This window comes from Pseudorasbora parva, chromosome 25 (genome assembly GCF_024679245.1).
Source record: "Pseudorasbora parva isolate DD20220531a chromosome 25, ASM2467924v1, whole genome shotgun sequence".
Classification (NCBI taxonomy): Eukaryota; Metazoa; Chordata; class Actinopteri; order Cypriniformes; family Gobionidae; genus Pseudorasbora; species Pseudorasbora parva.
The window spans coordinates 16,171,874-16,445,523 of record NC_090196.1 but is presented as its reverse complement, the minus strand read 5'-3'; the positions used below and the strand labels follow the sequence as shown (position 1 = coordinate 16,445,523).

The window sequence follows — 273,650 nt, the reverse complement described above, 5'->3', positions numbered from 1 at the left end:
TATAGGAACTTTTTTCCCCAATAACGTTTTTCCCCCAGACCTGCTGCAGTCTGCGTTTCCATCTAAAGTACCGTAAAGATTAGTCCGGTGACGTGTGCTCAACTTTCCAGTTTCTGCTGGATTCCGTCCTCCGCATATAAGCCTGGACCTAGTTGTTGGTCCATCGGTCTTATTTTTAAACTCCATTGCTGAGTCGAATAGCAAACAACTCTAATTGCACGCACCGCAACAGACTTTTAAAAATGGTTGACATAGTTGCAGTGTAAACTCAACCAATCAGCATGTTCAGCACCCAAATCCCACCCCCAGGAATTTCTGAGCATTGAAAAAGTACTACCTCACGAGCAGAAACTTTTTGATGGGGAATTTTTTACCCGGAACTTCCTTTAGACCCTGGTACCTGCGGTTGAAACCTACTAAGTACCACCCCATTGTCCAGTGGTGGAAACGTGGCTTTAGTCTTAATATTTTGTTTAAAGCAGAGTTCCTCAAATGAAGCCCTGTAGGGGGTACCTGGACTGCAGAGTTTAGCTCCAACCATAATCAAAGATTAGGGCAAGCTAATTAAGGTTTTCAGAATTACTAGAAAAGTACAGGTAACTGAGTTTGAGCTAAACTTTGCAGGGCAGATCTGAGGAACCCTGTTTTTACTCTAATAATTAGGAACTTGCCTTTCCAAAGCACCTCTAATAAAAGACAAAAACTAACGTCCTATGTAGTCTTGGAAACACAAAATCTTGTGAAATGGCCAAATGTTTGATTCTGTTCAGCATCTCATCCATTATGAGTTCTGTTCCAAACCTGCTGAACAGAAAAAGATATTTTGAAGAATGTTTGTAACCAGAAAGTTGACGGTAGCCATTGACTTTCATAGTCTTTTATTCCTACTATGGAAGTCATTGGCTACCTTCAACTGTTTGATTATCAACATTCTTCAAAATGTTTTCTTTTGTGTTCAACACTCAAAAAATATGGGTTTGGAACAACTTAAGGGCGAGTAAATAATCTTCATTACTGGGTGAACTGTCCCTTTAAGGCATGAAAGCTTAAATCAGTTTGAAAACTTACATCCAATTATAAGGGATACCTTCATAGACATAGTCTTTCATCTTATTCAACAGGCTAAGATCACTATTTTTGGAGCACTGAGTAGTGCTTTCTTAGGAGTACCTAAAATGGCTGGGTAAAATATGTACAAATTATTATACAGTGTTAATTACAAGCTATGGTTCACTGTAACTTGTTAAAGACAGCATTTAAAATTAAACATTTTCAGAAGAAAATGTAAATGATGCTTCTCAGTACAAAACTTACCGCCATTGCAGGTGTCCAATCCTGCTCCGGTAGAGTCACTATCCTGCAGAGTTTAGCTCCAATCATAAATACACACCTGAACCAGCTAATCAAGGACTTTGGGATTACTAGAAACTTCCAAGCAAGTGTTTTGGGGTTGGCTGGAGCTAAACTCTGCAAGACATTGGCCCTCCAGCACCAGGGGTGGACACTCCTGAGCTAGGGTGTTCTTGGTAATTATTTGGGATTTGCTAGATGGTTACTTACAGGTGCAAGACTCAAACCCCAATTCTCTATAGCTACGTTTCCAGGCAACTTTACTAGGGACTTAGGGGTGGTAAATGACCAGGTGTCTAAGGGTGCTTTCACACTTGGTTTGATTGCCTGGACCGAACCACAGTTCGACAAAGAGTACCGGAGTTCACATGAACCGAACCCCAGACCACCTTTTTAAGCGTGTATGGTTCACAACGAGCTCGGAAGACCACGTTCACATCATCCAAACTAACCGAATTCTGACGTCAATCGAACCCGGGTGCGCACCAAAAATGCTAGTTTGAAAGCACCCTCAAAGAAGGTCTGAGTAAAAATGTCCCTCTCAAAAATTCCCTGCTCACGAGGTAGTACTTTTTCAAAGTTCAGGAACTTTTGGGGGTTGGGACTTGGGCACATGCTGATTGGTTAACTTCATGCAGCATTTTCATTGGTTGACATTACTACAACCACCATTTTTAAAGGTTTGTTTGCTATTCGACTCAACAATGGAGTTTAAAAAAAAATGACAGATGGACCAACAACGAGGTTCAGGATTTATTAAGCTTATATACAGAGGACTAAATCCAGTGGGAACTGGAAAGTCGAGCACAGTCCTACGTCACCGGACTAATCTTCACCATACTTTAGACAGCGGGGGTTATGACATTCTACTCCCTATATATGGCTCATGTTCCTTTTGCAATCCAAGTCTATGGGAATTTTTTTCCACCCTTTTTATTGTCTGGAGAATTTTCAAGTCTAATTGCTTAAACACCTTACAACACTACTTAATACCATTATTGTCCATAGAGTGGGATGTGTTACAGTCTGAAGTCTAATGCTTAGGCTTAGGGCTTTAAGGCAGACATCTTAAAGTGCTTGTTGAATGCCATAAAGCAGCAACCTACCAAATGAGGGCCTTTGATCGAGTGCTTCTTCCTTGTAATTTGTCCCCACTTGCGATGGCAGTCCTGTGTCTCCGCCTGTGTGTCTCAAGGTAGACCTTTTTGGCAAATGCCCGGCCACACATATCGCATGCGTGGAGGGAAAAGTTTTTTGTTACCCTAACCTCAGTGCAGGTCTCCTGGCTTCTGGTGATGGGCGGCCCCTTGATAACATTATGACTGCGAGTGACATGCGGGTTCTTGGCTGTTTGAAGGTTCTTGTCTTGTCTATTAGGTGTGAGCGGAGACTCGAGTTTGCTTGTGTTGAGCGACGTGAGTGCAGAATGCTTTCGAGTGTTGGGGGATGTTGGGGATTCTTGTTTCTTTGTTTTGGGAGATATGAGAGGATCTTGTTGACGACTGTTAGGGGAAGCTGGTGGGTCTTCTGTTTTATGCTTCCCGCTAACCTCTTCTTTTGAATTTGTTTTCTTGCTTGTGTTGTTCAAGATTGCATCAGCTGGTTTCTTCACAGCTTGGTTCTCCAAGGCAGGCATAACCTTGGCCAGATAGCGGGATGACTTCTTGTGCACCACTGTGATATGGCGGATGACGTCGCGCTTCCGGCGTGACTCGTATCTGCAGATGGGGCAGCGGTAAAACTTTATGTAGATGCTGTCATTTCCATCGGTGTGCAGCTCGGCAATGTGCTTGCCTAGGTTCTGACTAGTACTGAACTGACGTTTACACAACCAGCAGTAGATCCTCTTAAAGTCAAAACTCACGCCGTTGTTTCCCTCTTCCTCCGAAGCTTTAGAAAGAGCCGCTTTCTTTGCATAAACCTTATCTTTTCTCTCGTGCTTTGATTTGGCCTTCTGAGAGCTGTTGTCTAGAATGGGAATCTTATGAACGATTCGCATGTGCCGCCTAAGCATTAGTTGGGAGCTGTACTTGCGTTTGCACAACTTGCAGCGACAATTTGTCAGGTTGTACTGTGCCTTCTCTGGCTTGAGAGGAGAGCTTGGAGCTTTTGCTGGAGAAGGAGGTTGAGTGTCAAGTAAAAGAGGCTGGCCTGGTCTTGTGGCAATCTCCGGTGTGATCAAATCCCGCTTTAAGCCACGGTGGACCTCATCAAAGTGGCGACGAACATTGGCCTTGGTGGCAAAGGACTTTTTGCACACTGGGCAGCTCTTCCCTGGAGAAGGGGGTGGTTCAATAGGATGCTTGTCCTTCACCATAGACAGCAGGCTGGTGGGAACCGTGCGCGTCTCTGTAAATTTGCGCAGCTCCTCCATCCTCTGCCAATGCATTTTTCGGCAGTGGCGTCGCACGCTGCGTCTGGAGCTGAAGTCTTTTCCACAGAGACAGCAAGAGATCCTCATTTCTTTTATCTCAGAGGCCGCACTCTCCTCTTCTTCTTCCTCCCCTTCTGCTGGCTCAACCTTTATTAGCTCGTCGCAGCTCTGACCTTCTTTAGCAGGTGATTCTTCAGGTTCAGTTTCCATCTCATCCTCAAAATCTGACTGTTGGACCTTTTTGGGTGCCAAAATAGATTTGCGGCGATTTTTCTTCTCGGGTACTGGGATCACCGTCTCGGGGGTAGGGGCTGGGGTTTCTGGCGTTTCCTGAATTTCCACTAGTGCCACTTGTTGATACATTGCATTGGAGTTGGTCTCAATGGCCTCCATCTGAATGACATGTTTTTCTTGTTCTTTCTGTGGATAGATGGCTTGAAGAAGTTCTTTGATGGCTTGACTCTGCCCACCTTGTGAAGGCTCTACAGAAAGTAATAATGTAAAACATAAATCATGACATCATGAAACATACAACTTAACAACAATTTATTAGAATTTAAACAAAAAAAGAAATCTTTTTTCTTTTCTTTTTTTATACCAAAATTCTGTGTTTTCTGCTTGCTGGATTCCATTTAAGTAGTTCAATTAAATTTTAATAATCAAAAGACATGTCTAAATATTTGAATTCATAAAAACAACAAATCATTTTCTATTAATTCATGTCCTCATATAGTGAGGCGGCAGAGGCTGAAAACATTAAGACATCACGCATGCTTCAGTGTGTATTTTAAGTCTTTTTGTGGTTTAATATTCACACACTAGTCTATATCGTGATTTGATTAAAGTGTAAGGACCTGCTTTTTATTTATTCATCAAATTTTACAAATAATGTGAAAATCGACGCTATTCAGTAAAAATACATTTTTATGACTGGATTCGCAATTCCGTCCGCGTTTTCTACATGCCGGAAATCATAGGGCCCTAAAACATGAATGGATCTTGCCCATTCAGAACTCAATTCAAACTCAGAATTGTGCTAAGGAGTTACTAGGGCATGGCTAGGTAGTTGCTTGAGTGTTCTACTACATGCCTTTCTTTTGTGAAATTCAAAAAGAAGATTTTTTTTTAAATTCTCAGTGTTTTTGACCAAAGGAAGTCAAATGGGTTCAATGTGTGGTTCAATGTGTTTGGTTCCATTTGACTTTAAACAGTTGAAACATCCTATAAAATATATTCCTTTTGTGTTCTGCAGAATAACGCAGGCTTTTAAACACTTAGATGAATGTACAAACCATCTGACTGAGGTTGCCGGGAAAAGCAGTAGAGCTCCTTGTGAGTGACCAGATTTGGTAGACCACGGAACAGACTTCGACAGATTTTGCACTCAAATATGGTGTCAACCTCCTTCAACAGCATGTGTTTGAGTTGAGTTGTACCTGCAAAAACAGCACATGTTGAAAATTACATGTTTCATAAGCAATTATCATAAGGCTATGAGAAAACATACATTCATGCAGTGTTTCCCGCAGGATTTTATGAAACTGTGATGGGTGGACCTCAGTCCCTCTAGGGAGGTCCGGGGGCATGTAAGGACAGAAAATGTCTTGGTGCTGGCTAAATAAGAGGTTTTCATGACACGCATTTCCTCAATGATCAAAGTTCTGTGATTGAAGTACCTGAGCGAAAACACTCAATGATTTGAAGAATTCCTGACTTGGATGTCTGGAGCTGCTTTTGAAGCAGGGGTGGATCACCAGGCTCAATCGAATGCACTAAAACAGAAAACAGTGAAAGGGACATATTAGATTATAATTAATGTCAAAAAAATCCACTAAAGTCTTCACTTGAAGTTTCACCATTCAGGTATGGGGACAGCAAAGGGTTTATATCTGTTGCAGGGGCAAAGGGGTAAGGGTGGAGCAAGACACCACATGGTAGCAGGCAGAGCCGGCCCAGCCACTAAGCGACCCTTGCAATTGCAAAGGGCCCCGTGGCCTGCAGAGGGCCCCCTAGAGAGCGCACGCACCTCGCCTCATCTGTTTGGGGAGGTGTTTATTATATTCGAAGCGCAGACTGGGTGCAGGCGTGATGAGACGTCATGCTCGGCCAGATTCGCCTCGAGATTCTTCGGTTGCGGAGCCGCACGCAAAGTTACAAAATTTGACGTGCACACCGCCAAGCGAAATTGGGTCTCGCGCACTCCTCCTTGACGCAATTTTTGCCGCGCTCGTGCGGACGCGTCAAGTATAAACAAGGCTTAAAGCTACACTGAAGTTGGCCGTTTGATAAATGCAAGTTAATTCTTCAGTTCAATATTTGTGTCTAAAAAAGGCACATAAGTTCCTGTAGAGATAGCAATACACATTGTCCTTTTTTTTTTGCCAAATAAATGAAAGCATGTCATCAATTTCTTTCTCTTGTTGTATCAAAATCTCACCTAGCTTTCCTCAGAGATAGTCAAGTTCAGTTTGTGCATGATTACATGATATAACAATTGTGTTAATACTGTATCCTGAATTGTGGATAAGTAAGCTATATATCATATTATGCTGAAGTAAATTTCTGGAGTGTTAACAAGTAAAAGCAAAAACAACAACAACAACCGTACAGAACGTAAAAACCGTGTCTATAAAGCCTTGATATGAACCGTGGCTTTTTTGTGAACCGTGCCACCGCTAATGTATGTACCTAAAGCAGTTTTCATCAATTTTATTTATTGCTTTTGGTATTTATTCAAGTGTATTTTTTGTTAACAGACTGAGAGTCCATTGCTTTTCTTGTTTTTTGGTTGTTTTGTTAATTTATTGTGGATATTTAAAATGTTTTCCGTATCAGAGTCTTTAGAGATAAAAGTTTATTGATCTTTAAAAAAGGTGTACCTGCATTATTATGCCATTATCATTATTTTAGATGAAAATGGGTTTAGAACGAAAAATCTTATCATTTATCGCAATAATTTCTTGACCAATTTATTGTCCAGCAAAATTTGTTATCGTGTGCTGTTTTTGCCTTTTAAAACTCTGGTGTCAATTAAAATGTTTCTTTGATGGTCAGTGAAAATCACTTTATCAGTCTTTTTATTCAGCAAGTTCATCCGTGTGTGTTCATTGTACTGCACTGCCATTCAGCTCAGTGGTATCATAATTTTCCTGTTAGACATCAAACATGAAACTCAACTCAAGAACTCAAGGTCTTTTATTGACGTTCTGTACATGTTGCCACATAAGAACGAAATACGTACTCAGGACCAGCAGCGTAAAAAAAAGATAATTATCATACAGTAGGCTACATAGAATAATTAAAACATAATTTAATAGACTACAAAATTTTAAAGTAACATAGTAGATATATGTACAGTATAGTTATAAGGTAGTCATTGCTTTTCTTTAGGCCTTACTTAAAACGGTCAAGGGCCTCCAACCAAATTTTGCTTAGGGCCCCCAAAGGTCTAGGGCCGGCTCTGGTAGCAGGTTAAGTGCGCTACAGCTAATTCAAACAAAAAGCCGGGGAGTGCCTGCTCATGTGCCCGTGGAACTACTGTGCCCTCCTGCATTTCTGCCTTTCATTTGCATTTTATTTTGAATAAAAGCCACGTGTCTTTACTCACCTACACATGACGCCAGCTTTAGTGCATGACAGAAGGATGGACTACATACATACAGACCATGGATAATAATTATACAAATGAACTCACTGCTTATATAATTGTATTCTGACTATAATTATTGCAAATGTACGAAAAAAGTAGAATTATTATCACGAACTGACATAAAATTGTTTGCTCACCAGCCACTGTGGTTAGTGGTTTTCCAAAGTTACTAGCCACACAACATTTTCACTGGCCACAGTTTTGACCATGATGCCATGGGGACCAACTGCCATATAGATATTAGTGATCTCATAATTTGGCAGCAGGTATATTAGGCTGCGGTCACTTTAAGACCTGATGCACCGATCCATTATACTGTAACACATGCATTTTCTTTACATTTTACATTCACTTAAAGGGATAGTCTACCCAAAAATGAAAATGATTTCATAATTTACTCACCCTCAAGCCATTCAAGGTGTATTTGAAATTCTTCTTTCAGATGAATACAATCGAAGTTCTATATAATAATAAAAAACTTGTTCTGGCTAATCAAAGCTTTATAATGGCAGTCAATGGCAGCCCAACATTTGAAGCTCACAAAAGGGATTTTATCCATTATAAATAATCCATTACAAAAGTAATTCACACAGCTCCCGGAGGCTTAATAAAGGTCTTCTGAAGTGAATCGATTAGTTTGTGTTAGAATAATATCCAGCAAAGCCTCTTAAAGTTCAAAGCGCTTACGCTTCGTCCGACGTCATCCTGGTGGCTGTTGTGCTTTTTCCATAAACTGAATACGGAAGACGGTCCGCCGGCAGCTAGATATTTTACATTATAAAAATAAATAAATATGGATAATTTTCTTACAAAAACTTTAGAAGGCCTTTATTAACCTCCTGGAACCGTAGGGATTACTTTTATGATGGATTGATGCACTTTATAAAGCTTGGAAGAGCCAGGACATTTTTTAATAAAACTCTGATTGTATTCGTCTGAAAGAAAAATGTCATATACACCTAGGATGACTTAAGGGAGAGTAAATCATGGGGTTATTTACATTTTTGGGTGAACTATCCCTTTAAGACATAACTGACTGTGTTTATGTGAATACTCGCCAAGACTGGCATTTTGACATTATTATTGTGTATTTGACTGTTTAAGCGCAATGAGAAGTGAAAAATAAAAATAACCCTTTATGTGCGCACTTTGGGTGCGAGCACATAATCTGCGTGAAGAAGTAAAATTCTGCACAATACGTGCAATCCCATGCTGAAATTTCACCAACGATATTAATCCGGAGCAAATGAAATGAGAGAATGAGGGGAGGTGGTTTGTGTGTCAACGCACTGTCGGAGAGATGTGAGAGCAAGAAAGCGCAGCTGGTATCGTGTATCTACTCTGCAGAAAATGAGTATAGGAAGCATTTCAGAGATTTCAGTATCGACATAACGTAAAAACGTGTTTATATTTTGGCCAACACTACATTGCACTGTTTGTTATTTCAGATGGCTTTTTAAAAGACTACAATTGAAAAATATTACATATAAAATTCAACCCGCCCTGATTATTATGTAAATGCAGTAGAAGGAAAACGAGCTTTAAAACAAAAATCTTCTATTCTATTAGATTAGTATTTTTTCTAAACTATTTATATATAATTTCATAGTGCATAATGGCAATTAATCTATGTATGGAATCTTTGCTTTATAGCTTTCAAATAAAACAGTCTGTTTTGTGTTTTTTTTTGTGTGTGTGTGTTTTTTAACTTCTAGATGAAACTATTTAGAGTTTAGTTATCAAAGACATGTCCAACAAAGACTAAAGGCCAGACCCGAGGCCAGGACAAATAAAATAGTAGATCTATTTTCCAACAGACACAAGCATCTTTTGGTTTGCAACACTCCATTATTCTTTTGTACACCTGCAAGACTATCATTTCTCCTTAGGCAACTCTTAAGTACATCGATAGTAGTTATTTCAACTTCCTGTTATTTTCTTCCCATGGATGTCTACCAACTAAAGAGTCACCAGTATAATCTGCAGGGACTTTTGAGGATGTGTAAATTACACCTTCTCATCTGACACCAGGTGTCTGTAAGTTATGGAGCACATTTTATTAACTATGAGAACTCATGAGAATATTACATTAATTAAACAAACTATTTAAAACCATCTCTCTACAGTTTGCCAACATACTTTTTTTTAATTTAAATACATTCCACATTTCACAGAGCATTAGCAGGGAAATGTTACTATAATACATTTGTTGTGTCAAAGTGTAAACTAAAAAAGTTATTAAAGGGAAGAACAATTCATGACTTTTTTTTAAAGTCGACATTTATGAGATAAAAGTTAATTTGACGTCGACTAGTCACTGATGACGTCATTAACGAACAAATAAGCCTGAACCTCGAGCTGAGACTCGAACCTGGGTTTTCTTGTTCACAGATGTGGCATATGACAGCTTATACATAACAGCTTTTTGTCTTCAGCCATTTTGTCTGTGTCATTATATTTGTCACAGATTTCTGCTCGTTCTACATCTGACAGTCGCCTGCAGTCCTTTTGGTGTGTTCAGGTGCTGTTATTTTCCCCGACGCGAGGCAACAACACAGTCCGCTTTTATCAGCGCTAGTTCTTTGGCGAGGGTTTGGTGTGTCCCTACCTTAAGAAATAAATGCTAGAACTTTTCAGTTTCTAAGCTATTTTATTGAAAAATCACAGAACAGTGTTGACAATACTTTCTGCACTACTGAATGAATCTGTGCGCGCAATCTGCGAGCTACTGTCCGTGTGTGTGCGTTACAATGCAGCAGCGCATTAGTTTAGAATGGCAATTAACTTGCGTTTACATCCAGATGGTATAATAAAACATGTCTTGTGGAGCACTGAGTATGCATTTATTTGTCGTTTAAAACGGTTTGGTTTGTTGCGCCCTCTATAGGCCATGATAGCAATTAGTCGACGTCACGCTTAAAGTGTTAATTAAGATCATTTAAGTCGACTAGTTGTTGCACAGAGTCTGTTCAACCCCTAGATGCAGGTTTAAACTTTTGTTGAGAATTTTAAAAGATTAAATAGACAATTACATCAATCCTTCTTCCAAAACGTGTTTTTATTTTAGATCGGGCGAGTTTTCTAGGGAAATTACACACATATATCACCCACCCATGTGAGTCTCCTCATATCTGTAAATAGAGAAAAGTTTGAAGTGTGTATAGTGTGGGAGTGGCAAAGGTTAGTTGTTAGCAGCAAAATCTCGAACCTCTGGGGAATCACCCATTTTAAATAAACGCTGAACAGAGGAGTCTGCTCGCAAAAATAGAACGCGACGGAGCTCGTAGTAAAACAAGAATCAACATTAGTTTGGATTTCTGTAGATGGCGAGGACTGAGGGATTTGAAATGGTGTTTTATTACACAACAGGAGAGTAAGGTATTTTTTTGAACATAAACTTTCATAACATCATTATCTATTGTAAAGGCTCATTTCATTATGATTTCTGTAGCGCTGGAATTTATTTTCAAGGAAATACAGCATCTGTTAATGGGCAGCGACAATAACGTCTTAAAGGCAGTGTATATTAGCCTGGATGCCAGCCGAACTTAACCCGCCCACAACATTTTTAGGTCGGGCAATTCGGTCTGGCATTGCTCCATAGAGGAGTAATTATCTCCGAACAGAAACTGTTCGGACCAATAAAATCATCAGGGCGGGCTTTAGATGATGACGGACAGATGATCAACAGTACCGTAATCATGCACGTCATCAAAGGAGCTTGGATTATATTTACTCGAATCCTAAACGGAGAGCTTGTTTATATATGCATTCACCTTCATAATTTCTCTCAAAGATGATGATCATGTTGGGTAAGTACTCTGTGTATCAATAAATTCTTTTATTTTTTTTACAACACCGGCAAAGATCGTTTATTCCAGCGCGTGTGCAGACTGGGTTGCCAACAAAAGTTTTTACAACAAAATCCGCCAACTACTAGCCCTAAACTTCTCGCTCCGGGGGAAAAATGGTGTTTGGGGGGGTAAAATGTGTGTTATTTTGGCAAGGTGGCCAGCTAAAATTCGCACTCATGGGTCTATATAATCACATAATAGTCGCTTCAACCCGCGGACATAGAAAACAACCGCGGAAAAAAATGTGGACTTGGCAAACAGTGCAGTTGAACTCTGTCTGTTGACATTTGACAATGCGTCACTTCGTTGCTCTGATTGATTTGCTCCATTGGGCGGTGATTATGAGGCGTGTTTCAACCTACAAAGGTCTATCCAATTGATGTCTTTCCTGGTTCGGTTGAAACACGCCTCATAATCACAGCCCAATGGAGCAGTTTCAGACTCATATTTTGACTAGAATTGAGTATGACCACGTCAGGCTAAGTGTATATAAGATTGTGGCCAAAACTGGTACTGCAATCACTTTCAAATGACTGTGGAGTGGTGTATCCCCTCTCCCTCTCCCCCTTCCCCCTAACTCAAGGTGGCCAGATTGGCTGCAGGATCGAGCAGGAGCATTTGTAGCTGCAGCTGTGGTAACTAGAACAGATCTGGCAACCCGGATTCTGAAACACTACTGACTTTGTGATTAGTCGATAGGTGGAGGGTGGAGCTTCAGGCCAAAACACAACATGTCAACATCAGTTGAGGGCTGCAACAACAACTTTTAAATGACAATATCCTGGCCGGACTACTGTTGTCTTTGTATTTGAAATGAACATGATTTCTTAATGTCTAGTGACATATCAGGGCCACTTTATGATGAATTGAAATACATTTCTTACATACAGTTCTTTTAAGCCTAGTAGTGAATGTTTTATGAACAGTAGGGTAGCTATATTCATCCGGAGAGCCGAAGCACAACCAAAACAATGTTTTTCTAAAAAAAAATGCATGTAGTTCGGTTTCGTTTTTTTAATGCTAGAGGGCCAAAAGTTGCTTGGTGTACCTTTAAATAAAGGAAAACGTATAAACAACATTTGCTTCTAGAATATTTGAGACTTTTAAACATTGCATTTATTCCATTTAGTGGCACGGGTGGCTAATTCATGGTCATTTATTCATTCATATTCACTTGTGTTTACACCTCAAATTCAGCAGCTCTGAATAATTAGAGGGGTAACTACTAAATATTTATAGCCACCTCTTTTTGCATCGAAAGCCCATCCTGATTCTTTTCAACAGGAAAGATTTGACTGTGTATCTGACCATCAACTAGTATACGTGACTCTCTCAGTCTTTATTTATGGGCATAAATTACTTTAAAGACAACAACTTCAGGTCACTGAAATTAGCAGGACTGTAGAACACAAATTACAACCCGCTGAGCTAGAAATCTTATTCCAGTATCGATAATTATGGAAATATGTGGTAAACACATTGGAATGTGATTGTTCTACATTAACAACCAAGTCGCCACAAGACATTGCATTTAAATCGAACTACATTGATAGATCTTTGCAATAAATGTGTAGAGAAGGCATAAATCTGGATTTCACAATGCATGTGGGTTGAAAACTAACTTCGATTATGCACAGATATCACCAAGAAGGAATAACACAACCAACCTCAAATTATCAATACAATTATTGTTAAATACATTCAAACCCTGAAAGTCTAGATGAAACCAGCTTTCTCAGTTCATTTTACTCCTGTAATGTGATGTACTTTATGTAGGCGGGAGTTGATTTTAACCATTTAGAATTGATTGGATATTAAAAAGTGGGCGTTGCATACAAGAATGCAGCCAAAAATAAGAGCATTTTGGAACGTCAGCCCAAAAGGAAACTTTTGTTTCCACCTTTGGATTAACTTGCTCTGACAAATGGTGCACAATAAAAGCAGGAATGTGTATTTAAAAAGGAAACAGGGTCAGTTTTGATTTCATGTTGACTTTAAGGTGCTGAGTTCCCACCTGGATTTTTGCCACAGGGCTCTTGAGGGGTTTCTGTTGTTTGGCAACTGCAGGCCTGAAGAGTCTCAGTCTGGCAGCATTTGTCACTGGTCAGGCTTCCCTGATCTTCACTGTTAGTAGACTCCATCCTTTATGAACTTAAAAGACAAATCAAAAAGTTAATCAGTGGAGCGATTTCTTTTGAATGCTTTAAATGGTGGAATTACTTTATTCCTACATGCCTCCCAAAACACCAACAAGTTCTCCAGCAGAAGATTACAATTCAAAACTCGGCTATAAATTATATACACCCAATTAGAAAACTTTGCTTGGTTGAAGTTACGCAGGTACAAAGACAAACAGACATTACTGTCGCTGTGATGATCGTGTGATGATGAAGACCTTTCACTGCACATTTACCAAGGAAATAAATGTCAAGATGAGGCATTACGGTAATGTGCTAAAAAGGACAAAACAATATGAATTATGGAAATGTCTGCCATGCATCAAACAAACATCATAATTGCCCAGATGTAATGGAAAGAATGATATGGGACAAACTAAAATGAGATTGCATTCTTAATCCCAAAGCTTTTAAATATTAATATATTAAAGCCCCCTTTACAAAATCATGTCCACACAAACTTGTATGTAAGTCAAATTAGTCTAAATTTGAAATGTAGATTACTGAAACTTTCACAAAACCGACAACTACACACACATCAGAGAGGAAATACCAAATAATCTGAATGTTAGCATCCAATGCACTTACAGAAATGTATAATGTTTAATATAGCTTGTGGCAAAATACCATAGTACATAACTACATTCTGTTACTACAGGGTAAACTGGTTTAAAATGTCATAAAAATGGCCATGGAGAATGTAGCTATTATGATTTTAAGTAATGACAAACATGAACAGATTTTAGCTTAACATATATAGCAGGCTATACATTTCATAGTTATATTTAATTTCAAAAGTTGCAGTTCACTCAACAGTCTTGTGGCATGACAAGTGCTTGACTTTTCAAGTAAACTTTCTCTTTATTGTCGTAACTGTAGTATTTGGGCACTATACCATGGTAAACCATGGTACCATGTCGAAACGTGTATTGATGTGCTTAGGCGTGTACCGTTGTGTTTTTCGTTTTTAAAGTGCTCATACTAGCACAAATGAAATCTATAATCTGTTGTGTTATGATTCTGAAGGACATACACCTGACCGCACTGCCAGTGTCCTGCCCAAACATTCGCGAGGCAGGAAGTCGCGAGCGGTGCACGAAAGAACACGTGTCCGTGGGCAACTACACAAATGAACATAATTATGCTTCATAATACCACCACAACGCTTTAATATAACACAATTCGGTTGATGGAAGGCACGTGTTTTCGGTACAAGTCGTATAGTAGAGACAATATCAATAAGACGCGTGCACATCTTAGTATCAGGGTGTGCTCGTGCCTGAATAAGAACTTTGCAAACTTCATAACAATTGAAAAATTACCGATAAACACTAAAACGTGATATCCGCGTGCGAGACCGAGCACAACAACCGAGAACGTGTTGAAATGACCATCAGCACCCAAAAGCATCAGAGACACTTGGCCACGTGACCGGAAAAAATAATAATTTAAAATAATAGGCACACGATCTTTGCAAGTCCCTCCTGAAGCATTGAGATAAAACCCATTAAAGTCATTAAATGCTTTGCATAATAAAACTGGAAATAATAAAATAATCGGAACATCGTATGCTTGTTAAAAAACGTTGTGTCACATAGGCTCGCGAGTAGACTCACCGGACAAAACAAAAACAAAAATCAGTTTTACCGATCGACCCATTAACATATAGTTAAAGAATAACCCCCCAGTTTTAAACTGCGAAAAATGCACATCTTTAAAAACGAACTCACGTTCACCCATCAAAACACATGGGTCCACAAGGGGCCAAATGTGAACAACGTGAAAAGTTGATACCCACATTTAGCAGAGACACTCTCCAAACCGAAGCACAAACATCCCACAGGAACGTTTGGATGACGAGGACTGGCATATTTACATCAGTTTGCGCGTTTGACTGACTTATGATGAGAGATTGTGGATGCATGTGTGCGGGAACGCGCGAAGCCATTGGCTGCACGAGCATCACCAAGTCCACAGAGGCTAAAAAGAGGCATCTGACCAGCAAAAAGAGAGTGTACCCTAGACTATCCCTCAGATAACATCTAAAACTGTGTGTTTGCGTTATTCGTTGCTTTCAGTGCCGTTCCAAAACCTGTTGGAATAGCCTGGGTTTGCGTTCTCCCCTATGCGCAATTTAGACTCGTCGTGGCGCATACACACTTCATTTAGCCAAACTGTTTAAAAATGTAAGCGCAGGTTATATCGCCGTGTTTTTTCGGATATTCGGGCTATTTAGCGTTTTCGTGAAGCAATTTGCATCGCTCCATTATTCTGTAAATCTCTTTTACACGGTTACATTGTCAGGCCAAATCTCCTCTATTGCGGACCACAATGGGCCAGATTAACTTGATGGAGAAGGAGAGCCCATGTGCAGAATGGAGCTTTAAAGCGAAATGAGAAGGACCGATGCTTACCAGGGAGTGAGTGCGGCGTAAAGGCGGGCTGACGCGAGAGGCTGATACAAAAGACGACGTTGCCACTAACTTGCTGTGCTTTCCGAGCACAAACCCCACACAATATGTAATCGCGTCCTCAAACAGTGACAAACCGAACACATTCGAGAGGATTTGCCCGATTACAAGACACGTCCGAATGATAAAGTGCTGCGCTTTGCGGCGCTGTGCCATCTTCCCGAAGCCGCTTTGGCGCACAGGTCTGGTGACCCTTCCGCCTTTACGCGTCCTCTCCTCTTCGGTGTTTTGTTATGAAGTGCCATATTCACTCCCAAGTAGGCCCGTGGACTTGCTCTATCTCTGCGGGCAGTCGTGGCGAGTCCGAATCAACTCTCGCTCGAATTTAAGCGCCCAGAACAAGTGCGTTTTCCCCGGTCGCACAGCCAGCTCGAACGGTGACGCCATTTTCTGTTAAGAACAACCACGCTCGCGCAGGATAGGAAACGACACTGGCCCGCTGCACGATTCCGGGCCCGAGTGGGCAACTCCCGCGGTTGAAATAAGCCGAGATGTGTTCGCAGAGTTCTTACCTTTTGGAAAAACGACGCTGGCTTTCGAGTTCGGATGGTCGGACGCGGTCCGGAGGTTGTTTCTCTCGCCTCTCGCGCTGACGCTGCCCTCTCGGAAGCTGCCTTTGTGCACCGCGAGGACCTCTCGGCGGAGAAGCGGCTGTTGCGCAAAGGTGCAATGGATGTTCGAGACCACCAAAATGTGGCACCCGATGTTGTCGCCGGGTTGGTGCTTTACATCTGACCCCCCACAACCCCTACCACTAACTGAGGAAATTAACGACCCGTTTTAAATTCACACACCAAGATAAAACCGTTGCAAATGCAGCGACCCAAACCCAAATTTAAGCCAAATCAGTCCTGTTTTTGGCGATTAAGACAGCGAATTTATGCGAATAAAAAAAAAAAAAAAAGTTTTAATAAAAACTATCCTTCCCAAATGACACATTATGAAATTTAATCTATATTTTAAATCATTTTTAAGTGATTCTACAATTAGGTAACTTTTAACTAGCCAAGCTGAAATCTAGAAAGAAAAAAAGAAAAAAAAACTTAAGTTTGTTTGTTAAACATTTATTTGTTGTGGAATAAAACCAGGCCTTGATCAACCTTCAAGTAGCTTTTCATTTTCTGCTGTTGTGGATTGTTGATGTTGTGTGGTGGTAATGACATCATGGGGATGATTGGATTTGCAAAAACAATAAATGCGTTATAAAACTATATAATGTATATACAAAACAAAATAATGTGTGAATTAGATTTCAGAATTTGTTTATGAATTAAAATAATAAAAAAGTTTTGGTACACTGTAAAAAGCGATCAGTTTGACGTAACAAAAAAAAAGTAAGGAAACCCATTGCTTTAAAATGATAAAGTAATAAACTTAAGTTATGTGAATTTGACAACTTATTTTTTTTCAATTTGCATGAAGTTTATTTACTTAATAATTTCAAGGTAAATGGGTTGCCTCACTTTTTTAAGTTAACTCAGCAGATCACATTTACATTGTAATGACAACTAAACCATAAGATCATTACAAAATTAATGACATTTCTGTTTTCCAAACTCTCAAGAGATGTGCTTTCCTGTCAGTTATTGTTTAACCCCCAAAATCATAACCACCCAAAAACTTTTTGTGTTAGTAATGACAAAAGACTGTAAATATATGCGGTTGCTTTTATTAATTAAACTCTACATACATTGTAAAAAAGTGTTGTTTCAAATTTTAAAAAGTAAGTGATTGTGCTGCAATTGAGTTTTGTCAACTCAAATTCACTTAGTACAACTTCCTATTTTAAGTTGATTAAACGTAACATTTTAAGGTAGCACGAACACTTACTTTTTTAAGTTGAAACAACTATTTTATTTTATAGTGTATTTAAATGTGAATCATTTAAAATATTTTAAAAGGATTTAAGAAAAAATGTACATTTAAAAGGGAAATTATGAGGTCTGGGTAAGAGACGTGCCCAAAATATAGAGAAACTGCAGATGTAATATTTTACATTTTACAATGCTCTTAAACATAAAAGTAAAGGATCGAAAAAAAAATTTAATTCTAAAATGGTTGTTTTTAAAAAAAGTTTTTATCATTATTTTTATTTAATTTGGGCCATGACAGTTTGCGATTTTAGTGTCGGTTTTAAAGGGATAGTTCACCCAAATGTTTTTTAAATATTCATCCTCAAGCCATAGGCAAATACAATCTGAGTTATATATATATAAAAAAATCCTGGCTAATCCAAGCATTATAATGGCAGTGAATGGCAGTCCAAGGGGTTAATAAAGGCCTTCTGAAACACACCGATGGGTTTTTGTGTGGATTACTTCTATTATGGGTGGATGCACTTTTTTGGGCTTCAAATTTTGGTCTACCATTCACTGCCATTGTAAAGCTTGGAAAAGCCAGGACATTTTTTATATAACTCTGATTGTATTTGTCTGAAAGAAGAATGTCATGTACACCTAGGATGACTTGAGGGTGAGTAAATCATTGGCTAATTTTCATTTTTGGGTGAACTATCCCTTTAAGTCTGGTTAAAAACAAAGTCATAGCCTGTAATCACTGTAAAAGGTATCACTGAAAGGACTTTACAACTACTCAGAACACACCTCAGATGCATTCACAATTTTGAACTGTTGCCACCAAAATTAGCATAACATTGTTCTTCCCATTGAACTGGTAATGTAAGCAGTTCTCGGTCACTCTCTCCCCTGGGCTTTTGCATCTTTTCAGTGTAATTACACTGACAACTTTTGATTAAATGTACTCAAAAGTAAATTGGTGATGATAAATGTGATACTTGTGTAGTTTATGTTTTTCCACATCAGTAAGAAATTATCATGCATAGTATAAAATATCAAACCAAGTGGCACTGCAAATAAATGCTGCTAAACAAACTCACTTTTACTAGCCAATTTGCGGTTTAACCCTGCTGTTTGGTGATTTTTAGTGGGTGTATGAAGTCAGTTGCCCTCAAATCCACACAGGTTAAGAGTAACCTCAGGTTTAGAGAATCACATTTACTATCAACATGATCCACGGATGCCTCACAATACTTTTTCACAATCGGTTGCCTTAAATATTTTAAGCTAAGAAATTCAAGTAAGCAGAACTTGCAGATTTTTTTTTTTTTGTAATCATACATTTGAATCACTTAGAACTTGAAATATTTGAGTAAACAAATTCATACATTTAATCTAAAAATAAGTAATCTTCCATTTTTAGTAGTGGAAGCTTTAATTCAATAAATTTCACTTAGCTAATTGATAGCAATGCTTTGGTAGCATTAGCATAGCACTTGTTGAATGAGGACAGCAATATAATACATTTTACTTATATCAGTTCTCAAATAAAGTTAATGCTCCCCTCATCACCATGATGGTAACACTAAAAAACATCTAAACTAGCATAACAAATCCCACTTAACATTAATCTTGTGGAAAAAAAACACCTTAATTTGGCATTGGCTTTTGAGTGTCATGGCAAAGCATGCTGGGAAATAGAAATCCCAGCCCAGTTTTTAGATTGTCCAAATTAAAAGAAGCAATCTCATAAAACTCAAATCAATGACACAATTCAAATGGCTTAAAATGTGTCAGTTTTGAGAACTAAATATACTCATAAAAGCTCATTTGATTTAACTAACTTGTTGATTTTGAGTTGGCTCTACTCAAACCAAATCATTAATTTGAGTGTTAGGGTTTAGTGCAGTAAATAAAAATAATAAATAAAATAATTCATAAATATTAATAAATAAATGAATACTAAATATAAAATATATAATATTAAATATTTATAAATAAGAATAATAGGTAGGAATGTAATGAAACATGCGCACATTTATATTATGTAGTTGTATAGAGACACAAATTAGGGGGAAAGTTGACAAAACTTTTTTTTCTAGTTCAGTTCTGGTAATGAGTTATTCTTCATGGGATTTTTTTCTTGTCTATGACACAACTAATGGTAATTTCCCTATGTTTCTGTGTTAAAAGGATAGTTAAAGCCACAATGTGTAATTTTCTGCCGCTAGGGGTCGCTTAATCAAAACAAAAGCGTAGCTTGATTTATGCCGCAGACGAGTGCTTCCTCTTTGTCGGCACATCATGCGTATTTGTGGTAACACTGTTTAATCATATTAGATACATTTGAGTGTGTTGAAAGTTATGTTATAATGCTACTCTGTGCGTTCTCTCTGTGGCTACTATGAGACACTTGTTGCACACTGCAGTGAACTAGATCGATATTAGGCATGGTAAAACATGGTACTCGAGGTAAATTAAGAAAACAAGATTTAAACAAGACTAACAGTGTTGAGCTATATAACAGTGATTCGTTTTCTGTCAGTGAATGTATCCAAACAGTTGGCCACACTAATAAAACACTTAATATATTAGAACATCTTTGTTGTTTCCAGTGTTTCTACAAAATAAAATGCAAAACAAAAAATAGATGGAAGTCAAGGGTAACACGGGTATGTTGTCATTGATAGGCGAACGCACGGACACGGTCTGTGTCCTGGTTAAAATTGCTTATTTCTCTGGATTTAAACATTCTTGGAAACATTTTGGTTAATGTAAGTACACAAGTCAACAAAATATAGAACATTGTTCTAGTGGATTTTGGGTATTTTAATCCAAAAATCTTACATCTTATGTCTTTAACCAACAATGAAAATTATGTCACCATGTAAGTCAATGTAAAAAGTGACTAGATGAGCCAATGGTTGTGGGTTACACTATAATTTTAAAACATCTTTTATGGCATTGAAAAAAAATATAGAGATACTGAATAATTACATTTTAAAAAATAATAAAAGGTGAATGACATTTGTAGAACATTACAGTATTTAAAGGGTTAGTTCACCCAAAAATTAAAATTGGGTGTATTACTTACCCTAATGTCGTTCGACACCCGTAAGACCCCCGTTCATCTTCGGAACACAAATGAAGATATTTCTGTTGAAATCCGATGGCTCAGACCAATGACATTTCCTCTCTCAAGACCCATAAAGGCACTAAAGACGTCGTTACAAAGTCCATCTCACTACAGTGGCTCTACAATCATTTTATGAAGCCACGAGAATAGTTTTTGTGTGCAAATAAAATGACTTATAGTGATGGGCCGATTTCAAAACAAAGCTTCAAACCGTTTAGAATCAGTATATCGATTCATGATTCGGATCGCCAATGTCATGTGATTTCAGTTTGGCAGTTCAGAATCATGAATCAATACGCTGATTCATGACTGTTCGAAACTTTGTTTTGAAATCGGCCTATTACTATATAAGTCACTATTTGTTTTTTTGCGCACAAAAACTATTTTTGTCGCTTCATAAAATGATTGTAGAGCCACTGTAGTGAGATGGGCTTTGTAACGACGCCTTTAGTGCCTTTATGGGTCTTGAGAGAGGAAATGACATTGGTGTCAGTGAAGGCCTTTCTGAGCCATCGGATTTCAACAAAAATATCTTCATTTGTGTTTTGCGAGTGTCGAACGACATTAGGGTAAGTGAATTTTCATTTTTGGGTGAACTAACCCTTTAACATCTGAAAACATCAATAGAACCCAAAGGGAACAATTCCCGACCCCATTGACTTTCATGGGGTGCATCTCAGTCAGCTCCCTAGTTCAGTAGTCAGTGCACTGATCGCCATTATAAGTGCTGTATAAATCACAGAATTCTTCCAGTCCCACAATGCACCTTGAAAACCAGGGTGCATCGATGGTCACTATGTTCCCTTAATGAAAGTTCTGAAACGCAAAAACTTAAATCACGTGAGCCAACTCACTTCACATAACAACACCAATGTATGTTTTTATTTTAAAAAAACATTATTTCATTATATTTCAGTGGAATGCATCACTAGACAGGCAATGAACATAAGCTAACAATAATTTATGTACTGCTGAAATGTATAACAAACAAAGTATTTATCATAATGTACTTTAAATAACATTGAAACATTAGATTAAGTCAGGTTATTTCAATTAGGACATTTAAGTGGCTTGTGTGCCTTAGAGAAAAATACTACTGGTGTGCATCTTGAGACAAAACAATGGCGCTGACATATTTTAAGATAAGCCCGTTCAAGCTTTCATTTAAAAGACTAGACTTAAGCCATGTCTGTGGAACCGGGGGCATGCCAGAAAGATATCAGCTCTGCTGTTGTTCATAAATACCAGTAATGATTTTGTACAATGAGGATGTTGTCACGTCGCTGGATATAGAGTCATCAGTGTCCCAATGTGTAGTGAGCTAGCGTCTTTTATATCCTTACCAGTGCGCAAATTCATGTACATGATTTATAAATTCACAGCCTTGGAAGCTAGGGAGGATTGAGACAAACCCAGTATGAACAAAGGAATAAATTCAATTTTAAAATATATTTAAACAGAGAACAATTTAAAAAAAAAAAAAAAATTCATAATAATATTTTTTTGTGTTTTTTTGTTTGTTTTTTAAATAAGAGCATAAGAGACACATATATATATATATATATATATATATATATATATATATATATATATATATATATATATATATATATATATACTGTTTGAAATGTAGAATGTATCGCAATACATCAAGAGCTTTAGCTGCTACTAAATAATAAAAAAACAACTTACAACTTACTCAAATTGTAATATTGAGGCTGCCATAAATTATTCAGTATTACTGAATAAATATGGAGGGATAAAATATGATTTTGCTCTTTTGTACATTTGTTCAAGTTTGAATTTTATTTGTGCTGTTTATTTTGTTTCGATGTTGTAAGACACATAATTTCACTCAATAATCATTCGAATTTATTCTTTAAAAAAAAGTAAAATAAATAAAAATAGATTTTATATTATTTTATATTTTATATAATACATTTCATTTAATTTTTTCACATTTTAAAATATGTATTTAATGTTTTACCATCCTTTTTGGTCCTCCAGCTGGAAAAGTTTGACAGCGTTTTATAGTTTGCAGTTGGTAGGCTACTTGTTTTATTTCAAATTTATGTATATGCTTACATGGTGGTTTCTATATAAATCATTACAGAATTTATATTTTACAGATAATTGTTTTCTTTAGTAGAGTTCTTGAGTTCACCTATTGCTGGAATGTTGCTGCACTTCTGGCAAGTCCTTCTGTCCTAAACAGAGAAATAGAGAAATCTGGATACATTTTGAACAAAATAGACACGAATCTATCAAAATAGAATAGTATAGTGTCAAAATAGACACTATGGGCATATAGTGTATGCATAGGTATTAGGTCTGAATTCAGAGCTTTTGAATCTTCACAAGATCACATATGACTACTTACGCCTCTCTTATGAATGTCTCTTGTGATATCCTGTCATCGCTGGCTCCATCCGGGAACTCATTGAAATTCTTAATGCCAAGTGTCTTCAGCGCTGCGGGGAAGCAATTGTGTGTGTCATACAGAGTCAGACCACAAGTGTAATTCTTATACTCATGAATTATGAACAAAACAACTTAATGGAAGTATTCAGAGATTTAAAGGGATAGTTTACCCCCCCCCCCAAAAAAAATATTAGCCCATTATTTACTCAACCTCAAGCCATCCTAGGTGTATATGACTTTCTTCTTTCAGATAAATACAATCAGAGTTATATTAAAAAATGCCCTAGCTAAGCCAAGCATTATAATGGCAGTGAATGGCAGCCTAAAAAAGTGCATCCATCCATTATAAAAGTACTCCATATGGCTACGCTTACATGGCTACGGTACTAAATGTTAGTACTACGGTACTAACACAAATTAAGATATGTTTGACGAAATCCGAGAGCTCTGAGGTCCCTCTATAGACAGCAATTGAATTAACACTTTCAAGGTGCAGAAAGAAAGTAAAGACATCATCCAAATAGTCCACGTGACTCCAGTGGTTCAACCAAGCGACGAGAACACTTTTTGCGTGCAAAAACAAACAAAAATAACAACTTTTTTATCATTTCCTTCGAGGCTTCCCTAGATACAACATAGCTCCCGCATCATCATCACACTAGTGTGTCGTGGTGCTCACATTAACGGCATCGACTGCCGTAGATCTCGAAAGTGCTGCACTATTCACAACGGAAACTCCGTAGGAGACTTGTAAGTGTTAATTAAAGAGCTGTCTATGGAGGGGTCAGAGAGCTCTTGAATCTTCATTTGTGTTCTGAAGTCTTACAGGTGTGGAACGACATGAGGGTGAGTAATTAAAGGTCCCGTTTTTCGCGATTCCATCTTTCAAACTTTAGTTAGTGTGTAATGTTGCTGTTAGAGCATAAATAATACCTGTAAAATTATAAAGCTCAAACTTTAATGCCAAGCGAGATATTTTATTTATCAGAAGTTCCCTTTCAAAGCCTACAGCGAACGGTCGGTTTGGACTACAGCAGGAAGTGCAGGGATGTGATGACGTCACTAGAACCGTTTGCTGACTAACCCTCCGCCCACAAGAACACGCAAAAAAGGGGGCGTGGTCTTGTTGCTCTCCCAACAAGAAGAAGAAGAAGGAGAAGAGCGCGCATTCAGCACTTGCATCTCCCCGTTATGGTAAGAGCCGGGACCTTTCCGGGCAAAGTGCGCTAAGCTGCTGTCCAATCACAACACGGGAAGCGCTGGCCCAATCAGAACTCGTTACGTATTTCTGAAGGAGGGACTTCATAGAACAAGGAAATCATCAGGCCGTTTTTAGGACAGAGAAATCAGCGCTGTACAGATAAGTAACGTTTGTGAAAAATACTGGGTTTTTTTAAACGCGAAACATGAACTCATGTTATATTGCACGCTGTAAACATAATCAAAGCTTCGAAAACACGTGAAAAACGGGACCTTTAATGACAGAATTTTCATTTTTTGGTGAACTAATAACCCTTTAAGGTTCTTCACAGAACTGTGCCAAAAAAAGAACTTCTATTTTGAGTGTTTTCTCAGATTATTTACAAAAATGTTTTCTGTCACTTTGCTAAAACCTGTAAATATTTAAAGCTGCACTTTGTAATAGTAGAGGGCGCCTATGCAAAACAAAGGTGTAGTTTGATGACGCCAAGTTAAGAGTTCAGAATCTTGGGACATGTGGTCTTCAAAATAGGAAAATAAGACTCGTGCAGAAATCATGTTCATGGATGCGGTTATTAACAGTACTGTAGTATGAAGCAGAGCATGATCGAATGTTGAAGGAGCTGAGCAAGATCACTGGAGCAATTTGTTACGCAAAAACACGACTCGTGAGCAGCAGGAATGTTATTATGCCGTCCGGACACAGTCGCGGACACCATTTTCGCTTTTCCGGTCATGAGTATGAGGTAACTCTGGTAGCTCTGTTTATCATATCTGATACAAGCGGCAACATCCCGCGATCTCTCTTGAAGCCAATACGGAAGTAATGTAAACTGCAATTCCTCAACTGGCCACTAGGGACAGACTCCAGAAGGGAGCAGAATCTCATTGAGCCCCATGTTAAAATTCTCATCTTTACAGCAGAAAAAAACATGTTTACAGCCTGGTACAAATTGTGGTTTTATAACTCATTTGTTTACGTTACATAAAGCCTTAAAGTTCTGCATAATTAAGGGCGTGGTTACAGGTGGACAGCCATTTATCTGCCATCAATAGTCATTGCATCACCTAAGCCCCGCCCACATCCCGCCTTTTTGTCCATTTTCTGTCATCAGGGAGTGACACGCGATGACTCGTTCGCAAGATGGCAACGCCCAGCTCATCTCTACTTTAAGCTTCAGAACGGCTTATAGGAATCCTATGGGTGACGTCACGAACATATTTTTTTACAGTCTATGATCTGATACATTTAAGTGTGTTTAAAATGATGGTATGACGTTACTCTATACATTCACTCAGCGGCTGCTGTGACACTTGTTTCACACTGCTAAGACTAAAGAGTTTCTGCAGAATAAAACCAGAAACCGAGGGTAACACAGATATGACGCAATTGACAGGCGACTCCCTCAGACGTTCCAGCTCCTTGGTTAAAATAGTAATTTTTCTCACAATTTACAAATAGTTGGAAACATTTGGGGTATTGTAAGAACTCAACTGAACAAAGTATATAACGCTAGTGGGTTTTGGATATTTTACTGCAAAAATACTACATAGTGCACATTTAATTAAAAGAATAAAAAGAATGTAACAAATAAAAAACGCCAACAAAATGCATTTTAAAAAATCCTTAATTTTTCTTGGACAAATTACATTATTTACAGGTATTTAAACAATGGTGTTTTTTGACACCTTTATCCAAAGTTACTTATAGTGCATTCATTCACATTTTACAATTATTATTTTTATTTGGTGTAAGTTAGTTACAGCACATGTTTCCTAAAAGAAAAAAGGCTTTCAACCTCTGCAACTTTTTAATAGATTTAACGTTAACGTTACCTTCTTTGTATTGACCCTGAGTGATAAAGCCTTGACTGGAAGGATCCAGGACTCCAAACAACGCGTCTAAGTTGGACTCGTTAAAGAGACGCGGGGTGTTTCCAAGACGAGCTTTGGAAAGGCTGAGCTTTTCAAGTTGGTCGATCAGAAATTCCCTTGGACGATCTGTAATGGCAGGATTCATATGATTGGGCAAATCACGTTTGTCTTTTCTTTACTGTTTTATCAATTTTATTATTAGCCTAGATTTCTAGAACACTCTAGTCTCCACCAATCATAAAACTCTCAATATCAAATTGAAGCTGTGCAAGGTAACTGTTAAATGCAACAGTTTGTATACGGTGATGGTATCAAATCTACTACGAGCTTTGTCAATCGTTTCACCTGGTCTGTAGAAGAAGAGCATACTAGTTAAATTATCCATCAACTCAATAATCTTGTGTTTGTCGAGGTATTCTGCCGCCTCGTGCTCCCGAGGCGATGACATCTTGGGCTCACTGTCTGTGTTTATCAATGTTGCTATGATACTGCACATGCCGCATGCGCACAAACGTATATATTATAAAATATTATTTATGATTTATGCTTTATGCTTTGCTAAAACTGAAGTGAGGGAAGTGAAATCGCTGTAGTAGACAAGAAAAATGTATTGTTGCATTTCACCTCCAATTTTTATCAATTTATTAAGTTGCTTAAAAGGAATAGCGACCCTCTTCTCGCGACCTATGAAGTTATTTTGTGTAGTTAAAAATGAGATGTTTGATAGAATGGCAGCTTTAGCCCGTTCTCTCGAATATGAAAGAAAAAACTGACTGAGGCTCTAAATCCCTCACATTCTCCCTTTTGGTCAATTTGAGTGAACCATTAATCATAATTCCGGTTAATCCTCTTCAATCTCATTATGTCTCTCGAAACTGAGGGAAATAAAGTCGACCGTGTTTTTAGATTGTGTACTACTTCCCTATAATATACATTTAATATATATATTAAAAAAAGTGTGAGTATGCTAATATATTAATATGTTCATTTTGTAACTTTGTTGTTTATGTTAATGTATTAATTTAATCAAATAAAACATTTAATTTAATTCATAACATTCGATATCGATAAAAAATGTAAACATGACTAATCTAAAATATCATTGAATGAATCTTTGAGAGAAATCTAAGATGTCAATAGAGAAAATGAACACGTCATACTGTTCTTTTGTATTTATTCTTTGTTTTTGGTCCGTTACTTTTAACTCCGACGCACACGAAAATTAGCATAAAATGTTGCAAAATTACACTTTAGTAATATTATTATGAAAAAGTTTGCCAGCATTAGTTGCCTTATCTGACCACCAGATGGAACTGTTTCTTCCGTACTTGTGAGGTTCTGATGGCAGGGATCCCATATTATATTATATTATATTATATTATATTATATTATATTATATTATATTATATTATATTATATTATATTATATTATATTATATTATATTATATTATATTATTATATTATATTTTTCGTCCATATTGTGTAAAGGGGAAGAGGGAAAAACCCCTCCGTACATTTTAGGAATGTATTTTATTGACATTTATATTAATGAATATTATATATATTATTAATATTATTTAATCAGTTGTATACAAAGCTGTGTATAAAACGAAAAAACAACACTTCATAGCCCATTATAGAATACAAAAGCTTGAATTTTCACTTTAAAAAAAATATTATAAAAATACTCCCCACAATGAGCAATTTAAAAACAAAAGTGGCTAAATAAGATTTGAGGATTGAGTCTGGTTCAATTATAATTGACAATGATTTGAAGTTTCTACATTTTTTTGTCATCAATGTATCACTAATATAAAATATTTAAATATTTAAAAATACATCTCGACAAAATAAACTGCATACTTTTAAAATAAAATTAAAAAGGCAGAACAGGTCTGCCATCTTAAGAATGTTAAGAGTTCTTTGAAGATTAAATAATTGGGATATATTGCTTAAGACAATGAAAATGTAGGCCTACTACGATGAATGTGAAGACGTTTCTCCAGCTTGAGGAACAAACTGGTTGTGTGCACCCAAAGTAAACGAAATGCAATGAAAAATTAGTAACAACTAAATCTGCAGAGACACTGAGGGGTAGATTTGGTTTTGAAGTTGACCCTTGCGACTTTTGTCATGAAAACCCAGAAAGAGCATTTATTCTCCCTTTGCTCAGTTAGTAGGACGTTTTGGAAAGATTTAGGCTACACAGCTGGTTAAATAATAAAATTAGCGAACTTGAAAAATTTACAATAGAAGATATTTTTATTTATAATTCTAAACTGACGAGGGATCTTTCACTTCTGATTAAGCTTATCATCATTATGGGTAAATACCACATTCACAAAAGTAAATGGAAAAAACAATTGCCAAATGTAAACTGTTTTAATGTATGTTATTATCCTCCATGAACCTTGTCAAAAATTCTAAACAAACTGTAGAATATATTTGTTATGCTGCTGAAATGTTTTGATCCTGTAACTCATATTATTTATTTGGAGAACAATGCCTTTTTTTCTTCTTTTTTTCCCCATCCTCATTGTCAATCTGCATAATGTTGTTGCCGTGTCTGTTTTTGTTTTTTTGTTTTGCTTGTTTCTTATGCTGTTGTCTCCACGAGAGTTTGTAATAAACATTAATAAAATAATAAAATAAAAATAAAAAGCTGGTTGTGTGACATCATCAGACAGCGACTCTGACAGCTTTCCGTACTGCGCATGCGTAAATTGGCGAGTCCTTGGACACACCGATCGCTGTAGGTGAAGCGGTCTCGGAAGGGACGTTCTGTCAAAATGCAGACCTGGAACCATCTATACCGCACACTCGCCACGGTAGTGACTATTTATTTGCCTCAGTATACTGTACCTTGCATATATCCGTAGTCCATTAGAATGAAAAGAAAGCGTTTTAGACAGACATGTAGTGTTAATACAGTGTAGGCCCAACAACATAATTGCTTGTCAGCGTGCACAGTTGTCAGCCCTTTAACACAAACGAAGCAAAATTAGTGTATTTATAGCTACGTGAATTTACTTGTATCTGTATATAATTTATCGAAAGTGCTAATGCGTATTTATTACACAACTAAGAATTAGGTCTGTCATCATTGGTTGAACTTGTAGGGGCGTGTGGACGGTGTGGTTCCATAACTCTGGAGCTTTTTGATCATTTGTCAATTGTCATATAGCTCACATAATTTTTATCCAGGTACAACTCAAATATTCTACCTTTTTATACCATCATAATTGTTTACATACAACACTCGGTGAGCTGCCTATCTACAATGTGCCAGTGATGCCCAAAAGTGATCTCTAGGACTATGTAGACTGAAAACTAGGTTTTGAGACAGCCATATTTAGGGAAGAGGTTAAACAACATATTTTATAACATTACATGTGAATCCGTGTGCTGTCCTACTGTACTAAAAGTTTAACTAATTATGTTTATTTTTGGGGTTGTCATCAGTACTAGATGAGACTGCAACAACAACAAAAATCAACCACAAATAAAAGAAAATAAAAATTCCTTGGACCTTAATTTGGTCGTATTACATGCTCGTTGGCAGTGATCTAGTCTAAAGAATTAAAACTAAAGAACAAAACCCCTAAGATTTATATTAATTTTTAGTTAGATTGATATAAATTTTATAATGTACTTTTGTCATTATTATTTGTAAAAATATAAATTTTTAGATATTTAGCTAAAAATGTACACTTTATATTTATAAATATATGTATTTCTAAATGTATACATTTATGTGTGAGTGTATTTATTTATATATATATATATATATATATATATATATATATATATATATATATATATATATATATATATATATATATATATACACACACAACACAAACATTATTATGTAAATACAAACGTATTTACGCCAAATGATATATCGTGATTAGGCGCATATATATATATATATATATATATATATATATATATATATATATATATATTACGGGTGGTAATCACCACGATATGATATTGCGATTTATTTATTTATTTTATTTACTTATTTTTTTAAATTGCGATTTGCTGAGTATTGCAATAACATTAATAGGGCCATTATGAAAAGCTGTGTTTATATTAAGTCTAATACTTGTATGGTCCTGGTACAGTATTTTGGAATTTGCCTTTATTGCAACATAATTATGCAGCTGTTTAATTCTCATGATTGACTTTCTTTTTGCTTTAAATTTTCCTTTTTGTGTCCGTTTCTCCCTTAGGATTGTGTATTTTTTAATAAAATATGTTCAGATATATCACTATGCCATTTGTAAGCTTCAAAATAAGCTATAACATATTTGTATTATAAAATAAAATGATTTAGTTTTTATTTCTATTGCACAATACAGCGAGGTCAGCACCTTCCCTGCAAACTGCACGGAGCCACAGTCCTGTCTGCGAGAACATATGCTGACAAAGCAGCAAGTAAGATGACTTCAAGTCATATTTGATTGTAGTAATCGATACTACTGTATCGATTACTATGAAATGCACTAATGCATAATGATATTCAAATAATCATTTGTTCTTTTAAAGTTGATGCTGATGTCACAGTTGTGGGCTCTGGGCCTGGAGGGTACGTCGCCGCCATCAAAGCCGCTCAGCTTGGTTTTAAGGTACCGTTTGACGCCCAGTTCATGGATGCTGTCGGCTTTTGTTTTGACTTCACTGGTAACATGCCACTTTCTTTCACAGACAGTATGCGTGGAAAAGAACGCCACCCTCGGAGGGACGTGCTTGAATGTGGGCTGCATTCCATCAAAGGTTTGATTATTATTATTTTTTATTAATTTTTATTTTAATACTTCCCCCAAAATGCTTTTAACAATGGTTATGGTTAACTTGATTACTTGTTTGCCTATTTAAGGCTCTGCTGAACAACTCGTACCTGTATCACTTGGCACATGGGAAAGATTTCGAAAGCAGAGGCATTGAAAGTAAGTTCAAGTGTAAACATGCAATATGGGTCCGCATAAACAGCTTTTATTGTAACTTTCAGCAGCCAATAGATTTGAATGCTTTCCTTTTGGGAGAGGCCATTTGAACTGTAATAAATTATAGAGGACTGTGGGTATTTCAATTCAGTTTTTTTAACCCTTAAAGACAGAGACAGCAGCCCGCGGCTAAAAAATAACTATTGTTCTAAAATGTTTAATATCTTTTTAAACCGCTATTGCAATCTGTATGCTGTAAAATGCACCGTAAAGAAGATAGTCTCAGCTTGCTTTTCAGAAAGTGAGCATGCTTGCGTCATCAAAATATGCAGCATTGATTCATTAAGGAAGTGCATGTGTGTTGTTCCGCTGGACCAAAAAGAAGCGATTGCTGATCATTAGTATGTACTTGAGAAGAGTTTGCTCCTTTTAACTTTTTACATTGTTTGCATTTGTTGTTCATGTTCAAATGATAATACATTTATCTGAAGAAAAATGTTTGCTTTAGCGTTCTATTATATAGCAATCGTTCTATTTACTTTACTCCTTTAACTTTTTTGGACACATCTACATTGTCAGTAAATAAAATACACCTGTCTTCACTCAAAAACGCCTGGAATAATATTATAATACATGGCTATAACTTGCTGAGGGAGTGTTACATGTAGACAATTTCATCTGGAAGTCTAAAACAAGTCCAGCTTTCTAAAGGAGAAAATCCAAACTTCATGAAGTTCTGTTTGAGTTCACAGTAAAAACACCACATTTCTGCTGCCGTTTTTCTTAAAGTTCTCATTCTATGAATTAATCCATTCTCATATTAAATAAATGTAAAATTGGCTAAATAGAAACTTCTTGTTCTCCCATTAAAATATATATATGGCACTTGATGCTAACTGCTAAAATGGGTGAGGAAAAACAAAGAAAAGCAGAGCCAAGTCATGCGCTCCAAAAATGTTCCAGGTCTTTAAGGGTTGCAGTGCCCCTGTTATTCCTTATTTTGTTTTGAGGTCTAAACCCCTCCTTTCCGAGAGTAGACTCTACTCTGATTGGTCAGATGACCTAGTCTCTTGTGATTGGTCTACTCTGCTCTGATTGGTCAGATGGCTCAGTCTGTGATTGTTCTACTCTACTCTGATTGGTCAGATGACCCAGTCTGTTGTGATTGTTCTACTCTGCTCTGATTGGTCAGATGACCCAGTCTGTTGTGATTGTTCTACTCTACTCTGATTGGTCAGATGACCCAGTATGTTGTGATTGTTCTACTCTACTCTGATTGGTCAGATGACCTAGTCTCTTGTGATTGGTCTACTCTGCTCTGATTGGTCAGATGGCTCAGTCTATGATTGTTCTACTCTACTCTGATTGGTCAGATGACCCAGTCTGTTGTGATTGTTCTACTCTACTCTGATTGGTCAGATGACCTAGTCTCTTGTGATTGGTCTACTCTGCTCTGATTGGTCAGATGGCTCAGTCTGTGATTGTTCTACTCTACTCTGATTGGTCAGATGACCCAGTCTGTTGTGATTGTTCTACTCTGCTCTGATTGGTCAGATGACCCAGTCTGTTGTGATTGTTCTACTCTACTCTGATTGGTCAGATGACCCAGTCTGTTGTGATTGTTCTACTCTACTCTGATTGGTCAGATGACCCAGTATGTTGTGATGGTCTTAGGGCTGTCATTTTTGAGAAAAATCTAATTGGAACAGATATTAAATATCAAGCAATGTATTCGAATATATTCAAATATCTGCACGCCTACATTTGGTCATGGGCCTACGCTACAATACATTTAGAGCACCCTCTATTGGATGAGATGGCAAACAATAAAATAAAAAACAAACGGTATATTCATAAGCACACTTTTTTGTCATTCCGATTGAAAGATTCAGTGGACTGTTTACACGAGACGTTATATAAACCAATTTGGGGTTTACATGTGCTGACTTTCAGTCTGAATCATTTTGTGAAATGCCGCATCACCAGAAATGTCGACGCGGTCCTCTCCAGCAGCTGGAAAGAGTTCCCGGTTGCCATAGCAACTCTCAACGACCCCAAGGACTTATACGGTTTTATAAAAGCTATTTATTTGTTGTAAAGTGTAATAATCATCTCAGAAAAAACGAATTCTTCTGTTAGGTGCAGCTGAAGTATAAAGTGCCTGGGACAAACACTGTCAAGATGAGAGGGTTTAGCCAGGCTATGTCTGTGTCATTATTCCAACATTATCTTCATAACTTCGTACGAATCCGAAAGTTTACCCCTCAGAAAAATGAACTTTCCTCTCTTGTCAACATTATAGCCTGCGTGGTGAACGCGGTGCACACTCTTCAGTTGTGGAGGTTGTGATTGGTCTACTCTGCTCTGATTGGTCAGTTGGCCTAGCCTGTTGTGATTGGTCTACTCTTCTCTGATTGGTCAGTTAGCCTAGTCTGTTGTGATTGGTCTACTCTGCTCTGATTGGTCAGTTGGCCTAGTCTGTTGAGATTGGTCTACTCTGCTTTGATTAGTCAAATGGCTCAGTCGGTTGTGATTGGTGTACTCAGCTCTGATTGGTCTGATGTCCCAGTCTGTTGTGATTGGTCAAATGGCCCAGTTTCTTGTGATTGGTCTACTCAGCTCTGATCGGTCAGTTGGCCCAGTTTGTTGTGATTGGTCTACTCTGCTCTGATTGGTCAGATGGCCCAGTTTGTTGTGATTGGTCTACTCTGCTCTGATTGGTCAGATGGCCCAGTCTGTTGTGATTGGTCTATTCTTTTTTTGATAGAAACTCAACTCCCATTACCATATCTGAATTTTAAGCTCCGGATCTTCCTCAGCACTTGACACACAGTGATACAAACAGTAACGATGGCATTAGTTTTACTGTATAAATTCAAGCCCAAGTCCTCATCCTTTTGTGGTGCTTCAAACTGGATTTGCTTTTGCAGAAAACAGCGTCTTCTCGACATGTTGACAACACTAATCAAACTCGTCTCTCAGCTACAACTACAGTGTTTTAGGGACAAAGTAGACATTGTTCATGAGCAGCCAATTAAGACTATAGGCTGGCATTATGCATATTTATTACAAACCTATAAAGGTTTGAGCAGGAAGACTGGAATGACTGACAGCGTTTTCAGGAAGTTCAGAATCGGTTCTTTCTTTTTGAAGATAAAACCTCCATTTATCGTGCAATTTGATCTATGAAACTTTGCAGACCTTTTACATTCATAAAACACTTAAGCATTAAAAAAGCATAATATGGGCACTTTAGTAATTTTTCAGTCATTTCATAATGATTTATTCTGCATTAGTTCAGGGGATCTCATTGAACCTGGAGAAGATGATGGCGCAGAAGAGCGGGGCTGTCAAAGCTCTGACAGGAGGAATCGCACACTTATTCAAACAGAACAAAGTGAGTTATCATCTTGATTAGTTTTTGAATATTTTCTTTGTTCACATGTGTCAGTAAAGCAACAAACATTTTAAAGTCATCCAGAATGATTGTTTGCAATCCATAGGTAACTCATGTCAATGGTTTCGGAATGATTACTGGTAAGAATCAAGTGACCGCAAAGACCGCTGATGGAGAACAAGTCATAAACACCAAGAACATCCTCATCGCTACTGGATCAGAGGTCACCCCCTTCCCAGGCATTCAGGTACATCAGCGGTAGACAGAGCCTAACATAGGCAAATTATAATAATGATTATTTTAGTTTACAGTACAGCTGTCATAATAAAATCATAATACTAATATTTATAGCTGTCCTTATAAATGTCTATTTTGTCAGAAATCCGCAGGGCCTTGAAGCTTCTCTGTTGTTAACAAAAGCCGGATTATAATCACTTCTCATTACGTTCACTCTGAAACACACAATGCATGTATTTCATTAAATCGCAGCCCTTGAAATTTAAAAATTCACACTAAGCTCTATTGCGATTTTGTTTTTTTATGTTGATTATGTGTGTTAAATTGTGTAAATATATTGTGATCAACATTTTTCTTGCTTTGTACGCCATCTTGTATAATTATGCTCTCTAGCTGCCTTCGGGTCGGTATGTTGAGTTCAGATCAGAATTTTAAATCTCAAATATTTTTCCCTTTTGATAGATTGATGAAGAAAGTGTTGTCTCGTCCACCGGCGCTTTGTCCCTCAAGAAAGTTCCAGAGGAGCTCATTGTGATCGGAGCAGGAGTCATTGGCGTGGAGTTGGTGAGTGGGCGATTGGAAGGTTATAGAGTGAATCTTACAGAATTTAATCATAAGACTGAAGTGCATGTTTGAAACATCGAGGACTGATGATGCTTCTGAACTGGGATTGATTATGGAGGTCCATTTTGTAATTTCCCAGGGCTCCGTTTGGCAGAGGCTTGGTACCAAAGTTACAGCGGTGGAGTTCCTCGGCCACGTAGGCGGCATGGGCATCGACATGGAGATCTCCAAGAACTTCCAGAGAATTCTCCAGAAGCAGGGGTTGAAGTTCAAACTGGGCACAAAGGTCATGGGTGCCACCAAGAGACCTGACGGCAAGATCGATGTGGCGTGAGTGTGGCGTTTCTCCTGTTTAAGGATTGAATTTTTCTAGTGCTTTTGCCCATGGTGTTAATTCCTTTGGCTAGTGTGGAAGCTGCTGCTGGTGGCAAGAACGAGACGCTCACCTGTGACGTTCTGCTGGTGTGCATTGGTCGTCGTCCCTTCACCAGTAACCTCGGCCTCGAGTCTGTCGGAATTGAACTGGATAACCGCGGGAGAATCCCGGTCAACGGCCGTTTCCAGACCAAAGTGCCCAGGTGAGACGACTTCAAATGTTGTCTTGCATTTGTTTTGACGAACAAGTCTTAATTTGTGCTTCTAACCTTTTTTTAGTATCTATGCCATTGGAGATGTTGTAGCTGGACCCATGTTGGCCCATAAAGCCGAGGATGAGGGGATTATTTGTGTCGAGGGCATGGCAGGAGGTGCCGTCCATATCGACTACAACTGTGTGCCCTCTGTTGTATACACACACCCCGAGGTCGCCTGGATCGGCAAGACCGAGGAACAGCTCAAGGAGGAAGTGAGTAGACTCGTTATTTTAGCACACTTCTCCATCTTAAATTGTCACAAAATGATCACAGATAGCTAACGTTTGCCTGTTTTCTAGGGTGTGCCATATAAAGTGGGCAAATTCCCCTTCGCGGCCAACAGCAGAGCAAAGACGAATGCTGACACAGATGGACTTGTAAAGATCCTCAGCCACAAGGACACAGACAGGATGCTGGGAGCACACATTCTGGGAACGGTAATGCTATATCTGCTTTTGCTTTTCCTGTGTAGGAAGTTTAATGATGTGATAATTCATATATTACATTTTTACTTTGCAGGGGGCAGGGGAGATTATTAATGAGGCTGCATTAGCTATGGAATATGGAGCATCATGTGAGGACATTGCAAGAGTGTGTCACGCCCACCCTGTAAGTCTCTCTGAATTTGGTCTACTGGGTTGTTATTGTCTTCACTCTGAAGTGGCAGTTATTAAATGATCCGTGTGCAGATTTTGTCACCAGAATAGTACGTGTGTTCTGTATGCGCACCGCCCGATTATTTTGTACACGCGCAGGTCACACATGCCAACACTGGCCCGGGCCATTGTTTCACAGTAGAAAACGAAAACTAAAGAGACGGAATAACAACAAAATACCAGAGACTGCAAAAACAACAGACGCCCACAAAGAATGCAAAAACATGTTAATTGGTTCTAATTTCTGGAGAGAAGTGGCGTAGACACTGGACTAAGATGAAACGCATGTGTCGACCGCCTGCGTCCGTGGCTATGCTAGTATACACACACAAAAAAACAAGTGCACTTTCAAGCTTAATAGACATTCTGAGGAATGAGCACTCTAATCTTCTTTAATTTAATTTAATTTAATCTAATCTAAATCTTTTTATTTAAATTTGAATTCTTAAATAATGAATATACAATTAATAATAATAAATTGCAACATGTTTATATTTTTCACGTGTTAACCAGCTTTTTTTTCCTCTTTTGCCCACCTCACAAGTGTCTTTAAATATAATCTACAGATTTTCTTTTAAACAATTATTAACACTTATCTTGGCCATTTTTAAAAAGTTTTTTGAGTAAAATAATTCATATAAAATATCTTAATTTAAAATATTTTTTTTAATTATAAATTGTTTATGTATTTTTTTCATATTTCTTATATAATATTGTGATATATTCTGATATAATATTTGAAAATATGTGATATTACTGTTATAAATAATAATTGTAAAAAAATCAAATGTTAAGCAACTTTTTTTCTCTTTTGCACCTCACAAGTGTTTCTGAATAGTTTTTTTCTTACTTAATTTTCTCTATTACGTATTATTATAAATAATCATTCTGATGTGATTAGTTTTATTATTATCATCAATCTTTTTAAAATATATTTGTATTGTAATTTATTGTCATTTTTTAATCATAAATTTTCAACGTGTTACATTTTCTTCTTTTGCACCTTACAAGTGTTTCTGAATAGTCTTTTTTCTGTTTAATTTTCTCTATTAAGTTATTGTTATTAATTATCATTCTATAAATAAAAATGACCGATCTTGGCCTTTTTGTTGCCTTTTTTATTGTAAAATAATTAATATCAAAACTACATTTTAAAAATGTGATTAGTATTATCGTTATCAATAATTTTTTCAATTCTTCAATTCTTTTTTTTCTTTTTTTGTAATTTATTTGTATTATTGTCATTTATTAATCGTAACATTTGGTTTTCAAATGTGTTGACTAACATTTTCCTCTTTTCCTAGACTGTATCAGAGGCCTTCAGAGAAGCCAACCTTGCTGCTTCGTTTGGAAAAGCTATCAACTTCTAGATTTTCTTATCATACACTTGTATATAAATACACTATCAGCTGCATTTTTTTTCCCACAAAAAAAAAAAAAAATCACACAATTTGTAGTTCTTCAATCTCTAAAAAAAAAAATGAAGATGAACCTTCATGCAAACATCCCGAATAATCCTGTAAAACACTTAGTCTGTTATTTAAATGTCATAATAAAGAGTTTGGAACTTTGTCTGACTGAGAAGAATATTGTTTGGATTGTATAAATCAGTGTTGTTCAGTTTCATGCCGGTGGTCATAAACGGTTTCCTAAACAACAAAGCAATAATTTTGAAGGTTGGGAAAATGGATTTTGGCTGTATTGATACACATGGGAGATGAATAAAATGAAACATCATTATGCAGTGTTAGAGCTTGCTTTCACTGAGGGAGACATGGTGTGCATTACAGTTTAGAAGTTATGAGATTTTGAAAAGATTATTTAATACAGTTTGAGGGGAGTGGTTAAAAGTTACATGTTCTGGCTGGGTTATATAGAGTGTATGTATGTATACGCATACACATATACACTGATAAGGCACAATATTATGACCACTGACAGGTGAAGTCAATAACACTAATTATCTCTTCACCACAGCAAATGTTAGTGGGTGGGATATATTAGGCCGCAAGTGAACATTTTTACTGAAAGTTGATGTGTTTCAAACAGGAAAAACGAGCAAACGTAAGTATTTGAGCTAGTTTGGCAATAGCCAAATTGTGATGGCTAGATGACTGGGTCAGAGCACCTCCAAAACTGCAGCTCTTGTGGGGTGATACATGGAGGCCCCACCTTGCAACTTACAGGATTTAAAGGATCTGCTAATAACATCTTGGCTAAAATTTGTGGCATGCTGTCAGTTACCTCAGAAAATGAGTCATCCATCAATTTTAAAGGCAAATCAAAAACAGAATTTGACAGATATTCACTTATAGTGAGTCGCTGGAGATATGATCTGTATTTTTACTGTTATTAACCAAGCACTGCTTTTGCAGACTTGACAAAAAATCCTAAATGTGGAACTGAATTAATTGTAAATTAGCAATGTGCCACCCAACTCATGACCTTGCACTGCCTAATATGCATTTGTCACTGAAGGGTAATTAAACTGAAGGGTAATTGTTACATCAGGATAATAAAAAAAAAAAAAAACATTAAAACTACAGTTAGGCTACATTAAAGATTATAATAAAATATGTTATACAATTCTAAACTTTCTTTCATAATAGTGAACAATGCAGTAAAATGGAATTGTTACTATCCTGTATCCTCATGGATAAGACTAAGTTTATTACTATTTAAACTTAAAAGTTCAGAATATGTGAAGAACTGAAGTCATTTCTTCTTTTTAATTAGGAAAGTAAACATGCATGAACTGATTTTATTCTAAAGGTTTAAGGTAATCCTGCGTTTATTTTTTGTGTTCTCATTTGCATGCCAGCAAATATAAATTAGGCTACTTAAGTTATAATCATAATTAATGAATAACCGTATAGGATAAGACATGATTTGAAGAACGATTTGATATTGTGATCGTATGGCGTTGCATGTATTTCTAAGTTTAGATGCAGTTCCTCCTTCAGACCATCAGATGTCATTATTGTCTCCTTCATAGCGCAACTATATGCGGTTTATCACGTTCCTCTCAGAAATAGCTTTTTATAGCAGATTATTATTGTCTTAATTTGAACAGTTAATTCCTGTAAACCGGACTTCTTTATCTGAAATGTTTTGCTTAAATTGTGCTTATGCAATAATTCCTAAAAATAAACTAGTTTGAAATTGTGCCTAAGGCAAATGTAAATGTTTTCAAATACATTCTGGGGCCAGTGTGGATGTGTCTACTTTAGATATCTCATAATAAATTAATGAAGAAAGGCCCCGAAAGTGAACACTAATGGCTTCGATCAAGTTGGATACATTTACTGAACCATGCCAGCTGAGACCTTGCTGTCTCGCACAGTGGGAGCTGGTATGACCAGCAAAAACACAGGAAGGGTCGGATGTAGCTTTACTGTACCTGAAGACAGCTTCTTCCTTTTGGTATGAAAAATAAACCGGTTGTGGTAAAACTGAAGGTATGTTTAATATTAGGGCAAGAGTTGAAAAAATAGTGAGAGTCTCCATGAAATCCAAATCGACAAATCTTATGTTTTATGGAATATTGAATTGTGTATTTATCCGTGCACAACATTATTTTATTTACTTATTTATTTCGATGTGCCCTTGTAATCTTTAAAGGCACAATATGTAAGATTTTCAATTAAAATATAAAAAAAACACTAGAACAATTTGTTGACATGTAGCCTTACATTATCAGCCTAATACATTATCCCAAATGTTTCCAACAATGTTTATATCAAGAGAAATAAACTATTTTATTTAGGACACGGACCATGTCTGCGAGATGCCTATGACATCATACCCGTTACCCTCGATTTACGGAAACCATGGAAACACGCTTTAATGTGATGTGTTTTTATTAGACAGGTAAGCAACTCTTTGGATACACTGATCGATAGAAACCGTATTAGTTCCATACATAGACAGTAAAAGAAATGGACAGAGCTATCCCATTGACTTCAACGGCGGAAAGTGATGTCAGTAAAGGAGCACTCACTTCCTGATGGCTGAGCGAACTGCGCAGGCTCAGACTGAGCTTGACGACGTAGATGTGACGTGAGCAACCTGTCTGACAGTTCTAGGTCTTCTAGTAGTTGTGGAAAGTGAATTCTGAATCACGTTGTTTAAATATTTTCTCCCGTTGCTTTTGGCTCACTATGGGCTTCTCCCCATTCTTCCCTCTTGACTTTATCAGACTTTTGTCTCCACGTACCCCCGACTGTCTCATAGACAGTAAAAGATTGCCTGCGAGCGTCTCCTCATACGGTAACTGTGCGACAGAGTCGCATTGGTTATGAAGCAATCGTTAGCCTATTTTTACAAAAACAGCTTCTGCGGGGCGATAGTGTAAGATACAATAACGGAGCCTTGTATGCATTGTCGTGTTTCTTTAGAAATAAAAAATGGACAAATGGCGTCTTTAAACGCCTCAGATGTAAAGTTATTCACTGTCAAAGTGACTCAAAAATGAATGGGAGTCAATGGGATGCTAACAGCAGGTGATGGCTTGGTTAGCAATGGCAGCCCCATGGGGTGGAACGCTTTCCGAGCGCTAGATAACCCCCTTGGTTCCGTACCCTGATTCCCTAAAGGGAACAGAGCCGTACATCAAACTACATGACAGACTGAAAGCTTTAATTCATTGTTACATAACTTAATACAGTCTTATTGTTTAAATCTTGTTTTCTTGATTCACAGCAGGTACCATCTTTTACTATGCCTAATATCGTTCTAGTTTACTACAGAGTGCAAGTGTCTCATAGCCTTGTATACAGACTTTTATTAGCATACCATAACTTTCAACACTCAAATGTATCTAATATGATAAAACAGTGCTCCATTACGATTGGTTGACCTCATGTGAGTGACACATTCTCTTGGCCCTACACCAACCTCATCGGAGAGGAGTCACTTCAGGGCAGGGGAAGTTTTACTTAAAGTGACAGTATGTAATTTCGCAAAACTTACCAAAATAACGTAGCCTGACGTGGTCATACTCAATTCTAGTCAGAATATGAGTCTGAAACTGCTCCATTGGGCTGTGATTATGGGGCGTGTTTCAACCGAACCAGGAAAGACATCAATTGGATAGAGCTACAACTAATCAGAGCAACGAAGCGACGCATTGTCAAATGTCAACAGAGCTCAACTGCACTGTGTTGCCAAGTCCGTTTTTTTTTCTTTCTTTTTTCGCGGGTTGTTTTCTATATCAGCGGGTTGAAGCGACTATTATGTGATATATAGACCCATGAGTGTGAATTTTAGCAGGCAACCTTGCCAAAATAACACACATTTTACCCCCCAAACGCCATTTTTCCCCCAGAGAACCCCCCGAGAAGCTATTGTTTTTAGAGATAGTAGTTGGCGGGTTTTGTTGTAAAAACTTGGCAACCCTGTCTGCACGCGCGCTGAAATCAGGCTGGAATACACAATCTTTGCCGGTGTTGTAAAAAATAATTTAATGATACACAGAGTACTTACCCAACATGATCATCATTTCTGAGAGAAATTGTGAAGGTGAAATATAATCAAACAAATATAATCCAAGCCCCTTTGATGACGTGCATGATTACGTTACTGTTGATCATCTGTCCATCATCGTCTAAAGCCCGCCCTGATGATTTCATTGGTCCGAACAGTTTCTGTTCGGAGATAATTACTCCTCTATTGAGCAATGCCAGACCGAACTGCCCAACCTAAAAAAAATTGTGGGCGGGGAAGTTCAGCCGGCATCCAGGCTAAAAATAACGCCTTTTTTTCGTGGAGGTGCTTTTATTATGCTGTAAGCAACCGCTTTTGCTTCGTCCGCTCATGGGGTAGGCCTAGCCTATGTGGTGTAACGGAGCACTGTTTTATCATATTAGATACATTTGAGTGTTGAAAGTTATGGTAGGCTAATACAAGTCTGTAAAAAAAAAAAAAAAAAGATTAATATAAACCTCATGTTTAATTCTTGCATCAAATATCATCAGTGGTTGTATATCAAGAGCAGGGACAGTTTTTATGCATTTTATTTCATGATTTCACCGGAACAAATAGAAATAGCCTCCCCGTCCACAATAAGTTTTCCAAAAGTTTCTCATCTAAGACACATCAGTAAACGCCAAATTCAACTTACTGCGCATGCGTAAAAGCTCTGAGATGACACAGACATCGTAGTTATCACACAATTTTTCTGAGAGAATTTTATTTAGCAAAATATCTCACCATTCACTGATATGTCCAGGTTGCTCTCAGTCAACCATTATTAAGTTTGGTCTAAAACACAACTCAAATGCAAACTAATTGCATGTCATCCTTGCAGGACTGTGATAAAGTGAGCAAAATAATGTATTTTAGCAACTGCGTGAAAATGAATACATAACTGGCACAATAGCAGTATAAAGATATGTATTTATTTGTGCAAATGCCTCACATGACTAAACATGCGTCATTTTCAAATATTTCCGTCACCACACAACGACGCGAAAACATTTATTTCAAATTTATCGGCTTTGGAGAGCGTTTAAAAAAAAAACTACGCTTTCGTTGACGTAAAACGCCCTCTCCCAGTGGACGGAAGGCCAAAACGGAGAAAAAAAAGATGCGTTTTCAAATGCATTTTAAGCTGTGTTTTTGACATGCAGGCCTCATATAAATCAGATGCAAGAAAGAAAAGACTATTCGCAACTTCTGTTTCATGTCGACTTGACAGCTGATACTGACATTCAGGCTATTTAAGTATTTGACACTTTACTCTTATCACTTGTTTAGCTTACAGGCAGTCAAGCAATTCTTATTTTAATCTTCAATCCTCCGCTGTCAGTAGCGAGATGCTTGTCACTGCTGCAAGGAACTTTTCAACAGATGGTGATAAACCTGTTAGCACTTTATTTCACACATTTCCAACGCCCACCCTTCCTTTTTATCCCCTGAGCTCATAACTATTTTAAGCTCCCTATAGATTCCCAAAACAACAGGAACATGATGAAGAAAATTTGAGCTGGTGAAATAGCAATAGGTCTAATCCTAATTCATTTAAAAAATAAATAAATATGACTGCACGATGATTATCAAATCAAAGGCTGTGATTTAATTAACCCTTGCTCATGAATTATGATACCTCAGTCAGGATTTCCCCCCTGTGTTTTTATTGCTCTTAGGGCATGAAAAACAAGATTTGAAATGTATTTTAACAAAGGCCTTCTAAAGCGAAGTGGCACGTTAGTGTACAAAAAAATATCCATATTTAAAACTTTATAGACTAAAATAACTAGCTTCCGGCGGTCAGCTGCGGTACGCACGCGAAAGAGTAAAAAGTTATGGTGAAAGAGTAACCCTTGATCTTGACGCATGCATATTGATGAACTAAACCTTTAACATAGCCTGACGTGGTCATACTCAATTCTAGTCAGAATATGAGTCTGAAACTGCTCCATTGGGCTGTGATTATGGGGTGTTTCAACCGAACCAGGAAAGACATCAATTGGATAGACCTACAACCAATCAGAGCAACGAAGCGACGCATTGTCAAATGTCAACATACTTCAACTGCACTGAGTTGCCAAGTCTGCGTTTTTTTCCCAGCGGGTTGTTTTCTATGTCCGCGGGTTGAAGCGTCTATTGTGTGATATACCCATGAGTGCGAATAGCAACCTTTTAGCAGGCAACCTTGCCAAAATAACACACATTTTAACCCCCCAAACGGCATTTTTCCCCCAGAGAACCCCCCGAGAAGCTGTTGTTTAGGGCTAGTAGTTGGCGGGTTTTGTTGTAAAAACTTGGCAACCCTGTCTGCACGCGTGCTGGTATCAGGCTGGAATACACAATCTTTGCCGGTGTTGTAAAAAAAAAATATATATTTAATGATACACAGAGTACTTACCCAACATGATCATCATTTCTGAGAGATATTGTGAAGGTGAATGCATATACAAACAAGCTCTCCGTTTAGGTTTCGAAAAAATATAATCCAAACCCCTTTGATGACGTGCATGATTACGTTACTGTTGATCATCTGTCCGTCATCGTCTAAAGCCCGCCCTGATGATTTCATTGGTCCGAACAGTTTCTGTTCGGGGATAATTACTCCTCTATGGAGCAATGCCAGACCGAACTGCCCGACCTAAAAAATGTGTGGGCGGGGCTAAGTTCAGCCGGCATCCAGGCTACCTTTAACATAATCCAGTAATAAAACAGCAATATTGTGTATATTTAACAAACAATGAGTAAAATTACATAAAATCATGTAAAGCCTATAAAATATACAAAATATATAAATGTGACATATTGCAAACGCAACTGAACTTCATACAAATTGAACTACATATCTTTGATATCAAAACATGAGGACGCGATTCCATCAAAGATCTCTACAACCTGTTAAGGTACAACTGTCGAAACCCAAACCCAAGATGCTCCCTCCAGTGTACCAGAGTATGTCGATTTACCCTTACTAGCTGATCATTCTGATTTTGTTCAAGATAGACACGTTTCTATAGCTCTCCAATGAGAAAACCTAGCGATCAGGTGTTTTCAATCTCATCTGAAATTTGCAGTGTTGGGGGTAATGCATTAAAAGTAACATGCGGAACACAATCAGATTATGTTTTAATGTAAGGAGTAAAATAATGGATTACAAAAAAAAACAAAAAACAGGCATTATGTAATCATATTACTTTTGGGGGGTGAAATGCTGTTTCATGCATACTGAGCTTTTTACACTGTTAAAGACTTGGATTCCCATCCTAAACATAGACAAAGTTTCAAAAACTAATGTTGGACTTTGATGGAGTATTTCTGTGTCAAAATTACTCCTTCCGGTTTCTCACAAGTTTCGGAGAGTTTTTTTCGGGTATAGGTTAGCTCGACGTGAACAGAGCGGAAGGTCCGCTGCATTTGAACCGTTTTGAACGCAGAAATGACGGTAAGCTTCACAACATCGCTTCATTTGCGTCGCAAAGTGGATCTCCACGGTCACTGCTGTCACAGGACTTCACCAAATCATACCAAAGAAGTGTGTTTTTGACGGAGCGGTCCCAGCGATAAAGGTTCCGTCCTGCTTTGGAAGCAGTCGGTGAGTAAAACTGCTTCAAATGTCTGTGCTGTTGGCTATCGTCACGTGAGTAAACATCAGTAAACGACACGATCGCGTGCTTCGTCATTCAAATGCGCTAACGGTTACTCCATTGTTGTTCTCTGTATAACGTTACACTAGTCCGACGTGCAAAAACGTTTTGCTTGCTACCGCTAAGGTTTAGTCGCATACAATAGTCCATAAACCGAATCATGTCCTCATAAACTGCGAGTAAATACACACAAATGTTGACAGGTCAGTAAATACAGTACATACCACAGAGACGGACGTCCTGCTGCTGCTGTTTCTCCTGTTCAATTTATTTCAGCCTCCGAATCTGATTCTGGATCATATATCTATTAGCTGAGATCGTCAAGGGTTTCTCCACGCTTGAAGACGTCACCGCTTTGTGCGCATTCGTCATTCTTTAGCTAAAACATAAACAAAACAAAACATAATGCAAAATCCTGGCCTGGTCCTCTCTCGTCCTTCACTGTCGTGGCTCCTCCTTTTATGCGTCCGAGCTCCTCCGTGAGACACGAGACCGGTGCGGCGCACAGCTGGCGCTCATCATCACTCAGCCCACCAGCGAAATCACTTTGAAAATAGCGGAAGAAAAGCAAAAACGTAGGTATCATTACATAACTTAATGTCTAATGTTAAAGCTTGTATTTACGTCTGTGCTCATTAGAAGCAAGACTAGCCGACATCTTGGAAGTGACATCAAATGATTCATCTCGCTGAGGTCAGGGTTGATCGTAACCCAAGTTTAGAAGTCGAATATCCTACTTTGATTGGTGTTTCAGACGTTATTTCCAAGAAGGGGGTTGGAAAAATTCTAAGTGTCATCCGTCTGGAATGCAGCATTAATACCACTTCAAAGTGGGCGGGATTATAGACTGATCGCTATAGTTGCGTCACCTCTAGTGCCATGACATCACCATTAAGGCGACACAAACAAACGTGTCGCAATGGAGCATATCGATGGAACGGTGTTCTTGATTCTCGGCATGTGGATGTTTTTCACTGCAGGTTTGTTTGGTGACTCGTGTCGCAAATCCAATGACGCTGGTAGTGAAGATTCTCTCTGACCAATCAGTGATCAGCAGTGTTTACACACCACATTTTAGTATCAGGGCAGCTCGCTTGGAACCACAACCGAGGTGTTACTATTTAAGCGAGCTGTACCAAACTGTACCACGGAGTGGAAAGCACCATTAAAGAACTACATGGCAGGGTGAATGCAAATGTTTATCAGAACCTCCTTTGGCTCTGATTTTCATGCAAGACCTAAATGACCTTTCAATGAACCCTGTCACACTGCTAAAAGGGTATAGTCACACAAAGCATAGGATTTAGGGTATAGGACTTAAGGTGGTTGTTAAAGGAAGGGCTGTTTGATAAAGTGGAAGGTTGCAGACCTGGATCAGGTTTGCACACACTGCAGGAGGGATTTTGGCCCACTCCTCCAAACAGATCTTCTCTAAATCAGTCAGGTTTCTGGCCTGTCGCTGAGAAACAGAGTTTGAGCTCCCTCCAAAGATTCTCTATTGGGTTTAGGTCTGGCGACTGGCTAGGCCACGCCAGAACCTTGATATGCTTCTTACAGAGCTTTGGGTCATTGTCATGACTCATGTTGGACAATGCCTTGACCCAGCCTTGACCCATCTTCAATGCTCTAACTGAGGGAAGGAGGTTGTTCCCCAAAATCTTGCAATACATGGCCCCGGTCATCCTCTCCTTAATACAGTGCAGTCACCCTGTCCCATGTGCAGAAAAACACCCTCAAAGTATGATGCTACCACCCCCATTCTTCACAGTAGAGATGGTGTTCATGGGATGGTACTCATCATTCTTCTTCCTCCAAACACGTTTAATGGAATTATGGAATTATAGTCCAAAGGAGATTGACACTCATGTTTAGCTTCTTCCATTTTCTAATGATTGCTCCAACAGTGGACCTTTTTTCACCAAGCTGCTTGGCAATTTCCCCGTAGCCCTTTCTAGCCTTGTGGAGGTGTACAATTTTGTCTCTTTAGACAGCTCTTTGGTCTTGGCCATGTTGAATTCTTACTGATTCTATGGAGTGGACAGGTGTCTTTATGCTGCTAACGACCTCAAACAGGTGCATATAATTAAGGATAATAAATGGAGTGGAGGTGGACATTTTAAAGGCAGACTAACAGGTCTTTGAGGGTCAGAATTCTAGCTGATAGACAAATGTTCAAATACTTATTTGCCATATGTGTTCAAGCTATGGCACAAAGTGAGAAAGGCTGACTTGTGGTAAACCTTTGGATTATATATCGAAAAACACAGGACACCTGAAATCAAGCGCAGCTGACATCTGAGGTTTCACACCTCAGGTGGTTGCATCTCATTAGTGGAATGAATTCTGACTGATCCGGCACCATTTTGTCAACTGCTCTCATGAGTTTTCGGTCACGCATATCTTTAGGTAAGTGAAGTTTTAGCATTTCAAAGTCTTTTTAAGGTTATTTTGTGCAGCATTATGTATTTGTTTGAGGAGAGTGTCGAATTATCCTCAGTTGAGTGTATTTACCATTTCAATCCCATGTGTAATGCAGCACACAGTCACCGAACGAGTCATTGATTGATGATTTAAAACTCTGGACTAGTTTTCCTGCGTGCGTCCGTTTTTAACGCGCCTCAACTATCGTACAGTCTGACATTTATGACAGTTTTGGTCTTACAGTGTGACATGGCTTACAGCACTGATTCCTCTTGTACAGCCTGACAAGTAACAATCGTGAAGGATATACTAAATCTGATAGTGTGCACCCGGGTTTAGATTTGTTGCGGCCGCGACATATTGTTACTTTTGTAAACGCGGGTGTGTTGTGGCCATGAGATCTTCTGAGGGGAACGCCATCTTTTTGTTCGCGTCTATGAGCTTAAAGCGATGGTTACTCGCCCTCATGTTGTTCCTAAGGATTTATTGAATGTGTGTTATAGATATTAGTTTTTTTTTTTTTTTTTTTGGTGCAAAAAAATATTTAAAAAATCAATAAATTCAAATCTTAACCTGGCTAGTGATGGATTACATTGTTTTAAAACAAAAAAAAGTGACAATAAATGATGACCGAATTATATTTTTGGTTGAACTATCCCTTTAGTTTAACATTTATTTTAATCATAATTATGCAGACCTAGCTTCCAGGTTGCATTGCTATTTACATTATTTAAATTCAACTTGTTAATGCAGGTGCAGTCAGTTGACACAACGCGAATCCCAGCAACACACTTCCAACACTGATTAGTGTCACAATTCACCAGTGTGAGTGCCCGTGCTCGCCACCAGAAGGCACTTCAATCTGGACTGTCATTCTATCATAAACTACATTACCCATTATCCTTTGCCCGGACTCATTAGCACCTATGATTAGCACTCACTGTTTACACCTGTGTTTTCTTCACCATATATAAGCCTGGTTATCTCTGTCATTCACTGCAATGTCTTGTTTTGTGTACACTGCATTTCTGAGCATTTTCTCTGGTTTCATGTCACTTGGTTTGTTGGATTTCTTGCCTGTTTCCCGGATTACCCGTTTCTCCTGTCATGTTTGCCTTTTTGGACTGTTTGCTTGTGTATGACCCTCTTAATAAATACTGAATTTAGATCTCCTACCTTCTGTGTCAGAGCGGTTGTTTACAATTAGAGACTTTATTTACCTTGTGAAGTTGTTGTTTGTTATCTTTAGCAAGTTACTGTGATCCCCTCCCTTCTACTTTAACTCTCATTGCTTGTTGAGCATAATACACACTTGAAATTTGGTGTAAAATTAAGTCTAGACTCTTTGAATGTTATTTATTTTAATATAAATGGTTTCTGAGTGACTGTAAACATTTGTCAAAAGTAAATTATTGAATACATTTTTGTTGTTGATTTACCATGGAGTTAATAAGACTTTTACATAATGCTCAAAGTTGCATGTGGGCCACATAAGGGCCATTAGATTTTAACAAAACACAGCCATACTAAAATTCCATATAAGGGCCACATACAATTGTATGGTTTGGCTCACGTTTGGTGGAGTTATGGCACTGCTTTGGCTGAGCTGTGGTAAAGAAGAAGTGGGCCAGATCTGGGCCGGCAAACACAAACTAATCTGGGCCACATCTAAGCTGTTTATCTGGGTCAGATCTGGGCCAAAGGAAATTTGCTGACTGGGACAGAACTGGTGAAGCAAACTCAGAAAACACCGGGGCTGAACCGGTCTTGAAGAGCTGAGAGGACCGGACACCCGTAGAGGGAGAGGCAGTGCTATAGAGACGATCACAGCCAGGTACAGGGCCACGAAGGTCTACTTTAAGCAAATGCAGGACTCAAGCAAAACCTAGGCGCAAAGCTGTAACAGACAATCAAGACAACACACACTCACCTAAAGGATTATTAGTAACACCATACTAATAATGTGTATTTCCCGCTTTCGCTTTCAGAACTGCCTTAATTCTACGTGCCATTGATTCACCAAGGTGCTGAAAGCATTCTTTAGAAATGTTGGCCCATATTGATAGGATAGCATCTTGCAGTTGATGGAGATTTGTGGGATGCACATCCAGGGCACGAAGCTCCCGTTCCACCACATCCCAAAGATGCTCTATTGGGTTGAGATCTGGTGACTGTTGGGGCCATTTTAGTACAGTGAACTCATTGTCACATTCAAGAAACCAATTTGAAATGATTCGAGCTTTGTGACATGGAGCATTATCCTGCTGGAAGTAGCCATCAGAGGATGGGTACATGGTGATCATAAAGGGATGGACATGGTCAGAAACAATGCTCAGGTAGGCCGTGGCATTTAAACAATGCCCAATTGGCACTAAGGGGCCTAAAGTGTACCAAGAAAACATCCCCCACACCATTACACAACCACCACCAGCCTGCACAGTGGAAACAAGGCATGATGGATCCATGTTCTCATTCTGTTTATGCCAAATTCTGACATCTGAATGTCTCAACAGAAATCAAGCCTCATCAGACCAGGCAACTGTCCAGTTTTGGTGAGCCTGTGCAAATTGTAGCCTCTTTTTTTTTTCCTATTTGTAGTGGAGATGAGTGGTACCTGGTGGGGTCTTCTGTTGTTGTAGTCCATCCACCTCAAGGTTGTGCGTGTTGTGGCTTCACAAATGCTTTGCTGCATGCCTCGGTTGTAATGAGTGGTTATTTCAGTCAAAGTTGCTCTTCTATCAGCTTGAATCAGTCGGCCCATTCTCCTCTGACCTCTAGCATCAACAAAGCATGTTCGCCTACAGGACTGCTGCATACTGGATGTTTTTCCCTTTTCACATCAATCTTTATAAACCCTAGAAATGGTTGTGTGTGAAAATCCCAGTAACTGAGCAGATTGTGAAATACTCAGACTGGCCCGTCTGGCACCAACAACCATGCCACGCTCAAAATTGCTTAAATCACCTTTCTTTCCCATTCTGACATTCATTTTGGAATTCAGAAGATTGTCTTGACAAGGACCACAACCCTAAATGCATTGAAGCAACTGCCATGTGATTGTTTGATTAGATAATTGCATTAATGAGAAATTTAACAGGTGTTCCTAATAATCCTTTAGGTGAGTGTGTATACATACATACATACATACATACATACATACATACATACATACATACATACATACATACATACATACATACATACACACACACACACACACACACACACACACACACACACTTACTGTATATTATGTAAACAAAAACTAATCGATTTGACAGCCCTAATATTTTTGTACATAAATTCCATGTTTCTAAATGATGAGTAATATAATTACCACAGACACTGAAATGCACGGAAACCCATGATAATGCATCCGTTATTCCATTAAGCTAATGCAACATGATATTTCAAGTTGCCTTGATTGAATTTAAATATACAAAGCTTTCAGGAAGTGACTGGCCTATTGATGGTCTATATTTTTTTTCAAAAGTGTGTTTAACTGTTTGGAAGCAGATCTCCTAGAAGTGGTGAACTCCTCACTTCTCTACGGGACTTTTCCAACCGCCCTTAAAATTGCAATAGTTAAGCCTCTTCTGAAAAAGAGAAATCTAGATAACTCCATACTGAGCAACTACAGACCAATCTCAAATCTCCCCTTCATAGGCAAAATCATCGAAAAAGTTGTTTTCGATCAACTAAACAAATTCTTAAACTCAAACGGATTCTTTGACAATTTTCAATCTGGTTTCCAACCGCATCACAGCACAGAGACAGCGCTCATAAAGATTATAAATGATATTCGCTTAAATACTGATACAGGCAAAACATCAATTCTGGTTCTACTCGATCTCAGTGCTGCATTCGACACTGTTGACCACAACATACTTCTAGACAGGCTGGAAAACTGGGTCGGGCTTTCTGGGATGGTCCTCAGATGGTTCCGATCATACTTAGAAGGGAGAGGTTATTATGTGAGTATAGGAGACCATAAGTCTGAGTGGACGTCCATGACATGCGGAGTCCCACAAGGGTCAATTCTAGCACCTCTCCTGTTTAACCTGTATATGCTGCCACTGAGCCAAATAATGAAAAAGAACAATATTGCTTACCACAGCTATGCTGACGACACCCAGCTCTACTTAGCACTGTCACCTAATGACTACAGCCCCATTGACTCGCTGTGCAAATGCATTGATGAAGTTAACGACTGGATGTGCCAAAACTATCTTCAGTTAAACAAAGACAAAACTGAAATCATTACATTTGGAAACAAAGATGAAATTCTCAAGGTGAAAGCGTATCTTGAGGCTAAAGGTCTGATAACAAAAAATCAAGTCAGGAATCTTGGTGTAATTTTGGAGTCAGACCTGAGTTTCAGTAGTCATGTCAAAGCAATAACTAAATCAGCATACTATCATCTGAAAAATATTGCAAGGATTAGATGTTTTGTCTCCAGGCAAGACTTAGAGAAACTGGTTCACGCTTTCATCACCAGTAGGGTGGACTATTGTAATGGCCTTCTCACTGGCCTTCCCAAAAAGACCATTAGACAGCTGCAGCTCATACAGAACGCTGCTGCCAGGATTCTGAGCAGAACCAGAAAATATGACCACATCACACCAGTCCTCAGGTCTTTACACTGGCTTCCAGTTACATTTAGAATCGATTTTAAAGTACTATTACTTGTTTATAAATCACTCAATGACCTAGGACCTCAATACATCGCAGATATGCTGATTAAATACAAACCCAACAGATCACTCAGATCAGCAGGATCAAGTCAGTTAGAAATACCAAGAGTTCACTCAAAGCAAGGAGAGTCTGCTTTTAGCTATTATGCCAGCTGTAGTTGGAACCGGCTTCCTGAACAGATCAGATGTGCTCCAACAGTAGCCACATTCAAATCCAGACTCAAAACACATCTGTTTAGCTGTGCATTTACTGAATGAGCACTGTGCCACTGTACGTCCGACTGATTGCACCTTATCTATGCATCATTTTTTAAATATTTTTTTTTATAACTGTTTTAGTTTACCTGTTCTTTTCTTTGGTTATCATCATTTTATTACTTTTAATTCTCTTTACATTGTATTCTATTTCTTATGCATTTTTAGCCCTATTTTAATTCCTTTCTATGTAAAGCACTTTGAATTGCCATTGTGTATGAAATGTGCTATATAAATAAACTTGCCTTGCCTTGCCTATATGTTGCTCTGTGATTTGATTCCTTTACTGATGAATGAAAATCACCAAGGTAAAGTGAAGCATTATGTGATATCAAATATCTCTATGATGACTACATGATCAAATCAGAGTGCTATAAAGTTCACACACTATGCTCACAGACGATGGGATGGTTTTAATCCCTAGATACAGACTGTCCTAAAGAAACTCAGGCCAGTGAGCTAATTTGAAGGTGGATTGTGGCAAACATAGACTCAGAGAAATGTGTCACCTCTGGTTTAAGGATAAAGTTAGAGCTGGTTTTAGCTACTTTTATTTTTATTTTGGTTTTACTTCCTTATTAGACTGGTTCAGATGTGAAGCATCTGTCCTGAACAATAATTTTACAGTCACACAAGACTTAATTTTAATGTTTTCCATTTGACCATTTATAACCGTCTCTATGAATATCTAAAATGTTCAGGTTTTAAATTATATAAATACTAATTGTGTAGAGAAAAAATCCTGAAGTAGGATGTAATACCAAAAGACTGTGGTAATAAATAATACAATCTGAAACAGAATTCTTATACTTAACAGTAATAACAATAGAGATGGCCCCCAAAACCACTGTCTAGACATAGCCTACTACATAAAAATCATATGAAACCCACTTTGTCATTTTCCAGTCACATAAAATGAGTCATGGCAACAAACCGACAGAAAAACAGCCTTCATGTGCTAAGGTTGGAGTTCTGGCAATAAAAGTTACTACATGTTTCTTGTGGTTTCAAGTAATCTCATGCGTATTTTGTGGGATTTAGTTTTCTGAGGGAAAGGCATCATGTAAACATGAGGCACCATTTCAATACAAAGACTGGGTCGTCTTTTCAGGAACTTGTGTCTAAACTTAATTAAACTATCACCAACAAATAATATAAAAGTAACATAACTTGTATGTCATTATTCTGCAGCACTAGTGCCACCGAACGGAGCTTCACTTTGTTTTTGTTGTTTTTTCGAATACATTCATTGCACAAGTGTGTTGCTTTATTCATTCAAGTTATCTCATTCTGTCTGCAAATCCATTCTCTTGTTTACAAACGAATCTGTGATCAAAAATGAAGGAAGAAACGTGCAATGTCTTCCCCACGCGAGCTGGATATTCATTAAAAATAAAGTCCATGCATTCATAATATTGGAATCCAGATGAATCTTACGCGGTATATCATGTCAGTGGAACGAGTCGGTGGGTTTCACAGAATCAGGTGATGTTCATCTTATGTTGAGGCAGTGTTTCGCCACAGGATGACATCACAGCCTGGCATATTCTGAGATCGATCGTTTTCTGGGCCTGGTGTCAATAAAGATTTTCATTCACTAACAAGGAAGTTTTCAGCTCTGAAACTTGTGTCACTTTATAGGCCAACCCAGTTAGCATCACGCTGGTTCCCTTGACCAAAACCCAATAGGATTTCCCTATAGGCTTTTGGATTATCACTGAAAAAAAGCTCTGTGATCAACAAAAGTTTATGATACTTAAACGTTTTTATCAGAGATGAACACAACTTCTAGCAATTTTGAAGCCTAAATGCAGTCGCCAGAAGTAAAAGGCTAAAGGTAGGCAACAATCTACACCACGGTCGCTCGACTTCAACATCACCATCACTAAGCTTCCGACAACTCATTCAGTTTTTATCTCAAAACAATTTCCCAGAACATTTGAGTAAGAATAGTTTATAAGAGCACAACTATGAGCATAATGACGCTGTAAAATCCGACTGTGTTTACCTTTGTCGGTGTGAAGATGTTTAATCTCCCCAACAGCCTCTGTAGTCCTATTTAGCATGAATAAAACGTGAAACCAAAATCCCATTTTTAAATTAAAAAAACCCACACATATCTCCTTCTGATAAGACTAAATAATAATTTAACCAGAGGTGGGCTAAGTATACAACTCTATTACTTGAGTATAATTAAAATTACTACTGGTCAAATATTACTCCTTTGCAAGTGAAAGTTCTAAAAACAGATTTTTTTACTAAAGTAAAAGTACAGAAGTATTTGTTTTTAAAACTACTTAAGTATTAAAAGTACATTTTCTTTTTTTATGTCAATACATTTATTTTTATTGTTGCATTGTATAAATGCACACTATTCCATCATGATGGTTACAAAATACGACTAGTATACGACTAACTTAAACTCATTTAAATACTTGTATAAAATTCACAAAGCTCTTTACAAATCTGCTGTTACTTTAAGGCCAAATGCACGGATCCAATACACTGATACACATCTGATATTCTCCCAATGGTTTACTCTTCTCTTTCTCATTTACATTTTTGAACATTTTATGAACATTTGATCAAGTGTACAAGCCAAATGAACTAATATTTAAAGTTTTCAGAAAACTCAAACATACTTTCTAACTATGGCCATGGCCACACACTCCGCCGAAGAACTTCTTCCATTTTTTTATGAACTGATCAGTGTTAAAAAAATTATTGGGAAACGTCACAAGACCCTACAAGGGTGGTTACTGATTACTGTCTGCAAACAAAGAAAAAAAATAATAATTCACTTTCAAAGCTGCTACATAAACAACTTTTGACTTTTAGGACTTTGATTTATAAATAAAGTTGAGTAAAAAGTACGATATTTGTCTTTCAAATGTAGTGAAATTTAAGTTATAAGTTTCCAGAAACAATAATACTCAAGTAAAGTACAGGTACTCAAAAGGTGTACTTAAGTAAAGTCCTCAAGTAAATTTACTTACTGTCTGCCTCTGAATTTCACTAAAAATGTTTTCAACAAACCTGGGGCCTGTACCATGAAGCCGGTTTAGCTGACTATCCAGATAAGTTTAAGCTTAGTTTGTGCCAATCCTGGGTTTTAGGTACCATTAAAGTGGTTTGGCTTTTAGCTGTGTTCATCGCCATAGTAACTTATGCTCCACAGCTAACCTGCTCTGGGGCAGGTTATGTTCTGGATAAGAGATCTCAAACTGAAATTGGACCAATCAGCTGTGAGTAAAGTGACAAACCTCTTATTCAATAAAGCCACTCCCCCTGTTTCTGCTCCAAATTAAAGGTCACTACATGGCAAATGTTTTTAAAGACTAAAGCGTCTGGCTTTTAACAATGCTTAATTATAATAATATTAATTTTGACTGATTTAGATATAATTTATGTAATTATTATACCTTTAATCAATTACACATTTATCATTTTAGTTAATCAATCATTAATAGGCACTTTGTTAAAATTAATACATGTCATATAAATAACATCACCTGCATAAAGTCATATGGATAAGCTTTAAAATCAATAAGTAAAACTAGCCTATTAAAAAGAAGCTTACTGAGCTTAAATGTTCAATTTTCTCTATATCAACTAAACTAACTTCATAACTTTTACTTGCATTGACGTATACAATTTTTTTCTTAAAGTTGTCCTCTTTCATTCATTTTTTTTATTTTTAATTCTTAATATTTTTAAATCATGCAATATTCTGCAGAAGAGAGAAATTAATCTCACTGATTGTCTCGCGAGAAGTGAATCTCAGTTCCACAGCGTGTGATTGGCTGTTCACTGCTGATGTCACAGCTAAACCCCTGAACTCAGGATCAAAGCCTGGGTTGACAGAGAAAGTTGATGATCAGCATCATGGGACCAACAAAGCCTGAATAGATTAGTTTGGTTTTGTCAACTCGAAACTAATCCTTTAACCCTGAGTTTGTTAAACTACCATCATGGTACAGGCCCCTGCTCTGTCCAAAATCCACCAAACTCTGAATGACCCAAATATTGTTTATAGTTTTCAAGAAAACTGACGTACAAATGCATGTTAAAGTCACCATTTAATAAAAATATACTATTCTTATTTTTTATGGAATATTGCAGTATTTATTATTAATGATGTATCCATGCATGTCATAAAATAAAACATTTAAATAACTTTATATCTCTGATGATGTGTTGTCACATGCCTGTCCTTTCTTGTGTGCACATGTGGGTTTTGTTATATTGAGCATGTGCTTTTGTCTCTGTTAGATCCCTCCCCCCTTGTTATCTCATTATTGGTTTCAATTGTCCCACCTGTTCCCTCTTGATTTCTTCCCTTTATAAGCTCCTTGTGTTTGTCAGTCTGTGTCGGATCCTTGTTTCATGTCTATGTCTCCCGGTTCCCCTGTGGCGTCATTTGGTATGTTTTGAGTTTTTGTTTTATGTTCCATTATGTGTTTAGCCCCCTCGTTTTTTGTTTTGTTTTGTATTCATGTTTTATTTTGTTAATAAATGATCATTTTACCTGCACTTGAGTCCTCGCACCATCTTCCATTGACTGCGACGTAACGTGTTTGTTTGAGCAAAGGCGGGATCCACCTGTCGTTCACGAGATTGCCCAATAGCAAACCACAACCATCCAATCATACCTGACGGACAAAATCAAGTCCTGCCCTACAGTTTTCTAGTTTGAGAAGCTTTTCACTTACCTAAGTGAAGAAAAGAATATTGCAGCGTCTGCTTAAATATAAAAACTGCATTATTTATGGTTAATTTTTCTCAAAGATGATTTATTTATTGGCTCATATTTTCATCTATGCACAGACTTGCTTGAGTCTCGCTCCAGCTGTCACAAAGCCAGGTTATAAAACATTAATCTTGTGCTTATAAAAATACTCCCCTTGCTGAAATTTGTTTATTTCATCACAAAATCTCCCCGTGCCATTCTGTTCCTAAACTCTACTTCAAAACATCCACTGTGTTTATTTAAATATATCCTGACGGAGCCATGAAGGTCAGGTGTCTTCCAAAATATGCATTTTTGCATGGACAACACAGATTTCAAGTAAAAATATATATTTAATTATAATGGACATATTTAAAGGAAGTAATGCATAAAAATAAATGTGCATGTACAACATACAATACAAAACAAATCTAAAGGCATAAAGTCACATACAGGGAAGTATAGCTCTAGATGGGAATGCTTCAATAATAAAGTCCAATAATAAAGATATTAATCATATTACAATATACAGCAAGATCAACTCAGGAATAAAGAAACACAATGCCCCCTGTATAATATGATAAATTGTAATTTGCTGGAACATTAACATGAAATACACTAGAATCAGAGCCGCCGGTTCACATCTGTTACACTGATGTCACTTTGTTAAGTCCCTCTCAATAATTAATGTGTCAAGCCATTGAAAAATGAAAGAGAACACCGTTTCTTTGTGTAAATCTTTGCATGAAACAATACCTTCATTCTCTTCATCGCACGAAAAACAATAAAGCCGATCATTAAATGTCTGCAAGACAAATAAAACACATTTGATGTCAAAAATGTTAAAGAATAGACATACATTTTCCTTCATTTTCATAACATTCACGGCTCTACATTCACCAGCCTAATGCGCTTCTCTTTCATTCACTATTTACACAAAAACACCCAAACTTACTTATTACTTAACAGTTGTCCAAATAATGAGTAAAAATATATGGTGAATAATTTAAGGGGAATTGTATCAAATTAATGAACTATATAAAAATATCAGGTGAAAATATAAGGTTTCTCTAAACTGTAAGAAAATATTTGTTGGTTTAACTTTAAAAAGTAAGTAACCTGGTTGCCTTAAAATTGAGTTTATTGAAATTAAACTAAGTTGAGTTGATACAATGAAGTAAAAAATATTTGAATAATATTTGAATAAAGGTTTTCGATTCTCAAAAATGTTCTTGTATTAACTCAATTTTTTAATTTCAATGAACTCAAAAATTTTAAGCCAACCAGGTAACTTTAAAAAATGTACAAAAATGTAACTACAGTGTACACTGTAAAATCTGACTGTATCAGATATTTATTTTGGTGTCCCACATGCTTTCGACTCTCTTTCTTTAAAAAAAAAAAAAAAAAAACACATCCTGCAGTGAATTTTTGCTGCCAACTACACCCAGAACAACTTCCTTCATGAAAAACTGTTTCCGCACAATAATCAGTGTTGCCACAGGCTGTTTTTCATGTCCGCAGTCATGAAGCAACTCCAAATATGTGATATTTGGCCTGGGAATGCAAATTTGAAAAGGGAACCCCCCACTTCTGAAGAGAAACATTCCTCTTTCTCTTTAAAATCACACTAGTTGACCACTAGCTCAGCTCTGCACATTTTGAGAAACAATGGTTGCAACAATCCACATTATGAAAATGAGTATAGGTGCAAACACGATCGCAAGACAAAAACACGCACTCATCCCTAATGACGGAAAGTTCCTCAGTAAACAAAACAAACACACTCAAGGAAGGAAACTGCTGTGAACAATATGTCAGTGTATCAGTATTTACATCTAGAATAGTATTTCTGGTCTGACTCTCATTAACTGTACAAGCGTGTTGTACAGACGCGCTATAGCCCTTGAAACTGGTTTTGAACCATGCTACTTTGCACTTAGTGCACAATTGAGTGCAGGTTTTTAAGTGCATTTTTCATACAGTGGCATCTAAAAGTGAGCTAGAAGGCGAACAATTTTTTGCTCCGCCGTTGAAAACAGTTCCAAATGAAACCACAGCGAAACTGTTGCACGTCTCAGAGCAACACACAATATGAGCCCTATTTTAACAATATATGCGCATAGTCTATAGGGGGGCTGAAACTAGTGGGGTACTACTGATGCATTTTATGTTGTAGAATGAAACATGAAACCAAAATCCAGATAAAAACCCCATTGACTTATTGGGTTATAAAGTGACGTAATAACCAACTCGCTGCATTTCGCCAGATGTATGATAGGGCCCTAGCAATGTTTCGTTCCTGAATAAATCAGCATTTTTGAACAATCAGTCAGTTCACAGAGTCAGTGAATAATTCAATGACTCTCTCACAAAGACAGTCAGTGTGTCTAAAATTGCATACTGATTAGATATAATGTTTAAATCGCATACTGAGTAGGTGCAACATTTAAATTTACTTGGCTAGAATTAATGAAATTCAGACGCATCACATTCACTGTGTTGTCAACTGAACTACCAGCGTCAGCTGCGTCATTTCACTGCTGTTCATAAATCCTCTCCCTTGGCCTCATGGGATAGTCTCCATCAAATGTGCTTTTCAGAATCTCACCGGAATTAGTAGGTCATCCAGGTCTGCTGTTTTTCATATGGACATAATACACATTTGGTGTACTGTGCGCATATAGTAAGGACGTATTCATTTTCAGATGCAGTGAGTCTCTTGTTTCATTCACTCCTGAGTTTTTGGACAAATCGGTTGAATGAATGATTCAATGACTTACTCATGAAAATATGTCACTTGTTGCCATCTACTGGCAAATTACATATAAGTATCAAAGTAGCAGTAAATGGCTGTATAACAGCTCGGTTGTTATACATTCACGTGCCTATGGCCTAAGGTCTGCGCTATGTTAATATAGAGTATGTCACATTTGAGGACTAAATAGCTATATTCTCGTCTAAAAAACTCTGTCTGCACCAAATGCGAACGGCACGTTAACGGTCGTGTCCGTTGTAGACGCGGTGTTAAAACTACATTCCATGACACAATAACAGTAGCATTTGTAAAATTATGCTGGTTTGCTCTTCCATGACACTCTCTAAGAGAAAGGTTGCAGGCGGAGTGATACAAATGCCGAAACGGTCCCACTGCTGATACTGGGGGAATTTATCCTTGTATAAATTATTTTATATTATATATTTAGAAACAGATAACAAAAAGAACTGAACATATAAATACAATAATACAATACACACAAAAACTATTTCAAACAGATTAAAGTGCAAAAGAATTATAACGAACAATAGGTAACCCTTTACTATAAGGTCTCAGTTAACGTTAGTTAATGCATAAAGTAACATAAACAATGAGCAATTTTTCTTTGATGTTAGTCAAAAACAATACAACTGGTCATTGTTAGTTCATGTAAGCTCAGGTTTTGATTTTAATAATGTATTATTAAATGCTGATATCAACATTAAAATAAATTAATGTTTTTAATTTTCGGTTTAAGCTAACTAATGTTAACTGGTGGAACTGTAAAGTGTAATATTACCATAGAATAATAAAGAATCTATCTAGAAAGTATTTAGTGCTGAGATGAACACCATTGCCAATACAAAAATCTGAATGCAGTTAAAATCACTGCTCAGAAACTAAAAAGTGTTTACGGGGTTACCAGGGTAACGGCTGCATTTCTGCTGTTCAGCGCCATCTACTGTCAGCTGTCGAGCTTGTTTACATCAGTGCGTGTACCTTTTTTCAGTGGTTAATGGAAAAATATTCTTTAAAAAATCAGAATAATTCATAATAAATAATAATTCATGCTATTTAAAAGTGCCCACGATACCAATACCGTACGTTCACTATCGTGATATATTGTACCATATCGGCATGTCTTTATTATATTATATTATATTATATTATATTTTATTATATTATATTATATGAGTTTTGACAATATCCTAAATGTGTCCAACTATTTGTAAATTGTGAGAAAATTGCTACTTTAACCAAGAAGTCAAGACGTCTGATGGAGTCGCCTGTCAATTGCGTCATATCTGCATTACCCTCGGTTTTATTTGGCAGAAACGCTTTACTCTTTTAGCAGTGTAAACAAGTGTCACATCAATCGCTGAGCGAACACACAGAGTAACGTCACACCATCATTTTAAACACACTTAAATGCATCTAATATGATAAACAGAGCTGCGTTAGGTTAGCCTAGAAGTCTAGACGCACCCTAGCGGCAGCAAATTTAATCTGCCCGCAAGTGTCGTCTAGGAACTCTCAATACCCTTCTGAGCTGTATTCCTCACAATCTGGACGGGCCAATCACGTCGTGTATAGAGTCGGTGGGCGGGGCCATAATGACGACGGCCGAGTTCCGTTTGCGTGCTTCTAGTAAACACAGAAACTGGCGAACGGCGGTCTTTCGAATCAGCTTTGACCACGACTCTGGAAGACTTGGAGTTAAGCTTTTCTCTGAGAAAAGAACAAAGAACGGCACTGAAGTCATTCTTAAAAAGGGAAGATGTGTTCTGAGTTTAGCCAACCGGATACGGTGAATGTTTAATCTATCAATGAGCTCCGTTTCACCTTCGTTGCTCTGGTTGTAGTGCTATCCTATCGCGTGCAGAGGGAGTTTGAAAGACAACCGTTTATCCCGCCCCTCAGATTGAGCCCTGCCAATGGTGAGTTTCCAGACCAAACATCTTGATGTGGGTCTGGCTTGTCAGGCTAGCGTTAGGTCATACTCATGACCAGAAAAGCGGAAATCCACCTGTCTGTTTCCCGTCATTATAAAAGTCCTGTTGCTTGTTTTAAAAAAGTGACTTGTGATCTAGATTGTTTAATAGTGCCGCATTTGAAATATTTCTTCATATTTTTTCAAAAACATTCTACATCCTAAAACTGTCCGAGTATTTCCAGGTTTATGTTTCCGAAGTACTTGCGGTCTCAGACTCTGGACTCCACCGTACACACTCAACAGATAGCAAGCGTGTTATTGTAAGTTATCTGCTATGACGGATGCTGTCACTTTTACTTCATTGTTTACGTCCTTATAAACCTCACTTGAAAAGGCCATAGTCTACACCCGTAACCACTGGCAGCTGTCAATGTTTTACTAATGGTTTTAATCAGCTTGCAGGTCAGAAATGCTGGAGGCCAGAAGCACTGACATTTATATAACTATCTTGACCTTAAAGCAAGCACAGATAGAAGGCACTAGTGACAAATGCAGCCATTAACCAGTCCAGTGCTCTGATCTTGAGAGCATCATTAAAAGCAGACTTAGGAAAAAGGTTGTATTCATTCACCGTTTTGGTGTAATCACGTTCATGGGAAATACATTTGTAATTGCCATACATGTCAGCCATCATTGATGGGATCAGGAAGAGGCATTCTGATTGAGTCTGCTGGCATGGGATTCTCTTGTCCCCATGTTCCCATATATAAGTGGCATGATGGGATTCGACTGGGCAAGAGAGATAGAAGGGGACATCGGTGGGCACAAAGTGTTGATTACTTAATGGAGCTGTTGATTGTTGCACGTCACGTCTAATTCTTCCCTCTAAAAGACATTTGTTAAAGACGAATGAGTTAGGAAGATGGTTTTATCTTTTGTCTTAAAAACAATTATGAGATTATTTTTATAACATACCTGTTATTTGGTTACATACGTTAGTCAGTCCGTCAGCAATGTTTTGTATTCCTCCTCTGAAACAAAACAGACAATTATTAAAATGCTAGGGTGTTGTAGCAGATTTGATGCTATGGGGTTACAGGAAATGGTTTTAGAACATTGTGGCATGGTTCTCTCAAAGTTATGAACAAACGTTCTTCCATTATTTTATATATATATATATATATATATATATGAGATGACATACATGTTACTTACAAACTTAAAGGTGCACTGTGTAATATTTAGGAGGATCTATTAATAGAAATGCAATATAATATACATAACTGTGTTTTCAGTGGTGTATAAATACCTTACATAATGAACCGTTATGTTTTTATTACCTTAGAATGAGCTATTTATACACCGCCACCATAAAATAACCAGAAATAGCATTTTCACAACTTAAGGGAACATTTAGCAAGACGTTCTTTTTTGTTAGCTAGGTGGTTTTAACGCATTTCTATGCAGTTGCTAGGGTTTTACCAAAGTATGTGGTTTTCAGGTGCTCTTGATCACTCAAAAAAGAATTTTAAATAGCGGGACAGGTTTTAAATAATAAAAAAGATATACAGCATACTTGGTTTGTGACGTGCAGCCTCGTTCAGTCCAAGCGCAGTATGGATCACGGGAAAGAACACATTCTTCACAGGAAGCATTGTAGTCTTGACATCTCTGCAGGTCTAACACAGACAGCTGACCAGGATATCCTACAAACAGCCTCCTCTGCAGACAAAAACAACAGTCAATGTGAAATGGAAACTGCAGACTCAAAACTGTTCACTGGTTTACAAGGCTTGATTACCTTCTCAGAGTCAAGTTTCATTGACTGCACTGGGGCCGAGCCATTACACAAATGCGTTTCAGAGATGATAAAAGCTTTGGAGCCATCCTCCAGGATCTTGAGGATCCCTCCACTGTCTAAGAACAACAAAGACAACGAGTGGGAGTAAAGCTTGGAACATACTCTGCAAGAACAAAGAAATTTGTTCGTTTTCTCGAGGTGGCAAGAACCAGAACAAAGTTCGTTCTTGCCAGTACATTCATTCTTCACGAGAAAAGCAGGTGCTGATCATCTGCGTTTCTCCGTATTAACCACGCCCTCTTTAAATATATGACCAATCACACAATAGTTCTCGGACACCCGCAAGAAAAAAGTTCTGCTCAGGCGATGTGTCGAGAACAAGCTGCGAGAACAAAATGACGTCATTTGCCTTGGGAGCGAGAACTTTTTTCTCTGTTCTTGCGGAGTATGTTGAAGCCTTAAGACTGAAGGAACTAGCTAGAACACTTACAGTTTAAAATGTACAGTACTAAGTGCAAATAATGGAAAAATTTATCAAGGCTGGAATAAACTGCATAACTTTTACATGGATTATTTCCTTGATTTGTGATCAAAGTCAGTCTGCAGGTTTTGGGCAGTTGGAGTTTGCCAATTTTGCAGAAAATTGCATATTGTATGATGGATCGTACCCCCCTAATTTTTAAAGGGGTGATGAATTGAGAAATCAACTTTCCCTTGAGCTATTGATAAATAAAAGGTCATGGTAATATAAGAATATCCTGTACATTTTTATGATGGATGGATGCACTTTTTGGGCATCAAAATCAGGACTGTCCTTCACTACTTCTAAAGCTTGGCAGAGCAATGATATTTTATATAACTCCAATTGTGTTCATCTGAAAGAAGAAAGCAGGAAAGCTTTAAGCAGGAAGAAAGCTTCATTAAATAAACATGGGGGGAAAAAAGACAAAAGCCGGTAATGAAAGAAGGGCTTGTTATATCGAGTGTATTGTTATTTTCTCTGGTATGAAGGAAGACATCAATATTCAGAGATCTTGAAACAACATCCCATCAACACGTACCTGTTGCAAGCAGCAGCACATTGTGCATTCTTTCATCTGTAGCTTGGACCCGGTCAACCGCTATCTTGGTAAAGTTCTTATTACTTGTGAAGAAAGGTGTGTCTTTTTGAATGGGATGAATCCAGTCCTTCATCTCTGGATACTCTTTAATAATACGGAGGGTGGGAATTGGAATGGAATTGCTGTTATTCACACACTGGAAAAGACGGAGTCAGTTTTATTTCAGTTAGCATTGTTTGAGTTCGAAGGGTTATAACCATCTCATTGTTACTAAGACAAAGGTCAAGGCAAAAATGACTGCGGCACTGCGCATTTCCTCAAGTATAAGAGGAGATTTAAAATAGCTATTGTGAGGAAACAATAGCCTTGGTTCACCAACAATGGCTACAATAATAACCCTTAACCACTCACCTTTGGGTCAAGTGGAAAACGATCAAGGAAGTTGTTGGGCATAAAAATACACAAAAATAAAACTTAGGAAAAATGTGAATTAAATCAAAATTTGCAGTGACAGGGTTCACTTGAATCTAAGGTTAGTCAGTAATTAAATGTGTTTTGTTTTATTTTTTACAATATGTTCCCATTGTGATGGGAACTTCCCTACATATTATTTTACCACAGTGGTTAACTGGGCGGTGTTGTATTGCAGCGTATTGCAAAACCAAAAGAGGCCAAATAAACAGAAAATATTATTCCGATTATTCTGAAAGTTTATGTTGTTGCTCACCATTCCTGGTCTTGGGCTGGGAATGTCCTCAGTATAACCTTTGAAGCTAGAACTCTCAAAAACATAATCAAGATCCTTCAAGGAGTATATGCAGACAGCAGTAGAGTTCCTATGGGGATGTCAAAAGAACAGATTGTTAACACATGTATATCTATGGAAATAAATTAAAGTGATGGCTTTTTATGGGTACAATCTACAATCTCTGACACACCCTGTGTCCCAATTTGCATACTATCCATCATAAATAGTATTCGAAAATATAATTAGTATGTCCCAAATCGTCGTATGCTGAAAAGAGTATTCCAAAGATACCCGGATGGTTTACTATTTCCGGTCAGAATTTTAAGTACAGATCGATGCACACGTAAAGGCATGTTGGCCAATCAGAAGCCTAGAATTTCCTTCTGACGCCTCTGTTCCACAATGTAATAATATGCCTGAGCATGTATCTGTGTACATGATACAAGCGGCCCTGTTAGCACAGTTACTATCAGCAATATGTGGGCTACGTCCATCATTGCACAGAATCGTCAACCATAAGGTCGTCAACAAAGCAGTCAGCGGTGAACAATCTGACGTCAAACACAGCGGATAACGGCGCACACTCTGACGTCGCAAGGCAAAAACGCCGGTTTTACTGGTCACACGACAACGCTGCAACCGCCGTTTCAGAAAATCCTCACCCTGGCAGGGGTTTTCAAAAATGTTCGGTTTCAGTGACCTGATACTGCGTTTCCGTGTGGAACAACGGCAGAACCACATGTCATTTAAAACTTTCATTGTGGCAATTACAGTACTATGATTCTTTCTGAAACCGGACTGATACCTGAACAAAATGCTGTTTCTAGACAAAAATTCCTTTAGCTGTTCACTAACAATAGATTCTAACATTTTGACTATCACCAATAGTTTGGAAATCGGTCTATAATTCTTAATTTAAATTTTCACCTTTCAGCAGGGGTTACAACCAAAGCCGATTTTCAGACATCAGGAACAACATTCTGTTCTAATGATAAATAAGAAATATGAGCTAATGCAAACGCGGATAAAAAGCGTTAAAAACTACAAACATGGCAGATGTGCGAGTCCGACAGTTAAGTAGAGAACTTTAGATAAAGGGGTTTGAGTGACCAACTACCAATATTTAACCTGACAAAAATATATTTATTCAGTGTTGTCCACATTATATTTCACCTGCAGCAGCATTGTGAACTTTTGTAATGACACGTTTGGCCATTAACTTTTAAATGCCTCATTAAACTGCAAACACATGAGGGGAGTCTCTGTATTAAAAACCCACAAATGGCAGATCAACGAGCGGCTACATTTCTCTCCGATACGGTAGGAGATTAATCTGAATGTGGAGGATTTGAACTGTGACGAATCTGACAATGCCTTACAGGGCAGTTAAACGGTGACGGGATGCGCATAACAAGGTGGCGAAGTAAGCCTGCTACACACTCAAAAGTATATACTTTTTCTTCACAAAAAGAGTACATCCTTTTAGGACGTGGTATAAGTAGGCGAATTGTGATGCAGCAACAGTTTGTTGCCTGGCTTTCATGGCTGCAATTTGCTGTGTTTTCCGCCAACTGGTTGTCAAAATACTATTGGGTAAATTGGCAGTGGGCGGGATCACAGACCAAAACAAAAACAGAGTAGAATAATTGGCTGTAGCATTGTTTTTCAGAGAAATAACAGCACTTTTCCTAAATGATGGTATTTTTATGCTGTAGTACAGTGCTTAATGGGGGTAGGCAGGGTTAAAGAACTCTTTTGCCATGTTTTGCTTGTTGCGACTCTCTGATTGAATCACATTAACAATGAATCACAAAGTCTGCTGTTAAGCAAAATTATTTTAAAAATAAGTTGGAATAATGCAGGCTGACGGTTTCAACAGAACCAAATGCCAACGTTTAACAACCTCATAGCTCACCATAAAGGCCAAATCCCACCAAGGACGATAACTACCGGTATAATGAAAATTATAGATAATTGTAGATAGATAATATGGTTCTTTAAATATAAAAGATAGCCACAACACAACTGTAATGATAACGGCACAGAGAAACAGTATTGTTGGAATCACTTCTCCCTTTCAGATCAGCTGATGAACGATAAAAACATTGACAGCCAATCAGAATCCATCCTGCTTTAACAAGCTCAAGCATTTAAAGTGGACGACAACTGCAGGGAGCGCATATAAAAAAACAAAATGTTATAGTTTTGTTTAACATACTACAATAACGTTAATAATCACATTCATGAACATGATTTCTTCCCGAGTCCTTTCCCGATTCTTTTCCACCGGCTGTGAGGTGAAGACCACATGTCTCAAGATTCTGAGCTCAAACCTGCCGTCATCAAACTACGCGTTTGTTTTGAATACGCGCCCTCTAGCGGACGGAAAAGTTACATAGTGTAGCTTTAACAAGAAGTAACACATGAGTAATGCAGAATGCGGTGTTTACCAGCTGCTGGAGAAGAGTGCGTACACTCGCGACTCCATCCAATCCTCAGCATGCTGGACGAAAACGTCATGTAGGCGGTTGAAGTACAAGGACTCCCTAGGAATCCCACACACAAGCCGTGCCTTCAGAAAGGAAGTCCAGATGTTCTGGAGGAACTGCTTGGAACCGCCCTCATCCACCTACGAGAGATTGATATTTTCACAGGTGGAAATATTCAAGTGAATTCCAAGCCCAGATATCTTCATCTATTCACATGCCATAGACCTGATTCAGAGCAGCGCTATTAAAGGTGAACTATGTAGTATTTTTGCAGTAAAATATCCAAAAACCACTAGGCCAGTGTTATATATTTTGTTCAGTTGAGTACCTACAATATCCCAGATGTTTCCAACTATTTGTAAATTGTGAGAAAATTGCTATTTTAACTAAGGACAGGGTCGTTTCAGCATTGCATTTGACGGAGTTGCCTGTCAATTGCGTCATATCTGCGTTACCCTCGGTTTCGGCTTTTATTTGGCAGGAGCGCTTTACTCTTAGCAGTGTGAACAACTGAACGCACGGAGTAACGTCATAACATCGTTTTAAACACACTTAAATGTATCTAAAATGATAAACATAGCTCCATTACCTCAAAATCATAACCGGAAGAGCGGATCTGTGCAGGCGCCCGGCAAATGAGTTCCGTCCCGTCATAATAAAAGTCCCGGTATTCGCAAGGCGGGTATTTGTTTAACAATCGCTCCAGCAGCTTTGCTCAGGTCCATAACACTCGGTCCTGCTCTGCTTTAGACTACAGTAACGTTAATAACCGCATGCATGAACGTGATTTCTGCCCGAGTCCTATTTTTCACCGGCTGTGATGAGAAGACCACATCTCCCAAGATGCTGCGCTCACACTTTGCGTCATCAAACTACGCATTTGTTTTGCATAGGCGCCCTCCAGTGGACAAAATCTGCATAGTGCACCTTTAAGTTATCGTGTTTTTAATGGCATTCAGCGGTAGAAAGCTGTATAAAGATCATAGATCACATTACATTCTACACAGATTTTGCACAGCTCATATTGTCTGGAGTTTTTTAATATTTTCCTGTCCCAAATGGCACCCTAAACACTTACGGTCTTCCTATGAGTCTGCACTTCCATGACGAAACGGCTCTCTGACTGTCGGGAAGAAGTCCGCTGCGGACCCCGCATCAGTGTGGCCCAATTTATACTTCTGCGTCGAGTGGACATCGTAGCTACATCATATGTTGCATGTGTAACTGCATGTCAACGCAGACAAGGAAGCAGAGGCGGACAGTATTGAAGTATTTTTACTTTAATTTAAAATTGAAGTAATTTAGTTTTTCAAGTATATGTACTTTATCGTTGTTCTTCTTTGGAAAACTTTTAATACACAAAATTCCAAAACATAATATTGTACTTTTTACAGCAATGCATTTCATATTGAGCATCATTTAATACTTAATTACATTAAAACAATTTAGTACTGTATACTTTTACTCAAGTTTTAGTACGAAAGTATTAAGGCATTAAAGGTAAGAAAATAACAACTTTTATTTATGAAATGTAGTGCAGTAAAATGTGACATTATATATTATGCTTTTGTATGTAGTGAAGTAACATTTTTCTGAAGAAAAACAGAAGTATAAAACAGCCTTTAAAGGATACATGCCATTGCAAGTCCACAAGACCGAAAGAGGGTAGAAGTTATTAGAAGTCATTTGGGACAGGGTCATAATGTTTGCAAAACAACAAAATGGAGCGTTTTCTTAAGGGAACTGTATGTAAGAAATATATTTGAATTAATCCTATAAAGGCCCTGATATGTCACTAGACATTAAGAAATCATCTTAATTTCAAATACTTATATCACTGACAACAGTAGTCCGGCTACTGTAAGTGTTTGTTGCAGCCCTCAACTGATGTTGATGTTGTCATGTTGTGTTTTGGCCTGAAGCTCCGCCCTCCACCTATCGACCAATCATGAAGTCAGTCGTGTTTCAGCGTCCGGGTTGCCAGCTCTGCTCTAGTTACCACAGCTGCAGCTACAAACTATCTGGCAACCTCCAGTTAGGGGGGAGGGGGAGAGGGGATAGTGATTGCAGTACCAGTTTTGGCCACAATCTTACATACACTTCCTTTAACATTCGCATATGCAAGAAAAAAATGGTTATTCTAAGAAGAAAAAAAATTCTTAGAGCATATTTTTGTTAGCTGGGTAACATCTGTGGCTCAAACTAGATTCTGAACTCTGTGCAGTCTTGTTTTCCGCTAAAGATGGTTTCACCTAATTTAGCTGATAGCTGTAGTGTTGTCCTTCACAAAAGCGTGAAAGAAGTGTGATGAGTGATAGTATTTCAGGCATTGTTGAGTTGCCACAGAGTCTTGCAGTTCTTCAATCTAATTTTGAGTTTCTGACTTTGTAAGACTTCTCTCTGGAATAATTCATGGTAACCCTAACAAACAAATACCTTTATAAGATAAGGCCAAGCATCTTCGAAATTTTTAGGATTGCTTCTGAAGTTCACTTTTCCACAATAATGGTTCACTTAGAAAGCCTCACAATGAACCGTCACATCTTTCATATATAAGTGAGAAACATACCTTACAAACTCTGGCAACTCTAGATATCCAAGGATCAGCTTCGGGGCTTGTGTCTGGGTTCTTCTCACGAAATAAGACGTATATCTTCTCATTCAAGGAGTCATTTTTGCGCTCGGCCAGAAAACTGGAGATAAAAGTGGGCTCTGTGGGGGAGTCAGAATAATTCATTATTTTGTATACACATTACTAGTGGTTGACTGATATCTTCAAGCCTGATATATATCAGCCGATATTTGGTATTTTTAAAATATTGACATCACCCTGATAAGAAATAAAGTTATTTCTTATAATTAAAAAATATATAAGATAAAGTTAGAAGCAGGACTTTTATTTTGATGGATATAAGCATAGCGTTTGCTTTTATGTTATTAGCAATGGAAAGGCAAACAATAGGCTATCATATTTTCTTATTCACAGTCAACATTCAGCCAATACGCATCAATATCGGAATATTGAATAGAGGGCAGGGTCTGACTTCAGCACACCTCCTCTTCATCTCTTGCTCATAGCAGACTAACGGTTGGAGGGGAGTGGTTAAGGATATTCAAACCCAACCCTGGGATACCATCCCTGACCGGAAAGTTACTTTTCAGATTTTGTTTAAAGATTACCATGGCAAACTATTTTTATTTCTGTGTATTAACTTGCATGGATTAATTGTTCACCCTAAGACCTGTAATGTGTGCTAACCATAGACTATAAAAATATATAGACGTAGTGTCCGTGACGTCTCCCATAGGATCCTGAAGAGCTGTTCTGAAGCTTAAAGTGGAGACAAGCTGGCCGTTGCCATCTTGGCAGCGTCATCGCGTGTCATAACAGGAAATGGGCAAAGAGGCAGGATGTGGGCGGAGCTTAGGTGGCGCAATGGCTAACAGTCAGCGGAGAAATAGCTATCCACCTGTCAATCAAAGTGGCCACGCTCTTAATTATGCAGAACAGCTTTATATAATGTAAATGAATGAGTTATAAAAATAAAAATAAATCACCCCCCTCACAGTTGCCATGAAGGGCAAAATGTGCCATATAGACCAAAACCACAATTTATAGCTGCGCTATATTCAGTTGACCACTGTCATATTAATGTCATTTACACTATGCTGTATGTAAAATTAATGCTACCATGTCTGTATTTGAAACAAATATGATTACCAGTGCACACAAACATACAGATTACTGAGTGTCCTGTTAGCCTACAGTGTTTTACATTTTTATTCATTGTTTTTATTACTTTATTTGTGAAAAATTCTGTAATATGATTGCAGAATCAAGTATAAGTATGTTTATTTTAAATATTTTTTAATGTATTTTCATATTTCTTATTTATTAAATATTAATATAAATTCTGTACATTATAATATATCGGCCATCAGTCACCCTGCTCTCTAAGGTATCAGCAATTACAGCTGGCCGAGCACTATTTATTGCACATTTTTATTCATTGCACATTTTCATTATTTCAATGAACCACTTTAGTTTCAAATGAGAAACAGTGACTATAGGGTGTATTTTGAAAGCTGATGCTTGGGAGAGGCAAAATGTCATCTCAACAGAAAAAAGGTCAGCATTTGAGGAATTTTCGCATGCTCAGCCAACTGTCAGCAAAACAAACGTGTATACTAAATTGCATTCTGTTCCCAACCCTGGTCCTTGAGGGCCACTGTCCTGCAGAGTTTAGCTCCAACCTTGATCAAACTCATTTGCCTCTTTCTTTCTAGTAATCCTAAAGAGCTTAATTAGCTGGTTCGGGTGTGTTCGAGGACCAGGAACAGAATGCCTGCTCTATAGTATAGCATTAGAGGAGATCTACGACATCTAAGTTCCTTGAATCTGAAATAATCTTTCTTTGGGGACATTTGGAAACAGAAAGACAGTTCATGGATATAATATGTGTTTGTCGAAAAATGCTAACGTTTTCTTCTAGTCACTTTAGTAAAGATTCTACCTGAGACCCACTGGTCATGCATCCATATGCTGGTTCGTTTTCCAGCTTTTCTTCGAAACTGCAGCAGGGTTCCATCACTGTACAGAGGAGCTGCTGCATAGAGGTCTCCATCTGAACATAAAATTCATTCAACAATTATTACAAAAGAGCTGACACACCCTTTCTCGGATATGGCCATATGCATTATAAACCAGAGATATAAATGTTACATCAAAGATGTGCACTCTCTGTTCAAGCCATAAAAATACTCTGAAAGCCTAGGTGTTACGCTAGATGAGCATTTATAATCCTTCGGCTCATCACAAAGCCTAAGCAGATCAAAACATTAAGCGGCTTGTGCCTTCCACCTACCTGCTATCAGGGACAACGAGTTTTGTGTATACATATAAGGTGAGATTCCTGTGCCTTCCACAACCTCAGTGGAACGATTGCTTTCTTTGGGAAACTTTAAAAAGAGAAAATATTAGTGAGCAATAATATGGCAAGCCATTTTAACATTTATTCAACAGGATATGAAAAGATAAGCTCTCTACAATTCAACATATAACTACATATATTAATAACTTTTACTAGTTTAAAGGAGTCATGAACTGAGAAATCAAAATTTCCTTTTCCTTTTGACATATGAGAGGCCATCATTTCAGAACTGGAAACTTCCTTGTTAGTCCAAACACAGCTTTTATTGTGCCCAAGCCCAGAGAACGATTCATTGCGGAATCTAACAGATAGATAAAAGATCATCTCTGCAGAAGAAAATCAATGCCTACTTCATCATTGCAACTGCGACCACGCCCACTGGCAATATAGATATATATATATATATATATATATATATATATATATATATATATATATATATATATATATATATATATATATATATATATATATATATATATATATATATATATATACACTAACGTTATAAATGCACCCTAGGAAATATTATAAAATAATAAAACAATGCAGTTCATGACGCCTTTGAAGTTGTGATGTCAGAAATTTCAAATTTTTACAAGTAATAAGTGAAGGGGGGATTCTGAAATCCACTGCCGCTTCAATATACCTGTATATATTTATATCCTAATTAACTTCATAATCAAAACTTTAATCAATATTTATCCTATATTATTATAATGATTCTATCCAGTAATGATTTTGTTTTAGTTTCTTGTTTTCTAAAGTGTATGTTTGGTCTCTGAGGAGTGACTGAGGGTCTGGCCTAGAGATGTGTGATGTGTCACTAAACACTGGCAACAAGGTCGTGTGTTTGGATTTTGGAGGTATCACACACCCCTAACATGACAGGAGTGCAGTAACAGGTTAGCCCAGCTTCCAGATATGAAATATGGATTTGTCTTTCATTTAATTTATGTTTTATTCCTTTTATATTTCCTTTTACTGAAACACTAAAAAGTCAAGATGAATATTGCCTGTACTATTGTGTGTCCCTCTCACTGAAAGAAAGCACATGTTATCAGTATGTTTTGGTAAGAACTAGTTAGAGCTGGAGCTTAATCAGCTCCAACCTTGGAGAGACTGTGTATCTGTGTATGTGCCCAATATTCTGTGTTACAGATCAGAATGGTGTTCAATGGGCACTCTAAGAGATGGGTGGACTTGTTGTTCTGGGCAAGCTGGCGCCTGCTCCAGATCTGGAAGGTCACTACGGGCCTAATTCCGGGGTGAAAGCGTCAACAAGTGACATGTCTATGGAATAGTGCATCAGATTAACTGACATGAGTGGAAATTTACCATGACTGTGCATTGTCTCTGAGCCAATCAGAACCATCCACATTGCAGTAATGACGTGGATAGACCTTGAAAACGGTATAACTGTTGTATGTACGATAGGGCGAGGCAACGAGACGGTGAGAGAGGGAGCGCAGCCTACGAACTCCTTGTGAGACTTGAAGCTGGCTTCTGCTTTTGAAACTGCAAACTATTCTAAGTAAATTTTTCTTTTAATTAATTGCAATCCTGACTCTGTCTTTATTTCTTCACTACTGGTCCTAGGTCATAAGCTGTTAACCCCTAACATAACTGATATAAAAATGGCATTTTTAGGCAATATCAGGAATGATCAACTAATTAAAATAGAATGGTTGATGTCAAAAATGTATTTTCTGGTAAATATTAAAAGTCAAATTGGCTTGTCACAGTAGCATTTAAACTTCAAACTAGTAAGACATTGGTTCTCAATCACATATTTGAAAGTTTTCACAAAAGTTTTTTTTTTTAAATTTGCAGTAAAACAACCTGAAACCAGACAAATGCCCTTTACACAGCCTGTAAAGCAAACATAATTGCATAAAGTCCGAGCTTATATATAAACTGTTTAATTTGTTTTGAGAATGGCTCAAGATTTGCTGCGAATGCTCTCTGAGGTGAAAGTTTTGCGCAAGAGAGAGCAAGCCAGCAGGAGAGAAAGACGGGGCATCTTTTTATTAAAAATACTAGCTGCAATCATGTGCTCCATATAATTAAAACTGAACACTAAGAATAGTACAATAAAAGCTGCTGCATTAAATATTTTAGTACAACCAACTTGGGTGTGGATAGTTCACCCAAAAATGAACATTTGATGTTTATCTGCTTACCCCCAGGGCATCCAAGATGTGTTTGTTTCTAGTTATAATTAGACCCCATTAACATGCATTATACAAGCAACGGTTGGAGTTAAAAATCTTAATTTGTGTTCTACTGAAGAAACAAACACACCCACATCTTGGATGCCCTGGGGGTAAGCAGATAAACATCAAATTTTACATTTTTGGTGAAGTAACCCTTTAAGTCATTTCAAATAAAATTACATGTAACTGACTTTAAAAATAGAGATTAATGTTGTATAAGAAAAAAGCTGAAAATTGTTTATTTTAATGACTTATTGATCATATATTTTTAAAGTAGGGTTCAATGTACCCAATGTTAATATGAAAACATCTTCTATATTGATTTTTCACAGGTATTATTTTACAAATTTTTTTTGAATCTGATTGAAATTTTGTTTGCACAAATAAAGTTTTTTTCTCAGTACAGAGACTAAATGTTGCTCCATATATTTATTTCTTACCAGTTTCCAACACGTCGGGTCTTCTCCATTCGTTCCACAAACAATTGTGCAGTCTTGAAATTTCTCAATTACGGTGACTACATTTTTACAAGAGCTCTGTATAGACAAAGGAATATTAGTACACTGTTTGTTAGTACAAAGTTAGTACAATTAGTACAAAACCACAAATTGTTGGTTTAACTTGGTTTAATTGTTGGTTTAGCTTAAAGGAACTGTATGTAAGAAATGTATTTCCCTTAATCATAAAAAGGCCCTGATTTGTCCATAGACATTAAGAAATCATGTTAATTTCAAATACTTATATCACTGTCAACAGTAGTCCGGCCAGGGTATTGTCATTTAAAAGTTGTTGTTGCAGCCCTCAACTGATGTTGACATGTTTTGTTTTGGCCTGAAGCTCCGCCCTCCACCTATCGAACAATCACGAAGTCAGTCGTGTTTCAGCGTCCAGTTTGCCAGATCGGCTCTAGTTACCAACACTTCAGCTACAAACGCTCCTGCTGTATTCTGCAGCCTATCTGGCAACCCCGAGTCAAAGGGAGGGGGGGGGGGGATACACCACTCTACAGTTATTTGAAAGTAATTGCAGTACCAGTTTTGGCCACAATCTTACATACACTTCCTTTAAAAAAAGTAAGTAACCTAGTTGCCTTAAATTTGAGTATATTGAAATAAAAAATTTGAGTTGATACAATGAAGGAAATTGGTTTAATAAATGGAAACTCAAAATATTATTGTATCTGAACCACACAAAAAATTTGATAAATCCTGAAGATAGCAAAGTTTGGTTTCACTGGGTCATCACAAATAAAACACATAGGCTACAATTCCCCAATATGCTTACAAAATCTTTTAATAATATTTGAATAAAAGCTGTTTATTCTGAATAATATGTTTTAAAAAATGTTTTGTATTAACTCAAAATTTGAATCTCAATTAACTCAATATTTGAAGGCAACAAGGTAACTTATTTTTTAAATATTTTTTTTTACAGTGTAAGAATGTTAATCCATAAAACTCCATTTGTTCTTTTTTACTCCTCTTCAAAAGAATGTAAATTACTCACCATATCACACCTTGGTAAATATGGATTCAGAATGAAGTTCTAAAAATAATAAAATAAAAAGCATCTGAATAAATTGCATAGATTGTGTCTTAATAAATAGGTTAGGTTTTTTTTTTTAGCATCTTAGTCACAAAGTCTTCTGAACACTTCTTAAATTGTACGTAATAATAATTTAACAAAACATAGACAAAGCAACCGACCACATGCAAGTTTTCTCAATAACCAACCACACAGTTAAAGGGTCAGTACACCCAAAAAATTAAATTCTGTCATTAATTAGTTCAACACCCTAAGAGTAGTGAGACAGACTTTGTAACGACTTTAGTCACTTTTATGGGTCTTGAGAGAGAGGAAATAACATTGGTGTGAATAAAGACCTTTCTGAGCCATCAGATTTCAACAAAAAAATATGTTAATTTGTGTTCCAAAAATGAACGGAGGTCTTACTGGTGTCGAATGACATTATGGTTAGGTATTATTGACAGAATTTTCATTTTTAAGTGAACTAAGCCTTTAACATTTTAATAATTGATTGTAACCACAGCAAGAAAAGACTTATTGATGGAAATAATCTTTCATTAACACATATGTCACTTCACTGCGTCTGCGGGTTTTTTTTTGTAATGCCTGAATTAAATTACTGACAGACGTTGCTATGGAGCCGTTTCGTGCGTCATAGGCTACAATATCTGGTTATCTATCCACAATATATAATTTAACGTAGGCTATAACGTTTAATTATTTACACTGCCAGACTTTTCATTTAACTTTACTCTTAACTGAAGGGTAAAAATAAGAATTTCTTATCGATATGCAATATATGCGTTATGCTTAAAGGCTACCGTGAATAGAACTAGCCTAGATTAAAACGTTTGTAGAGAAATAAAATATTATTTTTCAATAGAAAATAACAAAATCATAAAGATGCATCGGCTATCACATATTCAACACGTAGCCTATAAATATCACAGGCTATAAATTACATAAGAATAACCAGTAATTACCTCCAAACTCTGACCTCCTACATCCAAATACAGGACATTATTAAATCCTCCCACCAAAAGACTATTTGATCCTTTTTGATGGAATAAGACTGTATGACTATAATTTGTGTCGTATAACACAGAATCATCTGAGGAAAAAATAAAACTGGGTAAGTAAAAGTAAAAGTAAACCTTTTAAAAGTGATATACCTTTCTCACAGTTCAGACTAATAGAAGCTACTATCAAAATGGTATTATTAGTCTGATTGCATGACAAATTTGGATTTTCTCTTACCTTGTCTCAGTGTTAATCTGGGATTATAGGAGCAAAACACGCACTGAAAGCACGCTCCATAAATAAACCAAGGATACGCCAAATTGCATTTGATGTAGACAGAGAAATATCGTTGTTTTAGGAGCATTGTCCAAGCACATTTCATCCACACCAGTTGCCCTGTGCTGCAACCGCATATTGACTGTGTCCAGATAAGCCCCGCCCGGTTCCGGGTAATTGAACTAGTTACTAAGTAATGTAATTTAATTACTTTTCCCTTGAAAAAGTAAAGTAAGGGATTACTCTTATTTTTTCTGTAATTTAATTACAGTTACTTCTGATGTACCATTATTGAACTAAATACTAAATATAATTATACATGATTTAATAGTGGACTTAACATCAACATTTAAAGTCTAACTTTAAATGCATGTTTTTATGTATCTTTCTCACATTTGTAATACTTTGGTCAGTTAATAAGAGTAATTTTTTGTAGTTTTATATTATGTATTTGAATGAATTAAGAACTTTTTCATGTCTAACCTTGAATTGCTTAACTCGAGGGTTGATTTAGAAAGTAATTAAAAAGTAATTAGTAATAATTAATTAAATACTTTTTGGAGAGAGTAATTTGTAAAGTAATCTAATCACACTATTGAAGATACTAGTAATTAGTAACTAGTAATTAATTACTTTTTTTAGAGTATACTTACCCAACACTGGTCACAAGTGTCAGATATTAAATGAGATAATAACTATATCTGCAACACAAACAGAAAGTGCATGTTAGTTTCAAACACGAGAAGTGAAATGTTATATAATTTAAAAAAAGGATTATGACAAACAATTATTTTGAAAGCTTTTTATTCAACTCTAACTTTTCAATATAACTGATGTGTGTCACTCTCAGTCTCAGTTACAGCAATTGAACATAATAAATGGAACTTGAACAAAAACATTGTGTGTAAACATGTTTGTTAGTATCAGCATATAACATTGGCCATAGTAAAATATTGAAATTGAACATGGGTGACCATATTTTGATTTCTGAAAACCTGGACACTTGGCTTGGCAGTAGGCTCAAGTGAAACTTGAAATTTACTTATTAATTTCAATACATTTAAACTATATGCCTCTCTGTATGGATAGAAAATTGTTATGGGCCACTTTTTGTTAAATCACTTGGAGTTGGGACAATAATACAATAACATATATGCCTTTTCCGTGTGTTTTTATGATTAATAATGACTGTTTCTGATACTTTTGCGTTGAAATTATGTACTAAAATATAATTATTTAGGCCCTACAGTTGTGCCAACTTTTTTTGCACGAACAGTTTCAGGTAAAATGGGCCAGTACTGCAAAGGGAAATATTAATTTATCATCAATTTTAATTTGAAAACACAATTGCTTATACAGCCACATGACATTTAAACTGCATTAAACTAAGATAGTCATGTGTTCCATTAAAAATACACATTTTGGGGGCAAACCCACATATTCAATTGTGCAATTAAAAAAAGTCAATTTTGGCTTCCATATATTTGGAACAACAGGTGAAATATCCCTTTAAAATCGTGCAACCTTTAATTTGCATACTGCAAAGACGTTTATTAATTTCGCAAAATAGCTGAACACTTTGTCAATCAAAGCAGTCAAACACGAACTTAATTTAAAAGGGACGTTTTTTGATAGGATAAATATATAAACTCGGTTTTTACTCCAGTCCAGTAGGTGGCTGGTTTGCGATCTATCCATCATTACATAGGCCTACCAGAAGAAGAAGAAGAGCAGCTGATTGACTGTCAAAATGGTATTATCTTATTTCTTATTGAACGATAGCTGGGTTTATTTTGGTTTCACATTTGAAACAAATAAAGTTATAATACGTGTCTGCCTTGTTTTGTGGATAGTTAACGTCAATTTGTGTTATATTTTGTGGATAGCGCGCGCTAGTCGTCTAAGTTATTGTAAAAGCTGAGCAGAAGTAAATATTCTTCACTCTTTCTGCTCTTTCATCTCTTATTTCAGAGGTTCCGATTTTGTGGAGATCTAGACTGTCCTGACTGGGTCCTTGCAGAAATTAGCACCTTAGCTAGAATAGTAAGTGCGATTTGTCTAAATTTAATAGGCATCCCCTTTGACACTATCTGTCTAAAACTTAACTGTAAATAATATCCTTCATTGCTGTTCTTCACAGTCGAGCGTCAAGATGAAACTTCTGTGCGTTCAAGTCATCAAAGATCTGCTTGATGAAGGCATCGATGTAAGAGAGCACTGGCCACTGCTGCTATTTGTAAACTAAATGGATATTCCTCTAACTAGTGTATAATTATTTGTTTTTAGTATGATAAAGTTTCAAAGCTAACCGCAGATGCAAAATTTGGTGAGTAAAACCCAGTTTTGTCATGTATTCTCAGTAGTTGAATTAATAGTTGTGATGTGTGAAATAAAATTATTATTATAAATCAAATGTTTCAATACTTAACATTTTTATGTTATGGCTGATAATACATTTGATATTCAAATTATATTCTATATATATATATATATATATATATATATATATATATATATATATATATATATATATATATATTAAATTATATATAAATATAAAAACAAAAAAAGTAGTTTTAAATGCTACTAGTGAATTTTGGAATCACAGCATTATAATGTACAGTTTGGAAAAAATGGATATTGATTTTAAGATTTGCTAAAGATAACATTTAACATTGTTATTCAATTATAAGTGCTATTATGTGAGCATTAGATAACTGCAAAAGTCTAATTGTATTTTTTATATATAATAATAAGGAACTGAGCAACAATTTATTATATACCGTTCAAGTATAATGCTTTATAAGTAAAAAATAATGAATAAGTGACCAATAATTATTAAAAACTCTTTAATATTGACTAATATATCTGATATGTTACCAAAATAATTTTCACCACACAGGCATAACATAATGACCACCTTCCTAATATTCTGTTGGCCCCCCTTTTCCTGCCAGAACAGCCCTGACCTGTTGAGGCATGGTCTCCACTAGACCCCTGAAGGTGTGCTATGGTATCTTGCACCAAGATGTTAGCAGTAGATCTTTCAAGTCCTGTAAGTTGTGAGGTGGGGCCTCCATGGGCCATCCACGTGATATAAAAGAAAACATGTTTAATCAGACCAGGCCACATGCTTCCATTGCTCCGTGGTCCAGTTCTGCTGCTCACTGTTGTTGCTTCCTTCCGGTGGACAAGGGTAAGCATGGGCACCCTGTCTGCAGCCCCATACACAACAAACAGTGATGCACTGTGTATTCTGACACCTTTCTATCAGATTCAGCATTAGCTTCTTGAGCAATTTGAGCTACAGTAGCTCGTCTGTTTATTTGGACCACACAGGCCAGCCTTCGCTCCCCACGTGCATCAATGAGCCTTGACCGCCCATGACCCTGTCACTGGTTCACCACTGTTCATTCCTTGGGGCACTTTTGATGGATACTGACCACTGCAGACCAGGAACACCCCACAAGAGCTGCAGTTTTGGAGATGTTCTGATGTCTAGCCATCACAATTTGGGCCTTGTCAAACTCACATAAATCCTTACACTTGCCTGTTTTTCTGCTTCTAACACATCAACTTTGAGGAAAAAATGTTCACCTGCTGCCTAATATATCCCAACAGTGCTGTGATGAAGAGATAATCTGTGTTGTTCACTTCACCTGTCATAATGTTATGCCTGATCAGTGTATATGTCCTGCAGTGTATATGTCCCTACATAAATGTCTTGTCTGTTGGCTGTATGTATTTTATGCCATATCTCTTGCTAATTAGTATTTGTTTTTCAGAAATTGGAGATATTAAAGCCAGTGTAGCTGTGCTGAGTTTCATTCTGTCCAGTGCTGCTAAACATGATGTAGACAGTGAATCTCTCTCCAGTGAACTACAGCAGCTTGGCCTGCCTAAAGGTAAGGATATGCACTTTATAATTGTTTTTTACTTTATACTAAAGTGCTATTCCCCATTATGCTATTCTATAGGTTTCTAATTTTGTTTTTAATATTTATGTATGCATGCTCCTGCAATATGTTTACATGCATCCCAGGTCAAAAACACTTTAATTATCTCATAATATACACTGCAGTATGCCGTCTTTCCTCTCAGTGTCTGAAACGGTTTGATCAAAGATTTGGTCTCTAGTCTAGAGCCTGACCGATATGTTTTTTGGGATGCCAATATTAGGGTGTAAAAAATCAGATATTGATATATCGGCTGATATTCTTGTATATTATAGTACAGTACCAGTCAATAGTTTGGAAACGTTTTCCCATTGGTGTGTCTAAACTTTTGACTGCTACTGTATATAGAATACAGCATATACATAAACACATGTTTTACAATGATAACTCAAATGTGGTGAGCAAACACTTATAATGACGTTACAAAGATATGTAATGGAGACAGTGTATTTAACAATACACTTTATTATCCAAAATGAATACAACACAGAACCGACTGTGTTTATGATGGGCATTTTGACTTGCACGTGTCCGATTAAGCTCAAAATGTAAGTCGATGTCCCTGTAATAACAGACCGGCCTCGAACCTCACATACTTTTGAAAATCCTACTTGTTACTTGTGCTAAGCGCTCATTGTCACAGTTGTAAACACAACAGCATTCTTCTTCCTCAGGGGCGTTTGGCATCACGGCATTTGTTTCCAGACGGACCCTAGGTTGGCATTATGCATATTTGTTATAAATCTATGTATATTCAATCAAGAAGTAAGGAATTACTGATGGCACGTTTCAGGAATCGGTTCTTTCTTTTGGAAACTGTGCAGACCTTTTACATTCATAAACAGCTACATTACACACTACATGAAAGGTTATATCTGAAAAATCATAATGGAGCACTTTAAAGCTTTCATCATTTATGTGTTCGTTTTAGAGCACACCACAGGACTGTGTAAATCATACGAGGATAAGCACAGTGCTCTACAGGAAAAACTGAGGGAGAGCAGCCTACGATGTGAGTATAACCAATTAAAAAAAAGAAAGCTAGGAAATTAATTTAAATATAATATTCTGATCCATCCATGCCATGTGTCAGTGGGTCGTCTGGAGGCGGTGAACTGGCGTGTGGATTACACCCTGAGCTCCAGCGAAATAAAGCAAGTGAATGAACCCACAGTCCAGCTCAGACTTCAGGCTCAGGACCCCGAGACCGACTCCACAGAGACCACCGTTGTCTCCATCACTGCCGACAAGTTCAGAGTCCTGCTAACAGGTGGCCGAGTCATTTTCCCTCTGCGATCAGTATTTATATATTGTATTATGCATCTTGTAAATGTCCTTATTTTTGTTTTTGCAGAGCTCAAACAAGCACAGACTATGATGAATGCACTACAGTGAGCCAGTCATCCTTTGTTGAATAGTATTGATGTGCACACAGGCTTCTCTGAAAGAAGAGAACAATGTTTTTCTTACATAATGTATTTTGCTGAGGCCTTTACACGCTGATTTGTCACATGTTGTTGCTCAAATTGAGCACTGACTTTTTGGAACCGACGTCACTAGAAACTTAATTTGATCACGTGTTGAATGTCATCCAGAGAACAAAAAGCTCTTAGTGATTTATCTTATCTCATGTATTTGTCTTAATATCATGTGTATTTTTGTTAATTGTTGTGTTTCTTTTGCTTTAAAAAATAAATAAATGTAATAACAATTCAGTGTCCTTCACATTACTGCACATTTCAGGACCCTTAAAGTTACAGCGTCTTTGTTAATTAATTAATTAATTAATTATTATTATTATTATTTTGCAATTTACTGTTAAAGGGGAATGGCATATCTTTAAAATGCAAATACATACTATTTATAGTTTATTCCGATATTTTATTTATTACTCAGCCCTGGATCTTATATCCTGAATTCCACCTTGGATTTACTGTTCGAGATTAAAGTAGTTTCGTGTACAGCAAAAATGGTAAAAACAAAAAAACAACAACAAAAAACAACTACAATGAACTGTGTAAACTATTTCATTTGAAAGTTTGAAGTTTAAGGAAAGTGCCCAGACTATGCTCTCAGAGTCGGGGAAAAAAAGAAAGAAATAAACTACAACTCCCATGATCCTCCCGTCTCGTTTCATAAATATTAGCATACCCCGCGTGTTTCCACGATCATGTAACATACATCAAGGAGCAAAGGTGAGTTGGTGTACTATTCATTGAATTTAACCAGCGATTTACTAAACGTGATCTTACTTGCTATTTTTGAGCACACGTTCCTTAGCAAAAATACATGAACTTTGCATGCAGCATGTAAACATCCATGTGGTTGCTTAGCACTTACGGCAGAGTTTCATAACAGCATCGTTCAACATAAGGGAAGGATTGTAAACTAACACTTATCAGATGCTCTCCACTGGTGTACAATACATAGTCATATTATCTAGGTGTCCCAGTTTATCTATTATTGTCCACTTTGGCGTCCTTTGTTTTAAGCAGAGGCACAAATACCCGTTACTAAATAATTTCAACCGCCGAATGGGTGACATTTGATTGTAACTTCAAAATTAAACTTGTATAGATATATGTTTTAAACACTAAATCTAATTCTATACATTTAACTACTCAAAATGTGTATTGGTCAATCTCAAGTAACTTTATTATTGTCACGTGACATTTAAAAAAAGCATGTTTAAAGGGATAGTTCACTCAAAAATGTTATGTTCATCTGCTTACCCTCAGGGCATCCAAGATGTAGGTGTCTTTGTTTCTTCAGTAGAACACAAATTAAGATTAAGATTTTTAACTTCAACCGGTGCACTGTGCCAGTCGTATGCATGTCAATGGGGTGTAATTCTATGAGAGTAAAAAAAAAAAAACTAACATGCACAAATAACTTCAAATTAAACCCTGCAATTCGTGACAAAACATTAATGTCTTAAGACACGAAACGATCAGTTTGTGTGAGAAACCGAACAGTATTTATATAATTTTTGACCTCAAATACAACACTGTACAACAGAACGCCATCACTCCAGCTGGATGAGGTCAAAATACATGAATCAAAAACAACTAGAAAATAAAGCAATTAATTTAGTTTGATTTCCTGAAGTTTAAAATCTGATTCTTCATTTTCTGAAGGTTAAGTGCTAATTCTTTCACTGATCATTTGTTGAGAGAAAAAAAGATACGTTTTTAATTTCGGCATTGAATGAAAGTTGAACTTTCTTCCCTGTCACTATCCAAGTGAATTGGCTTCTCTATCAAGAACAATTTGTGGAAAGTCTCTAGTGTAACAACATCCTGAAGTTAACCCAATTTTGTTTTGTTTAGGTTTTTCAACAGCCACCTCCCTTTCATGTTGGAGAATGCCGGAAGGTCCTGAGCTCCATTTGGCTAGCCTGTTTGTCAACAGGATGTGTGAAGGGCTTGTCTTTACTGGAGCCGTGGAGAAATCTGAAGTGAATAAAAACCCTGAAGTCCCTTTCTGCTGCGATGCCTACTGCATCAAAGCCCAGTCCAGAGGAAAAGAAGTCAGACTCACACTCGCACCCATTAAAAATGATGATGACAGTAAACGCAAGGTCGGTAACCAGCAGCCGATGGATGTGGTTTTCCGATTTGGGATGTCAGGGTTTTTCCGCTTCACCTCAGTAGATGAACTTCCGAAACATGCCCACCTGCGGTTCTACACTAATGAGACCCCATGCAGGGTTCTGAGTTTTGAGGACACGCGCAGATTTGGCAGCTGGCACCCAAATGGGACTTGGCAGAAAGACAGAGGGCCTTGCGTCATGTTCGAGTACGAGAGCTTCAGGTGAGGGAGGAAAATGTTTCCCAATGCACTGAACTCTTATAATCATTGCATTCATTAAATATTATGTGCTATATAAATATAATTTAGCTTGGTTTCTGGTAAGATAGCAGGAAGTGTACACAGTAAAAGCAATTGCAAATTGCATGATTCGATTTAGTTCCACAAGCTTGTGATTCAACTCAATTCAATTATTTTGGATATATATCAAGTAAATCATGTCAGTTTTTCTCAAGAAAAAAATAAATCTCAGTGAATGCAGTAAACTGTACTGAAAACCCTGTCAGTACATGACCACTGATTTATACAAACATTTAAATTGCACATCAGTATTTATAATAATGTTATTATAGAAATTAATCACATAATTAAGTTTCTACTCCAAAATAACATTTAAACGATAGCTGTCATAACAAAAAAAAAGGCTTTTATTATGGATTTATTCATCTTATCAGGCATAACATTTATCACTAATGTTCTGTTGGTCCCACTTTTGCTGCCAAAACAGCCCTGACCCATCGAGGCATGGATTTCACTAGACTCCTGAAGGTGTGCTGTTGTATATGGCACCAAGATGTTAGCAGCAGATCTTTTTTAGTCCTGTAAATAAATAGTGAGGTGGGACCTCCATGGATTGAACTTGTTTGTTCAGCACATCCCACAGATGCTCGATTGGATTGAGATCTGGGGAATTTGGAGGCCAAGTCAACACCTCAAACCCGTCGTAGTGCTCCTCAAATCATTCCTGAACCATTTTTGCTTTGTGGCAGGATGCATTATCCTGCTGAAAGAGGCCACAGCCACCAGGGAATACTGTTTCCATGAAAGGGTGTACATGGTCTGCAATAATGCTTAGGTAGGTGGTACGTGTCAAAGTAACATCCTCATGGATGGCAGGACCAAAGGTTTCCCAGCAGGATACTGCCCAAAGCATCACACTGCCTCCGCCGGCAAGCGATGCACACGCACCCGGTCATCGACGTGATGTAAAAGAAAATGTGATTCATCAGACCAGGCCGCCTTCTTCCATTGCTCTGTGGTCCAGGTCTGATGCTCACATGCTCACTCTTGGCACTTTCTGCGGTGGACAGGGGTCAGCATGGGCACCCTGACTGGTTGGTGTCTATGCAGCTCCATACACAACAAACTGTAATGCACTGTGTATTCTCACACCTTTCAATCAGAACCAGCATTAACTTCTTGAACAAATTGAGCTACAGAAGCTTGTCAAGTTTGATCGGACCACACGGCCAACTTTCAGTCCTCATGTGCATCATTGAGCCTTGACCACCCATGACCCTTTTGCTGGTTCACCACTGTTCCTTCTTTGGACCACTTTTGATGGATACTGACCACTGCAGACCAGGAACACCCCACAAGAGCAGCAGTTTTGGAAATGCTCTGACCCAGTCGTATAAGTCACTCAAATACTTAAGCTTGCCTATTGTTTTTGCTTCTAACACATCAACTTTAAGAACAAAATGTTCACTTGCTGCCTAATATATCCCACCCACTAACAGTGATGTGATGAGATAATCTGTGTCCTTCACTTCAACTGTCAGTGGTTGTAGTTATGCCTGATCAATGTATATTAACTACAAAAGAACAGATTAAGAAAAAAAAAGTAATAGTGAATATATTAACAAAATGCTCCTCTCTAGAGTTACTTTTTCTTCTTAACTATTGAGTTATGGTGAAGTAGGACAGCTTCAATATATGTTACATGTCATTGTTTACAAGCTGTTTCTATTGGCCTTTCCACAAATGAAACCCATAAAAAAGTGCCAAAAGCGGTATTGAAATAGTTATTTTCAACCCAATAATTTTTTGGTTCATGATGTGTCTTCAACATTGTGATGTACAATTCGATTAATTGCTGTTACCAATCATGTAGTTACATCTTGGAAATGTGCATGATCGTTTAGTTTAGTTAGTTTATTTATTCATATAGCGCCTTATAGGCTACATTAGTAGTCCCAAGGTGCTGTACCTTACAATGGAGAACAAAAGAAACAAGACAAAACATAAAAACATCCATATACTAGCCAAAAATATTAAAATGCCAGAGCACAAATATGATCTAAAATGATCCTTAAAGTCATGGAAGCTCTAACATCCAGTGGCAGATTATTCCAGTCATGGAACAGCGACAGAAAAAGCACGATCACCCTTCAGTTTGAGTCACTACAATAGTCTAGACTGGGGAAAATATAGGCATAGACAACTTTTTCCAGGTCCCTGGCTGGAAGATTTGGTTTCAGTTTGGCTATTGTCCTTAAAAAAAAGAAGCAATTACAAACCACCGTCTTTATCTGTTGATTGAATATGAGGGATGAGTCAAAAATGACTCCTCATTAACTCGATCATGCAGATCCACCTTCTTAATTTATCATTTACCATATGGCTACAAGCTGAGCAACCAAAATGAATAACCTCTGTATATAGGATATCAGACATAATGTGACACTGGTGTAGTAGTTTGATGCTACTGTCAGTGGAGATACGATTAATATGGAAGGCAGGGCCAGTTTACAATGCTATAAGTTGAAAACCTATATGTGTGTTTAAATATTTCAGGGAGAATGTTCTTTCAAATCTGTCTGACAAGGCATTTGACAAACCCATCTGTGAGGCGCTTTTAAATCAGAAGTATTTCAACGGGATCGGGAACTATCTTCGAGCAGAGATTTTGTTCAGGTAACTCAATTTCCAATGTTTTCGATGTTCGTAATATGTATCACAACTTCTTTATTGAAATGAATAAAACCAGGTTGTCTAGTTGATAAATCCCCCATTTCTTTACTTAATTGTACATAAAGCCATTGGATTTTTTTCTCTTTGATGGCCTACTGTAGACTGGGTACACCCAGCCCGATCTGCCTGTGATTTGTTTTCACCCTGCAGCTCAGGCTGGAAAGCTGTACATATTTTTTTCCTGCTTCGGTTACAATTTTGCGGGGACCAATCACAAACTGGCTTGTCCGCACTATTTGCGAGTTTTAACACAATGACGGATAGAGAAGTGATGGATCGTTGGTCTGATTGGTTAAAGGACTATCCAATTGCGTAGAGTCATTCGAACTATGCCCGTTGATCACACACCTTGCAGTAGAAAATACAGAGCAGACTCCTCAGGCCAGTGTTCAATCTTAAAAGATTGAGCTTGGTCTGGTGATAGCCAGACAAGGCCTACTGTCATGCCAATCTAAATTTGATTATGAGTAAAAAGGAACTGATTGTTTTCCCCACACATCCTTTTCAGATTACAAATCCCCCCATTTGCGAAGGCACGAACGGTTTTAGAGGGAATCGAGCTGAAAGACAAGGATAAAAAGAAGATAAAAAAGGAGATTACAGTTTTAGAGGTGAAGAATCTGACACTATTGCCAGTGATAGGCCCTTTGTTTGGCATAAATCATGGCTTTGTTTTGTCTCATTCAGACAACAGATACAGCTGGTAAGAAGGGGGTGAAGGTTGAGAACCCAGACCTCCTGTCTTTGTGTCATGCTGTTCCCTTAGAGGTGGTGAAATTGGGTTAGTTTACACTGCATCCCACTGATATATTCATTTATCGACTGCTATTTTGCACATCTGAGTATGATGGTAAATCACGTTCTGAATAACCTCAGATTTGTAGTCTTAGTGTCAGTGACATTGCCTTTTTAGCTTCTGATCGGTATTCATGCAACTGATTTTTTCACTTTGTTTTTATATAATTAGGTGAAAATGGCTATAAACCAGCAAAGGGTGAATATTCTGTGCTACAAGCCTGGATGCAATGTTACTCTGTGGATGGAATGAACTCACTAAGTGACCACAATGGACGGACCATTTGGTTCAAAGTATGTAAATCTTTGTAAAATAGTAATTCTAAACCTGGAAACCATTAGGTGACATATTTATAGTAGTGCTAACTAATTAATCGCATATTTTTTTGAGACCGACTCCAGCTCCTTATTTGCCAAATTCCACCTTAAAAATGTTGAATTGTTGTTAACCCCACCCCTCATTGCTTTTGGCTTTGTTTTTTTTAAGGAACAGAAGTACTAGAAATATGAGGTTGTGAATTGGGCGGCATTTTCATTAAACAGTAAAAATATAAATGGTCTTTTTTAAAAGTGTACGCTAATTCAACCAGTACTTTTGTATTTAATCTCTCTTTCTTACTAAATTATGTTAGGTCACTATATATATCACTACCAAAAATTGAAGCCCTAAAAAGTAATCCACAAGACTCCGGGGGCCTTCTGAAGTGCCTCTTATTTTATTAACATTAATGACAGACAGGAGTGGATATATTAGGCTTCTGTCACTTTATGACTTGACACAAATCTGACATGCATCCCATCTCAGACCTAATTTAACTCATTTAAGACTACGCTTGTGAAAGTACTTGACAAAACAGCCATTTTGGCAAAATTGTGTTTTTGTCCGTTCAATCGCTGTCTGAAGCAGCTTTCTGTGCACACAAATCACATACGTGACACGTGTCTTGTGGCATTTGAATGGTTTAAAAGCATTTGCTTCTTATATTATGTTCAATATTTTTAAAGTGTTCACTGAAATAAATTATTGCATGCACGTGTTAACGTGTTTATTCTGACAGTACTAATCTAGAATTCTATTTAATTTAGTTTAAATGTTTGCTTTGTTTCAGGGGGATCCTGGTCCTATGGTCCCTAAAGGTAAACTCAATGTAAACAGATGATTGACTCCTAAGAATATTCGTTACTTATAACTAAAAATTATTTTCCATTAGGTGCCAAATCTCGCAAAATAAAGTGGAAAATACAGAAAGATCACGATTATACCGATTCAAAGGTGAAAAGCAGTTACCTTTTTTTGATACTTTGTTTCATGAACAGATACAAGAACATTAAATGTCTGCTTCACTCTAGAAAGCCAAAAAGACACATGCTGACAGCACTGCAGTAGAAAAGCCTGGGAAGGAAAAGGACGACATAAAGAAAGAAAGTGCAACGTTTAAAGCACAAAGGCAGAAAAAAGACACAAAAAGGGTCAGTATGAAACCTGCAGATGAGAACAATAAGTCGAAAAAACAAGGAAAGAGAAGCTCAAAAGGTTAGAATCTTACATTCACCATTTGTATGGCCTACTTTCAGTTTTAGTATTTAGACCCTGATTTCACTTCAATTTTGTCCTCTTTTAAGTTCCTCCAAGGGCTGGAGCTAACCAAAAAAAAGGCAAACATGTGAAGGAAGTGATCAAAAGGAAATCAGTCACCTGCAGGAAAAGTTCAACAAAAGGTATGAACTCAGTCTTGTCCTTTTAATACAGAAGCTGACTGTGCTCAGAGAGTCTTGTGTTGTTGACTAAGTCTTTCTCTGGATTCTTTTGTAGCAATGCCAAAACGGAGAAGTAGTGGCACAAGACAAGGCCGTTCCAGATGACTCAAATCTGAATACATTTTCCAAAGTATATACATCCGCAAATTACTGTAAGGGACCACCCAGACCATATTTATATTCAGATTAGACTTCATAATCTATTTTTCAACAAAAAATAAATATGTATACAAATAATAACACAATTACCTAACCTATATCAAAAAAATATTTTCTTTGATGCTATTTCAATTGCCAATTTCTTTTCCTAAAATGTCACTTACAAAGAAAGTTGAGGAAATAAAAACAGGATTTTTGTATGTTACAGAAGTATGTAAAACTTTTATTAAATTTTTACACAAATAATTAAGCTCATGTGAAAAGTTTTTTTTTTCTCCAAAAATGATCACAGCTAGGGATTTAAAGGGTTAGTTCACCCAAAAATTAAAATATCCCATAATTTACTCACCCTTAAGCCATCATAATCAGAGTTATATATAAAATAAAATATCCTGGCTCTTTCAAGCTTTATAATGGCAGCCCAAAAAGTGCATCCATCCATTATAAAAGTAATCCACATGACTCCAGTGTGTTTATAAAGGACTTCTAAAGTGAATCGATGGGTTTGTGAAAAAAAAAGAATTCATATTTAACACGTTATAAAGTAAAATATCTATCCTCTGGCACACCACTTTCTGTAGCTAGATATTTTACTTATAAAGTTTTAAATATGGATATTTTTCTTACACAAACCCATTGATTCCCTTCAGAAGGCTTTTATGAACACCCGGAGCCGTGTGAATTACTTTTATAATGGATACATGCACTTTTTTGGGCTGCCATTATAATGTTTGGAAGAACCCAAACATTTTTTAATATAACTCTGAGTGTATTCGTATTCTTCTGAAAGAAGAACGTCATGTACACCTAGGATGGCTTGAGGGTGAGCAAATCATGTGCTACTTTTTATTTTTGGGTGAACTATCCCTTTAAGTACCTGCATCATAACTGATATGGATTTACATGGTTCACTGTATAATTAAGAGGAGAGATCTGATCTGAAAGGGTTTGAACGATAAGGATATTCCAGAGGTGGTCTTTGACACAGGAAAGCTGGGATCAGGACGCTCCAAGAGATCACAACTGTAAAGACAGTACACTATGAGTTATTGTTCTTGACAATACACAATGCATGCTAATGTTATGCTGATGTACTCACTGCCAGGCCTCTTTCACTGTAAGGGAAGTTGACAAAGTCGCCGTCACGCTGCTTCCGTGAGACTCATAGAGGCGAATAAGAATGGCATTCTCTTTTCTTTCCGCCTGTGAGAATAAAGGAAACAGTTTGTAATGACACAGTGGGCAAAATTCCGTTAGAAAAAGGTTAGCGTCAGGACATTTGATGAATGGGCACCTGTTTTATGGTCTCCAGGATGACGGCAGGCGAATTTACAGAGAACGCACTCGAGGGTTCAGAAATGACGCCACGATAGACACGGAGCGGGAAGTTCAGGTTGTGGGCATGCTGGATAACTGAAGCTTCCTGGAAGGGGCCTTTTTAGACACATTGATTTTATTCATGGCTGTCTGGAAATGATTTATAATATTTTAAATATGAGATGTACCAACCTGAATGTGGCATTAATGCATAGGTAAAATTATGACTCCCCATATCTGCATTGGCATCTGGTGCTTTTGGCGCCCTCAATCTGTGGGAGAAAAACAGCGGTGTTAGCAAAACTTCTTAATGACCTGTCTGTACATCTGTGAGAAAGATAATGGCGTGTTTGTTCATTCTGTGTGGGAAGCTTACAGAGACAAGGTCATGATGTTTTCATGGACCGAGTAGCCATATTTGGAGTCGTTAAGAAGAGCCACGCCAAAGCCATGCTCAGACAGATCAGCCCATTTGTGTCCCCACACCTATTAAATAAACCATAAATTCATACATTACGTAAAGTTCTCTAAAAGAACATTACACCACAGTTATAAAGAGGAGGGATGGCAGCTGCTGAAAAACCCATGGGAGACAAAAGAAAAAAAGAATAGGAATTATCATCAGCAAAACTTGAAATGGCTCAGTGATTTACTGCAGAGCAAGTCTAAACACAATCAAATATTAGTGTCACTGTCACTTTATAGTGGATGATAGTCACTCTCACTTTATAGTGGATATAGTGGACAGTGGTGGGTGAATCAAAGTATTGATTTTGAAGATGATAGTTTTGAGTATATCTTTGAGATGGCGAATATGAGCCAGATGCTGAATGTACTGAAATGAGCTCTGATGAGGACAGTGATGATGCTAGTAAGCATCTGCTCAAACTGAACCCTTCCAAATTTCAAAAGGTAACTGTGGCAAGGGGGGCGTGGTTCAGCGAGGTCTGCAGCGGGAGAGAGAGCCGCGGGACGAGCGGTAAGTGAGTGGGTTGGAAGCAGATTAATAACACCTGTCTCTCGTTCCAGTAATGAGCGCGGAGAGGGGATAAAACCTAGGTGGAACCGGAGATCGAGGAGAGAGAGAGGGACTGCTGACGCGACACACCCTCACACCCACGGACATTGAGTTGTGAGACACGTTGACCCGGAAGCGGAACGTTTAACCGGAACCCGGAAGTGACTGAGAGAAATACACACTGGCAATAGCCGTGTGAAGAGACTGAGTTTTTGTTCTAATAAAGAGAAGCGTCAGCAGTCAAACCGACCCCCTTGTCCTCTTCCTTCCTTACACAAACGAACTTTATCACACTGGTGCCGAAACCCGGGAAGGAAGTAGGACAGCGCCGCCGCCATGACAACGCCCTCCGCCTCGCCATTTGCGGACATCATCACCTCCCTCGCGGTCCTCCACCAAGACCAACATCAGGCAATGCTGGACCTGCGGGCAGACCAGGAGCGCCGCTTCGAGGCGATTGTCCGCGGCCAGCAAGAGGACCGCGAGCGGTTCCGGAGCTGGATGGATCGGGAGGTTCGCGCCGAAGCCGCCGGGCGGGCTAGCGCATCGGTCCACGTGCCCCTCCACAAGATGGGGCCAGAGGACGATCCGGAGGCCTTCATAGACCTCTTCCAGAAGACCGCGGAGGCCTCCGGCTGGCCCCGGGCACAGTGGCCGGTGCGCCTCATTCCATTACTAACAGGAGAAGCCCAGGCGGCCGCCCAACATCTGCCGGTAGCGAACCTCCTGAAGTACGAGGATCTAAAAAGGGCCATCCTACAGCGGGTCGGTCGGACCCCGGAGCAACACCGCCAGAGGTTCCGCTCCCTGGAATGGGGCGAGGCCGGCCGACCCTTCGCTATGGCCCAACAGCTCCGGGACTCGTGCCGCAGATGGCTCTTGGCCGGCGGAAGCGACGTGGACCATATCATCGATCTGGTGGTGCTGGAGCAATTCATCACTCGGCTCCCAAGAAAGACCGCCGAGTGGGTCCAGTGCCACCGGCCCACGTCGCTGGAGACGGCCATCCAGCTGGCGGAGGACCACCTGGTGGCGTGCCCGGGGGTCGGCGAGCCCTCACTAACTTCTCACTCTCTCTCTCCCCCCTCTGTCTCTCCCTCTCGCCCTGTCCCTCTCCCCAGGTCCCGTCCTCCCCCTCTCCCCAGGTCCCGTCCTCCAGGCCCTCCTCGCGTTCCCCCCAGAGGTCGGGGTGGGATGGGCCCAGGACCGTCCGGGAGTTCGCGGGCTCCGCCCAGGGGGGCGGGGCCGCTGGGGGCGGGTGGCGACAATGGCTCCGGTTTCACACCCTCCCCGCGCTCATTTTCCAACCCACTCCCCGCCGCAGGGGTGGCGGGTAAGCCTGGTCTGGCCTGCTGGCGGTGCGGTGATCCGGATCATTTTGTGGACCGATGTCCGAGGATGGACATCGGGACAATGATCCGGATCCCGGACGTCCAGCGGACCACCCCCGATCAAGCAGGAGAGTACCAAATTCCTGTAAGTATCAAGGGGGGTACATATCAGGCCTTGGTGGATTCAGGATGTAACCAAACCTCGATCCATCAAAGCCTGATGCAGCCTGGGGCATTGGATACAAGCCGCATGGTTAAGGTGCGGTGTGTGCACGGGGATGTGGTGGAATATCCGGTTGTCCCAGTCACGATACAGTTTAGGGGGAAAAAGCATAGTGTTGAGGTGGCGGTTAGTTCCCACCTCCGGCATCCGCTAATTCTGGGGACGAATTGGCCCGCCTTTTCGGCATTATTGGGGTCGTTATGCGCGGATGCCGCTTGGGAAAACAAGGCTAGGAACGGGGCGGTGCGAGTGCAGGTTGGCGAGACTGATACGGGACCCTTGGGAACAGCTTCAGAGGAACCGAGCGGGGTCGAGAGACTGATTCTCTCGGACCGCGATGACTTCCCTCTGGAGCAGTCTCAAGATGAGACCCTAAAACATGCATTTCAGCAGGTCCGCTCTATCGACGGTCAGTCTCTCCAACCCGCATTGCCCGTCACGTATCCTTATTTTGCCATAATTAAGGATCGGTTGTATCGAGTGACCCAAGACACTCAGACAAAAGTGGATACAACCCAGTTATTAGTACCAAAGAGCCGCCGGGAAATGCTTTTCCAGGCGGCTCACTCGAACCCGATGGCGGGCCACCTGGGGCAGGCGGCCACACTGAATCGCTTAATGACCCGAATTTTTTGGCCAGGCATTCATGACAATGTGCGCAGGTGGTGCGCGTCTTGCCCTGAATGTCAGTTGGTGAATCCACTGGCCGCCCCAAAAGCGCCATTGCGCCCCCTTCCATTAATGCAGGTCCCCTTCGAGAGAATTGCGATGGACCTCATCGGGCCATTAGAGCGATCCGCACGCGGACATCGTTTTGCGTTAGTCATCGTGGACTACGCAACACGATATCCGGAGGCAGTGGCTCTCCACAACATCTCCGCGAAGAGTGTTGCGGACGCACTGTTTCGTCTGATCTCCCGAGTGGGGATTCCGAAAGAAATCCTCACTGATCAAGGCACGGCGTTTATGTCACGCACGATGAGCAAACTCTACGGATTATTGGCCATTAAATCCATTCGAACAAGCGTCTATCACCCACAAACGGACGGCTTGGTCGAACGATTTAATCGCACTCTTAAATCCATGATCCGTAAGTTCGTACAGGAAGACGCCAAAAATTGGGATCGGTGGTTAGAACCCCTCTTATTTGCCGTGCGGGAGGTTCCACAAGCCTCCACGGGGTTTTCCCCCTTCGAGCTTCTCTACGGGCGACAGCCACGGGGGGTGCTGGACGTCCTACGAGAAACTTGGGAGGAGGGACCTTCTTTGGCCCAAAACGAAATTCAGTACGTCATGGACTTGCGAACAAAACTCCACACCTTGGGGCGGCTATCTAGGGAGAATTTGTTGCAAGCCCAGGACCGCCAGAGCCGGTCATATAACAGGGGTACAAAACTACGCAAATTCACACCGGGAGAGAAAGTGCTCGTTCTACTCCCTAAGACTGCCGCAATTGCAACCTGTCCGAGGCCCAAGACCAAAAAGGAGGCAAGACAGTTTTTGGGGCTGGCGGGATATTATAGACGGTTTATACCAAATTATTCGGACCTCACCAGCCCTTTGACTGATCTTACTAGAAAGGGGCTACCAGATACGGTCCAGTGGACGGAGCCGTGTCAACAGGCTTTTACCCAAGTGAAGGCTGCTCTATGTGGCGGGCCGCTTTTACACTCCCCTGACTTTTCTCTCCCTTTCTTGTTGCAGACTGACGCGTCGGACAGGGGGCTGGGCGCAGTCCTGGCCCAGGAGGTGGAGGGGGGAGAGCGGCCGGTGCTGTACATTAGCCGTAAGCTCTCCAAGAGGGAAGCTAAGTACAGCACCATAGAGAAGGAGTGTTTGGCCATCAGATGGGCCGTTCTCACTCTCCGCTATTACCTCCTGGGGCGGGAGTTCACCCTCTGTTCGGACCACGCTCCTCTCCAATGGCTCCACCGCATGAAGGATACCAACGCGCGGATCACCCGTTGGTATCTAGCTCTTCAGCCGTTTAAATTCAAGGTGGTCCACAGGCCGGGCGCTCAGATGGCTGTGGCCGATTTCCTCTCCAGAAATGGGGGGGGATGGGGGGGGGGCTGCAGGCCGGACGGCTCCCCGGCCTGAGTCGGGCGGTGGGGGTATGTGGCAAGGGGGGCGTGGTTCAGCGAGGTCTGCAGCGGGAGAGAGAGCCGCGGGACGAGCGGTAAGTGAGTGGGTTGGAAGCAGATTAATAACACCTGTCTCTCGTTCCAGTAATGAGCGCGGAGAGGGGATAAAACCTAGGTGGAACCGGAGATCGAGGAGAGAGAGAGGGACTGCTGACGCGACACACCCTCACACCCACGGACATTGAGTTGTGAGACACGTTGACCCGGAAGCGGAACGTTTAACCGGAACCCGGAAGTGACTGAGAGAAATACACACTGGCAATAGCCGTGTGAAGAGACTGAGTTTTTGTTCTAATAAAGAGAAGCGTCAGCAGTCAAACCGACCCCCTTGTCCTCTTCCTGGCTTACACAAACGAACTTTATCACAGTAACACAATATGCTTTATTTTAAACTTCTGTAATTGTTACTCTAATAAAAGGAGAGTTTCTATTATCGCGACCATCCGCGAGATCCATCTGTGTTAGATATAGATCCGAGTTTATGATTTAAGCTAAAGATTCAAGATTTAAGACATCATATTGGGTCGATATTATTGGTGCTAGCACAGGTTACTGAAATGTACACTTGGCTTGATGTGAACTTGGGAATCTTGCAGCCAATGCTCACATAAGTCCACATGGCCAACAAGACTGTAAGGTGTCCCATTTATATTTGTGTTTCTAAGGCCCTGTTTACACCTGGTATAAAGAGAAGCAATTTTGTTGATCGGATTACATGATTTCTTAAAGGGGAGTGTTTGTTTTTCGTCTTTAAACCAAAAGTGGCTCTTCAGCTGACAAAGTTTAAATTCTGTCTGATTAGTGCACTTCCCGTAATGTTTACGCATTAGGTTAGTAGCCAGAGAGTAGACCAGTGAGTAGCAATCCGGTCAAATGCGTTTTTGACTACTTTTATAGAAATGGTCGAAAGTAGACAAGCTTAAAATGTTTTAGACCTCGTTTACAACTGTATTTAGAGCAATCCACTTGTATTCCGATCGACCAAAAAGCATCTTAATTCCAGGTGTAAACGGTCTAAGGGATGCTCACAAGCATCTCATATTAGCCACAATGCTCCCTTTTGCCAAGCCTACAAGCAAGGACTGAAGGCTTTTCTTGGGAATCCCACAGAATGGGGAACAAAATTACATTTAAATCATGTGATTGGGATGGGACAGGAAAAAATATCTTTTCTCAGTCTAGAAGGCACCAAATTCAAAAAGATTTTCACATTTCTACTACATTAATAATCCAATTTATATTCCGACTCATCTTCCCAGCACTCAAGTACCCCTTTAAAATCTACTCCCGTGTAACCCTCTATTGAGGACTTCACGGTAGACTACTACTTGGTTTCAGATCTACTACTACAATGTCAACAGAATGTGCACTCTTGAGGAGGACTGCATGGATTGAAGGCATCCTTTAGAATAGGACCATATTTTGAGGTCTTTTGCCGTTCAGAAAAATTGGGGTTAAACGTCGATGACCTGAAAATAAACCAAGTTTGCAGTACCTCAAAGCGAGCCCAGTCCCAGGAGGTGTTTCTATGAGTGGGCCTCTGCAAGTGTCCGAATTGGATCTCGTAGGTAGCGTTTGGGTTTCGCACCTGCACAGGGAATTCCACCTTCAGAAACTTATGTGCCTCTTCCCAGTCCACCTGGAAACAAGATATCCTTTATGCTTCACAGAGTTTCTTGAGCAGCTGGGTAATGATTAAATATCAAGCATAAGATGACAAACCTAGTTGTAATTCATCATCCCTCACCTGTGTGTTAAATTTAATATAAGGGCAGCAAGCATCCAGAATGATCTCCTGTCTTATAATACTGTTTCCGCTGATCCTTAGTGAAAAGGAGACGCTGCCCTGAAGTCCCCCAGATCGCATTACTTTGGCAGGCTCGACAAGCTCAATTACAGGCTTCCTGGGAAAGCAGAATTATTGCCAGCAAGATTATGATATTAACTCGGGGTCACACTAAGTTCAAAGCTGGGCTCATGCTTGGAACAGAATCCGATCTCACCTTGTCTGAAGGTGGTAGTCCATCACATCCCAAGCATCCCAATACAGAGGCACATCGTCAAACAAAGCAAACTGGTTCCCAAAGCAGCCCTCAGAAATGGTTTCCCTGAAGTCATAACATAGTTGTTTACAGTAAGTTCTATAAACAACCCTATAAGATGGTGCATTCTGCTTGAAGGCCATGATGACTCACCTGTTTGTTTGGACTAAATGCAGGGACATCAATCGACCCGTTTGGTCAGTCGTGGCCTTTAAAAGGCCATTCTCCATCATAATGGTCCCATCGACCTGTATCACAAAGAGCACCCATTGAACGGCGGAAATGTGTGGGATGGAAAATGTCCAAGTGAATTAAGTACCATCTTTGTGACGGAGACAGAATGTGTAGGCTCGGCCATCTCAGTGACTTGAGCTACGCCCACGCTAGGTACTCTCACCAAGGCTGTGGAAACAGGTGGAAACTATAATAGGGGATCTGGTTTAATGAGCCTTACTGTACTTAAGTAAAATCATACCTTGTCATTAGATATGAATAGGACCTTTCTTTGAAGTTTACCCAAAAAAGGCAATCTGAACAATGTTATATTTTGTCTGTGGGAAGTACCTAAACTTGTTTGATGGCCTTCTCCTGGCAGTGATACGACTTCAGTTCTTTCCCAGGGTAAAGTGTTCAACACAGCTGTGCTTGATCCTGCTCCATTGTCAGAAGAGGATCCCAGTGACTTACAAGCAGCAAGAAGTAGGCTAGTCCCTGTGGTGCGTATCTCTGAAAACAAAGTTCATTAGGTCATGGGATGCTGCCGTCCATTATAGAGCTCTGGAGGTTGACGTCACGCAGCCTAAACTCCGCCATTTTGGCAGGAAAATCAGGGGAACGCTAGAGTGGCTGTAGCATTGGTATCTATAACATAATTTAAATCCAGACTGTTTAAACCTTACCATTTCAACATGATGGACAGATCATGTGCACTAGGATGCCAGAACAGGTGGGAGAAAGCAAAAGGGAAATAAATGTATCGTGGTAAGTTGTTGAATGCCGTGAATTTCAGTTTATTCTTCATTCTTAACTACTTTTGCCTCACGTAAATAATGATAAAAAAATAACCCAATACTTTTGTGCTTTTATGTATAAATGACATCAAGAAAGGCTATTTGAAACTAAATTAGGGATAATAAATACTGAAACAACAAAAAAGAAATTACATTCATTGATTATGATTTTATTTTACATACACGACACGGACCTGGACGCAGCGAATGAATGAAGGAATGTTGTTTCCACATGGCTGCGAGGTAACATTGATTTGCGAACCTATTATTTATTTTGTAAATAAAGTTGTGCTTCACTAGTGTCATAATATTCACGTAAAACAGTATTTACATATAAAAAAACGGCATGTTCAACGGCACAGCCCTAAACCACAGCGGTGTAAAAAAAAAAAAAAAAAACAACAACCTGCTACTGTCACAGCGCTAAATATGTTCTGTATACTCTATTACGTTTTTCTATGTACAAGTCTATGTCTTCTGAATTTAAGTGCCAGTGAACTCCGTTGCCTTAAAACTCTTGTTGGCGCCAGCTGTTCTTGCCTGCCAAAATGGATTTGTGAACAGAATGGGTTACGTGACCTCCGGGGCTCTATACATACAATGGACACAGGAAGTGGAGGCAGTCATATTATTCATCATGATGGCATCACTTCTTATGTTTGCTTTTGTCATTGTTTATTCTTCTTGCTGGTGTTCCAAAACTAACATGATCGAAGGTTCTGGATGGTAATTATATCAACTCGTGCTGATGACTAGGTTAGGCTCAGGAATTTCAGGATGACTAAAACAATATTTGAGATGACGTGCAATGAGGATGGTCTGCTGGCGAGTCAGTTATCAATGCACACAATCTGCGAGGACAATTCACTGTTTTTCTTCAGAGGAATTTATTTGGTAAATGTCTTATTAGATTAAAAGTTATCCGTCACATTTGAGCGATTTTTTTTTTTTTAAGCATATAAGATTTTAAACAGGTCGTACGATAGGTTCTCCACGAAAGCTCTCAAATCTCGTTGAAGTATTGAAATGTGTTGTGTGAGGACGTGCACTAGTTTTGATGTCCGAGATGCTGTGTAACCGCAGAAGCTGCCTCAAGTTTAAATATGCAGAACTCTGAATGAGATTTGAGAGCTATGTTGAAGGTCACATTTCAGATAATTACCTAAATTTCAACATTTTCCTTGCACGTGTACAAAGCTATCATATAAATCATCGTCCCTCCCTCGCATCCTGTAACAAATCCTCCCCTCGCGGATCAAAATGACCCGAAAACCCTAAAATGTGACACTTTTTCACAGAGAGCAGTCTATATAATTTAATTTTGATATATTGATATATATATATATTTATTTTTTATTTTTTTAATACATTTAAGCTATATATACATTTACCTTTAAGTTACTATATTTGTTAAATAAATTATATATTAATATATTTTATTAATAAATAATAAATAAGATTAAAAAAAATATTTAAGCACATTTTTCAATTTTTTTGACTTAAAATAACTCTCCAATACATGCAATACCAGCAAAAATCTGCTTAAAATATTTAGACAACTCAATTTAGGTGTCTCTGCTATGGAAGCCCATTTTCATTATTAAATTAAAAAATAAAAAGAGTAATTGCGACTTTTTATCTTAGAATTCTGACTTTTTTCTCACAATTGCAAGTCATAACTCTGATATAAACTCGCAATTGCATGATATAAAGTCACAATTCTGACTGATAAATAAAGTCATAATTGTGACTTTATATCACGCAATTGCGAGTTTATATCAGAAATGAATGGTGACTTTATAACTCGCAGGAAAAAAAAAGAGATAAAATACTGTGACCTCTCGTGGAAGAACATTTTTTATATAACATGATATTTCATGACTTGCTATTAGATGGACTTATAGCTCTATATGGAGCAAATGAGCTGTTCCGCTGGGTCCTAAAGTCAGTTCTCGAATTTCACTCATCATTTCACAATACATCCAGATACATCCATAGACATTAGAAAATAATTTTTTGGTAAAGTTTTAGAATTTTTAGTTTTAATTTTGAGCATTGTTTTAGGTTTTTCTTTGTATACTGAAGCATTCTTTGCATTCCATTCATTTGTAAGTTTTTTTTTGTGTATTTGTGATTCAAGTACGACAAAAGTCCTGAATTTTTTAGTAATTTATGACTTGAAAAAATAATATGAAGTTGGAAAAATATGAGGTTGAGTAAATGATGCCAGAATTATAAAGTATTTTTTTAACATTACTAATTTTAGTATTAAAACCCCAACTTTAGAACAAAATATGTAGACAGTGGTAAAAGAGATGGTTTACCGTCATAGTACTGTAAAGCATCCTCAACAACCATCTCAATACAGCTGCCAGGAATCACATCATGAAACTGATTGAGCAGGAGCAATCTAAAATAAAGACATGCAGAGAGACACTTGAGATTTCAGCTACGCTCTTATTACAATCTTTGATGCCTGAGTGCTTGCCTCCAAAGTTCTTGAAGTTTGCATGCTGGATATTTGAAGCCATCTCTTTTACACATGGCCAGACAGCTAGCCACCTCAATGTCATGAAGAAGAACTTCACATTGGCGGTTTCCCAATTTTATCTACAGGAAAAAAGACAAATTAAAGTAGTTCAATTTACACAATCTAACAAAAAGCTTCCCATCCAGGTTGACTCAGAACATCGATAAAAACCAAGATGGTCAATTAGAAATGATGTATGAACAATGGGCATATTAAAGTATTAGTTCGGAAATAAAAATTTCCTGATAATTTACTGACCTCCAAGTCCTGCCTTCTTCAGTCGAAAATAATTTTTTTGAGGAAAACATTCTAGGATTTTTCTCCATATAGTGGACTCCAACGGCAACCAACCAACTCAACGAATTCAAAGAGCTCTACATGATCTCAGCAGAGGAATGGGGTCTAATCTAGCGAAACGATTGGCCATTTTCTAAAAAATATACAAATTTATTTACTTTTAAACAACAAAGGCTCATCTTGCACTGCTCTGCGATGTGTAACGCATTACGGCGTCATCACATTGGTTACGGGACGTAGTTGGAAGTACCGACCCAGTGCCAAAAACTCTCAAAAACATCAAATTTTCTACTCCAACTTCAAAACTGTTCAACATCGTGGTTTAACCTTTTTTTTTTTTTGTAAATGGCATTTTGAAGTCTTTGCATTGCACGTTCGCTTTGTCAAGCCTGGGTCGGTACTTCCACCTATGTCACACGTGACCTTTTCAACGTGATGACGTAATGCACTGCAGATCAGTGCAAGACAAGCCTTTGTGGTCAAGAAGTATATACTTTTTTTTTTGTTTGTTGAAAATGACAGATCGTTTCGCTAGATAAGACACTTATTCCTCAGCTGGGATCGTGTAGAGCTCTTTGAAACTGCATCTTGGACCTTCAACCCGTTGGTTGCCGTTGCAGTCCACTATATGGAGAAAAATCCTGGAATGTTTTTGCGGCAAGCAGGACAAGGCCGAGGGACAACGGTGCAAGGTCTAGTATCTCTCACGGCCCCTATGCCTTGTCCTGCTTGCCAGAGTTTTCCTCAAAAGACTTAATAACTTTTCGATGGAAAAAAGAAAGACATTAACATCTTGGATGACATGGGGGTGAGTAAATTATCAGAAAATTTTTATTCTGATTCTAATCCTTTAACAAATGCCCACTACCTTTATATATCAAACCCTGTATGCAAGTATATGTGAACTGCGCCAGTGTGGGGGTTAGCCAATCATAACTGAACATTTAAACCAAGTCTTAAAGCTACAGTAACCAAAATCAGCCAGTTTTCCTCTTATGACAGAGAGAGAATAGAAAATGAGCAAGTAATACAAAACAGTTTTAATGCCAAATCTTGACTATCCCCCCCAAAAAAAGTGTATTATATGCCTATTTATCAAGTCATACACTGTAGAATGAAAATTAATTCACTATTTTGAGGTTTGGGAAACACCTTTGCTTGTGTGGTGTAAGTGCCATTGTGAAGCTCAAGGAAGAGCTCGCCAACCCACGTGCACAGCAGGGATGAGTCTGATTCCAGCTGAGAGAACAGGACATCAGGACTAGACATCTGAACCCTGGATCACAACCACATTCAATAAATCTCAATCAGGCAAGTATTAAAAAAAATAAATAAAGTCATGAATACATCACAGGGTAAATGAATTATAATGTTAATATTTTTATATTCTCAAAAAACAGGAAATGGGTGTTTTAGTGTTACACCCTCAGACAAATTAAAAGGAAACTGACTTTGGCAGACAATCAGTGTCCCTGACACGCTGTAGGCGGTCAAGCATTAGCTGTGTGGGACCACCGCCCCCGTCTCCGAAGCCAAACAGGGCCGCGCTGTGATTGGCTCGCCCCTTGTCTTTGTTGTTCTTCACCGTGTTAATCAGCTGTGTTACGTCAAAAGGAGGAGAAATGAGCTGGCAGTCACAAGAGCGAGCGTGCGAATGATATGTAACCTGATGAAAAACTTACATTTTCCACTTTACCCTTCATCTCATAGGAGTTACCCGGGGGAAAATGAGTGAGAACCGCTGTCCCATCAATACCTTCCCAAAAGAATGTGTTATGCTGGTGGAAAGAGGAATCATGTGATTTCGAACATCACAAACAACCATAATAAGGGTTTTTATATGTGCAGATGAGATAGGCACACACCGGGAATGTGTTAACAAGGTTCCAGCTCAGCTTCTGAGTGAGGAAACGAGAGATTCCACATCCTTTCATGATCTGAGGCAGCTGTGCAGAGTAGCCAAAAGTGTCCGGCAGCCAAAACTGTGTGAGATACAGTAGACTCATATATATATTATATATATATATATATATATATATATATATATATATATATATATATATATATATATATATATATTCATAATCAGACTACTGTTATTTTTTTTACTGATTACATCATTACAAATCCACACAATGACAGTAAATTATATTGTCTGCACAGTATGTTTAATAAAGCACTTGACTCCCACATGATGCTTGCGTCTGGTATCCACATTTTTCTACGCCCTATGATGCTTTGCACAAATTATGGGAATAACTTCCGTTAAACTGTAAAAAAAAAAAAAAATGATGAAAGGTTTGCTCTATGGATGCAATAATAAGCATTTAAAAAAACTGGGTACAATGATATTTAACAATATAGCGGGTGGGTGAATTATGTATATGATGTATATTAAGATGTTATGACGAATTATATTCCTGTCTCCACTGATGCCGATTTTTAGAAGGCAGACTGAGATGGTGAATGGGAACATGGTTTGTGTAACATTAGCAACACATTATTGGCTGTTTGATAACGTGGTCAAGCAAAAGCTAATCATATTCATTACCAGCGGCGTAGCACCAAATTTTGGGCCCTGGGTACAAACCATCTTGCTGGGCCCCCGTACCAAATACCATAGAGATACCAATGGGTGGGGTATTGCATTTTTATCATAAAAATACTTAAAATGTAAACAAAATAAGCCATTTGTACATCAATTCTATACAAATGTTAGTGCATGTATATGTATAGAAAACTGACTTCTAAGGGCCCCCCCCCTGCCTCGGGCCCTGGTTACTCGGTACCCTTTATCCACCCAGTCCGACACCCCTGTTCATTACAGTTATGTGTCCGGCGTGGAGCACCATTGTGCAAGATTTACTACAGTTACTTAAGTAAAGTTGAGTGAGTGGGTCTCTGAGCTGGTGTGAGTGAGTGGAGGCAGGGCTAATTTGCATACTTATGGTTCAATCCTAAACATGCATCTCAGAAAGACGCGTCTCTGCCTGTTTTTATAGCAACCGGACTTTCATTTAGAAGGTGGGGCTTATTTGGCATTGCACTCTTGCACGGTTGCAAATATATAAAGACTTTTGGTTACATTCAAACTATTTTAAGGCATGAAGAATTTCTTTTACAGAAAAAAACATTTAAATGTAATTTTTTTGTGATCAACAATGAGTTTTAAGGCATAAAAGTATTGACTACAGTTGGACTTCAATCAAAAATGTTCATAAACTGGAACATTGAGTGATAATATTTAAAAATGATTTTCTGTCATTTGGACATTTAATTAATATTGTATTTACCTGCTTTAGAAACATTCCGATAAACACTAATAAGGATTAAAATTGAAAAGAGGAGACAATTAGATTATAATGCATCTGTCTGAAACCATGTGGATTTGGGGAGGAAATTGGGGAGGATTTTGTGCATTCCAGTGAATTCATGGGATTTATCGTAAATTAAATCAGGAGAGCAGACCAAACATGCACAGTATGGCTGTGCCCCAATTCAGGGGCTGCATCCTCCTAAGGCCACATTTGAAGGCCGATTGCGTCACCGCAGAGCGACGAGGCTGTCCCAATTCGAAGGAGCCTTCTAATGCGGCCTGCCGTCGGTGTTGCCAAGGCCGCGGTTTTCACGCCGAATTGGGCTACTTTTATGTTTTGTTGCGGGTAAAAAAATATTTCCACGGGTTGATTTTCAACCCTGTAAGTACGATTTCGGCGCTCCACCATCCCAAAAACGCACAAATTCAGGGGAGGATTTGGCCGCTCAATGGAGAAAATTGCATTGGCAGTTTTGGGTTAGTTTTGTTGCAGAGACCTGGCAACCCTATCTCCCCGGAACGCGAAGGATTGAACGGATACTTCGCAGCCTAGCCCATCCCACTAGCCTGCCATCCCAAGGCAGAGGAATACAAATATAAATGTAAGTATTGTGTTTTAATTTACTCAAATAACCAACGAAACGTGTTAAAAACCTGGGGTCTTTATTTCTTAACGTGAACTTGACGCCTGCGTTACCACTGCGGCTTTATCCTTAGGTGATCTGATGCAATATTTTGTTTTGTTTTATGGAGCAGTTAGCAGACAGCTTTATTAAAATAAGGGCAGCAAATTAGTATTTATTTACCCGGCCGAAAAACTCGGCCAGTGTGGATTGACACTGATCACTCTGTCGGGGTTTATTCTGCGATAACAACAGGCTGGGTGTACATTATCCCTTACTTATAGCCCCCCTTATCCAGTTGATAACAATTGTCTATCATAAAAGCTGTGTCTACAAATGCTTTAACCAAATTTGAGTATCTAGAAATATGATTTCTGGAGTATTTTGTATACATGTATAATACATGTATACAAAATGTATAGCTGCATCATATATTTAAAATTCCACCCCTGCCTTGCAGGTATACAAAAACAAATTGGGACAACTAAAAAAAAAATACATGTATGCAAGTTAATAGACACATCTTTTCTGACATGTATTGCTTTTGTGTTTGTTGTTTTTAACAGGAATGTTTATTTTCTCTGCATTAGGATTGCAAGTGTCCTGGGACAGGTGAGGGAGTGGAAAACTTGGCCATGGTTTGTCCTCATGGATGAGGTGTTGGGACAGGCATTCATGGGCTCCAGCCCTGAGGACCATGGGCGTCGCTAGGCCCATTTCAGAGGGACTTCAGCTTTTATTTGTAAATAAAAAGTTATTTCTCTGCATTGTTTATTTTTGTAATGCAATTTTTTTTTTAATGAAACCAATAAATTGTTTACATATTTGTCATGCAAGTTTTGTAAATGAACTCAATTATTCTGTTGGCTACATTTATTTTTGTCATGTCAATTAATTTGTAAATGAAACAATAAATGGTTCTAAAAAAATATTTACAGTACTTGTTTACAAGTATTTACAAGATAAGTTACGTTTAAGATGGGAAAAACTAAATAAAATGTTAAATGAACTGTACATAAAAAATAATGGAAGAAAGGGTTTTATGTAAACTTTAATTGAGCAGGGTGGAGACCCTGGATGGGCTGCACAATAGAGACAATAGAGATAGATGTTTTCAGAAAGAGTGATGAATAAATTAAATGAACTTACATCCTTAAAATCAAACCATAACATATTTGAACATGCATAACTGTTCTATGAGCTGAACTCTGCAGGACAGCGGCCCTCTAGGACCAATGGTTCCTATCCCGGATCTTGAGACATATTTTAGTGTATTTTATTTTTGGATTCTATAATGTTCATATTTTTTAAACAATATCAAAATCTAATATCCATGTATAAAAAGTCAGTTTTTCATTGAACTACAATATTTGCCTCTGAGATGAAGTTTAAACTCAAATTCAGAGTAAATATATTTTGTTGCAGCATTTGTAATGTTTAGCAACTGTGACAGCTGCCGTTGAAGACTAGCAGTAACAAACTGAACTGCCTAACAACAAAGCAACTAAAGATGTTCACTTCCGTCCATTTATGTACATAATAAAGAGTATAAACTATATAAACTCGCATGTTAGTTACATAGCCTATTAGTCGACATTTGAATATTTATTGCATTTTTTTTTTTTATCATTAGATAAGGCTACTGGAGTAAATTGAATCCCAATGCTTACGTTACATTTATGTGTAATCTGGCTTTCTTTAAGCAAAAAATCTGACGTCGCGGCGCGCAATGAATTCTGGGGTTGGCAAGGCTGCGAAGCATCCATCCGAGTATCCTTCGTTTCACGGGAAAAGAAGGACGCATTTGCAGGCGTTATTTTGAAGGAGCCTTCGAAGGACCTTTAAATTGGGACAGTCTTCGTCGCGCCGCGGTGACGCAATCCGCTATACCTTCCACTGTAAACAAGTCTCGGTGCGTCCTTTGAAGGCCGCGTCGGCCGCGCACTTCAAAGGACACAGCCTTCAGAGGATGCAGCCCTTGAATTGGGACACAGCTTATATGTTGAAATAATAATCAGGAGGAAAAGTATGCAGCGACTAAAAGAGCTTTTGCCATTGATATTCTTGGTATTCCATGTCCTGACATCTGATAGTATTTAATTAGGATATTTTTTCAGATAATTCCGTCAAACTGGCGGATAAGGATTATTTCTAGCTCAACCTTATGGGTTGAAATTATTTTTCAGTCTTTTTGGGTGGAAATTCCCCAAACAGAAGTGCCTCCCATAAACTAAAAATGCAGCAGGCTCGTTAGGAAAAAAGGTGGATAGATGGGTATCAGCGTGCTAATGGGTGTGCTTATGGTGTGACTATTCATAATTTTGCAGCTTTGTAAAATAAATGCTTTGTTTATGATAAAGGCGTTCTCATGTCATGACCACTTTAAAATGTTTGGTTTTATCTCATCTCAAGGTTGTGTCTGACAGATATACAGCCGTTATGTGCCCTTCTTTCATACTCTCATGGCCTCCTCAGCCTTTGTGGAGAAAATATAGGCACTGTATTTCTTTCTTAATCAGTTCTTTGCCAGGAAGATTTTAGGAGTCTATTATGCTTAACTTTGACCATGAGCTACTGCATGCACCTGCATCAACACCGATAATGACCAAAATGAACCTTATTGTGTCATGGGGAGTGAATGTACCTTCTTTTTTTTTTAGACAAACACAAGTACCTCTTTACAGTAATGTCCAAATTCATCCTTGAAGAAGTTCTGGCCGTGTAGAAAATGTCTGACCATGGACTCCCCAGATGGCAAGTTGCCATCCTGATACAAAGAAACAGACCAAATGTTTAACAAACAAACAAACCTGTTTAACATTTTTACTAGTTCTGAATAGAATGTGGTAAAGAAACACAGTCAAAAATGAGTTTCCTACCATCTCTACCCAAGTGCCTCCGACTGGAATAAATTGTCCTTTCTGCACAAATCGCTTGATCTCTGAGAACAGGCCCGGATACCAGCTCTTCACCCACTCGAACTGTTGTGCCTGCACAAACACATCTGTTTTCCTATCATTTCATTGACATCTATTGCTTTTGCTTTTAATTATATTATATTAAATTATATATTTAATTATATCAACATTTAGTGTGTTTACTAAGCAATTTCCATTGGCTGATGGCCACATTGAAGGCAGTTCCTTCTCGTTTTTGCTTAAATCTGTAACAAAAACTTACTTGTGAGCACGTAAAGACAAACTCTGGGTTGTTCTCCATCAGTCTGATCACAGTGACCCAGCTGCGAGCACACTTCCTGATGGTCTCTTCATATGGCCACAACCAAGCTGAGGACGGCATTGAACACATTCAATGATATCTAACATGTCCTACTGTATGTACACTACCATTCAAAAGTCTCTTATGTTCATCAAGCCTGCAGTTATTTAATCAAATACAGTAAAAACTGTAATATTTTGAAATATTATTACACAGGGTTCTGTTAAATGAAATTCCAGGACTTAAGGACTTTTCAAACTCTACTTTTTGGTTTTCAACGACTAAAATCAGAGATCTCGCTTATCAAACAATATCTTTATTATCTTTTTAAGTTCTAAAAAAGTAAATAGATTTATAAAAATAAACAAAAACTAAATGGTACAATAAAGTGCAGTACAACTTAAAGGATACTATGACAAAGATCAGTTTCCTTATTCAAACTGGGGGGGGGGCATTAATATGAAAATGAAAGCTGTATCATATACTTGGATATTAATATTAGCGATATTACGCTTATAGCCATGCAAAATTGCTCTATGTCTAGTCAGACGGGCTGCAGCGTTAACTTTATATGAAAAAATGTTTTATCGATAAAATTTAAAAAAAAATTCACAAGGTTTTCCTGGACTTAAATTTCAAATTTCAGTACTTCAAGCACTTGTATGAACCCTTTTAACATGACTATCCTATTTTATCCTATTTTGAAATGTAATTTATTCCTGTGATGTGAAGCTTTTTTAGCATCATTTCTCCAATCTTCAGTGTCACATGATCCCTCATAAATCATTCTAATATTGAATAAAGTCTTATTAATATCAATGTAAAAATATTTCTGGATGCCATGAACATTTATTTTCAGGGTTCTTTGATGAATGGAAAAACATTAGCATTTATTTAAAATAGACTGCTACATTTTTGTAACAATCTCAGTTTTGACTAATGTGATGTGAGCCAAACTTTTAGATGTTAAGGCCCGATATACTCACGGAGCAGTTCTATTAGGTTCTTTGTTTAGGGGTAAAACAAGTTTGAAATACGTTACTAGCAGCTCTCCAGTGTGTTCATGTTTTTATTAGCTGACGTCTGACCTTGATGTACTGAACAGAAGAAATGATCCAGAAAAGATTTGTACATGAAAGAAGGCGGCGCCTCCACGCACACCTACCTATTACGTAATCACTACGGACCAATGATAGTACGAAGGTGTTTAGCAGCCAGAGCTAACTTTTCCAGAAAGTTTTGAACTCCCATAACGAACTCTAAACAAAATTTGTTTTGGCCTGAATTTGTTTTTCGAAATGACATTCATTAGTTCGTTCTACCATTTCGCTTGAAGTATATCAGGGCCTTTAGTGTACATTTCCACATGTCAAAAGTGAAGAAATAATTATTTAATATTACCAGAGTCAATATGGCAGTGGCCCATGGCATGAACCACATGTTGGCTTTCCCCATTTTTCTGGCCAAAAAACTTCTGGGCTAGACTTCGAGCCGCAGCAAATGAACTAGGATTGGCTGGATCGCACAGATTCACCATCTCATTAACTGTAAACAAGGCCTGGAATCCGCGTTGCTCTCCTTCTCCTAGTAACTGCAAAACATCAATAAGACCAGGAATGTGTGTTTAGGGGTGTACATTTTTGTTGTACTGCTCACTCTAACATCACAGTTGAGTGTGAAAATACCTTGACAATGTCTACAAGCATCTCAAAGTCAGTAAGAAGCTCCCTAACATCTTGATTGAAAACGACAAGCTCGGCCTTCTGGAGAGCGTACTTCCTGTTTGGATCGGGGGCGGCAATCATGGAACCTTGTCCGGCTCCAAAAAGTCCATTACATGCAAGTTCCACATACAGAGTAATGCTGAAATATAAGATTAAAACATGAAAATGGAAGCAAATGTACATCAGTTTAGAGTCAGACTATGTTTGATTTCCACTAACCCATGAGGTTCACTGTCCTTCAAGCACTCTGTCAAAATATAACTGGTCTTCTCACCTTCTTTGGTCAACCCCTGAAAAAAAAACTCACAATGCATGACCTCTTAAATGTTCGGCAAGTCTTTTTTATGAGATCATCTGGTCTTGGGTATCCTTACCTGAACTGGTTGGTGATCCCGCCACACCATTCCCTCTCCGTCGCTCTCCCATCTCAAATGGACCTCCTTCCCTCTCCAGGCCTCTGGGATCTTCAAGACCACTTTAAACCAGCACGTCCACCATCTGTCAAACATTTACAGTTAATACCTATAGTGCTATATACAATTTGTATACAGTAAACATTGACACAACTTACGTGGGGCCGAATGCATCACCAACTTTACAAGGATGAAAGTTTTGCTGGGTGGCCTCTGAATAAGGGATACGCTTCTCCGACAGGAACACAGTGATGGCCTCAAGTGGATGAGTGTCTCCAAACAGTCTGCAGTGAATGAGAGTGTTTACATCCTTATAACAAATTATACACTAGGGTAAACAAGGTCAAAGGTCTTTAATTAACCTTCAATATCTTGTTTAACAAGGAATAAATACAAATACTAATTATTTAAAGACATACTGAGTACAAATAGGTCGTTTAACATAAAAAACCGTTAAGTGAAGTTGTAACGTTCAATTCATAATTATATTCCAAACATGCAGAGAAACTGTAAAGTGCACAGGCTTACCTTCCTCTAAGATTGCAGTCTGTGAAATATATATCGGAGATAAACTTCTCCGCTCGCTCCAGAAGAGTCCGTCTGTTTTTCAGTACGGGTTGGTGGTACATGATTAAAAACTAATGTAGTCATGAATGAACAGATCCACTGTAGTCATACGCGTCTCTGCATTAGCACCCGGAAGTACTTTGACAATAACAACAAGCTGTAAATGCCGTAATGAACACTAGAGGACGCCATTGCACAATGTGTTTCCAAAAATATAACAGCAGCCGAGAAGCGGAACATCTCAACACCATGTCGGACGCTGATGACGCTAGCCCGGTGAAAACTTGGCCGCATGTCTTAACCATAGACAGTAAAAGAAAGGTCTTAACAAATCGCGTCCCTCAACTAGGCTATCAGTTCATACGAACGATATTAATATCAAATATGTATAACTTGGTGCATAATAAAACAAATTGCACGTAATTTCTATCATTTGATAAACGTTTACATAAGTATTAAATAATATTAAATTATTAATGATAATAGCTACCCAATAAGTAAATGAACATAATTACCTGTTACATTTGTTTTTATAACTGAAACATTTTAAAATGTAACACTTTTAACATGTAATTACATTAAAAATTATTGTGAAAACATGTAGGGTAAGTATTGTATAAACTGCTGCAGGCTAATCAATGTAAGTGTATGCGATGCTAGTAGTACTATGTTCCATCCATTTGTCTGTCTGTCTGTCTGTCTGTCTGTCTGTCTGTCTGTCTGTCTGTCTGCCTGCCTGCCTGCCTGCCTGCCTGCCTGCCTGCCTGCCTGCCTGCCTACCTACCTACCTACCTACCTACCTACCTACCTAAGTATCTATCTATCTATCTATCTATCTATCTATCTATCTATCTATCTATCTATCTATCTATCTATCTATCTATCTATCTATCTATCTATCTATCTATCTATCTATCTATCTATCTATCTATCTATCTATCTATCTATCTATCTATCTATCTATCTATCTATCTATCTATCTATCTATCTATCTATCTATCTATCTATCTATCTATCGGCATGTTTGCTAAGGATACATTGTCAGTGAAGAGCTTAATGAAGGAGACGTGAATTGATTTGTGAATGAAACCGGCATGGTAATTATCACAAAATATTGTTTGTCCAAATGTTTTCATTGTTTTAATTGTATTTAGATTTTTATTTTCACAAATTATGCAAAAATTGTAATATCGGTTAAATATATTAACTGTAAACATACTGAGAATATAATAATGTGAAGTAATATTAATAACACATTAGGCTAATAAATTAATACTATTTATTCTATTCTGGTCTATTATGTGATTGTGGTCTTTAGCAGGTGTTATAAGTGATTAACAATAGATCTAAGAGGGAGACGAGGGTCCGACACCTGCTATAAACCAATAAAGATCCTTTGTTATTAATAGTCCATGTCTACATTTTTTTGTTAAGTTGCAACATTGTTGTATTTTTTGTTAAAAGAGAAATATGTTCAACTCAATATATGCCAGAAATACTGTATTTAGTTTGTTCTGCTACTAGGCCCTATATAAATGATTTTTCCTACATGAAATTATTTGCAAAGAAGCAGCTTGTGCAGACTTATTGTTTTAGACTTTAGATACACTGAGGAAAATAAATTTTTGAACACCCTGCTATTTTGCAAGTTATCCCACTTGGAAATCATGTAGGGGTCTGAAATTGTCATCATATGTGCATGTCCACTGTGAGAGGAATAATCTAAAAAAAATAATAATTTAAAAAAAAATGGCTATTTTTTTTTCTATTAGAGAGAGATCTATTTCACAATATATGATTTTTTAACTATTTATTTGTAAGATACAGCTACAAATAAGTATTTGAACACCTGTCTATCAGCTATAATTCTGACCCTCAAATACCTGTTAGTCTGCCTTTAAAATGTCCACCTCAACTCCATTTATTATCCTATATTAGATGCACCTGTTTGAGGTCGTAGCTGCATAAAGACACCTGTCCACTCCATAGAATCAGTAAGAATCCAACTACTAACATGGCCAAGACCAAAGAGCTGTCCAAAGACACTATTGTATACCTCCACAAGGCTGGAAAGTGCTTTGGGGAAATTGCCAAGCAGCTTGGTGAAAAAAGGTCCACTGTTGGAGCAATAATTAGAAAATGGAAGAAGCTAAACATGACTGTCAATCTCCCTCGGACTGGGGCTCCATGCAAGATCTCACCTCGTGGGGTCTCAATGATCCTAATGGGTCCTGCACACTGTGCGATTTTTCAAAATCCTTTGCGAATGTCCCTTGTATAGGATGTTGTTCGCCGCTCTTCACCGCTTCTCAGCTGTTTTTGTTTGAATTGTTGCGGTTGGTTCTGGTTTGAAGGACATTTCAAGTTTCTCACTGCGGCTGCTCTCTCTTCTCTCTCTGCTTACTGGTGGTCTCCCTCGGCCTTGAACTGCATGGTGGCTGAAGTTTTCACAGGGCTAGCGTCATCAGCGTCCGGCATGGTGTTGAGATGTTCCGCTTCTCGGCAGCTGAGTCTCGGCTGCGTTGCTGTTCCGTCTTACATCACAGCCGTGGAACGACTTGGACTTCTGTGCCGACCCCGGTGTGTCCTCAGAAGTGCCTGGAAAACTTTGTTTGCCTCCTGCATGGTGCTGTGGCGATCCCCATCATCTGGTCTTCAGCTGTCATGCCTCGACGACGTCATCAGGACACTGCCGAATTGGGAATATGTAGAAAACAGAGCCTCTAGCGCTGGGAGAAATGTAAAACATGGAGTGGACCATAGTGTACTGCAGAGCTTACAGAGACTTCCACCATCAGCTTTGTTTTCTGTTCAGAAAAGCTTTTAACTGTTATGTGTTGGCTGATTGTTTGTACTTTTCTTTTACTTTTTATTCATTTTCTGTTATGTTTCCCTTTACTATTGTTGCACTTTGAGATTCTTCGGAATGAAAAGTGTAATAAAATCTAATATTATTATTATTACAAGGGAGGAGCTGGTCAATGACCTGAAAAGAGCTAGGACCACCGTTTTCAAGGTTATACACTAAGACGTAATGGTTTGAAATCATGCATGGCACTGAAGGTTCCCCTGCTTAAACCAGCACATGACCAGGCCCGTCTTAAGTTTGCCAATGACCATTTGGATTATCCAGAGGAGTCATGGGAGAAAGTCATGTGGTCAGATGAGACCAAAATAGTACTTTTTGGCCATAATTCCATTAAATGTGTTTGGAGAAGGAAGAATGATGAGTACCATCCCAAGAACACCATCCCTACTGTGAAGAATGGGGGTAGTAGCATCATACTTTGGGGGTGTTTTTCTGCACATGGGACATGGCGACTGCACTGTATTAAGAAGAGGATGACCGGGGCCATGTATTGAGAGATTTTGTTGAACAATCTCCTTCCCTCAGTTAGAGCATTAAAGATGGGTCAAGGCTGGGTCTTTCAACATGACAATGACCCGAAGCACACAGCTAGGATAACCAAGGAGTGGCTCTGTAAGAAGCATATCAAGGTTCGTGACTAGCCAGTCTCCAGACCTAAACCCAATAGAGAATCTTTGGAGGGAGCTCAAACTCTGTGTTTCTCAGCGACAGGCCAGAAACCTGACTGATCTAGAGAAGAACTGTGTGGAGGAGTGGGCCAAAATCTGATTTTCTCAGGTGTTTAAAGACTTATTAGCAGCTGTATCACACAAATAAATAGTTTTAAAAAATCATACATTGTGATTTCTGGATATATTTTTTTTAGATTATGTCTCTCACAGTGGACATGCACCTACGGTGACAATTTCAGACCCCTCAATGATTTCTAAGTGGGAGAACTTGCAAAATAGCAGGGTGTTCAATTACTCATTTTCCTCACTGTAAGTATGAAATTGATTATGTTTTAGTGCTATAATCAATTTATTTCTGGCATAAGATCATTAGATGCTTTGGTTGACTTTTGAAAACTATGATTATGTTTTCCTGAGTGGATTTTGAGTCAAATTTAAGTAGGATACTTTATATTTCATATAATAATAGTATTATAAAGATTGAAGCTTTACACATGTCAATTTGCATAAAAATACTATACTAAACATATAAAATAATGTAACATAATGTGCAAAAAATACTATAATTTTTTTCTTTATTGGGTCAATTCATTACCAGCACGAAAAACAACAACACAGTAGTTCACAATACCAAAACACTTTAAGACACTTGACAAATGAGGAAAAATACAAATGAAAAATAACACCTCAAAATTCTGCTCATCTCAAATATGTGCACACAACTAACTTATTTGATTTATATGAAATAAATCAAAATCACATTTACTTTCTTTTTACACTTTCAATCAGATGAGAGTCTATTTCAAGATTCAACTAGTGCTGAAGTGAATAAGACAGCTCTAAACTTGCAAAATCACCATGATTCTTCTGTCGGTCAACTTCAACAGACAGACCATACTGGTTAACCAGCCTGAAGACTGATCTTTTAAACAAATCCCTCCGGATTATGGAATTATGGACTTTACTATTTGCTTTGTTTCATTCAGAATTCACAGCTTGAAAGATCTCTTAAGACAAATCATCAAAATATCTTGCACACTCATCCTTGTTCACATTTTTTTGTCATTAGCTTTCATGCTAGAATTTGGGCATAGAAGTTGGGCTACATCTACATGAATCCGGATACATTTGAAAAAACATCTTTTTCTCTGTGGGGGCATCTACACAGCACCGTTTTCAACTAAAAACTAACAATTTTAATGTGTTTTGCCCATTCATTTACACGAAAAGCCAATTCTGGGGTCTGAAAATGCAAACTTTTGAAAACTAGTTTAAAGTACACGTTTTTGAAAACGATAACATTATTGTCTCTGCGAAAACTACAAAAATGTGAATTTGTGAAAACTGTGATGTCATGCGCATGTGTGTAACAAATACACTATATATGCTATCGCCACCTACTGGCCTGGCATTAATTATACAGTGTTTTTAGTCGTTTTTGTTTCAGAACATTGTAAATGGACTGCATGGACTGCATTTATATAGCGCTTTTATCCAAAGTACATTTTTGCCTCACATTCACCCATTCATACACCGACGGCGATGTCAGCCATGTAAGGCGCCATCCAGCTCGTTGGGAGCAGCTGGGGTTAGGTGTCTTGCTCATGGACACTTCGACACTTGGTCAGGTGGAACCGGGGATTGAACCACCAACCTTCTGGTTTGTAGACAACCTACATGAACCACTGAGCCACTGCCGCCCACTGTCCACACTAATGTTTTTAAGCGTTTTCCAAACTGAAGTGTTTTCCACACTGAAACCTCTGAAGACGAGTACATTTGTCACCTTTGCAGGAACTGTACAAAAAAGATACAAAGAAATAACATTTAATAGCTGTGGCAAGGGGGGCGTGGTTCAGCGAGGTCTGCAGCGGGAGAGAGGGCCGCGGGACGAGCGGTAAGTGAGTGGGTTGGACGCAGATTAATAACACCTGTCTCTTGTTCTAGTAATGAGCGTGGAGACGGGATAAAACACCAGCGGAACCGGAGACCAGGGAGAGAGAGAGTCGGACTGTTGATGCGAGACCCTGAGTTATCCGGAACCCGGAAGTGCGTGACCCGGAAGTGAAACTGAGACTGAGCATATGAGGAAACAGACACACACTGAAGTGTGCACGTTGAGATTGAGTTTGAGAATAAAAAGCATCAACAGTCCTGCCGACCCCCGTGTCCTCTTCCTTCCTTACTCTATCGAACTTGTTACACTGGTGCCGAAACCCGGGAAGGAAGCAGGACAGCGCCGCCGCCATGACAACGCCCTCCGCCTCGCCATTTGCGGATATCATCAACTCCCTCGCGGTCCTCCACCAGGAACACCATCAGGCATTGCTGGACCTTCGGACTGAACAGGAGCGCCGCTTCGAGGCGATCGTCCAAGGCCAGCAAGAGGACCGCGAGCGGTTCCGGAGCTGGATGGACCGGGAGGTTCGCGCCGAGGCCGCTGGGCGGGCCAGCGCACCGGTGCACGTGCCCCTGCAGAAAATGGGGCCGGAAGACGACCCGGAGGCCTTCGTCGATTTGTTCCAGAAGGCCGCGGAGGCCTGCGGGTGGCCCCGGGCACAGTGGCCGGTGCGCCTCATCCCCCTTCTATCCGGCGAAGCCCAGGCGGCCGCACAACAGCTACCGGTCGCGAACCTCCTGGACTACGACGATCTGAAGAGGGCCATACTTCAGCGGGTCGGCCGGACCCCAGAGCAACACCGCCAGCGTTTCCGTTCCCTGGAGTGGGGTGAGTCCGGTCGACCCTTCGCCTTGGCCCAACAGCTCCGGGACGAGTGCCGCAGATGGCTTCTGGCCGGCGGCAGCGACGTGGACCATGTTGTCGATCTGGTGGTGCTGGAGCAGTTTATCACTCGGCTCCCCAGGAAGACCGCCGAGTGGGTCCAGTGCCACCGGCCCACATCGCTGGAGACGGCCATCAACTTGGCGGAGGACCACCTGGTGGCGTGCCCGGGGGTCGGCGAACCTCCACTAACTTCTCCCTCTCTCTCTCCCCCTTCTCTCTCTCTCTCTCGACCTGTCCCTCTCCCCAGGTCCCGCCCTCCAGGCCCTCCTCGCGTCCCCCCCAGAGGCCGGGGTGGGATGGGCCTTGGACCGTCTGGGAGTTCGCGGGTCCCGCCCAGGGGGGCGGGGCCGCTGGGGATGGGTAGTGACAATGGATCCGGTTCCGCCCCCTTTCCGCGCTCAGCCTCCAACCCACTCCCCGCCGCCGGGGCGGCGGGTAGGCCTGGGCTGGCCTGCTGGCGGTGCGGCGATCCGGATCATTTTGTGGACCGGTGTCCGATGATGGACATCGGAACAATGATCCGGATCCCGGACGTCCAGCGGACCACCCCCGATCAAGCAGGAGAGTACCAAATTCCTGTAAGTATCAAGGGGGGTACATATCAGGCCTTGGTGGATTCAGGATGTAACCAAACCTCGATCCATCAAAGCCTGATGCAGCCTGGGGCATTGGATACAAGCCGCGTGGTTAAGGTGCGGTGTGTGCACAGGGATGTGGTGGAATATCCGGTTGTCCCAGTCACGATACAGTTTAGGGGGAAAAAGCATAGTGTTGAGGTGGCGGTTAGTCCCCACCTCCGGCATCCGCTAATTCTGGGGACGAATTGGCCCGCCTTTTCGGCGTTATTGGGGTCGTTATGCGCGGATGCCGCTTGGGGAAACAAGGCTAGGAACGGGGCGGTGCGAGTGCAGGTTGGCGAGACTGATGCGGGACCCTTGGGAACTGCTTCAGAGGAACCGAGCGGGGGCGAGAGACTGATTCTCTCGGACCGCGATGACTTCCCTCTGGAGCAGTCTCAAGATGAGACTCTAAAACATGCTTTTCAACAGGTCCGCACTATCGACGGTCAGTCCCTCCAACCCGCATTGCCTGTCACGTATCCTTATTTTGCCATAATTAAGGATAGGTTGTATCGAGTGACCCAAGACGCTCAGACAAAAATGGATACAACCCAGTTGTTAGTACCAAAGAGCCGCCGGGAAATGCTTTTCCAGGCGGCTCACTCTAACCCGATGGCGGGCCACCTGGGACAGGCGGCCACTCTGAATCGTTTAATGACCCGATTTTTTTGGCCAGGCATTCATGACAATGTGCGCAGGTGGTGCGCGTCTTGTCCTGAATGTCAGTTGGTGAACCCACTGGCCGCCCCAAAAGCGCCATTGCGCCCCCTACCATTAATGCAGGTCCCCTTCGAGAGAATTGCGATGGACCTCATCGGGCCATTAGAGCGATCCGCACGCGGACATCGTTTTGCGCTAGTTATCGTGGACTACGCAACACGATATCCGGAAGCAGTGGCTCTCCGCAACATCTCGGCGAAGAGTGTTGCGGACGCACTGTTTCGTTTAATCTCCCGGGTGGGGATTCCAAAAGAAATCCTCACTGATCAAGGCACGGCGTTTATGTCACGCACGTTAAGCGAATTGTACGGATTATTGGGCATTAAATCCATTCGAACCAGCGTCTATCACCCACAAACAGACGGCTTGGTCGAACGATTTAACCGCACTCTTAAATCCATGATCCGTAAATTCGTACAGGAAGACGCCAAAAATTGGGATCGGTGGTTAGAACCCCTCTTATTTGCTGTGCGCGAGGTCCCGCAAGCCTCCACGGGGTTTTCCCCCTTCGAGCTTCTCTACGGGCGACAGCCACGGGGGGTGCTGGACGTCCTACGAGAAACTTGGGAGGAGGGGCCTTCGTTGGCCAAAAACGAAATTCAATACGTCATGGACTTGCGAACAAAACTCCACACATTGGGGCGGCTATCTAGGGAGAATTTGTTGCAAGCCCAGGACCGCCAGAGCCGGTCATATAACAGGGGTACTAAACTACGCAAATTCACACCGGGAGAGAAAGTGCTCGTTCTACTCCCAACGTCGAGCTCAAAACTAATGTCAAAGTGGCAGGGGCCGTTTGAGGTCGCACGGCAGATAGGAGAGCTCGATTATGAAGTGATACGATCCGATAGGAACGGGGCACGTCAAATATACCACCTCAATCTGCTTAAAAAATGGAATGAGGTGGAATCGGTGTTGTTGGCAACGGTGATCGGGGGAGAGGATGATCTCGGGCCAGAGGCGAGCATTAAAGCGCAATCAGTCGCGTTGGCCCCGGGGGGAGATCACCTCTCACCGTTACAACTCGCTGATTTATCGAAATTGCAGGCGGAGTTCGCTGACGTGTTCTCGCCCCTACCGGGACGTACCGACTTGATTCAGCACCATATCGAGACCGAGCCGGGCGTGGTAGTTCGCAGCCGGCCGTATCGCTTGCCTGAGCACAAGAAAAAAGTAGTTCAGGACGAATTAGGCGCAATGCTCGACATGGGAGTAATCGAGGAGTCCAACAGTGACTGGGCGAGCCCGATAGTTTTGGTCCCCAAAACAGACGGCTCGGTCAGGTTCTGTGTGGACTACCGCAAGGTGAACGCTGTGTCGAAGTTCGACGCGTATCCAATGCCACGGGTTGACGAGTTGCTTGATCGGTTAGGCACGGCTCGATTTTATTCGACACTGGACTTAACAAAGGGCTATTGGCAGATCCCCTTGTCTCCATTGTCCAAAGAAAAAACAGCTTTCACCACGCCGTTTGGATTACACCAATTTGTCACGCTTCCTTTCGGCTTGTTCGGGGCACCCGCAACCTTCCAGCGGCTCATGGATAGGATTTTGCGTCCCCATGCTGCATATGCTGCTGCGTACCTAGATGACATAGTGATTTATAGTCACGATTGGCAGCGGCATATGCAGCATGTGAGGGCGGTCCTGAGGTCGCTGAGGAGAGCGGGGCTCACGGCCAATCCGAAGAAGTGTGCGATTGGGCGGGTGGAAGTAAGGTATCTGGGCTTCCACTTGGGTCATGGACAGGTGCGTCCCCAAATTGATAAGACTGCCGCAATTGCAACCTGTCCGAGGCCCAAGACCAAAAAGGAGGTAAGACAGTTCTTGGGGCTGGCGGGATATTATAGACGGTTTATACCAAATTATTCGGACCTCACCAGCCCTTTGACTGATCTTACTAGAAAGGGGCTACCAGATACGGTCCAGTGGACGGAGCTGTGTCAACAGGCTTTTACCCAAGTAAAGGCTGCTCTATGTGGCGGGCCGCTGTTACACTCCCCTGACTTTTCTCTCCCTTTCTTGTTGCAGACTGACGCGTCGGACAGGGGGCTGGGCGCAGTCCTGGCCCAGGAGGTGGAGGGGGGAGAGCGGCCGGTGCTGTACATTAGCCGTAAGCTCTCCAAGAGGGAAGCTAAGTACAGCACCATAGAAAAGGAGTGTTTGGCCATCAGATGGGCCGTTCTCACTCTCCGCTATTACCTCCTGGGGCGGGAGTTCACTCTCTGTTCGGACCACGCTCCTCTCCAATGGCTCCACCGCATGAAGGATACCAACGCGCGGATCACCCGTTGGTATCTGGCTCTTCATGTGGCTCTTCTGGCTGTATGTGGCAAGGGGGGCGTGGTTCAGCGAGGTCTGCAGCGGGAGAGAGGGCCGCGGGACGAGCGGTAAGTGAGTGGGTTGGACGCAGATTAATAACACCTGTCTCTTGTTCTAGTAATGAGCACGGAGACGGGATAAAACACCAGCGGAACCGGAGACCAGGGAGAGAGAGAGTCGGACTGTTGATGCGAGACCCTGAGTTATCCGGAACCCGGAAGTGCGTGACCCGGAAGTGAAACTGAGACTGAGCATATGAGGAAACAGACACACACTGAAGTGTGCACGTTGAGATTGAGTTTGAGAATAAAAAGCATCAACAGTCCTGCCGACCCCCGTGTCCTCTTCCTTCCTTACTCTATCGAACTTGTTACAATAGCATTTTAGCAAAACTGTGAAAGTGACCAGTATAATCATCAATAATCGGTACAATATGCATCACTTGCATTGGCGTCAGAAGACAGAGAAAAAAAAAAAAAATTATGGTGGGTCCTTCCCCAGAAAACTTTTACTGGAGTAGATTCCATTTTGTGTATTCTTGTGCCTTTTAATTAAACAATTGCCTTAATAGCCTAAACGGTTACCACCTGACAAGGTTTCCCAAAAATGAACACGGCAACAAAAGTATAGTCTTGTAAGTTGTTTTGAATAAAAATGTTCCATCATCTATATCTTCTATCAATCTATAATGGGTTTTAATTTTGCTAGTCAGTGAGGAGAACCATACTTGAGAACCAGCACCTTGGCCTTTATATTAAAACAACAACTTCAGTTTTTTTTTTGTTGTTGTTGTTTGGTTTAACTTAAAAAAGTAAGTAACTGGTTTCCCTGAAATTTTGAGTTTATTGAAATTTAAATTTTGAGTTGATTCAATGAATGAAATCGTTTTAACTTTGTCATCACAAATAAAACACACAATTACCCAAATATCCTTACAAAATCTTTTAATAATATTTAAATAAAGGTTGTTGATTCTCAAAAAAAATTCATTGTATTAACTCATTTTTTTTTTATTTCAATGAACTCAAAATGAAGGCAACCAGGTAACTTATTTTTAAAATATTTTTTTTACAGTGTTTCTCTCTGACCAGGGTTCAAAGAGCTGCTAAAACATGTTGATTGATGTTCTGTAGCTAGCTACCTAGCTTAGAAATATGACAGATAACTGTTAGCATTACAACAACACTGTACGCGTATCTGTAACTCAGTGCTGCAACAGAGACTACATGATGCCTTTAAAAAACAAAAGGCGAACAAACGATGAACAGTCACTTAAATACCAGCTTGTTATGTGAGTACACAGCCAGACTCACCTAAGGACCCACCATTTCCACCGCAGGAACTTTCCACAGGAACTAGTGAATTTGGGAAAGTCCATGCTCAAGAGGTAGTACTTTTTCAAAGTTCAGGGACTTTCATGGTTGGGACTTGGGAGCTGAGCATGCTGATTGATTGAGTTCACGCAGCATTTTGATTGGTTAACTCCACTTAGCATTTTATTTCAACCACCATTTTTAAAGGTCTGTTGTGGTGCATGAAGTGTTTGCTAAAATACGACAGATGGAACGGCGACAAGGTTCTGACTTTACTAACCTTTATATTTAAAAGTTGCACGCAGTCCAACGTAACCAGACTAATTCTTCATGGTACTATAGACTGGAAACCCAGATAGCAACAAGTTTGGGGGAAAAAAGGTTCCTGGGACAAATTGTTCCGGGTAATTTCAGAGGAAATGTGGCTTATGATGCTTTCTTTACCTTGCTGTCTCTGGAGTTTAACTTATATGGACTCTGAATGAGCCAAGCGCACCTATAGACATTGCTTTAGTTATGTGACACATATTGTACCCACAGATATGTATGTTTATATCAGTAAGTACCTTCTATTTGCTATTCACTTTCACAGTGCTGCTAAAATGTCAATAAATATTACTTTGTACAATCTGCAACATTTTACATTCCCGCAAAGGTGACAGAAAATGTACTCACAATTGCATTTTAGACCAGACATGAAATGGCAAATGAATGCGAGATATTAGAGAATAAAGTTTTCGTGCCAGAAGATTAGAGTGAAAACTTTATTACGTCTGGTCTCTCATCTCAGTGAGCTTTTACTACATTTTATGCATGCGCAGTAAGATGCTGTTAGCTTTTTCAGACGATGAGTAACTTTTGGCTCTTGACCCTGGAGAGCATTTTCAAAAGGAAAACACAATTTTCATGACACCATAACTGTATCTGGAATAAATAATAGATGAAGCTTTAAATCAAGCAGCTAATCAAGACCATTGTTCATTGAAAATGACAAACAGGTGAAGGTGACTGTTCAAAATCAGTCTCCCTGATGTAGCGCTCATCAAGCCAATCACTCGAGTCATTATGCAGTAACTTCACAGTTGCAAGAGTCTGAGATACATTATATCTGTACGGGTCACTGGGCATGCATGGGCGTTTAGTCTCATGATCGCTCAGGCGATGAGAGGTCAAAGGTCAACCTACACACAAGCTGGGGAACAATAGGCCAGTTCTGTGGCAAGCTCAGTGGGAACCGAGAGCGCGGCTCTACTCGTAACCTTTCATTACTCTAATCGGTCGAACTGCACAATAGTAAATATAGGGTGGGGACATCATAACTACCCATCTCATGCCACCGCATATCCATGCTGAACCAGAACGTCCTCGTTGCCTCGGGCAGAAGCTGTGTTTTCCCACCACGTCTGCCTGGCATTACATAGAGAGATGTCAAAAGCCGGTGGACAGCAAAGGAAGGCCACCCTGCACAATATTGTATGATGGTTTCTGCTTAGCAAAGCACCAGGTTTGATGTTGACTGGTGGGTTATATGCATGATTGAAAACGACATATTTTTACTCTTCTCTCGTGTCATCTTAGGTTTTCGGGTCTTGTTGGATTAGAATGTGGTTGAAGAAGAACTCGGTATTCAAATAGTCAGAGTTCCTTGAACATTTTTGATCTAAATATTGCATGCAACTAGACAGCTCCTTAGTGACCAGCAGCCAAGGACAGAAATACAACTGATGGAAAAATGGATTGACTGCATGTGGATTTCAAAGTGCAATTTGCTCAGGTTTCATCAGATATTGAGAGGTTATACTTTGGAGATGTTTTCTTCTTTTTTAGCCAGTTTGTACCCACTGGCTTTGTCTTTTTTCTCTTCGGTGTTAGATCTAGGTAAAAGAGTAGAAGATGGACAGTTGATTATGGAAATTTGTGAAATGATAAAACTGGTAAAGTTGCATTAAGATGCAGTCACATCAGTGCGGTAAACTCTCGAGACCAACTTAAACATGAGTGCAATTTGCGTGAGGAACTTTTTCACCATCACACGAAATTCCTGACTTTCCTTAAACCACTGCATCTTATTCTATGCATTGCACTTGGTGATGGATGCAACCGCTCGGCCATGGAAACCCATTCCTTGAAGCTCTCTACACACTGATCTTGAGCTAATGAGTTGGCGACTTCTACGAGCTGTGAACCTCAGCATGCGCTGACCAGCTCTGTGATTTTATGTGGCCTACCACTTTGTGGCTGAGTTGCTGTTGTTCCCAATTGCTTCCACTTTGTTATATTATTACTAATAGTTGACCGTAGAATATTTAGTTGTGAGGAAATTTCACAAATGGACTTATTACACAGGGGCATCCTCTCACGGTACCATGCTTGAATTCACTGAGCTCCTGAGAGCGACCCATTCTTTCACAAATGTTTGTAGAAGTGGGCATGCCGGTGGCCATAGAAATGATTGGAACACCTGAATTCGATTTGGAGGAGTGTCACAATACATTTGGCAATATAGTGTACATGTGCTATCAGATAATTTACAACGTTAAAATGAACACTGTCCCTGTAGTTGGATAAAAGCTGGACAAACAATGTATATTTATCAAATCCCTATTTTAGGTAGCTTATCCATTTAGTGGTCTCTGTTTGAGGCTCCCTAAATTAATGATGATTAATTATGGTGGGATGTTTATAGCACATTACATTGTACTAAATGAATTCATTATTATTATATTTAAGCCTATGTGGTACACACAGTGTTTCCACTTCACTTTCATCAAACTGAATGTTTTTTATGCCACATGGCATATGATTTTTACACTAGTTGTTTGACCATTTTCTATAATGGCAGAATTGGAATATGCCAATATTTTCCCAAAATACATCCCTCAACTACAAAGTTCTGTCATGAAACCCCGAATGGCTCAGGTTTAAAGATCCTCAATATGCTGCAATCACATTATTCTCTATTTTTTTCCACCAGAGCCTGTCATGAATCGGTCGTGTGTTTCCACAGATATGCAGTTTCCACAGACCAGCTCCAGCTCTCTGGACGTCTAATGGGGTGGGGATAGTCCAGCTCCAGCTCTCTGGACGGCTAATGGGGTGGGGATAGTCCAGCTCCAGCTCTCTGGACGTCTAATGCGGTGGGGATAGTCCAGCTCCAGCTCTCTGGACGTCTAATGGTGTGGGGATAGTCCAGCTCCAGCTCTCTGGATGTCTAATGGGCTGGGGATAGTCCAGCTCCACTTCTCTGGATGTCTAATGGGGTGGGGATAGTCCAGCTCCAGCTCTCTGGACGTCTAATGGGGCGGGGATAGTCCAGCTCCAGCTCTCTGGACGTCTAATGCGGTGGGGATAGTCCAGCTCCAGCTCTCTGGACGTCTAATGGTGTGGGGATAGTCCAGCTCCAGCTCTCTGGATGTCTAATGGGCTGGGGATAGTCCAGCTCCAGCTCTCTGGAACTCTAATGGGGTGGAGATAGTCCAGTTCCACTTCTCGGGACGTCTAATGAGGTGAGGATAGTCTAGCTCCAGCTCTCTGGACGTCTAATGAGGTGAGGATAGTCCAGCTCCAGCTCTCTGGAAGTCTTATGGGGTGGGGATAGTCCAGCTCCAGCTCTCTGGACGTCTAATGGGGTGGGGATAGTACAGCTCCAGCTCTCTGGACGTCTAATGGGGTGGGGATAGTCCAGCTCCAGCTCTCTGGACGTCTAATGGGGCGGGGATAGTCCAGCTCCAGCTCTCTGGATGTCTAATGGGCTGGGGATAGTCCAGCTCCACTTCTCTGGATGTCTAATGGGGTGGGGATAGTCCAGCTCCAGCTCTCTGGACGTCTAATGCGGTGGGGATAGTCCAGCTCCAGCTCTCTGGACGTCTAATGGTGTGGGGATAGTCCAGCTCCAGCTCTCTGGATGTCTAATGGGCTGGGGATAGTCCAGCTCCAGCTCTCTGGAACTCTAATGGGGTGGAGATATTCTAGTCCCACCCATTAGGCCTGGGTTAGGGAAGTTTGTAAATGTATGTCTAAAAGCGAATTCCATGCACCCCATGTTGGTGGAAAAGGGGTAAGGCACAATAGTACACATTTTCTGTTAGCAGTTACAGTTTGCTTTCATAAACCCTCCACCTTCCTCAGCACCATCTGTATAGTTCTGCTATGGGAAATTTCCAAGACCAAACATCAATACTGCCATATCCATTACCATGCCAAACACTCGAGAGTTTTCATGACAGAAATAAAAACCTCTTTATACTTTTGCTGTTGGATCTATAGTTCACATCAAAATATCTAAGACGGTTAAAGGTTAAAGTTTACAAGAAAACATTGCCTTTGTGCAAAAGACAAAAGGTGAGTGTAGCAATTAAGCACAGCTCACTCAGAAGTGACTTTAAACCAAGAAGATTTATGTTGGTCACTGCTGCGAATTCGATCGACACATTTGAACCAGTTGTGATATCTGTGTGGGGAAATGTTTCAAATTGATTCCTGATCCCATAGAACACTATTGAAATTACACGATTTCAACTGAACATACACACAAGGTAAATGTGACTGCATCTTTATGTCATTTGTTTAATTTTGGTATGAATTTAATACTCACCTTTTTCTAAAAAGACACCAAACTAGTGTAATGATCAGTAGCAGTCCTAGCATGGAGGCCACTATTATTGTTGCTAGTATACCTGAAAGGAGAATTAACCTCATAATTAACAGCATGTTTGATTATCCTCAATTGTTGGTTTAATGCAGTATGCCTTGCATTTATTTTGTACGACTTTGTATTGCACGTTTACAAAGTGCCATTTATCAATAAATATGATAACCTGGTTTGAAATAATTTTGTGTATCAAATGAAAGCCAGTGACATTAAAGTCAATATGAAATGGCATTTTAAACCCATTTTATGTTCATAAAATAATGGATTTTTTAGTAAAACTAGATATTAAACAAGAAAAAGCAGCAGGATTCAATTGTATCCATAGGGAATTGATTAGATTGTGAAAAATGGATGTTGAAAGGGAAAGTTAAATTGTCAGAGACAAAACAAGTAAACATTTTTGATACATTTTCTTTAGAATAATGTGTATTAAGAAAATATAGGGTAAAGTTTGCTTTCATGTTGACTTCATGTTCGACAAAAGTTAAAAATAACTTGCAACTCCTTAAATATACCCAGATTAGCTTCTTGGTTAGCTGATCTCAGTATGATTAACAGTCATCACACATTAATGTTACACAAATGACATAATACGCAAAAATACACAAATGTGGCTATGATTACACACGTGTTGACAAAACCTAGTAGTGTCAAATGAGCCATGCATGCACACGGGCACAGTGGTTTAAATTAAAGATATCTGTCAGGCACCGCAGCACTACAATTACAACTAAACCATAGATACGTCAACGATAAGGTCCTAAAGTCATGCTAAATGCACAAACATGCCCTCTCCATATGTTCAATCTTATGTCAACAGCAATTATGCTGTGGTCAAAGAACGGTGACGTAACACTGCAGTTACACGTCACTGCATGGCCACCAGCTTATCGCCTCGCATACGAGTGTCATATCGCAAGATGTCACGTCTGTAAGCCTGAGGTGAGGAAGTGTCTGACATCACAAACAAACACACACACACACACACACACGCACAAACAAACTACTTGTGTTACAATAACATACCCCAGCTCATCCAAGTAAAGTCCCCTTAGAGGAAAGAAAAGAAAACCATGAATTGGGAGGAAAGTTTTGAGAACATATTGCACATACAAATTAACTTTTTGTTTGTACATGCAATGAAAGTCAATGGGGTCCAAAACAACACTGGACTTATTATTATTATTATGATTATTTTTAAATATCATTAGCAGAAATAGGTTTGAAATTACATGAGTAAATGATGATTTTTATTTTGGGGTGAAATATCCCTGTATGATCCAAACACAAGATTCTGATAAATGTAGAACTTTTAACTCAATACAAATTCAAACATAAACAGGGACATGGTTATCCTTTACAATTGGAAGAAGTGATACATTTTTAATTGACGCTATGCTTTTATTTTACAATCCATGATCTAGACATTTCACACAAAAATCTGAGTCAGTGTACAAAAAAAGATTATGCTGTCTGCTTTCTCTCTGGTCTCAGATCACACCCAAAAAAAAAACAGTACCACATAGAATTCAAGAATGTGAGAATGTTAAAATACTTAAAGTGCTGATTTTATCCCGTTGTCCTTTTTAATTTGCGCATGAATCTTTCCAACCACAGAATACAATTACTGCAATATACAGCTCAACTTTTCCCAATAAAATGTAAAAATATGCCCTCAACATTATGGTCTTCTGTCTTTTTGTGCATTGCATATCATAATTAAGATTGTTTGAGCCATACACTACCACAAAAATCGCACTAATGCTTCAAACAGACCCATTTTTAGTCTAGACTAATCTTTAGATAGTTAATCTGGAGGTTGGAAAAAGGTCAGTTTTGTGGTCCTGTCCACAGCCATCTAGCAAATGTTGTCTAGCTTACTGTCCAGTTCTTCAAACTTCTTTGTAATTAGCGGCATAACATATCATGAACATTATTTGCTCACCAATTAATCTACTGCAAAAGCAACTAGTTTGAGAGTCTCTGTCTCGGAGACAGTGTTAGAGGGGTACCATCAAACCAAATAAATATTAGTCAAATGATGTGCTAGCCTTAGGAGCAGAGTTGACTAAATATTTTGTGCGTGACAGCGAACTGCAAAAATGTAGGCTCTCCGGGAGGTTTGCGGCCTTCACTGGGTCTAATCTTCCCATTCAACACGTTGAGGTCCGTGGTAAGTCAAGGCTGAGTTGTAGTCCTTCGGGAATGTAGCTTGAGGATGCCCCATGGTGGTTTTCATGTTTGGGTTTCTATGTCGTTTGATCTGCCTCCTTATCTGCCTCAGCATGGCTTTAGTCAGTGAGTGCTCGAGCTCGGCTGCCTCATCCCGAGATCTTCCTTGTATGAGTTGTTTTATGGTCTGAAAGTCCAGATCAGACCGGCATTGCAAGTAGCTCCTGAGGTTCAACTCAGGAAAGACGACCTCTCTCAGAGCTTCGACCATCAGACCCTTTGCATGGTATCTCTCGAGATGGTGAACGACATTCTCCTCCAGGGATACAAAGCACATCTCTTTGTTCGCATCAAATGCTCCCATATACCACGGTGTTGATGTTTTCTTCCCAACGGAATTGGAGTAGCCAGTGTTGCTTGGCACATCATTAAACGACCACTGCTGTTTCTGACTTGCCTGACTCCACTGTCCCTGATTCTTGGTCTTCTTCCATTTTTTATCCACTCCCGGTTGGGGACTCAACTTTGGCAGAAGCTGGTAGAGTCCCTCGTCGGCCAAGTCCGCAAGGTCACCCACCAGAAGCTTCTGGATGACTTGCTTCCTCTGAAAGGAGGACGCCGCTGAAAGAATACCGTGCAGTCCTGCACCAGACACAATGTAGAGAGGTGTTCAAGAAGAGCATTGCAATGGAGGACTGCCGGGGCAAAGCCTTACTAGCGCGGAGGCTGGAAGGAAAGATTTAGAACCAACCTTTTCTTCTTGGTAAGTCAGCTTTTTGGGAAACATTGCCATGCAGTAAAGAACGCAGCAAGCGGTAGTCTTGGATATCGATGCCCAGACAGCAAAATAGTATTGGCCCAGATCTGGTATGCATGGAATCCATATGTACCAGATGTGGCCTGGACTGGGCCGACCCTATGTTCATGTCTGGGCGGACTGAGCCTTCATGCAAAGATGTTAGAAAACAGCAAGACTAAAGAAGATCACAAAGCTCCGGTGATAACAGCAATTCCAAACTTCTCTCATAGCAACAAAATGCCTGACATTTAGAAGCAAACTGTGTTGTGCATCAACTCTAAAACCAAGTTTAGAGGAAAAAATTTATGTCAGTAGAAGCCTCTAATTTAAAACCCAGCATTTGTTTCAAATGAGCCTGAAGTAGCGAAGGTCTTTCATTGATGAAAAAAGGTCACAGTGCATAAACTGAGGCCTTATGCAGATGTTGAGAGACAACGTCATCTTGAAAGCTCTATCAGTTATTTGATAGGAAACTATCATGCTCACATAAAGCACTGCAGAAGATATTTTAGCATTTCGGCTTTAACCCCTCATTAGGCTTCCTGGTCATATCATGCACATTCAAACTGAGATCTAAACTGTACTTACCATCCTTGAAAGAAACCAGTACCACTCTGTTGTCTGTGAGTTGTGGCTTCCGGTAATTTCCATGAAGTGGCACGGTAGCAGAATCTTGGGCATAAGAGGCATATAGAGCTGTGGCCAATCCCAAAAACTGTAAATACACAACAGTAACATTACTACAATGTAGACAGCCATATTATTTTTTTCTCAGTTGAGACTCTTTGCTTGTTATGATACAGAACATCTGTGGAAGTTTTACTAGTATCTAATTTCACAGATAGTTATTTTATGTATTGTTTCTATATAAAAATGTTGATGCATTGTAAAGTATTTGCTCTGGCTCTTGTTTTAAATTTTGTTGTTATGTTATTATGCTTCTTGCCATCTGTTGACATTGGACAAGCAGTGTGTGACAGTTTGTCGTGTGGTTTTTGTTCCACCCCTCAAGGACTTAAAGGCCCACTGAAATCAAAATTGAAGTTTTCATAGCTTTTAGTATGACTATGTTAGCCTTAAGGTTATGAAAAGCAGTTGTGAACTCTGACTAAAAAAAGTTTTCCAAGCAACATATGAATATAACGATATTTGCTAGCTGTTAATTGCAAACATAGCAGATTTCAACTTCTATTTAAATGGGAATGCTAATGATAGCTTAGCTCAAGGCATTATAGGCCTCCTTTTTAAACTGCCAGATTTGATTTCTACTTGACCATCTTTTCTCAAAAGTATAGCATAGGTAAGTAAAATTTGACAGTGAGAACCCAGATTTGAACAATAAGCATGGTAATGTACTTGTTTTCGTGAAATGGTGACAGGTTTCCTGAACACGGTCCATAGCACACTGGGAAAGCAGGGCGGTGTTGTCAGAGACCCATCGTAGCGGTAATACTCGTCCAGGCGTGCTGGTAGCAGTGCACGGATGTTGAACGCTGGGACCTGTATTTTCTGATCTGTCAGATCACAGGTTAGTAATAGGAGAGTGTTAGCATACTTGTGTTGCGCATATCATAATGCCAGATATTTGAAACTCTATGAAAGTGATGTACCTCTGTACTTTATCCCATTTATGTATTTGAAGAATTTGTCAAAAGCTGGGTTAAAATCTCCAATCTAAACAATATAAAACACTGACTGATTAGAAAATAATGACTTATAGTGAGTAAATTTGTTAATGTGACTTTTAAGCAACGAGTTTATTTCAGGGGCAATTACCCTAAAGCATCTGGAGTTAAATGCCTTGTGGTGATAGCTCAGCGTTCAGTTGCGGGAATCAAACCAGCAACCTTCCGGTCATCAGCTCGAGTCTACACCACATCAGTCTCCTTAACCACTACACCACATCAGTCTCAGTGGTTAGTTTAAGGTCTGGACTCACCTCAATGAAAACTCCCAGCACAGCCAGTCCATTATGTTTGTCCACTGCCATTGATATGTTGGGGTATTTGTCAGAATTGAAGTGCACTATATGCATCTGGATACAACAGAAAATGCTGCATTTAATGAGGAATCATAAGTAAATCCATCTACCCATCCATCCCTCATGCGAAGAAGTAGTTCTGCACCGCGACTCGACACGGTGGTGCACTCTGGGTTCAGGCCAAATTTTGAGCTCGTTGCCCTCACCTCGAACAGCATGCCAAGTACATATAACCTTTACTCTATTTAATTATATGCAAGTTTAAATTTGTGAACCGGCATATGCTTTAAAAATCTCGTCAGATACGTGGGTGCGCCTGCGTTGTTAATAAAGCAACTCATGCAGATAGGTTGGTTATGTCTAGACTAGAGGTGGGTATAGATTAAAAAAAAATGTAATCTAGATTAATATTGGAATTAATCTAGATCAAACTGGCTCATCTGAATTCTGCCAAAGGCATTCAGAATGTGTGTTCTACCCAAATAATAGGTTACAAATGTTGACAAGACAGAAACGCACATTTTTCTGAGGGGTAAACTTTTTATTTTGTAAGAAGTTATGAAGATAATGTTGGAATAATGGCAGACACAGCCTGGCTAAACCCTCTCATCTTGACAGCGTTTGTCCAAGGCACTTTTTACTTCAACTTTGCTGACAGAAGAATGAATTTTTCTGAGATGATTATTCCACTTTACAACAAATAAATAGCTTTTATAAAACCGTATAAGTCCTGGTGGCCGTTGAGAGTTGCTATGGCAACCAGGAACTCATTCCAGATGCTGGAGAGGACCGCGTCGAAATTTCTGGTGATGCGGCATTTCACAAAATGATTCCGACGGATATCCAGCACATGTAAACCCCGGATCGGTTTAGGTAACGTCTCATGTAAACAGTCCACTGAATCTTTCAATCGGAATGACAAAAAAGTGTGCGTTTAGGTGGTACTCGAGACTTGAAGAACTCCTACAGTAAACTAATTCTGCATTGCACAGTGTAAACAACCAAGTCTTGTCGAGGTTTCCATTAGGAAGCAAACCCGGCGGCTTCATCCATGAGAGCATGTCATGTTTGATGTGGTAGTTTCACAGTAGGCATTCACACAGGTTAGAAGATTCATTCTCGCCCCCTACAGTGCAATTCGGCTAGGTATACATCCGTGCTAAAATATCAAGGTGAAAGCGGGTGAAAGTAATCATAGCTTGCATAGTATGGACCAAGCTCCCAACCCAACTTTGAGAATAGATTAACGGCCCACCACTAGTCTAGACACAAATATTATTTGATCACTTGCAATTAATAGTGTGGACAGTCGCCTGAAAAGTTTAAAAATGTGCCTGCAGTCTGAACATAGTTATAGTGCTGCATCTGAAACCACAGACCATTCCAGTGGAGTATCCACACATTGCAAAGGCATTTGTTGAATTGTTAGAGAAGGCTGTTTGGTTGGCTAGAGAATTTTAGAAGAAAGCCACAAATTCTCACTGTGTCTTTTCAGGTCAGGTCACAGGATGTAACCTCTGGCCGCTGGAAGGGGAGGCAATAGGCCAATTTAAAGGGCAGAGGACTGTGTAACAGAGCCATAGTGACTATAAAACTTCTTTTGGAACACATTTAGGTGTGTTCAAGGAACACATATTGTGCAGACATTCTCCTCGACCTATATAAAATGATGACACCTTACCGAACATTGCATCATGCACTGTTGAGTCCTGACTTCTTTTTAAATCCTCTATAATGGGGCCTTTAAAAAGCAGTTTGTTCATGCACTAAAGGTGTTCACAGTAATGGTAAGTTCTAGTTGTTGGGGTTTACTTTACCTCTCCGGCAAACCGCTTGCCATTAACAGTGTGTTCTGATCCAGTCAGCAGACTAGAGGAGCCCCAGTGGAAATGAAGCTGAGCTGCTGAATATCTGTGAGGGAGGCTGGAGATGTGCATGTGGGATGGCAAAGACAACTGCACTGTGGGTACAAGAGGAAAAAATATATAAATTTCACCTTTAAGGCAAGATTTTGCTGACAAGAATGGGCCATTGTCAATACTGTAGAAATTGCAGAAATTGTGCATAGGGATTTTTTATATTAAAGGTTAGGTTTCTGATCAGACAATGCACTAATAAATATGGCAGAGGCCTTGCATCTCTGTATCAAGATTTCCATTTAACAAATTCTGCAAGCTTTTCGACTAATAACTTTTTTCCAAACCGAGTCTGAAATGGCTCCAAAACCCCAAACAAAGTGGCATACTGTCAGAAAACCTCATCAGTATTCATCCTCGTGGCAAGAGCTCTGTGGCAGCAATACACACTTAGTTAACTATAGATTTCCCTTTCTTTCTGACCAGACATGGCTCTTTGGAGTGAGATTGCTTAAAATAAAAGAATCTTGATACTAAACAATCACAGTCAGGGAGATGGTAGATGGAAAACCTTCAGTCTGTTTAATGGACACTGGACCAAAAATATGGCAGAAAATACTCATTACCAAGAAAAGCATCACTTGTTATGTTGTTTAAGACATTACCTCGAATCAAAACTTTGCCATACTTTCCAGACTAAAATACAAACAGCTTTGTTTTATCGTAATAAGCGGGTGATTATGGAAAATTGCTATGGCAGAGATGCAAAATAGATCCTTGTATCATTTTCTCCACGTTGACATAGAAATTAAGTTTGAGAAGAAAGACTATTTTACCTTTATGTGTGACGTACGGTCTCATTAGTTTAACAACCACAAATCCTTTAATCTATTATTTCGAATGAAGTCTATGTTTTTTCTCAGACATTACAATATGAAATGCAAGATCTAAAATGTGTTTAAAATGCATGTAGTTATTAGTCCTGTTTAAAAAACTAAATCCTGCTCTATAATCATACTGCACCAACCAGAGTGCCCATTGTTTCCGAGAGTGAGCTGCTCATTGGTTGACAGGTTGTAGTTCTGGAGCTGGATGGGTGGCAGGTTTGGATCGTATCGCAGCAGTTGTGTCTGGAAATCAATGGGCGACTGGAATGCTCCTCCGCAGAAAGGGTAGTTGCTGGACCAGTCGTGTTCTCCATCAGGTCCTGAAACCAAAAGTCAAAGAAAGCTGTGGTCACCGAAGCATCTTTCCCTGATCGATTCTTATCTGGTGGTATTTTCAAGGGGTGATGAATTGAGAAATCAACTTTCCCTTGAGCTTTTGATATATAAAAAGTCATGGTAATATAAGAATATCCTCTAAGGATCTATCTGCTGAAAACTTCCTTGTTAGTCAAAGAAAAGCTTTTATAGACACCAGGCCCAGCAAACAATCTTGTGCTTTATTCTTACGTCATAGCGCTACGAAACACACATCTCTACAGGAGGTCTAATCCAGTAGCCCCACCCACCGACTCATGGAGGTGATCAGCTGGTGTTAGCTAGCCAACAACAATAAACATGTCGAGGAAGATAGCAAGATATTGCGCTATTCCTGGTTATGGAAGAACACAGTCGTTGCATAAGCTTCCTTCGGTTCCTAATATTAGGAATGTGCGGTTGAACTTTATTTTTAATGAAGTTCCAGCTCACATGGGGAAGACTGCTCACTTCTGTTCACTGCAGAATCATTTGTAAACAAATCTCCAGTCGATGCTGGATTTGGATCCGACAGGAATGGTGCAACACACTTATGTGAGTAAAACGTGTTTTTATAATGTAATAGTATTGCATTGTTATAGATCGCTTTGCTTATGTGTACGTGTCTAACAGAAACATACCTTTCGCACGCTGGACTCGGACACGTATGGGCCAGGGCTCGCAAAGTCCGGCAGGCCGATGAATCTCATAATGTTTCGTTCTTGATCTGTGCTGTTGTCTCTCTCGAGTTGACATTTTTGAAAGGTGTCACGTGTGCGAACCGAACGTGCAGGCTATGTGTAATATAGAAATAATAGTCCAATCAGTCGCGGGTGGATGAGAAATAAATCATTGTGTTTGTTGCTAGCTGTGGGCGTTTACTTCCAAGTCTCCAGTGCGTCACGCCTTTAAGAACCCAGCGTTCAGGAGACAGCCTCAAAACCAGTGTAGAAAATAGCCTATTACTTATTGGTTATGATGTTTTTGAATGTAAAAACCACACAAACATCATTAGTTGACTTCAGAAAACAGTATAACATTTTTTTTTTTAAATCCAGTTCATGACACCTTTAAAGAACAGGGCAAATTAGTGTGAGAGCGCAATTCCATAAATGCGCCAATAGAAAGTTCTACGCGTGATCTACTGAGGACACACAAATTAAAGACACAGACGTAGCCGGATCATTTCCATAATGACCAATGCAATTATATCAGCTTGCTTGAAGATGTGCTTCTTTTAGGCACTCAATAATGGTGCAAATACAAATAATTAACTAGCGCAAACCTTACCCAGGAAGTCATTCACTACCCTCCTCTTTACATTTTTGAAGTTAGATTTAAACATCCTTAGTATTACTCAATCAATTCATTATAAACAATATAACAAGACATTTTTTATAAAGAATATCTGTTTTTCCATTCATTTTTTGTAAAAATTATATAGGGTCACTAATGACCCAATGTGTGTAATAGTATACTTTTTCTGCACAACAATTGAATCTTTGATGACTGAATAACTGCAATTGACCTTTATTCCAAGGGTGGCAATGTCATATATAATGATGAAGTGACATTTCACTCATAGTTACCGCAGGCAGAAAAAAAAAAGAAAAAAGGAAGCATCCCCAGCAAAACTTGAAATGGCTCAGCGATTTACTACAGATCAAGTCTGAACACAATCCAATAGTGTCACTGTCACTAGATGGTTGATCTGGTGAAGAAGCTGTCAGTGATCAAAATATTGATTTTGAAGATGTTGAAAATTAGAATTTTGAGATTATGTTTGAGATGGCTAATATGAGCCAGATGCTGAATGTACTGAAATGAGCTCTGCTGAGGACAGGGAGGATGGTATAAAACATCTGCTCAAACTGAACCCTTCCAAGCTCCGAAAGGTAACAAAATATGATTTATTTTATTCTTCTGTAATTGTTACTCTAATATCAAGAGAGTTTAATAGTATCGCGGCAGGTGAGATCCATCTGTGTTAGATATAGATCTGGGTCGCTAAAGACCCGAATATGTAAGAATGATTGATGAAGCATTTATGCATTTAAAGGGATACTTCACCGCTTTTTCATATTAAACTATGTTATTCCTTTAACTAAAATGAGTTGATACATACCTCTCGTCTTAGTGCGTGCAATTAATCACTCTGACACGCAGTGACGATCTGATAGCATTTAGCTTAGCCCACTAAGCTCAGTTCATTCACTATGGTACCAAACAGAGATCAAGTTAGAAGCGACCAAACACCTCCACGTTTTCCCTATTTAAATACAGTTACACGAATAGTTGAACGATCCAGTATGGTGACATAAAATAAAACGTGGCGCTTTTCTAAGTGGATTAAAAAGGAGAACTATAATGTATGGCGGAATAGCACTTCTGAGAGTACTTTGACTCGGCGCAGTAAAAAGTCCCGGCTGAAAAATCCTCCCTCACATCTCCCCCTCCCTCTCTCATTTCTTTCAATAGGGGGGACGGGGAGATGTGAGGGAGGATGTTTCAGCCGGGACTTTTTACTACGCCGAGTCGAAGTAGGTTAAGCTAAATGCTATCAAAATGTCCCTAGGCATCAGAGCGATTATGTGCACGCACTGAGACGAGAGAGGTATGTATCTACTCGTTTTAGTTAAAGAAATAACATAGTTTAATATGAGAAAGCGGTGTATACCAGTGTAAATACTCTCCTCCCATAAATTTTGCATCTGAAAGGGAAACTTCTACAAATGCATATGCAATAAGGTCAACCTGAAAAATAACCCTGTCCATTAATTTTCAGTACAAATTTTTCACTGCATATCTTTAGTAAATCCAAACAGTCGTTTTTTTAACGGCAAAAGAGGGTTTGTGCTGGTGTAAGCTGTTAATGTGGCTAGAATTGGAGTGCATTAGCCATAAGTTTTGCTAAGACACAGGCTAAGGTCAGCGATCACAGAACACTGCCTTACTAAATGAATGCCCTTACATGAATACCACACCCAACAATAAAAGATAATGTTTTGTTGCTTTGGAGGAGGCTTAGAAGTCATTCCAACAGAGTGTACGCTTGTCTAAGAGACATTTCTGGTGCATAGTGGACCTTTTAGAAAAGAGGGTAAATAAAAGGATATATTAAATAGCAAAGTTCCTTATTAACATACTACTAATAATATAGTTTAATGTAATTAAAAAAATGTAACCATCATGGTTTCTTTTTCTGAAAACAGTGGCAGTAAAAGTGGTTTGTTGCTGTGGGCTTAAACATCACATTAAGGTCTTGAGTATTCTTCGTCAATGATGATCATGGTTTTGTGGGCAGCTTTTGTTCTCAGGACTGCTGTAACTGCGAAACTACACAGTAACTTTCCCTTGCGGTCGTAATTACTCACCGTCCAGTTCATTTTTAATCTAGACTAGCTTTTCCATCATAATCACATCAGATGCCTGTGGCCAGCCCGTAGAGGTTCCTAACCCTAAATCATAACTGTCAGCCTGTTATGTAGTCATAATGAGCAGGGCTCGACAATAAAACATCTGAAGCTTTCTGGTCTGGATGTGTTTGACATTAACACACTGAACCGCTGAAAGCTGAGGTCATGTAGCCGTTTGCAACAAATCCCTTAAGTTAATTAAACCCTTAGTGATCATAACCTTAAATCGAAATAAAAAAATATTTTCTAAACTTAAATCTTACATTCTAAAAATAAATAAAATAAAAGTTAATTCTGACCCCGAGAGGATTTGCTTTTTGTTAATGTTAGTTAATGTTATCGCATTGGAATAAAACTAACTGACTTTGCTCACATAGGGTATAACTACGTCCCAATACCTTTTTGGATTTTTTTTCTCCACCTTGATACACTTTTAGTGTTCCCAGTCAAAAATGATATGCTTATAAATCTCTCATTAGGGTATATTACCAAATATTGGATTCAATCTTCTTGTCAGCTTGCGTTCTTTCAATAAGGACAGGTATTGTGTTTCGTTTGGGAACTGATTGATCGTACGCCTCTGAGCTTATTTTTATACAAAGCAGTATTTGTGGATAATTTTGTTAAACAATGCATTTTTCATATTTTATTGAATATTATCACACTAGTAAGCTTTAAATGTTCAACCAGGAAGTTTGTTTATAAATGTAAAGCTTATAAATCTCTCATCATGCTATCTCATCACCAAATATTGGATTAAATCTTTTTGAGGCCTACGAACAATCAGTTCCAAAAAGAAATGACAAAATATATCCTAACTTAAAGAAAACAAGTTGACAAAAATATGGAATCCAATATTTAGTGATAATATAGCTGCATAACGGAAAAAAAGAAGCCATTTTTAAAAGGCTGGTCATTTTTGTCCGGGAACACCAAAGGCGTTACAGCTTTTGCAACACAGCGTAAGGGTTCATTTGGGGTTTTGTTGAAACTGGCATATGATATAAAATATAGTGGCACATAAAATCATTTCACATTTGATGAAGAAAATGCATGGTTCTTGCTTACTGTCCAAATCAAAAGAGGCCAGTCCCAAATCTCTATGATATCCTCCACTCAAAAAACACTATTTGCGGTATCGTTCATTACTGTGTCTGACCAGGATAAATTATGCTAAAATAAGCTAACTTTGAGCAGTTGCATATGTGTTTTCATCTTAGACCTAAGGCAGCGAGATGTTTGACGTCATTACGTCCCTCTATGTGATTCTAAAAGGCCTTGACTCAGCGGAATTAATTCAGGCTCAGAATGTCAAGAGCTCTCAGTGTTAGCCAACACAAAGGACAACGCTCATCTGAACTCTGTTTGATATGCTTGATAACATCTACACAGCAGCACAAACACTGCAGTGTTTCTCACTGAGCTATTTGTCATGGTATTCCAAACAGTGGCCAGTTGCTTTGGACACTTTCACTTCATTAATCACATTGTCCACATCCCTCTATATATATTTTAACATTTTAATGGGGAAAAAAAATCCCATATAGACTATCTTGGGCCACTTGTCTTAAGCCAGTACAGAACCGCTTAGCAATGGCCTATAAACTACTTAACCACATAACCACATAGAAACACCCTAGCAACAGCATAACAATTACAGAGACATAGGGCAGGCTCTTGTAACTTGGCCTAGCAACCGCATAGCAACACCACAGAAACAGCATAATTACGGATAGGGTCTTTTGTCTTGGGCTCTTTTAAATTCAAACAACAAAATGGCAATGGCCTAAAAACATTTAAAACACCTTAGCAACACTATAGGAACCCCATAAGGACTATAGAGACATGAGAACTGGGGTCTTTTGACTTGGTCCAGTAAACAATCACATAGCAACGACCCAGCAACCACATAGCAACACCCTAGCAACAATATAACAAAGTTGGAGGCTCTTCTGCCTTGGGCCAATAAACAATCTCTAAGCAAGGGCATAGTAACCACTTAGAACAGCTTAGCAACCATATCAACACCCTAACAACGCTTCTACTAACAAACAACCAGCTAGAAACCACTCAGGGCGCCCATAGCAACCACATAAGAATTATAGATGAGACCTGGGGTCTTTTGACTTGGTTCAAGAACAACCACATAACGACCTAGAAACCACATAGCAACACCCTAGCAGCAACAATGTAACCAAGTTGGAGGCTCTTCTGACTCGGACCAGTAAACAACCCCTTAGCAAGGTCATAGTAACAACTTAGAACATCTTAGCAACCATATCAACACCCTAACAGTGCTTCTGCTAACAGTGCTTCTGCTAACAGCTAACACCCTAACAGTGCTTCTGCTAATAAACAACCTACCCCCCCCCCCCCATGCTTTAAAACATACCTAACCAGCATATGCTGGTTAGGTATGTTTTAAAGCATGGTCGCTGGTTTGTGCTGGTTTAGTTGGTCATGAGCTGGTTTACGCTGGTTAAGTGATGGTCCTAAGCAACTAGCCCCAGCTCAGGACCAGCTTAAACCAGCCCATTACCAACTAAGGACCAGGATAAACCAGCTGCCATGCTTCAAAACATACCTAACCAGCATATGCCGTTTTTTGTTTTTATCAGGATCAGGGAACCATAGTAACCACATAAAATTTATAGAGACATTAGGATGGAGTCCTTTGACTCGGTCCAGTAAACAACCACATAGCAGCGACCCAGCAAACACATAGCAACACCCTAGCAACCATGTAACAATTAAAGTTAGCAAGGGCATAGCAAGGAAATAGTAACCACTTAGAACAGCTTAGCAACCATATAGCAACACCCTAACAATGCTTCTGCTAATAAACAATCACCTAGAAACCACTCAGGGCACCCTAGCAACTGGATATTTTAAACACTGATTTTAGCATAAGTGCCACTCATGTTTTCCTCAGAAAATGCAAAATCTAGTTTTAGTAGCAGCTAATCTTAGCAATCTTCTTAATAAGGGTACTTGGTTTGATCATCACGTTGTCTAAAATTCATAGTCTACAAGCCTAAAATACAGCACATTACAAGGAAGTCTGACTTTGCAGCCACTGTAAATTTGCACATAACTTAAGGGACAAAAGAGATTCAGCTTGTAAATTGCAATGTGCCACACACAAAGACAGAATAATATTATGCATTGTTCTTTCCTAAGTATAGGGAGCTATGAAATTTCACAGCCAAGCAATTAGACGAACAATCTCTTCCCAAAATAAAGACATTATAACAGCCCTCTTTTGCAGTTGAGGTTCCTTGAGTTGCCTTAATCTTAGTACAAACCAGCTTTAAAATAAATCATAACTAGAAATGTAATGGCCTAAATATGTATAATTCAATCATGGTCTTCATTGAACCTATACGAGTGTCCTTGAAAAGCCGTCGAGAACACGTGACTGACAGAGGCACGAGGAGAGAGCCACAGAGCATGCTAACAGGAATGATGAGAGGCATGGTGGGAATCATTTCAGAGCCGAGAGAGCCAAAAGGGGTTGAAACTAGGTCAACTTTGCACCATAAGTTCCCCTTTTCCAGCAGCAACATGTTTTTTGATACCTTCATCATGGCTGCCAGAGGGTCTCCATGTCTACACTGGTATGGCATACTGGGATTGTTAGAGATGACTATCTTGACTCATGAGGATGGTAAGCAGAACCCTGCTTGGTTCCCTAGGTGCAGGCAATAGACCAGAACTCTGCGACAGCAGCCGTGATTAAGCATGTTTATTTTAAAGCTCTTCGACATGTAAAGAGCACGTTCTGTTGGTCTCTGTATGACTGAATGACCCTTTTTACTGAGGTGAAAACGACAGCATCTGGTCATTAAGGAATGGCATTACAGCTCGATTACTCACATTTAGGTGACATATTCAGCATTATACTTTCATTGATTTTGCTGGAGATCATGTGAAAAATGGTAACATATGTGCTTTTTATTTGACCATTACCTTTAAATGTCAATAATGATAATAAAAAATGTTTCTTGAGCAGCAAATCAACATATTATAATGGTTTCTGAAGAATCGTGTGACACCGAAGACTGGAGTAATGATGCTGAAAATTCAGCTTTGCATCACTGAAATGAACTACATTTAGAAAATGATTCAAACAGATATTTTAAAATATTTTACTGAATTTTTGGGTGAAATAAATGCAGCCTTGGTGAAACTTATTTTAGGTATTTATAAGTTTATTTGAATAGAGATAGTACAAAAAAAACCATGATTCCCGTCAAAGACTCTACACTGGTAAAAAATTATGTGTTGGCAGTGTTGTAGTCGAGACCAGCTCATTTGAGTCCGAGTCGAGTCCGAGTTCAGAGAGGGTCGAGTCCGATTCGAGACCGAGTTCAAAAAGGGTCGAGTCCGAGTCGAGACCGAGACCAGAGAGAGCCGATGCAATCAAATATATATTTACATAGATTCCTCATTCGATCCGCACAGGCACTAATGAGGAATATCTATCTATCTATCTATCTATCTATCTATCTATCTATCTATCTATCTATCTATCTATCTATCTATCTATCTATCTATCTATCTATCTATCTATCTATCTATCTATCTATCTATCTATCTATCTATCTATCTATCTATCTATCTATCCATCCATCCATCCATCCATCCATCCATCCATCCATCCATCCATCCATCTATCTATCTATCTATCTATCTATCTATCTATCTATCTATCTATCTATCTATCTATCTATCTAGCCTAACTTTACAAAGCTGCTGTTTTTCTTTACCTGCTGACTTTTCTACCCTGCTGGTATATTTACCTCGCATCTGTTATAAAAACATGTTAAGAGATTATACACCTCATAACGTTTTGAAATTTGTGTATAATCATTCATAAAATTCTAACATAGTAGAGATTATAAAAAGAAAGAAATTAAGTATTGAAACCACCAGTAGGCGGCAGCGATTCACTGTTTAAATGAGTGAGCCACTTAAATCGTTTATTCATCCAATTCGTTCAAAAGTCAGATTAATTTAGGAAGAAAACTAAAACCGATGTGAATACTTTTGTCATTGACAATTACAGACACTATTGAAAAATGAAATAGCAAAACAGGCTGCTTTGGTAACTTGTTATACTGATAGTTATAGCTAAATACATTGCAATGGATTAGCTAGCTAAATATATGTGGTGTGTACTTAGCTATTACACAATATTCTCATACCTCATTCTCAGTACATGCTTTATTTATTTTTTTGCATCCCTCTCTGATCAGCAGTTAAATATAGTTCGCTGTGCAGCGCTTCTCTTCATTTTTGGCGCTCACTCGCGTTTTGGTGAAAGTGCGACGGTTAGGCGTTACCAATCGGTTCAATGGAGGGGGAGTATTTTTTGTCCTTTTATTATGACAAACTCATATTTGATTAGGAACAAAATTATTGTTTCCAAACAAATGAATTCTACATATTTTTATTTTGATCTACTGGGTTGTAACTGAGAGATTTGAATGGGATTTGGTTACACCCCCCCCCCCCCCCCCCCAGTATTTTACTTTTTAAATTTTACTTAAAATTAACAAGAAACTCTTTTTTTTATATATATATATATACTCAAATATTTAAGTTCACTCAACGGTCTTTACTTAAAAAGATATCCAATATGCAAGTTGTGTTAACTTAACATTACTTAGTAAATTTTATTGTGTAACATATTTTTAAGTAAAGAATGTTGAGTGAACTCAATTTCTAAAAAAGGAAAAACGATGCTTACCATAGATAAACATTCAGCTAATATAGCATATACAAATGCATACCTAAAAGACCTGTATACACAGTAAAAAAAAAATTCAAAAATAAGTTACCTGGTTGCCTTAAAATTGAGTTCATTGAAATTAAAAATTCCAGTTAATAAAATGGATATTTTTGAGAATCGACAACCTTTATTCAAATATTATTAAAAGATTGTGTAAGCATATAGGGTAATTGTGTTTTGTTTGTGAAGACGCAGTGAAACATGCCAAATTTAGCTACTTTCAATTTTATTTTTATGTGGTACAGTAGTATTTTGAGTTTTTTTTATTAAGCCAATTTCCTTCATCAACTCAATTTTTATTTCAATAAACTCAAAATTAAGGCAACCAGGTTACTTACTTTTTTAAGTTAAACCAACAATATTTGTACAGTGTGCCTATTTTAAGGATGCTTCCAACCCTGGCACATGAATAACTAGTTAAAACAAACATTTATTAAATTTAAATATGCTCACAGCTCTGGTTTGTTTTAAATCAGTGCTTTATCATTAATGTAAAAAAAACATTATGTCATGTATACATGATGACTGTGTACTGTTATATTGCTGCATATAAATTAATATAATGAAATATTCTTTCTGGTGTTCATTTAGTATGGAAAACCTGTCTGTCTTACATTAAACATTTTGAATCTACATTGCAACAAGTATTACATTTACAAAATAGCAAACTTACCATTATATGTCCATTTTGCCCCTGAAAAAAAAATGGACATAATTATTAAAAGTGTTTTTAAACTGGATGTTGAGCTTCATTGTCTCTTTCAAGCAGTTCTAATTGAATGACTGAACTCCAGCCATAAATCAGTCCGATAATGCATTCCATTGCAGCTGGACTCCAGTCTGGTTGCAACCTGCTGCTCTGGTCATTGCTGGCTTTTCTCAGTCAATCTGAACGGACAGGATGAGCCAGACTCTTGCTGGTCTTTCCCACAGATTTCTGGTTGACAATGAGGTGCCCCGGGAGAGTGTATAATCCGTCACTGCTTAACATGCTAAAGAGCAAGTCAAAGGAAATCAAGGCAGTTCTCTAATAATAAAAGTTTAGACGTTCAATTTTAACTCAACAGATTTAAAAGACACTGTCTATAATTTTATTTTTTTTACAACAAAGCCACCATACATTAACTGCAGTGTACAGTGATGGACATTTTTCTAAACGACAGGAAATTATGATATTATCCCAATATGAGTCTAAACAGGAAGGCACAAAAAATGTCCTTAGGAGTTTGGTCATCACTTTCTTTCACAAAAATTACTATTGTGAGACCACAGGTACTGACCCTTTCGGAGAAGATCTACAGACAAGATATCAGCAGGGCCATTAACGGTGCTAATTTGCCGTGACAAATGTTTCATCTGTGGTTTTCAATACACTGAGGTCATTTAAGGTAGACTGTCAGATCTGCAGACAGAAATCTTCGTGCTAATTCAGAGCATTTTGGGGTTCTGCGAGTTTATAATTATGATTTTACATGTTCTTACTTTACTCCCAAGGTTGTTCATTTATGGAAACAGCATTCACCCACTCATTATAACAACTCAAATGAACTTCCAGGAATCTATATTTGATGTTCAATTTTCTCCCAAATTACTGCTTTTACACCAATATGAGACCTATTGTCCATTTAAAGTGATGCAAAATGTTATAATGCAATATTTTATAAGTAGCCTATTTATAAACAAAATGACTAACATTAACATACACTACAAAATAGTACTGTTTTACAATAATGTAACAGAAATATGAGAAAATGTTACATTTATGCAGGATTTATCCAAGTATCATATCTATAATCCATTATTCAGTAATAAATACTGTTAAATAAAGTAGCCTACTAAGTAATCAACATTACCATCATAGGTCTCCTGGGTGTTTAACAGATCAATAATAATTCACATTTTCTTTTATTCCTCAATATGTAAGCTACAATTTTGAATGCACATGTATTAGGCTACTAATGTTAATTAATAGTCTACCATGTTTCTGACCTATCAGTGGAAGTTTAGGCTTATTATAAAAGTGAGCTCTGTAGACTGCAGGGCGCGAGACTTACCTGTGGACGCAAGGGGACACACGATGAAGATGAATATAAGTGGAATTGTCATTGTAGAAAAATGCTGGCTTCTCATGTGCCGTCAGAAGTCGAGTCAGAAGAGAGAAATTGACATAGTTGTCGGAACCGGCTCTTATATCAAGCATGGTGCGCTCGCGAGCTAAACAAACTGACGTCACGGCGATGACAGAGCAGCGCCTCAGAATATCAGTCGCTCGTTTGCAGTGACTTCAAACAAATCTGTGGCCGTTCCTCGACTGGAGCTGCTACCAGACAGCTTAAGCATCAGAAGCGCACACAACTTTGTCTAAATAACCATTAGCCACACGTTCTCAAACCGGTCATTTTAAAACTCCGCAAACAAGGTACAATAGAGCGTCATGTGATATGAAAAAAAAACATACTGCTTAAGACAGTCATTATATCTCCATATTGCAACATTTACTCGGTGTTTACGGTGCCCGCAAATGACACACTGCGTTATTATAGGTGTCTATGTATATTGCAGGTACTGTGTTTAATGTTGCCTATACATTATCTGTGACTGGTTTTGCTGCATAATTTATCATCTATCTACTCTACTAACGGAACACCGCATAGCCAATCAAATTCAAGGGCTGGAATTCTTTCATTATTCCCATTTGACAAAAATGTTTTTAAGAACTATTTGCTGACTTTAACATTAAAGGGGGGGTGAAACACTCAGTTTCAGTCAGTGTCATGTCAATCTTGAGTACCTATAGAGTAGCATTGCATCCTGCATATCTCCGAAAAGTCTTTATTTTTTTAATAATTATATAAGAAAGATGCGCTGTTCCGAGTCTTTCCGAAAAAGCCGAGCGGGTGGGGGCGTGTCGTGTGAGCGGAGCTAAATAATGACGTGTGCTCGCTGCTGCTATGTTGAGTCGAGTGCGTCGTAAAGCTGTGTCAACAGCGGGAAAAAAAACTTTATTCAAAATAAAAATATGGCTTTTAATCAGATGCAGCCATACATCTATGATCCGGAATCAGACCCAGAGGCTGCAGTTGAACAGGAGCAGCAGCAAAAACGACTAGAGCAGGACGTCTGTATGTGGTACAAGTTATACACTAACTATATAATATGCTTAGCGGCTTGTGTTATTTACATATTTATACTTGAATTATATCGTCGTATTTTTGTCTTTGAAGGTGTACATGTGGGAAGTGCAGTTCTGCATGTGTGTTTGTGTGTTTACGCGTGGTTTGTGTAGACAGTAAGCGGACTAAAAAAAACACAGACATTTGAAGCAGTCTCACTCACCCTTCTAACGTTGGGACTGCTCCATCCTTCAGCATTAGGCGATTGGGAAAATCCGGCGTCAAGCTGGGCCTTGTTTATGAAACAGTCGGCACCGAAATGCAGCGAACAGATATAAACATTCGCGCAACTCAGTTGCTGATCCGGAAAAGCAAATTACATCCACTGTTGCCTTAACGCGGGGTTTTTGGCGAATCTGTGCAGGACTGTCTTGGTCTGGCAACCAAAAACGCACTTTTTTGGTGACATTGTTATGTGCACATCACCTGTCCAGCATCCTACAAGCCAGCGCTTTGATGGGCGTAGCCTGTTACTTTCGCTCTCTCCCTCTCTCTCTCTCACGCGCTTCCGGTAGAATTGTCCGTAAGGCTCATACAAGGAAATTCCGCCCCCATTAACGTCAAAGGGGACGCATGATCTCAAAAAACTTGCCGAAACTTATGACTAACCGGAAGTAGTATTTTTGACAAAGAAATACTCCCATCAAACGTCCACCTTAACTTTTGAAACTTTGTCTATGTTAAGTATGGGATTCCAAGTCTTTAACAGTGTAAAAAGATCAGTATGCATGAAACAGCATTTCACCCCCCCTTTAAGTTATGAAAACGTTATGATGTTCTCTGAACGTTCAAAACGTCCATGAGAGTGTTACTTTTGAACTTCTTACTGTAACAATAGGCATATCAGCCTAACGAGTTTAAAAATGTTTACATGGAACAAAAACATTAAACGAACGGTTGTAGGCTATAGGCTCCTGTTTTCTGTTAAGTTTTGAGAACATTATTAAAGATTTCATCTTAATAACTTGAGAGAACATTTATTAACCTTGCAAGAACATTAATCAGAAAAGTTCTCAGAACGTCCCTTCTCTGGGTTATGATTAATATGACAATAATAGTAACATAAAAAGCATCGCATCATAGCTAGTTTTTCTTTCTTAGTGGAGTGCAACAAAACGTGTAAATAATGAAATACTATCAAACTTTACAAAAACATCAAACCTTTGTTTAGGTTCATTTTGTAATGCTTTATCCCTCTAATAATGTATAGCCTAATGCATGGATCTGCATCGTTGAATTTTCCCAATATACAAGTAGTTACTTAATCAGATTACTTTTTTTCCAAGTAGCCTAACTAGTATAGCCTAAAGTACCACATTACTTTTAAATTTACAGCAGAACATCTGAGCTACTTTTTCAAATAAGTAAAGCAAGTTACATTGATTTCCCATTTATTGACTGGCATCTCGCCTGTTCCCGATAATTTACTCACCCCATGTCATCCAAGATGTTCATGTCTTTATTCAGTCAAAAAGAAATTAAGTTTTTTGAGGAAGACCTTCTATTTTTTTTCCACATAATGGTTTTCCAGTGGGTTGAAGGTCCAAAATCAATGCAGTTTCAAAAGGGCTTCTGGCTCTGCGCGATGAAAGGGCTTTTACATGCGCCAAAAATTGAATACATTTTTGGGCCCAACTTTAAATGAGGTGGCCTTAACTACAATGTACTTACGTCAAAAAATAAGACTTTGCCTCTTTACTAGTGTGTTTTGGGTCATTATCTTGTTGAAACAACCATTTCAAGGGCATGTCCTCTTCAGCATAGGGCAACATGACCTCTTCAAGTATTTTAACATATGCAAACTGATCCATGATCCCTGGTATGCGATAAATAGGCCCAACACCATAGTAGGAGAAACATGCCAATATCATGATGCTTGCACCTCCATGCTTGACTGTCTTCACTGTGTACTGTGGCTTGAATTCAGAGTTTGGGGGTCGTCTCACAAACTGCCTGTGGCTCTTGGACCCAAAAAGAACAATTTTACTCTCATCAGAGGCTCTTTTTAACAGAGGGACTTTGCGGGGGATTCTTAAAAATAGATTAGCTTCACACAGACGTCTTCTAACTGTCACAGTACTTACAGGTAACTCCAGACTGTCTTTGATCATCCTGGAGGTGATCATTGGCTGAGCCTTTGCCATTCTGGTTATTCTTCTATCCATTTTGATGGTTGTCTTCCGTTTTCTTCCACGTCTCTCTGGTTTTGCTCTCCATTTAAAGGCATTGGAGATCATTTTAGCTGAACAGCCTATCATTTTTTGCACCTCTTTATAGGTTTTCCCCTCTCTAATCAACTTTTTAATCAAAGAACGCTGTTCTTCTGAACAATGTCTTGAACGACCCATTTTCCTCAGCTTTCAAATGCATGTTCAACAAGTGTTGGCTTCATCCTTAAATAGGGGCCACCTGATTCACACCTGTTTCTTCACAAAATTGATGACCTCAGTGATTGAATGCCACACTGCTATTTTTTTGAACACACCCCTTTCAACTAATTCAACTAATTGCCCAATTGCACAGCCTTAAGAGCGTGCATATCATGAATGCTGGGTCTCATTTGTTTTCTGAGAATCTACTGAACCTACTGGTAACTTGTTTGCCACGTAGCAATAAAAAAATATACGAAAAACCTTGATTATTCTGGTTAGTCACATTGTACTGCTATTATTTTGAACAATACTGTGTGTGTGTGTGTGTGTGTGTGTGTGTTTGTGTGTGTGCGTGCGCGCGCAAGATCAAAATATCAAAATCAGATCAAGAACAAAATATTATGATTCATTGGGCTGCCGGGCTTTGCGAGCCCTGGCCCATACGTGTGTGAGTCCAGTTAACTAAAGGTATTTGTCATGAGTTAGGTTTGGCTTCTCTCTCTCTCTCTCTCTCAGCTGTGTGCTATCACAATCAGCGTGCTCTCTGATTGAGAGCGCACCTGTTCCTCTTTACATGCTTCTCTCTGGCTATTTAGTGACTCGTGTTTGTGGCTTCTTTGCCAGATTATTATTGAATGCATCTCGATCTAGTGGGATTGTTCTCGATCTAGTGCACTTTGGGATTGTTTTTAACTATGAAAAGGGCTTTACAAATAAAATGTATTATTATTATTATTATTATTAGTGCTGATCTCTCGTTTGCCCTGTCTAGTCTGGTCGGTTTGTCCAGTGTTTGTTCGTGTTGGTCTCACCTGTGTTTCTGTCCAGTCTCCTGCTGTACGTGAGTACTCTCTGGATGCTCTCTGTGGTGCTGAATGCTGTGTCTGGGGTGGTTTCGCTCGCCACTGCCTTCCCGCTACGAGTTCAAGACTTCGGCCCGTTTCTAAGGACCGTATTCCTTTGTTTGATCCCTGTGTTATGCTCCAGATCTGCATCACCCGTTGCTGTGATCGGCTATCTGTGATACCCCCATCTCCCCACTTCACAAGAACCGCACTATGTTTGATGCTGTCGTGCGCTGGCGAGGCTCATCATTTCCCTGTGCTGCCCTTATTGACTCCGGCGCTGAGGGGAACTTCATGGGTGAGAGCTGGGCTATGGAACATGGTATTTCCTTACGGGAACTGTCTGATCCCCCCACCGCCATTGCCTTAGATGGTCGTGTGCTGTCTAACATTCATCAAGAGACTGTAGGAGTGAGTCTCACCATTTCTGGTAATCACCAAGAGACCATTTCCTTTTTTATTTTTAATTCTCCACTTGCCCCTGTCGTTCTGGGTCACCCTTGGTTACAACAGCATAATCCCCAGATTAATTGGGTGAAGGGGTCTATTTTATCTTGGAGTTTACAGTGTCATGTCAAGTGTCTTGTGTCTGCTGTCCCTGCGGTCTCCTCTATCTCTGTCTTTCAGGAGGAGTCTATTGATCACTCTAGGGTTCCTGAGGAGTACCACGATCTGCGAGCAGTGTTCAGTCGTTCACGGGCCACCTCTCTCCCTCCCCATCGACCATACGATTGTAGCATCAATCTTCGCCCGGGTACCACCCCACCTCGCGGGAGGTTGTATTCCCTATCTGCTCCTGAGCGTGAAGCGCTAGAGAAGTTTTTGTCTGAGTCCCTGTCCACTGGTACTATTGTCCAGTCCTCCTCTCCTGCCGGGGCGGGGTTCTTTTTCGCGAAGAAGAGGGACGGCTCGCTGCGTCCCTGCATTGATTATCGAGGGCTGAACGACATCACCATTAAGAACCGGTATCCTTTACCGCTAATCTTCACGAAACTGGACCTCCGCAATGCATATCATTTAGTGCGCATAAAGGAGGGAGATGAGTGGAAGACGGCGTTCAATACCCCTCTAGGCCACTTTGAATATCGCGTCCTTCCTTTTGGGCTGGTAAACGCTCCCGCAGTTTTTCAGGCGCTAGTAAATGACGTGTTGAGAGATGTACTAAATGTCTTTGTCTTTGTGTACTTAGACGATATCCTCATTTTCTCGTCCTCGCTCCAGGAGCATATCCAACACGTTCGATGCGTGTTACAGCGTCTTTTAGAGAATCGCCTGTTTGTCAAGGCTGAGAAATGCAAATTTCATTCTGAGTCTGTAACGTTTCTCGGTTCCGTCGTTTCAGCAGAGGGGGTTAGTATGGATTCCGCTAAGTCACAGGCTGTCATCGATTGGCCCGTTCCTGATTCCCGTACAGCTCTTCAGCGTTTCCTGGGATTTGCAAATTTTTATCGATGGTTTATCCGTAACTTCAGTCAGATTGCAGCTCCCCTAACCACCCTCACCTCTGTCAAATCGTGTTTTCTCTGGTCTGACTCTGCTCAGCACTCCTTCGAACATCTGAAGAGCTTATTCTCCTCTGCACCTATCTTAATTACACCTGATCCTCAGAGACAGTTCATTGTGGAGGTTGACGCTTCGGATGTGGGAGTGGGAGCGGTTTTGTCACAACGGTCGTCTATTGATAACCGGATCCATCCGTGCGCTTTCTACTCTCACAGGCTTTCACCCGCGGAACGTAATTATGATGTGGGAGACCATGAACTCTTGGCCATTCGGCTAGCTCTCGGTGAGTGGGGCGTCATTGGCTGGAGGGGGCGGCCGTTCCGTTTATCGTCTGGAGCGACCACAGAAACCTTGAGTATATTCGTTCTGTGAAGAGGTTAAATTCACGCCAAGCCCGGTGGTCGCTTTTTTTTGGACGGTTTGACTTCACCATTTCTTTTAGACCAGGCTCTAAGAACCTTAAGCCTGATGCGCTTTCTCGTCAGTTCGGCTCCTCGGGGGAGGGTTCCACCACAGAGTCCATTTTGCCCAAGGGCTGTGTGGTTGGGGCGCTCACCTGGGGGGGTCGAGCGGGCAGTTAAGAGAGCGCTCACCCGCGTTGCGATTCCTCGTGGTTGTCCGGAGGGTAGATTGTTTGTTCTGAGGTCTGTTCGATCTGCTGTTCTCCGCTGGGGTCATGTCTCCAGGTTTGCCGCTCACCCTGGGGTGAGGGGTACCTTGGCCACTGTTTCCCAGCGGTTTTGGTGGCCATCTATGACTTGCGAGGTTCGTCAATTCGTGGCTGCCTGTCCTGTCTGCGCCCAGGCTAAGTCCGGTAATTCTCCTCCTGCGGGTTTGCTCCAACCTCTCGCTATTCCTTCTCGTCCGTGGTCCCATATTGCCCTGGATTTCGTTTCGGGACTTCCCCCGTCCTGTGGTAATACGGCGATCCTTACGGTTGTTGATCGTTTTTCGAAAGGCGGCTCACTTTATTCCCCTCCCAAAGCTACCTTCTGCAAAGGAGACTGCGCAGCTGGTTGTTGACAATGTCTTTAGGATTCACGGGCTTCCCTCCAATGTCGTTTCTGATAGGGGGCCTCAATTTGTCTCGCATTTTTGGAGGGAGTTCTGCCGACAGGTCGGCGCTACAGTCGGCCTGTCGTCAGAATTTCATCCACAGACAATTGGCCAGGCTGAATGGGCTAACCAGGATCTCGGACGATTACTTCGCTGCCTGGGCAGCCGCAATCCGTCGTCTTGGAGTGAGCAGTGAGAGTGAGTCTCCGTTTTTCTGTTGTCTGGGGTATCAGCCGCCTCTGTTCTCTTCTCAGGAACCTGACGCAGCTGTCCCTTCGGTCCAGTCTTTTATCCAGCGCTGTCGCAGTACCTGGAAGAGGGTGCGTGAAGCACTTTGTTGTAGCAGAGAATGCACCCGCCGCGCTGCCGACCGTCGCCGCTCGCGAGCTACTAGGTACGTTTGCGGTCAAAAGGTGTGGCTTTCCACTCGTAACTTGCCTCTTCCCTCGGCTTCTCGGAAATTGGCACCTCGTTTTATCGGTCCCTTTCCTATTGTTAAGATCCTCAGTCCGGTGGTGGTGCGCCTTCGTTTATCTCACTCGTTGCAACGTGTCCATCCCGTTTTTCACGTTTCATGCATTAAACCCGTCATTCGTGCACTTCAGAATCTCGCCAGAAGTAGAAGGTTATCTGTGTACTTTTCGCTTACAGTTTTATGAATACTATGAATTCTGACATACTCCGTTCGCATACTGTACTGTATAGTATGCATATTCGGACGCAGGCTTAGTTTGTGTTTTCCTCATTTTCATTTAGTCAAAAAGACATAAAATAGCATAAATGCATTTTAAATATACACATGTAGTGAATGATGATGTTTTACTTTAAATGTTCTAACGTATAAATCACTGTCAATAAACAGCATGTTTCTACAGGTTGTGACTATGCCCACAGAGGCACATTGAAAGTTTATTTATTTATTTAATGAGAAGGATTCACTTGAGTAAAAAAAAAAAGTAATCTTAAAAGTAAGTCTATTTGTTTGCCATATTTTGAAACAAATCGTAAATGCGAGTTAGGGTTGTTCAAACTTTGTTGCTTATACACACTGATATACTTATAAACATTGTTTTCCGCCACAGAATAAATTAATAAAAAAAAGGTAATTGTGACTTTTTACCTCACAATTAAGACTTATCTGAATTACATAATTAGATTCCAAAATGAAGTCCCTATAATTAGATTACATTTTAAAATACTCATAATCAGACTACAGTTACATTTTATGGATTACATGATTAAGTTATTCTCACAATGGCATTAAATGATTAATAATTATTTGATTCTACCTACTACTTTTATCTTTTAAAAATCATGCTGCTTGTATACGTTTAGATGGTCTTCCAGGTTTGTGGAATTGCACACAGAGACCATCTACTGGTCATGTGACTATTACTGAAACTGAGAACCCGCAGCAGTTGATCACTGGAATTACAGAAATTGTTTCACTTTTAAGAAGTGTTTTCTCAGCACTATCTAATTCGTTCCTGGTGAACACATAGGCCGACATTTTTATATGAATATCACTCAGTGAGTCATTTAAACACATATTACTGTGTTTGGAGGCTTTTCTTTTTTAAACACATTAAAATGTATGTGGCTCTTAAGGACATTTTTTGCTTGAAGCTAATAAAGATAATGAGGAACCCCACAATCCCATAGCACCCTCCACACCAGAGCATCTCCATGCCCCTATAGTCATGTCTTGAGTTATTCATGCCATGCCAAGGCCTGTTCACGTTATGCCTGCCAGGTCAGTAGCTGTTTGCTTCATGCCTGCCAAGCAAGAGCAAGGTCCCGTCATGGCTGCCACTGCAGTCTCTTCCCAAGATGGCCGTCTCTCATCAACTGTCCAGAGGGGACATCCATCCCCATCCAGAGGGGATTGTGTCTCCTGTCAACAGTCCAGAGAGTACATCCGTCCCCGTCCAGAGGGGACTGTCTCCCCCATCCACAGTCCAGAGGGGACTGTTACGGAGATGACAGGGAAAAGACAGAAGATTTAATAGCGAGTTGAACAATAGAAATGTATTATACTCAGATTCACAGTGGAACAGAATGTTCGGTGAATAAAGTTAAGGGACAAAGAAGCAGGCTTGAAGCAGGCGATGGCAGCAGCGGTGAGGAAGCCACGGCAGGCAGCGATGCAATGGGCAGAGCAAACTGGCGGGTTCCAGGACTCCGGAAAGACGGGCCAAACCCAGGAACAGACAGGAACCACTGGACAAACGGCAACAATCTGACAATAAAGCTGGGTGAGACACATGTATAAATAGCCCAGGCGATGAGTGCAGCAGGTGGAAGTGACCAGAGTGATCGGTAATCAGAAGCCACGCCTCCAACACAACCACACGCACAGAGCAAGGGAGACAGGGCATTCTAGAGGGGACATCTGTCTCCTGTCCAGAGGGGATATCTGATTCCTGTCCACAGTCCAGAGGGGACATTCATCTCTTGTCTACAGTTCCAAAGGGGACATGTCTCCGGTCTACAGTCCAGAGGGGACCCTGAACAGTGTCCAGTGATGGCTCCAGCCCCATACCAGAGTCCAATGACACTCTGGCCCCCAACCTGCATCCAGTGATGGCCCCGATCAGTATCGAGAGGGCCCTAGCCCCCGACAAGCTTCGAGAGACGGCTCCAGCGCCTGATCAGCATTCCAGTTCCACTCTTGGCCATGACCTCATAGTTCCACCCAAGTAAAAAAAAATCTTGGGTTGGTTGTAGTAGGTACCTTACTAGGCTTGGGATGGCTTCCTAAACTTTGGTCCCCTGAACTGCCGGCGCTTCCCTGGCTTCATGATCTTCCACCAGGGGGGTGTCTTAGCCTGTCAGGTCTGTCCATGCTCCACGGCCCAGGTCCGCCCAGGCCGACCTCAGCTCCATGGCCCAGTACCACCATCCATTCCCAAAGACCACCTCCCCTTACCCTCCAAGAATGCATGTCTAGTTCTGGTTTTGTTAGCTGTTGGACCTGCCAATAAAAGGAGATCTGTAATGTCTAATGATTTGTTTTTGTTTTTATGTCACGTTCATGTTTCCAGGTTTGCCATGTGTTCCCTTTTGTCATGTGACTTCCTTGCCCTCATGTGTTATGTTGCCATTGGTTCATTGTGCTGATTGTTTACAGGAGTGTCTTGTTCAGTCATCAGTTCCTTGTGTATTTAAGTCCTCACATTTTCCTTGTTACTTGTCTAGTATTGTTTGTTGTACCCTCCTGTTGGTGAGTTTGTCATGGCATGCCCATAGACTGTAAAAAAATATGGACGTAGGGTCCGTGACGTCACCCATAGGATTCCGATAAGCCGTTCTGAAGCTTAAAGTAGAGACGAGCTGGCGGTTGACATCTTGCGAGCGAGTCATCGCGTGTCACTCCCGGATAACAGAAAATGGGCAAAAAGGCGGGATGTGCGCGGAGCTGAGATTTATCGGCCGTCTATAGTCATTGCGTAATGACTATAGACGGCGGATAAATGGCTATCCACCTGTAACCACACCCTTAATTATGCAGAACTTTAAGGCATTATATAACGTACACTAATGAGTTGCACCCCCCCTCACAGTTGTCATGAAGATCAAAATTACCCTTATAGGCCAAAACCACAATTTGTACCAGGCTGTAAACATGTTTTTTTTCTGCTGTAAAGTTGAGAATTTTAACATGGGGCTCAAAGAGATTCTGCTCCCTTCTGGAGCCTTGGGGAATTGCAGTTTACATTACTTCCGTATTGTCTTCAAGAGAGATCGCGGGAGGTTGCCGCTTAGTCATGCCAAGCTATGTTTTGTCAAGTTCCTGTTTATTTTGTATCTGTTCATGTTTGGGGTTAAACTGCACTTGGGTTTTCACCAAGCTCGCTTTCAGTGGATTGTTGTTACATACCAACACGAAGCTCATTCTGGGAAACCCTGATTTAACCTAATATCCAATGCACTTCATGTTGTTGATGACAAGGAATGGAATCTATGTTTTATATCAATATGATAGGATTATCTAATTCAAATAAATGTGAAACGAGTTATGTCAAAAGTAGTCTGATTGTATTACCTTAAATGTCTAAAACAGGGGTCCCCAAACTTTTTTCTGTAAAGGCCACGTTATTGTTCCTTTCTTTAATGGGGGGTCCGGGTCGGTCACAGAAAAAATACATGGGCCAGAGTGATTATTATTGTGGAGTTTTTATTATGATTTTAAATGTATTTATTAATGCTTAGTTTATTATTTTGTTACTTTACAAGAGATATACAGCCTTTTAAAAAAGCATAATTATCATAATAAAAATGTTTAATATCCATTACTATTGCAATCAAAACATTTAATTACTTATGTATAGCCTATTGTTAATCAGTGTGAACTGTGGTCTTGCTTCTGGTTGGTGAGAAGTTCGATGTCAGGTTTCATTCCTGTCACAGCCAGTCTTAAAGTCTGATGCAAATGTTCATCAGTGAGTCTTGATCTCATCAGAGTTTTCATCAGTTTCATACGAGAAAAGGTTTGCTCACAGTGCTGCCAAAAAGCGTGCACATTTTCATTGCATGCCTTTTGATGTTTGGGTATGTCTCGTTAGGGAGGGCACCATAAAATTCAACGAGACTGTTGGGTTTAAATGCGTCTTTCAGAACATCACAGTTCTGTAACTCAGCCAACTCAAACTGATAAGAAGGTAGGGCTTCGTCGGCAGCAAAGGGGTTCTGGAAAAGGTGGATTTCTTTAGCATGGACATGTAGCTCAAAGAATTGCATAGCAAACTCCGTCTTCAGCATTTCCAGCGCTTCCGTGGACTTTTCAGTTGGGAATGGGACCACTGGTTTCTCAGCTGAGAGACTTTGGGTAACAGGGAGATGGGTGAAGTCTTGCTTTTGCACTTGTCCCACAAGCAGTGCTAGTTTCACCTCAAATGCTTTTAGGTGGGAAAACATGTCACACATCCCCTTGCAACAAGTTAAGGCTGTTTAACATTTCCGTCACATCAGTTAAAAAGGCAAGGTCCCATTTCCATTCTGTGTCGATCAGTTCTGGGACAGTTTTGCCCTTTGTCAGAAGAAAGGCGTTGATTTTGGGTAGCAGCTCGTAAAAACGTCTCAAAACTCTGCCCCGGCTTAACCACCGAACTTCAGTGTGGTAAAGCACATCTCCGTGAGCAGACTCTAGCTCGGAGAGAAAGGCTTGAAACTGTCTGTGCTTAAGTCCATTTGCTCTGATGAAGTTTATACATGACACCACCACCATCATGACTGATTCCCATTTCAGAACTTTGCAGCACAGTGCTTGCTGGTGAATCAGGCAGTGGACTTGTAACGGGGAAGTGAAACCTCTTTCCTTCATTTCTCTGTTCATCCGTCCTATTAGCCCCCTCGACGGGCCAGCCATTCTAGGAGCCCCGTCAGTTGTGATGCTGGCTAGTTTAGACCAGTCTAGATCCAGCTCTCCCATCATTTGGCACACTTTACCAAAAATGTCCTCTCCTGTCGTTGTACCTTTGAGACTTTGTAGGGCTGCCAGCTGAAGGACACTTCAAAGTTTGCGCTAACTCCGCGAAGAAAAATGAGCAGCTGTGCGGTGTCCTGTACGTCATTGCTCTCATCAAGTGCTGATGCAAAAAAATTCTAATTATTTCACTTTCTCCTTAAACTGGGCATATACATAATCCCCAATTTCTTCAATTCGTCTGGTGATGGTATTTGCAGACAGACTCACCGCATTTAAGACGTCTTTCCTATCGGGGCACACCTCCTCCGCAACAGCATTCATACATTTCTTGACGAACTCACCGTCACTGAATGGCCCTACCATTCGTTGCAATTAGTTTAGCTACCTGAAAGCTTGCTCGAACAGATGACAGGGTTTGGCGTATAAATGAGTTCTGCAGAGCTAATAGTCCACTTTTTAGCTTCGACACTTTGTCAGCTCTCGTTTGGCCCTGCAAGCACACATACTTGTCTCTGTGGCGGGTTTCATAGTGTCGGCGCAGATTGTATTCTTTGAACACAGAAACGGTTTCTTGACAGATGAGACAAACAGCTGTTTCTTTGCATTGAACAAAAAAATAATCACTCATCCACTTTTGGTTAAATACCCATTTTGAATCAACTTGTCTCTTTCCCAACCGTTTAGCCATTTTGTTGTCTTTGGATTTTCTTGCTGGCTCGGCGCGCAGTTGCTCGATCATGATGAAACGTTATTGAATGTGCGATTCTATTGGTGGGTGAATCTAACAAATAATTAAGCCACGCTATGTTAATATTTTAGTTAATAACTAAGGGAAATTTTTGTTTGAAACCCAACCTTTATAATCAAATACAGATATTACATTTTTTTGATTAAATTTTCAAAATATGTCTCTGGCATTGTTCAGAGGGCCCAAATGTGGGGGCGGGCAGTAGTTTGGGGACCCCTGGTCTAAAATAACAGCTTACGTTACAAACTAAAATTTGTCATGTAATTTAGAATCAGTAACTGAATACAATTAAGTAATCAAACCAACACTGGATATAAACTTGTCGTGTGAAAAAAAAAAAAAAAACTTTTTTCATGGTGAGAAAGGAGCATGCTTCTCCAAGCTAAATCGGTCACATACAAATGTCACATACGCAAATGACCCACTGGAGACATATGGATGATCGTTTAGTGAATCAAAGGTCAAATGAGGGAGAAGTAATATACCAGCTGAGCCACTCCAGAATAAACATATTTTGCATTTTTAGATGTGGCAATTATGTATAATTTTTTTTAATAGTCACAATTATGATTAGATTTGAATTGACTGGATTGTGTGTTAATGTTTCATTATAAGGAACAGCCAATGCTGAAACCTGAATCTGCCACATCCTTTGTGGAGCCCCTTACTGGCATCATGCTGGATACTATTTTCACTTCTAACCTCCTAAGAATTCTCCCATAGCGAGGTGCATAAAAATGGTCATTATATTATATTAGTCTTCTGCACGTTTTAAAATTAGTTTATATCAAATTCTGTGCTGGACCAAAGCAAATTATTTTTAAATGCCATAATAGTTTTGGTTTACTTAGGACTGTATAAATGAGTTATTGTAAATCAAACTTATTTCCTTCTCTAAGGTTATTGCTCTTTAAACAGTACAAAGTTCAAATAATCCTCTCTTATTTCTTCTCTAATCATTGTTTGATCAAACATTCATTCACTGACATTCACAAGATTCTGTGGTTTACTATTAGGGAACTTGGCATCATTTTTTTCCTTTTTACTCTGAACCACAACATTAAGGCCCAAACTCGGAAACCAGGTAAGTATTGTTATTTTTTTAAATATAGATAATAATAAAACACAGTGGTTAAGAAATTAATGTTTTGTGAGTGATATCATGGTTTATGTCCGATTTGTGTGAAGTTCTAGTTCCAAACTTGATAAGATAAGAACTGGGCAAAGAGAAACAATTTTACAGGCAAACTGGCAGCTGTTATTGCAAGAATGATTATGTAAAAATACAGTAAAATGTACACAACTTTACAGAAAAAGCTGTACATTTTAAAACTTTTACAAAAGAAACAAACTGGTAAATCCAACAGTTCTTTTCTGCTGACTAAGCATAACCACACTACTAAAATCTGTTTTGATCCTTTAACATATACTGACAAGCACCATAATAACACAGCTGGTAAAGAAAAAGCCACATGACGAATCAACGTTAATATATAGAGAAGGGGCAAGCAGTGTCACGAATACAAAACACCATTGTAACACTCATGATGACACTAAAATAAAAAAAACATTTTCTTTTTTTATTATTAAGATGTAACATAAAACCCTAAAAAAAAAACGATTTAATTGAAATACCATTGAATGTGAAGTGTCACAGGAAATGTTGATTTCCATTTTTCACTGTAGATTATTAAATTAAATATCCTGACAGAACTATTACAATTTTTTTTTTTTTTTACCATATAGTAAGGGAACATACCATTAAAAGGTAGGGTAGGCAATTTTGAGAGGCTAGCAATACATTTTATGGTTTAATGCCTTCCACAGATGATATACACCAGCATGATAATTGCACAGGTGTGCCTTGGCCACAATAAAAGGCCACTCTAAAATCATAATCACATTATGAATAAATGTTTCTCCAAAACACATTGGCCCCCTTTTTTGAAAAACTTTTTGCAACTTCCTTTTTAAGAAAGATAACAGCTCCAAGTCTTCTCCTATAACGCCTGATGAGTTCGGAGAACACCTGACAAGGGATCAGAGACTATTCCTCCATACAGAATCTCTCCCATATACACGTTGGTGCTTCTTGTCTTCAGTTAAACCCACCCAGATGCTTGGTTTTATGCTCAACAGGGCCGTACCCACCATTGAGGTCCCCGAGGTCCGGACCTCGGTAATTCTCCGAGGTGTAATAGAAGTTGCAAAATAATAGCCTATTAAGGCGGCGTGTACAAACAGGTGTTCTCGCCTCGCCCGGCGTATGTTTTCAATTGTTTTCAATGGATGCGCCACACTTTTCTTTAGCGCCAACAGCTGGCAGGTTTTGTCCATTTTTATGCGTTGAGCGTCCACAGTTCAACTTTGGGTGAACATCAATGTCCAATCACAGTGTAGGAGAGGCAGGACAAATGCCACAACCACCAACCGGCGCTTCGAACAACGACTGATGTTTGACATCACAACACCGCGAGAGCGCTTAATAATCAGGGATGCAAACTAACGTTTTCTTTACCTGGTTTTCTTGGAAGCCTTCAGTAAATTTACATTTACAACTTTGCTTTTACCGATACAGATGAAAATGAAAAGACTGCTTCAAACAAAGCTCAGCTTTGAAAAGAGAAAAGATACAGGGAAAGAGAAGGAGATTGGGGAAAAAAGAAAGAGAGAAGATGATGGCGATAAGACAGAAAGAGCAGGTAGCCCACTGTGCTCAGAATAGAAAAAGCATTAGCCTACAATATATTCCTAATTGCTACACATAATGTGATTCTTGTCTGTGAAATCCAGGCTAAAGTCTCATAATCTAATATTGAGATTAGGAGCATCAAATTTTGATTTCACTCATTGGTTATATTTTAACATTAATTTCTATCTTTGACATGATCTTACTCATTCAACATTAAATATATCAAGGTTATATGTTCAAATAATGTTCTTTACCTAATGTAAATCACAAAAATTAACTTTAGCTAGGTTTTCAAAGACGGAGTCACACATGTCGTCTTCGGCTCAATTTAACAACAAAACAGATTTTCTATTTTTCTAATTTGGAGTCTAATTTTTTTGCAACTTTCAACCAGATTCTCATTTATAAAAATCTGTTGTCTTCTTAAAATAATTTATACTGCACACTGACATGGTTTTAAAGCTACAGTTAGCTGATTCTTTGATTTTCTTATGTCTTAAAATGCATATGTAAAGGAGGGAAACTTTTTTTTTTCAAACCCTCCAAAATTCATATTTGGACCTCGGTATTTAGAAAATCCTGGGTACGGCCCTGATGCTCAGTGACCCATTTATGGTTTGATGTTAATGTTTTTTTTTGGATCAATGTCCTGTTGGAAGATCCAAATGGCCCATTGTAAGATTTCTAGCACAGACTGTCAGGTTTATATTTTGTATCTGTTGGTATTTGATAGAATCCATGATGCCATGAATCTGAATAAGATGTCCAGGACCTCTGACAGAACATTAGGTGTGAAGAGATTGCTATCATGATGTGAAAAGACTTTTTCCACCAGCATAACAAAAAAATGCTTCTGGAACAAATAGCCGATCCTGCCTTTAAAGGTGCCCTAGAATGAAACATTTAATTAACCTTGCCATTGTGAAATAATAAGAGTTCAGTACATGGACATCACATACTGTGAGTTTTAAACACCATTGCCTCCTACTTCAAATGTAAATCTCATGCGTGAAAAGCACCACGGAAAAATAAGTAATTATCAACATAAGGCCAACTGTGACGCGAGCGTTGGGGATCATTTATATGCACGGCCCCAACATTTGCATCTGTCCAAACATGTGCATTGTCAGGCGGAAATGGAGCGAATCATCAGGACTGCAGATAAACAAACGACACTTGAGGATAGCAAAAACTGCAGATCATGACACACACGTCATGTTTAGGCTTTGCAGGGGACGTGAGGACTTTTCATAAGTCAACCGTCATGGTTGAGGTTTATTATAATCGGATGCCACAACAATTTAATTCAAAATCGTTCGTTTGTTCGGCAAGCTTCGCTCAGTGTCTTAAACTGAAGAAAGGGGCAACTGTATTCCTGTAAGTAGCGATTTATCCACTTATTGACTGTTAAACAATTTTTGATTAAACTGAAAGTTTCTTAGAGAGACCGCATTGTCTAGATAACACAAGATGCTAGTACAGTAAAAACAAGAAACTCCAAAGACCCATACAAAACTAAATAGTGTCTAATGACAATGGGTAATATTTTGTATTACAAAATAGAAGTTAGAACCGTAGATAATTTGCTTACAGATCGTTCACTCGATCATTCCAGCAAATGTCACCTTTTCCACCATATAAGTTAAAACGACAGTCGTTTGACAAGGCTATTCATTTTGTAAAAATATAAGTTATATATTTATATTTTTGAGAACTGAAGTCAAAATCAAAACAAAAGCCTATGATGCTTTTGCATGGTTGTACTGCGTAGCCTACATTGTGACTAACATTATATAAATGTAGTGAAGATCAGTTAGGGTGGCATTCCAGAGACCAGTTTATGGAAAGGCCCCTCCCTAACTACCGGTGTGGAAGAAGATGTGCCACACTATGATTGGACCCTTGGTGAATGAACATAAACAAATGTTCAGCAACATCAGATAAGATGCCAAGACAACTGCCAGACACCTCTTACATGGCAGGAAGGGGGGACCTTCTGCACCCACCACCACCAAGGAGAGGACTTCTCATTGGTCTACAAGTGGATTTTAACCACCAAACTCATTTCTAAGATTTAGGCAAGTGCTGCCATAAAAATTCCTTCAGGACCTCCTGGAGGCAGCAGCAAAAGAGAGGCCACAGAGGTCTATCTAAATCCATTCATACACATGTTTGGAGGTCTTAAATGTATATGAACTGCAACTCATCCACCTCATCTTCACACAAAGTACAGTTTATGTTAATGGTTATTGACTGTATATTAACAGTCCATGGCACAGGTCCATTAACAGATAAACGAATGCGTGGACGATGACTTAGCAGTTTCTTATCATGTTTGGTCTCTATCTGTTCCATACGATGCCTTTTATATTTTAAAAGAGGTTTGGTAATGAAATAATGCATGGGTAAAACATTTAAGACACTGTTTTAACATGCCACTTTATGCTATGCCAATGAGTTCCACACTAGGGTGGGCAACACCGTGCCTACTTCAGAACCCAGTGGCCAATCACACTCCAGGACTGGAAAGGCGCCGGATTTCAATCTCCTCCTCATCAGAAAGGGATAAATATGTCCCCCTGGTAGACACACCCTCGTTCTGCGTTTCTAACCCAATGGGGAAGGAGACACTAACAGACACACCACATTCTGCGTTTCTAACCCGACGGGGAAGGAGACAGTAACAGACACACCACGTCCTGAGCTTCTGACCTGATGAGAAAAGAGACTACAAGACAGTGGAGGTTAAGCTTTTGCGAGCAAAACCTTTATATTGCTTTCGGGTTTCGGCAAACTCTAGCTGGAAAAGGGCTCTCTCCTTGAGAGATCTTATCTGACCTTTACGACTCCTCCAGCAGCACATCCAGTCCACCAAGGACCTCTGCATCGGCAGACATTGCCGGTCCCACACGGCTCCTCAGTGACGCAGCCAGCCTGCAAAGGACCCGGTGAAGATTCGACTGACCCAGCTGCCTGGTCCACGTTTAAGGACCCTCTTGGCGCAACCAGAGTTCTGCATCCTTCAGCCCAGCGTGGCAACGGCTACTCGCAACTCTGCGCTCTTCCCACTGCACGCTACCCGCATAACCAGTGGAAGACGTATCTACTGCCAGGACTGATCACCCAACTGTGTGGAACGTAAATATAAACTTACCAAACCTCTTTCTAGAGACCTTGGCATTAGTTTATACATGCAGAATATGTCTGTTTGGATAACAGTTACTTGAGGTCAGGTTGTTAAAAATAATAGGTTTATTATTGGTTTAATGATAAATAAGCATTTATTTATCACCATTTGCCAGAACCATTAGGTGGTTCCCATAAGAAGCATTCCCATACAATTCTCTTCCATTGCTACATTCTGTTCAACAGCATTGCATTTATCCATTCTGTGTTCACATCATTTATTGGTTTTATTGTTTCATTCATTACTTTTTGGTTATTAGTTTACTATCCTTTAGAAGTATATATCCATTACTAGCATTATTAATCGTTGAAGTATTTACTCTTGCATATCTATTGTTAATAAATTTCATTCATTTTATTACACTGTGTCTTTATTGTGTTGATGATCAAAGACTCTACTGGTTGTCCAGACTCACAAATCCTTCAGATAAATCAGCTGACCAACTCCCTCTAATTGACATTAATTCTGAATTACTGAACAGCTCTTTTGTGAGTGTTCTTATATTGTTAAGATAGTATTCTTAGCTGGTGCCCCATATCAAAGAGGGAGGGGTCATCTGATACACTCATAACCACACCTTAAGTGACCCGTGATCTGAAAATCACTATGTCATCGGTGAACTGAGTAAAAATCACTACATAAACATGCAATATCGCTGACAAAAAAGACAAGTCTAAAATGTAGACTGAATGACACTAAGCAGAACATCTCACTGAAATCAACCGCAAGCACGAACGCTCTCTCTCTCGTAGGCTGAAAACACCAATAAACAAGTAGGCTGCATTTTAGCCATCTCCATTTGAGATGATCTGCTTAAAGTGTCATTCTGTCAGTCTGTGTTCTGTCAGGACTCACGAGCCGTTTCACTGAACAGCTGTGAGCTGCTGAAATAAGCCAATCAGAGCAGAGCTCAACATTAATATTCATGACTCTTCCAAATAAGGCAAAAACAGAGCATTACATCCTGGAGACAATTTATAGGGTTGTAAATGGACCTGTAAAACTGTATCTGGACAATTTTTGCCCTTAAATAAGCCAAATACCCTCTATGTAGATATCAGAGAACAATTTAACATATTGTTTCAACTCATTCTATGGCAACTTTAAATCTAACCAATTAACAGGTAGCTTTTTCAAATTTTTACATTTTAAAATACATTTATTTAGTGTGAATTGGAGATTTGGGCAAAGTGGCATGCTTTGAGAGAAAAACAAAAACAACATCTAAAAAATGTGGATGACTAACAGCAATATAAAAAGAAATGGTACAAATTACAACCCTTTTTGAAGTTGTTGAACGTATCAGACCAAAAAAAAATAATAATAATAATAAAGACAACACATTTCCAAAAATTAAAAACACATATAGAGATGTCATTTCTGTAAATGTGTGGACTGGGTCCAAACTAGTTACAAATAACCCATTCAAGATACAAAAGCAATTCCCTATGATTTTTTAAACTTTGGCATAATGCAGGAAACAGTGTAGATTTGACAAAATTTTAATTGAGCACAAATCACTCTTTTCATTAATTTTTCACCAAATCTAGACCCCTGCAGTCTGAAAAAAGACGAAGGAACTGGGACAGCTGAGGTTGTGGTTTATATGTACTACGTCATAATCGAGAAGCAGTGTGTGAGAAAATTTTCACCCAGAGCTGAAGAATTGTTCCCTAAAGAAGGTACATACATTTGTCTGCAATAATGCAAAAAATGTTTTTTTATGAAACAAAGTTTCATTGACTGGTTTATTCTTAAGTCAAACATCTTTGACTTATGAAAATACTGCCACCCTGTGGTCATTTTTTATTTTTTTGCAGAAAGACTAGTTTGCAAGCTTCCAAAAGAACCATGTGTGGGAAACAGAAACTAATTCTTATCACTTGACCGGTACAATGAAACGTGCTTCAATGCAGAAAGGTACACGTGGCAAGAAATGAAACTAATAGATATTTTACCCAAAGATATGCAAAAATGTATATTAAACTATATACATTTGTTTGATTAGAACTAGGCCGCAAGGACTATACTCTGTTGAATCAGAAGCATCAATCTGTAACTGTCATCAATATTATCTTTTCAACTCATTTATCTAATAATATGAATTCAATTAAATCATTATTCCATCAGGAATGTTCTTAGGTGTTGCACTTGGTCTTATTGGCGTCCTTATTTTCACTCTGGTGATTGTCTTTGCAGTCAAGAAGAAGTCTTTCCACAATGTGCCATATGAGCGATGCAAAACGAATCAGCCATTTTATATAAACCATTCAATAAAACACACCCATTAATCTTCAATCTTTAAAGTCTTGTGCTATACCTGTAATTCAACTTATTTCAAATTCTGCAAAACAAAGTTTCATTTGACTTAGCATTGCTAGTCTCTGTAATCAAGTTATTTGAAATAAATCATACTGTGAATCTAAAGTAACAGTTGTCCCCTCCTCAAAGTTTATTGCTCTTATCTTGAGAGAAAGTACAAAGGGCAAAGCATCCTCCCCTCACTGATTATTATTTGCAAACGTTCTTCACCAGCGTTCAAATGGCTCTGCGGTTCACTATGAGGAAAATTAGCATTATTTTGTTAATTTTTGCTCTGAACCTCAACTTTCAGGCCCAAGCTCAGACATCAGGTAAGAGTTTTTTCTGTTAGTTTTTTTTTTTTTAAACAGAAGGATAAAGCTATTACTTTGTGTTGTAAGTTATAATAAGGTCATTACTTAAAAAACTAATGTTGAAAATATAATTCTCAAGGTAAAAACTGAATACTAAAGCATGCATAACACAATCACAATATCAGGGTTGTGTTCCTTTCTGAATTAAATTGAGAAAACATTTTAAGTTCCCATTTAAGGAAGTAGAGTTCAAAATCAAGTTAAGTTGAAAGAAATTTATATGCAACTGTTTTGCAGAAATGTAACTGCAAATGTATTTTGTGTAAGTTAATGTAAATTTGTAGAGACAAACCTTGTATTATTTCTTTGAAATATATATTTTTATATACATCAAAGTCCCTTTCAAGAAGAGTCTGTTCACTCGGCAGCCATATTTGTAACACCTCCGGGCAGTTATTTCGGGAATACAAGACCAAGTCCAATCAATTTGAATGAGGAATCCTTGAATCTCAAAAACTGCTTGCCAAACTCACAATTAAATAGAATATTTCATATCAGCAACAAAATCTGACATGAACTGTGCCATCAATGTTGTTTCTTACTATCAAATAGTGTTAAAAAAAAGCTTATTTATGCTTATAACAATGGACAACTGAAGGAAAACGGAACTGAAGATGGCTTAACCAATCAGCGATGGGCTCTTTTACTTTACAAGGCAGGGCTATTATGCCATATTGTGTGTAAAATTTTACCTAAAAGTCTACTCAATATTTAAAACATCTTTATATTTAATCAGTTAACTTTATTTTACAGATCAGAACACTAAATTTGTTGTAATTCAGTAAATTCTGCTACCTGTGATTACTATTCAACTTCCTGTGGGGTGTGGCTAATTCAATTCAAATTCACACTCATGAACTGAAAAACTATGGAAACGCAGCGCATTGAATGGAAATGGCATTCTGTGTGAATCTGTCCTAAGACTGTATTATTTATTTATTTTTAATATAACTGAAGTTGCATTCATATTTCCAGGAAGAGTCGGTCGGTTATAAGACCTGTGTAAACTACACTGGCCATTGATTATATTAACGAGAATCATAAAACAGATGTTTGTGTTTGTTTTCATGTGCATATCTGTTTCAAAAGCCTGTTTTTTTTTTAACTGTACAACAGGTGCAAATAAAGCCATTATCTCAGGTTTTTGTAGTCCACAGTCAGTCACTGGCTGTCCAGTTTAAAATGTGAGCAATCGGTCTATCTGTAAAAAAAAAAAATTTACAACCGCCATAAAAACTAGGTGTTGACTGTGTCAAGAGTTACACATTACTCATTCAAGATACAAAGATCACTCCCATTTCTATGATCGTTTCAACCAATTTAGCAGAATGTGCAACACAATCTCATAGCAATTCGTAACTATTTACATTTTGGCAAACTGGCGGCTAAATCCTGTGAATTGTAGTATCTTATTCGTATGTTTTTGTTAAGTTTAAATCCTAGTTCAAACTAAATTTAATAACTATAAGGTAGTTATAAATATAAAAAAATAGCCCATAACAGAACTATAACAATAATGGCAGATTATGGTGGATAACGAAACCTGTGTGAGTTTCTTTCTTCTGTTGAACACAAAAGAAGAAATTTTGAAGAATGTGTTCAGACGGTTCTGAACATTCAGACATTACCAATCTTTAACAGAAAAAATTAAACAGAAGAAAGAAACTCATACATTTAGAACAAATTAAAGGGATCGTTCACCCAAAAATGAAAATTAGCCCATGATTTACTCACCCTCAAGTAAACCTAGGTGTATATGACATTCTTCTTTTAGACGAATACAATCAGAGTTATATTAAAAAAGTCCTGGTTAATCCAAGCTTTATAATAGCAATAATTGTTTTGAACATCGTCCATAAAAACTGCATCGGTCAGTCAAATAACTGCTCCACACAGCTCTGGGTGATTAATAAAGGCCTTCTGTAGCGAACCGATGCGCTTGTGTAAGAAAAATATCCATATTTAAAACTTTATAAAGTAAAGTTTTGGCTGATCGCCTTCCGTATTCAGTTTATGGAAAAGGTGTTGAAAGTGGCTCTGTAAATCAAACGCTTACACGACCAGTTACACTCTTCAGATGTCGCGTACGTATCTTGAACTCCGAGACGGCACTTTCAACACTTTTCCCATGGAAGGTGATCTGCCGGAACTTTAATTAAAAAAAAAGTTTTAAATATTGATATTTTTTACACAAAAGCAACGATTTGTTTCAGAAGGCCTTTATCAACCCCAGAGCCGCATGGAGCACTTTATTTGATGGACAGATGCATTTGTATGGACTTCAGAAAACAGAGCAACAATCCCTGCCACTATAAAGCTTGAAATAGTATTTTTAATGTAACTCAACTTTTATTCGTCTGAAAGAAGAATGTTAAGTACACCATAGGATGACTTGAGGGTGAGTAAATCATGGGCTAATTTTCATTTCTGGGTGAACGATCCCTTTAAATCTGGGGAAGGGGTGGAACTTCGTGCTTACTTTTATTCGTACAAATTTATATTTAATCGCCATCTCGTAACAGTGATATTTTCCTGTGAAATCAGGTTGGAATGTAGGGGTTAAAGGGGCACTGTGTACATTTTAGCGGCATCTAATGGTGAGGTTGTGAATTGCAACTGCTCACCCCTCCCTTTCGAAGCACATAGAGAAGCTACGGTGGCTGACACAGGGCAAAGATGTCATGCTCTGTAGAGCAGTTTGTCTGTTTAGAGCTACTATAGAAAAATGGCGGTGCAAAATGGTTAATTTTCTGTAAGAGGACCTGCAGTGTACACACTGCACCTTTAAATCTGTGGTTAGGGGTGGATTATGCATACTTCACATCGTACAAACTAAAATGTAATCGCCACCTCAGAACAGTTACATTTTTCTGAGAGTTCAGGTTGGAATGTAGGGGTTAAATAGTGCTTTACAAAATCTTGGACAAGAACGTACTTGTACTTTTGTTTATTTTTTTAATTTCTTTAATCTAGACCACTGCAGTCTGAAACCAGATGAAGGAACTGGGACAGCTGAGGTTGTGGTTTATATGTACTACGATGAAGAAAAAGACAGTTGTTTCCCATTCCGGTACAGCGGCGAAGGTGGAAATGCAAACCGTTTCATAATCGAGAAGCAGTGCATGAGAAACTGTTCACACAGAGCCGAAGAACTGTTCCCTAAAGACGGTAATCCTTCTTCGCACACTTGTCTGCAATAATGCAACATTAATCTTTTTGTATGAAAAGCATTGTGATTGATACACTCATTTGTTGACATTTACAATACTTTATATGCAACATCTTTGACTTAAAAAACTGCCACCCTGTGGACATTTTTTGTTTAATTTGCAGAAAGACTAGCTTGCAAGCTTCCAAAAGAACCAGGACAATGTTTCGGTCACTATCTGCGTTATTACTACAGTCCTGAACATCACACATGCAAGTCTTTCTACTGGACCGGATGCGTGGGAAACGGAAACCGATTCTTCTCACTTGACCGGTGCAATGAAACATGCTTCAATGCAGCAGGTACGTGTGGCACGGAACTTGTAGTGATTTACTGTATGCTAAATGTATGTTAATGTACATTTGTTTGAATAGATCTGGGCCACGAGGACTACACGGGTGAATCAGATGTGCCAGTCGGTAACTAAAACTTGAATATAATGTTTTCAGCTCATTCAACTCATTCATCCACTGATATTCATTTCTTATCATCCCACCAGGAATTATCTTGGGCGTTGTATTTGGTCTTATTGGTGCCATTATTCTCATTGTGGTGATTGTCTTTGCATTCAAGAAGAAGTAAGTCATTACACTACTTTTTTTGTTTGTGTTAGGCTATATTCTTTTTTACTTTCACTTTTTCTGGAATTACGCTGGAATTTATATAATTACATTTACATTTTTCAAGGCCTAGCTTGAAGAAACGTCAGAAAAAAGATGGGAAGACAGCAGAACTGCCGCTGAAAGAGCAGGCCATTGAGATGGGAGGAGGGGAAGAAGCACAGCCAGCGACTCTTGAAATCTCTACTGTCCAGAATTGAAATATCTGAACTTACATTTTATACCACAAACATTAAAATGTACATTGTACATTGAAATGTATTTTTTTTTTTTTTTTTTTGGTAAAGTGATTTTTTTTTTTAAAGAAGGAAAGTTTTGACTGTAAAAAATAAAATGGTAAATAATATTTCTGTTTCTTATTAACTTGTACTATATACTTGTGTCTACTAGGCTATATTTGGAAGGTCCTTTCTCATTTACATTGTGTGTCAGTCAAACTGGTCATATCACAATAAAAATTAAGAAGAAATTCTGTATGGTCTTAAATTGCTTTAAATGTGGCATGTTTGTGTGTCTGTGAGGGAATGTCAGTGCATGGTAAAATAGGAAAATAAATAAAAACTTAACATTTACAGAAATAAATGTTATTATAGTTAGCCATAGTTTTGTTTAGCCATAGTATGTTTCTCTTCACAAAAAGAAAAACGGGGAAAAAAATTGCAATAATATTTTTTTTTTTTAATAAAAGCATTTAATAAACAAAAAGTTAACATTTACAGAATTAATTGCATTATATAGTTAGTCATAGTCAAAAAATATGCAATAAATAAAAAAATTGCGATAATAAAAACAAAATGAAAAATAATAAGTTAACATTTACAGAATTTTATTGTTAGTCAGTTTTTTTCCTCATAAAAACATAGTAAAATATAAATAAATTACATTTATATAATTTATGTTATTATATTGTTAGTCTTTTTTTTTTCTCTGTTTTTTTAAAATAGTTATACTCTCATTTACCTATCGGCATCAAATCTTTTCCAGCACTTGTTCATGCACTTCCTGCCTCATTGCACTTTCAATTTTCAAGTTCAGTTTAAGTGTGCTCTATTTTTTGGCATGACAAAACTGTACGTGTTTAGCCAAAGCAATTTAGCTAGACTGCGTACAAAATGTCTGCAATGTACAATAACATTAGTGCAAATACTTAATTATTCACAGTATTTATTACTGATCTCCATATGAAGGGTATGGCCCTGGCTCTGAATTGAATTATGCCCTTTCTCGATTAACAAACGCTTGTGTGTATAAGTTACATCCCATCAAAGTAAAAGTAAAGTTTAAAGATTGTCAAGTACGCTTCCCATTTAGACTGTATTTTTGCTGTCTAGGAAGGGAGTCCAGTGGGCTTTGAGACAGCCCGAGTGTGTGGATGCATGCATGTTAGCTCTCTTAAACCATAACAACGCACTTAGCAGAGTAACGTCAACCGCAAACACATCTATACGTCTAGGAATCAACCTACTGCTTCTCAAAAACACATTCTGTGGCTTTTAAACATAACGTCACACGTTTAGAGTTTAAACACAGAAATCGTGCAGAAGAGGACAGGCTGGGTTAGCTAGTGCTGTAACGTTAGCTACTAGCTCACAGGCTCATGGAGTGCCCTCACCTCAACTCCAGTGTCTGTATGACGGTGGACCCGAGTCGCTTCCCCAACGGTTCCCCTTCCTCATGGTGCTGTTCTGGTGAGTTAAATGCGGTTACCAATGACTATTCACTAATAATCACTAACAATTAAGTCAGTTTCCTGTTAAAAATAGCTCGAGCTAGCCGAGCCGGCTAGTGCTTCATTTCTCCCATAGCAGCTCGCGCTAAGAGACTTTTGTGTGTTTATTAAACTAATATAACTGAAAACTGGGGAACCATAATCGTAAAATATATAAATATGATGTGAAAGGATAATATTTCGCAACTGTACTCATATAAAACCCCAAACTATGTAGCTAAGCTTCCCACAGCACTCAAACTTGCTAAGCGCAAAGCTTATTGTTCTGCGAAAACATTTCAATGATTTGTTTTGAAATAATATTAAACGTTTGTCACGTTTACTTACGCGAAGGAAAGTTTGTGCTTCAGAAAGTTGGCTTTTTAATCTGCGATTGGCTCTCATTTTTTTAATGTCGAGCTTTCGATTTTAATATAACAGGCCTTCTGATTTACAGTAAATTATTAATTTATTATCTTTATATGCAATAGTGTGAGTAAAATATAAAGCAGACTAAATATGCAGACCTTGATATCAAAATAAACCGGAAATAACGTCTGCAAACGTTGTAACAACATTAGTGTAATGCATTTATGGTCTTAAACGAGAGCTTAATGTGTGGAAGGATCAAAACACTGAAATCTAGAGGATCTCAATGTTCAACTTTTTCTATCCTCTAACTTTAGTTTTGGATTTGGTCAGTGAATGTAGGAAAGTATTGGACCTATGTGGCGTTTGAAAATAAGTTATTGTACATGGCAATTATTGGCTTAGTGTGGGACTGGGACCCGCTCTTATGAGGGCCAGTGTGCTGAAAAATGTTCCCGAGTGCATGCATGGATATCAATTTTTGGCAGATAATTGCTTTTATATCATATATTACAAATATTTTTTTAAAAAGTCTCTTCTGCTCAGCAAGGCTGCATATTGGATCAAACATATAGTGAAACGGTATAAAATATTATAATTAATATAATTTATTCCATTGGAAAAGCTTTTTTTCCAGTCTCAGTTTCACATGATACTTTAGAAATCATTATAATATGCTGTTTTAATGAAGAATCTAATCTTATTATTATCATTAGAAAACATTTGCAACATTTTAAATGTCCTTACTGTTACCTTTTCTCATTTTAATGTATCCTTGCTGAACAAAAGTGTTCATTTCTTTTTTTTCCCAAACCTTTAAATGCTAAGTGTATTTTCAACATGGATACATCTGATAAATATCATTGCAGAAACATTTCCTTGTTTAAGATGTTTTGTATTTGTAGTGAATATAAAAACTAGCAAATGTGTTCATTTAAATGTAGCCAATATTGTGTACATAGCCTAATATATTTGATTATTTATTTGTATACAATATTATACATATATTGTGTAGATATATAGATATATTTTGGGACTATTAAAAAACCCATATCAGGAGACTGATTATAAATTTGTCCTGCCTGTTTTTGAACGCCATTCACATTAATATTATTAATTAAGAAAATTTGAAGTTTAATACCAATAGCATCACCAATATATCATACTTCCCGAATTGAACATACAATTTAGAAGTTGAAAGACTGAAATAGTATTAGTATGAATATTATCTTCAATAAATAATATATATATATTTTTTTAAGTGTTTTTTTTGTTGAGATGAATTGTCATGTTAGATTACACTGTAAACACATGAACATTTAGGGCGTGACGCAGAGGCCCTTCAGCACACCCACGGGACATGAGCAATGCCATATCTCTCTTTTAACACATTTCACACTTATGAAACATGTCTTTTCAGAGATCCTCTCAGTAATACTACTAAACATACTGTAATATTTATTTAAAATGATCGAATTTGTAAAACAGAGCTTTGAACTACCTTAAATAGCATATAATTAACTCTACATTGTGGGAGATTGTACAGAAATCATACAAAATGTACCTGCTTAGGTGACATTGTTCCCGACTTTGTTAAAATCCTGCTTCTTTTGTGTGAAGCACATTATATAAAGCATGTGACAATAGTACAGCATTGCTGCTTTCTTCATCAGCGCACAGCAGGTACGAGGAGACGCATGGGGTCTATTGACTTTTTCCACATTTGTTGGGTCGTGCACAGACCAGCATTCACCAGAATCGACCGTTCCTTAGCAACGGCTAATTCAGATGCTTGTTGTGCACTCAGAAGGGAAGGTGATCAAGACAATTAGAACAGAGCTCTCTCTCTCTCTCTCTCTCTCTCTCTTTCTCTCTCTCTCTCTCTCTCTCTCTCTCTCTCTCTCTCTATCTCTCTCTCTCTCTCTCTCTCCTCTCTTCCTCCCTCTTCTCTCTTCCTCCCTCCCTCCCTCTCAGCAGGCCACAGCTAGATACTAGAGATTACTTTCACTTGAGGTTAACATGCCACCTTAGCTCTTCATAGTGCGTTTTGGATGGAAACAATAATGATGGAAATAAATGCAGTCCATTTGATGGAAACATTATAAAACATAAAGAAAAAAATATAATTATTATACAAATGCAGAAAATATTTAGAAATATAGAAAACAGTATTACACTACTGTGTATATAAATTTTTTTTAATAATGAGAAGAATGTATATTTCTAAATATTGTGTAGTCTAACACAGAGTTTGTAGGTCACGCTCCCTCTCTACCCGTCTCGTCGTTCCGTACATACAATTGTCCCAACAGTTAAACTGTTTTCAAGGTCTATCAACGTCATCACTGCAAGGTGGATGATTCTGATTGGCTCACAAAAAATGAACAGTTATGGTAAATTTCCACACATTGTCAGTTAATCAGGTTCACACTTCCATAGATTACTACAACCCGGAATTAGGTACACAGTGACCTTCCCGGTCTAGAGCAGGCGCCAGCTTCTCCAGAACAACAAGTCCACCCATCTCTACGGATGCCCGTAATACGCCTTCAACACTGATCTGTAACACAGAATATTGTGCACATACAAAGATACACAGTCTCTCCAAGGTTGGAGCTGATCGAGCTCCAGTTCTTTCCCAAAACATAATGATAACATGTGCTTGCTCTCAGTGAAAGATACAGAAAATAGTACAGAAAATATCTTTATTGTTTCAGTAAAAGGATATATAAAATATAATGAATAAATAAGCCGGGCTATGTGTGCAAACACTGTTACTGCACTCCTGGCATGTTAGGGATGTGTGATACCTCCAAAATCCGAACACACGACAACATGTTGCTATCATTTGTTTAGTGGCACATCTCTAGGTCAGACCCTCAGTCACTCCTGATACCAAATACACACTTTAGAAAACATAAAGGAAGAACAAACAATCAGTAGTTCTATTGATTAAATAAAATCATAACTGGAAAGAATCATTATAATAATATAGGAAGATAAATATTAATTAAGGTTTTAATTATGAATTTAACTAGGATATGTACAGGTATATTGAAGTGACAGTGGATTTTAGAATCCCCCTTTCAATATATAAATATATATATAGTATATATAAAAATATAAAAATGAAATAGTATAAGAATGAAAAGATCTCTGGGTTTTTTAAGGTAAGGTCTGGTTTTTATACATTTATAAAATGCCATATTAGATCATGGATGTTACTCCTATATGTTGATTTATGTTTTTTTAAATGTGTGTGAGCTGGATAAAATATGTTTTAGGAGAAAATTAATATAAAAAATTAAAAAAAATTGCAAAGTAAAACTGCATTATGCAAATAATATTACTATAATATTATACAAATAGAGGAATATTAAAGCCTAAGAGAGGCAGATAATTGTATTTACATTTTGTAAAGGTATTCAAAAATGTGGTTTTATACATTTGTAAAATGCCATTGATGATGGATGTATTTTGACACCCCCTACCCCCTTTTTTTATTTTTTATTTTTGTAGTTTGCCGGTCAAACAAAAGCCCATGGGTTTGTCTGACGTGCTTGAACGTGCATTGTGGAAGGTGAGTGTATAAACTGATATTTTTTATTTGTGTGGTTTCATACTTAATGATTTACAGTAAATATTACATTCAGGTCTAAAGCCTTGTTCCTTGAATTTGAATTAGTATTGTGAATATTTATATTTAAGCTGTATAAAAATGTATAAAATATTCAAATTATTTTAGTAAGTAAATTGAATTAAAATCAATCACATTTTAATTATTAATACAATACATTTCACACATATTAACATTTCTTTGCATCTGTTTGCTGTTGCAGGTATGTTAACGGCCATGCCAAAAAACATTTTGAGGAGATTCAGGCTCCAGGTGGCGGTCAAAGGAAGCCAGAGAGAGAAAAGTTGAGCGAGAAGAGTCAGCAGCACTCTGTGTGTATGGACTGCAACAGTTTTAGCACGTTCTGGTTGGTTTCTTTCCACAAATACTTTAAAATGGATAAGATGAATGTTCTTAAAGGGACAGTACATACCATATCATTCATTGAGCAGTGTTTGTGTTAATCTTTCACATTGTTTTCTTCTGCAGTTACAGATGTGACGAATTTGTGGTAAATGACACAAAACTAGGGCATGTGCAGAGGGTCAGAGAACATCTTCAGAGTTTGGAAAAGTAAGACAGATGTTTGTTGAAGTGCCTCCATTCAACAATCATCACATCAATACATTTTTGATGTTATTGTGAAACTGTTTATTCTTTTTGTTCAGCTCTGTGTCTAATACCGACAGACAGAGGAAGAGAAAACTGTCAGACAGTTCTTCTCCTGACAGCAAGCTGAAGAAAGACAGTGTAAGTTAAATTGGATTCTAGATAAGTGTGATTAAGGGCCCAGTGTGCTGAGAAATGGTTCAGAAAAACATGATGCGACCATCTACATATCTAACCAAATATTTCATTGTTAATTTCTGGAAGGTCAAAAATCCATATTATTCCCCACACCAATATTTGTCATGTTGTAGCCTATTCATATTTGAAGTTGAATATTTTGCTTATATTATTAGGCTTAACAGGGAGCTTTAAAAATTTAAAATGGTTCTAAAAATATAATATATATTAGAACCATTTTACATTTTATATAATTATATAAAATATACATATAAAATGTGTATATAGTTTTCTATTTTAATATATAAATAAAATGTATGAATTAATTATAAACATATTAAGCCTAAAAAAAGCCAAATATTTACATGTGTAAGCCTAGCTTTAGAATTTTAAAAATGCTTTGGGGAAATAACTACTAAACTAAAAAAAAAAATAAACTAAACATTTTTTTAAAACGTGTGTGTATGAATATAATGTACGTAATAGTTTAGTAAATACTAATAATATATTGCCAAAGGTTTTAGGACGCCTTTACATGCACATAAACAATGCACATAAAAAGACATCCCATTCTTTAATTTATATAAAATGTTTTTTTATTAATTATATTTTATTAGATCTTTATAAATATATATCAAAATATCTCTCTAAATAAATAAAAATACATAAATAATTTACATTTCATTGAAAATCTCTGGTGATGCCACTGTTAAGAAATACTTGACAGTGTTTCTATGTATACTAGTCATGTATACTTTCGCTTTTAGTTTAAATTATGTATGCATCACCTATCAAATTTGTGCTGGCTCCATAATTTTTCTTAAATGTCCCCACACAGGACGGCACTCTAGCACATTGTGCCACGGGCCTCCGCAACCTGGGCAACACCTGCTTCATGAACGCCATTCTCCAGTCCCTGAGGTAAGAGCAACCCTCACGACCCCAAGCCAAGGGCAGCCGGCGATGTGTATCCTGGCAGGGTGTGTGTGTCCCGGCTGGAGGAGGTTGACTGGCTCCCTGCTCTCAGCTGGCGGATAACGGTGTCTCTGTGGCCAGTGAGCTGCCTGGAGTAGAGCATGATGGGCAGCCATGTGACGGATTAGGCCGTCTGCCTGCTCACCGCAGCCAACCTTACACTGGCTAAACCGCAGCGAGTAGCTCATGCCAAATATCATATAAACCGTTAGGCCTGTGTTATGAATTATTGAGGTGAAGCATTTTTTTCACTGCAGTTACACTACCATTCAAAAGTTTAAAATCAGTATGGTTTTTTGTTGTTGTTTTTAAAAAATAGAATTTATTAATACTTTTACTCACCAATGACACATAACATTGTACATTAATAAGAAAAATCTGGAGTAGCGATGCTAAAAATTCAGCTTTGCATCAAAGGAATACATTTAATTAAAAAATATAATACAATAGAAAACTGGTATTTTAAATTGTAATATCTCACAATATAACTGTTTTTACTGTATTTCTGACCCCAAACTTTTTAATGGTAGTGTATGTGCTTTTACTTTCAGATTTGTTGTGGTCAACTATGTCCATGGTATGTTACAAATATGTAATGGGTCTTTTTTTATTTCTGAGCTGTCATTAGTTTTACGGCCTGAATGAGGTCTAAATCTACCTCTAAAAAAACCTTCCCATTTGCTGGTCATAATCCATGGAAAAGGAAGCTTTTGCAAGGTTTCAGAGGATTCTGGCACATTGTTGATGTTTAGTTTGCATTCGGAAAGAAAAAAAGGTTGTAAGGATTTTTAGTCATGCTAGAGACAGATCTGTTTAGTTAAACGCTGGTTTTTGTTTCCTGTCTCCAGTAACATCCAGGTGTTCAGCTGTTATTTCAAGGAGCTGCCCTCGGTGGCCTTACGAAGCGGGAAAACGGCAGGAAGGAGAATGTACCACACCAGAAGTCAGGGGGACAGCAGTGTGTAAGGTCCTCCACTGAATGACAAAGAGGGGGGTTTGAATGGTGTCCTTTATTTTAAAGAAAATAGTCAGAAAACACTTTTCCTAGTGTAAGATCTTAAAATATTGCATACGTAAGGGATAATCCACGGCTAGCTGCGCATTAAATGATTTTAATGCATAATGTGGAGGCAAATAAACCACCTGATGTGAAGCGAAGTGCATTCAAATAGTTGAATGCACAGCTAGCCGTGGATTATGCCTCTTATACCATGATCATTTGCCATTAACAACGTAAAGCTGTTGTTGATCTTTGCAGTGCAATATTTGACCGGAAGGGTCAGATCTAGAATTCTGCCCACTTTGAATCAGACACAGAGATAGTGCATAAGATTTATTTGAATTAATGATTTATTGCATTTACTTGAATTTATTATCGATCAAGAGAGCGCAAGAGAGAGAGAGTGAGAGAGATCATATATATACTGATCAGGCATAACTTTATGACCACCTTCCTAAAATTGTGTTGGTCCCCCTTTTGCTGCTAAAACAGCCCTTTGCAGCCCCATATGTAATAACCTGCGCTGTACTGTGTATTCAGACACATTTCTATCAGAACCAGCATTAACTTTTTGAGCAATTTGAGCTACTGTAGCTCGTCTGTTTGATCGGAACTTATAGGCCAGCCTTTGCTCTCCATGTGCATCAATGAGCCATGGCCCTGTCATTGGTTCACCACTGCCCTTTCCTTGGACCACTTTTGATGGATACTGACCACTGCAGACTGGGAATACCCCAAAAGAGCTGCAGTTTTGGAGATGCTCTGACCCAGTTGTCTAGCCATAACAATTTAGCCCTTGTCAAACACGCTTAAATCCTTATGCTTGCCTGTTTTTTTCTGCCTCGAACACATCAACTTTGAGGACAAAATCTATCGATCTATAATTTGTATTTTTTTGTGTGTGTTTACAATTTGCAATCCATGTTTATTCTTAATACAACCTGTATTTAATATAGTCTGGGTCATTTTTTTGTTATTTTTTTGTAGTTTGTTTATGGTTTTAAATTATGTATCAAGGAAGTATGTTTCCAGGCCTATGTATGACATCCTAAACACACACATATATGTTGAGATACATTGTATTATTTGCATTAATCATAGTTACTGCCACCCCAGAACAGGCCTGATGTATCAGTCCCTGTAATTTCTGCTAAAGTGTTTTTCTGCTTTGTTATGCAGATCTCTGGTTGAGGAGTTCAGGAAAACACTCTGTTCACTTTGGCAGGGGAGTCAGACTGCCTTCAGCCCAGACGCCCTCTTTTATGTCATCTGGAAAATAATGCCAAGTTTCAGGTATCATAAATTTTTTCCCATGAATTTGTCATCCTGAGCTTTTATAAGATATACTACAAGTTGCACCAAAGTACAATTAAATATTTCTCAAGTTGTTCTAAACTTGTATGAGTTTCTTTGTTCTGCTGAACACAAAAGATGTTGTTACAATGTTTGTAACAAAGCAGATAGAGCAACCTTTGACTATCATAGTATTTTTTCCCTACTATGGTAGTCAATGGTTGCTCTATCTGCTTGGTTACAAACATTGTAAAAACATCTTTTGTGTTCAGCAGAACAAAGAAACTCATACAAATTTAGAACAACTTGAGGGTGAGTAAATTATGACAGAAATATAATTTTTGGGTCAACTATCCCTTTTAGAAAGTAAGTGGGATCAATTTTGACATTAATCTGATGTTTTTGCAGGGGTTACCAGCAGCAGGACGCTCACGAGTTCCTGCGTTACCTGCTGGATCATCTTCACAGAGAGATGCAGGGAAGCAAGAACGGGTCGCCCAGTCCCGCTGTGAGCCCGGACCGACCCAAACATGCCTCGGAGAGCAAATGCTGCATGTATGATACCCCTCTGAACACATATAATTGTAATTTTAATGGACAAACAGGTAGTCATGTCCAAAACTTAAGCAGCCTTTCCAATATCGACCATTTGCATATGATTCTTACATTTTGTCCCATAGTGGCAGGTGCACAAAACTTTCGATTTGGTCATACAGCAACTGTTAACGGCTGCTTATTCACAATGTTAAAATGAATGATGTGAATGTATGATTTAAATGAATATATCCAAACAAAACAAATGACGCCCAATAATATTAACAGAATTATTCATAGCTGCCAATATCTAGAAAATGTTTTAGTGGAAAAAAATGGGTCCTTCTCCCCTGGCGCTCATAGTGTTGATACTAATACATCACATTTAGTCAGGCAGTCTAGCCACAAAGATTTAAAATATTTCAACACGTCCGAAGATCAAATCGGATCTGAAATTTCCACATATGTAACTGGTCCTACTCGATCCACTCCAAGCTGGATTTGAACCACGGTCTCTGGCATGGGAGGTGAACGCCCTAACAAGTAGCTGTTAGTGTGCCTCTTGAGTCCAGGGGGGTCATGTTTATGCGCACAACTCTTACTGGCCTTTGTCCATTACACTCATGCCCATAAACCTCACTCCCATCCGTGTCACGGAACCAGATAACCGGTCCTACTCAACCCATTCCAACGGGATTTGAACTGGAGGCAGCCACGCTAAAAAGGCCGCTAAAGATTGCAGTCGCTATTGCCCGTCTTGAGTAGACAAGAGGCGATTTGATTTCGCCCGGCAACTCGGTCTGGAAACCAGTACATTCATTTCTACTGCTTGTTACACTTTTGCCGGAACCAATCACAGATTGGCTTATCCACCTGGTGTGCTGTTGGTGGGTTTAACACAATAACAGATAGAGAATCGATGGGTCATTGCCTGTTGATCACGCCTCTTGTGGTCTGATGGGTTGAAGGACTATCCAATTGCGTACATTTGAATTGAGTTATTTGAATAATGCCAGTTGATCACACCTCTTGTGCAGTAGAAAATACAGAGCAGACTCCGCAGACCAATGTCAGTCTTAAGTTGAAGTTTACTTGCACAGCTCTTACTGGGCTATATATGTTACACTCTGCCCCCTAAACCTCACTCCTACCCGGGTCAACAGCACCAAATGTAACCAGTCCTACTTATCATCTGCTTAGAGCGGGATTCGAACTGGGGTCTCCGGCGTGGGAGGTGGGCGCGCTAATAAGGACGCTAAAGACTGCGGCCGCTAGCGTCAGTCGATAATCCGCTTCTTGAGTCCAGGGGAGTGAAGCCACAGTAGCAGAAAGTCTTTAAATTGCACACAAAAAAAATTATTGCACAACTTGTCTTCAGTGAACTACATTTTTCCTAGTCGAAGCGGTACACAGATGGTTCGGGGCAAATTTCTAATTCGAGGTATGTCTATCTCAGCAGGCTGCCTCTCATTCCATATCTCCCCTGCTAGTTTAGTGAGTTCGTAGGCAGCAGTGATAAAGATAACTCTTTACGGCACACAGAGGGAAGTCTCTTTCGTATACAGAGACGGCTGTTCCCACACTGGCCTGCTGCTAGAAGCAGAGCCACCCTGTTGTGTTTGTATTAATAGCTGCAGACAAGTGAGGAAGCCCCTAGCCAAGGGCTGTGAGGGTGACCTGAGTGGATTTGCCAGGGTTATTGAAAAGGAAGTGCAGTGTTGTGTCGTGCTCACTGGATTGTGTGGAACAAAATGTCAGGTTAATCCTGCTGCCAATAGACAGACTAGATGTGCTTTCATAAGGGCCTGGTTCTGTTGAACACTGTTGGGAAATGGTACTCATGTTGGTTTTTTTAAAGGGGGCCTATAATTCAAAGTCTTGATTTCGTTTTTGGGTTCTACTAGAATAGGTTCTTATGCTTGAAAACATAATTTTTTCACTAATTTGACATTGTTGCAGCGCCTCTTTGCCAGTAATGCTCTGTGTAGTTTGCATTTCTATGAAGCCCCTCCTTCTGAAAAGAGCAATGTGCTATTATTGGTCAGCTGGACCAGTGTGTTGTGATTGGTCAACTGTTTTGAGAGTGTTTTGGAATTGTCACGCTCCTTATCATAAACGCAAGTTTTAACACACTACTAACACAATTTAAACAGGCCTCGCCTTTCTTTGAGTATTTTAGAGTATTTTGAGTAATTATTTAAATGTTTGTTCTCAGAAGAAAACTTGAGACTACAATCAAGGCAATCAGGGAGTTCAGAAACTGAAAGTGCACACTGATATAGACAATAATACCCTTTAGAGTGATAATGGCACCCCTTTAATAATGCAAAGTGGTTTCGCTTTTCTGCTAGAAATGGGACCTCCACTATCGTCACATCTGTGTTTGGTGGCGTCCTACAGAATGAAGTGTACTGCTTGATATGTGGCACGGAGTCTCGAAAATTTGATCCATTCCTAGGTGAGTTGTCAATCTGGCCCATCAGCTCTAAAAGCTTTTCGGCCTTTGTTGCCATGGTTACACTAAACCTTGCTCTCCTCCAGATCTCTCATTGGACATTCCCAGCCAGTTCAGAATCAAGACCAAGACAAAAGACCAAGAGCCGGGGCCAACGTGCACTTTGAAAGGTAATAGATGTTATTTGAAACTATTAAGTTGAGTTCATTTTGTTCACCGGTGACACTAAGAGCATCTCTCTGCCGGCTACAGATTGCCTTTATAGTTTCACAGACCTTGAGGAACTCGATGAAACTGAGCTCTACATGTGTCACAAGTGCAAAAAGCGACAAAAGTCCACCAAGAAATTCTGGATCCAGAAACTTCCCAAGGTGATGGAAGTATAGAAATATCTCATTTTTAAATATCATGTTTCATGTTTGCAACGGTTGTATGATGTGTTGTCCCTGTGCAGGTGCTTTGTTTGCATCTGAAGAGGTTCCATTGGACAGCGTTCCTGAGGAATAAGATTGACACCTATGTAGAGTTTCCCATGCGTGGCCTTGACATGAAAAGCTACTTGTTAGAGGTGAGAGCAAACCATTTAATTCTCTTAATTCTGTACAATTTGAAAATGGTGTTTTGTTTTGTTTTTCTGCCCAAAAAAATATGCAAATATTATATTTAGTTAAATTAAAACTATTATCTATCATTATAATAGTATATGGGCATAATAGTATACTACTATTAATATACCATTAATATACTATTAATATTTAATTACTTCATATACATTATCTAATCTTAAAGAATGATATATATTCATTTAAGATCATTTAATTATATTAAGTAAATAATTTAATGTGAATAAGTAATTTTACCTTTTAATACATATGATTAAAATATTAATAATATAATATCATTTAAATATATAGTACTTATATGACTATGTTGTTATAGAAAATATACATTTCATAACAATGATGTAATTATTTTCAGCCTGAAAACAGCTTGCCTGAGAGATGCCTGTATGATCTTGCTGCAGTGGTGGTGCATCATGGATCTGGGTAAGTAAAGGCTTGCAGTTGTACAACTCATTTACCAGCCTGAACTCCTGTTTCATTGTCATCCACTAGGGGGTGGTGTTATATCAATATATCAATCGATATTTCCTGTTATATCAGTCACACTTATAATCAGATCACACACATGTACAATATTCCATCTCCTTCCTCTCCCGCAGCATCGGCTCAGGACATTACACAGCATACGGGCGTCATGAGGGCCAATGGTACCACTTCAACGATGGCACAGTTACTTTGGTCAGTGAGGAGGCTGTGCTGAAAGCCAAGGCCTACATTCTGTTCTACACCGAGCACAGCGATCAAGAGAGTCAACCCAAGCTTTAAGACCTACTCCAGATCAGTCATTGGACCTTCATTTGTGTACCGTCATCCGTCTCATGTCTTATGCTATCCAGTTATGTTTTCTCCATCACAGAACCTCAGTATAAACCGAATTGCTGCTTATGTTTTGACTTGATGACTTGTGTTTAATAGACTGTCCCAGTTTTTTTTTTTTTTTTTTCATACACCACCTGTGTGAAATGAGATTCCAAAGGCAATTCTTCAGGGGGGATTTTTGACTGTAGAAACGAAATGTTTTACTATTGATTTTTTCCCTTACATTGTAACCATTGGCTGAAATGACGACAGCTGTCACGTTTCCGTGTCAGACGCTGACGTCTCCTACTCGCGCCAACATTTTGCTCGCTGCTCCAGGAACATTTCTTTCTGTTCAGCTCAGAAATTCATCCTTGTCCTCTGAGCCTGCTTTTCATTTGATCGAGGCTGGCGTTGGAGATATTTCCGAACCAAAACTTGAAACGTATGATTTTCTGTAACAAAACGAGATGTCATTTGTATCACAAAGCAGTAGTTGACTCACAGCTATCACCTCACTAATGTGAAAATGACTTTTAAAGAGAAGGGTCCAGTAGCTCACGCGTTTCATTTCCTTTACGTATGAAAATGTCTGACCTGATGTACAGCTTCTGTCCTTTTAGAATAAAAGGGATGCAGATTGTGCAAACGTTGATTTGTGCTTTTATTATATTCTCATAATTAAAAGACATACAATGTGTTATTGTATTTACTCCTTCATTTTGAATGGACCAACCACAGTTCATTTTTTTTAATGTACTATTAAGGATCAGGTAAAGTTGAAATCCAGTGATTCGTTCTTCCTTGCAACCTTGTACCTTTTTAACATTATTTTGTTTCCAGAAGTTGTGCAAAACGAGCCAATCAGAGTAGCTTGCCAAATAGAGAAAGTGCTTGCTTTTTGCGCGCATCAGATGGCCCGTGGGTGTGCCGACTTATGCTGTCAATCATTTCCATATCAATCATTGTAAATAGGGTAAAACATTTATAGATCTGATAATAAAAAATAAATACAAATCTTGAAGGAAGTAAAACTAAAAATGTGCCATATTTAAATGTTTTAAATACAATGTCTGTATATAAAATTATTTTAATATTTAAAGGTATAATAAAAGAATATTTATATTAAATAATAAAATATTAGGTTATACACACAAACATATATAAACATTAAAATATTCTTTTTTTAAAGTCTCTTGTGCTCATAAAGCCTTGATCAAAATTACAGAAAACAGTAATATTGTTAAATATAATTTAAAATGGTTTTCTATTTTAATATACTTTAAAATATAATTGATTTCTGTAATGCAAAAATAAATGTTCAGCATCATTACTCCAGTCTTCAGTGTCACATGATCCTTCAGAAATCATTCTAATAATGATTTATCATTGTTGGAAATAGTTTAATTTGTATAACCTGTGATACATTTTCAGGTTTCTTTGATGAATAAAAAGTTTTAAGAACAGCTTTTATTTAAAAAAAGAGATAATTTGTAACAATATACGGTTCAAAAGTTTGTGGTCAGTCATTTTATTAATTGAATTAATTGTGAATGAAAATAAATGTATTCAGCAACAATGTGTTAAATTGGTAAAAAGTAATCGTATAGATTTATATATTAATTCTATTCATCAATAATTCTGTTGAAAATTCAGCTTTGCATCACAGAAATATTTTTTATATATGTTGGGTAACATAATTTGAAGTGTCTAGTTTAAAATAAGACCACATTTATGGAAATAGACCATAGGGTTTAAGAGCTGCAGACATTTTTATTTGGGGTATGTCGTTTTTTTTTTTTTTTTTCTCAAAGAAGGGCGAGGGTTAAGAGGTTAAAGTCATTTTTAAATATAATGTTCCCAAACTTTTGAGCGGTACACTATCCATCCAGTGAAATATTAACCTGGGAGTATGAAACCAGGAATGAAAAACATTTGAGTCCTTTCTACTTCAGTTAACTAGGGTGTATTTTATATACAATATGCTATTACTCAATTTGAATGTGCTTGGGTAGGGTTGAATCATGATTCTAGTACGCACTGTTCTCGAACACGGGTGTGGGTTCAGAGTGTCACAACGTGCACGTTTGCTTGCGTTTCCTTTCCTGTCCTGCCCCATGTAATTGCACTCTCTTCGACCTCGCTTTAAATATAGTGACAACTGACAAGTACTTGTTCTCTATAATCTTTTTTTCTTCTTCAAAAGACTGCTTATAGTGTCAACCACTGAGAAATGTAAAGGCTGAATGTTTTTTAATGACGTAAAGCGCTCCAAAACAACAGCGTATGAGGGTGTTCATTGTTCCCATTGTGAGTATTTATTTTCCTTCCCCCTCACTCCTTCTATCAATTGCTGCCGCCGCCCACACGCGCACTCTCGCACGAGCTCTCGGGGGCAGAGCAAACGCTGGGACTCCCCACACGCCACGTGCAAGCGAGGTAGCGGCAGGTGAGGAGGAACAGCTGCTCACAGGTGGCTGTCTAAACGCTGTCATACTTCAGAAAAGACAACACGGTTCTCTCTCTCTCTCTCTCTCTCTCTCTCTCTCTCTCTCTCTCTCTCTCTCTCTCTCTCTCTCTCTCTCTCTCTCTCTCTCTCTCTCTCTCTCTCTCTCTCTCTCTCTCTCTCTCTCTCTCTCTCTCTCTCTCTTAGGTCACAGCTGCCAATAAGATCACGTTGCTTGTGTTATCAAGTGCAACTGCGTCAGTCCTAGCATGTCATGGTGACTCATTGAGAATGACTCAAACTTTACAGGCTGAAATCGCACTTGGAAAAATACAGTGTGATCACTATGATATCAGGTGATATTGACAAATGCCATATCAAGTGTAGATATTGTGTAGAATAATTCCAGTAAGGGGGCAGGAATGCTAGCCTAGCTAATTTGGAAGTACACTTTGTTCGGTGGGTACAAAACGTGCAGAGCTGCAGCTCACACACTGTACTTTCTCTTTACTTTGACACGTTGCCAAAAACTAATGCCTTTTTTTCTCTCTAAACACTGTTTGAGGGTTCTGATAGCCTGACACAGCAATCTTGGCTCAGCTGAGGGTGTGAGTTTGGGGCATTGTTATCTGTTTGGCAGATGACACGCCATCCTTTTTGTCATTTCATTTGGTGCCGGAAAATTTCTTCATCTCTAATATTGTAAGAAATCGATTCAGTTCAAAATTAAGCAAGGTGACTTGCATTTACACTCAAATTCTGACAAATTGCCAGAGAGCCTTTTGTGTAAATGCAAGCTGGAAACGGAATGCACTCCCGGTCTGAGCTTTAATGCTGATTTATACTTCTATGTCAAACCTACGGCGTAGCTACGTTTGTGTGGCACACATAGCCTGTGCCGTAGCCTGATGTACACCTCTCCTATGCAGACTGCAAGAGCTGTGATTGAGGGTTTCCAGGTTTTCACATCAAAACCTGCCCAATTGCTACTCAAAAATAGCCCAGCGTTCCAGGGGGTAAAATCTGATTTTTTTTGGCAGGTTCTCCTACTAAAATTCATATTCCTGGGGCTAAATATCACATTATTGGGGTTGTATCAACCTGCGGACATGACAAACAGCCAGCGGCAACAGTGTTAATGTAGCCCAATTGCGTGGGAAAACCGCTGACTTGGCAGCACTGCTGTGATAGGAACCACTCCCTCAGATAAAAAAAGCTTCTTCGCTTTTACCATGATATTGTGGGTTACACCATCAACATGCCCATGGAGACTGCATTGATCCTTTCAGACCCACCCCTACCTCTTGAGAAGCATTGCTCTTTCATTTTTTTCATCCTCTTTTAAACATTTTCATATGGGGATAAATGGCTGCACAGAAAGCCAAGAGCTCCTTAGTCTTGAAACCAGTCCAGTTATTATACATTGTTTTAATTTTTTAGCATTTTTGTCTGTATACCAACTTTTTCTTTATTGTTAATTAGTTTGTGACTGGGAACACAGCAAAAATCTGGCAGAGTGAATAAAATCCCAATTGCTGGAAAACTTTTTTTAGGCCTATTTATAACTTATTTGGTCGATCTGATCATAAGTGAGTAAAAGGCTAAATACAGCTTTAAATAGGATCCAAATTGTTTTAATAATAATAATAATAATAATAATAATAATAATAATAATAATAATAATAGATTTTATTTATAATGCACTTTTCATTCTGAAGAATCTCAAAGTGCAACAAAGGGAATAAATAACAACAACAACAACAACAAAAATTAATAACAAGTAAAAATGTAGAATAATACAAAAAAATCAACCAACACACAACTGAAAAGAAACAGAGCTGATGGTAAACAGAAACAGAGCTGATGGTAAACAGAAACAGAGCTGATGGTGAACAGAAACAGAGCTGATGGTGAACAGAAAACATGGCTGATGGTAAACAGAAACAGAGCTGATGGTGAACAGAAACAGAGCTGATGGTGAACAGAAAACATGGCTGATGGTAAACAGAAACAGAGCTGATGGTGAACAGAAAACAGAGCTGATGGTAAACAGAAACAGAGCTGATGGTGAACAGAAACAGCGGATGGTGAACAGAAACAGAGCTGATGGTGAACAGAAACAGAGCTGATGGTAAACAGAAACAGAGCTGATGGTGAACAGAAACAGAGCTGATGGTGAACAGAAACAGAGCTGCTTGTGAACAGAAACAGAGCTGATGGTGAACAGAAACAGAGCTGATGGTGAACAGAAACAGAGCTGATGGTTAACAGAAACAGCTGATGATGAACAGAAACAGAGCTGATGGTGAACAGAAACAGAGCTGATGGTAAACAGAAACAGAGCTGATGGTGAACAGAAACAGAGCTTATGGTGAACAGAAACAGAGCTGATGGTGAACAGAAACAGAGCTGATGGTAAACAGAAACAGAGCTGATGGTTAACAGAAACAGCTGATGATGAACAGAAACAGAGCTGATGGTGAACAGAAACAGAGCTGATGGTAAACAGAAACAGAGCTGATGGTGAACAGAAACAGAGCTGATGGTAAACAGAAACAGAGCTGATGGTGAACAGAAACAGAGCTGATGGTGAACACAAACAGAGCTGATGGTGAACACAAACAGAGCTGATGGTGAACAGAAACAGAGCTGATGGTGAACAGAAAACAGAGGTGATAGTGAACAGAAAACAGAGCTGATGGTGAACAGAAAACAGAGCTGATGGTGAACAGAAACAGAGCTGCTTGTGAACAGAAACAGAGCTGCTGGTCGAAGTCAAGCTTCAGTACACTGTGGTCCACTCCATGTATTACATTTCTTCCAGTGCTAGAGGCAGTGTCCTGTTGACATCGTCGAGGGACGACAGGTGAAGACCAGATGATGGGTCCCCATGACGATTCAGATTATGGGGATCGCCGCAGCACCACGCAGGAGGCAAACAAAGTTTATCGGGCACTTCTGTGGACACACTGGGGTCGGCGCAGAAGTCCAAGCCGTTCCACGGCTGCAACCGAGAAGCAGAACATCCCAACATCACGCCAGACGCTGATGACACTAACCCGGGCAAACTTCAGCCACCATGCAGCTCAAGCCCGAGGGAGACCACTGAGACCACCAGTGAGCAGCAGACACCCAGAAGAGAGAGCAGTCGCAGCGAGCAACATGAAATGTCCTTCAAACCAGAACCAACCTTAACCTTTCAAACATAAACATCAGAGAAGCGGTGGAAAACAGCGAATGGCGAATAAAGTCCTCTCAGTGGCTGCCAGCAATCAGCAACAGTCCCAATTGTAGCTCTGTCTGTTAGACTAGTCACAAACATAAGAAAATAAAATAAAATCTAAATCTAACTGTACAGTTAACATGATTTGTGGGTGGAGAAGCGGCAAACAGACAACGCCAGCGTCCTCTCCCCCACATTGCCTAGCAACCTTTTATGCTTGCTTGACCAATTTCAACAACATTCGACATTGTATTTGTAGTGTAAACGTTCATGTGGTTGAATACATTCAAACAGAGATCAACCACTGTGCCATAAGAGTTCATGCTTTGCCTGTTTTGTGCAGTTTAAATAAGTGCCAGATTTATAGAGCTGGATATTTGTTGCACATTTTGTAATGTGTATGCTTTCATGAATTCAGAGACCTTCCTCTCTAAATTCGGGTATAAGTGCTCAGAGGAGAATCATTTGAGATGCAATTTCTACCAGGTGTAAATGGCAAATGTCTTTTTTTGACCACTTTAAGGATGTCTTTCACAAATTCAATTAAAGTAAAATGAACCCTGGTGCGATGCTGCGATTGCTCTGTTAGTGCGGTCCATTTGAATAAGTGTGAACGCTGCCATTTGAACCCTGACGTGCACCAAACAAGTGGGCCGAGATCACTAAAAAGGTGGGTCTCGGTCTGCTTCCAAACGAACTCTGGTGTGGTTCAAATTAAATGTGAACGGAGCACGGACCAAAGACATGTAAACGAACCAAAAACGAGACTTGATGTCACAAGATGTGACCCTAACAAAGACAAAATACACAAGCAAACCTGTTTTTTATAGTCACCGTCATAGTCACGATGTTGTTACAAGCATCAGAATCATGTTTTCTCTCAGCAGATTGTTTGTGTGTGTGTGATGGAAGGATTCCTACCGCTGTTTTGGCTCTTTACGAGTTCTCAGCTGGTCAAAATACTGTATATAGGCTACACACATACAGCGAGTGCATTTAGCCCAGACCACAGCATTGTTTTGGATGTTCAGTAAGTTCCGTCACAAAATATACATCATAAAAGCAGACCAATCAGGTTGTGAAAATATCCCTATGCCTTTATATTTGCTATCTTTAGGTTTGATGTTAAAATGCAAATGTGAATGCTAAGCGGACCGGGACTACATTTGTATTTTTTTGTCCGTATCAAACAAACCAAGCAAATCAAAGGGGCTGTTTACATGACACCGTTTTCAACTCCAAACGGAAAACTTTTTATGCGTTTAGCCGTTCATTTACATGACAATGGCATCTTGGAGGCCTGAAAAGGCAAACATTTAAAAACGGGATTCCGCAAGTTTTTGTAAATGATCGTCTCCATGTAAACTACAAAAATGGGAATTTGTGAAAACGGTAATGTCATGTGTATGCGTATTATGCATTCACAGTGTATAGTTGCATAGTTTTCCTTTACAAAAGGACATCGCCGACTACTAGCTTTGCATGTATAATACAGAGTTTTTAATAGTGGATCCGTGTGAACGGGGATCGGTTTGAAAAGATTGTCGTCAATGTGAAGAACGCGAAGGAAAAACGTTTCTGTTTTTAGTACATCATTCAATGTGATGTCGTCTTTGTGACCAAGCAAAAAAATAAAAATAAAATAAGTGCAAGCAAAAGCAGGTGTAAATGTGGTCTCAGTGTGGAAGAGTGTCTCACCCTTCCCCATCCCCCAAGATGCAAGCCGTTGAGTGAAGACTCTTGCAAGTGATAAACAGAAACTGTCACACTCTAAACGTCCCTCACACTGCCTCCTGTCCAGGCGTCGGAGACAGATGGACCGGGAGAGTCCATGTGCCTCACACATTTCCATTTTTGACCGTGCCTGCAGCGGTCCTCCCAAAATAACCCCATTCCTTACGACCTTATATGTGCAAGGCCTCAGTGAGATTACAGTCTGGGGGAGAATCACAAATCCAGGCCACACGAGACTCGCCGCTGTCTCTTTGTTGCTTTGTGGTTGTCAGCAGGCCTGTTAGCGCCTCCAGTCTTGCTATGCATCTCACAGAACTAGATCAGGAGTGTTTGCTACACCTATTTTCTTACCTAGACAAGGACAGTCGCCGCAGTCTGTCATTGACTTGCGTACGACTAAGACAGGTCTTCCTGGACCCGCAACTGTGGACGCTGCTTCACTTCAGATCTCCATGCGAGCTAAGGAGGGACAACTTTGTACTGGGCTCTTCGCTAAGATACCTGGCTGTATGCTGGCACTCGAGCAGGGTCAAAGTGTGCAACATTGAGGACTGGATGAAGACAACGTTCCAGAGGGACCTCTGCAGAAAACACGAGAGACTCGTCAGTGACTTCCTGGAGCGTGTCTGCCACATGTGAGTGTTTCTGTTTGTCTTGGCATCAACATTCATCTAATCATTGGCTTGATCTTGGACAGGCAGATGTTCTACCCTGATATATTTAGAAAGATGGAGTAACTTTAATGAAACCTACATCCACTTTCATTGGTTAAAGAAAAGCAATGACTCCAAAATTAAGTTTCCGTTATCGTTTACTCACTCATGTGTCGTTCCAAACCTTTCAAGAAGAACATTTACACAGCTTTGTCCCCTTGCCAACAGCTTTATCCAGTGGCTGTCAAGCTCCAAATAGTACACAAACAACAATATTATTAACAGAAATGTCCATACAAAAGTAATATGATAAATTTGTGTCGAACAGACCAACATTTTAGACGTTTTCGCCGTAGCGCTTGAATCACTTTTGTGCTTGCATTAATTCAAACTTGGTGCATGATGTGTTGACCTAGGTTGTACGTCAAAGACACCAAATCACATTAGATTTTTGTTTCATAGTCATGACGTGTGAAATCTGATATGTGGATCATACAGGTAATGACACATTAAGAATCAACGGTAATCAACTTTTGAAAGGGGACATTTTTATAAATTCAGTTGTTTTGTCTTGTGGACTATATGTTAACATTCTATGTAATATCTTATTCAAGACAGTGCTAAATAAAAAAAAAAAAATCAGTTTTGTGTGCTGAAGGAGACTTTACAGAGTGCTTAACTCTTGCATTGTCAATACAAGATCTTGACCAATAATTGATGCACCTCTTGATGGAAATACCATCACAACATTTATTTCCATCAAGACGTCAAGATCTTGTATTGGCAATGCAAGAGTCCAGCACTCTGTGAAGTCTCCTCCAGCACATCTCAAAGGCTTTCAATGAATTTAAGCTCTGGACTCTGGTTCGAAACATTCTTTCACTTTCCGAGGCTAATGAATCTTGACATTGTCATGCTGGAATACGGCCATGATGTGTCTTCCTACGTGGTTGTTTAAGAAATGAAAAGCTACTCACTCCATCAATTGGGTTTATAGGAACTGTTGCCAAACATATAACATGATCATAGATCCAATCATAGACTCTTAAGCATTTGCCTATTTAAATCCAAACAGCGACAGTGATCCAAGCACAACTCAATGTTTATGAATTAGTCTGGTTTAGGAAGGTACATATGTGCTTTTGATTGTTAAATAAATCCATTATATCTCTATACAAAAGATTGCAAATGGAAGATAAGACACCAACTGGTAAATTTCACGCATTGCCTGCAACAACTGGCCCATCACTCCACAGCTACAGACCCTCTCGTTCAACAGGGAGCTGTGCGACTGTCACTCAATGAATGGAAGAATAGAATTCAACACTGGCCATTCATTCACCCACATTCTTGTGTTGCAGCAATTTACTCATTTAACCAGGTTCTTATGTAATCAAAAGAATTACCTGAGCACAGAACGTTCAGAAACAACTGTTTTTGAGGAACACAGATACATTAGGACGTAGCGTGATGTTTTTTAAGGAACAGACATCAATGGTGGGAAGCCTAAAATGACTTCAGCATGAATGTTCCTCCTGTAGCCATTTAACTCCGCCAGTGCCTGACTAATGTGTCTCAAACATTCATTCCTCAAAAGTTCATCAGAAACACATTTTGGCTTTAAGCATGCACGTCATCACGGTCTTCCTTCGATAGATGCGGCTTGTGTTGGAAGCGTGCTGAGGCTGGGAATGTAGTTTGCCTACAAGTATCGAATGACATGAGGTCTGCGGTGTAGCATGCAGTGCACAGCTGAATTACCCTCTGGAGTTTTAAGGGCAGATCTGTGCAGCCTCTTCCAGGCAGCCAATAATAACGGGAGACATGATGGAGCTCTGCGGTTTCTCCCGCTGCTGTTTTGCACTGTAAACTCACTTACGAGGGAAAAAAGAAACTGTGTGATTTGGCAGAACACTCTTGAAAAAAGGTTCTTAAGTAATTCTCTGCATTGCCCTCAGATAACGGCCAAAACTTGACAAATGTGTTACGAAATGTGTACGAATGTGTTACGAAACATCAAGAGCCAGATTTACTAAACAGGGCAAATTAGTGTGAGAGCACAATTCTATAAACACACAGATGGGAGTGGAAAAGGATCATTTCCGTAATGACCAAACGCAATCTTTAACGTCTGTTTTAAGACGTGCTTTCTTTAGATTGTAAATTATGGCACAAATTGACTAGCGCAAACCTTTGTAAATCACCTAACATGATTTATTTAAATACTCTCATCCCATGAAATTTGCACTTGAAAGGGAAACTACTAAATAAATAAGCAATAAAGTCAGCTGCAAAAAGAACCCTTTTCCATGCTCTTTCAGCGGTAATAAATTACTGTTTTTAGTAAATCCTGACAGTAGTTTTTTATAATGGCAAAAGAGGGTTTGAGCTGGTGCAAGCTGTCAATAAATCTGGCCCCAAGAATTTTTAATTTCTAAATAACAATTAAGTCAAATGAAGGTGGTCTTTGCAGGTTTTTTTTGTGGAGGTTAAAGCCTGTGTGAACCGGAAGTTGCAAACAACTTCAGTGTTGTGACATATTTCCAAGGGAAACAGAATATTGAATAGAGGGTGGGGTTTTATTTTAGCACATATCCTCTCTATCCCTCGCTCAGAGCAGATTGACGGTTAGAAGAGAGTGGTTATGGATATTTAACCTAAGCTGTCAAAATGACCTCATCAGAGAGGGAAATCCATTCCAGAGTGGAAAATTTTTTTCTGTGTATTACCTTGCACTGGGTAATTGTTCACCACAATGCTAGTAATGTGAGCTAGCAAAGTAAATGGTGTCAATTTTGATTTCATGTCAACATTAAAAATTATTTGTAATAATTTATATATTTATGCTACATTTATAGGTCAGTGCATATTGGTTTCTTGGTTCTTTGAAAGGATAATTCACCCAAAAATGAAAATTAGCCCATGATTTACTCACCATCAAGCCACCATAGGTGATTGACTTTCTTCTTTCAGACAAATTACAATTGGAGTTATATTAAAAAACGTCCTGAATCTTCCAAGATTTATAATGGCAATAAATGGGGGTTGAGATTTTGAAGGCCAAAAAAGTGGATCCATTCATCATAAAAGTACTCCACATGACTCCGGGGGTTAAAGTCCTTCTAAAGCAAATCAATGGGTTTGTGTAAGAGAAATATATCTAACTTCCCTCTACTGTTGTACGCTCGTTCATGAGAGAAAGGCTTTTCAGTAAACTTAGGTGAGAAAAGATGCATCTCGTGGTTCAAACAAATAGGGCTGGGCAACAAACTCAATCTCCTCCTCTTTAAAAATTCTCATTTTAGACTCTAAGTCGTGAGCAATGTTTTGCTCTATCCTCTGTTTCTGTGTCCATCAGTGCGTCATGCAATGGCTCAGAGTTCCCTTTTTGTTTGGATCAAGACTTTGCATAATGTTTTACCGGAAGCCAGTGATTAAAGTTTATAAAGTTATATCTATATGGATCTTTTTCTTTAAAAATGCCTTGCCTCGCTTCAGAAGGCCTTTATCAACCTCCTGGAGCCGTGTGGGTATCTTTTATGATGGATGGATTAACTTTTTCTGGCCTCAAAATCTCGACCCCCAGTCACTGCCATTATAAAGCTTGGATGACCAAGGTACCAGTACATACACTTACCTAAAGGATTATTAGGAACACCATACTAATACTGTGTTTGACCTCCTTTCGCCTTCAGAACTGCCTTAATTCTACATGGCATTGATTCAACAAGGTGCTGAAAGTATTCTTTAGAAATGTTGGCCCATATTGATAGGATAGCATCTTGCAGTTGATGGAGATTTGTGGGATGCACATCCAGGGCACGAAGCTCCCGTTCCACCACATCCCAAAGATGCTCTATTGGGTTGAGATCTGGTGACTGGGGGCCATTTTAGTACAGTGAACTCTTTGTCATGTTCAAGAAACCAATTTGAAATTATTTGAGCTTTGTGAAATGGTGCATTATCCTGCTGGAAGTAGCCATCAGAGGATGGGTACATGGTGGTCATAAAGGGATGGACATGGTCAGAAACAATGCTCAGATAGGCCGTGGCATTTAAACGATGCCCATTGGCACTAAGGGGCCTAAAGTGTGCCAAGAAAACATGCCTCACATCATTTCACCACCACCACCAGCCTGCACAGTGGTAACAAGGCATGATGGATCCATGTTCTCATTTTGTTTACGCCAAATTCTGACTCTACCATCTGAATGTCTCAACAGAAATCGAGACTCATCAGACCAGGCAACAGTTTTCCAGTCTTCAACTGTCCACTTTTGGTGAGCTTGTGCAAATTGTAGCCTCTTTTTCCTATTTGTAGTGGAGATGAGTGGTACCCGGTGGGGTCTTCTGCTGTTGTAGCCCATCCGCCTCAAGGTTGTGCGTGTTGTGGCTTCACAAATGCTTTGCTGCATGCCTCGGTTGTAACGAGTGGTTATTTCAGTCAAAGTTGCTCTTCTATCAGCTTAAATCAGTCGGCCCATTCTCCTCTGACCTCTAGCATCAACAAGGCATTTTCGCCCAAAGGACTGCCGCATACTGGATGTTTTTCCCCTTTCCAAACAATTTTTTGCAAACCCTATAAATGGTTGTGCGTGAAAATCCCAGTAACTGAGCAGATTGTGAAATACTCAGACTGGCCCGTCTGGCACCAACAACCATGCCACGCTCAAAATTGCTTGAATCACCTTTCTTTCCCATTCTGACATTCAGTTTGGAGTTCAGGAGATCGTCTTGACAAGGACCACATCCCTAAATGCATTGAAGCAACTGCCATGTGATTGTTTGATTAGATAATTGAATTAATGAGAAATTGATGCAGGTGAGTAATAATCCTTTAGGTGAGTGTAGATTGTTTCCTCAAGAGCTAAAATATGAAATGTTTGTAGCATTTATGGGACCAATTTGAAACTTTTTTTAAGAATGAAAAACAAGTATAAATATGGCTACATCTTGACATGATATCAGTAAGGTTTTTGAGTTGGATATACTGTATGGTTACTTCTTAATAATTAAGTTCTTGATGTTCTTTATATGTTCTTCAGATCATCATGTTAGTTTCTGGTCTTTCAAAAGAATTAAAACACAAGAACTAGATCATGCTAAGGTTCTCTTATGACACCAGGAAACAGAATTATCCAAATATCCAACACAACTTGAGATGGTTTTGGAGGGTTCTTGAGAGGATTGATTAGGGTTAAAAAAGGGTTCATCAGCATAATGATGGTTGTTCCTTGACCAGAGAAAACTGGAGCAACACATGATGAAATTGGAGAGAAGTAGAAAGAAGTCCCTCCCTTCTGAGCTTTCCTCTCAAGATTTGCATTGGCAGGTGGAGCCTACAATCAGTTCTTTGTTGATGAGGGTGGAATGCACATGTGCGTCACATTCACTGTGGATTGTGTGTGCGTCTCACTCACTTTCCTACAAAGACACACACACTGACTGACGCCATTGTGGCAATATATTTCAGCTGCAGGAAATTTTAGGGCCTAGGGAAGAGTCTCAGTCTCAGATGGCGTTATTATGTAGGGATATAGTTTTATTCATCCATTAAAACCCTGCTTTCTTTCTCTTTCTTGAAAACCTAGTGCAAATAACTGTTGCCATCCACCAAAAGTTAAAACTGAATTCAGAAATGTTCATGGCCAAAAATGCATACATAAATAAAAAATAAAAAAACACCTGTCCAGGTTTCTAGTGAAAAACATCTATAATTAAAAAAAGATATTTTTACTTAGATAGTAAAAGAATATGACAATGGTTAAGGATAATATATTTTAATTAGGGCTGTCAATCGATAAAAAAAATCGAATTAATTACATACTTTGTGATTAATCTAAATGAATCACATACATAATTTTTGCTGTGAAAGTATACTCAATATTTAAATTCAAATGAATCAATTAATTATTAGCATTATGGACATTAAAGTTAAAAAAACTCTTTATCATTATTATTATTTTCACTGTTCAAAAATTGGCCATAACAATCAACAATATGAGCAAGTATGCTGAGGAAATAAATTCAAAAGTGCTTCAGGAAGAAGTATATAGCCTCAGTTGTATATGTATTTATGTATGTATGTATTTACAGTTTTTCACTGTACATACAAGGAAACTGGTCTGCAGGACATTGCGATCCATTATTAAGGGAATTGCTCAGTCGGTCACATACAGATTTGCTAAGTCGGCGTTTCAGTATATGTTTCCATGGAGCACTGTAATCTGTTTAAAAGTCCAATCCAAATTAAAATGCATATAAACACCCCAATCGGAATAAAAATGCCCAAACCGAAATTGTAATTAGCCTGAGAATGGATAAACCTTTCCATGAACCAATCAAATGAAATATTCCACCATGTAAACGACCCATGTATGTCCTTCTGTGATGTGATCATAGACCGTAATATATGCATAGACAGTAATATATAAAATATATACGGCATAATAGTAATATCAGTAATATTCGGTAATGTATAGTAAAATACAGCACGCACCTCCACCACGGAAGAGCATACACCACGCTAACATTTAAGAGGGTCGCACACCGGATCGAAGCTCAGTGTCACATTTATCTCACACCGGACTTGCACATTATATACGCGCAAGCTCAGTTTTGAATCAACTTCTGACAGAAGAGCTGCACGATTGGTGTATCTTGTAGCTAGGGTGAAATCAGTATGTACATTGACGATTTGAAGGAAAATATAATATACATTTAATATAAAACCTTGAAATGGTGCTCTGTGGCGTGGCAGGATTTTAAACAACTTCCTGAATCGCCACGGACAGGCGCCGAATGTCGCCGCCGGTGTGCTTCCACTCATTGAAAAAATGTGTTCAAATTTTAAGGAGAGGCGTAGCGCATTTTTCTGAGGTCTAAAACGTTTTATTTCGTAACAACACATAATGTTAGCATAATGACACAGACATAGCATCTCATCTTGACAGCGTTTGTCCCAGGCAGTTTTTACTTACAGTGCGGTTTGAAGATGATGACTGCTAGAGTAATAATCACGGGGCAGGTCGTACCTCCGGATTAACTTTAATCCTTTGATGCAGCGGCATAGCACCAAATTTTGTGCCCTGGGTACAAACCATCTTGCTGGGCCCCCGTACCAAATACCATAGAGATACCAATGGGTGGGGTATTGCATTTTTATCATAAAAATACTTAAAATGTAAACAAAATAAGCCATTTGTACATAAATTCTATACAAATGTTAGTGCATGTATATGTATAGAAAACTGACTTCTAAGGCACCACACACACACACTTTTTTCAACACTTCCATCAAGCCGTTTTTTTTTTCTATAAGTAAATGTTCCAATCAATGATCAAGGTGTCCCATACTTTCAATATTTTTAACAAAAACATGGCTAACAGCGTTCATGGCTCGACTCATTGAAACTGTTTTCCAAGATGGCTCCTGTCTGTAAACGCATAATGTACTGTATTTATATAGTATCTTCTTCTTCTTTCGGCTGTTCCCTTCAGGGGTCGCCACAGTGAATCATCTGCCTCCATCTAATTTAATCTAGCCCCAGGAGGTCACACGCCAGTATAACTTTTTTGCCGGTCCCAAGCCCGGATAAATAGAGAGGGTTGTGTCAGGAAGGGCATCCGACGTAATTTTTTTGCCAATTTTTCCGTCATTATGCGAATCACGAATGTACTGTATTTATATAGTATCTTCTTATTAAACTGTTTGTACACTTACAAAGTTTTCAATGCTTCGGTTTGCATGTAGGGACCCTCATTATGCTACCGTGTTAGTGTGAGGCTATTTTGAGCCTTGTTAGTGGTTCTAACTAGCGATTTAATTCTACCTTTTCTATGCCCCATGAACTAGTGTTATAAGCTAATCTGTTTTTTAGAGATACAACTCTTTACATTCTATTTTCATGAAAACGCATCCCAGAGAACGATCTACTCGGTTATCGGGTGTTTATTAGGTTTATTTTTCACCGTTGTTGTCCTTTAAACCATACACGGCCTACATTCCTACAGTTAATATTTTGATAAGCCGTCTTAAATTATTGATGGAAATAATTCGTCATTTAAAATGACGATGACAATATTTCTTCAATGTCACTTTTAATGACCAACGGCTTTAATCTTTTGTAGACCTTTGGCTCCACAACAAGGAATTGAATGAACTTGTTATGGATATTGCACATGACGAATACCACAATTTCCCCAAACAGGCTATTAGAAATGAAAACATAAAGAATGGAACTGCATCTGACCACATTCATCTGATTCATCGGTGTCAGACTTTTTTTGTTGACATTCTTGGCACAGACCGATCATGATGCCGCCTGAGGGAAAAGAAGTCTGTAGACTCAGTCCCATGGCACTAGGCACACCCTCCACACTGTCACAAGTGACTTTAGCCTATAGAAAGACTACTGTCACTGTGATAATTCTTTGAGTTCAAAGAAAAAGCATTAAATAGAATTCCTGGTAAATTACCAAGCAACGTACGTCCTGCCACGTGTGGATGTCTATAGTGGTTGCGTCCACATGGGGAAACAGTTATGGTACACCCAGCTTCATTCTCAGAGGCAAAGTAAAATAAGACTTAGTGAAGTCTTTGTTAGTTTTTTTTTTTTTTTTTACAAAAAAAAAACCCTGTTTGGAGGTAATGCCTGTGCTTTACAAACATCTGCACAAGAGAAAGGCAGAGCTACAAGAGGAAGGCATGCTTATGTAACCAGAGATGATGCGACTCATATATCTGGCGTGTTTACTTCATCTGTCCAACTCTGGAAGCTCCTCCTGCTCAAACACAATGGCTGAAAGCTGCTCCAGCAATAACCATCTAACCAACGATCCCAGAGGCTTCGAATTCTTGTCAGCCTCTCTCATCCTTCCTCTCCTGTTGATCCCTTTATCAGACTGTCTGTGTCACAGATGGCCGTCTGTGTTAATGAAAGCAATGGCACGTGTGGCGTGAGATCTGCCCCATGGCCAGGGTTATTGGGACAGTGCTCATAACACTTACAGGCGGCTGGAATGTGCCGGTCTCACATGTGGTTAAGTGGTAAGATTATGTAAGAGTTTATATAATCTGCATCAGTAAACGTGAATGACATCTCAAAGCTACAGCCATTAGCTCGCTCCATGTGAGCGTGTGTGAGTGTTGACCCAGTGTGAGTCCACCAGCAGGCTGCAGCAGAGGAGAAACACGGACACACAGAAGGGGGACTCTCCAGAAGCCGGTACAGAGGGTTCCTGCTGCCCGAGCTCACTGGTGTGGGCATGGGAAACGGTTCGGCTTTCAGCTGGTGCGATGTTGCAAGAGCACCAGCTGTGTTTATGTGGCAAAAACAGCTGATACAGCAAACACTGACTTAAGGGAATGTTTTTTGTTATGCTACAGGTATGCTTACCATGCGAATGCCTGGTGGGGCCGCATAAATTACTGCCTAAACAGTCTTGGTTACAGTTTTTGACAGCATGGCTCATTTATTATATAGTCTGCCACCTAATGTGCCCCCTGAGGAATAAACAGCATTCGCAATGCAGTAAACTAGCATGTTTTCCAGCCAGTTACTCTCTGGCGGCTGCTTTTCTTACAAGCAGTGACTACATTTATACAATGCATCTCATATTTCTCACTGTCTAGTCACTTAAAGCTGTCTTTTTTGATGAAAATAGCTTCTTTGAGTCCAGATGAATGTGTCAAGACATACTGAGCTGATAAATACAAGCTGAGCCGTTTGTCAAAAAAGTCTGTTTTCTGTCACATGCTGCATCTGAAATAAAAGTTTAAAAAAATTCACCCCCTCACAGTTGTCATGAAGGTCAAAATTAGCCTTATAGACAATTTGTACCAGGCTGTAAACATGTTTTTTTCTGCTGTAAAGTTGAGAATTTTAACATGGGGCTCAATGAGATTCTGCTCCCTTCTGGAGTCTGTCCCTAGTGGCCAGTTGAGGAATTGCAAGTTTAAATTACTTCCGTATTGGCTTCAAGAGAGATCACGGGAGGTTGTTGCTTGAAGTGTACATTTGATGGGCACTTTACTATCCCATGAGGCCACGGGATTTATGAATGGAGGTGAAGCAACGCAACTGATGTTTTTCAGTTGGCTGAATTGAAATTTTGTGAACTGATACATTTTTCATCTGGCCAAATTGAAAGTCTGTAAATTGATGCAATTTAATTCACAGAAATTCAATTCAGCCAACTGAAAAATTTTGATGTGATCAGTCACTTGAAATTTTTCAATTGGAGACCTGACATTTTTTTACAGTGTAAATACACATATATAACATACTTGTGTTAACCCAACAGTACACAATTTCGGACACACTGTTTTTAAAAGATTTCTCTGCTGATTGAGAATTCAGACCAGCCTAACCTGGCAACACTGGCTCAACCAATGGGGTGAGTTTTGGGGTGGGGCTATCTGTTTGTTGGGCCAATGGCAGATGGAAACCTGATTAAATGCTATTGATTTTATTGGTGCTTTTAATAAAATCTTAACCAATTATATTAATAATTTTCTTAAGTTCTGTCACACAATATCATTCTGTAAGTGTATTTTTGTTGTTGTTATATTACTTTCTTCTGTCAAAGTTTCTTGTTAAATTATTCTATCCAAGTGTAAGTTCGTGCAAAACACTGTCTCTGTGGCGTTTTTAAAACATGACATGGCAACACTGACTCAACCAATGGGATGATTTTTGGGGCGGAGCTAAGTGCGTGTTTTACCAATAGCATGACAAGGGAGTGTACAGAAAACCAGTTTGGATGGTTTTGATTTTATTGCCGCTTCTAATATGAGTTTAGCAAATTATTAATTTATTTAAGTTCTGTCACACAGTTTTCTTTAAAAGCACAATATATAAGATTTTTGGATTAAAATATCTAAAAACCACGAGAACTGTGTTATATAGGCTAACTGACTTACATTATCTCAAATGTTTCCAAGAATGTTTAAATCCAAAGAAATAAGCCATGTTTACCAGAACTCACTGTCCAAGTATTTATCAAACCCGCATTAACCCCATAACCTTGATTTTATTTTGAAACCAATGAAACACTCATCTTTTATATATTCTGTTTTATTAGACAAGGAAACAACTGATTGAACAGACAGAAAATTAATTGTACAATAGTACAGCATTTTCTCTGTCATACCATATGTTTTAAAAATGAATTGCATGCCACTTAACAACACAAGACATCCAGTTTTTATTTATATAATATTCTAATATCGATCTAGCTGTCTGCAGTGTGCAACAAGGGTCTCATAGCAGTCACTGAGCGAACACACAGAGTAATGTTAACACAATTTTCAACACACTCAAATGTATCTAAAATGATAAAACAGCTGCGTTACCCCACATACGCATGACCGGAAGAAGCGGAAGCAGCGACTGTGGCATAATTAAAGTCCTCCTGCTATCGAGCCGTGTGTCGCACTTGTCTCTCATTAGGAATCGCTTCAACGGCCTTGTTCAGCTCCCACAACACTCGGCCCTGCTCTGCTTCATACTACAGTAACGTTAATAATCTCATCCATGAACAAGATTTCTGCCTACACTATCCTGTAGTGTCCTGTCCCGATTCGTCCGGCTGTGAGGTGAAGACGGCATCTCTCAAGATTCCGTGCTCAGTCTTGGCGACATCAAGCTATGCCTTTGTTTTGAATAGGTGACCTCTAGTGGTGATAAACTACATAGTGTGCCTTTAATTACTTTCTTCTATCTAAGTATTTATTTGTATGTTGAATCTCAGTCTTTGTGGTGCTTTTAAAACATTATTCTTTGTTTGAAAATAGCATGCATAGCAACACGGGATCAACCAATAGCATGAGTTTGGGGGTAGAGCTATCAGTTTAATTGATCAGTCACACACAAGGGGAGTGTTCTGGGAAACCTGTTTGGGGGAAAAAAATCAGCACAGAAATGACACTGAATGAATGAATGAATGAATGAATGAAGCATTTATATAGCGCTTGCATATGTACTACTGTACACGTAAAGCGCTTTACACTCATGTCAGGGGTCTCTCCTCAACCACCACCAGTGTGCTCACCACACACCAGCGATGGGTGGAGAGGAGAGAGGGTGATAGAGCCAATTCATTGGATGGGGATTATTAGGAGGCCATGCTTGGTAATATCCAATCGAGGGGATTTGGCCAGGACACCAGAGATACACCCCTATTCTTTACGAGAAGTGCCATGGGATTTTTAATGATCAGAAAGTCAACACTTTAACAGACACTTGTTTGTTATTCCATAATTCACTATTCCAATCAGGAATATAGCAAGCAAACATTTATGCACTGCATGTTGCTCTTAAGTATTATTATAAAATGATAAAATACTGCTTATTTCTGTCATATAGCATGACTAATTCTGCTTCTTGTTTCATTAGGTGTCCGAATCTACTCTCGCTGACTCTGTCTGGATGCGGGCACATTACGGATCACAATGTCATCAACGTGCTACAAAGCTGCAGGAGGCTACGCAGCCTTAGTCTAGAAAACTGCGCTCGGATGACTGACTCCGTCCTCCAGGCTGTGGTGGACCACGGCAACAGCCTCAAGGAGGTGAGGGTGGACTTCTGCCGTAACGTGACCCAGACAGGGCTGCAGGAGGTCAGAGACAAGAGACCAGAAGTGCACCTGAGCGCATTACACAGTGCGGATATGATTCCAGACAGCAAGCCTGAGGAGAAAACTCAGATCAGGAGAGCTCTGCAGAAGTTCTTGATCTTCTCCTGACAGCTGGAAGCTACCTAGAGACTTCATGTCAAGTTGAGGTTCACAACATTGCCCAGTACTATTATGTTTTATTTCACTCTTGATATTGATTTTACACTTGGGGTTTCTTTTGCAACTCCTTATTTTATCATTTCAAAAGTTTCTATGACACACCGTCAAGTTTTAATTCCTATTTTGTTCAAATTTTTTGTTTACATTCAGTCTTACAACCTTTCTAATATTTTATTTGATCAGCATTCTCATTTTAAACAATTTTTTTGTACCTTCGCTGTCACGGGTTGTTTTTCATTTATTTGTTTGTCCATTTGGCCGTATGAAATGACTCACCGGTCAAGTAAACAGTTCAAAGACTAAGTATTTGATATCCAGGGCAGTGGCCCAATCAACACATTTCAACAAAATCTTAGGTTTTGATTATTAAACGTTTGTGAACTCTGTGAAGGGCTCTATTTCTTAAAAGCACAGCTTGTTTGGGTTGCATAATCAAAGGTTTGTTCTGGAATGAATACTAGTTGGTTATTCTCATTGTGGGTTTTGGACTTCCTGCTAGTTATGCAAGAACAATATTTGACCGAGCACAGGTTTACAGCCTTGCAGCATGACTTTTATTAAGCAATAATGTGCGAGAGGCTGTACTATATTTTGAATATATTGTGAATCATATCATGTTGAGCACAGCACGCCAGAAGGACTTTATTCACAATATAGCATGGCCTTGGGTGCCTTATTGAGCCTATAAAACCTTATTTCATTAACCAAATTAGAAAACAGTTCTAGTCCTGATTGCTGATTGGTCAACACAGCACTTCAGCCATACTAAAAGACACACACACACACACACACACACACACACACACACACACACACACACACACACACACACACACACACACACACACACACACACACACACACATATATACACACCAAATTTCGGTTTACATATCAAGTTCTGTATTTTCTAGCAGAATGATGTGACAATGAATTTGCTTAATAAAGTGATTTTTGTTTTTATAAATTTATTTCTCTTTTTTTTCAATGATGTACTATATAATTCCTGTACATTTAGACTATGCACTTTAAAAAATAGCATAGTGTAAGAACTTCTTTATGTATGCAGGTGTGTCATTGACATTGCCCGGCTTTGACACATATATGTGACTCTGAGCCACAAAACCAGTCATGGGTATATTTGTGGCAATAATCAACAATCCATTGTATGGGTAAAAATTATACATTTTTTTTTTTTTGCCAAAAATAATTAAGATATTAAGTAATGATCATGTTCCATGAAGATATTTAGTAAATTTCCTAATATATATAAAATATTCTTATTAGTGCTAATATGCATTGCTAAGGACTTTATTTGGACAACTTTAAAGGCAATTTTCTCAATATTTAGATTTTTTTGCACCCTCAGATTCCAGATTACTATTTTGAAACACGAAATGGGTTGCAAGGAGATACGTGCGTATATTTCGGACACAGAGAATATTATTTTACCAAGATGCTAAATTGCTTTGGTAATTGTTTACCTGTTAATTAATACATTTATTGAACATTGGTGCCTTTTTATATTGCTGTTTTATAATTTATATATATATATAAGGGCTGTCAATCAATTAAAATATTTAATCGCGATTAATCGCATGATTGTCATGAGTTAACTCGCGATTAATCACAATTTAATCGCGCATTTTTAGCAATTGTAAATGTATCTTAAATTAAGATTAAATTAAGTTTTTAATACTCTAATCTACATGGTATGGACAAATATGCATGCTTTATGCAAATGTACGTTTATTATTAGTGAAACCATACTTATTCAATAATAATCAATAATACAGCATGAAGACTAGATGTATCAAAGGTCATAGATGTTTATCAAAGAACTTGCTAATGTCTCTTAAGCCTAAACTTAAACATTAAGAATAAGCAGTGATTTCTCTCATTTTAAGAATATAAAGGGAGTTTTTACACTCTCAGTTAGTTCAGAGCAGGGCACAGTTCGTATGAAAAATTGGTAATGTAAAAGCTGTCATGCGGACCTGTGAGCTCACTGGTACCACACCATACCTGGAGGAGGTCCATATTCCACGAGTAGGAATATAGTGCGGCCCCTTTAAGAGATGCGTGTTTCCCTTTTGAACTGCCGGTATCTTGTGTGTGTGTGTGTGCGTGTATGTGTGTGTGTGTGTGTGTGTGTGTGTGTGTGTGTGTGTGTGTGTGTGTGTGTGTGTGTGTGTGTGTGTGTGTGTGTGTGTGTGTGTGTGTGTGTGTGTGTGTGTGTGTGTGTGTGTGTGTGTGTGTGTGCGCGCCGAACTGTGCTGCGACTCACACGAACAGTGTCGGAAACATGGACTCGGGAGCACTCTTCATCAGAAAAGTAACGTGCATTCGTTTTAGCTGATTTTAATGTATTTAGTTCAATAAAACACATGTACTGATGGTGTTAATGATTTACCTCAGACATGTGAGAGTGAGCTTGCAGTGTATCGTGTTCGGACTGCAAAGAATGTGCTCAGTGAAAAAACGCACTTTTCTTTATTAAAGACCTGGAGTCTAATAAAAGTTAAAGGCAAAAACTGCACTTTTGATTTAGAATATTAATGTTAATGTCAACCCTTTTCTTTCCCTATTAATATTTGCTGTTGCATTCTTCGAGTCTATCCTGCTCTCACTTTTTCCAACTACGGGCTATGCCACGGATAAAACAGAAAATGCGCGCTGCTGGTAGCAGGTATATTAGGCTTCTGTCACTTTAAGACCTAACGCACAAATCCATTATACTGTTACACAAAAAAAGAATTACTGGCTGCTGCCGATATCGCTTGAGTAGGTACTTAGGGATATAAAGTGTCCATCATGCGCACTTCAGAATCTCATCGGAATAAGTAGGGCATCTGACAACTTTTTGCCTTTTCTTTATGAGTACTGTGAATTTTGTCACATACTGTTTTTCACCTACTATATAGTAGGAAAGTATGTGATTACAGATGCTACATGAAAACTCACCAAGGCCTGCATTTTGACATTAAGCCCGCTTGGAGTTACTGAAAAAAAAATTTCCTCTCTTGTGCCGGTTTGACCTTTTTCAAGTGCATGTAATCCAGCAAACACAAACGCACTGTTTCCTCAACCCCCCCAGGACATCATCAAGACCTTATGAAGAACAATCACACATTCTGTCCCTAAATAGTCCGTAATATTGTTGGAGATAAATTTAGAAAAACAAAATAATTTGTAATAAGTCTTAACAGAAAGTCCCTTGTTTTACAGCCAGCGTTCTCCACAGGATGTTCCCCGCAATGGATTGAAGGCTGGAGGGTGAAATAATATTAGGATAAATTTTTCTCTCTCTCTCATTGTTATCAGTATCTCTTTCCAACTCTCGCTCTCTTTCTTTTGCTCTATGTTTTGTACTTTTCAAGTTACATAAGGAAATGTCTGGGGGGAAAAAAACAGTTATTTATCAGTCTGTTATTGTGCAGTTCGAAATGGAGATGGTTAGATAACGTCTGGTCTAATCGATACTTTACAACAATTCCCATGACCTGGGCCATCATCCCGGGCCTGTGACTCATGACCCACCCATAGAACTTTTGTCCCGGGAACTCGTGAATTCAAGCATTGGCACTGGCTGGGATATTTCATAAGACTTTGAGAGGTCAAATGAGCCGCAAAACACGATCAGCATGCTGTGATTGCCTAAATCAGGTATTTCTTTGTTGTGGATGCCAATACCCTTCAAGTGCTTACGCAATCCAGTTAGCGTTTGATAATATCAAGAGTCCAGCAAACAGATTTAGAAAGGCTGAAACATTAGGCACTATTTATATGCATGATCACGTGTAAGCAATCAGCAAGTGAAGCCAAGAAACTGTAGTAGCCTTTCAAAGAAAAAGAAAAAAGTTGATGTTTTTGCCAGAGTGTAGACCTTTTTTTCCCCTAAAAACAGACTAGTTAACACCCATGGGCAACTTTAAGGTTGGTGTTGATTGGCTGTAGACAGCAATGGGCCTTTAATGTGTTTGATTTGCCTGAAGCTACACGGGTTTGTGTTGCTTAGGTTACGGTTGTAAAGCGTTTGATCTGTGAAGTCTACTATAGGCAAACACATTCTCTGAGGAGGTCATAAAACATGCTCCATATCACAAGAACTATTTGTTCTGTTTTCATTTTTTTGTTATCACACAGATTATGCTTATGTAGAGGTAGGCGAGTTAGACTTTAGTAATAGCAGACAAAAATGTAAAAAAAAAAATCTTTAAAATTGTTTGTTTTTATTGAGACAGCAAATGTCATAGGACCTTCAAAAAGTAGCTGTTTCAATATGTTGCAATCTTTTGCAACATTCTTATGAATTCCAGGTTAAGATTGTGAGCCTGAAAATTGCTTTCTCAATCAGGCATGATGTTATGACCAGGTGAAGTGAGTAACACTGATTATCTCTTCATTACTGCACCTGTTAGCGGGTGGGATATATTAGGCAGCAAGTGAACATTTTGTCCTCAAAGTTGATGTGGGCAAGCGTAAGGATTTGAGCGAGTTTGACAAGGGCCAAATTGTGATGTCTAGACGTCTGGGACAGAGCATCTCCAAAACTGCAGCTCTTCTGGGGATCAAAAGTCGTCCAAGGATGGAACAGTGGTGACAGGGTCATGGGCGGCCAAGGCTCATTGATGCACATGGGGAGCGAAGGCTGATCCATGTGGTCTGATCAAACATATGGGCAACAGTAGCAAAAAAAGCTCAAGAAGTTAATGCTGGTTGTGATAGAAAGGTGTAAGAATACACAGTGCATTGCAATTTGTTGGGTATGGAGCTGCATAGCTGCAGACCAGTCAGGGTGCCCATGATGACCCCCTGTCTACTGCTGCCAACCACGGAGCAATGGAAGAAGGATGCCTGCTCTGAGAAATCACGTTTTCTTTTACAACATGTGGGTGGCCCAGTGTGTGCGCATTGCTTTCCTGGGGAACACATGGCACCAGGATGCACTATGGGAAGAAGACAAGCCGGCAGAGGCAGTGTGATGCTTTGGGCAGTATCCTGCTGGGAAACCTTGGGTTCTGCCATTCATGTGGATGTTACTTTGACAGGTACCACCTACATAAGCATTGTTGAAGACCATGTACACCCTTTCATGGAAACGGTATTCCCTGGTGGCTGCGGCCTCTTTCAGCAGAATAATGCACCCCACAAAGTTAATATGCTGCCATCTTTAACATCATTATACCTGAAGTTTGCAAGTTTACAACATTGCTGTCTTTATACGTGTCCTTTTTGTACAACCTTATGGAAAATACCTAACAAAAATATCACAGTATGTTTCCAACATCTACAACCTTGTTTGAATGCTTGACAAAGTTCTGACAAAAAAAGCTGAAAAAAACCCCAAACCAAAACAATTCTCAATAAGTTGCCCTCTTTGATGAATTTTGTGTGTAGGTGAATTTTCCTTTGAAATATTTTTACTCTAACAATATAACACTGAATTAAACCTTTCTTTTAATCTTTTAAAGTATATGCTTTACTTTAAAAACCTCTAAACAAATAATAAAATATTGTGTAGAAACCATATTTACATACTAGAAGTAATGCAGCACCTGCCACCTGACCACAGAGACCTCAGTGCTTGGGACACAATGACTGTAACATTGGATCGTTTTTGAGTATAAATGTTAGTCTAGAAATCTAGACGCACCCTAGCGGCAGCAAATCTAATCTGCCCGAGAGTGTCGTCTAGCAACTCTCAATAAAGTTCTGAGCTGTATTCCCCTAACTCTTGCCGGGCCAATCACATCGTGTATAGAGTCGGTGGGCGGGGCCATAATGACGACGGCCGAGTTCCGTTTGCGTGCTTCTAGTAAACACAGAAACTGGCGAACGGCGGTCTTTCGAATCAGCTTTGACCGCGACTATAGACTTGGAGTTAAGCTTTTCTCTGAGAAAAGAACGGCACTGAAGTCATTCGGAGTTCGGAGTTTTGCTGACCGGATACGGCAAATGTTTAATCTATCAACGAGCTCCGCTTCACCTTCGTTGCTCTGGTTGGTTGTAGAAAAAAACCCCGTCAGATGTCACAACATGGGAAGTTACGAAACCTAATAACAAAAGCAATGATAAAATAGTGTAAATAGAGCTGGAAAACAAAGAAAATCCACCTTATTAAATATGAATGCCCCATTGCATGATGGGAACACCAGTATCATAAAAATTAAGTAGGTTTTACTGAATTTTATAATGTTGCTATTAATGCTGTAATCCTATAAGCTTGAATTGAGTACTAACATAGAATTTACTTTTTCTTTTTTTCTTGCTTGAACTAACTTTTTCATGTAGAAATTACATTTATTTTTCTGCAGTATTTACTTCAACACTAGAAGAAAGTATACTTTTAGTCTATCTTTTATGTACTTAGAAATTGCAAAAGTATACTTGACGGGGTCTGGATATATTTTGCCCTGCACTTGTAGCCTACTCAATCTTTTGATTGAAATCTACTTAAAAGTATAATAATTATTAGAAAACCAGTTTAGCTTTAGTTTAGTTCTTCGATTATATATATATATATATATATATATATATATATATATATATATATATATATATATATATATATATATATATATATATATATATATATATATATAAAGCTTACACAATCAATGTATTTTTTATAATTACCTTTTTTATATAAATTTTTATTATTTATTGACAAGTAACAAACATCGCATACAATATTACAAAACATATGAACTTTTTGTCATATTGCACATGAACGCCCTCACATTTTGAAACCTGAATGCAATGATCTCGTAATCACGACTTGATTACGGAATGAATCAAGGAATGATCAAATTTCCGATAGCACGTTAAGGCAGCATTAGTCTCCGTGACGCAGCTGGGCTGGTGTTAGAGATGTGCTAAAGCGTTTTGATTCATTTCTCCGTGGTTATAAGGAGTAGAGACATGTTTAAAACGCGCCTAAAGCGTTTCGATTCATTTCTCCGTGGTTATAAGGAGTAGAGACATGTTTAAAACGTCCTATGAATCCTAATTTTCTCAGCTTTAATTTCCCATTCATGACTTGATCCTTTAAATAGAGTAAGCTATATGAACTGTAGTAGACAACGCCCAGTAGCCTACACGCCCCTCTGACTGTAAACGCTAACTTTGCGTAGATACTTTTTATACGATTTTTCACTCACCTCTTTTGGTGAATCTTTGGTGAATCTTTTCTACATTTTTCCTCTCCTCTCCGGTTCACTTCACATATGGCTTCTCAGCATCCCTCAAAGACTTCCTTGCTCTGTCCTTCCATTCATTCATGTTCGCGCTCCTTTTTTGCCGAGGTTTTGTCTATTAATGTCCGCAGCGGACATGAAAGCAACCGGTGTCTCCATTTTCCGTTTGTGGACATAGACGTTTTTTCCACGTGGGACTATTTTAAAGTTTAAAATACAGAGTTTTGGTCACGCGAACACACCCCTGAAGTGATTCTGAATACAAAGTGGTACTCATACATTCAAGTGACATTTTTTTTGGACTTGTACATTTTTTTCGTCGCATGAACACATTAAGGATTTTAAGTATACTTGGCTTGTAGTTGTGTTTACTATTTTGATTATTAAATAAATTGTTCACATAGTTTTACATACTAATTTTGAGTATCTGAATTTCTGAGTAGACTATAGCTCCACTGGTAGTGTCATTTATTTCAAATCTACTTTACTCTTTTCCCCCCATTCACTGAATTTTCCAGCTATACATGTTTTCACTGTTATATGATAGGAGGAGATATTACACACCTTCTGAATGAGTACAGAATCTTCTGATCGAAACGCAGGTAAAGAAGAAGCAGAAACAAGAGATAGAATATTGCTCACGCAACTGTAAATCAATGCAACCATCATTAAAAACAGCATATGTTGAAGCTATTTTATATGGAAGCAATACTATTTTAAGTTCATTTAGTAAAACCTGAGAAAACCTGTGTTGCAAAGAAATTGTAATGTAAACAGTTGACCAGTGATCTAGTATGATGTAATTTGATTGGCTGTTAGATTTAGCATGAAAGAAATAGAACCCCGCAAATTAGTCAGAAGCCACTGGACTTTGGAGCAACACAGTCTTTTGACCTACACGGAACGGCACATATAATTTGTAAGAAAAGTATATCCTAAGTTTTTATTTTTTATGTTTTGCGATTCATAATTAAACAGTCAAACGAAGAACTTTGGATTCAAGACTTTTATTCACTGACGTTTTGTGTTGAGTTCAAAAGAATTTTAAAGTCCTAAGCTAGTGAGTAAGCTTGTTGCACTCACAGCATATATAAGCTCAAAACTGCCTAACTTTACTGAATGAAATGCCTAACCCATGAACATGAAACAACTGTTCATTTCAAGGGGTGAAATGCGTTTTTATGCATAGCCTACTGAGTTTTTTTACACTGTTAAAGACTTGGATTCCCATACTAAACATGGACAATGTAAAAAATAAAATAAAAAGTTGGACGTTTGATTGAGTATTTCTGTGTCAAAAATACTCCTTCCAGTTTCTCACAAGTTTCAGAACGTTTCTTTAGTGTATGGGTCTGTCTGACATCAGATATGGCGGAATGTCCTTGTACAGGCTCTTCTCCCGAAAGGGCGGGCGCGCGCACGCGACTAGAGCAAAAGGGCAAACGCTCACCGGCTGCACACTGCAGTCAAAGCTGGACTTCACGAAATCAACAATATCACCAAAGAAGTGTGTTTTTGGTTGTCAGGGCAAGATAACCCTGTACAGCTTTCCAAAGAACCCAGCGTAAATGGGACAGTGGATGAAGTTTGTTGTTCTGGAGCAGCAACGGAGTTGTGGAAGTGTTTTTGTTTGTTCCCTGGCATTTCAGCGGCAATGGTTTATAAACAAAGACCAGTTCAGGTTTGTAGCTCGTCTAATGTTGAAAGATGGAGCGGTTCCAGTGATTAATGTTCACGGACGTATGTTGGAAGCAGGTGGTGAGTAAAACTGCTTCAAATGTCTTAAGTGTTGTTAGCTAATCGACTCAAATACGATACTGTTCCATTGCTTTTCTATGTAAACGCGCACTAGTCTAAACAATTCCGCTTGCTACTGCTAACATTAAATCGCATTAACGTTTGGTCCATAAACCAAATTATGTCCTCATCAAACCACAAGTAAACACACACAAACTTTCTAAAATTTGCACGAAATGCAGTTGCAGTACATACCTGATAGAGACGTCCTGTTGTATTGTTGCTGCTTCTCCTGTTCAATTTCAACCTTTAGATCTGGATCATTTATGTATGGTTAAATCTGATTGATCTCCATGGTTTATTTAGGATAACGTTTTCTTTTCCACGTTTAGATTTTAGACGCTCTCAACGCAAAAGATGTGCACGCTTGTGATTCTTTAGCTCCGCCCATGATATACGCCTCCAGCCGCTCGTTTTTGTTTTTTCCGGAAAGACTCTGTACAGCACATCTTTTTTTTAAATAAATATAATAAAACTAAAGAATTTTCTGAGATATGAAGTATGTAATGCTACTTTATAGGTACTCAAGATTGACATGAGATTGAGAGTGTCTCACCCCCACCCCTTTTGACTATACTTCATTAAATGAACTTGAAGTATACTTAATTTTTCTAAGGCCTCTTACGGCCTTCGTCAGGCATTTCTTTTTGTCAGAAGGTTGTCTCAATCCGTCGTTGCCGCTTACATCCTTTTTATGAACATAAGACAGGAATGTCTGAAATTTCATTACACTGGAATCTCTAATGAATTGTTGAGAAATGCTCAAATCGTAATAATTCTAAAGCACATTGTATAAATTCAGCTTTTGAGAGGAAAAATGTCAAATGCTGGGCATCAGATGCATATTTTTACTTTTTTTTTAAACTTTTTTCAAACAAAAGTCCAAACCACAATTTGTTCAGATCAAGAACTTCAATGCCTCACAGCAATTTAGATAAACCTCAAAGCAAATTGCTTAAAATGCACCACAGCCATTTTTTCCAGGTGTGATCGTTTATGTGGGATTAGGAGGTCCATATAAGACCATATAAGAGCCAGTTTCCTCCAGGCTGCATATATAAATGAATTATTTGCCTGCATCAACCTGTAAGTGTCTCCACGTGCCTGTTCTCAATGTGTAATCCAAGTTTTTGACCAACAGCTGTGTGTATATATAAGCCAGAAATGTATGCATTTGACAGGAAACCAGAAAGACTGGTCGTTGTAAATAGTGGCATTGACGTATGTCTCGGGTGAATTCCATCCCCTCACGTTTTTGGCCTTTAATGTACTGTATGTTTGCATGTAGACCCACAGCAACACCCAGACATCTCCTCATTTCTGGAAGAACGTCACATGTTGTACATATGACTGTCCTCGCTTGCTAGTCCTCATATGCCATGTAAACCGAACCCAAGGTTATGAGGAAAGTGATAAAATCAAGCTACAGAGGGTAATAAATTCTACAAAGGATGTATATTGGTTAGACTGAAGCACATGGCCAAGTTGTGACATAAGATCTGCACATACATGTACAACATACAGTCTCTTTCCTTCTCTTTCTCTCCCTCTGGGTGGAGGAATGCAAAGGCAGCTCAGGCCACGAGCTGTTTCGTAAAAACTGTGGGAGGGAAGTCACGTTGTAGTGAAATTCACAGGCTGAGCGGAAAAGAAGGGGAGGGGGAGTTGATTTATGTCATCCAGGAATGGTTGCTGGTGCGCTGGCTTCTCTTTTAGACCCCAGCACACATCCATAGCCACTCCTACTGCATCTCTCATGTCCTGCAATGCACATTACCAGGGATTTAGCAGGTCTGTTGGGATTCATAAAATGTGAGATCATGCATTTTAGATGTGTGCCTAAAGGATCTTAATATTGCACAATTTTTTTATTTTTTATTTATACATTTCCTTGGGTCCACCTGTGTTAGGGTGTGGTGACATTTACCAATGTTCTACAAATTGTCCTCAACCCATTTCAATAGAAATCCATGCAATTGGGAATTTCGCTTGAGTGCTAAAGATTTTCCAGACAGATTTTGGCATCAGGTTGTCAGAAAGATGCTTGGTTTGAAAGTGAGTTCTGTGTGAGATGTAAGCTACACTATTGACAATAATAAAATGGACCTTTTTGGAAGAAATATTTGCGCCGCACGTCAATTCTTGCTTCTTAAATTAAACTATTCGTTTTAAAAAAAAAAGTTTTTTTATTTATTTATGAAACACCCCCTTGTATGTAAAATGAAGAACCGTGTTTTCTGTCAAATCTGACAAGTGTTACATCCACCAGCTGGAATGCCCATGATTTTCACCAGAGGGCACTCCTACCATCTCCCTTGCTTTCCCATCATGAACTTTAATTCCCATAACCCATTGCCTGGACCTGGATTATTGTTTGATCACTTCCACCTGTGTGTCATTACCTCGTTAACACTGCCTTTATAAGCCCTGTGTTTTCAGTCATTCTTTGCTAAGTCTTGTATGTGTATGCTGCATCTCTGAGCACTCTTTTTCCTAATTTCATGGACAACCCTGTGTTTCCTGATCAGTTTATTTTTACTACATGCCTTGGAATTCAGCCTCTGCCTCTTTTTGTACTACGATTCTGGATTACTCCTTAATAAACTCTGTATTCTGAGCCTTTGTGTCTATGAGCAGTTTATAACGCATATAGTTGTTATCTGTCCTTTTGCAAAGCCTACATTAGATTGCTAGGTCAAAAAAATTAGACAATTCACCATCAACAAGCCATGTACATTGCGAAGCAAAGAGTACACGGACAACATGCCAACAGTTGACATACAGGACAGAATAGTTCCTTTTGATATAAAACAAAATCTGAATTTTCAGAAATGTTGCAATTTTTTTAAAGAAATGTAAACAATAATTACCATTTTGTGACTCTTTAATGTGCCATAACCGTTCGCTGTAGTGCCTCAGTTAAAGCTGCTCGTGAACCGATCATCTCTTCCTTCTAGTAAATGTATAGCATTAAATAAACATGAATGAACATCACAAAGAATAATGTTTCAACCACGAAAATACATCAGTTCACACCATATTTGCGTTTAAGTTCACCATATTCTACTAACTCTTCTGACTGGTTCGCTGGACAAAATGGCGGATTCGGCAGATGGCAGATTATGATTGGTCAGATCCCAGTCAATTAAATTTCTGGCGAAGAGTGAATTGCAGATTTTCTTAAAAAATAAATACTTTAGTCATTTGTTTCTAATGTTGAGCACTTAACCTACTTGTTTTACATTACAGTGACATGCAGGCTAAGTTTTTACTTAAAACTTACATGTTTTATGTAACAAAACTAACTTATGTTTTGTCAACTCATTTACCCTTTAAAAAAAATTCAACAAATTTAGATTCTAGTCATTCATTCATACATTAGTCGAGTAAATGAGTGATTCTCTAATTTAAGATGCACTTTCCATTTCAAAAAGTTAAAAGAAAAAACGGTTCACTTTCCAGCATTCATATTCATATATTAAACTCTCACTTGCTAGCATAATTGCTAAGAGCACATGGCACTAATGAAATCATGATGAAAAGATAGGTGATAAATTATGTTGTCCTTTTGATATTGTGGCAACAATTTTCACTTTTACAAAATAACTTGGTATATAAGAACTTTTTTAATTAAAATATTTTTTAGAGAGAGGAGACCTTTCAGTGCTTTGGATCATATCAGGGAGGGATAGTGGCATCAATTCCTGTATCTTATAGTTTTGGGAGATAATTCCACCAATTTAAAGGCAAAGTATATGGTACAGTAAAAGATTTGATGCACGATTTATGGACACATTTTTAAAAGATAAAAGTTATTTTTAAAATATTAATTGTTGTAGAATTTGAAAAATTACTTAGGGATTCAAAAAATTACATAAATTAAATATTACCAAAAGAAAATAAGCTATATAAGACAGAAAATATTATATTTTTATGGCCTGTAACATCTTGTGATCCATGACAATGCGTAACAAAAATATAACCATTTGAAAAAAGCTGAAAAAAATAATGAATCACCCATATAGTGAGAATGTATGCAGTGCCCTCATTTAGTGCACATGTTCGCAACGTGGTTTGACTTTGTGATGGGTTAAGATCGGGCAGTAGACCTAGTAAGAGAGCATTACATAAAGATGCTTGTCAAATGTGTGCGGAGAGACCTGTATAAAAAACAGATCTTTATAATTTCACATAACTGAGCAAATGCTTGCTTAAGTTTACTCCACAATATTATACACTGCTCAACACAGCACTCAGCAGCTTTGCTTTAAGTAGTGTTAGCTTGCAAATGTCTTTTAGTTGTTTAGTTAGGACTTTTTTGTTGGTAAAATTGTGACAGTTAAGTGACAGACTATGGCTTATTTCATGTGTTATGTCTGCAGTCTGGAGGGCGTGTTGGTGTTGAGCGTTTTAGTGCCTCGTGAACTGAGATGGCCTTCTCGGAAAGCAAGAGTTGAAAAAAGGTGTTTAATGTGCAACATTCAGGTTTCAAGGAATCTCATTTATTTGAAAACATCAAGGAGGATCACGGTGCCAGCTGTTTTTTTTTTTTGTTTTTTACTTCATTACCTGATATGCCTTCTTTTCCATATTAGTTGAGGAAAACTGATGTAAATCAAACAGGCGTCTATCTGTCCTTCCACATTAGCTCTAAGCAGGTTTTTCATTGGCCAATACAAACATAACAAGAGTTCCACAGACACTTCTCCTTTGTCCGGTGGAACTTCTGAGAAAATTGATATGCTACAGAGTAATCTATACGGATTATATTTACATAGGTATGCTTTATCTCTCTGTGGACATTTTTGGATAAAGCAACTTTAAAAAACTAATGAGAGATCAGTTCTTACCAATAAAGTCTACATGAAACAGCATGCACAACCCATTTTACTTCCATAAAGACTTTTTACTGCCACTTCGGACACTGAGACTTCTAACCTAGTATTCTTAAGGCCCGTTCACACCAAGAGCAATAACTATAAAGATAAATACGATATTGTTCATTCCAAGCACAGCTTGTTTGTCGCTTTAAATGCTTGAGCTCATTAGAGCAGGATGGATTCTGATTGGCTGTCAATGTTTTTATCATTCTCAGCTGGATAAGATTGATCTGAAAGTGATTTCAACAATATTGTTTCACTGTGCCATTATCATTATAGCTTTTGATGTGAACTCTGCAATTCTTTTTGAGAATGATTTTTAAAACTATATTATCGTTTTCTTTATTGTTATCGTTCTTGGTGTGAACGGGCCTTCGCTCAGGACTCCTTACAAGATAGTTCATCCAAAACTAAAAATGTTGTCACCCTCAAGTTTTTCCAAACGTAGAGGTTCTTTCTTCTTTTGAACACAGAAGAAGTTATTGTACAGTTGTGCAGTTGATAGTAGCCATTGACTTCCATAGTAGGAAAAGAAATTCCATGTAAGTCAATGGCTACTTGGTCTTGGTCTCTACTAATGGTCTTCTGTCTGGTTACCAACATTTCTATATAATATGGAAAGCAGATCTCACTTTTTTTTTTATATGGTAGTCACTGGGGCCAAGATCTGCTTGGTTACAAACATTCTTCCAAATATCTTCTTTTGTGTACAACAGAACAAAGATGTTTATACAGATTTGGAACAACCTGAGGGTGAGTAAATGATGATATTTTTGGGTGGCTTTTATTCATGTTCAATTTCTCATTAATGCAATTATCTAATCAACCAATCACATGGCAGTTGCTTCAATGCATTTAGGGATGTGGTCCTGGTCAAGACAATCTCCTGAACTCCAAACTGAATGTCAGAATGGGAAAGAAAGGTGATTCAAGCAATTTTGAGAGTGGCATGGTTGTTGGTCCCAGACAGGTCGGTCTGAGTTTTTCACAATCTGCTCAGATACTGGGATTTTCATGCACAACCATTACTAGGGTTTGAAAAGAATGGGTTGAAAAGGGAAAAACGTCCAGCATGTGGCAGTCCTGTGGGCGAAAATGCCTTGTTGATGCTAGAGGTCAGAGGAGAATAGGACAACTGATTCAAACTGATAGAAGAGCAACTTTGACTGAAATAACCACTCGTTACAACCGAGGCATGCAGCAAAGCATTTGTGCATGCCTCGTGTGTGCAACACACACAACCTTGAGTTCACTGTACTAAAATGGCCACCACAGTCACCAGATCTCAACCCAATAGAGCATCTTTAAGATGTGGGGGAACGTATGTATGTATGTATGTATGTATGTATGTATGTATATATATATATATATATACATTTTATTTATAATGCGCTTTATATAAACAAAATCTCAAAGTGCTAAAATATATAAAAAATATAAAAAATAAAAAAATCTCAAAGTGCTTATATACATATATATATATATATATATATATATATATATATATATATATATATATATATATATATATATATATCATTTTTTCTTGCAAGCTTCTTGTTTTTATATATATATATATATATATACATATATATATATATATATATATATATATATATATATATATATATATATATATATATATATATATATATATATATATATATATATATATAGATATATATATCCGGCTTTTCTGGTCCCAAATGGTGTAGTTACACAATGTGCCAGCAGGTACAAATGCTAACCAGCTAAACGTTGACTCTTTGTCCAGCATGGAGACAGGTGGTTAGCGAGGAGGGGTTGAAAAAATTGTGACGGATTGGTGATGTCAGCTGAAGTTTCAGAGACAGAGGAAGTTAATACATTTTGATGAAAGGTACAAAGACAAACATACCTTTCTTTCGAATTGCATGCAATGATGAATCGTTCACAATAACACCAAGAATGTGTATTAAGAAAATAAATCAATTCTGATGTCATGTTGGCTTTAAGAACAAGGACAGATCAGTAAAACTCAATAAAGGAGCAGTAGTCATATCCTCAGCATTGTAAAACGAGGTAAATGATTTTACTTTACATGTACATCAACTTGTCAGTTATAAAGGCAGCGAGCTGTAAAAGACAAACAAAACTAATGCATTTCCACAGACGGCTGAAACGGTTACCTCTTGTTATTCACAAACGAATTGAAGCAAATAAGTTTTGACAACAGCCAGTCGTTATCCAATTTACTTAGATTTTCATGGAGGTCATTTTACCACGGCAGCCACATTTTTCACAAGGAACATTTCCCCCTTGGATTTCCTCTGTGTGAAATGGCAGTTCAAGCCTTCTGGCCGTGTTCATGGCTGCTCATTTTACACAACTTATTTCCAGCAACGGGCTCTTCATTTGAAAATCAAATTGAGCGGGAACAAGCCTCCAGGCGCTAGGGAATTATGAACAGGCTAATCACTCTAAATCAGCTGTTATACCGTATGCAAAGAAGACAGCATAATGATTATGACTCTAGTACATTTGAATTTAAACGTTGGGTGCTAAGGCTTTGGCTGGGTTTCAAAGCAAGTAAATTGGTCTGCTGCTAATATACAGCCCTAATATGATTAGGTCTAAATATACATTGCCTAAAGTATTGGGACACTCCTCCAAATCATTGAATTTAGGTGTTCTAATCACTTCCATGGCCACAGGTGTATAAAATCAAGCACCTAGGCATGCAAACTGTTCTTTAAACATTTGTGAAAGAATGGGTCGCTCACAGGAGCTCAGTGAATCTAAGCGTGGTACTGTGATAAGTTGCCACCTGTGCAATAAGTCCATTTGTGAAATTTCCTCAATATTAAATGCATGGCCAACTGTTAGGGGTATTATAACAAAGTGGAAGCAACTGGGAACAACAGCAACTAGCACGAAGTGGTAGGCCACGTAAAATCACAGTGGGATCAGCGCATGCTGAGTGTGTAGAGGTCGCCAACTATCTACAGAGTCGATAGCTACATAACTCCACACTTCATGTGGCCTTCAGATTATCTCAAGAATAGTGCGCAGAGATCTTCAAGGAATAGGTTTCCATGGCCAATCAGCTGCTTCCAAGCCTTACATCACCAAGTGAAAATGCAAAGCGTTAGATGCAGTGGTGTAAAGCACGCCACCACTGGGCTCTAGAGCAGTGGAGACGTGTTCTCTGGTGTGATAAATCACGTTTCTCTGTTTGGCAATCCGATGGAAGAGTCTGGGTTTGGCGGTTGCCAGGGGAATGGTACTTACCTGACTATAAGTGTTAAGTTTGATGGAGAGGGGATTATGTTTTTTTTTTTTTTGTCTTTTTTTCAGGGGTTGGGTTTGGCCCCTTAGTGCCAGTAAAATTAACTCTTAATGATTCAGCATATCAAGACATTTTGGACAATTTTATGTTCCCAACTATGTGGGAACAGTTTGGGTATGGCAATTTTCAACATGACTGCACACCAGTGCACAGAGGAAGGTCCATAAAAACATGGAAGAATGAGTTTGGTGTGGAGGAATTTGACTGGCCTGCAACACGATAGAACACCTTTGGGATGAAATAGAGCAGAGACTGCGAGCCAGGCCTTCTTGTCCAACATCAGTGTCTGACCTCATGTCCCACATGTGCACCACAATAAATTAGAAATATACACATTGGTTTGTTGATTTACATACGTTTGTTAATGCTGATGGTAAGGGAAAGTTACATCTCATAACATATCGCAAAATGATTAGTGCATTACTGAGAAACGTCCTGCTCAAATCGTCTTTGCAATGGAGGTTTGGGTTCTTCCAAGTACTAGTTCTTCCAAGTTTCATAATTGGACTCGCGCTCAGATTGATATGGTAAAATCGGTGTCAGGGTTACTGTCTTTACAGTGTGTACAATCACTGAGCTTTAGGAAGCCTCCAGAGCTGAAGTTCAGTTAGTAATAGCCGTATTATTTATTTATTTTTGTACCTTTGATGCATAGTAGACCTCCAAAACAAAAGTAGGAACCTTTAAAGTGTGTAAAAAATATAAAAAAAGACTTCAATTAGACATTGTTGAGCTAGTTCAGGTATCTAGGTCCACAGTTGTGCTTTCCTCAATAGTGGTTAATTCTATACGTTTACAAGTTCACAACACAAAGAGCTGCCAGCCTTACAAAGGTCTGGTTTCCAATGATCTCACTTGTCTGCCACAATATAAGAGACTTTTTTCCTTTGCTTTGAATTGGGTTGGATGTCTTTTAGATAGCTATGCTTCTGTCTGATAACACTGTGCAGGTTTAAATGCATTTCCATACAATATGACCAGATGAGACTATAGTAGAAAATATGTGTTTTTGTATAGTGGCTATGCGATAACAGCTTCTTTCCTTTAGTGGGTAATGATAAAGAACCGGAAGTTGATGGTAATGGGGAGATTAAGCGTATATATGTCTAGTTGTGTGAGAAAGTGAGCCATTAAGACGAGCCCCTACTGCTTTATTTATAAGGTCTCATTGTCAAAGTATACGAGCATCCGCTATAGATTTTCTTAATGGGGGAGTGGGTTTAAATGTGAGCTGCCCTCTTTTTTTGTTGCTCTGCTTCAGTTTCTGCAGTGCTGGGTTTCATTGTGCACATTTGTGTAGCAATATGAGGGAAATGAGTGGATGGAGATGGGTGGAGGTCGGACAGTCTTTTTATATTCCTCGGCCCAGAATCGAGGATGGAACGAGGGTTTGTTATCTGATGCTTTCTGTAATCTCATACGTCCACAGAGAGGGAACATCAATACCAGGCCTGGTTTTTTAAATACGTTTTATCTGTGTCTGAATAGGATGGTCCACATATCATCTGAGGGTTGTCTAGTTAATGTTGTCTTACTGTTATCCAGCCCTCAGGCCCTCGTTTTTTTCTCGCAATAGCCAGATCTGGGAGTTGTTCAGATCAATAATTATAATGGATATTCTTTTTTATTATTATTACTTATTTAGCTGAAGGTAACAAATGCTGAATAGTGAATACAGAATGTGACATTTAAAATTAGGCAAAAAACAGTGTAGTTTTTGGCTAACAATCAGAACATCCTAGCAACCCCATAGCAACATTATGCCCCCCCCCCCCCCCCCCCCCAAAAAAGACCCACTTTATATTAGGTGGCCTTAACTACTATGTAGTAACATTTTAATTAATAATTTGATACAATGCACTTATTGTGTACATGCATGTTTTTACATTGTACTTACATTTTAAAAATGCCTGCATGTAATTACGTCTGTAATTAATTTCTGTAGTTACATTTGTAATTACACAGTTGGCACTTCCCTTACACCTAACCCTACACTTAACCTGTCCCATATCACCACACCTGTCTCTAACTCTACCCGTATCCACCTCAATATCAGCTAAAGGGTTTTGCAAAACAATTTGAACACAGTAAGTACATTGTACTTATTTTTTTATGTAAGTACATAGTACTTAAGGCCACCTAATATAAAGTTGGACCAAAAAAACAAAAAACAAAAAACAAAAAACAGAACACCCTAGCAACCACATACACTGTTTGTCTGGCGAACAACCACAACAACCTAGCAACAAAATAGAAACATTCTGGCAAAAACAGAACACCCTAGCAACTGTATAGCAACAGTCTGAAAACCAACCACAACACCCTAGCAACCACATAGAAACATTCTGGCAAAAACAGAACACCCTAGCAACCACAGTGAATTTTTTTAAAACTAACCGAACACCCTAGCAACCACATTGCAACATTATGGCAAAAAAACAGAAAACCCTAACAACCACATAGCAACAGTCTGGCTGGCAAACAAACCACAACGCCCTAGCAACCACATAGCAACATTCTGGCAACCGACCAGAACACCATAGCAACCACATAGAAACATTCTGGCAAGAACTAAACACCTTAGCAACCACATAGCAACAGTCTGGCTGGCAACCAACTACAGCACCATAGCAACATTCTGGCAACCCCATAGAAATAATCTGGCAAAAACAGAACACCCTAGCAACCACATAGAAATAATCTGGAAAAAACAGAACACCCTAGCAACCACATAGCAACATTCTGGAAACCAACCAGAACACCCTAGCAACCACATAGCAACATTCTGGCAAAAACAGAACACCCTAGCAACCACATAGCAACAGTCTGAGTCGCAACCCACCACAACGCCCTAGCAACCACATATATAGCAACATTCTGGCAACCAACCAGAACACCCTAGCAACCACATAACATTCTGACAAAAAAAAAAAAAATATATATATATATATATATATATATATATATATATATATATATATATATATATATATATATATATATATATATATCAGAACACCCTAGCAATCACATAGCAACACTCTGGAAACCAACTAAAACACCCTAGCAACCATAACACACATTTTTGAAAACCACCCTAGCAACATAGCAGTAAGTTTTCATGTACAACCGTACAAAACTCAACACAAGAGTGAACTTAAATTCCCCCTGCTCTTTATTTTGTCTTCATTATGCTGAGTGAGGAAACCTTAATGTCTAGACTACAAAATCCTAATGTAACATAATTCCCTATAATTCCTGGCAGGATAAACATGTGCTTCCGTTAGAAGACTATTGAGAAATATAGTAATTATAAACTGGCCAGTGTCATAAGTCATGTCTGCATATTAAACTGAATGGCTATCTCTCTGTCTGTGTACCTGCGGCTCTATCCTGGCTTGATCTTTATCTCACACCTGCAGTGTGTGTGTGCACTCGGCCTGCTGTGGACGTATACATTCATGCTCTCGCCCCCAGAGTGTGCTTCGGCCCTCGCTGCGCGTCTGTTGTGTCTCCTGCCGACTGTGCAGGTGTCGAGGAGGCTTTTAATAATGCACAGTAAGCCTGCTTTGAAGCTGCCTGCTCCTGTGCACAATATTCCTTCACTCCCCGTGGATCTTTGTCAGTTTCTCTGCCCGGGGCCGTGTTGCCTCAGACATCAGCTCTCCTGTCAATCACTCTCCTGATGAAGCAATACTCAGACACCACAGGGCGTGAATTAAACAGCAGGGCATTCAGTATACGTAGAAAACCAGCACGGCCATGAGATTTGCTTCATAAAACTTTTATCTGCAATAGAATATATTTCACAACATAACTGTTTTTGATGTGAATTAGTTCAACCTTGTGTTCTTCCGAACTAGGGGTACCACAAAGAAAAGAAAAGAAAAGAAAAGAAAAGAAAAGAAAGATTTTTTTGGCAAGCACCATTTAAATGTACTCCATTACACAGAAAGATCGAGATTATCAATGAAAAATATTTGATGATGATGAAGTGAATAACACTGATTATCTCTTCATCACGTCACCTGTTAGTGGGTGGGATATATTAGGAAGCAAGTGAACATTCTGTGCTCAAAGTTGATGTGTTTGAAACAGGAAAAATGGGCAAGCGTAAGGACTTGAGCAAGTTTAACAAGGGCCAAATTGTGATGGGTAGATGAATGGGTCAGAGCATCTCCAAAACTCCAGTTCTTGTGGGGCGTTCACGGTCTGCAGTGGTCAGTATCCGCTTGTTAAGTCGTGACGTTAGGAACGCCGTTTCCAGGTTCAAGCCTCAACTCGTTTCACTTGAGAATGCCATCGACACCCATTTATGAGCGCTATTTATTCATATTAAACATCAAACGTTTAAAAAAGTTTAACATTTAAAATACTTACAGTCTATACAACAGTCTCTGTGCTCACAGCGTCACATACATTAATATTTTAACCGTTTAAAAAAGATGAATCACTGTCTGGCCATCTGGAATTTTGGTATGGAGGAAAAGGTTATGATTATAGCTTTTTTTGTAGTATTACACCACATTGTGTGTGTGTATATTAGCACCGTTTGTAGTTTTTCATGTGGTATAAGATAGAGCGCTTGGACCCGGAAGCGCTGGCGCATGACGTCAGCCTTAACAACCGGATATTTGTGCACATTTTTTTTTTTAATATTAGATGCAATCATGATTAATTGGTTTGACAGCACTAACACACACACACACACACGCATGCACGCACACACGCACGCACACACACACGTAGTGTTTCCATGTTTTATGGGGACTTTCCATAGGCGTAATTTTTTTTATACTGTACGAAGCATATTTTCTATCCCCTTACACTGCCCCTGCCCCTAAACCTACCCATCACAGGAAACATTCAGCATTTTTACTTTCTAAAAAAAAACTCATCCTTTATGATTTATAAGATGTTTTGTGGGGACCAAAAAATGTCCCCACATGGACTAGGATTTCGGATAACGTAGGGATTACCAGCCCACACACACACACAGAATTCCTTGTTGTAATTTACTTTAAAAAAGCAGCATCAATACAACTATATTGAGTAGTTTTTTTTTTTTACAAACAACAAATTAGTTAAAACAAAATAAATTCAAGTAAAGATGACAACATTTCTTTTACTATACATTTGAATTAGTCCCTGTTACGTAATATTTATATGTACAATTTAATTAGTAATGTTTACATTTATAAAAGTTTATTGTTAGGACAATTTTCTTTATTAAATAAACTACTTACTCTACAAGTGTAAGTGGATAAATGCTAAATAACAAGCATTTTTTTAGAAACAAAATGCAAAAATAACTCCATGGACACACTCCATTTAATTGAAGGAAAGAATTCTACTTAATAAGTGCCCACAGGCTAAACACAGGCACCACTCTTCTGCATAACGGTAACCACAAAATTACAGAAACTCCTCTAAATGTCCAACTTAACTGAACATCAAACACTAACATAAACTAAAAACATATTTCCCTTTACTGAAAAACACATAATATAACACTTTACTCCCCGAATGGAGGTCGGAGCCAGCTGCAAATGGGTGGGTCAGCAGCAAGTGGGTGGAGCTTTAGCCGCAAAACGGCTGCATAAACTTAAAAACCAGAGGATTTTGATTGGTTTATTGAGTAAACTATGTATAGCTATTAGTTGGTGGCGGTAATGTTGTAATTTTTTGTTGTGATCCATCAGAAAACAAAGAAAGAAGAAAATAATAACCACTTTCATCATCGTTGAATTGAAGGAGTAAGCTTGTTGTTAATTTTTTTTTTTTTTTAGTTTAGTAAAAATGCATTATAAGTTGTGAAAAAGTACATATAATGGTGTTTGTACACTGTTTTTGCTCTATAAAAAGAATAAGGGTAAAGTGTTTCCAAATTATTTCTGTAGTTTTTTTTAGTTGCAATCACAAATTACAAAATCTGTAACGTGCATGACAAGATCTTTTCTGCATTCCATTTCTACAATTTGCGCTCCAGATTATGGATTCTGAAGACCATAAGAAGGTATTATGGAGTGTTTATGGAGATATTAAGCAGTGTGATGTTTGTAATGCATCCTTGCATTCAATTAATTTTGATATTGTACTGCTTACATTGCTTACATTATTATTATTTTTTTTTGTTGTTGCATGACAATCAAATTCTGGAAGACATGGGACCAAGAGAAAATGGGCTGCTGTAGCTGCATTGTATTGTCAGCTTTTTCATATTTGCTCATATATATATATAAGCTGTTGAACTTTTTTTAATGGCCTGTGCTAACTGTTGCCATCTTTTCAGTTATCAGGAGCGTTGCTAAAGAACATATTGCTTGAAGTTGTGCTGCCTACAAGCCCGTCATTGGTTTGCTGTAGGTTCAGGGACATAGTTGGGGGATGAAAACTTAAAAATCAGGCACACTTCTTATGAAATATTAGAAGTGTGCTAATTGTGTATTACTAGAAATGAAATATTGACATTAAAAAATAAAACCCATAGCAAGAACAACACTGATGATGTTAAATGTTATGTTACATGTTTTATTTAATTTTTTAAAACTATTTTCCCCCTGGTGTTGCATGTTGGAAAAATACATCATCACACTACAAACAACACTTATGGAAAATGTACTCCATCTCCACTTGTTTGGAGTGCCATATTGAGTACAAATGCTGAACACTGGTATGTTTTGTGTAAATTGGTGATGAATAAACTAGTTGTTAGTCTAGTTGTGAAATTTAAAAGGAATACTAAATATTAGCCTGACAAGCCAGACCCACATCAAGATGTTTGGTCTGGAAACTCACCATAGACAGGGCTCAACCTGAGGGGCGGGATAAACAGTTGTCTTTCAAATTTCCTCTGCACGCGATAGAATAGCGCTACAACCAACCAGAGCAACATGAAGGTGAAGCAGAGCTCGCTGACTGATTAAACATTCGCCGTATCCGGTCGGCTAAACTCCGAACACATCTTCCCTTTTTAAGAATGACTTCAGTGCCGTTCTTTGTTCTTTTCTCAGAGAAAAGCTTAACTCCAAGTCTTCCAGAGTCGCGGTCAGAGCTGATTCGAAAGACCGCCGCCGTTCGCCAGTTTCTGTGTTTACTAGAAGCACTCAAACGCAACTTGGCCGTCGTCATTATGGCCACACCCACCGACTCTATACACGACGTGATTGGGCCGTCCAGATTTTGAGGAATACAGCTCAGAATGGTATTGAGAGTTGCTAGACGACACTTGCGGGCAAATTAAATTTGCTGCCACTAGGGTGCGTCTAGATTTCTAGGCTAACTAAATATAGTAATAAAGTCTAATTTACTTATGTCATCCCTTGGAGTTCTGGGATGGAGTTCATTCACTTGCATGGCATGGACCTACAGAGCTGAGAAATGATTCTTAATGTTTGTAATTGTTCAAATTCAACATAAACCCAAGTGCATATTGCGCTTCTTGTGTCTCCACCAGGTTATGCTGGGAAGGGAAAGCGAGACGAGCTCGGGCATTTATTCTGAAACATTCCACCCTGGATTTTGCTGATTTCACTGCATGCAGATGAATTCCAGTGTGCTCAATAGTGTTCATACAAATAATAAAAAACACTAAAAATAATCAAATTAATGAGTGACTTGTACATGATTTTATTCATTAAAAATTATTTATCCTCCCTGAGATTTCACTTTAATATATGTGTAATATCTTCAGAAGAACATTAGTCTATTATTCTCAAAAGTATGCAGTAAAGATGAATGGTAACAACAACAACAAAAAGTTTACATTAGCCAACAGTTTTTCATGCATTTACACATTCACTCCATTGAGTGCAATTGCATCTCATTGTGTTGTTCAGTTTTTGATACTGTAGAATATGTAGCTAATATTGAGAAATAGGCTCGAGTAAGGCCTACATTCCAGCCTTGAATTTAAAACAGCATCACTTTAAGTATGGCAAAAGTATGGTGTAAGTGACTTCATCGTTTACATTGAGTGGTAGCCTACTGTCCAGTACCACTCAATGTAAACGATGAAGTCACGTCGAAAGCCAGTCTGGACAGACGATAAAAACAAAGACATAAGAAATTAAACCATGATATAGAACTTGATATTTAATGGTTTATTTTCATTACTGTAGCTACTTCCTGCAATACTCATTCACTGCGGCCCTTGGCATCAATTACGCTTAGGGATTTCTCATAGACTGAAAAGGATTTCCACACACATTTGTCAAATCCCTCCTACTTGCGGCATAAGCTCCACCCACATGGGAGGAGCTTACACTTGCTGCGTAAGCTCCTCCCACCTGCAGGTCTCCGGGCTGCAGCGATACATACATGAAATTTACTCTCCTAACTCCTAATGCAGTCACTTGCAAATTGCATGCTGGGAACTACAGATCCACGGTCCAGTTTGTTCGTATCATTTAGCAGTGTTAAGTTGACTGAACAAACACTTATTAAAGGGAGTGTACACTATACTCTCAATGTCCAGAAAGGTAATAAAAACAAAAAAATCAAAATCCTCAAATAAAGATTCAAATGGTTATGAATCAGCGGATTGATTCGTGATTCGGATCGCCAATGTCACATGATTTCAGCAGTTTGGCAGTTTGACACGCGATCCGAATCATGAATCAATAGGCTGATTGAAAAGAAACCCGGAAGAGAAAACAATGCTGAATAAAGTCATAGTTTTTGTTATTTTGGGAACAAAATGTATTTTTGATGCTTCAAGAGATTCTAATTAACAAACTGATGTCACATATGGACCACTTTGATGATGTTTTTATTCCCTTTCTGGACATGGACAGTATAGTGTGAATACACTGGGATACACTCTCGGACTAAATATAAAATATCTTAAACTGTGTTCTGAAGATGAACGGAGGTCTTACGGGTGTGGAACAACATTAGGGTGAGTCATTAAAGGTGTCATGAACTGACTTTTTTATTGTATTTTTTATACTGTTGTCTGAGGTCAACTAATGATGTTTGTGTGGTTTTTACATTCAAAAACATCATAACTAATAAGTAATAGGCTATTTTCTACACTGGTTTTGAGGCTCTCTCCAAAACGCTGGGTTTTGATGGGCGTGCCACATTGGAAGTAAACGCCCACGGCTAGGATTGGATAAGATTTGCATATTTAATGAGTTTAAGCTCCCCTGTCAGTTCACATGAGGGAGAGGAGAGATTGAGGGAGAATGATTTTCTTGATCACAGGGCTCGTAAACGTCTTTATCAAACAAACACAATGATTTATTTCTCATCCACCCGTGATTGATTGGACTATTATGTTTATATTACACATAGCCCGCTAGATCGGTCGATATAAGCGCGAACTGCGCACATACACACACGCGCGCGCCGCCCTTCAAAAGTCGAGACTCGAGAGAAAACAACACAGATCAAGAACATAATTTTATGAGATTCATTTGCCGGTCGGCCTTTGCGAGCCCTGGCCCATACGTGTCTGAGTCAAGTGTGCTAAAGGTATGTTCTGTTAGACACGTACACATAAGCAAAGCGATCTATAACAATGCAATACTATTACATACAAAAACACGTTTTACTCACATAAGTGTGTTGCACCATTCCTGTCGGATCCAAATCCAGCATCGACCGGAGATTTGTCTACAAACGATTCCGCAGTGAACTGAAGCGAACATGTCTTCCCCACGTGAGCTGAAACTTCATTAAAAATAAAGTTCAACCACACATTCCTAATATTAGGAACCGAAGGAACCTTATGCAGCGACTGTGTTCTTCCACAACCAGGAATAGCGCAATATCTTGCTATCTTCCTCGACATGTTTATTGTTGTTGGCTAGCTAGCACGAGCCAATCACCTCCATGAGTCGGTGGGCCGGGCTACTGGATTAGATGAGTCAGTGGGCGGAGCTACTGGATTAGATGATTCAGTGGACGGAGCTACTGGATTAGATGAGTCAATGGGCGGGGCTACTGGATTAGATGAGTCAGTGGACGGAGCTACTGGATTAGATGAGTCAGTGGACGGAGCTACTGGATTAGATGAGTCAATGGGCGGGGCTACTGGATTAGATGAGTCAGTGGACGGAGCTACTGGATTAGATGATTCAGTGGACGGAGCTACTGGATTAGATGATTCAATGGACGGAGCTACTGGATTAGATGAGTCAGTGGACGGAGCTACTGGATTAGATGAGTTAGTGGGCGGGGCTACTGGATTAGATGAGTCAGTGGGTGGGGCTACTGGATTAGATGAGTCAGTGGGCGGGGCTACTGGATTAGATTGGTCAGTGGGCGGGGCTACTGGATTAGATGAGTCAGTGGGCGGGGCTACTGGATTAGATGAGTCAGTGGACGGAGCTACTGGATTAGATGAGTTAGTGGGCGGGGCTACTGGATAAGACATGCTGTAGAGGCGGTGTTTCGTGGTGCTATGACGTAACAATGAAGCACAGGACCGTTTGCTGAGCCTGGTGTCTATAAAAGCTTTTCTTTGACTAACAAGGAAGTTTTCAGCTCTGAAATTTACAGGATATTCTTATATTACCATGACCTTTTATATATCAAAAACTCAAGGGAAAGTTGATTTCTCAATTCATCACCCCTTTAATGACATAAATTTCATTTTTGGGTGAACTAACCCTTTAAGTAAAGCAGCCAATACTCAATTTTTAGTAGAAACAACTTCAATTTAAGTTCATGTGGTTACATGAGTTTTTTTAAGTAATGTGAACAAGGATAATTTGAGTGCAACTAACAACAATGAAAGTTAACACACACACACACACACACACACACACACACACACACACACATACAGTATTTGTGTGTAGAGTTACTATGCAAAACCACATTTTTTTTAGAAGAGTTACAATAGTTTTAAATTAAGTGTTTGCTTTTGCAAGAGATGTTTTGCAGGTTGTGTGTATGTTTTGTGGTTTAGAGAAATGGGGCCATAGTTTCAGAAATTGTGCAAGTTTTTTTTTTTAACTGCTTAACTATTGTGTAATTAAAATAAAAAAAAACTAGGCACAGAGCTCTAAAATAATAATAAAAATGTCTAAAAGTATTAGGGCTTTTAAGTCAGCCACTGTTCCACAGTATCATTGCAGAGTTTCTTAAGAATGCATTGTTAGTTTTGCCAAAGTGTGTATCCCCTGAAAGAGAGGCTGGCTCAAGTTCATGCAGTGTTTATTTTTTAATCTGCTCGTGGTAATCTGAGACGCGACCCTTACCGGGCTTTATCCTCCCCTGTACAACAGATGCCGCTTTATGGAAGTCAGACACTAACTAGGTGCCTCATTCACACAAAGCCTGCTCACTTAAGCAAGCGCAGTCACACAGTGGGCGAGGAGCGGACAAAGAGTACACACAGGTATGTGTGTGAACACAAGGTCGTCTCAAGGACAGGCCAGCTGTGTCGTCTAGGCAGAAAAGCCCGTCTGCGCCACACAACGTGATCCGCCTGCCAAACAAAACAAGTGGCGAAACACCGAGAAGGCCCGGTGATTCACACTCACAAACACCCACATATGCACATAACAGTGACAGACAACACACACACTTCTTATTTTTCTGAACACTAGCGATACATTTCAAGACCAAATGTAATTTGTTATAAAACTAACAAAGAGAGCATAGCCAGAGGACCTTAGGGATAGTTCACCCAAAAATTAAAATTCTCATCCTCAAGTCATCCTAGGTGTATGACATTCTTCTTTCAGACAAATAAAATCAAAGCTATATTTAAAAAGTCCTGGCTAATCCCAGCTTTCTAATTGCTGTGATTGTTGTTTGAAGTCCATAAAAATGCCTCTGTCCGTCATATAACGTGCTCCACACGGCTCTGGGGGTTAATAAAAGCATTTTTGTAAGAAAACTATCCATATTTAAAACTTTACAAAGTTCCAGCCGTTCGCCTTCCATATTCAACTAATTGAAAAAGTGTTGAAAGTGCCTTTCGCATTTCAAAATGCTTACACAACGTCTGACGAGTCGAGTGTAACTGGTAGCGTAAGCATTTTGAACTGCAGAGCCACTTTCAACCCCTTTTCTATTAGTTGAATACACAAGGCGATCGGCCGGAACTTTACTTTATAAAGTTGTATAAAGCCATCAGACCAACCAGAGCAAAGTAGACCAATCAGACTGGGACATCTGACCAATCAGAACAGAGTAGGCTCTCGTAAAGAAAGGGTTTAGACCCTTGAACTGCATTTCAGAGAAAAGAGGTGATCATTGTTAGAGGGAAATATTATTAGGAAACTAAAGTGTTTTCATCTAAATCTGTTGTAGGAAACAACATTAAGAAGTTAGAAAGGTTTAAAGTCACCATGAAATCAAAGATTGAGAAGATTGTCACGCTAACCTCCGCAGCTCCTCTGCTCCAGTCCATAGACATGATAACACAGACCGGATCCTCACACATCAGACCAGTTTGAATTCTGCACAGAATGCTATATTTTAAAGCTATAATGGAGGATAATAGTAGGGGAAACAGTTCGAGATTAGGTCGTCTCTGGTCGAGCTGTTATCTAAACTAAACGCTATTGACTACTTTAAAAAAAAGGGGAGGGGCTAATCGATATGTCCCATCCGGTCCTTCAAAACATTAAAAAATACTGCGCGTTTCAAGGCACTTCAGTGGGCCTTTAAAATAGCATATAAGTGCACTTTAAGTTTTCAGATCAGGTGCTTTTAAAAAAAATAATAACAGTGATGCTTCTAGGGTGTCGCTCTAAAGGCAAGCAAATTATGACGTACTTTATATTTTTCGGTGCACTCATGGGCGTAGATTACGAGGGGGATGTGTCCCCCGCACTTTTAATAAAATGTATTTTTGTCCCCCGATCCTAGTCGACCCGCTCCGAGCGGGATTCGAACCGGCGTTACATGTGCGGCGGCAGGCAAGTTAAAAGCGACGCTAAAGACAGCTTTCTCTAATCTCGGTTGATAGCGCGCCTCTTAAAGTCACGGCAAGTGTATTTACATGGAAACTGAAAGCTGAATTTATTATCATTACTCCAGACTTCAGTGTCACATGATCCTTCACTAATCATTCTCATATGAGGATTTCATAATTAAGAAACACATTTTTGATTATTATAAATAAAAAAAAGGATTCTTTGATGAATAGAAAGTTCAGTGGAAAGCAATTATTGGCATTTATTAAATAAATTATTATCTTTTGTAATATTAAAAATATCACTTGTGATCAATTTAATGCATGTAGGATAAATAAAAGTGAGAATTTCTCTCTTTTTTTAATTTGACCACAAATGTTAGAATGGTATGGTTGTTTCCACAAAAAGGAATCAGCACCATGAGCAGCAAAACTTTTAACCACTGATAATAATCCTAAATGTTTGTTGAGCATCAAATCCTCATGAGAATGAGTCGTGACACTGAGGGCTGGAGTAATGATGATAAATTCCGCTTTGATCACATAAATAAATTGCTCATTATTTTATATTAAAGAGAACAGCTGATTTACATCAGAATAATATTTCACTGTATTATGTTTTTTACTGCATTTTTTATTAAATAAATGCAGCATATATATATATAAAATATGATTTTTTTTTTACATTGCATCAAATCTATGGAGACTTAATGCACAAGTGTTTGAAGTACATAAACCAATACTAAAATTGGCATAAAATATAGGAGGAATTACTGGTTACTGGTTTTACTGGTTATTGATCAGCAGTGTATTTGATATCTTACCGAATTAAAAGCAAGAGATGCGATAAATTATATCGGTCAAAAAAATGGTATTATGACATTTCTGTCCCCCTCACTTCTGAAAAGATGGCTACGCCCCTGGGTGCACTATTCTTTTAAATAAAAAAGCATATATACTTGTTCTATAAGAAATAGGTCTAGCCACAGAAAGTATTATCCCTGGGGAAGCGAATGTGTTTCCGTTTTTTATTCTCTTGTACAAAGCAGCAAACTCCAATTTGATTCGAGCTCAAAGTAGTACACAACACTGAAATCCAATCTCTTTTGGTATATCATTCACAACCAGTCTAAGCTGCTCCTACATCCATATGAAGAAAGCTTCCGTTGGATACTAAGAACTTGGAAACTATATACCTGCGCTAATCCCTGCTTGTGTGGTGATCTGAGCCGCGTTTTGTGTGAGATCGCAGAAATATAGTAGGTTAGGAAAAGTTTAGCCTAGATCCGTGTGACGCATGCCGCTCCCTGTGAGAAACTGAGGGTGGTAATGTAATCTCAGTGCTGTCTTTTATCTGAAGCCTGAAAGAGTGAGGGGACACATATTTTTTTTTGTAGCTGAATCTCTGCTCCTTTGAGACACATGATGAATTTGCTATAAATTGCACTTAGACTGTACAGTGCACCTGATATACTTTACCAAACTAGAATTGAAGAAAGAACATACATTTTGATTCCACAGCGAAAGATGATTGTTCTCAAATTATATTCACCCGTAGTATTTTTGTTATAAAAAGACAACATTTAAAGGGATACTGCACCTTAAAAATGAAAACTGGAAAATGAAAATTTCAAAACAAAATCGACTCACTCAAATGTCGTTAGAAAAACCAGTTTGATTCCTGTTTCTGTGAAATTCAAAGAAATGTTGAGTGTCATGGCTGTTTTTTTCCCAAAGAAAATGGGGACTAGAGATGTTCAAAATTGACACACAAATAAATCTAAATAAAACATCTATTCCACACAACTTGTACGCTATTTTTCAAGACGTTTAAGGCCATATGAAAGTGCCAGGGAAAAGCTTGAAATGTAGGGATTGCTGAAAATCTTCTCCATTATTTTTGTATATGCAATATCGAGATAAGTCAGCCAGACCTGTGAATTTATATTGCATGTTGAACCAGGCGATTGGTCGGTCATGTAAATTGATCGTCATTAACATCAAACTTGATGCATGTGCCATAACTGAACATATAAAACACAAATAAGATTATACAACTATGGCAGAAAAGATGATTTTCAGGTAATCGCCGGTGTTGGGGGAAGTTACATTGAAAAGTAATGCATTGCAATATTTTTACACCCTTAAAAAGTAACTAATTGTGTTACAGTTACTTTTTAAGAAAAGTAATGCATTGTTACTATCGTTGTTGAATAAAGTTGTTATTTTTTGCACACAAAAAGTATTCTTGACACTTCATAAAATTAAGGTTGAATCACTGGAGTCACATGGACTGTTTTAACGATGTCTTTACTACCTTTCTGGGTCTTCAAAGTGGGAATTAAATAGCTGGCTTTGGAGGGGTCAGAGAGCTCTCGGACTTCATCAAAGATATCTTAATGTGTTCTCCGAAGATGAATGGCCTTATGTGTTTGGAACGGCATGAATGAAACGGCATGACAGAATTACATCTTTTGGGTGAACTAACCCTTTAAAGATATATAGTGCAGAAGACATAAGTGCAGAAGACATATACCAATAGTATAGTACTTCATTTTTTCGAGTTTAGAAACATCTGTCCCATTCACTTTCACTGTTTGGAAAAGAGCAGCCAGGACAATCTGTTAAATGTCTTCTTTTGTGTTTCTCAAAAGAAAGAAAGTTTATGGACAAATTCCCAGACGTCTTACCTAAAATTAACCTATTTTTTTAACTTTTTTTAAACAATATGTGTTTATTCATGTGTCTTTTTCCTTTCTACATTGTGTGTGTTAGTAGGTGATCTAATAATTCCTGTTTTAATTTCCCAGTGGTTCTTTTGGCTTGGGGCACAAGCAAAATGAGAGGCGCTTGTGGTAAAGTGGGGCTCGAATTCTCCTGGGGATCCAGAAAACGGGTCTATGTGTGGACCTGCTTCTCAAAGCGTCTGTCATTGCATCTATCATTATTTCTGCCCAGATGCAGTTCAAACATACAAGAGGTTTGTATTTTCAAGAGGTTTTTGATGTAAAAAACCCCCACTGTTATAATGATTTTATAATGAATGACACAATTCATAATAGGGCTTCAAACAGGTGCCGAGAGCCGAGAGTTTAAGCACAGGAACGGGCTGGGCTGTTGCAGGAGCTGCGGAGGAAAGAGGAGGGTGACAGGGGGTTTTGGTGTACTCTGCGCCCGCCTCCAGTGCTTCATGCTGGTCGGATGACTGAGCGCTGCTGACGCGATCGGTGCAGGAGGAGGACAGAGCAGATGCCATGTGAAAAAGAGAGTGGGAGGATAAGTACAAAGTGCACATGGCCAAGACGCCACAAGCACATGGGATCCTGAACGTAATGAGAAGCAATGATAAGGGCCTCGTCAACAAACACTGCGTTACTGAGGGACACAGGGTGCGTGGTGTGGTGAGGGGGTCAAGGTAACCATGCTGAGATTGAACACGATTCTTCTTCTGACTTAACCCTTTACAGGAAATTATTTTTTAATAAAAAAAAGTTTACTGACTTACATACGTATATTATTGCGTAATTTTACGATTGAAAAATAGTCATCCAAAATGAAAATTCTGTCATTATTTACTCACCGTCATGTAATAATTTTCCAAACCTGTTTCTTCTGTGGAACATTTAAGATATTTTGAGTTTTTGGGGGGGATTTTTTGGGTCCATTGCCTATACAATAACTTTTTGGTTACAAACATTCTGCAAAATGTCCAGAGCTAAAGGCAGATAATCAAATTGTATGTTTTCATCTGCAATAATTTTGTTATACAAAGACAGAATTTAAAGGGATAGTGCAGCTATAAAAAAATAATGTAAATGATTCAAAATAAAATTTACTCATTCTTATGTTGTTAGAGCTCTTGTTATTTTTCTCTCTTAAATTTTTCTGTTTCAGTGGGATTTGAAGAAATTTTGAGTATCCTGTTTTTTATACTTTGTCAAATATTTTATTGCACATTTGAAAACAGTTTTAGAAAAATACCTAAATTGAAAATTGTTGTGATTTACTTACCCTCACGTCATTTAAAACCAGTATGACTTTCTTTCTTCTGAAGACAGAAGATATTTAGAAAAATGTCAATGTTTTTTGTCCATTTAGTGAAAGTCAATGGGGTACAGTTTTCTTTGGATGTTAACAGATAGTCAAATATCTTTCTTTGTATTACAGAGGAAAGGAAGTCACAGACTTTTTATTGTTTCATTGTTACCAACACTGATTCTGTGCTTCCCAAAACCATAGTTCCAATAATCATACATAAACAGCATTGCAAACTTGTGTGGTGAACTTTTAAAATAATGTAAATTGGTACTTGGTAAATTGGTAAAATAATATACTGTCTAAGTTGGTACTACATTTAAATTTACTTTGAGACCGTTAAAAAGTATGTCCTCCTGTGGCCTCATGGGATAGTAAAATGTCCAGTGAATGCGCTCTTCAGAATTTGGCCGGAAGTAGTAAGTCATTCAGGGACTTTTCGCCAACTATTTGTCGAATACCATTCTACTATGTTGGCATAATGTTTTTGGCATACTAAGGAAGTCAATGGGGTCCAATGTTTTGTTTTGGACCCCATTCACTTTCACTGTGTAGAAAAGCAATTTGTCAAAATGCCTGTTTCACTCAGAAGAAAGTCATACTCGTTTGGAATGACATGAGGGTGAGTGCATGGGTACATCTCTTTTACAAACCAGTGTAGTTAAAAGTTGTATTGTAATTTTTAAACACATGTTCCTAGCCTTATTGTGCGCAACTCATCACAATACTCTAATAAAATAATAATAATAAAAATGGTCAAGTCTTCCTAACCTGTCATCAAAATGTAATAACTTGTTCTGCCTCTTGACTTTCCTTTGATGTCACTAACCTCCTCAATCCAACCAAATGACCCATAACCCAATCAATCCCTGACTGCTAAAATCAAGTGACACAATCGTGAAAATATTCCAACGTAAAGCTGCTTTGTGGTCTGCAGAGGTGTATTCTGCGTCTGTCTCCGAGCAGCCCGAGGCTGAACATGATGGATGATTGTTTCTGTTAGGAGCGAGAGAGCGAGGGTAGGAATCTGTATGTGATATACAGCTGACTGACTGATATTCAAGCAAAGAGTCGCTAAAACATTTAGCACTGCTCTGTTTGTTCTTGCGTCATACTGTTCCCGTAAGCTCGTGGCTAACAGGAAAGGAAGTGGCCGGGCAGAGGAAGTGGGGCACCAGCTAACTCACATCAGTTTAGCGAGGCCATGCAAACTGAACTGGTGCAATCCACTGGACCTGTTCTGGGGTAAAGCATTGTTAGCCAAATATGGAACATATTTTTACACAAAAAGAATATATTTTGAAGAATGTCGGCAGCCAAGCAGTTGATTGACTTCCTTCCCCCCCCCCCCCCCCCCCCCCCCCCCCCCGTACTATGAAATTCAATGGGGTCCGTTTGGTTACCCATATTCTTCTAAATATCTTCTTTTGTGCTCAACAGAAGAAAGGTTACAGGTTTGGAGCAACTTGTGGGTGAGTAAATAATGACTGAATATTCACTTTTGGGTAAAATCTCCCTTTCATTTCTTCAACAAAGCATCGTACTATGGTGGTTAAGTCGTTTCATGGGAAACAGACCCCTTTTCCGGTTAGTTGTTCAGTGAAAAATGACCCTGATTCTTTATATGCACTGAACATGTTCTGCTTAGAAATAACTCAAAATGTTGGAACAGCTCAGAGTTCAAACTGTATCTAGTTACTGTCTTCAGGGATTGTGTCAAAGATCAGGAGACGCTAAAATAGAAATTGCTTGGACATGCAAGCTGTCAGGTTTGGTTTTGCTTTAAGGCTGTTTAAAGTTCATCAGTTTTTAAAAGACGCCCTATTGCTAGCAAATTTAAGGCAGCATCCCAACCCTAATGGGACCTCATAAGTGACTCTACAGGTTAAAAAAAAAAGCATCATGCAAACAGCACTCTTCATGTGTCAGGCATAGATCTTACTTTGATTACTAAAGAGTTTGGTGTTAGCATGCTGCTAAGCTAATGTTTTAAGTGTATCAGTCTATCAAATGTGACTGTCGACATAGGAAGTATACTTTTTTTAAGGTAGGCTATATACACATCAAGTTTTAATAATTGTTCTGATTTGATGAGAATTGGGAAGTACACACCATAGCGATACTGATGACACAGAGGAAATATTTCATTTGAATCACTTTCAGAATGACTTTTTTTTCCAGCTGATGAATGATAAAAACATTTAAAGCCAAACAAGCGGCAGACGAACTGCAGTGCGCTTCCACTTTAAGCCCGAATAAGTTGTCAAAACTCAAAAATTTTGAGGTAATCAGTTACATTTTATTTGCTCTTCACTTGAAATAGTTGAATAAGCTAATAAGGTAATCTTAACTTAAAACATTTTAGTAGAGGAAACTTGGCTAACTTTAACTAGCTAATTCAATAAATGCTAAATTGCTAATTGGTAACACAATGCTTGGCATCACAACATAGCATAGCAGTTGCTGAATGTGTATGACAAGAACATCTGTTCTCAAAGTAAACTCATGTTCCATTCATGATGGTTATCTCCAAAAAACACAACATAACAGAAACTCTTCTAAATTAGCATAGCTAAATATACATCTCCCACTTAACATTAATCTCGAACAAACAAACAACTACAACAATTTACCATTCACGCTCCCTGCCGAGTGTCAAGGCAAAGCATGCTGGGAAAAATAAATCCCAGCCTGGTTAGTTAAATTAAAAGAAACAATTAAAGAAACTAAACTAAACTAAACTAAATTAAACTAAACTAATCTAAAAAAGTTCATAAAACTCAAAAAAAAATTACACAATACTGATTACTGATTAAATGTGTCAAGAAAGTTCAAAATACACACAAAAGTTCATTTGATTGAACTAATATGTCTAATTTAAGTTTACTCTCAAACCAATTCATTATTTTAAGCATTAGTGTTTTCACTGAAAACGTTATCATGCGTTAGTTAGTTAGCATATAGTTGGTACTTGGTATTAACGTACCTTTAGACAGCATCTCATCACTGAACATTGTGACACTTTATATGGAGCATCTCTGACTCGCAAAGGCGACAGTGGCAAGAAACCAAAACTCCATCAGGGCGTGATGGAGAAAAATAAACCTTGGGAGAAACCAGACTCAGTCGAGGTGCCAGTTCTCCTCTGGCCTACTAACAAACAGTGTATGAATATTATTCTGGCCACCTTACAGGTCAGAAATCATATAAGATCGGAATATTTAATATTTCTGGGTACCACGCAAGAGACCGGTTTATTGAGGATGACGCGTCGATTACACAATAATATGAAGATTTGAAAGATCGGAGTCGGCTTGCCGGAGACAGGTTATCTTACCTATTATTCCAATAGTTTGACATTACTATGTTGCTATACTAACACAATCCTCAAATTAGCATCAAAATATACAGAAAACACAAAATATTGAGCATGACATTGAACATTTAACTTTTTTAAATTATTAAGCCATTTTATTGTTTTTATAATGTTTTACCTTTTTCAATACTAAATGAATGGAATATTTATTATGCATTCTGGGATTACCTTGTCAGGGAAAGATATATGTAATGCGTATGGTATAACTGACGATGGGCTGTTAAATTATTATAAAATAATGAAGACCCGGGGTGGTAACACGAAGCAGAACATTCAACAATCCTGTAGTATAATACCGTATAATTTAGCCCAAATGAGGTATCTTAAAAGGCATAATTGGAAGTGTGGTCTTTGATGTTCTCTATATAGGCAGCACGCTAAGATCTGGAGCAGTAGTCTCAGCCTCAGACCGACAGACTGTTTGCTGAACATCTGATGCATATGGCACACTTATCTGGAAGCACTTCGGGAGTTTTAAAGTCGTCATCTGATTGGTTGAATTCTACAAGATGTCTGCCAGACGAATGTGTTGCGTTCTTTAACGGTCGACCTGGAAAGTAATGCTGTGATGCAAAACTCCCTTGTGGAAGAAGAACGCCTCTGTGTTTACAACTCCGCCATAGACATAAACAGAGAGAAGTAGCTCCGGCTGCAATGTTCTTCCGGAAGACGCATGCAGTTCTGTTTATTAACCACTAGAGTGCAAAAAGTTACGGACTGCAGCTTTAATGTAAGAATTGTTAAAAAAAAAACTGACTAGAAACAAGACAAAAATACTAAGTAAGAAAAGCATTTTTTTTTTTGCAGTGTATTTATATTGGTGTTTTGTCATTTTGGGAATGTAAAGCACTTTTGTCAACTTGTGTTTTTAAATTTGCTGTAGAAATAAATGTTGATTGATTGAATTTCCCTTCCATTGTGATTTAACAATCCTGTATTCTGAGTATTATGACACAGATGCCGCAGGTGAGTCATGAACCACAACTGCTTTACAAGTGGCCCTTTCATGTAGTTGGACGGCTGAATGGAGGCATCACTTGTCTTGATTGTGTCAAGATTTGCAGGTCCTCAACCTTTGACCTCCAGATCACAACTTCAATGAACTACCATTTAAGAGGACAAATACTCATCTTTCTTGTCATTAACTATTTATGGTTTGACTTAGTTGACTATGCTTTTGACAGAGTTAACAAACGCAAAAGCATGGTTACAATGCATGAAAGGCACAGCAGTGAGATTGGTTTAAACTCTTTTCTTCTTTGTTCTTTGTGTGAATGCATAGATCCTTTCACAAACAGCCTCCACACGTTTCCTCTGGAAATGAGATACTCCTTATCTCCGTGTAATTAGCCTTCCTCGCTTCCTGTGCTTTTTCCCACACTATTCTGTGGTTCTGTAAATAACAACAAATATTTTAGCATTTATATTATTAAGTTTGCTAAGCAATAATGCATTTATATAATGTATTTATTTGTATAAATCTGAATATTTATAATATCATATCACATATTTGTATATTTTAAATACAATGTTTAAACTGAATAAAACAAATTGAAAAAAATAATTGTATACAAAATATGAATTAAGACTTATACAAATATTAATTTTCAATTTAATTATATATATATATATATGTTTCATTATATATATATAATGAAACATATTAAAATGTTTATATATATATATATATATATATATATATATATATATATATATATATATATATATATATATATATATATATTTAATTATATATTTGTATGTATGTATATATACACTCACCTAAAGGATTATTAGGAACACCTGTTCAATTTCTCATTAATAAGATTATCTAATTAACCAATCACATGGCAGTTGCTTCAATGCATTTAGGGATGTGGTCCTGGTCAAGACAATCTCCTGAACTCCAAACTGAATGTCAGAATGGGAAAGAAAGGTGATTTAAGCAATTTTGAGCGTGGCATGGTTGTTGGTGCCAGATGGGCTGGTCTGAGTATTTCACAATCTGCTCAGTTACTGGGATTTTCACGCACAACCATTTCTAGGGTTTACAAAGAATGGTGTGAAAAGGGAAAAACATCCAGTATGCAGCAGTCCTGTGGGCGAAAATGCCTTGTTGATGCTAGAGGTCAGAGGAGAATGGGCCGACTGATTCAAGCTGATAGAAGAGCAACTTTGACTGAAATAACCACTCATTACAACCGAGGTATGCAGCAAAGCATTTGTGAAGCCACAACACACACAACCTTGAGGCGGATGGGCTACAACAGCAGAAGACTCCACCGGGTGCCACTCATCTCCACTACAAATAGGAAAAAGAGGCTACAATTTGCAAGAGCTCTCCAAAATTGGACAGTTGAAGACTGGAAAAATGTTGCCTGGACTGATGAGTCTCGATTTCTGTAGAGACATTCAAATGGTAGAGTCAAAATTTGGCGTAAACAGAATGAGAACATGGATCCATCATGCCTTGTTACCACTGTGCAGGCTGGTGGTGGTGGTGTAATGGTGTGGGGCATGTTTTCTTGACACACTTTAGGCCCCTTAGTGCCAATTGGGCATAGTTTAAATGCCACGGCCTATCTGAGCATTGTTTCTGACCATGTCCATCACTTTATGATTACCATGTACCCATCCTGGTGGTGGAACGGGAGCTTTGTACCCTGGATGTGCATCTCACAAATCTCGATCAACTGCAAGATGCTGTCCTATCAATATGGGCCAACATTTCGAAAGAATGCTTTCAGCACCTTGTTGAATCAATGCCAAGTAGAATTAAGGCAGTTCTGAAGGTGCAAGGGGGTCAAACACAGTATTAGTGTGGTGTATATAATATTGTATAAAACCATGAACATTTATATATAAATTAATGATTAAAATACATCCAGAATATTTTAAATAAAATAAAAAAAATTATATAAACACGGCAGAATATAGTTTTTTTTGTTTGTTTTAAATGTTTCTTTTTTTGAGGGATGTTTACAGAAGAAGTATTTTTATCAGATAGATTGTATCACACAGTTATACAGGTTAGAGTGGTATACGGTTACGGTTGAGATTGTGATGAAGTGTTCGCACATCTAGTGTAACAACAATCCCTCTGAACAATTGAATTTTCCAATGGTGTCTCGTGTAATCCTGCGTCACGCAGGTTTTGTTTGGAACAGGAAAAAATGGGCTTTGTCTGCTCAAATTCCAGTAGGGTGTACTTAAAATTTGACCATGTTCCCTGCTGAGACTGCAGCTTATGGACCAAGCACGTACACACACACACACACAAACACGGGGAGAGAGAGAGAGAGAGAGAGAGAGAGAGAGAGAGAGAGAGAGAGAGAGAGAGAGAGAGAGAGAGAGAGAGAGAGAGAGAGAGAATGGTTAATTTGTGTGTTATCTCTCACAGACACTCACATGGAAACAGTACACACACTCGTATGCCTACACACACCCACACATACACACTTGCACACACATGCACAAGCACATTTCTGGCACCAGCTCATTGACGTCAAGAAACCCATCCCCCAACACTCCTCCAGTATTTGCCATTCTTTACAAAGCAATGCTGACTATTTGGGTCATCTGCAGCTTTAGGTGCTGGTTTGAATAGTGACCCTGACCCAGCTGAACTGCCCCCATAATTAGGCTACAAGAATCAGATTACAAAGTCGAAGTTCAGCTTCTCTCTCACCCTCCATTTCTAACATTTAGTGAACTGAAGCGTGGAATTTCCACTGCACGTGATTTATGATTTCAGCTCAGCCCTCTGCCACCTCAAGATAAGTGGAAGAGAGCGATTCAAAGTACTCAGCCCCATGTCTTCTCAAACTCTCTTTCTTGCCTAAAACATTCTGTTTGGTGACCCTACTTAGGCTGAAATGACAAACCACACCTTTAAGAATCCTATTATTCCACTTTCTAAATATAAACGATCCTATAGAAGTGTGTTTCCTCGTCCGAATAAAAATGTCAATGTAATACATTTGCACAGATGTATAAAGTCACATATAACGTCACCTTGTGAGATATACGGTCGCAATTACAAGAAAGAGAGTTGCTAGAATGAGATATAAAGACACGCTGTAAGATACACAGCTGGAATTTACCAGAAACAAAGTCGCAATTCTGAGATATAGTCGTAATTACGAGAAAAAAAGTTGTCATAAGAACAAAAAGGCACGGTGCAAGATGTAAAGTCACAATTTACGAGAAACTAGAACATTTTCAAGATTTAAAGTGACATTGTGATACATGAAACCAGTCACAACAGTGATGAGTCATATTAAGTGATATAAAGATCACAATTCTAAAAAACATTCTTGTAAGTGCAAAATATAAACATTATATAATATATGTTTAATTATGAGATGGAAACTGGCATCCAAATGTTCAACCATTATGTAAGAGTATAGAGTTTCAAAACTCTGCACTTTTCTTTTTCTGTGGTGTAACCTTGATTAAGCCCACCAGAGCTTTTCCTGGCTTGTATCTGTCTTTCTCACTCTGAAGACAGATGCTTCCTAATCCCAAATGACTGATTTTTGACTTCTCCTTATGCAATGCTTCTCCAGAAATGAGGCTCCTGCAGAAATGATTAAGGCCAAACTGAACCACAGTCCATCAAAAACTAACCCGGTCATCATCCTCCTTACACCAAACCTCAATAGGATACACAAACTCGTGCACAGCAAACTTAAGCAGATCTTGAACTTTATAAGGCTGAAAAACCAAAGCTTCGTTAACGGCTCAAGTCCTCTATGATTAACTGAGGGCTCAAGCATTCCTGCTTGGTTTGCGGATGCCTAATTGGTAACGTAGAACCGCTAGCAAGCCAAGTTTCAACAGACTGCTAGGGAATGCTGACTTCATGGAAGGGTTAATGTATGGAGGGTGCAGGGCGCGGATAAATTAGGAACTCAAAGGGAGTTTGTCCTAACCTTGGGCAGCAAGGCCAGACACCAGCAGCAGAGGCATCCCTTCCCCCATGACCTTCAGTTTTTTCTTTTATGCTCTGCCTGCAATTCCTAGATCAGCTTGACCTAGTTGGGTAGTGTTTTGGAAAGAGCTGGTTTCAAAATAAACACTCCAGTTGACAAGTAACTGTATAATGAATTATACAATTGTACGAATGATAGTCTGCCTTTTGCTGATGTGAGTGATATAAATAAAAAAGTTAACTAAAGAAAAACATTTGATTGCAAATATGCATGCATGTATCCATATATATATATATATATGCATACATACATGCATACATATTTGCAATCAAATGTTTTTCTTTAGTTAACTTTTTTATTTATATCACTCACATCAGCAAAAGGCAGACTATCATTCGTACAATTGTATAATTCATTATACAGTTACTTGTCAACTGGAGTGTTTATTTTGAAACCTATTTTGACTCACGGGCTGGAGCCATCATATATATATATATATATATATATATATATATATATATATATATATATATATATATATATATATATATGATGGCTCCAGCCCGTGACCAGAGTCCAGCTCCCCCTCCTGTTCTCAGTCCAGAGAAGACTCCGCCTCCTGTTCCCAGTCCAGAGGACTCCGCCTCCTGTTCCCAGTCCAGAGAGGACTCCGCCTCCTGTTTCCAGTCCAGAGAGGACTCTGCCTCATGTTCCCAGTCTCAAAGAGGACTCCGCCCCCTTTTCCCAGTCCAGAGAGGACACCGCCTCCTGTTCCTAGTCTCAGAAAAGGCTCCACCTCCTGTTCCCAATCCAGAGAAGACTCCGCCCCCTTTTCCCAGTCTCAGAAAAGGCTCTGCCTACTGTTCCCAGTCTCAGAGTGGTCTCCGCCTCCTGTTCCCAGTCTCAGAGAGGGCTCCGCCTCCTGTTCCCAGTCCAGAGAGGACTCCGCCTCCTGTTCCCAGTCCAGAGAAGACTCCGCCTCCTGTTCCCAGTCTCAGAAGGCTTCGCCTCCTGTTTCCAGTCTCAGAAAAGGCTCCGCCTCCTGTTCCCAGTCTCAGAGAAGGCTCCGCCTCCTGTTCCCAGTCTCAGAGAGGGCTCCGCCTCCTGTTCCCAGTCCAGAGAGGACTCCGCCTCCTGTTCCCAGTCCAGAGAAGGCTCCGCCTCCTGTTCCCAGTCTCAGAGAGGGCTCCGCCTCCTGTTCCCAGTCCAGAGAGGACTCCGCCTCCTGTTCCCAGTCCAGAGAAGACTCCGCCTCCTGTTCCCAGTCTCAGAGAGGGCTCCGCCTCCTGTTCCCAGTCCAGAGAGGACTCCGCCTCCTGTTCCCAGTCCAGAGAAGACTCCGCCTCCTGTTCCCAGTCTCAGAGAAGGCTTCGCCTCCTGTTCCCAGTCCAGAGAGGACTCTGCCTCCTGTTCCCAGTCCAGAGAAGACTCCGCCTCCTGTTCCCAGTCCAGGCAAAACAAAGCCTAGTGTATTCAGGTAGGTAAAGCACATGTGGTATACATTGAGTGAACTAATTTCTTTCAAGCTATAACCGTTTAACATTCTCCAGCTTAACTCAAGCCTCTCATATTACACCAGTGACAGAGTATTGGTGCTAGCATGTGTGTGTATGTGTGTGTGTGTGCACTCATGTTTGTCAGGAGACAGAAAGTGAGAAAAGTTAGAGAAGAAAGAGAAGAGATATCCAGGGCATGAAGGAGGAATAGAGGGGGAATGACTGAGACATGGACAGCATGTCACGTGTAGGCTGGAGAAAGTGCATAACCCCTCACAGGGCAGTCCCTAGACACAGCAATCACATGAGCGGAGCCAGAACCTCGCAGACACGTCTGTCACGTCTCTCCGCATGCGTTTCAGTCTCATGCTGCCCTAACACCTCCCTGTGTCTCGCTTCGTCTTATTCAGCTCACTTCTCTGAAGCAAATTACTGTGGAATCACTTTGTCTCAAATGTTTTTTTCCTAATGAAAGTGAAGGGTGACCTGGGGCACCTAAAAGGACAAAAATCTCCATAACAGTAGTTAATACAACTTGTGCGCATAATCTAAAGTCTGCTAAAGCCATAATTGATTATGGAGTAGACCAAATTTTTAATCGTTATTCATTAATTAACTTATTCCCATGAACTTATTCCTTATTCCCATCTGCATATATTGAAACACATAAAGCCCAAAGTATACTGTTTTTCTTTTGTGTATGCTAGCATAGGCATAGTAAACAATGCAGCTTTCAAAGTATATTCCATTTAAAGGGATAGTTCACCCAAAAATGAAAATTATCCCATAAAGGTGGTCTGCCGGAAGGTATATATTTTACTTTATAACACGTTAAATATGAAACATTTTCTTACGAAAACCCATCGATTCGCTTCTGAAGGCTTTTATTAACCCCCCGGAGCCGTGTGCATTACTGGATGGATACTCTTTTTTGGGCTTCAAATTTTGGGATGGCATTCACTGCCATTATAATGCTTGGATTAGCCAGGATTAGCCATTTAAATATATATATAAATTCGATTGTATTCGTCTGAAAGAAGAATGTCATATACACGTAGGGTGGCTTGAGGGTGAGTGAATAATTTGGTAATTGTTCTTTTTGGGTGAAAGATCCCTTTAAGGGTTAGTTTGCACAAACACAGAGGCTTGACGCACGCGCTCTAGAAAGTTTCATTCCTCCAGTTTTGGTCCAATGAAAATGTCTTTGAATTTGTATAAACTAGAGATTAAATTCATCCGTCTCTTAAAGGTGCACTACGTAGTATTTTTACATTAAAACTACCCCTAGGTCAGTGTTATATATTTTGTTCAGTTGAGTACTTACAATATCCCAAATCTTTCCAACTATTTGTAAATTGTGAGAAAATTAATATTTTAACCAAGGACCCGAGACGTGTCAGCATTGCGTTTGAGGGCGTCGCCTGTCAATGGCGTCACATCTGCGTTACCCTCAGTTTTATTTGGCAGAAGCGCTTTTCTCTTACCATTGTTAAAATGTCACAGCAGCGCCGAGCGAATGCACAGAGTAACGTCATAACATCATTTTAAACACACTTAAATGTATCTAATATGATAAACAGAGCTGCTTTACCTTATACTCATGACCGTAAACGCGGAAATAAATAGTGCAGGCGCCCAGCGACTGTGTCCCGTCCCGTCATAATAAAAGTTCTGGTGCTCGCGAGTCGTGTGTTTGTTTAACAATCTCTCCAGTGGCCGTGTTCAGCTCCTCAACACTCGGTCCTGCTCTGCTTTACACTACAGTAACGATAATAAACGCATCCATGAACATGATTTCTGCCCGTGTCCTATTTTCCACCGGCTGTGAGGTGAAGACCACGTCCCAAGATACTGCGCTCAAACTTGGCGTCATCAAACTACGCCTTTGTTTAGAAAAAGTCCTCCAGTGGACGGAAAGTTGCATAGTGCACCTTTAATCTTCAATCAACTTCCACTACCTCTTGCAGTGGCAGGGCGGGACAACCTGTCAATCACATGAGATCCACCAATAGCAAACCACAACCATCCAATCAATTCAGTGAGTAAAAAATCAAGTCCCACGCTACATTTTTTACTTGTACGAGAAGGCATTTCACTCGGATATGTATAAGGAAGAAATGACAAACGCAATTTCCGTTTCATGCTTCAAAATGTGTCACACCAGTTTTGACCAATCACAATGAGCCACATTTAAACATGCACATATTAACGTCACACAACTGAGATTTGAATGCTGTGCCAGACAGAAAGGGCTATGAGTAACCCACTTCTACCTAAAATAACCTTGAATTTGGCTACATGTCGTTTTTGCCAAAATAACTTGTGGGATGTATAATATTCCTTCTTGTAAGAAAAGTCAACAGTGATTACAAGGTGTTTGGTTTCATTTCTTTGACATGTTCATGTTTTAGTTGACTAGTCTATATTCAGGCCCAAATTTTAGGGCTGTGTTTGGACAGCTCCATTTGTTCTCATTGCTGTCTATGTGAAATCAAAGAGAACTCCTTTTCCTGCAGGAAAATGCACAATTATTTCAATACAACTAGCTATTCATAAACGTGTAAAACAGGATCTGAAGATCTAAAGTGTGTGAAGCAAAGGTTGAAACTGTCTTGAGGGTTCCGTAAACAAAGCCGGTTCACATCCCTTAAAGAAATGTGTTTTTTTTACTCTCACTCGGCAGGACGTATGTTTGAAAGACTCCGGTTTGGTTTCTCCGCCACCAAGTCTCAAGGCTGTCCCACAGAACTCAGGACTGGAAATGAGCCAGGCGATTTTTTAATGTTTGAAGTTTGGGATGGAATCCAAACAAAAGAAATACAGCCTTGGTTTAGGCCTCTTAAAGTTATGCAAGTCTATGTGAGTAACAGTCCAATAAAAAATAAATAAAAAAAACAGTAGAAACTTATGTAAAGCTCTCATTATTGGGCCATGCCTAGTGAGGAGGGGATGTGGCGCTGTTCAAATACAGCTGTGAGGCATACCATTAAATGGCGCCATTTTTGTTCAAAACATTTAAGGCAAGGCACAAGAATTTTGTCAGATTAAAGTCACGGTGTACGGATAGTACTGACAGGTCTCCTGTATTGTGAACTTCCCGGCCCCCCCAAAAAGAGTAGCTCTTTGGATTTAAATAGGCAAATGCTTAAGAGTCTATGATTGGATCATTATGGCAGTGATTATTATGTTTCTATCATGTTATATGTTTTATTAACCGTTCTTCTAACCCTAATTAATGGACTGTGTAGCTTTTCATTTTTTAAACAACCATTAAACAACATCATCGTTGTGGTAGTTACGCTTTTTCGTAAGTTGAATATGGAAGGCGGCTAGATATTTTACTTTATAACGTGTTAAATATGAATATTTTCCTACAAAAACCCATTGATTCGCTTCAGAATTCATTTATTATGCCCCGGAGCCATGTGGATTACTTTTATAATGGATGGATGCACTTTTTTGGGCTGCAATTATAATGTTTGGTAGAGTCAGGACATTTTGTATTATAACTCTAATTGTATTTGTCTGAAGGAAGAATGTCATATATACCTATGACTTGAGGGTAAGTAAATCATGGGATCATTTTCATTTTTGGGTGAACTATCACTTTAAAACAGGATGCCAAAGTAGGTTATGGCTGAAGCCATATTTCTTTTCAGAACATGCTTTTTTTTTCATTTTTTTTTTTTTATAGATGTGAACAGATGTAAAGACTGCACATTACTGAAAACACAAAAAAAAGCACAAACCAATAAGTGAAAATTAGTTATTTTTGCAATTTTTCAGAGCAATTTTACTCTTCCGGGTAGAAAGCCGAAGCTACTTCACAGAATCTGAGGTAGAAACTTGTGATTGGCTTCCGGGGCTGGGGAGAACGATTCTACGTAATCTGTTTCTGGCCCCTTCTCTGTATTTATTCATGAGGAAGAGCTCATTCAATCCAATCACTGCGCTGTAGTATGCATGGGATCGCATAACAGCGGAAAATTCAAATGCAGTGAAAGACATTTTTAGCGCTGTTCCTTCTCTGCATATTTAGTGTTGCGTTTGGACACGTGCCATATGTGTGTTTCCTCAGCACAGTAGCACAAAAGTGTAGTTTTATTTTCCTCACGATGCTGTCAGAGCTGGAGTTTTGACTACAAACATGGAAAAACATGGTTTCTGCGAGGAACGCTACGATGAGTTTAACAACGCTCACAAATCGGATCATGATACGGACAGAAAATTGTTTTTAAGGGCATATTTACTCTAGTGGTCTAAAAATGAACCAGCACTGTGTATGCACACGTATTTAAAGCACAATTCTTCAAATTAAATATATGTGCAGTTCTGACAGTGATACAGTTGTACATCTAATCATGAACGCGATTAATTATTCTGATAAACAGAAGACAATCACGTAGACCAAAAATTAAACTGGACAAAAAGAAACTATGCCTTTATTTAAACTGAATTGTGTCATTTGTTCAGAGACTGTAGTGCTCGTAAATGCAATGAAAATATTATTAGACCTTTTAAATGTTCGTCCACGTTTCTTCCGCGTTCTTGGGAGTTTGTTGTCATATAGGGCTACATTGTTAAAATGCAACTTTTCCCTCCGTGGTCATATTTCAATATTCATGTGTCTGTATAATGAGTGTGTTGCAGGACTGTTTTATTTGTTGTTGTATCCCCTTTTCCCAACTTCTACTTTCCCATTTTTCCACAGCTTTAGACAACCATTTCTTAAGACTTTCTCAACTCATGACACTTTAATGAGCAATATGGAAAGTTTTCGCAAAGTCTGCAGGCGCTCTCTCTTTCTCTCCGCCTGTGTACCCAAGTAGGCACCATGAGCATGAGCCCTTAATGCCTACTCGGTGTCATGTGGAGACTGCTGGGAGCTCGGGGTTGTGGGAACGCAGGGTGCCACCTTATGCAAATCCACATGGTCACGTCTGCCTGCTGGTCATGTCAGATAAACCGATGCAGCTTGGCTCTGATCTGAGAAGTACACAGAGATACGGTCTCTCTGTGTACTTCTTCACTCTGCGGCCGACAGATCTAGTTTCATAATGGCATTGTAAACAGGTCTGTGATGTTCAGATCAGATGACCTGCTTGAGAACAGAATAACTATGGGAAGTAAGAAAGGTATGGATGGAATCAAACGGTTATATAATATGGCTCTTCTTTTTTTTTTTTTTTTTAAGGATATGGTGGGAATATTGATACAGTACAGTCTGTGTTGACAGTGAAGATAATGCTAAGAATAGCATTTACTGTATTTCTGCAGTATAGTATATCGTATATGCTGTGAATTTTTAGTACAAATGGAAAACCTGGATGACTACAAACCTGCAGTATGCAACAAAGCACACTGCAATGTGCTCCATTTTTATTTCCAGTGTGATTTCAGCCACATTTTTTTACATATATTTCCTGGACTGCCAAGACATTATGCAAATAAAATACAAAATAAGGCTTTTTTCCTGGATGCCATTTTAACTTGACAAAGAGTTGTCATGCAACATAGTAATGTGACGTGACAATATTTTAGCAGTTAAGTATTTTCTATTCAGTAGTATGTAATATAAAGTGTATACTGTCCAGTATTCAGTAATCTAGTATCCCATTCCGGACATGCGTTTGATTTTTCATTCTTAGATAGAACTAGCTGTCAGTATGAGTTTAACAGAAAAGCTGGGTGTTTGACAGTGACATGTTCTATTCTATAAAAAATAATTAATAATTTCCCCCTGCCAATTATAAGCTGTCATTAAATGTCAAAAACTGAAAGAAAAAAAGAGATTCTGTCCTTTTTTTACAGAATAAAGGATGCTATAATTACAGTTCTTAATGCTTGACTCCACAACAGCCCCTAATATCAGTCCAGCAGACCTTTGAATGAAGCCTTCGGTCCGGCTGGGCTTGTGTCATTGAGATTGAATTACAGGGTGCAGAAGGATTGTGGGTGATCAGCTCGGTGCTGTGCACTGATAGCATGAAGTCATCCATTCTGCATGGTGAGACAGAGCGAATCAGGGTGCAGTCGACCATAAACATCTAATTGATCTGAGCTCATTTCACTTGACTCTGCAGTTTTCACTCAAGAGTTTACCACCATTTCACCACAGGACTAGCTCTGCATTGCATTCTAATTATGTGGGTAAAACGCTTAGAAATGAAAAGATAATTGTAATACATGTTGTAGAATGTTTAAAAATGTTATACCTAGAAGTATGTGTTTATATGTATGTGATGTGGTATCAGGCACCAAGATGTTAGCAGCAGATCATTTAAGTCCTGTAAGTTGCGAGGTGGGGCCTCCATTGATCATACTTGTTTGTTCAGCACACCCCTCAGATGCTCGATTGGATTGAGATCTGGGGAATATAGAGGCCAAGTCAACACCTCAAACTTGTTGTTGTGCTCCTCAAACTATTTCTGAACCATTTTTGCTTTGGGGCAGGACGCATTATTCTGCTGAAAGAGGCCACAGCCACCAGGGAATACTGTTTCCACGAAAGTGTTCCACGTCTGCAACAATGCTTATGTAGGTGGTACGTGTCAAAGTAACATCCTCATGGATGGCAGGACCAAAGGTTTCCCAGCAGAACATTGCCCAAAGCATCACACTGCCTCTGCCGGCTTGTCTTCTTCCCATAGTTCATCCTGGTGCCATGTGTTCCCCAGGTAAGCGAAGCACATGCACCGATCATCCACGTGATGTAAAAGAAAACGTGATTCATCAGACCAGGCCACCTTTTTCCATTGCTCCGTGGTCCAGTTCTGATGCTCACTCTGGTGCTTTTGGTGGTGGACAGGGGTCAGCATGGGCACCCTGACTGGTCTGCGGCTATGCAGCTCCATACGCAACAAACTGCAATGCACTGTGTATTCTTTACACCTTTCTATCAGAATCAACGTTAACTTCTTAAATAATAGGCCTATATTAAATATATTTAAATTAGGGCCGGGACTCGATTAAAAAAAATAATCTAATTAATTAGAGGCTTTGTAATTAATTAATCGAAATTAACCGCATTTTAATTGCATATAAATATTTGACCTGAGAACAATGAGAAGTAATTTTTCACATGTATTTTTAGTATACCATTGAATAATGACGGAATACATAAGCTTAATCAACAAAATATTGTTTATTTATTTCAGTCCAGCAGACCAGCGCAATGTTTGCCATTAAGTGTAGCAAAAGCATATTTGTGATATTTGAGGCTAGATGTGCTGCGGTGATACGCAAATTCCTTGTTGTATCGCTTGCACACAACCATGCTCTTGTCGACGCTTCCATCCTTTCGTTTTTTTAAACAAAATTTCCCATCCACAGGGCCAAGCAAAGCGGTCTCATCAGCTTCTTCGTTCATGTTCACTATGGTTTGTTGTTGTCGTGACTCGTGAGCGCTAGTTGGTGTTCCAGTATAATCGGTCCGTCGAAACTCATTCACTGAAAAGCATTCTGCGGTGCAAAAATAAGTGTGGTTAAAATTGTTATTTATTTTTTTGCGTAATTAATTAACGCGTTAAAGTCCCGTAATTAATTAATCTTAATTAACGCGTTAAAGTCCCGGCCCTAATTTAAATATATTAAATATATTAAAATAATAAATTAAAGCTAAACAATCATATTAAAAATGTAAAAACAAAAGGCAATTTAATATATGAAATAAAACAAAATGAATAAGAAAAAAACAAAAGATAATTAAAAATATGAATTCATTCATAAAAATCTAATATATCTATTTTCCTCTTGTTTATACTCTATAAAATTATATAAAATCATGCCTATACATTTTTACATGTAAGCCTTTTTAGTTCACAATTATCAGTAAAAAATTATGTATAATAAATCTGAGGTCAAGCTTTAATATGATATACAATCTCTAAAGGTCAGGTCTCGATTAATTTCTTTAGTTTATGGATGACACCTTTTACATTTACAATTCATTTATCATTATGGAAATAACAAAAACCTGACATTAAAGGTGAAGCGAACTTTTTGGTTATTCATTTCCCCCTCTATCTCTGTTTTAATGTCTAACCATGAGTGGGCCATTTCTAGGTTGATTTCCTCAAAAAGTAGCAAAACACATGGCCAAAAATATACCGTGCACATGCACAGGGACAGGTGTACAAACGCAAGGGCCGAAGTCTGTCGTAACCGACAGTTCTGTGCAGGAATCACTTAATCTGTTTGGAAATGAACACCGGTAAGAGAGCATGCACGCCTCTGAATCATGTACAGCCATCTTTATCCATGCACTGTGCATAGACTCGGCCAGAGCACTTACATAATCCAGTTAAAATACACCCCCAGTCACATGTAGCATTCAGCCCTGTGGAGAGAGAGAGCCTACTGCCGCTAGGGCTGTGCTGGCAGCTGTTCAGACGTTTACGCACACACAAACACACACATGCGCGCACAAAGCCATTAAAGATTCAACTGTGATTCGTTGCCAGAGTTTCAGTGCCCTGCCTGCATGTGAACTGTCTGTGGAAAAATGAGCCAAGAGCTCTCTCTCCGAGCACATGTGACTGTGTGGAGTCTTACGAGAACACACACACACCCACACACACACACAAAAACAGAACAAAATGGGCAGGACGTCCAGCCCTTTAAAGTCACAGCACAGGCTTCCTGAAAGCATGCTGGGTTTCACTTCTTGCTGAGCACATGCAACCCGTGCCCACTAAATGCAGCTAGAACAGCACTTTTTTTTATTTTAGCTGTGTGGGTGACGGACACGTCACACGCAATTTCGACATAACTTTAACAGATCGGTATAAGACAACTATGAATGATCTCTTTTAAGAGCCGAGCTGACATGAAAAACCACTTAATCACCCGGGTACATCTGGCCAGCGCTGTCTGAAAAGACCCAATCTCACCATCTGGGGCGCCACACAAACCGAAGCACATTATGAGCCTGATCACCAATTCAGCAGCATCATACCACCTGGTCATTCTATGGTCAGATCTATTAGTTATGCAAGTGTCTTTAATATTAATAACCGTTGAATAAATAAGGGTCATGTGCTGTGGGTCCTTTCGGCCATGCCTCGTGCTCGAGACCCTGCCTTCTTTATCATTTATTAGCTCTTGGGCTCTGCATGTACTATTGCATATAACTGCAGTTGGCTACTATAGGAACTTATATGCGTCTCGTGTTTTTAAGAGCGAAACCACATTTTGTGTGATCATCTCCTTACGCCTGTCACTAAGTAAAATGTAACTTATTTTGGTACTAATACGTGAATGGTCTCTAACCTTAAAAAAAGACAGAACGTTGCTTGTGTGAACAGCATATTTGTGTATCTAGTAATCCGATCTCACAGTATTTTACGAGGTGCCGGTTTTGTATGAATTCCTACAATTAGGTTTAAGGGTGGATGCTTACTTTTTTTTAAATTCATAATTGAATAGTTTAAATGCATACAAATTCACCACCAATTCGCCAAAAATGAAATGTTTTCTCGTGAGATGATGCAGTAAATAAATCCACAGCTGATAGTCATAATATGTGTAAAATACTGATGTAATACGATAAAGTCATAATGTTGAAATAATTGTAAATATTTTAATAAATCTAGAAATTGTTTGTGTTTATTAGTTTAAGATTGTCTGGGTCTTACAAGGGTAAAACAATAAAATCTAAAGGAATTCAAGGCATTTCAAAGTTTCCATTTATAATGTAACAAAAACGAAAAATTAACACCTGGGACAGAAAAGTGCCCAAAGTAAAAGAGCATATAATAAATAGAAGGAGTAAAAGCAGAAGAGCAGAAAATCTCAAATCCTGTTATAACTGACTTAGTTACATAATCAATAAACACAGCACATGGATTTCCACCCCGAACAATGTCTCTGTCTGGAATAATCCTGTTAGATTTAGAATCGGCCTGTTGCTGACCTCAAAACTCTATTCGGAGTGTCATGTTCTTTTACCCTTCAACATGATTTCACTTACTTGCACGTTATTTCTGTGAAGCTGTGGGCTGAACATGTTTTATGATTGCTTGTAATGTGGGCCACAGGCTGTGTACTAATCTGCCATCACTCACGTTTACACACACAGAGTTCTTGCTCAGTGTGTAACACATGAAACACAAAGCAGATATGGCCATTAAGGATTAGTCATCTTTGCTGGCCATACTCAAAGGAGTATTACCACACTTAATTTACCCTTACAAAAATAAGTATACTAAAATGTAATAAAAACAAGATTATTAAAAAAGTTTGTATACTAATATAATGTACTAGTAGTATACTTGTGTATAAGTGTATTATTTCAATATTACTTGCATGAGACTAAATTGGCCCACATTTTAGTGTATAAAAATTGATATTTTTCTTACACAAACACGCCACTTCACTTCAGAAGGCCTTTATTAACACCCTGGAGCCATGTGGAGCAGTTATATGATAGATAGATGCACTTTTATGGACTTCAAAAATGACCCAACAGTCACTGCCATTATAAAGTTTGGAAGAGCCAGGACATTTTTAATATCACTCCAATTGCATTCATCTGAAAGTCGTATACACCTGATGGCTTGAGGATGAGTAAATCATGGGCTAATTTTCATTTTTTGGGTGAACTAACTAACTAACCCTTTAATGAAATTGTCTTGGTGACTTCAGAAATTGGGCAGTGAATTTCTAGTTCTCAGCATGTTTTGCATATAAATGCTGAAATTAAATGTTAATTTATTCGTTTTTAGTGAAGGAAATACACTGTTAGTGTTTAATGCTGTTACGTTTGACATTTAAAAGAGGTTGAGGTTCTGTAATGTTGAAGTTTTTGTGGTTACCATTGTGCTGAAGAGTAGATACATGAAGGTAAACACTATGGACTCTAAAAGCAATGACTAAATATCTTACTTGTTCATTAAATATGTTTTTTTTTTAAAGTTATTATAGCATGTGATATGATAGCTGTTAATTTGAACTGAAATATATAACAATAATTGGTTCCCGGGCTAGTAACTTTGGTAGTTCGAGTGACATAATTTTTTTGAGTAATCAACTTAAAAATATGTGTTTATTTTACAAAGTTCATCTAACTCAGTGTAGCTTGTTGGCTGAACGTACACTACCGGTCAAAATTTGTAGAACGGTACGATTTTGTAATGTTTTTAAAGAAGTCTCTTCTGCTAACCAAGGCTGCATTTATGTTAATAGAAATACAAAAAAGCAGTTATATTATGAAATATTATTGTTTTCTATTTGAATATATTTTAAAATGTAATTTATTTCTGTGATGCAAAGTTGAATTTTGAGCATCATTACTCCAGTCTTCAGTGTCACATGATCCTTCAGAAATAATTCTAATATTATAATTCACTGCTCAAGAAACATTTATGATTACTTTCAATGTTGAAACAATTCATTCTTTGATGAATAGGATTCTTTGATGAACAGAAGAACGGCATTTATCTGAAATATAAAGCTTTTGCAACATTACAAATGTATATAATGTCACTTGATCAATTTAATGCATCCCTGCTAAATACATGTATTAAAGGTGCACTATGCAACTTTCCGTCCACTGGAGGGCGCCTATTCTAAACAAAGGCGCAGTCTGATGAAGGCAAGTTTGAGCGCAGTATCTTGGGACATGGTGTCTTCACCTCACAGCCGGTGGAAAATAGGACACGGGCAGAAATCATGTTCATGGATGCAGTTATTAACGTTACTGTAGTGTGAAGCAGAGCAGGACTGAGTGTTGTGGAGCTGAGCACGGCCGCTGGAAAGATTGTTAAACAAATACACAGCTCGCGAGTACCGGGACTTTTATTATGACGGGATGGGACACAGTCGCTTGGCGCGCACACTTCCGCTTTTTCCGGGCAAGATTATAAGGTAAAGCAGCTCTGTTTATCATATTAGATACATTTAAGTGTGTTTAAAATGATGTTATGACATTACTCTGTGTGTTCGCTCGATGCTGCTGTGACTTGTTCACACTGCTAAGTGAAAAGCGCTTCTGCAGAATAAAACCGAGGGTAACACAGATATGACGCAATAGACAGGCGACTCGCTCAAACGCTATGCTGAAATGTCCCGGTCCTTAGTTAAAGGGATACTTCACTGCCTTTTCATATTAAACTATGTTATTCCCTTAACTTAAACGAGTTGATACATACCTCTCTCGTCTCAGTGTGTACACTTAATCTCTCTGACGCGCGGTGACGATCTGATAGCATTTAGCTTAGCTCACTAAGCCTAGTTCATTCACTATGGAACCAAACAGAGATAAAGTTAGAAGTACCAAACACCTCCATCTTTTCCCTATTATAATACAGTTACACGAATAGTTGAACGATCAAGTATGGTGACAAAATAAAACGTGGCGCGTTACTAATCGGATTAAAAAGGAGAACTATAATGTATGGCGGAATAGCACTTCTGAGAGTACTTCGGCTCGGCGCAGTAAAAAGTCTAGGCCGAAACATCTTCCCTCACATCTCCCTATTGACAGAAATGAGACAGTGAGGGGGAGGTGTTCATTCACATGATTGCGCCGCATTCACACGGGGCGTAGGCGTTAACGCTTGACGGAGGGCGTGGCTGAAGCTGGGTGCTGACGTGATCGTCATAGTGACAACAGCCAATCACATTAACTTGCCGCTTGGACCAAAACACAACACAAAAAAGCGCCTTTTTATGACAGCTAGTCTGTGAGACAAATGGATGCCGATTTGGTTGTATGTGCGAGTGCGATTGCCCGTGTAGTTGTTGTCAGCGCACTGCACAGGTGCACGAAGCTGTTAAGTACATTAAATCCTGAAAAAGCGCAGCGGGAAGAATATCACGTAGTGGTCAAGGAGCTGCGTCTGGATTTTTAACGTTCTGGATGGTTCACGGAGCAGTAATGAACGCAATTGGCTAGCGTCTGCTGTAGGATATTTGCATACGGCGATCTGATTGGATGACGCCTGCGCTGGCGCTTGAAAAGTTGAGAATTCTTCAACTTCTGCCGCTTGCAACGCGAGTGAAGCGCCGCGACGGAACCCACAATTCAGTTCGGCAACGGATGATGTCACCCATTCAAAGTAAATGGGAAGCGTTAACGCCTACGCCCCGTGTGAATGCGGCGTTATGGATATAGCATTGTATTTGAGGTAAAAAATTATATAAATACCGCTCGATTTCTCACACAAACTGATCGTTTTGTGTCTTAAGATATCTATGTGTCGTCATGAGCCACAGCTGTGCTCTTTGTGCATGTTGTCCAAGAATGTTTTTTGGGGTTTTTTTTGCTCTCGTAGAATCATTACGCCGCATTCACAAGGGGCGTAGGCGTTAACGCTTGACGGAGGGCGTGGCTGAAGCTGGGTGCTGACGCGATCGTCATAGTGACAACAGCCAATCACATTAACTTGCCGCTTGGACCAAAATACAACACAAAAAAGCGCCTTTTTTGGTTGTATGTGCGAGTGCGATTGCCCGTGTAGTTGTTGTCAGCGCACTGCACAGGTGCACGAAGCTGTTAAGTACATTAAATCCCGAAAAAGAGCCGACAGCGGGAAGAATATCACGTAGTGGTCCAGGAGCTGTCTGGATTTTTAACGGTCTATGGTCTGGATGGTTCACGGAGCAGTAATGAACGCAATTGGCTAGCGTCTGCTGTAGGATATTTGCATACGGCGATCTGATTGGATGACGCCTGCGCTGGCGCTTGAAAAGTTGAGAATTCTTCAACTTCTGCCGCTTGCAACGCGAGTGAAGCGCCGCGACGGAACCCACAATTCAGTTCGGCAACGGATGATGTCACCCATTCAAAGTAAATGGGAAGCGTTAACATTTTTGGGTAAACAATAAACTTTTTTTTTAGGGTATAGTCCTTCACACTGTGGCAATGCAGTTTAAACATACTTTTGCTTGTTATAAAGGGACATTATGTTACTTCAAATGAACAATTGAAAAACATTCCACATTTATAATATTTAAAGTTCACATTTAAGTGTTATTTTCCAAGATCCCTCAAGCAAATGAGGTGAGAGGTCACTATGGAAAATGTGCAATGCATCTACAAAGCCACATAGCTAAATATAGTGAAACAAGATGTCCAAGTCACAATTTAAAACAAATTTGAGAATTTTGGGAGGTGGGTGATCTGAGAGCAATCATGAAAATAATGTTATAATGCAAAAATATAAGCAGAAATATAATATGTTTTCTTAGATGCTTTGGGGTGAGATGTAACCTAGATCTGTTTGATGGGAGATTCATGTTCTCTCGTGTAGTTATCCATAAAGTCACACTTTTCTGTAGAGTGAGGGCAGAGATTCATTTCTAGCTACCTGTGAAGGTGACATTCAGGGTTGGGTTAATGTGGGCACCCTAGTGTTTTTCTCTCTCTATTTTTATGAATGAGATAAAGAAAGTCAGTGTGAAATCCAGCATTCCCCCGCAACCCTCCATCCCAGTGACTCATCAGGGTCTGTCAGACAGTGCTTCTAAATCACCAAGCCAATTTTCACCTGTGACTCATCGTAGTCCAGCCACACGGACGACGGGCAGAGCATCAATGCCTTCTGTGTGGCAGAGAGACCAATACAAAAGTGCTAGAACATGCTTGAGTGTTCAAGGGACCCTGTAATTGCCAAAGTGTGAAAGCAGTCCCTCCATGACAGCATTTTGAAATGACTATGATTCAGGAAGTGAAGGATGTAGCTGTTCATGACTATGAGTATGTGAGATGTATTCTAAGGTGAATTGCATAAAAACATAAAAGGTTTTATTTCATAAAATAAATCAAATTAAATAGGAAATAAAATAAGAATTATCCTATATTTAAATATAATATATTCATATTGCATGAACCTGAAGACAATTATTTTTGGATAGTTAATTTTATGGAACGGCAGGCGTGATGCAAGTGCTTTTGGCTAGTTTTAACTCAACGCAGTTTTCATTTTCAGGTCCAGCACCACGTTGTTTTTTGTGTTATTTAAAGAGCGTGTTAGCAATATGCGCCTATATGCGTTGTACACACACAAGGATGTGCAGCAGCACACAAAATTTTTTAAATAGTAAAAATAAAATGATGCCTCTCTGGAGAAGCGTTCAGTCTTTCTACTCACAAATTCTGCCATGTAAGAATCCGCCATGGTGCAAGCTCAACTGGCTTTTAAAGGGAATGGGAGATGAGACTCTGATTGGTTTGTTGCACGTTACACTTAAAACACACCCATGACTCATTAAGAGACTAGGTACAACCCTTTTGGACAATATGATTGGTGCGCAGACCATTTTTTCCATCGTTAAGCTAGCAAAAGTAGATTCAGGCACGCCCTAAATGCCATGCGCTCAGGTCATTAAAATAGGGCCCTTTATTATAATTAAGTTTTCTCTCATTACCACAACACATTTAGGTATTGACTTTTTCTCACCATATTTTCATTACTTTTAATGCATGTAATAAAATTAGACAAAACATTTTTATAGCCTAGATTAAAGTAAAGAGAAAAATATGTAATGTTAATGAGACTTAATAATGGACTTTTAATAATACAAGCGCTTAATTGTAGTTAAGCACAACAATTTATTATTTACTTTAATTCTGAAGATTAGTTTAAGGATCGGAAATGTTTCGCATGATACGTTTTTCTGTGATTACTTCAGTATGTAACATTTGTAATATGTTTCTCATAGAAGCTTTCATTATCTTGAGGTGAATGTAGCTCTTCATGGTCTATGATTAAATGCAATAAACCAATAATTATCTCCCACTTACACTGTAATCTCGTGTATACCACACGTTTGTTTCTTTCTATGTATACAGACTAAGTATATTTTGATAAGGTCGACTGGAAACTAGAACATGTCTTCAATAAATATTCCAGAGAAACAGATTACCTAACTGTGGTAGAGAAATGACTAAGAGAATAGGAATAATAGCTGATGATTCAGGCTTTCTTTTTTTGGACTTATTCCCACAAGTTGCAAACTTAACTGCTGTGTCATTTTGCTTAGCCTGTGATCATCAGGTTCAGCGTATAGGACTAAATGTTCTCATAGTATTACACATTGTAAAGTGGACAGGCTGAGCACTCTGAGAAAACCCCCTTTGCAAATAGCATCCAGTTGTTTGCTCTCTATCCTTTCAAGTGATGCTCTGCGGGGTGTTTTGGACATGTAAACGGGTAAAGAATGTTCAAGCGACTGCACTGTGTACCAACAAAGGGATGAATGAGAGTGTAAAGATTATGTCAGCCAATAGCATATCATGATTGCTGTCTCTAGCCCAAAAGGGAAGGTCACTGCAGCTGTTTTTAGCAGCACTTTTAGAGTTTAAAACACACCTTCCTTTCAACTAAAAGGGATGATGTTGTTAAATATGATTATCATTCCTTGCCTCTAGCTTTAACACTTCAAATACAATCGACACAGCTGAACCACACCTATGGCCTTGCTTGCACTTCCGCTCTTGCAATGACATAAAAGCACAACCTGTGATTCTCTCTGATCGCGTCTGATTATTCACACTGCGTGATTATCACTCTCGTGCACAAGCAAAAAAATTTCGGGGCAAAAATCGGGCAGTGTGAACTAGGCTTTAGTCAAGTGGTCTAAATGTATTTATATGTATATATTAGAGGTGTAACGGTTTTTATCATGGTTTTAGGTTCACGGTTTCGGTATTTTTCTGTATGTGCTATGTTCAGGGGAAAACGACTACTGTCCAATAAAAATAAAGAAAATAAGAACAAATAATCTAACTATAAGCAATAGCACGAATAAATACAATAGAGCAAAGCAAAAAAAATGCTTTTCAGGTTATTTAGGTGTCTAACAGTAGTTTTCAGGTACAGAAATTGAATAAAGTAATCCAAATGTAAAATAAGATTGTACATAATTATTCATAATTATTCACCACATAAATTAGATCAAATATGAATTATTAAACTTAAAAAAGCTATTCAGTCAAGAGCAGTGATTGATTTCCTTGTATTTTGTTGCTTTATTAACCTTAAAAACATAGACAGCAGGAATATTAGGCTGCTGTCACTTTTGGACATAATGCATTGATCCAAAATGATACACATGCGTTGTCTTTCTTGACTGTTTACATTGACTTAAGACATAACCTATGTTTACGATGATAATCGCCAAGACAACCACTTTGACAAAATCTGTGTGTGAATTTGTCCATTCAAGCGCAAGCCTTAAAAGAGAACTCTATATTTGCGTGCTGTCTGAAGCGCGTCTTTCCGAGTGCACACACGAATGTTCTCACAGTGTGCGTGCGAGTTGCGTCTTCTTGCGATTGAATGTTTAAACTTGCAAAGTTTAAATGAGTTTAGTAAACACAGATAGCAACGTGTTGTTCAGATCTGACCTGCGTTCACACGCTACCAACACGCGATGATGCCGTAAATGATCGGTCCTATCAGAGAATACGGCACTCCTATTGAACAAAGTTTACAAAAAGTCACTGTTTCGTCCATGTGGTTTTTTTTTATCATCGCTGTTGTAACGTATTGGGAAGCCAGAATGTGTAGCCATCGGCAGAAACATACATTAGCCGAAGCTCTGTCTTATGTTTTACATGTTGTAATTTTCAACATAGAATTTCATAGATGTTGTAATTTTCAACATAGAATTTCATAGATGCGTGATAAGTCAAGAACCGTTGCACCCCTAGTATATATATATATATATATATATATATATATATATATATATATATATATATATATATATATATATATATATATATATATATATATATATTGTCTTTAAAAGGGGTATAGACCATAAGATGTTTGTCCAATCATTGGATTCGGACCAAATGCAATGATACGTTGTCCTACCTGTCTGTCAGCATATATATTTTCATACCTCAGCGCATCTGCCCTCAAAGACATCACGTCATCAACGCGTTTCATACTAAGAGTTAGACAGACGTCAGTCACAAGCACCACAGCCGAAACAGCAGCCACCTTTTACAGTTCCTCCTGAACCAAAACATCCAGCTAATCCTACGTTCACACCATAACTACTATAATTTGGAGGAGTTGACGTGATGTTTTTCTCGGAGCGGTGCATGTTTTTCAAAGGCAACACTATCAGCACCAAAATTAATCTGCAGCAGTCAGGTGGTACAGGTCAGTGCTCTTTAAGTTGTTAACGTTCATTATTATTATAATGTTATGTACTTTGATACATGAGGTAGTTAAACTCGGTCTCTTGTACTCATGATGCTTTGCAATCTCTGATGTTTTGAAGGAGGCCGTAACTTTGGAGGAGGGTGGAATCTCACACTTTCAAAGCTAGCTTGCTATTGCTATACCGCTACGGCTATACCTCTCTGAATTATATTTTTGTGGTGTGGACTTCTCGAATCACATAGAATTAGATTCATTATTTAAACTTTATAGTTATAGTCCTTGTTGTGAACAAGAAACAGTCACAACAAGACCTTATAAATTAGCCCAAACATGCCACTACTGGCCGCAATAGAAGAAGACTTGGTTTGAATTTAAAACCAGACCGGTTTGTACCCAGTCGGCAATCCATCTGGGTGGCGTCTTTGGCTCAGTTCAGAACCCACAAGGTTTTGTTAATGTTCTCCTGGTTGTCAAATACAGACAGGAACTGAGAGGGAGAGAGATGGAAGAAACATTCTGTTTACATCAATTATGATTTTCAATTGTGCAAAGCCGAAAGGAGAGACAGAAGATGGGTGGGTTTTTGTCTCACATGTGCTCACGTTTTTCCGGGGAGGAGGACTATGACTCATTGGCTCCAGCCGTTAAATCTTTGTCTGGACTCCAACCAGAGATCCCACCCCCCAGAGAGAGAGAGAGGGAGAGATGCAGCGACTGCGAGTCCTTATTTGCTCTCTCACCGTCACAGTCACCAACTTGAACAACCACCTCAGCATAAGCGTGAAAATACCAGTGGACACAGACCACCTGGCATGCCATTTTCCTCCCGTTCGGGCTGTGCGCTGAAGGACGTGTGACGGAATATAACTACACAACTTCACCTGCTGTGAGGCTTTTAAAGAAGGTGCAACATTCTTAACACAGCAAGTGAACTACTTTGGAATGTTTTTCCGCCCTGCCCCCCTCACCATGGAAACTCAACTGGCCGTGTAAAAACAGTGCGAGCGTAAAGGCATCACGTGTGCAACCTGACACGAAACAGAACGTGGTGGCCTATCACGTTCAGCCTCATTCATTCATTCCACTTGGTCCACAAATGGCCAGCTGTGCACATTGCAGTCAGTCGGGGGCAGGTAAGGATAAGCCCCGCAACGGGGCTCCTGCATTCAGTGACACTGAACAGAAGCAATGTGCGCATTGAATTGACTCCTTAGATACATGTGTCGCTGGCTTCTGGTGCATGCAAATGTTTCCACATTGGTCTGTTTACAGTTGCGAAATGATCAATAGACCTAAAAGCGTACTAGAAGTCGTAAATGCCAAGTCCATAGGTCAATATTGTGAAAAAACTGAAAAATCACAATAATAAATATATCATTGTATATGAAAATGAAGCCTGTTTTTCATCAAAATTTCAATTCTATCATTTGTCATTTAGGTTGTTTTAAACCTATACATTTCTTTCTTGAACACAAAAGAAGATATTTTGAAGAATGTCAGCAACCAAAAAGTTTATGGACCCCATTGACTCCCATAGAATGAAGAAGAATTTTTTTGTTTACTATAAACCAATTATACATACAACAATGTCAATGGGGTCCATAAACTGTTTGGTTGCTGACATTTTTCAAAATATCGTCTTTTTTTTCTTCTTTTTTTGCGCCAAAAAAACACATTTAGGTTTGGAACAACTTGAGGGTGAGTAAATGATGATTTTAATGTTATTTGTTACAGTTATTGTTCACATTCAGCCCCAAATACTCATTATTGATACGTGTCGTGATATCACACACATTCACACACAACAATGCCTAAAATACAAAGAAATTTTTCCTTAACCTCAACCCAATTTAGGGACATCAATCGTCCAAAAGATTTTTAAACAAAAAAACGAAAGTATTTATGATTTACTTCATATGCAAATGTGCAGTAAAGTGATACATAATGACATAATTATACATACCTCTTGTTGTATAATACATACCCCCTCCGGCCTCCCCAAACATTGCTGCATCATACTCAGAAAAAATAAGTTTTAAGTTGGTATGTAACGAAAATTATATTCTTTTGTTCCATAAAGTGATCTGAATAAAACAAGAAAAAAAATTAGGGTGGGGCCTGATTTTGTCTATCGGGAATTTTTAGATGATGGTGGTTTACT

The 273,650-nt window shown here is 38.8% G+C and overlaps 11 protein-coding genes across 19 annotated transcripts in view; 6 read left to right on the top strand and 5 right to left on the bottom strand.

The window, feature by feature from the left end:
• znf800a (zinc finger protein 800a) overlaps positions 1-16,685 on the bottom strand; it is an 18,492-nt gene extending 1,807 nt beyond the window's left edge. Inside the window, exons 1-5 of one of the 4 annotated variants that reach the window (XM_067436738.1) lie at positions 16,388-16,682; positions 13,242-13,378; positions 5,401-5,496; positions 5,017-5,160; positions 2,457-4,206 (exon numbers count right to left, since the gene is read on the bottom strand). In XM_067436738.1, coding sequence (XP_067292839.1) covers positions 2,457-4,206; positions 5,017-5,160; positions 5,401-5,496; positions 13,242-13,368 — 2,117 coding nt within the window. In that variant the 5' untranslated portion in view covers positions 13,369-13,378; positions 16,388-16,682. Of the gene's footprint in view, positions 1-2,452; positions 4,207-5,016; positions 5,161-5,400; positions 5,497-13,241; positions 13,379-15,202; positions 15,321-15,818; positions 16,275-16,387 lie in introns of those variants that run through there. The other 3 variants (XM_067436735.1, XM_067436736.1, XM_067436737.1) reach the window with 3 other exon arrangements.
• A 6,112-nt stretch (positions 16,686-22,797) lies between these two features.
• On the bottom strand, positions 22,798-26,778 carry si:dkey-42p14.3 (EF-hand calcium-binding domain-containing protein 10). 2 transcript variants are annotated; one of them, XM_067436952.1, is made up of 4 exons: positions 26,649-26,778; positions 26,265-26,429; positions 23,188-23,278; positions 22,798-23,009 (listed from the first exon to the last, which is right to left on the bottom strand). In XM_067436952.1, the coding sequence occupies exons 1-4, from the start codon at positions 26,749-26,751 to the stop codon at positions 22,931-22,933; spliced, it is 438 nt and encodes a 145-aa protein (XP_067293053.1). In that variant the 5' UTR covers positions 26,752-26,778; the 3' UTR covers positions 22,798-22,930. The 2 variants fall into 2 exon arrangements, with proteins under 2 accessions (XP_067293053.1, XP_067293054.1); XM_067436953.1 differs by having other exon boundaries at positions 22,800-23,014.
• Positions 26,779-29,000: 2,222 nt separating this feature from the next.
• dldh (dihydrolipoamide dehydrogenase) lies at positions 29,001-38,313 on the top strand. Its single transcript, XM_067436744.1, has 14 exons — positions 29,001-29,132; positions 30,672-30,747; positions 30,859-30,938; positions 31,018-31,086; positions 31,190-31,259; positions 34,553-34,653; positions 34,760-34,900; positions 35,353-35,454; positions 35,594-35,784; positions 35,862-36,032; positions 36,109-36,298; positions 36,386-36,523; positions 36,606-36,695; positions 38,047-38,313. The coding sequence occupies exons 1-14, from the start codon at positions 29,094-29,096 to the stop codon at positions 38,110-38,112; spliced, it is 1,524 nt and encodes a 507-aa protein (XP_067292845.1). The 5' UTR covers positions 29,001-29,093; the 3' UTR covers positions 38,113-38,313.
• A 21,037-nt stretch (positions 38,314-59,350) lies between these two features.
• On the bottom strand, positions 59,351-78,848 carry sema7a (semaphorin 7A (JohnMiltonHagen blood group)). Of its 2 annotated transcripts, XM_067436119.1 has the most exons (14): positions 78,673-78,848; positions 78,399-78,526; positions 77,395-77,433; positions 76,329-76,424; positions 73,607-73,700; positions 73,256-73,366; positions 71,311-71,453; positions 68,703-68,881; positions 66,232-66,340; positions 65,505-65,700; positions 64,444-64,559; positions 64,219-64,364; positions 63,618-63,673; positions 59,351-63,527 (listed from the first exon to the last, which is right to left on the bottom strand). In XM_067436119.1, exons 1-14 carry the CDS (start codon positions 78,815-78,817, stop codon positions 63,157-63,159), a joined length of 1,929 nt encoding a protein of 642 aa, XP_067292220.1. In that variant the 5' UTR covers positions 78,818-78,848; the 3' UTR covers positions 59,351-63,156. The 2 variants fall into 2 exon arrangements, with proteins under 2 accessions (XP_067292220.1, XP_067292221.1); XM_067436120.1 differs by lacking the exon at positions 78,399-78,526.
• A 1,578-nt stretch (positions 78,849-80,426) lies between these two features.
• On the top strand, positions 80,427-84,374 carry commd4 (COMM domain containing 4). The gene is made up of 8 exons (XM_067436250.1): positions 80,427-80,464; positions 80,683-80,754; positions 80,852-80,917; positions 80,998-81,037; positions 82,497-82,616; positions 83,599-83,679; positions 83,761-83,937; positions 84,022-84,374. Exons 1-8 carry the CDS (start codon positions 80,462-80,464, stop codon positions 84,060-84,062), a joined length of 600 nt encoding a protein of 199 aa, XP_067292351.1. The 5' UTR covers positions 80,427-80,461; the 3' UTR covers positions 84,063-84,374.
• Positions 84,375-84,771: 397 nt separating this feature from the next.
• On the top strand, positions 84,772-94,432 carry neil1 (nei-like DNA glycosylase 1). Of its 2 annotated transcripts, XM_067435779.1 has the most exons (12): positions 84,772-84,862; positions 85,997-86,480; positions 89,055-89,174; positions 89,740-89,842; positions 89,919-90,012; positions 90,199-90,320; positions 91,136-91,163; positions 91,238-91,299; positions 91,377-91,560; positions 91,650-91,745; positions 91,840-91,936; positions 94,290-94,432. In XM_067435779.1, the coding sequence occupies exons 2-11, from the start codon at positions 86,032-86,034 to the stop codon at positions 91,887-91,889; spliced, it is 1,308 nt and encodes a 435-aa protein (XP_067291880.1). In that variant the 5' UTR covers positions 84,772-84,862; positions 85,997-86,031; the 3' UTR covers positions 91,890-91,936; positions 94,290-94,432. The 2 variants fall into 2 exon arrangements, with proteins under 2 accessions (XP_067291880.1, XP_067291879.1); XM_067435778.1 differs by lacking the exon at positions 94,290-94,432 and having other exon boundaries at positions 84,773-84,862; positions 91,840-92,282.
• On the bottom strand, positions 92,418-114,087 carry man2c1 (mannosidase, alpha, class 2C, member 1). Its single transcript, XM_067435777.1, has 26 exons — positions 113,679-114,087; positions 113,309-113,434; positions 113,112-113,235; positions 112,957-113,027; positions 112,699-112,876; positions 112,415-112,604; positions 110,975-111,081; positions 110,674-110,784; positions 110,469-110,561; positions 105,721-105,837; positions 105,538-105,633; positions 105,307-105,452; positions 105,008-105,131; positions 103,517-103,638; positions 103,353-103,438; positions 100,583-100,744; positions 100,338-100,420; positions 100,172-100,266; positions 99,980-100,084; positions 99,724-99,880; positions 99,472-99,615; positions 93,637-93,746; positions 93,453-93,532; positions 93,238-93,377; positions 93,043-93,146; positions 92,418-92,966 (listed from the first exon to the last, which is right to left on the bottom strand). The coding sequence occupies exons 1-26, from the start codon at positions 113,777-113,779 to the stop codon at positions 92,852-92,854; spliced, it is 3,087 nt and encodes a 1,028-aa protein (XP_067291878.1). The 5' UTR covers positions 113,780-114,087; the 3' UTR covers positions 92,418-92,851.
• A 9,630-nt stretch (positions 114,088-123,717) lies between these two features.
• Positions 123,718-149,243, bottom strand: ca12 (carbonic anhydrase XII). Of its 3 annotated transcripts, XM_067436793.1 has the most exons (11): positions 148,982-149,243; positions 147,601-147,621; positions 137,504-137,683; positions 136,438-136,580; positions 134,579-134,674; positions 134,250-134,313; positions 133,996-134,153; positions 133,228-133,354; positions 130,695-130,718; positions 129,612-129,693; positions 123,718-126,891 (listed from the first exon to the last, which is right to left on the bottom strand). In XM_067436793.1, the coding sequence occupies exons 1-11, from the start codon at positions 149,055-149,057 to the stop codon at positions 126,813-126,815; spliced, it is 1,050 nt and encodes a 349-aa protein (XP_067292894.1). In that variant the 5' UTR covers positions 149,058-149,243; the 3' UTR covers positions 123,718-126,812. The 3 variants fall into 3 exon arrangements, with proteins under 3 accessions (XP_067292894.1, XP_067292895.1, XP_067292893.1); XM_067436794.1 differs by lacking the exon at positions 130,695-130,718; XM_067436792.1 differs by lacking the exons at positions 123,718-126,891; positions 129,612-129,693; positions 130,695-130,718 and adding an exon at positions 130,752-132,482.
• A 21,193-nt stretch (positions 149,244-170,436) lies between these two features.
• Positions 170,437-174,652, top strand: si:dkeyp-73b11.8 (BPTI/Kunitz domain-containing protein). The gene is made up of 6 exons (XM_067436795.1): positions 170,437-170,564; positions 173,580-173,774; positions 173,940-174,116; positions 174,189-174,233; positions 174,314-174,392; positions 174,502-174,652. The coding sequence occupies exons 1-6, from the start codon at positions 170,474-170,476 to the stop codon at positions 174,632-174,634; spliced, it is 720 nt and encodes a 239-aa protein (XP_067292896.1). The 5' UTR covers positions 170,437-170,473; the 3' UTR covers positions 174,635-174,652.
• A 1,110-nt stretch (positions 174,653-175,762) lies between these two features.
• usp3 (ubiquitin specific peptidase 3) lies at positions 175,763-189,292 on the top strand. The gene is made up of 15 exons (XM_067436302.1): positions 175,763-176,122; positions 180,031-180,091; positions 180,351-180,494; positions 180,617-180,700; positions 180,796-180,877; positions 181,752-181,834; positions 182,737-182,850; positions 184,068-184,181; positions 184,590-184,736; positions 187,067-187,173; positions 187,257-187,340; positions 187,423-187,541; positions 187,625-187,738; positions 188,149-188,216; positions 188,393-189,292. Exons 1-15 carry the CDS (start codon positions 176,032-176,034, stop codon positions 188,556-188,558), a joined length of 1,578 nt encoding a protein of 525 aa, XP_067292403.1. The 5' UTR covers positions 175,763-176,031; the 3' UTR covers positions 188,559-189,292.
• A 6,359-nt stretch (positions 189,293-195,651) lies between these two features.
• fbxl22 (F-box and leucine-rich repeat protein 22) lies at positions 195,652-209,831 on the top strand. Its single transcript, XM_067436413.1, has 2 exons — positions 195,652-196,629; positions 209,046-209,831. Exons 1-2 carry the CDS (start codon positions 196,169-196,171, stop codon positions 209,392-209,394), a joined length of 810 nt encoding a protein of 269 aa, XP_067292514.1. The 5' UTR covers positions 195,652-196,168; the 3' UTR covers positions 209,395-209,831.
• The last annotated feature ends 63,819 nt before the right edge of the window (positions 209,832-273,650 follow it).

Bases quoted from the DNA above. Each gene is read 5' to 3' on its own strand.
- si:dkey-42p14.3 (XM_067436952.1), bottom strand. From the start codon at position 26,751: ATGTCATCGCCTCGGGAGCACGAGGCGGCAGAATACCTCGACAAACAC. The intron at 23,279-26,264 runs GTAACGTTAACG...GCTTCCCCGCAG, and splicing joins TCAGGGTCAATACAAAGAAG to CGCTGAAGACACTTGGCATT. The intron at 23,010-23,187 runs GTAAGTAGTCAT...TGTTTAGGACAG, and splicing joins GAGACATTCATAAGAGAGGC to AAGGACTTGCCAGAAGTGCA.
- dldh (XM_067436744.1), top strand. From the start codon at position 29,094: ATGCAGACCTGGAACCATCTATACCGCACACTCGCCACG. The intron at 29,133-30,671 runs GTAGTGACTATT...TGCACAATACAG, and splicing joins TATACCGCACACTCGCCACG to CGAGGTCAGCACCTTCCCTG. The intron at 31,087-31,189 runs GTTTGATTATTA...TGCCTATTTAAG, and splicing joins TGGGCTGCATTCCATCAAAG to GCTCTGCTGAACAACTCGTA.
- sema7a (XM_067436119.1), bottom strand. From the start codon at position 78,817: ATGAAATGTGCTTGGACAATGCTCCTAAAACAACGATATTTCTCTGTC. The intron at 65,701-66,231 runs GTGAGCAACAAC...CGTCTTTTCCAG, and splicing joins CCAGCCCAAGACCAGGAATG to TGTGTGAATAACAGCAATTC. The intron at 64,365-64,443 runs GTAATCAAGCCT...TTTTGTCTGCAG, and splicing joins TGAAACTTGACTCTGAGAAG to AGGAGGCTGTTTGTAGGATA.
- commd4 (XM_067436250.1), top strand. The intron at 82,617-83,598 runs GTAAGGATATGC...TGTTCGTTTTAG, and splicing joins GCAGCTTGGCCTGCCTAAAG to AGCACACCACAGGACTGTGT. The intron at 83,680-83,760 runs GTGAGTATAACC...GCCATGTGTCAG, and splicing joins GAGGGAGAGCAGCCTACGAT to TGGGTCGTCTGGAGGCGGTG.
- neil1 (XM_067435779.1), top strand. From the start codon at position 86,032: ATGCCGGAAGGTCCTGAGCTCCATTTGGCTAGCCTGTTTGTCAACAGG. The intron at 86,481-89,054 runs GTGAGGGAGGAA...TAAATATTTCAG, and splicing joins TTCGAGTACGAGAGCTTCAG to GGAGAATGTTCTTTCAAATC. The intron at 89,843-89,918 runs GTGAAGAATCTG...TGTCTCATTCAG, and splicing joins AGGAGATTACAGTTTTAGAG to ACAACAGATACAGCTGGTAA.
- man2c1 (XM_067435777.1), bottom strand. From the start codon at position 113,779: ATGTACCACCAACCCGTACTGAAAAACAGACGGACTCTTCTGGAGCGA. The intron at 103,439-103,516 runs GCAAGCACTCAG...TCTTTATTTTAG, and splicing joins AAACTTCAAGAACTTTGGAG to ATTGCTCCTGCTCAATCAGT. The intron at 99,616-99,723 runs GTGAGGGATGAT...TCTTGTTTCCAG, and splicing joins ATATTAAATTTAACACACAG to GTGGACTGGGAAGAGGCACA.
- ca12 (XM_067436792.1), bottom strand. From the start codon at position 149,057: ATGAGAAGCCAGCATTTTTCTACAATGACAATTCCACTTATATTCATC. The intron at 137,684-147,600 runs GTAAGTTTGCTA...TTTTGGTTTCAG, and splicing joins GGCAAAATGGACATATAATG to GACCTGATGGAGAACACGAC. The intron at 132,483-133,227 runs GTAAGTACAGTT...TGTCTGGTGCAG, and splicing joins ACTGGTTTCTTTCAAGGATG to GACTGCACGGTATTCTTTCA.
- si:dkeyp-73b11.8 (XM_067436795.1), top strand. From the start codon at position 170,474: ATGGCTCTGCGGTTCACTATGAGGAAAATTAGCATTATTTTGTTAATT. The intron at 174,117-174,188 runs GTACGTGTGGCA...TTGTTTGAATAG, and splicing joins AACATGCTTCAATGCAGCAG to ATCTGGGCCACGAGGACTAC. The intron at 174,234-174,313 runs GTAACTAAAACT...TCATCCCACCAG, and splicing joins TGAATCAGATGTGCCAGTCG to GAATTATCTTGGGCGTTGTA.
- usp3 (XM_067436302.1), top strand. From the start codon at position 176,032: ATGGAGTGCCCTCACCTCAACTCCAGTGTCTGTATGACGGTGGACCCG. The intron at 180,701-180,795 runs GTAAGACAGATG...CTTTTTGTTCAG, and splicing joins CATCTTCAGAGTTTGGAAAA to CTCTGTGTCTAATACCGACA. The intron at 182,851-184,067 runs GTAAGGTCCTCC...TTTGTTATGCAG, and splicing joins AGTCAGGGGGACAGCAGTGT to ATCTCTGGTTGAGGAGTTCA.
- fbxl22 (XM_067436413.1), top strand. From the start codon at position 196,169: ATGTGCAAGGCCTCAGTGAGATTACAGTCTGGGGGAGAATCACAAATC. The intron at 196,630-209,045 runs GTGAGTGTTTCT...TTGTTTCATTAG, and splicing joins CTGGAGCGTGTCTGCCACAT to GTGTCCGAATCTACTCTCGC.